The sequence below is a fragment of the Watersipora subatra genome, chromosome 3 (assembly GCF_963576615.1).
Source record: "Watersipora subatra chromosome 3, tzWatSuba1.1, whole genome shotgun sequence".
Taxonomy (NCBI): Eukaryota; Metazoa; Bryozoa; class Gymnolaemata; order Cheilostomatida; family Watersiporidae; genus Watersipora; species Watersipora subatra.
The window spans coordinates 11,517,053-11,776,506 of NC_088710.1; the positions used below are offsets into that span (position 1 = coordinate 11,517,053).

At 36.8% G+C, this 259,454-nt stretch overlaps 5 protein-coding genes across 7 annotated transcripts; 2 read left to right on the forward strand and 3 right to left on the reverse strand.

The window, feature by feature from the left end:
* Positions 1-4,969: 4,969 nt before the first annotated feature.
* On the reverse strand, positions 4,970-7,945 carry LOC137390341 (uncharacterized). Its single transcript, XM_068076673.1, has one exon. It carries the CDS (start codon positions 7,943-7,945, stop codon positions 4,970-4,972), a length of 2,976 nt encoding a protein of 991 aa, XP_067932774.1.
* A 55,885-nt stretch (positions 7,946-63,830) lies between these two features.
* LOC137391300 (intraflagellar transport protein 122 homolog) lies at positions 63,831-104,753 on the reverse strand. 2 transcript variants are annotated; one of them, XM_068077729.1, is made up of 29 exons: positions 104,669-104,753; positions 103,751-103,860; positions 103,501-103,621; positions 102,764-102,974; positions 102,371-102,450; positions 100,668-100,836; positions 100,205-100,303; positions 97,646-97,669; positions 95,904-96,041; positions 95,719-95,778; positions 94,564-94,707; positions 90,215-90,235; positions 86,758-86,895; positions 85,835-85,963; positions 84,637-84,792; positions 78,795-78,913; positions 77,994-78,147; positions 77,344-77,505; positions 76,564-76,730; positions 75,082-75,356; positions 74,078-74,218; positions 73,872-73,975; positions 72,917-73,102; positions 71,962-72,045; positions 70,966-71,077; positions 69,046-69,161; positions 67,904-68,011; positions 64,935-65,099; positions 63,831-64,147 (listed from the first exon to the last, which is right to left on the reverse strand). In XM_068077729.1, exons 1-29 carry the CDS (start codon positions 104,725-104,727, stop codon positions 64,067-64,069), a joined length of 3,633 nt encoding a protein of 1,210 aa, XP_067933830.1. In that variant the 5' UTR covers positions 104,728-104,753; the 3' UTR covers positions 63,831-64,066. The 2 variants fall into 2 exon arrangements, with proteins under 2 accessions (XP_067933830.1, XP_067933831.1); XM_068077730.1 differs by lacking the exon at positions 90,215-90,235.
* A 159-nt stretch (positions 104,754-104,912) lies between these two features.
* On the forward strand, positions 104,913-168,096 carry LOC137391911 (helicase ARIP4-like). Of its 2 annotated transcripts, none has more exons than XM_068078468.1 (23): positions 104,913-104,987; positions 108,336-108,509; positions 109,638-109,821; positions 113,933-114,063; positions 123,456-123,575; positions 131,425-131,597; positions 134,615-134,731; positions 136,249-136,383; positions 136,597-136,683; positions 137,241-137,403; positions 139,841-139,955; positions 141,140-141,367; positions 142,364-142,541; positions 143,117-143,347; positions 143,659-143,881; positions 144,117-144,216; positions 150,238-150,443; positions 152,633-152,706; positions 155,301-155,402; positions 156,471-156,637; positions 161,306-161,444; positions 163,568-163,730; positions 167,187-168,096. In XM_068078468.1, the coding sequence occupies exons 2-23, from the start codon at positions 108,341-108,343 to the stop codon at positions 167,906-167,908; spliced, it is 3,927 nt and encodes a 1,308-aa protein (XP_067934569.1). In that variant the 5' UTR covers positions 104,913-104,987; positions 108,336-108,340; the 3' UTR covers positions 167,909-168,096. The 2 variants fall into 2 exon arrangements, with proteins under 2 accessions (XP_067934569.1, XP_067934570.1); XM_068078469.1 differs by having other exon boundaries at positions 163,568-163,628.
* Positions 168,097-168,281: 185 nt separating this feature from the next.
* LOC137391912 (basigin-like) lies at positions 168,282-180,463 on the reverse strand. Its single transcript, XM_068078470.1, has 8 exons — positions 180,312-180,463; positions 179,268-179,498; positions 177,803-177,988; positions 176,210-176,293; positions 174,841-174,972; positions 173,277-173,450; positions 169,873-170,008; positions 168,282-169,003 (listed from the first exon to the last, which is right to left on the reverse strand). Exons 1-8 carry the CDS (start codon positions 180,391-180,393, stop codon positions 168,940-168,942), a joined length of 1,089 nt encoding a protein of 362 aa, XP_067934571.1. The 5' UTR covers positions 180,394-180,463; the 3' UTR covers positions 168,282-168,939.
* Positions 180,464-180,769: 306 nt separating this feature from the next.
* LOC137390153 (guanine nucleotide-binding protein subunit beta-5-like) lies at positions 180,770-195,881 on the forward strand. The gene is made up of 10 exons (XM_068076431.1): positions 180,770-181,110; positions 185,431-185,589; positions 185,698-185,834; positions 185,917-185,958; positions 190,286-190,362; positions 192,837-192,966; positions 193,074-193,214; positions 193,371-193,608; positions 193,879-194,045; positions 194,601-195,881. Exons 2-10 carry the CDS (start codon positions 185,490-185,492, stop codon positions 194,610-194,612), a joined length of 1,044 nt encoding a protein of 347 aa, XP_067932532.1. The 5' UTR covers positions 180,770-181,110; positions 185,431-185,489; the 3' UTR covers positions 194,613-195,881.
* The last annotated feature ends 63,573 nt before the right edge of the window (positions 195,882-259,454 follow it).

The following is a 259,454-nucleotide window of genomic DNA, read 5'->3' on the forward strand; positions in this document are numbered from 1 at the left end:
CTCCTGACTTCCCCAACACAGATAAATTCGAACAACAAATACTAAAAGTTCTTAATTCTGACTTTCAAACAAATCACGCTAATGAGATAAAGACAATGTCAATCGATGATCTCAAATTCCTAAAAATTATGAAAGAGCAAATTCATAAAGATAGGCAGGGTTACATAACAATGCCATTACCATTCAAGGCTAAACCACTAAACGTTGACACAAACCACTGCAATGCATAGATTTCATCTTCTTGAAAAAAGTTCAAAAATGACGCCATATATAAATTGCAATACCATGAATTTATGCCTGACATCATCACAAAAAGGGAAGCAGTTCTGGCAATCAATGACACTCCCAACTTTTGGTATATTCTTCATTTTGGTGTCTTTCATCTTCGCAAGCCTGACCGTATTAGTGTTGTGTTTGATTGTGCTGCTAAAGTGGGAGGAGCCAGTTTAAATGACTTTCTACTACAAGGGCCCGATCAGATGAATGATCTTAAATGCATCTTCTTAGATTTCGTTTGAACCCTGTAGTCTTCATGGGTGATATAGAGCGGATGTTTCACCAATTCAAGGTGAAACCAGAGCACCAAGACTATTTAAGGTTTATTTGGTATGATTTTGATGGAAATCTAGCTACCTTCAGAATGACAGTGCATCTTTTCGGGGCTAGATCTTCCCCCGCTTGCGCAACATACGGACTCCGATTTCGCGCCGATCCATATAATTCAATATTATATCGCCATTCTACATCTCATCAACTTGTTTTAAGTTAATGACAATCTCACAAGTGTCTTCAATGAGGCTGAAGCAGTTTCTCTCATTCATGAGGCACGTGACCTGTGTGCTGCCGGCCAGTTAAGACTTCACAAAATAGCGTCCAATAGCCGTGAAGTGATGTCACAACTTCCAAGAAGTGAGTGCGCCCATGCCCTTGCTAGTCTTGACCTATCTTCTGATCCGGTTCTCCAAAAGCGATCATTTGGTATTTTACGGGACACTGAAAAGGGTTATTTTACCTTTCACCATGACTCTGCTACAAAACCTGACACCCGACAGGCTGTACTATCTATGTTGGCTTCAATCTTTGCCCCTCTTGGATTTCTCTCGCCATATATTTTAATTGGCAAAAACATTCTACAGGATATGTGTAAAAGTTCAGCTTCTTGAGATGATCCTCTGGCAGGTGATTTATTGTCACTATGGAAGAAATGGAAAGCTTCTATTCCAGACTTAACAAACATAAGCATCCAAAGATTTTATCAACTGGCAGACTTTGGCGACATCTTTTAGGTTGAGCTACATCACTTCTGTGATGCAAATACTCGTGGTTATGATGAAGTTAGTTATTTCAGACTAGTAAACACACAAGGACAAGTAAATTGTTCACTTGTAATGAGCATGAGCAGAGTAGCACAAATCAAGCCAATAACCAATTCACGCATGGAACTGCAAGCAGCAGTTATCTCAGCTAAAGTGTCTAGATTTATTAGATCTGAGCTAGAGATTGATACCACAGAAACCTTTTGGACAGATTCTCAAATTGTTCTTGGATACATTAAAAACACAACTAAAAAGTTTCATCTTTATGCAACTAGAGTTCAGCAGGTGAGAGACAATTCAAGTCCTGAAAATTGGCGCTAAGTCCCTCCAGATCAAAACCCTGCCGATCATGCTTCAATAGGCCTGACTATCACTCAGCTGTTAAAATCTAACTGGCTTACAGGTTCAGACTTTATCTGGACAGAACCTATGCAAATTACTGATCAGTTGACACCCGAAGTAAAACCTGATGACCCTGAAGTCAAATCCTTTTGTGTTCAAACGATTTCTAGTCCCAGTCAAACTCTTTATCAGCAACAACAACAATTCTCTAGTTGAAATAAAGCAATCAAAATCACTAAATTTTTTCTCAATAGAGTAGCCAAGTTAAAGGGCACTCAACCGCCAATTAACGCACCACTACTGTACATAGTTAAATGCATACAAGCTGAGCATTTTCCAGAAGTGCAATCTCTGACAAAAGAGCAGCCACTAAATCAAAAGAGCACAGTTTTCAACCTGAACCCTTTCCTGAATAAAAATGGAGCAATGAGAATAGGAGGCCGCCTCAATTGCAGAACAGCTCTCAATTTTTCTGAGAAACATCCAATTCTACTGCACAAAAGTGGGCATTTTGCTCGCCTTTTTTTTCAGCATCTTCATGAGCAAATGGCCCATCAAAGAAGATCCTTCACATTAGCCAAGATGAGATCTTCTGAGTACTGGATAATAGGTGCCAGAAGTCTAATAGCCTCTTTGATACACCAGTGTATTACTTGTCGATCCCACCGAGCTAAACCTCCAACACCCCAACTTGCCTCACTTCCTTCAGCTATTGTGGGATCGATTGTGTTGGACCACTCATGGTCAAAAATAGAAGGACAGAGCTAAAACAATATGGACTCATGGTAACATGCCTCGCAAGCAAAGTAGTGCACCTCGAAGTTTTGGACGATATGAGCACAACAGCCTTTGTGAACGGAATTCAAAACATTACAGCCACTCGCGGCCTATTATAAAAATCTGGTGCGACCAGGGTACCAACTTTGTTGGTGCTGTTCAAGATTTGACAAAAAAAGGTGTGTTTGAGTTTAAACTCAATCCTCCCAGCGTCAATCACATTGGTGGCATGTGGGAACGTATGATCCGAACTGCTAGAAATGTCCTTCAGTCTCCTTTGAAGTCTCATAGTGATAGGGTTGACAGAAGTCACCTCCGCACCTTGATGTACAAAGTCATGGCCATCATAAACTCCAGACCACTATCTGTGGTTACTGAAGAAGACATGTCTCTAAGTCCTAACATGCTTTTGACTATGAAATCTGATGTTACTCTACCGCCCCCTGGAAGCTTTGATGAGTTCGGTATGTACAGTCGCCAGCACTGGCATGCGGCTCAACACATCGCTAATGTATTCTGGAAAAGATGGTGGACAGAAATTTATCTAAACGGCATTCTCGTCAAAAGTGGGTTCACAAGACAACAAATGATATAGCAGTAGGTGACATCATATTAATCAAAGATGATCAAACAACAAGAAATGTCTGGTTAAAAGGCCGAGTTTCTGATTGTTACATATCTGAAGATAGACAAATACGCTCAGCTAAAGTACTGTTAGGCATTCGCTTACAGGCAAAAAACTCTAGAAAACTTCTAATCAGACAAGCTGTGAAATTGGTTAAAATTTTACCAGTCAAGTCAAATCATATGTGCCAGCATTAATCATGTTGAAAATTATGAAAATTTAAGGCGGGAGTGTAAAGTTCTGCTGTCTCTGTTAAATTCCTAATTTGATAGTGCACTGCAATATCTAGTCACCCTGCATGATTCACTGCTTCTACCCAGAATGAATGCCAGTTGATCTGTTGATCTTGGGTGATCTAATGGTCTTGTGTGGTTTGTCTGATTTGCCATAGTGCCATACGTTTGATTAGGTGTGCTTAAAGTCATTGCTTTGTCAGCCTTTAAGCCAACAACATGTAGTTTTTGAGCTTTATTCATCGATGCTGATACTTTCTTTTATCTGTATTAAGTTTCTTTATTACGTCAATATCTATCGCATACATATATAATCAAGAATTAACCAGAAGGATAATTGCATACTATTTAGCAATCTCCTGGATGTGTTATTAAGGTAAATATTATATCTTTTATTTTATGTGATTTATTTTATAAGTTACCAAATGGCTTTGCAGACGACTACCTGTATAATTAGCATACTTTCTATAACCTTATTCGACAATCAAGTTATTGTTTTATTGTAGTTTCACGGTGTTGACAAGCATACATAATAAATCTTTAATAGAATATACACTATTCCTCATCACCCGTATGTGAAACTATAACTACGAACCAGGGGATTCACTACAGTGCTCAAGTAATATTCAACGGCACTGAAAGTGTTTTTCAAGTTCAAATTAATGAAATTTATGTAGGCTCTTTTGAGTGATAAAATAAATACAGTCAAACATGGATAACTCGCCCTCAGATAGCTTGAACAAAAGGTTAACTTGAACGGTTTTGTTTGGTCTGTCCCCACGCAATGATAAATTGCTAACTAGACCTCAACTTCGTTAACTCAAACAGCTTTTCGCCTAATGGCTACCGAGACGGTTGTTATCGCTTTAGAATATCACTTGATGCAAAGCCATAGAGATAAACCTCAACTTCCAGTAGTTTGTAGGCGTTATTACCATCATGGGTAAAATATTTTTGCCAACGACTTTTCTGAACGTTTGATGAAATTTGATTTTTACCAAACATCCGCTTATTAATGGTTCTTCGAAGGCAAGGAAAAGCCAAGTAACCTTCTCATCATTTTCAAAAAAAATCGGCAAAATTGACCATGGTTAAAACACTCAAAAGAAAAAGATGTCTTTTCTTCTGAGCATTTCAACAGCGATCAAGTTTTTCCAATTTTAATCTGAAAACGTCTTGGCAGTCACATCACATAAAACAACAAACAAATCCTAAATGATAGAAAAATCTCTATGCTTTCTAATAAAAATGTTTTAAACTTTACACTAAAAGCATTTAGTTTGAAACAAGCCATTCATGCTGTTGATTTATATTATAGTTTGTGTAGGTTACTAAGTAAAAATAACGCAGTACCAGACTGCCAGCCGTGACACTCCAAAACCTCCCCTTATGTCACCCTTACTCCACCTGCACGTTTTACCAGAAAACACCGTAGTGCCAGACTACACCAGTAGGGTTACTCACGAGTCACCAAGACTCAGAAAGACTCTTAATAATCCTTTCTAAAATACGACAAGCACAGAATCACAAGCTACGCAAACGGAGCTTGGATTCCCAATGATAACATGGCCGTTTTTGCTCGTCCGGTGGCGCATGCCCACGAACCCTTCCGAGCTATCAGCGGGCACCATGTGACTACTAACTCACATTTCCCCCAGCTTTTAAGAAGCTACCAGCTATCCCTCATAGTCATCCAAATACCGGGGACGCTGTCGCTCTCGCTGCGACCACCTGAGCATTGACGGTTGAAGCTCAGGCTCATCAGGATCTAAATCCCCGGACGGAACCCCAGCAGTCTGAGGCTCACTATCCATGTTTTGACCTTCGTCCTCGGCAGTCTGAGGACCGTCCTCCACATCCCCCTCCGAGACCTCAGCCACCTCACAGGGATGCAGCTGAGGCGGTGGGGGAGCAGCAGAACTGCGTAATTTATCTAGATTAGGCCGGCCGTCTTCGACCAGTTCACTGATGCCGTTTTCCCTACTACGGTCAGTGCCAAACCGCCGTTTGCGGACATCCCTCACATGCCTCAGCATGCCATCCACGCACACGTTGTGCTTTGAAACGACTCCGGTAATCACTCCCGGTGCCCACTGCCTAGTGCACGACGGAGTCGAGGGTTTTACCCACACCTCATCGCCGACAGCAAATTTGCCTTGACTGACCTCATCTAACCCGCGTAGATTGACGTCAAAAGGCACTCGCCATGAATATCGATACAGATTATTTGAGGGTACCGAACCCCCATCTGTACCCTTGCGAGGCGTGACATTATACCAAAACGTCGCCTCCTCGGGGCTAATTCTTCCCCTCTCGGCAATGCTTTTGATTGTCCGGTGATTCCTCTCAATGATTCTGTTGCCACTCGGGGCGTAAGCGGCACGAAATCTCAGAGAAATCCCCCACTTGTCAGCGAACTGGGCAACAGTTGCTGACCTAAATGCCATGGAATTGTCCATTAACAATTTGTCACACGGCCCTCGCTCAATTACAATCGTGCGTAACTGAGCCACGATGTGCGCTGTCATCTCACTTGGCAAGCGGCGCCAGATAGCGAAACGTGACGGCCCGCAATCAACCATGGACAGGAACACCTGGCCGCCATAATGAGTCACGTCTATGGCCACCTGGCACCAGTTCCCCTCGACAGCCAAGCTGCCTGTTTCCACGAGGTTCTCACCTCTCGGAGCCGGGTCAACGCGCTGACAGGCCTCACAGCCAGCCAGCTCGCGTTTGACCTGCTCCCGTGTCAAGTCACTGCGTACTTGCTGAGCAAGGTACAGTGTTCTCTCGACACCCAGATGGTGAGGCAAATGAGCCGCCCACACAGCATCCCCGAGGGTCTCGCCGGTGAAGATGGCAGTAGCCATGCTCTCGGCCTCACCTCCACTCATCCCACGATGCCCGAGCCACTTCTTGGGCACCCTCGTCATCCTATCCACCTTGTTCTCCACAGTAGGTACAAGACGCATAGTGACCAATAAGCCGTACTCGGTGATCGTATCACGGATCACCCCCAGCCGACGCTTCACCAGCATCTCTGCAGCACCTTTCGTGCGAACACGATTGCGCCCATCAATTGTATTTGACATCCAATTGACAACTGTGAGAGAGTCAACCGCCAAGGTGAAGGTCTTGAACCCCCACGCGATAGCCAGGTTAACACCTCGTCCCACAGCTTCCAACTCGGCAACATTGATGTGTGAATGGTCTGACTCCTTCTTCAGCCACGACGCATCCTCAACAATGCGGCCATCAACCTCAACTGCCACACCGAGGCCCAGAGAGCTAGCATCTGTCCACACAACGACCGAACCGTTTGGTCTTACTTGCCACGGACTCCTAACAGGGCCCTCCTGACATACCCTTGTGTAAAGCTCACTAGCTAGCGAGCTGACCTCCTTTTCAACAGGAGCATCCCAGGCTCTGTTGCATCCCAGCCGCTTCAAGAAGCTGCAATAGGGCCGCAACCACTCAGCCACTGGGTAATGACCGACAAGTCGGCCACAAAACGAGAAAAGCTCTCTCTTAGTCAGCCCAGCTGGCTCAAGATGAATTTCGGAGAGTGCAGTTCCCCTCGACATCTGCAAATGTCCACGAGTATTTCTCTTCAGAAAAATGCCCAACAACCTACCTCCATCAAGGCCCTCCGGCTCTTTCGTCGCCAGTCCATACTTAGCAAGGTGCTTCCTCAGCTCCTCCACGCCAAGCACAGACTCCTGCACCACTATATCATTGATATAGTGGTCAGTCCCTCGCCGAACCCGCTCGTCGAGCGAAAGAACCTTGCCTAGGATTTTGGTCATGATCCTAGGCGCACACAAAAGCCCGAAGCCTAAACGTGTCAGCGCATAAGGGACCCCCTTATACTTCACGACCTGGTATTTCCACAGGTCCTCCGAAACATGGATTTGTAGGTACGCGGACTTGAGGTCAACTACTCCAAGTTTGCCACGCAACTGTCTCCACTTCCGGATTTTCTCGCCGCACACAGCGACCGCGTCACTTCCCGTGTGACTCTCGACAAACGCGTTCAGTTCACGGTAGTCTATGTCTGGTCGCACTTTGTCCTTCGTTGGTTGGAACACAGCCAAAAGGGGGATAATACCCTCAATGGGCCGACTCCACCTTTTCAACCAACCTTTTGAGATCCAGCTATCAATTTCAGCACAGTACCACTCATGCAGGTTAGGTGCCCGAGTACACTTGTACTCCGCGACCCGGGTCTGCAATCCTTTCGGAGATTCCCCGGACCACCGCCAGCTAACGGTCCATCGGCCTTGGGCAAAAGTGGCAACAAAATCGGGGTCGTCGACTCGCAGTGACACCAGATCACCACCCAACCCCGACAACGGTGCCACCCTCGCCACCCCGCATGCGCAGCCAGCCCCAGTATCCTGCCCTGCAGGTACTCCACAGCATCCATTCTGATAGGGTTTCCCCCACCTGACCGAATACTTCGCATCACTTCCTCTCCGGACAGTGACGCCTCTCATGTGGTCAATGACGTTGCCACCCAGCAAGCAGTCAACCCCAAGATTGCACAGCTTGTCCATAACAAATGCCGTAACGCCGAAACAGTGTCCCTGTACACCGACGACCACCCGACACTGACCCTTCACATGAGATGCCTTACCATCCCCTGTCAACATCGGGTGGCTCGGCCTAAGTCAGGTTGAGCCTGTCAACACCTGCGGACTTGCCAGAGTCCTCTTGCTTCCAGTGTCAACCAGACACTGAAAACCGCAACCATTCAGAATTGCTCGAACGACCGGCATACGACTGCTCGTCGTAAGCTCGCCAGTTGCCCCGGACAGCCAAGGACTGTCTCGCAGTACACTCTTACTGCTTGCATGTGACCTCCAGCCTCTCCCTGTTACGCCAACGCCACCTCGGGTCCCCCTGATGTTATGGGACCCCTCGTAAGCCTGGCTTACACGGTGTCCATATGAGAGGATGCGGCGCTCCGAGTTGCATCCTCCTGATGAAAACCCGGCTCATCCTCCATGAGCCCTGCCGCCGCCCCAGGCGGTGGCCGTACAGGACAATCCCATACAAAGTGCTCTGTGCTGCCGCACCGGAAACACCTGACCCTTTTGCCAGAAGAAGTCTTTTTCGCCCCCGTACCAGACGAAGGCCGCTTAATACGTGGGCAGTCCTTCACCCGGTGTGGACCTCCACATCGAAAGCAACTGTCTTTGCTTTCCAGCTGCTTGCTAGAAGCAGCCCCCAACTGCTTGCCAGAAGCAGTCGCCGGCCGGTTACCAGAACTGGCCGCTGAGCTAATTGTTGAGGGGCGACCCTCAACAGCTCTCCGGGAAACCAACTTTCCCCTCACTCGGTTCAGCACCGAACCAAAGTCAGCAGTATACGCTTGATCATGCGTAACTGCCCACTCGTAGACTGACTCGGGCAGCTCTTCATAAAACTTGGTCCTAAAAACCATGTCCTCCAGCGTCACCCCCAGTCTACCGCCGAGCCGCTTCAAGCGGTCCAGGTACACGTCAACTGTCTCCCCGGATTCGAGTCGACAGCTGACAAAGCGACGCCATGCCTCCTGTCGAGGCATGGCGTACTCGGCAGTCAAAACTGCCTTCACGACATCCTACTGGGATGCCTCGCCCACCCTCATGCGTCCATGCACTCTGGCAGCAGTGCCATCGAGCATGTACGCAATCAGCTTGCACGGAGCAATGGGCTCCAATTTACACAGTCACTAGTACTGCGAGAGCCATGCGGTTACCTCAACCGCACCATCACCGGCAAATGGCTGCATCTGCCGGCTCAGCCTTTCTAAAATAGGCCCTCGTGCCTGGTTCATCAGATTCGCTAAAAAAGCGGCATCTAGAACCAGCGGCACTGTTGCAGCGCTCGCGGCGCCCTCGGGTGGCTGACCACTTCTGCCATCGGTAGATGGCTCAGCCTTTTGGCTGCTCCCGGGCTCGCTCATGGCTCGCTCGTGCTCACCTCAGCCCAGCTGAGTGGCACCAACTAACAACAAGGCAAAATAAATACAAATATATAAGCCGAAATAGCTTGTAGGTTACTAAGTAAAAATAACGCAGTACCAGACTGCCAGCCGTGACACTCCCAAACCTCCCCTTATGTCACCCTTACTCCACCTGCACGTTTTACCAGAAAACACCGTAGTGCCAGACAACACCAGTAGGGTTACTCACGAGTCACCAAGACTCAGAAAGACTCTTAATAATCCTTTCTAAAATCTGACAAGCACAGAGTCACAAGCTACGCGAACGGAGCTTGGATTCCCAATGACAACATGGCCGTTTTTGCTCGTCCGGAGGCGCATGCCCACGAACCCTTCCGAGCTATCAGCGGGCACTACGTGATTACTAACTCACAGTTTGTATATGTACATGTATCTAATAAAAAATACATGGACTTATGACAGTGCTCTGATAACTTGAACGCTCTGATAACTCAAACACTTTCACTCGGTCCAGTAAAGTTTGAGTTATCCATGTTTGACTGTATATTGTAATTCTTAAAATATACCAACAAATTAGAAAAGGACATTAAAATATGAATTATAATTAGCTTAAGAAACTTGCTATTACTATTAATATTATTACTGAATTTCTCTGTCAACTTTTGTACCAAAAATATTGGTACTCAAAATATTTCCAGACTTGTTGCCTGATACGAGCTTTAGCACTTGAATGTCCCAACATAATCAAACCATATAGTAATATGCAAATAAAAAATATTTTCTTATGTTAATCTGCAAACTAAAATGACATATGTTTCTGTGTTCATTTAAGTTTATATGCCAACATTTATTGCGGTTTGCACTAATTTGAATTTTATTAACATACCTCATAACATGATGGAGTTTGGTTTCGTCCTGGAATGATGCGCCTAACAGAATTCGAAACAGCATAGCATGAATTGTGGTAATAAAAGCCATGATAATATGTATTATTAGATGCTGTATCTCGTTCAGTAAATCCACAGTATAAGTTTAAGGTGTTGCACCTTTGGATGAAGGTAGAAATTGTTGCAAGAGCCGTTGCATTTTGGGTATATTTTTGAGGAAAGGGAACTACACGATTGTTCAACCTGGCAAACAGTATAAAAGTTTTGTTTTATAAATACAACATTGTTCTAACCGATGATGTAATTTTTTCAATTTTGTATTTTCAGGTCTCGAAACATCTTTTTTCACGAATTTCAAATCATGTCTAAAAACAGTTAAAAATTAGAAGCCAAGCATATTTTTTGACTGAAATCTTCGAATGTCGAATATAGAATTATTGAAAACAAAGGTAAAGCAACTCCTCATTACTCAAACATTTTTATTATAATACTTATGACAGTTATATACTTATATATGATACTTACTATGATAGTTATATACATAACTATACTACATATATGTAGTATAGTATATATATATAGTATAGTATATATATATGTATATATATATGTATATATATACATATATATATACATGTATATACATATATATATATATATATATATATATATATATATATATATATACATGTATATATATATATATGAGGATGAATAGTTGAGCATTCTCCTTCCTGCTTCAAGCTAGTGAAGACGTGGTGAGTGCTTATAAAACATGGCGTCGTAGGCAAAGTTCGTATGAGGGAACATTGGTTCAGTAACAGTGTTGAAAGGGTTTAGTGCTCAAACTGTGGCCTGGACATTTGAGAGTGGTGTATGGAAAAGTGATACAGTGATTGTGTTGCAGGAATTAGTTATCTACTCATTTCAGAAAGAGTGAGAGTAAGTGTTTGTTTACTTTTTTGTGGGGATCTTCGTGAAAGGGCTTTCGTTATTTTTAACAATGGCTGCATTCGGGTTCAATGTTAATAATTTCCCTAGGTTAGTTATTAACCCTAGTGATGTAGCCAAATCATGTAAGTCTTGGCTAACAGATTTTGGCCTATGTGTAGAACTTACCACTCTGCAAATGGGTAAGGCTGAAAAAGGTCAGGGATATTTTAGCAATCGCATTAAACTGCTTACGCTATTGAGTGCTGTAGGTGAGGATGGCCATTAGGCTTTACAGCCTGTGGGATTTAGTTTAGAGTCACATACTTCTACTTATGAGCAGGCCATGGAACCCCTAAATAGAACTTATGGTGGGAAAGAGACAGTATATGTTAGGACTATGAAATTCATCACTTCTTCTCAAGCGTGTGGTGAAAATGATTAAATGCTAAGATTTGAGAAACTCAGCAGGAATTTAAACTTTGGTGGAGATGATAACAAGAAAGTTTTTGCTCTTGCGACAGCGGTTAATGGACTCAGAGAGTCAGCGCTACATAAGCGATTGATACAGGAAAGGGACTTAGATTAGGCAACGTTATCCGACACTCTCAGAACTACGCAACTTGCTCGTTATTCATGAGCAGTATTAAAAGATGCTAAGGCTAAAGCTAGTGGTACAGAAGTCTCAAAAGTGGCGGCCATTGTTTTTAGGCAATCTAAAAATACAATTAAAGCACTAGTCGCTACTCTCGTAAAGGTGTAGAAGTAAGGACTACTATGAAAATAGGTCTAAGAACAGGTACCACAAGGTTAGACATAGATCTTCAGGTCCTGAGTCTACTAAACATGAATGTAGGAGCTGACATAAAAACTCTTGTCGGTCTTTTAGGTGTTGTAGTGCTGATAGAGATAATTTACGTGCTAGATCTAAGGGTGAACTTTCACCTAGAAGTGATAAATGTTACAACTGTGGTAGTCGGTAGCACTGACTTTGCAGTTATCCTGCAGCTAGGTGCTTTACTTGCAATTAAAAAGCTTATACTAGTATTGACTGTGCTAGGAATAGTTTTCAAAGTTCTCGGAGATGAGATCTTAACAGGTACTACTATGGCAAATGTAGCGTTAGAGAAAGGGACAGAAATATGGACAGAAGTTCAAATAGAAAAAACAGGGACTATACATGTTCCCGTCATCTTAGTAGGAGTGTGAGGTTTTATCATGTAGTTCTGAATGCCTACATGATAAAATAGTAAAAACTTTAAAGTTAAAGTGTACCAAGGTTGATTTTGTGCTTGATACAAAGGCTAAAGTTTCAACAATTACCAAAAAAACAACCAACAAGTTAGATTTACAGTTAAGAGTGCCATGAACTGCTTTGACTGCATTGGATTTTTCTGAGTTAAAGATAGTACGTAAAACAGAGGTTCAGTTGAGAAGTAGACACAGATCCATGGTCACTCAGGTTCATAGTAAGAAAAGGATTGAGCAAAAACGTTTTAAAGCACATAAATTACATAATTTTTTTTATTATATATTTCAATACATCAGAGTCTTGGCTTTCGAATGAGCCTATATTCAATACACAAAGAATAATAGAACTATGAAAAACGGGGTGTCAAAAGTACGTCCTGCAAAAAAAACAACACTTGGTTCAGGTACTCAAATTGTGATGACCTAAGTCTCATTTAGCCTTAGGTCGTCGATCCCTTTCGCTGCCATTGAGGCTGCGTTTTTCTGTGACAATCGGTGCTGTTAAACCCGGAGAGCGCTAATAATAAACTAAGATTCTAGATAATCAGCAATGCCCGCGATCGTGCTAACGCCCGACCAATACAAACACATGTTCTGGGTTAATTAATTATGCTTCAATAAATGTACTGTCGTTGATAAAGGTAATGAAATCACGTCAATTAAATTATGACCTGCGGTTGCGTGGCTCTAGGACTAAACGTCAATCGCACTTTTGCGAAATTACGCAATGCTTGAAATTAATTAGTCTCAGTCGTCACCCGCAACATCACATTAAAAATAAAGAGCTAGTGCATAATATCATCAGGAAAATATAGTATGGTTCTTGGAGTCTGAGGTACTTATCATAGAAATAATATGTACATGGAGAACTAATGAAACACTGATTCTTTTGTCATCTTCACTCGTTCTCTAGAGTTGTCCTACCTTTGCCTGCCACTAGCGTCATTATCGTAGTTGATAAATAAGCAGTAAGAGCACACAACAACGAATATGGTAATTGTGACGTCACAATTTTCGAGACTACGCCAGAAAACTTTTTCGCGGTAGAGCTCTGGGGAAATCCTATAAACACCAACCAATGTCTGTCTCACCATGGCAAACAATAGCTCATTCGAAAGCCAAGACTCTGATGTATTGAAATATACAATAAAAAATGATGTAAGTTATGTGCTTTAAGCATAAATGAGTTGAGGTAGCTGAAGCATTATGTATAAAAGGTATTAAGCCAATTACATTGTTCTCTTAGACTTATCACTGCTAATCTATGTTGGCGGCTTTCAGGTGATGGCAAGTTGCAAAACTTGATGATTAAATGTGATAGCAAAGGTAGAGGTTCCAAAAATGGTAAGGACAGCAATAAAGGTCGACCAGAAAAGTTGCCAATGAGGAATGTTACCAGCTCAACAGAAATTGTTTCACAAACAAAGGTGCATGTTTGTGGGACCAGCTACGCAGAGGCAGCTCAGAGTCGAGGATTAAAGAACAGTACAGAAATGTTGTTGCAGCTGTAGAGGTTGATGAGTGCCAGTTTCAGTTAGAAATAGAGAACAAGCAGGAATTCAAAGATGCCTTGGCTACCCTAAAGGACAAAGTTCTGAAGGATGCTAAGCTACCTGCTACCCAGGCTAAGGTAAAGTTACCTACAGACAACCAGCTAATTGTCGGCGGGGGAGGGGGCTTACTTAGCTTCCTACACCTCAAATCAGGAAGGTGCAGAGAATGCTGTTTCAACAGCAACCTGTACTGGATGTGAAGTTAATAAGGCTCATGCAAAATCATCTACAGATGACCAGCTGTCTGTCGATGGGATGGCTCACTTAGCTCCCAAACCTCAAACCAGGAAAGTGCAGGGAAGACTGTTTTGACAGAAACCTGTACTAGCTGTGAGGCTAGCCATGCTGAAACAGTTAGCATAGTAGCTCAAGAAAGGGCTTCTTGGGCTTAGGAGATGGAGGCACAGGATGCTCTGATAATAGAAAAAGATCCAGTAGGCTATGAGGAGGAGTTTAGCATCTACTCTCTGTATGACTCAGATGACCCGATGGAACAAGTAGGAAGAGAGAGTGACTTGATTGCTTAATCAAAGCACAGGAGCAGAAAAATAGGATCAGGAATGTACTCAGCTTTTGCAGGTTAAAGCTGAAGATGACAGGTTAGGCTGGCGAGTGCTACTACGGCCAGGAGTAAGTATGGGAGAAGATGACTCAACCCATACAGGTGAGGCCAATTTTGATTTTAGTATGCGTTAACACCTGGTTCACAGGCTACCTTCGCGCTTATGTACAGTTGCTAAGTTCTCGTTTAACACCCTTGCAAGCTCATAATGACTGCAGGCCTTACTAGTCTGCTAAAATATAGTATACATGCATGTCTGAAACTTGTTGCTTTCTGGTGGTGGTTAAGTCAATGTTTGAACCCCAATAGTTACAATGCCTACATATATGTTTAAGCCTAAAAAAAGGCGAGTGTTGTAAATGCAGGCGTATCTGGCACGCCTGACTATGTTACAAGAACTTGGGCTAAAGAAGCCAGTTAGGCTTTAGAAGGCAAAAGCTTTCCACCCAGGCTTGCAGGATTATGTCTAAACTTATTGAGGTCCTTAAGTATGTATGTATCTCTGATACATTTGTCAGACATAAAGAAACCATTGAAGCACTAGGCCTCAATGGTTTTTTTCATTTCTGACAAATGGGTTGGAGATTAAATTGGTGAGCATTCTTCTTCCTTCAAGCTAGTGAAGACGTGGTGGATGATTATAAAACTAAAACCTTTGTTAGTTTATAATAAAAGATATTTTGGAATAGATTTTCTTCTTCCTATAATTCAGGTAAAATCCTTACTGATACGGATTTTACAAAGACCAACAAACCTTGTAGAAAGTAGCTTGTAAAGGACACATTACTAAACTGAGTTAAAGGTAATAATACAGGCTTTGCTCTACAAATTCATCTGATTCAGGGAAGGCAAACGGCTTTGTTCTAGATTCTATCGAAGTACTAGCTGCCTTACAGTTCACCATTATTGTATATCGAATGTCTAATGCAAATATTTTAGGTAGCAAAGAAGATCATGTTCATCAGATCAATATGGCGGCACAATCTGTTTTTACAGTTCGTACTTTTATATTTTTTGGCTCTCACCAAATCTTCAACATCTACACATCTTATAACAGTTGTTTTTCATGGCAGGATCATCATCAGTTTGGTGAGATTTGAATAGTTTCACCTTCTCACACAAAGTCTCTATTCCCACATTTTAGTGACTCCTTTAGGTTATGAGGACTGTGACCTAGCTTACACGCTAACTTCTTTTAAATAATTGCAGCTAATTTGATGTTATGTTCAAGAAACATTTAGCCAAATTAAAAAATCTAGACAGAAATTTAGGCCTCATCTGTCTTCATTGAGTGCTTGAAATCATTATTTAATGGCCATTAAAATCATTACGCTGATGGCCAGACTAAATTGTTCATTATGGTTATAACTTCACCTTCTGTAAGAAAAAAAGTTCACTCTACTGAAAATACTGTAAAACCTCTATTTGAATGCCACCTCTATTGAATGCCACCTCTATTTGAACGCCACTTCCAATTGACCGCCACCATGACAGAAGGGTTGAAAAGTAGACCGCCGCTTCTATTTGACATTATTTGATCTTTCCGAACCCATATTATCAACTGATCAGTAGAAAAATGTACACAAAATCATATTAATAAGGAATCATTCATATCAATAACAGTTTATTCTCTCATTGTCCAATTCATAAGCTTTTCATTTTTTTTTCTCTGTTAAAACTTTGAAAGCAACACTGTAGCAATAATCAATAACGGTCTCGGGCTAGTAGTATCTCTTTGTTTAATGCGGTCTTTCTACTTCGAATTAGCCTACACATACTTATATAAAAAACCCGCATAAATTCACGGAAAAAGGTGGAATTTAGAAAGTAACACAATAGAAATAACTACTAACTATCTCAGGCTAATGGTAGTTGCTTATTTTTCACGGTCCTAGTACTTCAAAGGACATGTATATAAAATCCGGTTCGCAAATTTTGGGCCAAAGGTTATACGTTTAGTGAGCAAACTTTTAGCACTGCATCAGTGCTAAATGCAGCACGTGCAAGTTTTGCTCTGGCAAAAAAATTTTTGGATGCTAATATTGACTGGTTCAGCAGTGCAAAAAAAGAATTGAAGCCAGAAGATATTGTGAAATGTATTGGACAACTAGAAGATGTTTATTCCACCGAAAGCAACAATCAGCACGCAGCTATCCGAGCAAGCGATGGAAATATTTTTCTTTTTAAAGCGTTAATTCTTGTTTCTGCATGCAATATAAGTGCGGTTCATTTATGTCACTTGTTCATAAATATATATTTGTATCATTTGTTAGATTATTGTTGTATAACTTACAAATATGCAGATTTATAGCGCGCTATTTAATAGCATTTTGCGGCTATTTTAACACGGCTCACAATGGATTAATGCTCATAACTCCACTTCTAGTGCACATAAAAAGCTAGCTTTGGCTGCAAACTGTAGCAAAAATATCAGTGAGGGCAATTAGTTTCTATGCAAAATTGCTAAATAAAGACACAAAATGAAAATATGTCTTCAACTTTAGAATGAAATAAAAATTGAAAATGCTAACAAAATGCAAAAAGGACACAAGCTATAATATCATCGCAGGTCAATCACAAGCAATAGATATCAACTGGTAGAGATATTTATTGATTTCTCGATGCATATTCATTAAGAGATCTTTGACAAGTTAGAGGTAAGTTAAAATAATTATTTAAGCACTGAAAATTTTTAATATCGGTCCACTGGAAAAAGAGGGCAAAATATAGGCAATATTCGCTTCGCCCGTAATAGGGCTAAATATATATTGCGAAAAATCTGACGAGCTACTTGAAAAATAGATCGCCAGCCTCTATTTGAACGCCGCCTCTAATTGACAGCCACCATAGAAGATAGGTTGAACAAATAGAGCGTCATGGTGATCAATTAGAGGTGTGGTATGTTAAGTTTTAATAGTCCAGCTTGACTGAAAAAACAATTTCCCACATCAAGTTTTGCTGCTTTCATCCTCTTTGCAGAAATAGCTAATTCCGATTTTTATGAAACTTGATATCATGCCACAGCATACTTTTTTCATTCTAAATTATTTTGCTGATGTAATTTAAACCAACTGCAATTGCCAAGCTAAACCCATTTATGAATTTTAGTTCCAGCATTTACTTATCATCTTTTGACACATCAATATAGACCTGACTTTTGTAATTAAGCATGGAAGAAATACAGTCGAGTGAGAATTGCTATTTGGTAAAAACATACTATTTTGAGCTTCAGCTGGGAACATTAATATTAAATTAGGCTTGTAAAGTTTTACATTAGAATAGTTCAACTGTTCTGAGTGCTGTCGGGGCATCATGAGATAGGGTACATCGGGACATGTCCCAATACACCCATGTGTCCCAATACACCCATGTGTCCCAATACACCCATGTGTCCCAATACACCCATGTGTCCCGATACACCCATGTGTCCCAATACACCCTATGTGTCCCAATACACCCATGTGTCCCAATACACCCATGTGTCCCAATACACCCATGTGTCCCAATACACCCATGTGTCCCAATACACCCATGTGTCCCGATACACCCATGTGTCCCAATACACCCATGTGTTCCAATACACCCATGTGTCCCAATACACCCATGTGTTCCAATACACCCTATGTGTCCCAATACACCCTATGTGTCCCAATACACCCTATGTGTCCCAATACACCCATGTGTCCCAATACACCCATGTGTTCCAATACACCCATGTGTCCCAATACACCCATGTGTTCCAATACACCCTATGTGTCCCAATACACCCTATGTGTCCCAATACACCCTATGTGTCCCAATACACCCATGTGTCCCAATACACCCATGTGTTCCAATACACCCATGTGTCCCAATACACCCCATCTTGCTTTTTTGCGTAATTAGCATACAATATAAAACTTGAGTTCTACTATAGTGAGTCATGGCACGTAATCAAAAACCAACCACACGTATTAGTCATACAGATGAGCGTATTACAGCTGCTGTACAACTGTTATTAGATAGAAAATCTACATTGCGAGGGGCAGTTTACCTTCAAGAAGTTGACACCTTCATGTAATGATGCCAAAGCAAATAATGCAGTTAAACAGGGAAACTATCCAGAATAAATTTGGAAATATAACTGCAGGTTTTAAACCAATTGGAGTTTCCCTATATAGGCCTAACCCAGATGTTGTTACAGACGCGAACTTTTGGCAGCAAATGTAACTGACTGAAAATTTCCAGCGACTGAATCTAACAGCACAGTGAAGACAATTACGATCAGCTCATGAGCCAAACATGCCTTCCACTTCAGGGTCTAGCCTACTAGCTAATCGAGATTAACCAATTACACTAGAGCAGCTTCGACCATTTCCGAAAGCACCGGCTCGCAAAGGAAACCACAGGAATCGTGACAAGTCAGTCGTTTTGCTTACTAGTACAGCTAAAGGATCCAAAGAAGTAAACATCAACAAAAACAAAGACTGAGATCCCAACTTTTGAAGCCAGGGATGAATAATCAAATATTTCATTGGCTCAATTGGTTGATGATGATAGTGAGCCTAAGACAGAGAAATTCAATGAAGAAATAAACTTAGGAAATATTGTAGTAGGAAATTTTGTGTTGCTATGGTATGCTGTTGCTATGGTATGCTGTTGCTATGGTATGCTGTTGCTATGGTATGCTGTTGCTATGGTATGCTGTTGCTTTGGTATGCTGTTGCTATGGTATGCTGTTGCTATGGTATGCTGTTGCTATGGTATGCTGTTGCTATGGTATGCTGTTGCTATGGTATGCTGTTGCTATGGTATGCTGTTGCTATGGTATGCTGTTGCTATGGTATGCTGTTGCTATGGTATGCTGTTGCTATGGTATGCTGTTGCTATGGTATGCTGTTGCTATGGTATGCTGTTGCTATGGTATGCTGCTGCTATGGTATGCTGTTGCTATGGTATGCTGTTGCTATGGTATGATGTTGCTATGGTATGCTTCAAAGAAGAGATTGGTTTACTAGGTTAAAATCGTAGAAAAGGTAAATTTAAATAAGAATATCTCAAAGGTGAAGTTTGTAAAAGTACAAACTCGGAAGCAATACTTCATGGTTGGTGATGAAAGACACAGATTGATGATTTCCAAGTCATCATGATCCTTCGCCTGCCTACTAAGTCTGGTGGCACTCAGAGACTGGCCGAACAGTTTTCATTCGGTGTTGATTTAAGCCAATACATTTAGATGTGAACAATATGCCTAAACACATAGGCCTACTCGTACCCATGCAACTTGTAGTTTAAATAAAATATCTGAACTAGACTTAATTTTATTGTTTCATTTTACCATACTAGAGTTTTTAATATTTTAATAATGTACTGTTTAAATAAATTAAATATTCAAAATAGACTTGGGTTGGTTGTTTAGTGCTACTAAAGTTGTTTAATTATAGTCCCAATGCACCTCGCTGCTGTCCCAATGCACCTCGCTGCTGTCCCAATGCACCCAAGTATCGGGTGCATTGGGGCATTAAAAAGGCATTAGAAAATTGACAATAAATTCTGAAATATTCATTCCATAGTATTTTGATTATAACAGAGAATTACAGTATAATATAATTCATAGCTACAATGAGTTACATCAAAATTGCTATGAAATAGCCTATTTAAATCAATAATGTTTTAAATTTGTTCCAACTCGCCCCACACCCCATCCCCGCCTTTTCTGCCTGACTGACCCTTCTTTATGTGCACCTATTTTGGGATCTTATTGTAGATTTTAGTCAGAGCTCAGACTTTCACTCAAGGATTAGCAATTTATAGACTAATGTAATCTCTATCTTCATTTTGATGGCAACTCATTTACTCAAGTTTGTTTTTAAACGTGATTTTGTAGCTTATTTGGTAGCAGTCAGTTCTATCTGATTACTCAGTAGCTACAACACTATTAGTTAATTAGTAAGCATGATTGTGCGGGAACCTCTTTCTTGCAAATCCTAAACTTGGCAGCATCATCAGCACTAATCTACTTGGGTTTATTTCCTCGGTATTCCCTATACTAAAGTGAACTAGGGCGAGGTGCTTCAGTCTGTATGTCAGAATAACACCGTACTGAAATAAGAAGCAGTTTATGATGTTTTTATTAATCTTGGCAATCTTATCAATATGCCAAGATTAACAGATTTGAGAACCATAAGAACCATTGAAAAGTTTTAGATTTTATTAGTTTTCTGAGTTTAAACTGTACTACAGGCCAAATTACAATAGTGCACCGCAAGGAGCAATGTTATTACAATGTAAATGGTTTTGTTCGCAAGATGTGGAAGAATATTGCATTCTATTGTGCTAATGTCAAGGTGGGATGTCACTCTCCTGTTCACTTCCTAACTGATATTTTACTGTTAGCCGGTGCCGCAGCACAACAGTGTGAAAGTTTTTAGGCAGGAAACGTTCAAGCCGGTATGATTATCATTGATTTGAGTCATTTCCATAAAACTGCTTGCAAAACTTATTAAGGAACACTAGCTTTTGCATTACTAGAGACTTTCTCTTGGTGGCACAGAATTGAAATCCAGCAGGCAGTTACAGATCTAGACACGCTGATGTCTTTGGTCTGCTGCAGCGGCTATCCGGAGGATAAGTTTATCTATCCCCTCCTTTGTGCGTGACCACAGCCCGTCTTCTGAGAAGTCTAGTCAGACTTTTGCTGGGTAATTTACTTATTTCAACAGAAAGCCCAGGTTCATCTCCAGCTTAGAGCAAGTTGTGCCAGTTTAGTCGCCAGCAATCTGATTCATCGGTGCTAGCATTTCAATAGAATAAAAAACACTAATAGTCTTTTATTAGTTTTATTGTGAGAAATTAAGAAATTAATTTTGAAAAAAATGTGAAAATTTGGAGATATGAGAACTGAACGATTGTTCATACCAGGGGTTGCGCTTTGGTAATAAACTGTTCAATTAAAAGCATTAAAAATAAAGTGTTGCCTAAAAATAGACAATGGTAGCAGTTACAAATTATTTCTCATCAATCTTTCCAAAAAATTTCTTTCGGTAAGAAATGGTGTAAAATCAGTAATTCACAATAATTAACAAACGAATTATTGGCGAGGGTACTATTTTTGACATTTGATATATTTTTTCCAAGGTCCCCTTTGTCCTTTAATAAGTTTTTCTGCAGCTAAGAGTTACTTAGTTTCCGTACCAAACAACCATGGCTGATAGTGTAATAGTTTCGAAATGTTATTAATAATTAATTATCAACTACCTTATCGAATATTGCAGAGTTTGTAGCAACAACATCATAACCCGCTTGCGTATTAACATTAGTTTTATGAATTTCTTCTCATATGTATTTTGTGTGCTTTCAAAAAAGAGATATCCGTGTACAGAATGAATGCTACACTTGAATTGTATAACTTTCTAACGCTATGATGAGGAAGGTTATTTACTGCCGCTAATAACACTTTGGAATTATTATAAATATACTACCAACTAAGGAAATATGACATAAGTGTTCACTCACTTGCAAATGAAGGTAGCATCAATGACAGCATATGTAATGCACAAAATGAATGTGTAGCAATACAGATACATGAATACTAGCAGTGGTTTATACAATAACTTCAAATATGAACACATATGGGTAGCTATGTAAAACATTCCATATATTTATTGGTTTTTATTTATGGTTTTCCTGATGCAAAGCTTTCATCTTAAGTAAATTTGAAATGGTAAAACCCACAGGTAGGGTTACCGAACATTGTAAATTGTAAAATCGTAAATAGGTAAACCCAGCTTTTGAGGCAGACACTGCCAAATGTTGCAGAACATATCTGAGCAATTTAATTATTTTGTTTGCTAGAAAGTTGAGGTATTGCTGCTTTTCCAGAATATATCTTACGATACTATGAATTCACACAATAATTATAATTGTGACCAGGTTAACAAGATGAACAACCCTGATCTGTTGACAGAATATAAATAAGTGTATTCACATACAGTATCTCAGCAAAATATAAAATAATCTGATAGAATAACTTATGAAATAGGATTGATTCTTACTGCGCAGTAGTAACACTTTGACTTAAAATAACAGTTAAGTTACATTTAATAACTTACAATAAACTTAAGAAACAATTATTTCATTACTGCTCGCTTATAAATAAAAGCAAAATGTCTATAAATTTCTTGAATTGAAATAAGCATTCCATTTCAATTGCGCAATATTGATGAGTCATGCAATAGTAATGTACAGAGCATATTTGAATAAACTAAGCAGTAGTCACTGCAAATCATGCATTATAACCACAAGCATCTCAATGTGCTAGCCACACACAAGAATGTTATCAGAAACAAAGACCAGGGTGCATAATAATATAACTAAATGTATATCTACTAAACTTTAAAATTATTAATAATTAAATAATGTAATAAAAACTGATAATAATTTAATAACTTGTTAAACTTTTTCAGAAACAAAGATAAAGTTGAGCAATAGTAAAATTGCATGTACATCTAATGTACCAGATATGTAAAGGTAAGCCAAGAATTAATGGCAATAATTAGCTATAGAACACAAACAATAAATACAGTTGATTTTTAAATCGCTTTATTATACCTGATTTTACTAATTTTCTTCATTGCTTCTAGTGTCTCAAGTTAACTGAACTATGAAATGAAAGTGAGTTTCAGTTACACACATTCTTAGTAAAATACTTGAAATAAATTTGTATTAAAGTTTCACCTTAAAGAAATTTAAAAATAGCTAATCCCGTTGGAAAGCGCAGCTAGCCAGTTTTTAGTTACTAAAAGGAACAACTACCGCTAGAATTTTAATAGTATTTTTTTATTTTGTTTACAGTTTGCGGCTCACTTAAACTGTGCACAGTTTTATGTTGACTAGTTATTAACACTTACTACTTACACAGATAGAGTAATTGAAGTAAATTGATGGCTTATCAGTTGAAATGTCAGTTAGTCAGACACAATCCAACAGAAGAACAAGAAAAACGTGTATCTGAATATAGTTTTAAGAAGGTTTAAATAGAATTTTTGCCACTATTACATGTATTAGAGGCTAAGATGAGTGAATATACTACATGTATTAGAGGCTAAGATGAGTGAATATAATCTATGTATTAGAGGCTAAGATGAGTGAATGTATTACATGTATTAGAGGCTAAGATGAGTGAATATATTACATGTATTAGAGGCTAAGATGAGTGAATATATTACATGTATTAGAGGCTAAGATAAGTGAATATATTACATGTATTAGAGGCTAAGATGAGTGAATATATTACATGTATCAGAGGCTAAGATGAGTGAATATAATACATGTATTAGAGACTAAGATGAGTGAATATAATACATGTATTAGAGGCTAAGATGAGTGAATATATTACATGTATTAGAGGCTAAGATAAGTGAACATATTACATGTAATAGAGGCTAAGATGGGTGAATATATTACATGTATTAGAGGCTAAGATAAGTGAACATATTACGTGTATTAGAGGCTAAGATGAGTGAATATATTACATGTATTATAGGCTAAGATAAGTGAACATATTACATGTATTAGAGGCTAAGATGAGTGAACATATTACATGTATTAGAGGCTAAGATGAGTGAATATATTACATGTATTAAAGGCTAAGATGAGTAAATATATTACATGTATTAGAGGCTAAGATAAGTGAATATATTACATGTATTAGAGGCTAAGATGAGTGAATATATTACATGTATTAGAGGCTAAGATGAGTGAATATATTACATGTATTTGAGGCTAAGATAAGTGAACATATTACATGTATTAGAGGCTAAGATGAGTGAACATATTACATGTATTAGAGGCTAAGATGAGTGAACATATTACATGTATTAGAGGCTAAGATGAGTGAATATATTACATGTATTAGAGGCTGATGAGTGAATATATTACATGTATTAGAGGCTAAGATAAGTGAACATATTACATGTATTAGAGGCTAAGATGAGTGAACATATTACATGTATTAGAGGCTAAGATGAGTGAACATATTACATGTATTAGAGGCTAAGATAAGTGAACATATTACATGTATTAGAGGCTAAGATGAGTGAACATATTACATGTATTAGAGGCTAAGATGAGTGAACATATTACATGTATTAGAGGCTAAGATGAGTGAATATATTACATGTATTAGAGGCTAAGATAAGTGAATATATTACATGTATTAGAGGCTAAGATGAGTGAATATATTACATGTATTAGAGGCTAAGATGAGTGAATATATTACATGTATTAGAGGCTAAGATAAGTGAACATATTACATGTATTAGAGGCTAAGATGAGTGAACATATTACATGTATTAGAGGCTAAGATGAGTGAACATATTACATGTATTAGAGGCTAAGATGAGTGAATATATTACATGTATTAGAGGCTAAGATAAGTGAATATATTACATGTATTAGAGGCTAAGATGAGTGAATATATTACATGTATTAGAGGCTAAGATGAGTGAATATATTACATGTATTAGAGGCTAAGATAAGTGAACATATTACATGTATTAGAGGCTAAGATGAGTGAACATATTACATGTATTAGAGGCTAAGATGAGTGAACATATTACATGTATTAGAGGCTAAGATAAGTGAACATATTACATGTATTAGAGGCTAAAATGAGTGAATGTATTACATGTATTAGAGCCTAAGATGAGTGAATATATTACATGTGTTAGAGGCTAAGACGAGTAAATATATTACATGTATTAAAGGCTAAGATGAGTGAATATATTACATGTATTAGAGGCTAAGATAAGTGAAAATAATACGTGTATTAGAGGCTAAGATGAGTGAATATATTACATGTATTAGAGGTTAAGATAAGTGAACATATTACATGTATTAGAGGCTAAGATGAGTGAACATATTACATGTATTAGAGGCTAAGATAAGTGAACATATTACATGTATTAGAGGCTAAGATGAGTGAACATATTACATGTATTAGAGGCTAAGATGAGTGAACATATTACATGTATTAGAGGCTAAGATGAGTGAATATATTACATGTATTAGAGGCTAAGATAAGTGAATATATTACATGTATTAGAGGCTAAGATGAGTGAATATATTACATGTATTAGAGGCTTAGATGAGTGAATATATTACATGTATTAGAGGCTAAGATAAGTGAACATATTACATGTATTAGAGGCTAAGATGAGTGAACATATTACATGTATTAGAGGCTAAGATGAGTGAACATATTACATGTATTAGAGGCTAAGATGAGTGAATATATTACATGTATTAGAGGCTAAGATAAGTGAATATATTACATGTATTAGAGGCTAAGATGAGTGAATATATTACATGTATTAGAGGCTAAGATAAGTGAATATATTACATGTATTAGAGGCTAAGATGAGTGAATATATTACATGTATTAGAGGCTAAGATAAGTAAATATATTACGTGTATTAGAGGCTAAGATGAGAGAATATATTACATGTATTAGAGGCTAAGATAAGTGAATATATTAAATGAAATCTACTTTGAATAAACAATTATCTTGATGACAAAGAGCACCTCAAGAACTTAATCCTTCATCAATTATATCTGTATTACTTAGTTTATTGTTACCTCTAGGTCATATCATAAATGTATACATATCATAAATGTATACATGCCATAGATGTATACAGGCTATAGATGGATACATCTCATAGATTTATGTAGTGGTGAAAACAATTTTTCAACTTGACATTGTATGAATAATGTTCCTAATAAACTATACCTTTACAATATCTATGTTGTAGCAATTATTAAATCTTATTTGTTAGTATCCTATTTAGTATATCAAATACACCTGATTGAAATCCTAGATTTTACTGAGATGCTCCAGACGGTCAGGTATAATCGTAGTGGCTTAAAACATGGTCAGTTTCTGGGTCGTTTTCGGTAGGGGTGGGGCTTAATCCAAAAGTGCAAAGGTTAAGTCGGCACTAAGCGATGAGGTTTTAAGCCACTGCAAATGTTTAGTTGGTGAAAAATTGAGTCAGTAATCTTTTTATTTTGTTTAATAAAATGAAGAATACGCATCTTTTTTAGACAAATATTTAATTAAAAATATGAGATCTTTCATCAACATATCATAAGGTATTTACATAACTAATGTTAAGAAGAAATGGTAACATGCTCAGAAAACAGAAAAAGATCTCAAAAATACATCAATAATTCTCCTGCATTCATTTATATAAAATAAAGATCCTACATACCGTACATTACATTATGATAAGATTGCATTTTATAACAACAGTATTACATAAAATATTGAATAGTTACAATTATATTCTGAACAAATAAAAAGCACATCAAAACAGTTGTCCACTTTGTTACCATTCTTAAAGCTTGAAAAGACTATTTCATTTCACTGTAACTATTTATGTTAGCGTCTCGTGAGGTATTGATTGTGAAAAGGAAGGCAACAAAATTCATGAGTCTATCTTATCTTTACTGCAAGGGCTGCAAAGCACACACTTTGTCAACAACTAACTTTATATTACTACTAAGTCTCAACTGTAGCATCTTTTGAAACAACGACAGCGTGTTACTACCTAAGAAACATCGATTTGATTGTGTATCTCAAATTTTATTTGACTTGTTACCACTATTATATGCGTTGTCAGTAGCACAGCCAGGCCGTATTTCCTCGGTTTGGTTCACAAAAAGTGTAGGAGGCTAGGCAAGGTGAAGCAAATTTTTGTGCAGTCTTCTGCAACGCAGCGCAAATACATTTTAGAACGAGACAGCCTGTCTGTGGTCAGTAGTCTTCCGTAGTTAGAGTCATTTATGACTTGAACGATACCTGATGCCAGCTTTGGTATCTAATCTTTTTTAATGTCCAAGCGCAGTCTGAGATTTCTAGAGCTGGATAGAAAAAAGTGAGTTGCAATAGGTTCTACCACTTTGTGATTCTTTCCATTCAGATGGTTGGGTCATCTTAAAAAACTGAGTGGAAAGAACCTCATATTCATATTGCTTCAACCCTAAAAAAAGATCTCGGTGGGACATCGTGTATCCATAACTGACTTTTTATATTCACCATTTCATATTTGTATGGGCCTACCTACAGGCCTCTCATGCCTGTGGTCGGTGATCGTGCTGGTTGGCTATCGAAGTTATCGAGGCTTTGATATCCGATCGACTTGATCGATCGACAGTCAACTACTAGGAGGGGCCTGAGGCCCTGCCAAACATATTTTTCAATTACATTTAATGTAGGTGGTATGCCACTAGTGCTTGCAAGATCGTTCGATAAGGCTGAGCAAGGCATCAAGGCCCATGAACTCGAGCAAGGTGAAAAGTTTGATACATTCCATGAGGATGGGTTTTCAGCAAGCTAACAAAGCGTTCTGGAGGTAATCTCATATCATCAAAGCACTTATTCATCTTTGCCCAATTTGTAATCTTGTGTTAAAAATGCATATTTTGTACCTCGGATATTTTAGCGTAACTTTGATCGTGAAGTCCAACCTTGATTGCAAAATGTATACTTGATGCACAATAGAAGTAAATGTCAATAGTAGCTTATATGTTTTTATCATGAGTGTTATTAGGACCTTTTTTGTTTTGGGTCAGGTCTAATGGCAGTGGCTCAAAACGTCATCAGTTTCTGGGCCATTTTGTAGGGGTAAAGGAGCTTATCATTGTGAACAAAGCAGTCCAATTAGAGGAATACCGTACTGTTTGTGTTTGCATATTAACAAACTATTGTTAAATTGTTTCCCAGTTACATATAACCAAATTTTTATATTGCAGAGAGTTAGATGAGTTTTTAATTCAATGACTGCCAGGTGTACCTGGGTATACAATATGTCTCCAACCATAGCGGTAATAAGTATTTATCACCTCTGTTTCCCCCAATCAATGAATTTGAGCAAGATACATTTTTGAGCATGACCACACTCTGTAGGTATTCATTTGTCACTTTCCATATATATTTATTATTTAAGCACAACAATGTGTCACCAAGAAACTTTCTTGGTCTATTGGCAAAATAATATTTTCTTGCTGTCGGCATGTGGATATATGTTTTTGCTCCAATATAAATAATGCGTGTGACAACTGTTGTCCATCAATTTTAGCAGCTCTCCCCTACCTCCGCAAGCACAGTGTCGCCAATTCTGGAAAATCATAGGGCAGCACACATAAAATCTTTAGCAAGATGTATGTTTATTGGCATTTCTAACGTTATACAGCATACATTGTTTGAAAAGTTGATGCGTAATGACAAAATGTCTAGTGATGTACCACTGGAACAAGGACAAGAAAGAAGTAGGGTGTTTCAGTCATCAGACGAATCAATCATGATAAATTGTTAAGTTGAATAATTTTACTTTATTTGATATATAAGAATATGTTGCACATAGCTTAATTACTACTACGTCAGCGCCCAAGCCATAATAAGTCTAGATCATTTAAAAGACAAATCAGTGTTGTAAATCCTGAATGCTGTACATATGCAGGTATGTTTTTACTTGATCAATATATTCACTCAAAGTTGAGCACGATACCAAGCTGAAACAGCGCAACTTCAGTTAATATTTATGGCGAACACTTTTTGCATATACTGTAGAAGGGTTCTTACCTAAAGCAAGCTATAAACAGTCAGCCTAGGAAATCTATAAACAGTCAGTACGGGCCAACTATCACTGAACTCGTTACAACTTCAAATCAAACTATCCTAGAGTTATGATTCAGTTCCGATCTCGAGACATCGCTCAAGGTGTTACAGATTGCTGGAAATCTGATCTGTTTGATGGATCATCCTGCAGATTGTCCATTGAACCGGATTTTCTTTAAAAGAATTTAGTTGTTGTTAAAGGGGTCCCACTCGATGTAGATGACAATAAAGTAGATCAAGATATCAAAGATACTGACCCTGATGCATTCATAGAAAGATTGTTCAAAGATGGTAAAAGATTGAGGTCCTTGAAGATTAACTTCTCCTCATACTTATTCTACCAAAGTGTCATCTCACATGGAATAAGTATACCATCAACTCATTGTTTATGTCATGCTGAACCTCTTAAATGATGGATCCCTCTAAGGGATTTTCCATTGCTCATCTACTATATAAACGGCAATCGTTGTGTGTGTGTGTGTGAACTTGTAAATGCATGCAATTGGGGACTCACACCGGAATTTAACAGACAAATTGGGGACGTTCGGAAATTGGGGACGTCCCCAATCTTTTAACCCCTTTTTTCTTATAAAAAACTAAAAAATATATAGTTTAATCCAACTCCCGACAAAATCTGAGCACTGTCCCCAATTGCCTGCATTTGTACGAGAACATCTGTGAGTGTGGGTGTGTGAAAAAATATGTAAGTCCCCATAAAGTTTGTTAAATTCTCACACACATTTGACTTGTTTCCATTTGTTAGTAGGCAAATATTTTCGGAGTTTTCTTCTCATAGAAACTTTTTACCTAACAATTGGGGACATTATATCTTATTGGGGAGCTAATTTCTACCTTGTAAAAACTCACAATATTTGCGAGTTTCTACAAGAATGAAATTACAAGAGATGAAAACTCACAATATTTGTGAGTGAAAAGTCACAATATTTGTGAGTTTTTTATAATGTAGCTTCGGAAGCAAATTGAGCGTTTACACTATTTTTGAACTTATGTTTAGCTAAAGGCTATATTTGCTCTTCTGCATTACAAATGTATTTTGTAGTTTAGCATTTGCAAAGTTTTTTTTACATTATAATGTATTTGGTCAGCAGTTATACACGCTCAGCAGACATTTGAAAGTGGGTCTCGTTTGCTTCCTTCAATAGTTCAGGCCTTTAATAATCCTTGAGAGCTCTTGTACTTTTTCAAATATTCTCACATATGCATCCTTCTTCACTTATTAGCTTTCATTTTAGTATGGTTGTAGTTTATACGCAATTAAAAAAAATTGCGCTTTATTATTCAAAAGATTTGTTTTAATTCATTACGTACATTTCTTACATAAGTTATAGCTGCATAAAATCTCAGGTTAATTTCACATAGTCTTAAAAAACTTTCGTTGCTACTAAAAGATCAGAGTCAATTACAAAGATTGACAAGGTAGTATATATTTTGAGAATGAAATAGCTAGATGGAAAATTCTGCAATACATTTATCGCTCCTCATTGAAAATACTTATAGTTGTTTTAGAAAATATATATATTTCATCAAGTTTATATTGAGTATGTTGACAATACCAATCTTTTTATCTAAAGCTTGATTGTAATTTAACTCCTATGTCCCTATGCTTGCTTTTTATGTATGGCTTGAAAACAATGGAATTATACAAGTTTCAAGTTTAATCAATTGCGGTTATCAATGTGCAAAACTAAGCAGCAGTGCCAACATTTAATGAATATATTTAATTATTTTTGGCTTTTGGATTTTTGAAAAAGTGCTTGCCATCACCTCACTTGTTCTTTTTACTTTTGTTTATAATAGTTAACTCATGCTGACGCAATGTAAATATGTTGATGACTGGCATTGCTAGCAGTATAAAACGAGATACGGCAACAAAATTAATTCAGTAACGTAATTAAATTTGTTGTCTGTTTATGCCAATCGCTAATGGCCTAATGCTGAGTTATCCTTTGTACATCATACATGTGTAGAATTAATAGTTCCTAAAAGTAAATTAAAAAAGTGTCATAATATGTATATTTATTACTCAACAAAGATTTCATAGACAACTATGGAACTTTTGAACTGAGTTTGAAGTAGAAATGAAGTCATGCATAACTTTTAATAGCATAATTATGAAAGTGTGCACTTGAAATTGCACATGAAATTGTCCACCGAGCACATGAAATTGGCAAAAAGTTAAGTATACAAAGTTTTTTGTATACTCGCAAACAATAAAAAGATTTTTTGGGGTGTTAAATGGGTATGAAATACTGAACGCAAAAAATCATCGACATGAATGATTTTTTTAATGTTTATTACTACTTCGTTCATGGGAATGCAAAAGATAAAAAATTTTTTAATTTTATTGTAGTATTCATCATATATAATTTTAGCTGGATTTCAGTAATGTATATATGTAAGAGCCTAATACGGTTCAGTGAATGCATGAAACTTTGTTTGCTATACGATACAAAGCCAAGTGCGCTTAGCTAACGTCTCAACAAATAAGCAATGCATACTGAAAATCTATATATAAATATCAGCGTCTTTTTGTCTTTTATTGTATGTTTATTTATAACAAGTATGCATTGTTTTAACATAACAATGCATAACTTACATGACTCTCTCATAAGCTTGATTGATATGCTAAGCAAGAATATTGCAATCAGTAGAGAGCTGTAGTAGGACTGAAACAGGCACAGTATGAATTACACAAATATATAAACAGTACACAGAAATAAATGCAGTACGCAGAAATAAAACAAAGCTTTATTTAAAAACGTCATTTTTATTACCCATGCAAAATCGGGCAATCTGCTTGTTTTATATAAAGCAAGAGAGGCTGCTACCTATTTGTAAAAATTCACAACAATAAAAAATCTAAAGAAGTTAGACCAATATAAAAAAAAACATTTTTTATAATTAAAACACAAAATGAAACCAAAAATTCTGTTGATCACCAAAAAAAAACCAAGTAGTAGATCTATTTGTAGTATTTGTAAATCTATAGTAGATGCTATTATTAATTTTGTTCCTAAAACTTTGCAATTATTTTTTATAGATTGCATTGTAACAAACTAATTTTAAATATCAATAGCGATAGGGCAATAATTTAATTATGGTGCTATTGTTATTGTGATTCCTAATTTGAAGTAAACAGTATTATGAGAATTATTCTATAGCTGGCCATTGACTACTTCTGTTAGAAAGCTTACCTACATTTTAATGTTTGAAAAACTGACTTTTTAACTTTTTGTTGGTCACAGTTGATTGTTTTTTTAATAGTTACTTTAAAAAACTCTCACAGCATTGGTAAAATTTTCGTGCTATCTGAGATTTATTTGAGCCCACGTGTTATCGCTTCTCAACCTTTGCCTGTCATACATTTAGCCTGTAGTGTCTTGCTTATGATTATGTAACATCGCAGAACCACAAGTTAAATATAGAGAACAAAGAAACTTATTCAGTACTGCTGGTCATCTGTAATAACAAGATTATAACATTGGATGCTTTACACACCAAATCAAAGACAAATAAGATGTTTACTTCCATAAAATTTGTGCTCAATAGCATATACAATTTACAAATATTCAATGAGTTTATTATTTTCCATTTACTCCATTTTATAATATTCTATTGGCACAAGGCTTTATTGTTAATTAAAAACCAAGCAGATGCAGTGAGTGAGACATGTTTTTAATAAAATAGTAGCTTGTAAATTTCACAGACACTGCAAATAATTTGTCAATAATTTACCTAGGCGCGGGATTTTGAACTTCCTTTGCAATATCACCCAGTTAGCCTCAAACAGAACAAATTGTATTTGTTTTGTATTATTGATACTCATGTTCACGTTCACTTTAAATCACATGGTTTTTACTATGCCAATCTTTTTAAGAAAATGCGTACTTATTTGCCAATATAAATAGCTTTCAAAATGCATCAAATTACTGCTCAGGCGCCAAAGAGTAATGTTATATGTTTTAAATAGAGAAAATAAAGTGAACCACCTGTAATAATCAAGCCGGATCATATTTGCAAAATATTACATCTGAATTGATGTTGCACACAAAGATCACTGTTGTCATAAACTATACAGACATAGATCAATGTTGTCAAATATTTCACATGGAAACATCCTATTTGACATTCGCAAGAATTTTTTATAGATTGCAGTGTAGCAAACTAATTTTAGATATCAATAGTGCAATAATTTACTTATTGTTCTATTGTTATTGTGATTGCTAATTTGAACTAATCAGTTTTATGAGAATTATTTTATAACTGGTCATTGACAACTTGGGTTGTAAATTTTATCTACAGTTTCAATGTTTGGAAAACCCATTTAAATGTACTTTGTGTTACTGATAGTTGCTCTTTTTTCCATAATTACTCTGAAAATGTCTCACGGCATTAGTGAAATTTTGATGCTGTTTGCGATTTGTCTGACCCAACATGTTATCGCTTCTCAATCTTTGCCTGTCATACCTTGAGCCTGTAGTGTCTTGCTTATGATTATGTAATATCAAAGAAGCAGGAGTTAAATCTGGAGAACAAAGAAACTTATTCAGTACTGCTGGTCATATACAATAACAAGATTATAACATTCGATGCTTTATACACCAATCAAAGACAAATCAAATGTTTACTCTCATAAAGTTTGCTCTTGCTAGCATATACAATTTACAAATATTCGATGAATTTAGTATTTTCTGTCTACTTTGCTCTACAATATTTTATTCTGCGCAAAGCTTTATGGTTAGCTAAAATGCAATCAGACTCAGCAAGTGAGACATGTTGTAAATGCTATGGTGGTTTCAAAATCTCCAGACACTGCAAATAGTTTTTAAGAATCTACCCAGGTGCCAGGTTTTAAACTTTATTTGCAACATCACCTAGCTAGCCTCAAACAGGAAATATTACATTTGTTTTGGATTAATGATAGTCATGCTCACGTTCATTTCAGATCACATGATTTTCACTAAGCCCATTTTTTAAGGAAATGCGTACATATTTGCCTATCTAAACAGCTTTCGCAGTGCATCAAATCACTGCATAGTTTCCAAAGAGTTATCACATGCGTCTTAAATAGAAAAAATAAAATGAACAAAAGCTAACAATCAACACAAATCATATTTTTAAAATGTTTCATCTAAATTGATGTTGTTCCCATAGACTACTATTATCATACGCTATACTGACATAGGGCAATATTGTCAAATGATTTATTTGATAACATTATGAAAAACAACCTGTAATATGGAACACAAATTAATTCTTTAATCAGACTATCGAATTTAAAAAGAGTTGAACAGTTATATTTTAAAACAAATATGAAGGATCTTTCTTATGAAACCTTTTTCAATTTCTCAAGAGAAATTTATTATTTTGACAATTTATATGCAATTTAACCATAAGCAACTTATACCAGAAGAAAATTATGATAGACAATAGAATTATATCACCCCCAACTATGGAAGGCTTGAAGTCATGTATTTACTGATTTGCTTTAGTTTTTAATTTAAATCGCAATTGGAAAAATATTTTAAACTCAAAATGCATGATTCTCAAGGTTGATTGTTGGAATATCACACTCACAAAGTTTTTTTCTTTTGCATCACATTAGATAGTTCGGTTGATGTAACGGCTTGCACAGCAAGAACTCTAATAGTGAGCGATTATTGCTAAGTTGTTTTCTAGTGCCAATGTTTTTCTAATAATTTTTGTTTAATATCCGTCGTTTTGGTATACTTTCAGTGTTGTTAGAGAATCTCCTGAACCAAGTAAATATTATTATTTTCCACTTATTTTCTGCTAAACATTAAGCAGCAAGGGCCCGGGTAATCATGATGCAACATCAAACAGCAACAAGATCTATTAATAGAACAAAGCAAGTTATGCAATACGGTTACTCGCAGGCAATAATAAGATTATATGGTTTGCGGCTTTTACACAGTCTCTCATCCAGAGAAGAAATTTGTTCTCTTAAGATATGCTCTCCATAACATACTACACTGAAAAATATTTAACAGTTTTAATTACAATGCTAATTTTATATGAAGCAAGAGAGGCTGATAATTGCTTATAAAATTCACAATAATAAAAGGTCTGCAGGAATGATACCAATTTGCAAAAATATTTCGGAAAATTTAGATACAAAATTAAACAAAAACTTGTGTTGAGCACCAATAATTACCAACTGGTAGATCCCTTGTTGAAAATTCGCAAAAGCACACTTGCAAAATTGCCTGAAGATCTTTGTCAACTGTTTTTATTACTGCTGACAAAGTTATTACTTTTGGTCTTTTATTCAAGGAAGCTCACGAGCCAAAATTCCTGTTTTGTCAATTTGTAATTTTATTTAAAAAACTACGCAAGCCTTTTTAGAAATTGCATTGTAACAAAATAATTTTAGATAGCAATAGCAATAGTGCAATAACCTACTTATTGTTCTATTGGGATCGCTAATTTGAACTAACCTTTTTTTTAGAAATATTCTATAGCTGGCCGTTGACTACTTTTGTTGGAAAGCTTACATATAGTTTTAAAGATTGGAAAACTCATCTCACTTTACTCTGCGTAGCTCATACATGTATATAGCCACCCCTTTTTATTAATAATTGCTTTGAAAAAGTCTCGCAGCATTGATAAACTTTCTGCGCTGTTTGAGATTTTTCTGAGCCAACATGTTTATCACTGTTGAAACTTTGCCTGTCATACATTGAACATGTCGTGTTCTGCTTATGATTATGTAATATTGAAGTAGCACCAATTAAACTCCGAGAACAAAGAAACTTATTCAATACTGCAATCAGTAAAATTCAGTACCGCTCATGCACAATAACAAGATTATAACATTTTATGCTTGTACACTACATCAAAGACAAATAAGATCCTAAACTCTCATAAAGTTTGTGCTCAATAGCGTATACACTTTTCAAATATTCAATGAATTTAATATTTTCTGTCTATTCCATTCTATAATATCCTATTCTGTGCAAGGATTTATGGTTAGCTAGAAACAAAGCAGATTCAGTGAGTAAGACATGTTGTTAATAAAATGGTTGCTTGTAAATCTCACATACACTGCAAATAATTTGTCAAGATTCTACCTAGGCGCAAGATTTTAAACTTTATTTGCAACATCAGATAGTCATGCTCACTTCTATTATATATCACATGGTTTCCACTATGCCCATTTTTTAAAGACATGCGTACATATTTGCCAATCTAAACAGCTTTCACGATCCATCAACTTACTGCACAATTGCCAAAGAGTTATGCCACGCGTCTTGAATCGAAAAAGTAAAGTGAACAACAGTTAACGGTAACGACGAATCACCTTTTCAAAATATTTCATATTATTAGTTGTTGCTCACATAGATGATTATCATCATAAACAATACTGACTTAGGAAAACATGGCCGAAGGTTTCACACTGAAATGTTATACTTAAAATTTTATTAAATACTTAAAGAATTTGATAGTTACTGTCTATTTTTATTTTTAAAAACTTCAATATGAATTAAAAGCCAAACAGGCATAGCAAGTGAAATGTGTTTGAAAGGTTGTATTCTGTTTCACAGGTTCTGAAAATAATCTGGCAAATATCTACTTAGTAGACAGCAATTCACCTTTAGTTGCAATATTGTCTTTTAGCTGTACACAAATTATATTATATTTGTATTGCATTAGTGTTGTTGTCTTGTTTACGTGTGCCAATTATAGGCTCAATAGTTTCTATCATGCTAATATTTGAAACAAATAAATATATTTTATTACACCCAATAATTTTCGTACAAGATTTAGTAAAAATCCCAAACTAATAGGTTATATGGCATACACACCCATGATAATAATTCCGAAACCGAAATGAGGATATGTGTTCAATGAATTTTTTACGGATGAAAGTATAATTAATTAATTCATCAATATTCTAAAAGTAATGGTTGTATTTTAATGAATGGTTTTGATAATATTCGTAGTTATTGAAATAGCATTGAGAAATTTTATGACTGTATGTACAGTTATGATATTTGCTTTATGTTTTCAAACCAATGGCCATACAAGCAAATGTTCATGCACTGATATTTTTACCATCAATTTGGGAAAATTTTATTACAAATGTTTTGAGATTGGTGGCGACTAATTCTGCTCTTATAATCATTGTGTAATGTTCGAAACTAATGGTTGTAATATAATAAGTATTTGTTGGGGTATTCGTCTTTCCAAATTAGAAATATTTTATTCTTTGTCATCAAATGTAACAACAAACTGAAGGAAACTTTTTATAACATCCTTGATATGAATTAATACTATGCATGCACCAGTAAATTTTGACAATTATTTCAAACCACTGGTTAAAAGGTTATGCAAACTCGTGGTTATATTGGAACCCTCAAATTAGCAACAACATAGCACAATGGCGTTGATATGCTATATCACTCAAACTGCTTTTGTAATAATTGCTCAATATCCCCGAGCAAATGGTTAAAAAATCATACACGCTTTGTGGAGATAATGGAGCAGGCATTAGGGACATTTTATTACATATGACTTCTACATATTTGTTTATACATATTTGTATGACTGTGAGCGGAGTTGCATCAATTGGCCAACTTCCCAGAATAGTTACATAATTATAAACACTGGTGATGGTATCTTAGCATCTATTTAAGGACATCTTGTCACAATAGCTATGAGATGCTTGATAACTGCGTGTAGATTGGTAATAATTGGTCAATGTTTCAAACTAATGGAAGCAATATCATTCACAGTTGCAATAATAGTTTTGCCACAAAATTGTTGAAATCTTCTCACACATTCGCTTTAAGATGGTTAACGAATAAGTGTGCACTTACAATTATAGATCAATTTTTTCAAGCTAACGTTTCAAATATAACAAAAACTTGCTGTGATATTTGTGCCATTAAATTAGAGAGATTTTACCACAGCCCAAATGCTTTGAAATGATTAGTGACTGTAAGTGAACTTACACAAAATTGTAAAGTCATATGCACATGTGATAATAGTTCTGTCATCAAATTGAGACATCTTGCCATGATGAATTTACATGGCTTAAAACTGTACATTCTTTTATCAGAATTGGTTAATGCGACCATACAAATGTTTAAAATAGCGTAAACATGTCTGAGATATTTGGCTGTCAAATTACGGCCATCTTACAGCAACAGTTTTTAGATTGTTCATGACTGTGAGTTCACACATAATAATTGTTCCATGTCCCCAAATTAATGATTAAAATATCATACACACCTGTGAGAATAATTTTACCATCAAATTGGGGACATATTGTTGCAATGGTGTTGACATTGTCTATGACTGACTGTGTTCTTTTGTTCTAATTGGTCAATGTGCTCAGAAAACTGTTTAAAAAAGCATATTTATTGGGGTTGATATTTTGGCATTAAAATTGGAACATCTAGCAGCAATGGTATTAATAATGATGATGACTGTGATTTCAAATAAAATAATCTGTCAACGTCCCCAAATCAATGGTTGAAATATCATACACACCTGTGAGAATGATTTTACCATCAAATTGGGGACATTTCGTTGCAATGGTGTTGACATATTCTATGACTGACTGTGTTGTTTTATTATAATTGGTCAATGTACTCGGGAAACTGCTTTAGAAGCATATTTACTGGGGTTGATATTTTGGCATTAAAATTGGAACATCTTGCAGCAATGGTATTATGAATGATGATGACTGTGATTTCAAATAAAATAATCAGTCAATGTCCCCAAATCAATGGTTAAAATATCATGCACACGTGTGAGAATAATTTTACCATCAAATTGGGGACATTTCGTTGCAATGGTGTTGACATATTCTATGACTGACTGTGTTGTTTTGTTATAATTGGTCAATGTACTCGGGAAACTGCTTTAGAAGCATATTTACTGGGGTTGATATTTTGGCATTAAAATTGGAACATCTAGCAGCAATGGTATTATGAATGATGATGACTGTGATATCAAATAAGATAACCAGTCAATGTCCCCAAATCAATGGTTAAAATATCATACACACGTGTGAGAATAATTTTACCATCAAATTGGGGACATGTCGTTGCAATGGTGTTGACATATTCTATGACTGACTGTGTTGTTTTGTTATAATTGGTCCATGTGCTCAGAAAACTGTTTAAAAAGCATATTTATTGGGGTTGATATTTTGGCATTAAAATTGGAACATCTTGCAGCAATGGTATTATGAATGATGATGACTGTGATTTCAAATTAAATGATCAGTCAATGTCCCCAAATCAATGGTTAAAATATCATACACACGTGTGAGAATAATTTTACCATCAAATTGGGGACATTTCATTGCAATGGTGTTGACATATTCTATGACTGACTGTGTTGTTTTATTATAATTGGTCAATGTACTCGGGAAACTGCTTTAGAAGCATATTTACTGGGGTTGATATTTTGGCATTAAAATTGGAACATCTAGCAGCAATGGTATTATGAATGATGATGACTGTGATTTCAAATAAAATAATCAGTCAATGTCCCCAAATCAATGGTTAAAATATCATACACACCTGTGAGAATAATTTTACCATCAAATTGGGGACATTTCGTTGCAATGGTGTTGACATATTCTATGACTGACTGTGTTGTTTTATTATAATTGGTCAATGTACTCGGGAAACTGCTTTAGAAGCATATTTACTGGGGTTGATATTTTGGCATTAGATTTGGAACATCTAGCAGCATTTTGGTATTAGGAATATTCATGACTGTTATATCAAATAAGATAACCAGTCAATGTCCCCAAATCTATGGTTAAAATATCATACATATGTGTGAGAATAATTTTACCATTAAATTGGGGACATATCGTTGCAATGGTGTTGACATATTCTATGACTGACTGTGTTGTTTTGTTATAATTGGTCCATGTGCTCAGAAAACTGTTTAAAAAGCATATTTATTGGGGTTGATATTTTGGCATTAAAATTGGAACATCTTGCAGCAATGGTATTATGAATGATGATGACTGTGATTTCAAATAAAATAATCAGTCAAAGTCCCCAAATCAATGGTTAAAATATCATACACACGTGTGAGAATAATTTTACCATCAAATTGGGGACATTTCGTTGCAATGGTGTTGACATATTCTATGACTGACTGTGTTGTTTTATTATAATTGGTCAATGTACTCGGGAAACTGCTTTAGAAGCATATTTACTGGGGTTGATATTTTGGCATTAAAATTTGAACATCTAGCAGCAATGGTAGTATGAATGATGATGACTGTGATATCAAATAAGATAACCAGTCAATGTCCCCAAATCAATGGTTAAAATATCATACACACGTGTGAGAATAATTTTACCATCAAATTGGGGACATATTGTTGCAATGGTGTTGACATATTCTATGACTGACTGTGTTGTTTTGTTCTAATTGGTCAATGTGCTCAGAAAACTGTTTAAAAAGCATATTTATTGGGGTTGATATTTTGGCATTAAAATTGGAACATCTAGCAGCAATGGTATTATGAATGATGATGACTGTGATTTCAAATAAAATAATCAGTCAATGTCCCCAAATCAATGGTTAAAATATCATACACACGTGTGAGAATAATTTTACCATCAAATTGGGGACATTTCGTTGCAATGGTGTTGACATATTCTATGACTGACTGACTGTGTTGTTTTATTATAATTGGTCAATGTACTCGGGAATCTGCTTTAGAAGCATATTTACTGGGGTTGATATTTTGGCATTAAAATTGGAACATCTAGCAGCAATGGTATTATGAATGATGATGACTGTGATTTCAAATAAAATAATCAGTCAATGTCCCCAAATCAATGGTTAAAATATCATACACACGTGTGAGAATAATTTTACCATCAAATTGGGGACATATCGCTGCAATGGTGTTGACATATTCTACGACTGACTGTGTTGTTTTGTTATAATTGGTCAATGTGCTCGGGAAACTGCTTTAGAAGCATATTTATTGGGGTTGCTATTTTGGCATTAAAATTGGAACATCTAGCAGCAATGGTATTATGAATGATGATGACTGTGATTTCAAATAAAATAATCAGTCAATGTCCCCAAATCAATGGTTAAAATATCATACACACGTGTGAAAATAATTTTACCATCAAATTGGGGACATATCGTTGCAATGGTGTTGACATATTCTATGACTGACTGTGTTGTTTTGTTATAATTGGTCAATGTGCTCGGGAAACTGCTTTAGAAGCATATTTTTGAGGTTGGTATTTTGGCATTAAATTTGGAACATCTTGCAGCAATGGTATTAGAAATATTCATGACTGTGATATCAAATAAGATAATCAGTCAATGTCTCCAAATGAATCGTTAAAAGATCATACACACTTGTGAGAATAATTTTACCATCAAATTGGGACATATCGTTGCAATGAGGTTGACATATTCTATGACTGACTGAGTTATTTTGTTATAATTGTTCAATGTGTTCAGGAAACTGCTTAAGAAGCATATTCATCGAGGTTGATATTTTGGCATTAAATTTGGAACATCTTGCAGCAATGGTATTAGGAATGATCTTAACTGTGATATAGAATAAGATAGTCAGTCAATGTCCCCAAATCAATGGTTAAAATATCATACACACCTGTGAGAATAATTTTACCATCAAATTGGGGACATATTGTTGCAATGGTGTTGACATATTCTATGAATGACTGTGCTCTTTTGTTCTAATTGGTCAATGTGCTCAGGAAACTGCTTAATAAGAAGTATATTCATTGGGGTTTATACTCTGGCATTAAATTTGGAACATCTTGCAGCAATGGTATTAGGAATGATGATGACTGTGATATGAAATAAAATAATCAGTCAGTGTCCCCAAATCAATGGTAAAAATATCATACACACCTGCGATAATTTTTCTACAACCAATATAGGGATATCTTTTCTCAATAATATTTCTACTAATTTGTTAAACTAATGGTTACAAACTTGCTGATTAAAGTACCAAACATTCCCTTGTGCTCAAATTGCCCTCTAAATAGTTGAGGGTGAAAAGTACAGATTCCCTATTAGACTAGCATTGAGAGAATTTATGATATCGTGTGCACTTATAATAGTTGGTCAATTGTACCTAAATAATGAATATACTTGTATACTAATACAAAGACACTTTTGTTTTATGTTTACATCATACATCAGAAAAATTGTATGACAACATATTTGAGACTATTTTTGATGGTTTGCAGTTCCAATAACTGGCCAATTACTTCAAAAAACATTGACTGTAGTATCATACGTAATGTGGATGACGTACACGCCTTCAAATTGAACAAAGTTTATTTCAATAGTACCGAGATAGCTCAAATCAGTGTGTGCAGTGATAGTATTTATTTAACACTCCCAAGCTAATGGTTAAAATATTTAGCAAACTTTTGATCATATCTGCACTAAAAATTGAGTCAATCTTGTTATTAAACATTTGAATAGATTACAGTTAAATGTATGGCTTTTGCAAAGATGGGCAACTCAATATATTTTTAGGAAAATGTAATAGAAGGCAAATTTTTGGTACGGATAACACGATTTATTAAACATAAAGATATTTTTATAAGGTAAAGGTTTTTGGGCTTACATTAGGCATATTGGAGATACCAATGCTTCATTTCCAAAGCTTGATTCTAATATGTCTCCGTCTATGCTTGGCTTTTTATGCATGGCTTACAAACAAAGGAATTGCGCAAAAATTTAAATTAAAAGTGATAATCATCATGTGGAACCAAACAGAAAAGTACGACTAAAATTAACTATATCCAAATTTATTTGGCTTCCTGATTTTAAAAAAATTACTCACATTTGCTGGCCTGGTTATTTTTACTTTTGTTTAAAAAAGTTAACTCATGATCGCGCAATGTAAATTTTCTGATGGCTGCTCTTGGTAGCGATAAAAATGAGATGTAGCAAAATACTTTATCGATTATAGTAATTAAATTTGTTGCCCAGATCTCAGGGCTTAAGAGTTCTATGAAAACTATGTTAAAATGTTTACCTTGAACATACTCGCGTTAAATGTTGAAAAGTAGTAAATCTAGATAGACATCAGCCTGCAACCTTGGCCTGGCTGTTTGCAATTCAAAACCTTAACTTGAACGGATCACCATAAATTCTGAGAAGCAATTGATTACACTGAATTTATTAATAAACATAAAAGTCTCAGGTCGATTCAACCTTTGCGCACCATACATGTGTAGAATTAGTACTTTAAATAGGTTTAATAAAGAACTATTAAACTTCTAAGTTGATATTTGAGGACAAAATTAAGTGATGGATAACTTTTACAAGCACATTTACGAAAGTGTGGGAAGAATATCACATACCGACAACTCCAAAATGGTTGAAAAAAACAAAAATAAGATAGAGTTATCTTCTCTATGCAAAAGTCCCCGTTTATTAGATAAAAAATTCATACATGTGTGTGAGGTGAAGTCCCCAAAGTTAGTGTTAAATTCTCACGGGCTATAACTGAAAAACGGATAAGATGACAGCTCCAAAAATCAGTGCATTTGTAAACCCAACAAAAAATGTTTTAATATGTTGTTTTTTAAAGCTCTCAATGATAGATGAAAATTGTCCTCAAAGTGATGGTAAAAATATCGCGTCCCCAATTGCATGCGTTTACAAGACTGCGTGTGTGCGTGCGTGCGTGCGTGCGTGCGTGCGTGTGCGTGCGTGTGTGTGTGTGTGCGTGCGTGTGATTGAGTGTCCGCGTTATAGAGTACCGTACTTTTCGAACTATTACCCGCTACTAGGTATCTTGGGCGCATTAACGGGAATCTCCAGTTAGTACACGCCTCTATTATACATAACTTATTCATCGTTTTTACACAGTACACGTCATATCTGGTAAGCGCGCCTCTTTACGGCGCCCAACGACATTGGTGCGTTTGAAACAGCAAAATTGCTGCCGTGTTAAATAGCACCGTCCTGAGTATACAAATGTACTAATCATTAAATAAATTAATGAATAGTAATTTACATGCGATTAATATTTACTGCCAACGTGTACCGAAAAGTTCACGCTAATGTAGGTTTCTTGCGGTCACTGGAAAACACAGTTCTCACCTACTACATTTCTACATAAAAAAGGTAAGTATTTCTTAATCAATGTTGTATTGTCTATGAATTGCCACACTTCCACTACATAACCCTTTCAGTTGTGTCCGTGTACAAATGTATAGCTATCGGCCTACTGCCAGCCATTTTTGCCGATATTGCTTAATATGTATACAATAATTTTTCAATTTCAAACTCCATCTATAATGTTTGTTTTGGTTATATATTTCATTTTGCCAACATGTTAACAAGCACTGCTACACAAAAAATTTGTTGTATCTATACTTTGTGTATTTTAATGATCTGTGTAATCACAAAAATCTGAAATGGCTATAATTTCGTCGACATAAGTAGTTATTTGTTTTTCAACTCAGACGCATTTAATGAACTCGCACAAAAGTCTTCGTTTTTAGGTTGGAAATTCTCAAACAAAGATTTAAAATTAAATTTTAGGCTAATTTTATAGAGAAATCTTAAGACAACACTGTCACTACCATAAAAGTCCTAAAGATCATTGGTTATGTTATCAACAAATAATAAAATTCAGTTACTAGCAATTGCTGGGAAAGTCGCAAATATGCGTCTACGGCGGTCGACCATAGAAAACGCATGAGTCTACTTCAGTGAAAAGGTTAAAAACATTGGATTTGCTACTGTTTGTAATAGTAAACATGTTCATTTCCTTCCGCAGCTGAGTTACTTTTACTTATTTTTCAGCTACGAGTACTACAGAACTACAGCTACTACAGAACTTGCACGGGCACTCCGAGCGTTGTGATAGGCGACAGTGAGAAGAAAGCGAGCAATGTATATATTACAAAAAAATCACACCATCTTGCAACAGAAACTGCAGAGCAAACACAGCTACGCCCGCAACGAAACAGAACTGCTACTGCAGCTGTTAGAAGTGCAGAAACTGCAGAGCAAACACAGCTACGCCTACGACAAAACAGAATAGCTACTGGATCTGCTAAAAGTGCAGAAACTGCAGAAAAAATACAGCTACGCCTACAACGAAACAGAATAGCAGCTGCTAAAAGAGCAGAAACCGCTAAACAAACACAGGTACATTGAGAGCAGGCCAGAATAGATGCTGCAGCCGCTAGAAGTGCAGAGACTACTGAGCTGACCCAGCAGTGACTCAAAAGGCTCAGAGCAGCCGCTACATCGGCCAGACGTGCAGAAACCTCCGAGCAGATGCAGCGGCGACAAGAACATGATGCACTAGCTACAACAGCTGCTCGGCGAGCTGAATTTTTAGAGCAGATGAAACGGCGAAAACAGCGAGATGCACTAACTACAGCAGCTGCTATCAGGCGCCGTGTATGGACAGAAAACTTTGTACTTGACTACAGTCCTGCAACACAGTGTAGGGCCGAATTTTTCTATGGGACGAATGTCCCAAAATGCTTCAGATGTAATGCCTTATGTTGGAAAGGCGAGAGGCCATATGTGTAGTTTATATAGTAGATTTTATTGATAATAAATTTTATTAACAACCGCATTACTGCTGCACAGTTTGTATATACCATGTCAAAACACAGGCTATAGACGAAGAACTGGTGAGTCATGATTAGTGTTTCAAGCATGCAGAAGTCTCAATTCAATAAATGCTGGCAATAGCTAAGCAGTGCAATAGCAAAATATTTTTTAGAATTTCTTAAAATATGTAAAACTTTTCAATACTCCAGTTTGAAGATTGTCAGTTTGCTTAGCAATGTCAATTTCATTAGCAGTTCTGTGTACAAAATTAGGACAATTCCGATTTGAGTGGTTCGAGACTGATGCATTGCAGACTAGCTGTAAAACACATTGCATATTTCCATTGGTCTCTACAACATTATTGACATGTGCAACTGCATATGCGTATGCAGTCATATCAGCACAAAAATTTCAGTAGATTGCATATTTGGAGTTGTTTTACAGTATGAAAGACAATTCTCAATAAAACTATTGCTTTACGTAAATCTGTTCCCAAACACGGGTAATGCAGCTAGTTTAAATATAAAAGGCTTATCTTCCAAAATGGATGAAGTTAAGTATTTGATTTTCAAGTATAAATTTAAAGTTATTTGTTTTTCTGAGACACTTCTTGGAGCTAGACACGGAGATGATTACTTTAAAGTTTTTGGTTACAATATAATAAGAAATGATAAAAACTATAACCAGGGTGGTGGCTTGTTATGCTTTATTTATTATTCCGTTAATTTCAAGCACTTGGAATTTGCTATTAACGGAATTGGTGCTGATAGTATTTCCATTAAACTCATTCCAGTTATTCTGAGACCTTACATAGTGTCTTCTGTTTATAGACCTCCAAATTCAACAGTAGATTGGATAACAAAATTTTCAGATTTCGTGAAAAAGTGTTAAGCAACACTGAAGAAATTTTGGTACTGGGTGATTTTAATATCAATTTGTTGAACACAAAAGAGAGTTCGAATCGGAAAAGGAAAATATGTAATCCGCTGTCTTTAAAACAGCTGATTAATAGACCTTTTTCCTCACATAAATTTCCCCCATTGCTATATTGGAGTTGTCTTCTTTAAAAGGGTAAACTTTGTTAGCAATGAATTGAAGAATATGATATAACAGCTTGTAACCATCCGTCTAGTATTTAGATGCTTTTAATGCTGCAACAGACCGTATAGCTTTTGGTTGCGGAAATTATGCACAAATAATATTGAACGCTAGATTTTGCATTGTTAGAATATTCAGCAAAATATTTGCAAAAATGCCCTAGCCTAGCTGCACATATCAACTGAAAGAGAATCAACAACTTCGCCATCAAAGAAAACACATCAAGCTCACAAGTTCTTCTAGTATAGATCATTCGTCAATGGGTGCGCTGCACTGGGTAACCAACTAAGAAATAACCACTATGTGGTATCTGGTACTATCGTTCAGACATCCAACATTGTTAGCACTTGCTAATTCAGCCTGTTATGTGATTATTGTCTCTTGATGTACCACATACCAATTGAAAGAAAAGTCGAAAAATTAACTTCTGGCCGAAATGCACCAATTCACTATTTCTTTCAGTAATAGTTTACCTTGTTTATATGTGGTTAATGAGGTGAACTTAGCCATTAGCTGCAGAAAACTTGAAACTACTGCGACTGCAAGAAGGACACAAAAATGTAAAAATTAATTCTTGTGGTCTTTTTATTCATAAAAAACTGCAATTTATCGGAGCTAGTCCAGATGGCAGTTGTTCCTGCGATTGCTGTGAGACTAGACTTTTGGAAAAAAATGTTCAGCTAGAGACGTTGATTGCCTCCCATACCTGCACATAGTTAATGGAGCTGCAAGGCTAAACACAAAAGTGCGTATTATGGCCAGGTTCAGGGACAAATGATGGTGACAGACATAAAAAAATCATACTTTTTGTTTTTAAAGAAGATGGCTCAAGTATGTTTGAAACCATAGATTTTGATGAAAAGTTTTGTTTGGATATGCTTTCGAATATTCAGCTGTTTTTTGAACATTACATGGCACCTCAGATGATCATTAGCTCAGCAAAAAAACGAAAACATTCCGATTAGAAACTTTGTGCTATGTGAATAGCCATTGGACTATTGAAGACAGTTGGAACATTAAACACAGTAACTATTTATATTCTAGGTATAAATTGTATATATTAGTATATTTTCATCTAATGCATATACAATGGGTACTGCATGGTTTTGTATACCATACATGTCTGACACATGTTTCAAATACAAAATGCTTGAAAGAAAACTATTTCCCAAGATACTTCTAATATATATATATATATATATATATATATATATATATATATATATATATATATATATATATATATATATATATATAGCAGCAACTTCATTCCAAGACATAACAATGGGGCCGGTCATGTTAGTGATTTTACAACACACAGTTACAATGTCATTACACATTATAAGAAGATTTATGGGTATAGTTTGAGCAAGGATTCGAAGTTGTTTCACCTTTCTTATCACTCGCTCTACATGTATGCGTACATTTGCAATCTTTTTTGTCGTTGCAACATTATCAGATGTCATCTGTGATTTTCCTCGTGCACCAGGTGGCATCACCAACTCCGCTCCTCGCATCATCAGCAACTCCTTAATGGTAAACCCTCTATCAGCCATGACCTGATCTCCTGGCACAAGGTATTGTAAAAATGAGCTACTCGCTACCACATGCCGGTCACTTGCTCTCCCACCCCAAAGTTCTGAAATGTACATGATTGATCCTTGTGGAGCAATAGCAATCAGCAGTTTTATAGTATTGTGGTGCTTGTAACTACTCCATGTGGCCAGCTGGCACCGCAAATCTGATGGAGTTTGTATGAACATTTCTGTGCCGCGTACTACACAACGTAAATGTTTGAAATGACCGTATTCATTAGGTAGAGTCATGTCAATCTATTGCCTACTGTAGAAAACTATTAGAGGCCTGAGAATTGCTGCCAATAGACCTACCATGCTGCCAAATGTGCGAGTAACTTCCTTTGGTGAGATTTCAAATCTAAAAGTATAAAGAGGAGTAACTTCCTTTGGTGAGATTTCAAACCTAAAAGTATAAAGAGGCGAAGCTAGGTATATACTAAATATATATTGAAACAGTTAGGTTAGAATAGTTTTGGCAGCTCCACTGTGGCCATTTAGCTATAATGAAACAGGTTATTGTTGAAATTGGCAAATCACACCCACCCTCTCTTTTCCTGTACACCAAAGGAAACTGCCAGAGATATATCTACCTGTCAGCTAGGTCCTTAGGTAGGAGGCCCAGTCGTAGTTTCATTAATGTGAGCAGAATGTCATCAGCAATACACAACTTTGTTTGGTGACAGCGCATGGAAGTAAAAGTAGTAAAGCCTTTATACTTTGCCCTCAACAGTGCAGCTACAGCATTCCTAGATGAAGTGTTTGAACCTTTTTTTCTCGCTTTCGCAGCATATTCACATAAGCTATGAAAAAGTTCCAATTTTGGAATCCCAGTATCGAAAACATTGTCCTTACCAGATTTCAGAATTTGTTTATATTTGGGCTGGGTGTAAAGTTTTAGCTGATTCATCTTTCTTGTTAAAGCAAGTGTTTGATTAAAGTATCGCCCTTGCAGAGATTTCACCTTTTTACTCAAACGTCTTGAGATGGAAGGTGTCGTAAATTCAGGTTCAGCTGGTGCTATTTCAATCGGCGAGTCTTGTCTATCACAATGGGAAGCGCTTCCAGTTACTTCTAGCCAGTCTTCACCAGAGGCATCCGACTTATTGCCATCATCAATTATAGGAAAATGTTTATCTGTAGCCACTAATGCATTTGGGACTCTGCCTTGCGGTGGAATACTGCACAGAGAATAGCCCATGTGTAACGTAGGTAACGGATTCATTATTGTTGGGGCACCATCAATGAAATGTTTACTGCAGATAACAGAATATTTTGAAGGAGACCAGACTTTTTTAGAAGATGTCTTTCGATTGACTAAGGATTTCCATTGTGCTCGTCTTTTACAGTCGACAGGAAATTTAAAATGAGTAAATGGTAAAGGGCACCCACATGAACCTGTATAAAAGAAAAAGAAAAATATATGATAAACATAAAGTACAGAGTAAGCAAAATATGCACAATATGCAATAAGTACTGACTTATACAGCATATGTGAACCTAATATCAGAGAAGAATTGTTACTTACTGCACAACAAGCATCCCAAAATACTCAAAACTTATCAGTTTAATTTTAAATGTTTTTTCAAATAATTGTATGTCAACCTATTTTATTTCCATGTTTCGGTGACCAAAAACGTAAACTAACTTTAACTAAAAATATGGACCGTTTTCATAACATCGTTAGTTAATATCATCACTGCAAATGATAAAGAGATAAATTATTACGAAGACTTGACAGTGAGCGAGATTTAAACTTTTACTGAAGATGAAATTATACAAATTATCTGTTATGCATAACCTTTGGCTAGGTCCCGCAGCATTAGGTATAAGAATTAACAAGGTTAAGTACATTTACCTATTCTAGTTCATTTAAAAGAGCTTTTCGCCATAACAACTTGTCAAACAATGATGACATACGCTGCCAAAAGGTTTGAAGTAGTTATTTTTTATTATAGTTGTTTCGTTTAATACTCTAAATAAAAAATGTCAACCATATGCTATGTGTCGAAATTCCATGCTAGTCATGACAATGCTACATCGATGGAATGTAAAAAATACACATATATTAACTCTAAAGGCTAAACAGCTTAATGACAAAAAGGCTTAACATGCTAGAATGGCACCTTTACAGGGCACTGTCACACTCTCATATGCACTAACTAATCAACAAAAGATAAGGAATATTTCATAACTCTGGCACTATCTATTTATCGAAATTAAATTTAAAATCAAGCTAAAAAGTTGACAATTAATAATATAGAAATATAAAAATATATACCATATTATGTAAACGATTTCTAGACAATATTGAAATTTTGATTACAAGTAGAATATTAAAAAATAGCTGGAAATACTACATACACACCTTGCAATGTTTGATGAACTCTACAGATTTCTTTTTTGTGTTGCAATAGCTTCGTCGTGTTGTTTGTACATTTGTACACAGCACAAGATTCTTTTGGCATTTTTGTTGTTGTTGCACTAATGGTACATGGAGTGACAATGATCACAAACAAACTAACTAGCAAGTGCTAATAATTTTGGATGACTGGCAAATAACAAAATACTATAGCAGCTGCCAAACATAGATTGCACTGTACAAAATTGAATCGATATTATAGCCAAGTTTCAACGAAAAAATAGTTTAGGTTTATTAGTGCACTTATGTAATAAATGTTTACCTCATTAACCACATATAAACAAGGTAACTATTACTGAGAGAAATAATGAACTGGTGCATTTCGGCCAGAAGTTAATTTTTCGACTTTTCTTTCAATTGGTATGTGGTACATCAAGAGACAATAATCACATAACAGGCTGAATTAGCAAGTGCTAACAATGTTGGATGTTTGAACGATAATACCAGATACCACATAGTGGTTATTTCTTAGTTGGTTACCCAGTGCAGCGCACCCATTGACGCACGATCTATACTAGAAGAACTTGTGAGCCTGATGTGCTTTCTTTGATGGCAAAGTTGTTGATTTTTCTTTTAGTTGATGTATGCAAATATGTAGCAAATATTTTGCTGAATATTCTAACAATGCAAAATCTAGCGTTCAATATTATTTGTGCATATTTTCCGCAACCAAAAGCTATACGGTCTGTTGCAGCATTGAGAGCATCTGAATACTAGACTGATGGTTACAAGCTGTTATATCATATTCTACCATTCATTGCTAACAGAATTTACCCTTTTGAAGAAGACAACTCCAATATAGCAATGGGGGAAATTTATGTGAGGAAAAAGGTCTAATAGACCTTTTTTGGCGAAACCACAAGAGTAACTGAAAACTCATCGACATTAATTGACCATGTGTATACAAACTTTTCTCATCGCACCAAGTTTTCTGGAGTTATTAAATTGTCTATGAGTGATCATAATTTAGTATTTATTGTAAGAAAAGTAGGTGTTGCACATAAGTCATTTCCTCAAAAAATGACTTATAGAGATTACTCCAGATTCATTCCTGACAATATTTCAAATAAATTTTCTTCCATCAGTTGGAATGATATTTTGATTGAAAAGAACACTAATGACATGATTAACTTATTTAATCAAAAGTTTTCTATAGCTGTCAATGAGTTAGCCCCTCTTAAAACTAGAAAAGTCAAGTCAGAATCTTTACTTATCTGGCTTGACAAAGAGGTACAGCAAAATATAAAGTTGAGAGAAAAACTGAAAAACTCCAAAGATTGGACTGCTTACAAAAAGCAGCGCAATTTTGCCACGAATCTCATTAAAAGAAAAAAACAAAATGTATCGACGAACTTGTTAAACAGTCAAAGCTTGGTGATACGCGTAAGCTTTGGCAAGCTTTGAATGTGAAAAATAAGAAACCTCAAAGTTGTGACACTTGTTTGACAGCTTCAGAACTAGACTCACATTTTGCGTCTATTGCAAGTAAACTTTCAAATTCAATTTTACCGTCATCTAATCCTTATTTGGCTTTTCAAAACACTGAGTTGAAGACAAGGTTGAATGTTCCCAAAATTTACTCCTCATGATGTTGTAAAATATATTAGTAACATACCCAATTCAAAAGCATCAGACTTAGACAATTTTTCTGTAAAAATGATAAAAGCAACTATTCCATTTATTGTACCTATTATCACTGAATGTTTTGTGGGATATTATATAAATATTCTAGGCTTCTCAGTGATTAGCCGGTAATGCTAGGGCTGGCTATCTTGAGAAGTTAGGGTTATTTAAAAGCTGGCTTTTCACGAAAAAAGCCAGCTTAAAGCAAGGAAAGGCCAGGGGACTAACAGGTCTCGCTATATAAGCAGGCATTAAACAGATGCTTGGCAGAAGGCTCAGGAGGAGAGCAAGTGAGCTGATCATCTGTATTGCCATGCTTCTACTGACAAGCAATTTGCCTTGTGGAGATCGGACTTGAGAGGCCATTGGGCAGCAGTGAGGCTGCTGATTTGGTTTGCCTACTGGTTGGCAGTAGGGACTGCTGTGAGATCGACGACAGCATTCTGCAGTGGGCGTGTATCGCCATGGTGGTGAAGGATGGTGGCAAAAGGGAGGTTGGTGTGTCATCGTAGCAGCTTGGTGCTGCGCAGCAATATCCATGTTATATGCTAACATGTATAACAGAATATTGATTGCTGTTTTCCTTCAGCATGCAAGAATGCAAGGGTTACTCCATTGTTTAAAGGAGGAGATAATAGCAACCCATCAAATTTCTACCCTATTTCAGTACTTCCTGTTTTATCTAAACTTTTTGAAAAGCACTTAAATATCCACATCTACTCTCATTTGTCCAAAAATGATAAAATTTTACATTCTTATCAGAAAAAGTCATTTATGCACTAATGCTGTTCATAAACTAGTCTCAGACTGTTTGGATCTAAAAACCAGAGGTGAGAAGATTTGCTTACTGTTTTTAGATTTCAGCACAGCTTTTGACTGTCAATCACAAAATATATCATAAACCGGAATTTGCTGGTTTTACAAGTAAATCGTTGCAGATACTTCAATCCTATTTTCACAAAAGGTGCCAAAAGATTGTCATGAATGACAAGGAATCATTGACACAAGAAATATATGTTGGTGTTCCACAGGGGTCACTTATTGTTTCAGTATTATTTTTAACATATATAAATGATCTTTAAAACTTATTCCAATAGGCTTTGCCTACACCGATGATACTGTTTTTGTAAGTTATCACAAAGATGTGCAACTTCTTGAGGTGTATTTCAATCTCATCATGCAAATTATCAGCAACTGGTGTATTTCAAATCATATGACAATCAATTTACAAAAATTACATTTTCTTCTTTATAATAGTGATGAAAACCTTCGAAACAGCTTTACTCTTAAATTAAACAGTCAATCTATCACTTGTGACAAAATTGTCCATGAGACAAAGTTTTTAGGATTTGTTCTGACAGATCGATTCTCTTGGAGTAATCATGTCAACACTATTTGTAATAAAGTCACGAAGTCATTGATTCGGCTCCAGTTTTGCAGACCATACATGAACTCAAAATCTGCTATTGCATTTTTTTATCACTTCATATTTTGCTATATTATTTATCATATTCACATTTATTATAATCTAGCTCCAAGATATGTCACTAAAGGTTTATTTCTGTTGCAAAAAAGAGCATTTTGAGTCATTGCAAATCTACATCCTATTATTGCATATATTATTCCAATCAATGATTTTTGCAAATCTTTGCATCTTCTTACTCTGCCTATGCTAAATGTTTATTTTACTTCAACTCAAGGTTTCAAGATTTTTCATGGTTTGTTTCTTCATTTTTGACATGAGTTACAGGTTCTCAACTCATTTCAACTTAAGTGATAGGAACAAATTGCATACAATCACTAAAAATTATTTTGAAAATATCATTGCCAGCTGCTTTAACAATCTTCTACCTAATATACATTCTCTTAACAGAGAAAGGCATATTGAGCACTATTTGTCAAACTATTTATTCAATTTTAATGGCTAACTGTTGCTTTTTTTTCCTTTTCTGTTTTTGTTTTACTATTGTTGTATGGCCTAATTTAAAAAAAAAACATTTCTATTTGTGAAACGAAATTATTGACAAAAAAGTATAAAAAAAACAAGTTTGTTCCACATTACTGGAAATGACCTGGCAATGAGGTGGAGAGCACGCCAGAGGCGTCCTCTGGCGTGCTCTCTACTTTATCACCAGTTTACCCAAAGCTAGAGGAAACAAACTGGTTCTATGCCTATCTAGATTTTGCATGTTTTATAAAGCCTCAAGAAGAATTTTTGCTGCTTCGTCATCATTTTTCATACACCCAAAAGATAGCATTTTGAGGACTTGCTTTAATTTGCACAATATGACCTACTTATAATGTTTTCTGTAATATTGTACTGTTTGTTTTATTACAAGTTTAATCTTCCAATTGATCAAAATTCCAGGAATAACTTTTCGCACAATTTCATTTCGAAAGACAAACTAGATCTTTCTTAAATAATTGCTGGATAATATTATAGCAACATTACAACAATATGCTAGTCGAATTACATTCAATATCAAACATATATGGATATCAGGTTACCTAGTGGTAGCATCTTTAGTTATCAACCATGAGGTTGGTGGTTCGAGTCCTGCTTAATGCTGATCCGACAAAAAGCTCTCAGCAAGCTTTCAACCCTAAATTGCTGAGTCTGCGAATCTAGATCATAACTTGGAGGCCCGTGTACCACAATGACAATGTGGGAAAGTTAAGGATCCAGATCTGTCCTTCACACATTGAGTGAGTGAAACAGCCACTTAACTCTTTCAGACTAGACATGTTGCAAAATGCATCCCTTCAGGTTAATCCGGCAGTTCCAGAAGTGGTAGACACTGAAAACAAGGTCACCTTTACTCTACCATACTGCTTGACCAAAGCGTCATTTTTGTCGCAAATCATCGCCCATTTCAATAGACAGCTATCATCAATCTCAAACATAGCCTACATGTAAATTATTCAAAGGAATTTTTTCTAATTGCTTTTTTAATCATCTTGACTGATTATTTTCCTTTTTTAATGGCTGATTTTGTAAAATGTTCTCATCGAATGAAAGTTTGCTGATAAATTTAAAAATAGTTGTTCCAAAATGGTGACAAAATAGATCTTGAATAATTAGTTTCGGCATTATGTTGTTGCGATTTATTTGTTAGACAATCACAACAATATTGTGACCAGAATGGGTATTCAAAACCTTTTGTGTTACTATTTTTGGAACAATCTTGGAATTCTGATCAATTTCAAAATGGTTTGAAGATGAAACTTTGAATAGAACAAAGAGCACAACAGGACTAAAACAATAAGTTGGACATATTGTGCACAGTAGAGCCACTCCTCAAATGCTAACGTTATGAGTGTACCAAAATCATACTTTGACCTTGATGACCGTTGAGCAATGTTTGCTGAGGCTCTATAATATGTGGATAGCTAAAAACCATACTTTCCTACTCTTTTGCAAGTGTCACAATAATAATTGTCATCCACCTTCAAGGGATCTAGATCGATAGCTGCCAGCTTGATACATTGCCAATGATACCATTCTTTACAGTATGAGCACACGATCATCTTTAAGCCTGCCATGCTTAACTCGGAGTGGCTATATGGCATCCTGCATACACAGTAAAACTAAAATATTATGAAAAATCATAAAGCTTTCTAATAAGTTATCTTTTGCCAAGGAGTTCCCAGCAAGCTTGGAAGCTTACAACAGTTTTCAAATTCTTATCACATTTGAATATAAAACTTTATTGTAAGACCTATGGCTTCGGCATCAATCAACTCCAGTCAGATTTGATTCCGAACCATCCACATATTGAAGTATTTGATTCCTAAACCCTTCAAAATCATTTGATGCGTGTATCTTCTCTAGATGCAAACAGTTTGCCTTTTTCCCTCTCTCATCAATACTGGGAAAAGGAATCTGGACTTTGATACCTCCATGGTTTTAGTTGACTGCTTTCCTTTCTTAACAGAGTCCATAGGTGGTGAGAATATGGTTCACACTCCAGTGCTGATGCAAGGAACAAAATGTTCCCTTATCTTGGACTGGTCATAGGCTACTTTGCTGGGATTGCCATCATGTAGCATTTCAACAATAAATGTGAAAGCCAAGAAGCCACAGTCACTTAATCCCTGCTGCAAATGCACAGGTTCCATTGTATAACACAACGTTGAGCTTTGACTTTTCTCCAGACCTAGAGAAATCAATTACATGTAATTATACTAAAATCATAGATCGAGGACGACTAGATCTGTACCCTTATATTGATATGCCCGTATTATATAATCACGACTCCAATTAGGGTTCCTGTTAAAAAAAGGATTGTATTAGGGGGCTAATTGGCGGGGCTTTCGCAGGTAAAACAATTATTAAGGCCAAAATCCAAGATGTCGTCCCAATGATCTAGGGGTCAGCTTCTGATTGGCTGGTAGAAGTTGACTTATCTATTCAGTCTTATCTATTACTATAATTGTGAACAGTCCAAAAAAGTAGGCAATAGGCTGAGTAAAATATTCTTGGTGTAGAGGAGGGTGAGGTAAGCTGAACCTATGTCAAAGTTGAACCACCACAAGATTTGCCTTCTTTTTGATGGCTTTAATCTAATTTATCAGTCACATGACTAGCGCAGCATGATTACATCATTTTCTCTGAATAGTCAGCCAAGCCAAAAGGTTGGCGGTACATATGATACAGAATTCCCACCATTGTCCCCACGGGACAGAGCTTTTTAGATGGAATGATGGCCTCAGAGGAGAGCTGAGTTGGGAGAGGGGAACTAATGAAGTGACTATCAGTCAGTACTCATATTTATAGACTGCTAGCATGTGTAATAGAGTTCTCTGAATTTATCGCGGTTTATTCAAATCTGAGCAGTCAATTATAATTCGTTCACTTAATAAATGTTTGTTATAGTATAATATTATATGTATGTTTTATATTAGCAAATTTTTATGTTAACCATTTATTGCCATATTGTTTTAAGATTTGCATGTTACTATATAAATATTTAAAAAATTATTAATACTCATATTGCATGATTAGTTAGTGACAAATACTATTGTTTTTGTATTCAAAATATTTTATTGTGGTAACAGTTGACCTAATTATTGTGAAGCCAATCAACTGAACTGCATTTGGAGGCATCGGGCAGCATGTAGAGAGCACACTGGCAGGCTGCCAGGGCTCGTAGTGGCCTCATCCATACATCAACCTAAAGTCAAGATATCTGTATACGCATAATGAACCATTCAGATGCGGAAATAGAGCTGAAGTCGGGACAGGTCATTGCAAGCTGTTCGATGGTTGGGGCAGTGGAAGATAACCCAAACATGTGGACGACCAATGGAACTCTTCCGGAAGGCCTTGAGAATGCTTTTTGACAGTGGTGTCATAAGTTGTACAATGACCAAGTAAAGAGGGCAACGGAGTTACTTCAGAAAAATCAGTCAATTTTCAGCACAGGCAAGTATGATCTTGGAAAGACAGCTGCTGTCCAGCATACCATTTATTTGGTTAGAGATCCCGACCCATCAAACAAAGGCCTTACTGGCATGGCCCTGTTCAAGAGGCAGAAATAGAGAAGCAAGTGCACAGGCTCAAGGAACATGGCCTAGTCAATGAGGGCCATGGTGCGTGGACCTCTCCAGTTGTGACAGTGAAAAAGAAAGACGGCAGCTGGCGTTTCTGTGTAGAATACCGTAAGCTGAATGAACTCACCACCAAGGATGCATACCCCCTCTCTAGAATTGATGATAGCTTGGATGCCTTGGGTAGTAGCAAGTGGTTCAGTACTCTAGATCTTGCCAGTGGCTATTGGCAAGTGAAGCTAGAAAGTTCTGCCAAGGAAGCTGCCGCTTTTACTACCAGATCGGGTCTTTGGGAGTGGCAAGTCCTTCCTTTTGGCCTTACCTCAGCACAATCTACCTTCGAACGGCTAATGGAAACAGTTCTATAGAGCTTGGATTAGCACACACTGTTGATCTACCTAGATGACATAATTGTGTTTTCTGCTGATTTTGACACTCACCTAGAACGCTTAGAAGAAGTCTTTTGCAGATTCAAGGCAGCCGGATTAAAAATAAAGTCATCTAAATGCATGCTTTTCAGGGAGAGGGTTCATTACCTGAGGCATGTGTTTAGCGTCGATAGGGTGGAAACAGATGCGACCAAAGTTGAAACTGTCAGTGAATGGCCCTTGCCCAAGCATAATTCTGATGTCAGAGCCTTTCTGGGCACTTGCGGGTATTACCGCAGGTTCATTCCAAACTATGCTGAGCTATCTCGACTGCTCAGCCAGTTGTGTTCTACCCAATCAGGATTCTGCTAAGACAACGAGTCTCAGAATGCCTTTCAGACTCTCAAAAATCATCTGATAACTGTGCCGGTGCTGGTCTATCCGGACTACTCGAAACCATTCATTCTAAATAAGGACGCTAGCCAAGGGGCTTCCAAAGTGGTCTTGTCACAAAAACAAGATTGTCAAGAGAGAGTAATTGCGTACTATTCTAAGAAGTACTTGCCGAAAGAAGCGAACTATTATGTGACGCGACTGGAGTTACTAGCTATTGTGAAGGCCCTAAAACATTTCAATTCCCAACTGTATGTACGAAAATTTGAGATACGCACCGACCATGCCAGCTTGCCGTGGTTACTCCAAGCTTCAACGCCGACAGGTCAACTAGCCTGATGGTTAGAAATACTCTCGGAAATTGAATTTACCTTGAAGCACCGCAAGGTACTGAAACATAACAATGCAGAAAGGCTAAGTCGGCAGATGTGGCTAAGATTGCAAGCAATGCCAACGCTACCTTGCCCCCGAAGCATCCCAAGTGCAGCCAGTAAACATAGATGCGGAATCCACTCGTCCAGCGGGATGCCAAATCGAGTTGGCCAAGGATCAGAAATTGGATGAGCACATTGGGAATGTGTATCAATGGGTCCGGGAACAGAAACCCCCCTCAGACCGGTACTTAGGATGGCAGGCAGAAAGGCTGGTTAAATTATGGAAGCACCTAAAATTATATGAATCTGGTGTTTTGCACGTCAATTTGCTTTATCAAGGTAGACGAGTTTCAAGGGCGATATGCCCCCGTGTTAAACAAGAAAAAGTAACACAGACCGCGCACCAAGCCGCCCAACTCGGTTTTAATAAGACCCTGGCCATTATCCGCCAAAATTGGTTTTGACATGGCATGACGAGTTATGTCAAGAAGTGGGTGAATGGATGTGTTGCTTGTCAGAAAGCAAAACCAGCACGCCACCGACACTCCGATTCCCAAAACAAGCTGGAGACTGGAAGACCATGGCAGGTTATAGCGGTAGATTTATGTGAGCCTTTGCCAGAGACTACCGAAGGTAACACACAGATTTTAATCCTAGCAGACCACTTCACCAGATGGTATGAAGCCATTCCAATCTGTGATGAGCAGGCCTCAACAGAAAGAAACTTGCTAAACATGTTTTGGTTACCAATTTTGATTGTGAAAAGAAACCAAATTTTTCTGAAGTAAGTGTAATGGTGAATCAGCACCACTTACCGTTTCAAAATAGCCAAGGAGTTTCCTCAGAGCCGCTAAAACACAGTGATGTATCAAGGAATTTTGATGCAAGGTCGCTAACTGAAAATAAGGACTTTGCAAACTTCATTGAGGAAAAATCTTGTATTATGCGAACAATCAATTTTTTACCCAATCAAGAACAAGAGTAATGTTTTCTATAAGTTTGTTCTGTAAAAACAAATTGACTAAAATTCCTAAAGGCTTAAAATTAAATAAATGTCCTCTGACAATGGTGGTTGGTATAAGTCCAAAAAATCTGAAACACTATCTGAAGTAGAAAGCAGCTGGGTAGGATTTTACTGTTCCAACCCAACTTGAGCAAAATGGTGTGGCAGGAAAAAGTTAATAAATGACGATATGTCTACTGACCAATTCTAACTCCTGTAACTGCTCCCTATTTAAGAAACAGATTTCCCACATATTCTGCACTGAGATAGACACCACATGACACTTGATTGGAGTTAAGCAATCTGCTCGTCACATTTGGTTAATTGAGTACCAGGTAACATGTACCAAAGGATGAGAAGAGAGGGCTTGTCTCCAAGTTAAGATGTGCTAATGTGCTGTTTGGCTATAGGACCAGATTAAAAGGTAAAAGGTTGTATGACCTAGAAGAAAAAGTTGATGTACAGCAGAGATATTACATATGGACTCCAGACCGGGAATGTCAGGGACAAGTGTTGATCACATTATATAAAAATGTCAGGGGCAGGTTTGAACTGTACCAAACCAGAATGATCAAGGTTGTCAGAAGTTACAAAGATCCGCATGACAGCGAAAGTCACCAGAATTTTGAGATGTTCCAATACTGGCTAATGCTGTTTGTAAGTTTCAAAGAAAGCTATCTCTGTTTGTAGAGACAATGCAAATCGATCAGAAAGACCTCTGGCAATTAGCAATGCAAACTGAATTGAACTTGTTATTGCTTTTCTGCCCAAAGTCAGAAAAGCAATAAATAGGTGTTTAAAATGAAACTGATTTTGATGAAAATATGGAACACTATAACACAAGGCTTCTGTTCTAAAGATTCAGTTGAATGTTGAGTGAAGATAAAACGTTTTCTTCTGTGGTAAAAATGGAGTCAGAACACTTTTCGGCCTTTCCGTGAGACATGGTTTACAGCCTCAGCAGATTGATATGGCCACAGGATTTCATAATGGTAAGCTAGATAAAATAGTATGAGGCAATCTTTGAGAGCTGTGAAAAAAGAAAGGAAAATCTTTTTCGAAATCTACAAACAAACATTTATGGGTTGAAGCTGTCATCAAAGCGCTGGAATGTAAAATTAAAAAAGTGAATCTATGCAATGGAAATAAAACGCACTCATAGTGATTTCTGCATTTATCAAGTTCCAAAAGAAAAGATGGTGTGTGTTGCTATATATGTGAACAATACAGTGATTGCTGCTAACTCAGAAGCTAGAGTACAACAAGTAAAATACAAATTTACTAGATGCTTGACATTCAGGAATATAGAAAACTGCGTTGTTTCTTTAGTATGAAGGTCATTGAAAAGCCCAGCAGTTTCATTTGGGTTGAATAGGTCCTATACATAGACAAAGTACTGACAGACTATAACATGGAAAACTGCAACCCATCAGTCACTTCAATCTATATATATATGATATGTATATATGATATATATATCATATATATATGATATATATATCATATATATATATATATATCATATATATATAGATTGAAGTGACTGATGGGTTGCAGTTTTCCATGTTATAGTCTGTCAGTACTTAGATATATATATATCATATATATATGATATATATATATCTATATATATATATTTCTCAAAGTGTGTATGTGGGTATGTGTGCAGTTCCAGCTATAGCTACTACAATCTTGGAATAAAGAATCTGTATTGCAGAAGATTTGATCTTGGACCCTTCGGTGCACCAGTCCAACATCATACCAATTCAGCCACACGAGCTTGACAAATTCATTGAGCGATATACATTGGTATATGGGAGCAAATACGCCATCACTTTTGATCACTGTGCAGTCATGGTGTAACGCCACGGAGAGAGGTAGCTCTTATCCGTAAGCTTATTCAAATTATGCGTTGGCAATGTGCCACGCTGATAGCAAGTGGCAGACAACTGTCATTGTTTATAAGCTGACTTTTAATACCCGGGCAACGCTAGTCTAGACTAACAAAGCTAGTCAATACATATGATAAGTTCGAGAGATCAACTGACTTTGAACAAGCAGCAGACCAAAAGATCTATCAGTAAGCTTTGGGAAGTTTCTTATTTTTTTCAGGAGCTACCAAACCAGATATTTTTTAAACGGAGATAAAGAGCACTTGGTGTCCCTTAGTACATCCCTCGGCTACCTGACCGATATGGAGAGTGAACATGGATGTTGACCCTGATACTCAACTGCAGAGAAGGAGAGCGTCTTGACCAGGCTGACTCATTGAGCAACTCTGTTCCTAACGACAGGGAGGCTCATGTCGGGTTACACCTGGTTGGCGCTCTGCCCTCCATCGATCAACCAGGAACAAACCAGAAGATGCTGTTCCACCAACCATTGTTGACCGTGGTTCACCGCCTCCCTAGAAAGCTAGCGGTCCGTTCTGTTACTACTAGAAGACGAAGGAAGGCCGGTTGAAAGCCTCACAGCACAACGGATCCATCGAGCCTATTATGACGGGGAGCTCACAACTCCCAACTTTAGAAAAGGGTGGCCAGATTCACGATGCTACCAGAAGAACACATATATTACCCCCACAGATAATAAAATAACTACCCAATGAATTTGATCAACCTAAGCTCGTCTAAATCTTTACTATAGTAAGAGCAATGTTCATATGTTTTGTGCTTATACTCGGTATGTGTCACGGTCTCTTCTACAGTCATGATCTTCAAGCATGGTCGTAGTAACCGATAGTACTTTTGCATGCGCTACCTAAGTATGTGAAATAATAATTGATAATATGGCATGAACAGTGGTTAGCTCACCTGCCTGCAGAGCTGCAGGTTCCGAATTCAATTTCAGAGCAAAGCAGATTTTTCGTTCCTATATTTTAGTTGCTACAACTAGACCCACGAACGATACTAGCTTGTAATCAGTTATAACTAACAACGTATACACCATCTGACTCACCGGCGGATTGAGAAATAGGTGTGCTGGTAGCCATTCAAGTACTCCTATCTGAGCAGCGCTAATTCACGTCAAGGAGCAGGTAATGTATGGTTCACAATGGTTACTTCTTGGCTCTATGTGTACACTGTCATATTTCCCATTGATAGAGGGCAAAAGTTAACCTGACCAAACGTTTTCATTTGTATCATACATGTTTTACGCCAATGTTAACACGTGTATTTTGTCAGTTTCCTGTTAGTTTTGCGGGTAAACAATGTCCTACGTAACCTATACATAAGATAAGAAAATGTCGCGGACTCATATTTTGTAAGTGTTCCAATTAGGTCAGACAGTGTTTTCTTTTAATAGTCATCGTTGACTCATCCTTTGTTCTAATTTTTACATTGGCATGATTGCGCCATATTTTTACTGTTATGTTGGGTTCGTACCACTAACATGTCAGTTGGTAAAATACCTCCTATAAAAAGGACTAGAGCGCTTCTACACTAACAAACATAACAAAAAGACATCTGGTAGCAGACAGTGATGCCTACAGTTGACCTCCCTCACTCCAACTCCTTATTGGCGACCCAATAGTTCAAACCTTAATGACATAGAATTACTCCAATCCAAAAGTTTCAACCAACTAATGTGCCGTTTGATGGTAAGAAACGAATCGAAATGACTAACTGCCAATAAGTATGAATAGGCAGAAATTGATAACAAACTAAATAAATAGAATTTACACTAAAAGTCAATGAGCATCTGCGTATATTTCAGGATTGATGGTAACATAACTCTAGAAGATTCTCAGACGCTTCTAAAATGTTGCCTGAAAAATATAAATGACAAACTTGATGAGATTTTAATTTGGACGGTAACAAATAATAGGTTAAAAAATATTTTACAAAAGACCAGAATCGGACGGAAACGCTAAAAAATATGTCATCAGCAGACAAAAGCTGGCAGATCTTGTAGATGAGCCCCAATGATTCCGTCAGAGTTGTAATATGACAAGCTTTAATAGGCTATTCTTCTGTCTTGAAGCGACAGAAAGGGCAAGAGCCATGCTGGAGCACGTGCAGTTCGTGGTCATCGCGATTGAACATCTACAAATTCAGAAGTATTCTAACATGACATAGTTGGATATCCCTAAGAGATATCAACAACCTGCAATATATCCCTGAGTGACAAACCCACAGCCTGCAGTGTATCCCTTTAAAACACCTTCAACCTGCAGCATATCTCTTAGAAATATACCCACAACCTGTAGCATACCCCTTTGAGACATACCCAAAACTTGTGGTATATCCCTGAGAGACATACCCACAACCTACGGTATATCCCTGTGAAACATACCCATAACCTGCAGTATATCCCTGAGTGACATACCCACAACCTGCAGTATATCCTTTTAAAATACCCACAACATGCAGTATATTCCTGTAGAAAATACCCACAACCTGCAGTATATTTCTGAGAAATATACCCACAACCTGTAGCATACCCCTTTGAGACATACCCTCAACCTGTGGTATATCCCTGACAGACATACCCACAACCTGCGGTATATCGCTGTGAGACATACCCACAACCTGCAGTATACCCCTCAATTAAAGAATTCACATAGTATGCGAATTAACTAATCAAATCCTCTTCCAAGTTATTACATGAACCAAATCTTCTGCAGCTAAATGTAACCAAATTGACCTGTTTGATTGGTCAAATCGATTTTTGGGTTACAACATTATGTTCTGCAGCTGCCACTTTGTGAGATGGACAAGTGACTACTACAAATCTTCCAAAACCGAAATAAGTTGAAAAAAGAATTCGTTAAAAAACTAATACAAGATTAACACAGTGTACTAGTTCAGTGTATACATAAGGACTACATACCCGGTTGCAGGATTCACACAGAGTGATGCTGATATCTGGCATAATGTACTTATAGTACCGATATCTCAATGGTTCAGGCCACTTCTGTATTATAACTTCATTCCTATTTATCTTGGTAAGAACGTCTCTGTCTACGATGACTGGCTGGCTCTCGGTCAGACCAGGCTATATGAAAAGGTACAAACACTGCTCACTGCTTGTAAAATTAAAATTGTTTGCACAGAGTTATTGACTGAATGGACCTGGTTTGTTTGTCTGTCATGAGAAAAAACTGAAAATCCTTACATAGTGAAGGCTCGAAATGGAAAACTGCTTGCTGACAATCTGTCAGAAACATTATAAAAAATTAAGGTTTCTCGATACAGTGAATTCCGCTATAGGACATGAATTTGTTCTGGTGTTGACATCGTAAGGCAACAAATTCATATAGAGAGGTATGAAAACTCATAGTAATTATCTAATGCAAATGCTCCTTGGTAAAAAAACAACAGTTTTATATACCCTCTATATATATATATATATATATATATATATAAATTAGTAACAAAATAGTGTGTTAAACCTAGTAACTAAAGCTAATTTATAATTAACCCAGTGACTCTAGCTTGGTTGCCATGGTAATCATTTCCTTTCTTCTTCCTTTAGTGTTGTTATCAATCTTAGGACCCATGGCTAACGAATTAAAGCTATATATGTAGTTACATAGTTATATACGCATAACGAATTAAAGTTTATAGCAAATATTATATTAAACGCAATATAATAAAATAAAATAAATACACAATATATTTTTAATTGAGTTTATTTTTCGCCAATTTTTGTTTCACTCACGCAGTATCAAGCGTTCGCAAAACACGAAGAATGCCGAACTGCGAGAGATAGAGCGAGCATTATATCTCTTTCAAGCATTGTAGGAGGGGTTTAGGCAAATAGCATATCAGCATCGTCACGATTCCGACGTATTCAGTAAACTGACTTTCGGGAGACATTGAAATTCGAGTAACATTTTTGTTGATGTTTGGCAAAAAAATGCCGTAATGAGGGGACGAAAAAAACATGGTGTTCCACATCGTAAAGCAAACAAACCGTAAAACAAAGACGCCCCAACCCAGGGGTTCACTGTACTCAGTAACAAATTTAAATAAACTCTCGCACTAACCAGCTTATTGCGCTCTTTGACTAATGTCAGCAGTAAGGCGGCAGACTTGCTCAGCTCAAGTCATGTGAATAATGATAAACACGTCTAATGACACTCAATCTAACCACTCCACTATAACATGTTACCTCATTATAAAAATATAGAAGCGAGGTTGTAAAATAATGGTCTGGCAGGAGGAGAGTTGAAAGAGCAAACAAAGTACACCTTAAACAATGTAAAATATGATTATTGTAAATATTGATATACTGTCAAACCTTGACATACAAAATTAATCAATTGTGATAACTGAAGACGTTTAAACTTAAAGGTTGACTTGAAACAAAATTCATATTACAGTTATTTGGTATCAAAAGATTCACCATGTCTTACTCTGCTGTGTTGTAGGTGCCAAATATGTGGAAATATGATTACAAGCTCTTGGAATCTGTTTATTTCTCTGACGTAGTCATTACATTTGGTTATTGTCTTGTCACGTGTTGTTCTTACGAGAATTGAAAGGCCAATAAAAAGCTCAATATAAAACTTATCGTAGCACTAGTTTATGACAAACACTTCGGGTTTTACCGAAGACCCCGTATCAAATATAGATGCTCACTACTTTACAGTTTTATTTCGGCTTGATCTAATCGTCAAGTCGTAATCTGATCATGTGACCCAATACTTCACAAACAAATTCTGCAGCATTTTTCGATTATCAAAGGTGACCAACAGGCTCGTCAAGTTTATCAGAAAATGATATGAACTCCTTCGAGCTAAGGTTAAAAAGTTAAACGAATTTTTACGGTTAGTTATAAGATATCACTGCTAAAAGTGACAGCATTACGATGACGATAAAACAGACGCGTAAGAACAATAGACATAGTTTTATTGAATGCGTGAAGTATATTTGTGAAAATATTTCGACGAGTGAGGTTGCATAAAAATGTAAACAGAAACCATCTTGTAACAACTACGTCCCATTTGAGCTGTTTTGGAAAGAGAATCCAAACTACGGCGGTCTCGTGTGGCTGCGATTGATTAACTGTTCGTTTTTTTTAGCTTTTAAGAGCTTGCAATCACATTTACACATATTTTGCACTTACAACACAACACAGTAAGACATGGTGAATCTTTTGATGCCAAATAACTGTAATGTGAATTTTGTTGCAAGTCAACCTTTAAGGTAAAGATATCATTTGGTTAAGTCTTGCGGCGTTGAAAATCGCTCTCGGGACACTGTGTTTAGGTTTTAGCGATAGTCATTAAGTTAAACTATCTACACAAAATGATGCATGTGAAAGTTGATGAACACGCAGCGAGCAAACACATTGTTTTGCTGCCAGTCAGCAAATATTGATGAAATAGAAAACAAGGGAAATGAAATCCTTTAGAAAAGCATCAGAATTCCTCTGATAAAAACTGCCAAAACAATGCTGACGGGTCTTCAAAATTTAAAAACTTTTTCTCGAGTTTTCCGGTTCAAGCAGATGTTTACATCCAGGTACATAGTAACAAACAACAGTGTACATATGCTGATACAAATGCATGACGCTATTGTCTTAGTGTATGCATTTGTCTCAGTCTAGCATGTATACATGCAGCTACATAGTAAAGAACCCCAGTGTACATGTACAGAGACAAATGCATGTAGATGTATACATACAGTAATGTAGTGGCAAACCCGAATGTACATGCGCTGAAACACCATCATGTAGATGTAACATACAGATATATATATATATATATATATATAAATGAACTCCAGTGTTTACGCGCTACATGCATACGGATATATAGTAGCAAACCCCAGTGCACATACACACTGACTCACCATGTAATCCATTAGTTTGGCAGTGAAAGCATCATCGGCTAACTCTCCGCTGAGATCCATCATGTCTGCCTCCATAGCCAAAGACTGATAGTCATTTGTTTGTCTTTCCTGCAAAAAAAAATTACTATGGTTCACCGTGTCACCTACCAGCACTAAGAGAGAACAACTCTCATAATATTATCAACCATCAAAATTGATAAAACTTTCTTTACCAGTAGGCGTCATATATGACAATGTATGATACGAAACACATTGTTTAAGGCGAAAAATTAAAATTATCTGATTGGCTAAATATGACCCAAAAAAAACCTGATTAGAATGTTATGATTTTAAAATAACCTGATTGGACAATCAGATAATCATATAGATGTGACATGAGAACAGACCAAATAGATAGCTTCAAAATGAAATCAAGATTACTGGATAGAAGTGACATGAGAGCAAACCGATTGGATAGAAGTGACATGAGAGTAAACTGGTTGGATAGAAGTGAGATGAGAGTAAACTGGTTGGATAGAAGTGAGATGAGAGTAAACTGATTGGATAGAAGTGACACGAGAGCAAACTGATTGGATAGAAGTGACATGAGAGCAAACTGGTTGGATAGAAGTGAGATGAGAGTAAACTGATTGGATAGAAGTGAGATGAGAGTAAACTGATTGGATAGAAGTGACACGAGAGCAAACTGATTGGATAGAAGGGACATGAGAGCAAACTGATTGGATAGAAATAGCATGAGTGCAAACTGATTGGATAAAATTGACACGACAGCAAATAAATAATAAATTGAACAAAGGTGATATATCTAGCAGAGAATAAGCCAGTAGACAGGCTTGACTATAAACAATAATGGATAACAAAGCATAAACGTGCATGGTGAACTGGGTTTTACACTTGTTCAGAAATAAAAGTTGTTGTGGGATTATTCATAGACCATTATTAAATCTGATTCGTGATGAGATTAAAAAATAGCGCTGTGAGTGATAACTCGATGAGTACCAAATTATTACCTGGTCTTCACCCTTGAACACAATGTAACAGGCTATAGAGATTACACCTAAGTGATGGCGGAAGGATATATTCAAGATAAGTCTTTCATGATAGGCTACCAATGTAAAGACATGTTTATAACAGAGCTGTACCTTCCACTGTGACTCCTTTGATTTCTTCGGTTTGATGTATTCTTGATCAAGCAGCCGTAATGCTTCTTCATCACTTATGTCATCACCCAGGTAGAATTCAACCAATGGGAGCACATCTACAAGTAGATTACTAGGGTGAGTGAAATGAGCAGATGGATGCTAACAGCTCCACTGGCTGTACTATTTAGCTGGCAGACAGGCCTAGTGTTGCTTAAAAATAAAGGCGCAGCCAAAAATCTTTTCTATAATAAGAATCATGTAGGTTTGTTGATCCAAAGTCATACTTAAAAGTTAGAAAAAAACGCATTGCACGGAAATCAAACGAGCATGTTTAGTTTAGCAACCAGGCACTCTACCACCTTGCTGTATTGCGGAATAACTGCGCAGATACTTATTACAGCTGATAATCTTTCATGGCGTGCGGGACTACCAGCATAGTAGTAAAGGATAAAAGCAAACCGTTATAGACATCTGGGCTTGGGGATAAATGAGATGTTTGAATTTTAACCATGAAAGTTGTGTAGAAGAACTATGGTTGCCTTTCCTTAATTTCCATACATGTGGATTTGCTATAACCAAATCGGGTAAGATTCGCTAATAGTGGATAAGGACATTTGTGGTGATGCACCCTTAAAAGCCAGATCAAAAACAGTTAATAAATATTTTAATGTTTTCAGGCTACGATAACTGAATAATTGATAAATAAAAAATTTGCTTCGTCCATGCTAAAATGTTTTAGTGGGTTCATTCACGCGTCCCCAATAGAGTAATTAACATGTTGATCACAAATCTCTGAAAGTAGTTTAGAGAGGATAACTCCAAGTTAGTTGGCCTATGCACATAATTAGATGAATGCCTATGGTGTACCCCAGTCTAACCTAGATGTGTTTTTGACATTTTGGGAATCTAAACCACTGTAGATCAAAATTCAACGACGCGATGACAAATGTCTAGCAATGCACGTCAAACTCAATGTTTTTTAAAACAACCGATTACCGCCTTACACCACAAACTACTCCCCTGTTAAAATGCATCTCATACACCCAATCATAAAATGTTCCCATTCTCATCACTATCTGTTAAGATGTGTAGCACTCGCTTTGTGCTTAGACAAAGTCATGTCTAGCAGGATACCTAGTCTTAGTTTTAACCTATAACTGAAGGAGCAGTACCTTGGTCTAAATTTCAAGTGAACAAAAGGGACTTGAATTCTGGCAAGTCTCTGTGTATTCCATTTGAACTAAGGCTACAGACTAGCAAAAAAGCTAGGGCTTCATAACTTATATTTTATGATTTCTTAGACTTTTGCTGGCTAACCCAACTTACAATTAGGAAGTCAGTCTTCACCAAAAAACAAACCCAATAAATACTAAATCAATTAGGTCACATTTTAGAGCCACAAAAACCAAAGCTATAAGAAGGATATTCCCCTTACAAAAATCTATACGAAGACTTGTGTACTCCTGATCACGTATTCCAGCTCTTCACACTTCCACCAATCACATCACAATACCTTTGAACACATTGCCTTATACCGAACTTGCTCTTTTCTGCATTTGTGTTACAGCTTTCAAAATACTATGTGAACTACGTCCAGAATATTTGTATTTATTCTTTCACGCATGACAAACATCATTTTCTATTTTGTGACACCAACATACTGCATCCACCACCATATATTCCAGTTTATGAACTTTCTGTTACTACAATTCACCATCCTGAAAGATGTTAAATTAATAAAAAATCGTATATTCAGTACATGAGGCGCTACCTTGACCCCTAACCCATTGAATCAGAGCTGCCTAGCCTATGACTTACAATAGTACAAAGAAACCTTGCCACAGACTGCGTCGACAAGCGTCACCAACACTCACAACATACTCAACGCGAGCACCGGCAATAGCCTGTTGAGAAACTCACCAAATGAAAGGAAGGAATGTAGAAATGGTTGCGCACACGTTGAACAGAAGTTTCCCGCTGGATTCATGAGAGGATTGTTATTTGAGCATCTGTAGCACATTGGCAGCAAATCCTGCGACAGCATAACATACTCTAAACCTAGTGTTACACACAATCTATGGCTAGAGAGATACAAAACTATGACTAAAGGACACATACTCTAAGGCTAGGAGACACATTTTCTAAGGCAAGAGTGAGCAATTCTCTTAGATTATGGCGATTCATATTTTAAGTCATGAGGCCAAATTGACTGATTCTCTCAGGCTAGAGTGAATTGTATTTTAAGGCTAGATCGACATACGCTCAATGGTTAGATTTACTAAGTCTCCACACAGCGATAGTGTACGAAATGTTAACATGAAAACTGAATTGTTGCACTCATTCTGTTTTGATTGAGTGTTGCTGTTCGGAAGCGAAACGCCGTGTGATGTGCCATCTTTGTGCCACATCAACGGCCTCAGCAACCAATGACATCGCAATTGTGCAAGTCTTGCTTTCCTGTTGTTTTATAAGCAAAAACTTTTGCTGTTAAAACACTTTAATGTATTTATTTTTATATTGTTACATTATACCATAGCTTGATGCAGCAGCAACAAGAGCTGTTGATTTACTAGTGTCATGCACATAACAAATATCAACATAGCGAGTAGCAGTTGTTTCTTTTGATCATCCATGAATTGTTTTGTTCTTGAATTCTTAAAGATACAACCTTGACATAAGACGTCGCACAACTATCGCTATACTATAATAGGGCCCTTTGAAAAAATGATCTGCTTATCGGCCCAGCAAACCGCTTCAGCACCGGTGCATCCAGCTGTCACTACACTACTTCTGTATGGTACCTTAAACTTGTTACGTTCATGTAAACTGAGGCTAGACCAAGTGACTAAACTAGGACAAACATAATGCAAAATTGGAAACTGCTGTTTACCATTTCATGGTACAGAGTGTACATACCTCATTGTCATGGTAAGGTTTGCATCTGATAGTCACACTTCCCAAATCTACGTTGTCTTCAAACTGGGGAGGAATACGAAGAGCCTGACAAACACAGAAAACGTTGGCTGATTGATTTAGCGATGCAGGCTGGAACCAACAAAGGCTAGGTAACCTGTCTTTTGCTAACATCATCTGCTTCAATTATTATAGATAAGGCATAATACTTGAAGCAGATGCTTCAATTATTATAAGGTTGCTTTATAATAATTGAACCTGAGCAGTAATTCTGTTGATGGCACCCTTCAAGGGTGCTATCAACAGAATTATTGCTCACATTCACAAAATTTAAAATAAATAAGACGTCCACTTTAAATGACCGTGTGTGATTTGCTGTAAAAATGATTTCAATGACTACTCAAATTAAAAATCGGTCTAGAATCGGCAACCAACCAGGCACAGCGCGATAAAATTTCTTGTCCAAATCGGTCTCGGGATCGTTTGCCCTTTTTACACGAGGCGATTCTCAGTCAGCGGGCTAGATCATCCAAACAGTATGATAATATTATAAGAGATGATGCTGAAGCATACACAATATACAGCTATACAGCATATATATAGCAGTATAGCAGTATATATACAGCATACACATTTACAGCTATAGGACTGTTATATATTCATGGACTGAGAGTAGGCGTCGTGGCATCAGTAAATTACTTGAAATTCAAAATAAATAGATTTAATTAGAAAATAACACGAATAATATTAACCAAAAAGTTATAAGAAACTAATTATGAACACGTAAAATCTCATTATTTAATGACCTCATGCAGAGAAAACCAATACTAGTATTTAGATGTTATTGCTCTTATGAAAAATAAACAGCCCCGAATGGTAAAAACAGGTACCGTACAGGTAATTTCAGTAAGCTATTACAGTGTGCATCGATGAGAACTGACCACAGGAACTTTCCTACCTGCAGTTGATCATAGGCTGCGCGAACAAATTTGAAAGCTCCAAGATTCTTTCCTTGTTTAGCGAGCGCATAGAGAATGTGTACTCGAGAGATCCCAGCAGGTGCCTCGGATTTTCCAAGATTTAGGAGAAGATAGCGACCCATATTGAAAAGCGTCTCAGGCAACAACGATGTGAATGGCTCATCCTGTAAAGCATGCGGATCATACACCATCTATCAGCAAAGTTTGAATACTTCGAGAGTTTGTGAGCTGACTACTAAAACAACCATTTAGTGTTATGCTACTTGAGATGAACAGTAAGTACGATCAGTGCCTAAATGATGAGCTAACTGTGCTATTATATATTTGCTGTCTAAAATACTCAAATCGCATCTCCAATCTACCTGACCATCCATTACATTCCTACTTCTTCTGAGAATCTATTACACCTTATACCAGACACTAACACCTTGCTAATCCACATTATAACACAGTGTCATGCAAAATGAGCGTCTCTTCCAGTACACATAATTTACTATACAACACCTAATAATTTAATTTGTTGACTCATGGTCTAATTTGCATTGAATGGCCTTGACCTCTGATAATACAGTTTATATCTATATAAACTATGTTTATGGCCAGTAGAGCCAGCTGTGACTAACTAGATGAGTGAAGTTCTCATAAGTTTACTAGAAGCAGAAATTGAAATGAGGCAGTCACTCTGTGGAGATGTTCAGGTCACAATCCTGTACCTCCTTATTTATCTGTTAATATTGAATTTATTTAGTAATTTCCATTTTTTGGTGTAAATGGTACAGAAAGATGTCTATAAATTTTTAGATGTTTATAAAGCTAACAGGTTTATATTCCTCATGCTAACTGTTTGGCAGAGAGCCATGAACTTGAAGAAGCCCAAAAGGTGAGAGCAATTATAAATTAAGATTTAGTATAGATGTCTATGGATTTACCTACCGTGTACCTCTGTATTGAATGATAGGTGTAATAAAGCTCTGCTTTAGACTGAAACTCATGGAATTTCTTTAACAACTCATCGCTTTTCTCTTGCCCGTCTTTTTCTACAAACAGATGAGCTGATTGCTCAACACGCAGTCACAATAAATCACATCCTGTAAAAATGCTACATAAAACTAATAAAAATGAATTCAAACATTTCATACCTCCGGCGAGTTCGAGACATTGTATCGACAACTTCCAGTAATAGTAGCCAGCGTCTGAGAATCGATTCTCACTAACAGCGTTCTCAGTGAGCTGCTCGAGAACGTGCACCGCCTCGTCCTGCATGCCAGCCTCATGAAATGCTGTCAATAAACGAAACCCAATCAATATTAAAGATAAATGCTAAATACAACAGCGTAGTGCATCAAGAATCTAGAGGCAATATAATGCATTGATAATAACCTCTCTTTGTTTTTGAAATTTGTCTAGAATATTCCAAGATGGAGTTACCTTAAGTAACCATATAGAAATTCAACAGCACCAAAAAACAGTAACAGTAATCCTTCATGTTTTGCGATTAATGAGGACCAGCCTCTCCTGAGATGAGTGAAAATCCGCAAAACAAAAAATAATTTTTTAAAGTATATGTATGAGCCAATATTTTAACACCAGAACACATAAACTGTTTTTTAAACATATAGTGTATATTTTCTGTATAATAAATAAATTTAATTATTCTTGATTGACTTTTAGACAAAAAATATCATGCTCCACATCGTAAGGCAAAAAACGTAAAAACCCATAACTCGGGGGTGCACTGTACTTGCGATTAATTGGTTTCGCTGTGGGAAGGAAGTCATATCTTGAAATTTATGAGATTTATGTATTTTATGTATGTATATTTGTATATTTTAATTGTTCTAAAGGTCTTTATTTCAATTTATAATTTTTTAACGAAAATCTTTTAACCACGAAATACTGAAACTGCGAAAGTTGAGCCTTGAAATAGCGTGCTTCCAAGATTGCTGTAATAAATATGACAATCCAAGCTCTAACAATAACAAAAGCTAAAAATCTGTCTTAATTTAATTCAACTTTGTTAGTTCTATGGAAGTTAGTTATATTTATAATATATATATATAAAATCGTTATATAAAATTGTTACAACATATAACCCAACTTTGGTGTAGAGAGAAGACAATCTCCGCAGTGCTATTGCTCTCACCTTGTTGAGCCTCTTCAAATTTATCACTCTCTGCCAACCACCTGGCATATGGAATGTAGACTTGAGTTTTGAACTCTGAATGTTTCTTAGCAAGGGCGAATGCCTCTTCCCATTGACCGGTTGCCACGTGTAAATTGACTAGAGAATTGGTGTCACCCATCTTGGCGAGACACTCGGCTGCATAAACAGGCTGATTGAGCTGCTGCAGCCAGACAGCGCACCTCGACAGGGCCTCTCTGTCCGCCTTGTCTAGCTTCCTAGCCAAATCTACCATCCTAAAATGATAGAGTTGGATTTTATCAGCTGCAAATGTAAAAGGTAAACATAAAATGACTGAGTAAATGCTATACAAGTGCAATGTCACGCTTCTGTCATGTAGTGACAATGCTTGGTAGCACTCTCATGTTCTAGTAGAGAAACACACCCTCAGGACTAGTTTTTATATAAGCTACCTTGGGTGATCCTAAAACTTATCAAGGGCTTCTTCTGGAACTGTCAGATTAACTTAAAGGGATGCCTTTGCAAGACGTCCAGTCTGACAGAGCCAGGGCGATATTTCAATTGCCCACTCTGCGAAGGACAGAGGTGGACCTATGATGTGCCCATGTAGTCACTATGGTACAAAGGGTGCCCAGCCCAAGTTATGGCCTACATCCGAAAGACCCAGCAATTTAGGGTTGAAAACTTGCTGAGAGCTTTTTGACAGATCGGCATTAAGCAGAGCTCGAACCATCACCCCATGGTTGACAGTCAAAGAAGCTACCACTAGGCCACCCTGACACCCTATACATATGTAAGAGATACAAAATAGATAGTGGGCACATTCTTTAGGGTTCACTTCACTGCAAGCTGACTTTCAGATGTAGTAACAATTAAGCAGAGGTGAGGTTTCTGCCTTATTTACTGCCATAAACAAGAAGACAAATCCTTCTGCTTAAACTTCAATCATAAAACAACAAGCTACATATTATGATGCTAAAGCTGATCAATCTATATATATTTCTCAAAGTATGTCTGCATACATGTTGGTCTGTTAGTACGCATTCCGGCTATAGCTATTATTAGAACAGCGGAGCTGGACAACAATGCAAACACAAAGTCATGGCTTACCGTCATTAGAAGCCTAGCCTTATAAACTAGCTTAGTGGAATTTTTCATTGCCACAATGCCAGACTACTAGCTTGAAAGGTACAGTTGTTTGACAAAGTTTTAAAACCTTTACTGTTGTTTTTATTTTTCTCTTAATTTATTTCAACTACACAAAACACTTCTCTCATGATATGGAGTTTGAAAGTAAGAATGGGAAATGTTGTTATATATTAACCACAAATCAATTTTATGTCCAGACTTTTTTATTACCCGAGCAACGCCGGGTGGTACAGCTAGTTCCTCTATAAACTATAACAGAGATAGGAACAAGACAGCAAGGTGTATATCATGTTTTCATGATTAAACCAAAGTGTGACTATATAAAATACGTACATGTCTGCCCAACCACTCTCTCCCATCAGCTCTATAGCCTTCATGTACTCTCCGGCTGACATGAACATCTCGGCAGCGACCTTTGGCTCATTGCTGCTTTTTGCCCACTCCGCTTGCTTACTGATAAGCAGCTTCTTGTCACCAGGATCCGCAGATGTAATATAGTCCTGCAGAAACAACAAACATCAACTTCTGTTCATATGGACTACTGGTAACAACAGACATAACTGGTAACAACAGAAACAACTGGTAACAACAGAAACAACTGGTAACAACAGAAACAACTGGTGGTTGATAAGAAGCAGGCTAAATAAACACCGATGGTTGTAATAAGCTGAGTGGATAGAGCGCACCACCTGATGGCAAATAACCTGTAATATTGGCTGGCTTGAAAAAAAAAACAGACAACCAAAGTTTAGAGAATAAATTTCTACAAAAAAAATCTTGACATTTTTTTGAAATTTTTTTTTGCCATGCAATAAAAACATTATTTTGTTGATGACTACTAATGCCAATAAAAACTACATTTATACAAAAAAGTATTAAATTCATCCAGTGACATTAGCTTTATCCAGTTAGCTGCATTTTCTGTATCTATAGTTGGATATAGCTGCCTATCCTACCATAAACCATAGCAAGATAACGAAAATGAAGGCCATACCCAGGTGCAACCCAGCTTTAGATTTCTTGACAAGAGGTTGTTCTCATACTGAGAATAAAATGAATAACAAAATTCCAAGTTCTATTTGATTTGTTAAACCTATGAGACCATCTCCTCACCTTAGCGTACTCAAACATTCGTAGATCAGTGAACATGTTCATAGCCTTCTGGTCTTGGTGAGCTCTCTTGTACAGCTTAGCTGCATCTTGAAACTTGGACTGGTAAGCGTAAATGTCTGCTAGGAAAACCTGCATGTCTCCCTCCCCTCGCTTCTTCCGCTCCTACGCATGTATGAAGAAACATGTGAAATTTGCATCAACTCATATTCGTACAGAAAATTCGGGCAACCTTTAAAAATGCAATTCACTTATATTTTTCAGATAAAAATATTTGAGTGATAAATTACATTAATTTACTTAAAGGAGCCAGATTTAGTAACAGTGATCCCATGGAGAGCAGATACATGTAACTCCTGTATTTACTGTAGAGGCTACATAGAGCAATAAAAAGAGCAGATAATTTCCCATGGTTTTTGGTGTGATAGTTCGTGGTACAGCTAAGCCATTACAGTACTACTTAGATGTGGTAATATATATATTTATAATCTATTAAAACGCTACCTGTCTTATCTATACATTATTATAGGTAGGGCTAAAAGATACAAGCTAAGAAAGCATGTAAATTCTGTGTTTGGTCTGATTGCACAGACAGGCTACTAGATGAAAAACAAATAATGCTTAGACTTGCAATAGAATTTACATATGACTACCTCAATATTGTGTATGAGCTCGAGGTATTTCAGATTTTTAGTCCTGAAGAAGGATTTCTTGGCAAGTTCAAACTCAAGACCCTCCAGTGCTGCCTGAGCGAGTGCATCCCAGTCACCTTCTGTTACCCCGAGACACGCCACTGCATAGGCTTCCCTGCAAGAACACTTTAAGTTATCAAGTATATATTTCACTTTAGAATTATACATAAACAATTAAAAATTACACATTTGCGATTTGCCAGTGGAAAAGTTATTTTCTTTATTTTCCTTCTAAGTGCCTATTCATTCATTTGTTTCTAATTCTTTTTTAGACATTATCATCAATCTGAATCAATTTAAATTTATATCATTCTCTTGCTCACTATTACTCTGAAATATACTTACATCTGTCCATAAACGCCCTCAAATTCATCATCAAAATCTACATATTAACTCCTGTGTCTATGTCCTTTGTTTATGAACAGATGTAAGTATATTTCAGAGTAATAGTGAGCAAGGGAATGATATAAATTTAAGTTGATTCAGATTGATGAGAATGTCTAGAAAATAATTTAAAAAACTGAATGAATAGGCACTTCAGAAGGAAAATAAAGAATATAACTTTTCCACTGGCAAATGACACATCGGTCTTTGATATTTGCTTGTAAGACGTGCCCTGTAAAGATCAAGGATGCAAAAACACCAACTCACATATCTCAGCGTTATGACAAACCTGATCATAAAGAAAACAGTAGATCACTTCATACTGTACGCTAGAAAACGGTGACTAGTTAAGGGGTGATAAAATGGCAGCCGGCTTACTTGAACATTTTCTTCTCAAGATACTGGTACATCTGCGCTGACTGAGGCACATCCACCCCTGTCATCGTGTAGACATTTAAACAGAATATCTTGGAGCCCATGAAGCCAACTACGAAGCCCTACAAGATTGCACACAGATCAGCGGCAGGTTCGTTGAGTTGTGCGGTGAGCAAAGATACGGCAGTCTTATTAAAAGATGAAAAGTGCAAATCTATATATATATATAAATGTGAGTGTCTGTATGTCTAGCTATAAGATAATTTTAAGAACCAAGATTCAGCTTCGCAGAAAATTCAATCTTGAAACTGCCAGCTCTGGAGGCATCAAGCTTATCCATTAGACAAGGGTGTTCAACTGAGTAGAGTGATCAGTAATCGGGAAGATATTCATTACGTCGGTTACAATATGCATAACAATGTTGTGTCACACGTAATGATTAGCCGTTGGCCTCACCATGGGAATACCCGGTATTGCATGGGTTAAACAAACAGCTTATAAACAGTTGCAGGTAATTTAGTGTAAAAGTAATGCAGTAAGGTAATGCAATGTTTATAAGCTGTTTATTACTACCTGTGCACCACAGGGCAGTCATCTAGTTATTGTATAAAACATAAAAATGTGTAGAAATCATAAAACTGATAAGAGGTCATGGTAATGTGAAGCGCTCTTACCGGTATTATAACATAATACAGCATAATAGAATACAGCGGAGAGATCAAAGTATTATAGAGATATCCAGTGTGGTAAAATATAGTATAATAAAACAATCACTGCAATATGAAAAGATCACACTAATACGAGATAGTAGAACAAATGGCTTATTTAACAAAGCCCAAGTTTATTAATAAACCTTGATGTTGAAAAGATATCCCCAAGATGTGACAATCTTACAAAAGGTGAAGGTTAGACAGCGATATTTAATGTGTTTGCTGGAGGCTGATAACAAAGACGTCTTTTATTAGCAGGAGTTTTATTGTGATAGAAGTATGTATCTTCTTATGACAATACAAATATATATTTTATAGTATAAATTACAGAATTATAGTAAAAATATACTATAACTAGCAACGTTAGTTTTGTAAAAAATAATATATAAAAAGCCCTCAATACACGAAGTATAGAGTGAATTATAATATAATATAAAATGTACTTAGCCGTTAGCCAAGCGCTACAGATTTGTTTTAAGCAGTTAATATACTATTAATATATATTATAATATTTTATTATGTGTATTTATTATGATACTAAAATATTATATATCTACATATATAACTAAAGTGTTGGAGTCGGTTAACTGTAGTTATTTTTCCGGCTTATTGTTCTTCTCTGGAGTCACTACAATTCTGTTTCCTGCTTCTGCACTCTTCAGGTGACTATTAGTAAATTCACCAACAGTCAACTGAAGAGTGCAGAAGCACGAAACAGAATTGTAGTGAATCCAGAGAAGAAAATCAAGCCGAAAAAATAGCTACAGTTAATCTACTCCTACACATAAAATTACAACATTGTCATCAATAAATTTTCTAAAATAATCAGACTGGAGCAGACAGCTTCCTTAATTAAGCCCGACTCCTACAATATGTGTCAATTAGATGACATGCAGATTTAAACAGAACTGAGACGAGAGAGAAACAGGAAGGTGTTAGCATGATGCCCTACGATATGAGCCAGCATGATACCCTGCGATATGAGTCATCATGATGCCATGTGATATGAGTCATCCAAACCTCCAATCGTAGTCACAAATTTAATTTTTCTCAAGGAAACTAGACATCTTAGCAGCTAACGAAATCCTGCCCTGTTTAGCTGTTTGAGGAGAAGCTAATTTGGTCAAAGGTTTTTCATTTTGGAGTGAACAGTTTCTTGAAATTACGTCGCAACCAACAAACCACCATTACAGTTTGAAAAGCAGAAGGCTAGTGAGATGGAATATGAGACAGAAGAGAAGAAACAGCTTGGTATCAACTTTAACAAGACGGTGAGCAAGAATTTACTGCATGCGCATAAAATTTCATCTAAAGACAAACCGCAATATTTAAATATAGAAACATAATATTGGTTGTGGGAGATCGAACCTTAGTCACCGCTCAGTGCAAACGCTTACAGTATAAAAGCCTTGTAGTAGCTAACATTAGTTATTAAATACCTGCAGTCATAGAGGTAATACTTCAAGATTAATAGGTTGGTTAATAGACAGCAGAGAGGAAGGAAGGGAACTCAGACATGCAAGGTGAGCCTTCAATAAGACCAATAATTACAGAAGAATAATCAAACACATTTGTCTCACACCTCGTCCCACTTTCTGCCCTCATTTACAAGCAAGCATCAAGATAAGTTCTGCATTTAGATATACACCCTGTTTCCATATTGCGGATGATGCAGATTTGGAGTTGTGCACACGATGAGTTACATCTGAGAATGCATATTAATATGCGACAGATTAAAGCGGGCTCTTTGATAAAAGGACAAGGAATTCTATTCCAGAGGTCACAGCAAAGCGCTTCTGTCTTGCTTAGCAGCACGCTTTCGAAAAGCAATTGACTAAAGTGTAGGAAATGTTTAAAATGAAATACCTTGTGCGGCATGTTATTGCGCATCATCTGCAAGTGCAATTTAGAACTTTTGTTAACCCGAAACATTTGATGAAAGTTTGCGAGTACCAAAATTCGCTTGACTTGCGGATGTTGGCCGGTTCCATCTTCAGGATGACATAAACTTGCAGATTAACTGCGCCATGGAAACATGTTGATAGCAATGATATACAGCCCCCAAGGATAGCCGACGGCTTTCATATGGGCGGGGTTTAATGATGGAGCTCTGTTGGGATGAACCCGAACACGGCACCCGAACAAACAAATATGCTGAATAAAGCCCCTTGTAAATTTACAAATATTATGAACTATAGTGGTTATTTTACTTATCTGGTGAATTCACTTTGTTGTCAAATAAATATAGTATCCCAATATTGTCACCCTTATGATCAGTCAGTTGCCATTCGCAAGCATTCGTGATATTAATAGTCACAATTGTAAAATAGCTCAAATTCGGTTTTGTATTTAGATTTTGAGTATGAAAACTACACTGCACAGCTTTGCCTGCTGTCCCATCTTATTGGCCAGGTAAAACAATGTGAAAACGATGAAAGACTTTGTCATTTTATATTAGGGGTGGCAAAATATTAATCAAAAACTAGGAAAAAAAGCCGTTGTTCGGGTAAATTATATTCAACTTTAAGCATATACTACAACCTTTACAAATTTTAAAATTACTAAAAGTAGGTAATTTGAAATGTCTTATTTTGTATGGATGCATTATTTTGGTTAGGTATCACCCCTACATTGTAGAAATTCAAGGTTTGCTATTGTGAACCGCGGGTCTACTGACTGAATGAGCTAATGAAACGATAACAGCGAGTCGTGTTTTTCAAAACCTAACAAGGCAATGCGATCGCCCCACGAGAGTTGTGTTAGCTCCGAAACCCAGGCTAGCATAATCCTGACAGAGCTCCATCATTAAACCCCGCCCATATGACAGCCGTCGGCGATCCTTGGGGGGCTGTATATCATTGTTGATAGACAAAATATTTTGAAATTAAATATTCTTATGCAAAAACAGTTTAGACATATCCAATACTTGTCTATGCAATTATTAAACAGATAAGAGTCTATATAATTTAGAATAAAGTATAAATCTACAAAAGAGCCTTGACAGCTCTACCACATTCATGGTGACATCACTCGGACTGTTAGGTATAAGATGACAGAAGTAATGAACAACGAAACACACTTTTACCTCCCTAACATTGCGCTGAAACATATCAAATACTATTCAAATATTGATAAACCCTCTTAGACCATGCGTCTGACACAAGCGGTTGTAACCTACTCGGTTATCGGCCAAGATTTCCGGAAAGCTATAAGCAAGTTTAACAAAACACCAAATCTTGTTCATTTAATACTTTACATTTTCAAACTTTGAAACCTAGGTAAAATAAAAAGTTAAACAGAATGTTAGATATGATATTTGCTTCAATTAGCAAAGAAGTGTGTGAGACAAATTCAAAGCCTCCCTAAAAATCCTAACTTGTACTGAAACTTCCAACATTGGAAGTATCAGTTAGGAGAAATAGTGAATGTACTCAAAGCCCAAAAAGTTTGAAACACTTGGGAACAGCCTTAACAGTTTCTGTCATTCTTAAAGGTTAACTTGCAACAAAATTCACATAACAGTTATTTGGTATCAAAAGATTCACCATGTCTTACTCTGTAGTGTTGTAAGTGCAAAATATGTGGAAATGTGATTACAAGCTCTTAAAAGCTCAAAAATGAACAGTTAATCACAGCCACACGAGACCAACGTAGTTTGGAATCTCTTTCTAAAACGGCTCAATTGTGATGTAGTTGTGAGAGATGGTTTCTGTTTACACTTTCATGCAACCTTATTCGTCGAAATATTTTCACAAATATACTGTACTTCATGCATTCAATAAAACCATGTCTGTTGTTCTTTCGCGTCTGTTTTATTGTCATTGTAATGCTGTCACTTTCAGCACTGATATCCTTTAACCTACCATAAAAATATGTTTAAATTTTCAACCTTAGCTCGAAGGAATACATATCATTGTCTGATAAACATGACGAGCCTGTTGGTCACATGTGATAATCGCAAAATGCTGCAGAAATTATTCGTATAGTATGGGTCACACGATCAGATTACGACTAGACGATTAGACTGAGCCGAAACAAAACTGTAAAGTAGCGAGCATCTATATATGATACAATATTATATATCATAAACTAGTGCTATGAGAAGTTTTATATTGAGTCTTTTATTGGCCTTTCAATTCACTGATGAATTCACAATGCAATGACACGTCAGAGAAATAAATTGATTCCAATCTACAGGCGGCTTTTCGTTTTTGAGCTTTTAAGAGCTTGTAATCCCATTTCCACATATTTTGCACCTACAACACAGCAGAGTAAGACATGGTGAATATTTTGTTACCAAATAGCTGTAATGTGAATATTGTTGCAAGTCAACCTTTAAATAAGTTTGGCTAGGTGCCGCGAAAGCTCATACTTGATAGGACGATGGAGTAATAGCGAGTGCGATATTTTCTTCAGTGCTTTCGAAACGATCGATACAATTGTGAGATGGGACATGGCACAATCATCAACCAGAAAACTGCAAAAATTATTTTTTTCAAGTTCCTTATTAAAGATAATTGTGTTGGCTAAGTTGTACCCAGTTCAGAAACTGTACATCAGTTGCCATGACTTAAACTATCATCTATCGGTACTCAATATAAAGCCTATACAGTGATCCCTCCTCACTTCGTGGTTCACCTTGTTCGGCTTCTGTACTTTGCAGGGTAACCATATCGATAAACAAATTAAAAATAAATGAAAATAAATTAAAATAAATAAAATACATAAAAACATAAAACCCTCTGACACTCTGGCCCAGTGAGATCCATATGCGAGGATCATTACAGTCTTGGCGGTTCCCTGTTTTCCTGTTACATTTTGTGAAGTGTTCAAGTGCAAAGTGCTTGTGACACCCTTCAACAAGTCTCTTAAATGCCCCCAACTCTTAAAAACCATTTAATGAACCTAAGAAAAAAAGGAATATGTTGACAGGTGATGAAAAATGGCTATCCACATTAGTTTTTATTTCACAGACTTTTGACTTTTTGCGGGGTGTGTCAGTCTCGATTAACAGTGGAAAATAAGGAATCCGTATATATCAATAATATGGTGATACACTCGTGGTTGTCATAGCAAATCTAACAGCGGTGATACTACTTACATCCTAGTTGAGTGTGAGCGAGGAATAAACATACCTGCATTTTCTGTTGGTGAATGGGAAAGCTGCTGGCCTTTATGTTGAGTAAGCCAAAACCGCTGAAGCAGAGCATCTGCTCCGAGTACAGATTCCAGGCGACGCTGTTAGCGTTTGGCTCCTGGTAGATGAGCTCTTTGCTCGCGATATCATAAACCTGAGACATACAGTGCACCTTCAGGATACGATTTTAATCCATTCCGCGGATATAATCGTATGGTGAACAAATCGTATGGAGGTGTATAGAAACCATAGTACATGCTATTATATAATGCAAGCACCTCCTGGTAAAAATAATCAAAACTTTATGCAAGTGATGTACATATTAAAAATTAGAAACAAATTAGTATGTTAACCTTAGTAACTATAGTTACCTACAATAACTTTAGTATATTTAGAGTATTTATTGGTTATGATCCACATTAAAATGTGACGTTGCGCAGCATGTACCGTAGAGAGTTCTTACCTTCAAGACAGATGTATGTATAACATAAACTTTGAATTCACTTTGAATAAATTTAGCTTACTAAACAAACACCTAAAGCTAAGTTTTATCATGTATTTTTAACTATTTTATTGAATTTCAACCTTTTATTATTAAAATTTAGTCACCTACATATTACCTTCAGGTAATCTTGTCTTACCAAGACAGTTCACATGTGATAAAAGATTAGTCCACTACTATAAAACAGTAGTCTAAATTATTTTTCTGTCCATTAAATGCTGAAAGATCCACTAAATGCTGAAAGATCCATAAATTCTGAAATAGCCTACCAACATGATCTACAATTTTAGTGAGTCAAATCTAGCCTTTGGTTATTAATAAGTGATTTCCTTTAGGTGAGGTTACCAAAACTCCATAAATGGCATACTTTAGACCCTATAACGATACAAAAACACAGTCAGTTTGTGAACATGCGTTCAAATTGTTAATTCTATTTCAAGTGTTAATGGCCGATGCATGCCAGTTTCAATTAATGTCCACCTCTTACCACAACATAATACTGACTTAATGCGATAACAAATAACTCTCATGACACTTTAACCAAACACCTGCTGATGAACCAACAATTCTATTAAGCAATACAACCAATCATATTTATACATTAAACAACTGAACTCAAGCTATAGACTCAACAACTATGGAATAAATCTGTTTTTAGCTTGTTATACCTACACAGAGGTTCTACGAGTCATACCTGACACATGCTGTGTTCATCTACAACGGCGAGTTTCGTTCTTGAGGCACTAATATCCAGACATCTCACCGACGTGTTCTGCTTTAGCAACGGGACCGGGAAGGGGTTGTTCACGAATATTTTCAGCACCTGATAAGAGTAGATAGCTGACATGCAAACTGTAAACTTGCTATTGAAGATACTGAGCAGTCTATATATATGTATATGAATCTCAGTGTCCAGCTACAGCGATTGGTATCTAGCAATGACAAATCCGTATCACAGAGGATTTGATCTCAGAACCTCCCGCTCACCAGATGATTACCTAATCAATTGAGCTACATGAGATGGATGGATTTATCAGGCGATATAAATCATTATTAGGCTTAAAATACACATAGCTATCTGCGTTGAGTAAAGTCACTAAAGCTTGCTCTCACGGCTCTTATTAGAAGTTTAGCAATACAGATACTAGCTTACACAAATTAGCCATTGGCAATGTGTCAGGCTAATGGCAAGTGGCAGGCAACTACTTTACCTGACACATTGTTTATAAGCTGTTTTTAATACCCACGCAATGCCGGATATTCGCTAGTAGTTAAAAAAGTATTTACATGCACACTTCTTCAGTTTGAAAAAAAGATACTCAGGGAATGAGAGTGTTAGAAATCTCTGACATTTTTGAAAAAACGTTATTTGGAACACACCTACTGTTCTTTAATTGAAATGAATATGCCAAAAACCTAACGACGAGAGCCAATCAATCAATGTAATCGGTTGACATGTTTTGTGACTTTTAAACAAAACCAACTGCATTTGACAGAATGCACCTTCAAATCCACCAACCCTTTATACCGGTAACTCATCTAAAACTTACACTGAGATGTCTTTGCTACCCAACAGTCATGATACCGATTGCAACCACCTGCTTGCACCTGACCTACCTGCCCATTTTTGAGACCGACTAGTATGCCTTCCCGCCCAGCTGGACCTCCTATAACCTTGATATAGCGAATAAGTGACTCCATTATCCACTCCCTCTCCTTCACGCCTTGGAAGGAAAGGCACTGCAGTTTTCTCTCCTAAAAGCAGAAATGTGTAAAACCATAGCCATACGTATTCATAACCATCAGCAGTATACAACACGGAACACTTGCATCTGGTGACTAGCTATAGATTAGTTGCAGCTGGGAATTAAAGAGAAGCTGATGAATATCTACACATAGTTTTGAGCAAAGCTTGACTAGCAAACTGGTTAACATAAGAATTTAAAAAAAAACATTTTTGTGTTAATGGATGAACGTTTTTTTTTCAACCAGATAATAGATTACATGTGGCAATATGACACTATGGCCAATTTTTTATAAACAAAACATTCAAAAACCATAGAAAAGCTTTTTCCGTTCAACTAACAGCAACTCGAGTTTGATATCATTAGAAGTGAAACTTACATTTTCCGCAGACGAATAAAACTTCTCTGTTTTCGGGTAAAAAACAAACAAATAATACAAGTCACAATATGGTCAATCTTACCCGATGAAAAAACCGCAGAAAAGATTTTTATTCAACTATCAGCCAGTGGGCTTTGAACCACCAGCTTATTACATGAGAGTTGAATATTTAACCAATACTCCATGCAAGCTCACTTTTGATATGTCTTTATTATCCTACTTTTAGATGATTTCTTAAGCTAGCCATTAACTACTCTATTAAGGCTACAAGACAACAGAGCCATCTAAACTACATTCCATGAGAAGAAAACTCTAGCCAGAAAACACGGCTACTACCATGCAGTATTCGTTAGTGCCGTTCGTCTCTTTGCGCTCTCTAGTCGAAGGCAACTATAAGCAGAAGAGACGACTGTTAGTGTCTGACAGCATGCAACAGGTGGGTATAAAGCTACAGATAAAACAGGTGACAACAACAACTAAAGGTTGCGCAAGTACTTTGATATGTCATGCAGCACAGAGGGATGGGTGTAAAAAGAAGAACATGCTCTATAATATATAACCAGCCTTTAATGATTGTCACACGCAGCAGCCGACAAGTGACAAAAACATACGATGACAAAAATAGGACTAAAATTCAGAGTGCTTACGAATCTCCTACATGAACGTCAAGTCAAAGCAGCATACATAACCAATTTTTTAAACATATTTGTTGTGAAATGGGGGTATGTGAAAAGCGTTCAGTAAGGGCTTTATTTAACCGAAAAGTCGGAGCTGTTTGTATGATCGACACAGCAATTCCTTAATTGAGTAAAAAAGAGCATGCGAACCTATTCAATCAAACTTTTAGCATACACTAAACATGTGTGTTATACAGTACGAGTTCGGTTATCATAGCCTAAAAGCATTAAACTATTTAAAAGATCTCGGGCTACAGCATTTAATTTTGCATCGCCGTGTATGTGCCTATCGCTATCACCAAACTCTGCTGATTCAGGTAATACATGCCCTCGTGTGATACCTACATAAAAACTATTACAAGCTTTCTAAATTTGTAAGAGATACACAGCTTGAATCTTAAAACGTCAAATGTCTACCAGTCCTGGATTTTGTACAAGTAGATAATTCGAAAGCACCTCTGTTGCTCATAAAATTTTTAACTGTAGGCTTGCGCTAAGCATCAAGCAGCAAGCGAAAATGCGAAAGACAGCGCAGAAGGTTTTAAGCACTGACTAGACTATGAACACAGAGAAGCTTATGTAAACTCAAAGTTACCAACCACCAATACAGATGATTTGACGGATAAACAAATAGGAACTACTGATGAACATATATTCACCCCAGTCATATTAAATACCACCACATTCATTCTTAACAAAAAACAAAAACTCTTTTGATAGTTTAAGACTTCACAACTACAGTTGATTATGTGGTGTTATCTTTCTTTAATGTTTTGAATAAACAACTACATCGGGGAATGACGGGTATGAAAATCGGGGAATGATGACCAGAATATATCACAGTGGATCACATCCACAATAATTTCTGTTAATTTTAAAAGTTGTGACAGAAAAAACTGTCAAAAACAAAAAGTTTTTTTACTTTATGGAAAATCAATTGAAAATTTGCCGCACAAATTCATTTTCAGTGAAAATAATTTAAAGTATATCAGTGATAAAATGATGTTCACTGCAAGAATGCTGTATCCTGGTCCACCTGGTCTCTGACTAGATTTAATTAATCTCCGTGTTTATCATATTTATATTTATTACTATATATTAAACACTCTAAAACCTAACCATGTACAAACAAGCAGGGCCCCTGATACTAAACTGTATTAACATACTTCCATCAACTGTGAAAGTACTTAGAGTAGCACAATTCTTTTTTAATTGAGTATTTCCGAAGCGCCGAGCTAATAAAACTCAATAAAAAACACATATTAAATCAGGCAAATAGTCTTTTATCACATTCTTTTAAAGAAGTGATGTTTTAGAAGTGACTGAAAAACATAATTGGCTGCAGTACACCGGGTCTGATAGAGTGTGTATATTTTTTACGAATAGACAAACAAAGTTTTTGTAAGACGCTCTAGTTGCTGAGGAAAAGAATCTTTCTAGCTTTGCCTATTTTTAATCCTTCATTACCGATACATGTAGTTTCAAACAGTATGTGACTAGAAAATAATGTTCTGTAAAAAGACTTTTTTTCTTGATTAGTGGATCAATTAGCAGTGCCCTTGGTATTCTGACCATATATCAATAACTAACAGTCCCATCGACTTGAAACTCCAAAATTATGCTTGCGACACTTTCCACCAAAAAATGGCAAAAATTTCTTAACCACACAAAATGACCAAATTTTTCTTAACCCCCACATAAACCAAAAGTATGGAAAACCAAGTGAAACCACACTACCAAGTTTACATGAAATGGGAAAACGTTTCCCTAAAAATATTTTAGGACCGGGCATTCTGGTATCAAATTTATAACTGTTTTGCTGATCGATAGTCTTAGAGCTAACAAGTAATTATTCTTATACAAATCATATCAGTGAGCTGAATTCTGCAAACACAAGCTACAGATATTTGGCAGCAATACCAATTTATTACTAAACCCACATTAGCAACACAGCAGTTGACTAATCTTTCCTTTTAACATGGACTTTTGACAAATCATTTTTTGAGGAAAATTTACATAACCACATAAATTTTCTCAGTGTTTCAGGCTCTCCTTCAAATCCATTACCTTTCTCCATTATCAAATTATGAATACTGGACAGTAGCAGATCTAGCATACAACATGCAAGCGGAGCAAGGATATGTGCAAAAATTGGACTAAGAGCGGCTAAAAGAGCTATGGAAGAGGCGGCTAGGCAAGGAACAAGATAAAATACTACATCTAGAGTTAGTAGTAAGGGGTGAAATCAGGCGGAGGAATCAGCTAAGTGTTACCTGCTTGACGCTTGACGTCTCCTAAATTAAGTTAAAAGACAAAAGCTTACTGCATGAACTCTTCTGTAAAGTACACCACAAATGACATCACGCTGACGAAAGCTGCTTGAATTTGTTATACACTCCAATAAATACCATTACCACAAAATGGGTTGTAAATAAAGATAGGGATATTTTTAACAAAAATAATAAATTGGTTAAAATAACAATACACCTATGATCAGTTAACCATATCTATTGGTGAGAAACAAAGAGGTAGCAACAAGCTTTGTTTAGGAAAAGGGAGGCTACATGACAGCCCAGCTTCGTTTGGGCCAAAACGCTAAAGTAATCGACAGCCAAAAACTTGCGCCCGGATGGCTTAATAAACTCCTCGATGTAGTTTGGCTAGATGCAACCTAAGCTTGCGTTTGATTGAATAATCTATTAATGAATGCAATGTTCACTGTACTTTTTTTAAATGGCTTAGTCGACTGTGATTCGGAAAGCAACATACACAATAAAATATGCGCAAGAAGTTCCCAGAATGTTGCCAATTTTCTTAGTTTGAACCCGCATAGCCCAGTTTTTAGAAATTTTGGTTGCATCGATCGAGACGTGTTTATTTTGGACGTTTTGCTTAAATTGGCCTGTAACCACCTGTTTAGCAAATCATGTTAAAGATATTAGTATAAGATGGCTGCCTTCTTAGTCGTTGAAAAATTGGGCAAATCCTTTACTTAATTGGGCATGCTATGACTGCAAGCTTGATATTGGTAGGAAGTCTAATACAGCCTGATGATTGTGTTGGAATGTCATATAATACAATTATTATATTCCAGAGCAACACAATACTCAGCTCACTAGCTGTTTAACGAGCATGATTGTCAAATTGTCTTTCAAACACATCGAAAAGAGTTGACGACAAAACAGGCCATCATTACATAAAAGACCATCGAAAAGCTGCCGGCAGTGAGAACATTACAATCTTTACTATCATCTGTACTATAATAAAAGCCGTGTCTGTTCATCTGAAGCCACGCTTAAAAGTTAGGAGCCAATATCACTTTTAACAGGATTCAAACTGATGACTTTCAGCTTCGTAGACCGACACTCCACCACCTGCACCTGTCAACCACCTGCACCTGTCAACCACCTGTACCTGTCAACCACCTGTACCTGTCAGCCACCTGCACCTGTCAACCACCTGCACCTGTCAACCACCTGCACCTGTCAACAACCTGCACTTGTCAACCACCTGCACCAGCTAACCACCACAATTCGCATTTTGGAATAATAGTGCAGAGAGTTACGATCTCTCACGGCACACCAGACTTTCACTAGTAATATTAAAATTTGCAAATGTATAGAATGGAAAGTATATGAATGAGACTTAATATAAAGCCTAAAATAGTATCGACATGGGTTTCAAGGTTCAAGTGTTTTAACACATACATACTTTACAATTATTGTAATCATTTCTAAAAGGAAGGTCTATGTTGAGCTTATATATATTTGACTGGAGCTGATGATAATTGACATCTCAAAAGACAGTTAAAAATATGGACCTGTTATGATTTAGTTACTGGCAGCGCACTTCAAAATTCTCTGAATTGTTGGAGGTGTATCAAATTCACATAAAATTATATGAAAGCTATTATTGCCTTCCCTCTCTAATTTTAATAGGTTAAGATAGATAGAAAAAGATCATATATCTGTGCTGTAGAATACTTTGGTGATCTTTTAGTGGATTTTAGACATTAGTAGTGGATTTTAGACATTATGTATTATGGAAGTAGTATTCACTGTTATTTTATCTCTAAAAACAGCTAAAAATAATTAGAGAGTGATCCTCACTGCCCAGTTGAGATTTTTGTGGCTTGAATGAGATCAGTTTATCGCAACAAATGCATTTCAAATTGACATGTGACTCTCTTATGAACACCGAGAACTTGTGTGCTCAGTTTGATCACCTTTGGCATCAGCTAATAGAATTCTCCCCTGAATAGTCTATGATAACAACCCTTTAATCCTGGCCATATTCACTTTTTGCACAATATGAATTCTTAACAATCCAAAATGACCACATATCACAATGGGCCCAAGTCAAAATGACTACTTAACAAAATGAGCAAAATGCAAAAATACCACGTGACAAAATGAGCAAAAACCAAAATGGCCACATGACAAAATGAGCAAAAACAAAAATGGCCACGTGACAAAATGAGCAAAAGCCAAAATGGCCACACCTAAAATGATGAATGAAGAATAAGAATCACTATTATGATCTGCTATTGATCATTGGATTTCTATTAAATCATATCAACTATAGAATTTCACAAAGTCAGTGCAGACGCACTGACGATTATTATCATGGTTATTGTTTGCAGTTTACAATTTCACACAACCAACTTTTGTTATAAAAAATTTTAAACTGGGAACTTGTTCACAAAATTACCTAGGGGAGACATTTGTTGAAGTTAAAATCTGGTTTTAAGTCAAATCTTCTGAGGAAAGGTGCAATAAAATGTACCACACAATATATCTGTTTACATAAGCACTAGTTACTTTAAGTTGAGGGTTGGATGACAAAATCCAAATAGAACAGCAATAATACAAAACAAAACTCTTTAAATGAATTCTTTTAAGTATGTTATAGATGAAATAAATTAACAGGATCTTTATCATTGACAGGCAGAAATGGTCATCCAAAGAATAAATGTATGTGCAACTGACAAAAAAACCAACACGATTCGCTATTGGTCAATTAACAACAAATCACTTCACCAAGCACAGACGTTGTTAAACTATATATATTATATAATAACTTAATTTGTATATAAAAATCTCAGTGTTTGTCTTTTTGACTTTTCGTTAAACCCTGTGTCCAATTATAGCAATTAAAATCTAATGACAAAAAATCCGCATAGCAATGTATTTGATCTCGGAACCTCCAGCATGAGACGCGGCGAACTTAACCATTAAGCTAGACAGTATACAATGAATCCATTGGTCAAATAATCATTACGTCAGTTAAGATACTCACGCTTAAAGCGCTTGCTTGGGATTAATAACTAGCGCTGTTGACAACTATGTGTAACGATTTTTAAGCTTGCCAAAAACGCAGGTATTGTTTTAGCTTGATTGACCTATGTATTGATCTAGCTTTCCAGGCAAGTTACTCAAATTCATAAGGTAATTATTTTATCAGCTGTGCAACGTGGGGTTGCACATTGCATCGACCAAACGAGCGGGAGCGAAGGTTGAGAGCTTTCATGATAAATGCATGTGCACACAACTTACAAAAATTATTCATCAACAAAGTCGCAAACCCTTGTCTCGAAATCTCATCAACAAATTTAACCATCGTTTTGTAAAGTCGTAAAAGTATAATAACGATAAAACACACATACATGTATAAGCCTATTTAAATATGCTACCAAGTTTTTGTAAATTGTCGACGGTATCTTAAAACTTACCCATCTGAACGAACTATACACAAATAGACAGATTTATTTGGCCAAAAGTCATTATCAAAACTTGCTAAGCCTTACTTTTATCAAAGTTAGGACCGGAAATTGAACCGCCGAGCGACAGAGAATAGAACGATTAAGTCGTGCGCATTTCACGAAAAAATAACGTGCACATTTCACAAGTCTATAGCATTGTTGAATTGCCGAAGGTTTCTGTAATTAACGTAGGAGTACTGAAATCGTTTCATTTTTGCCGATTTCTAAATAGCTGACATTTTAGACACTTTTGAGTACTTTGGTATTCTAACTGATGTCCAATGCAGGGTAAGTAAAGGAAATGACGCTGATATTTTTTTCTAACGATTCTCATGAGATTATTACAATATTTAATTATAAGTTTGGATGACTACAGAACAATGACTACGTAGTACAGATTTTTTAAAAATCTATATAAATATCACAACTTCTTGATATTGCTAGCTATGACGTTTTGAAATGTTAACAAAATTGTGCATTGGTTTTATATTATTACTATATTAATAATATTGGTTATTCTAATAATGTCAGTGCATTTTACTTCTAATATTGGCCAATATTGCATTTCTCCTACTGCAGGGGGAGAGATATAAACACATAATCTTTTCTTTTCATTATTGCTATTTGTTGTATATAATAACACCCACACCTAGTACATTACAGCTACCATTGCAGTTATCCTATTGCACTGCAGTGCCATTTGACTACTTATATTGCATTTCTCAACCATCAGTACCCTTTCTTTTATTCCCAATATCACTTTGGTCGTGGGCTGTATGACAGTAGAATGACATGTGACACACAGCGCAGGTAACACAAAAACAACTTGAAGGACAGCTCAAAACTGCACATAACGCTCACCAGACAGAGGATTATATTGTTAGCTGTTACAACTAACAAATTGCAATCAAACTTTTTGTTGATCTTCTCTTTGATCTTGTAATGCATATCTGCAGCATCCTCAGAGTAGAGTTCGTAAACGACTATCCGGTCAGGCAGTTGCACCTGAAACAGACAAAACAAGAATAATAACCTCCGCAATCCGATTGCTCAAATAGTAATCACAACCATACTAAAAAGTGTGGCTAACACTATGACAGTTTTTAGAAAACTCTACAGACAAATTCAGTTAATCATCTCAAGAAACCATAAAATACTAGTAGAACACTTACAATTCAAATTCTCTCTCTCAAATTAGACAATGAGACAAAAGACGAAAATATATATCAAATAAAGAATAGTAAATCCGCGTCTCAGAAAAAAGCTCCTTTTGCACAATGCCGACCTATAATTTGTACTGGCAAAGTTTGGGTTTTTTACAGTGTAGCAGATTTTTTGAAAAAGTAGGAATGTAATGGGTGGTCAAGTAGATTGGAGATATGATTTGAGTATTTTAGACAGCAAATATCTAATAAAACAGTTAGCTCGTCAGCATTAAGGGAACTTCAGGTTTTTGGTTAGTAAATACACATGTACATGTGTATTACATGTACATGTAATACATATGTACATGTAATATTGGTGTGAAAGATAAAATCACCAGTTTTCCAGCAAATGTAAATCCTTTCAGCTAAAATAGCTTCATTCAAAGACTATCTAGCAACCATATAAAGCTGCTTTTGCAACAGACTAGTTGCTTGATATCTTCTACTAGCTGAATGTAGAGCTCTTTTTTTAGAGAAAAAAGAGAAATTTAAAAAAGCTGCACAGTTCAGCCTCAGCTAAAAATGCTTAACTACCATGATAGGGTGTTTACTACCTAATTGGACTTTTGGTGAGCCAAATGTTGATTTTATTAACTTGAAAAAGTTATGAAATAAATTATGTTCGCTACTTTAGTGAACATCAAAACAGCATAAGCTTATTATGCGAGCAACACGAAGATAATACACTCTGTAACAATTGTTTTCCACTAAAATGTGAATTTTTACAATCACATTCTGCCTGCCTTTAGTACCACTGCATTATCTTGAACGCTAGTTCATTAGCCTATGTGGAGACAACTTCAATACTCACAGCCAAACGATTCCTGTAGATAGCTATTTTTTTCACAAGATCCCGGCAGCGAATCCTCACCTAAGAAAACATAAAAGCATCACGTTTTGATACTATTTAAAGCAATAATTTTGCTTCTCCACCAACTAGACATGACATGATAACTCCTCTAATAATGTTTAGTCAAGAAAGTGCGTCCTGGTTACCTTTTGCTCAGTGACGAGGTGCTGAATGATGACATCAGTCATATAATCTCTGTATGCATATCTGTCACGATAGAGACCGTGCACAGTGCTGAATATGATTTGGTGATAAGCGATCGTTCCATCCTGACATCCAATTGCCTGTAACACCGCAGAATGGTCACATTCCGCTACGCAACATTTATTATATCGGCCCTATATATAATTAGTAGATTATATATTAATGTAATATATATTATATCTATATTAATAATTTATCTAATATATATCTATTATATATATTATTAATATAACATATATTATATTAATATTATATATAAGAATATACATTATTATATATACCTATATAAGTGATACTATATTTATTGCATATATTATATATATAATAAATATATTAATATAATATATATTACATTGATATATAATATTATTATATACCTATATATATAATAATTTACATATTATAGATAACTATATATCGATATAGTTATCAATAAAAAAAGTGAGATGAAACGTGGCAATGACCTCAAAACCCATCTACAAAGACCTCTTTGCTTTTCAATTCACAATACTAAGTGGATGTATATAACTAGGTATTCATTGAGGTATGTTAGATAATGACTATATTGTGACCATATGGCTTAATTTGAGCTAAAATGAACGATATTTTAAGGGCAAGGTCTCCACACTTCCGCCGATGTCAGGAGCGTTTCTCTAGTCTATAACAACATAATCGACAACATATAAATCTTTGGAAACTCACTATTTAACACGTTTAAAAAGCACACTCACACTTGAAATAACACAAAACTGTTAGCTTACATTAACATGTTTATGATAACATAAACATGTTATCATGCTCAAGTGTAACCAAAGATAAGTGTAACAATCAATTGACAAAAGAATACAACTCACTTTCAAATTCATAAATATATAGCAGCTTGATCGATATGAAATCTATATGTTGGTAAAAGTGTATTATTGCTACAGCGTACAGAATTTCATAGTTGAATATCGCTGATAGTTACAATGAAACCCTTATCATCAGTCTGAATAGCAACCTGCAGTAGACACTAGAGTACCATAAACGTAGGACAATTTTGCTTCAGAAATCACTTCCGACACCAAACAGCAAACAATGGAAAGATAATGTTGCAGACAAAGTGCGGAAAACTAAGAGTTCTGGCCAAGTAGACGGAGACAGAAGATAAATCAATGTGCGGTAATGATATAATTCTAGATATTTGTAACGAAAAAAAATTAAAACTATTCAGAATAAATTGAAACAAGTACGCATGAGAAACAGGATGGAGTAGAGTGTAGTTAGTAAATGTACATAATATATGTCACTGAATACTAGCTGCTACATAGTTTCAGAGTTATCTGCACTTGAAATATTTAACCCCTAAACCACATACAAAATAAAATGTTATAAAACACCTCATGTCTTCGCCGCACTATTCAACCAGAAAACTTCAAAATCAAACTAACTAGCAATCAGAGAATTCAAAATACTATTTCTATTCCTTCTTTGGACACCTCGGCTATGCAATATACCAAATCCATATTTTTTGAGAGGTCGGTGAGCTAACAAAGTGAGTAGCGATGTGTGAGTTCACTGCACTTCAAGAATAAACTAGTGATGTGCTAGCTGAGAATTGACCGGCAAGCGAAAAAACAGGCAGAGACTGGAAGCGTGCGTTAGAAAGGCAGACAACGCACAGGATAGTGCGAGTTATACTTACGACATAAGCCTTCTGCGAGTCAGTCTGTGGGTCAGGTAAGTAGGTTTATCAAATGAAACAAGCTTTGCAAAGATCGATATTAATATATCAAGGTTTCGGTTAATATTTGGCAATTATGACAACATTTTGATATTGACCTACATATCTCAACCAAAGAATCGTACCTTAGACCTAATGGCATTTATCCTACTTGTATAACTTACTACTTTTATTAGTGTCGATCTTCAGTGTTAATCTAAAAATTTGATCAGAATAAATAAACCATTATCAGATGTTGAGCAATAATTCATCCAACATTTATCTTCTACCAACTTTTTTTTCTCAAAATATTTTTTATTTTAGCAAGTAATAAAAGTAATGAAATATTAAGTAATGAAAAACATTATTTTGTTGATGACCACTAATACCAATAAAAAGTTAAACAATATTAGGTTAAAAGTTATATATAAAGTTAAACATTGGTCAAGAGAATGGCTTCTGATATGAATACAAACCGATAAATAGAAAGTGAAAATCGCGATGCGGTTAACTTAAGATTGCTTGCTTCAAACTTGAGATTTGCTATGACTAAAACCCTCAACTAGCCAACAGCATTGCTTTTTGCTGCTGTGTAAGATATTAACCTATGGACAATACTTTCTATAGCTTGCTAAATAAAAAAAGAGACCGAATAAAACTTGCTTTCGCCGTTCAATCTCAGTTGCTGCAATGAATCCTCGTCTCTCAACAATTCTCCCAACACTATAGAAGACTGCAGCAGACACTTTTGCATTATTATTTCTGCTACATAAATATGTGATTTATATAGACTTCTAATATTTACTATATATAAATATATATATATAAAATATATATATAAATATATATATATATCTCAGGGTCCATCTGTTCAGTTATTAAAATCTAGCAATGCAAAGCCCGCTTCGCAGATGATTTGATCTAGGAATCTGCAGTTCTGAAGGCATCTAGCTTATCTATTAGACTATGGCATTCAGTTGAGCATGGCGATCAATAATAATGAAGATTATCATTACACCACTTAAAATATGCATAACAATGTTGCGTCACACGTAACAATTAGCAGTTAGCCTCACTAGGTAATGCCCCGCGTTGCACGGGTAATAAAAAAGTTTATAACAATTGCAGGTAATGTAATGTAAAGGTCGTGTAGCAAGTAATAAAATGTAATGTTTATAAGCTGTTTTTATATTACCCGTGCAACACAGGACATTCAACTGGTCTATATATACATGTACATACTAGCTGTTTAGTATTTGTGTATTTTTATATTTCTTGTAGTATATATATATACAACAAGAAAAACTGTTTCCTCACCCTGGTTAACCCAAACGGGTGGTGGTGTATACTCAAGCTCGGGTCTCCTACTGTTTAAAAGTAATTAAACTAGAAAAAACACTCTAAATTATAAGTAGAGTATATTAAAACTAGAGGTTGTTTGGTATGGCTAAACTTTTTGTGGCAGCTACAACATTGTTTCACGCTTGACGCTCTTCAGGCTGCGAACGCCAAACATGAAACTACGGTGAAGCTGCCACAAGAAGTTTAGCCATATCAAACACTGTCAAGTTATATATACATTTATAACTATGGATTCTATATAGATTATATAACCTTACATCATATACAATCTAGATAGATTATTTAACTTTTAGATATATTAACATTCAGATATATACTACAATGTATCTAAATTATCTATTACATAAATATATATATATATAATTAACATCAACTAAAATGTATGCATTAACCAGGTATATACAATTTATATATAACAGTTCAACGATATTAAACATCTGATAGGCTGTACGTCTTTCGCTATGGTTCTCTCTACACATTGATGTACACATTTAAAGCAAGCTAATGGCCACTATGCAACCCGCACCTAGTGAAATAGAACGTTCTATTTCTAATACAACAGCAATATAATTGTATGGCATAAACTTTGAACATGTTTTCAAGCGGTGATTACAGCCTTGAAATGTTTGTAAAGCAACAAAAACTATACGGAAGGGATGAAAATTTTAACATTTGCTAATAAGGAAAACTAGGAATAAAAATGTTTACTACCTAAAATCTCTGACGTTTGTCATTTTTCTTGATCCAGACAGATATGTAACATTAATAACTAGCTGCTTTGCCTATTCAACACAATAAATAATGACCTAATATAATATACTTTCCAATATATTATATTGTATAGTGTACAGAATTATATTTCAAATATATTATGTGAGTGAGTCTTTTTCAAAAAGCAGCCAACTGCTAAATTTTGGCTAAAAGGTTTTTGCTTTAACTTTCAAACTGAGTTTGAAGAACTTGCTGCTTTATCGAGATTCATAATCTAGAATATTCTCTCCGCTTGGTCAAAACATTTTCAAAGCATTTAGCCAGTAATTCATCTAGGAAATCTTACTATCTCCCATCGTTTAGATGCACCGTTCGCTTGCTGTACCTGCACAGAAATAGACAAGGTTTATGCTAATGCCAGGCATAACAAGATGTTCTTTCGAAAAAGAAGAAAAATAGTATACATACCGCACCCGCACCATCCGGTCGTACTTTGGCACACCAGACCCAAGAATCCATTTCGGCAACTTGACCTAGTTTCACCCCGTCCTTGGTGTGTAAGGTTAGCTGGAAACATGAGGTGTGAAACTACAGGTGACTGCCAAAGACGAGGGTAAATACTATTGAGATCAGGCTATCAACATGTACACCAGCTGACAAAAACATCAATCGATAAATGAAATACAAAAAACTGAAATGGAGTTGCTTGCTCACGCTAGCTTCTGTAATCACTTTCCAATCTTTGACATTCAAACACACTATATTTTTTAAACGCTGAAAGTCTATGAGAGTATTCCTCAGATGGGTGGTAAGAGAAGGTGGAAACAGAGCAGCATAGAAGTCAGTTATAAAAAATAAACCGAAATGACCAAGTGCAAGAGTGAGAGAGACGAGCATTCGTCAAAAATGTGAAAGATTCATGATCGAATACCTGTTTATCACTGCCACCGACAACCACATACTCTCCTTTGGGGAACCAACTAACAGTGCAGGGGTCATAATTTAGCTGTCGGTCCTTGCCAACCTGTTTACCAGTGAGGTGAAAGAAAGAAAGCGTTCGACCCCAATCGGCGACAGCCAGCAACTCCTGAGGTTCGTCTCTGACAAAACAATGCAACTTATGTAAAACGATCATGAGAGTAGCTCAGGTTATACAAAACTCTCTGAGGTATTTCAATCTATGGGTGAACCGAAGGTAGTTCACTAATGAATAATACATTTCTTTTCAGTAGATGTACTGAGTTAAAACTTGTAGATAATTGTAATCTACAATAATTGTAGAAATCATCACATACTAATTCTACTCGCAGACGAAACATCTATAATGTTAAAGGAAATAAAAGAGTACAGCTCAGATTACTACTTGTGTGACAATGTTTGCTCGCTCATACAGCACGGCTCACAATTGACAATTACTAAATTGATTATGCTGCCTTTTTGTTCTTTAATGATCAATATCCAATATTCTGCTACTTATTGATACCAAAATGAAACTTTAAAACACGTTTTGAAAATTTTTTTAATGACTTAAAAGTCTAAGAGTCTATATTAGTAAGTACCACTTTGCCATTGTGTCTGTCTGTTAGACATTTGTTGGCTGATTTGTGAAAAAATGATATAATTTTTATAATGATATAAAAATGTACGATCTGTGTAATATTGTGTAAACACTATGCGTTTCCATATTTTTTGCCCGATTTTATCCATATTTTTTGCCCGATTTTATCCATATTTTTGCCCTTAATTTCACACACATATGCTTTACACTTTCTACCAGGTCACTCAAATATTTGGTTTCTGAATGCCATCTGATTACTATGAGGCAGCCTCCTGAACACCCCCTTGTGAACTATCAGATTAAACATGAAATCCTGGACATCTCTGGCTTACTAGTAGTTAAAACAGACAATCAGCAAGACTTATTACCTATCGAATGTTCCAGTTAGAAAAGTAAACATAAAAACACATTTCTAAATGATTTTTAACAATATTGAATAGAATTCTAGACTGCACTGACTTTGGAATCATAAATGTGCATAGAAACAACTTTTACTTTGAAAGCCGTTTGAAAAGCATTGCAATAAATGATGAACTAAAAGCTATGTTAGAAATTTAAAAAAATGTGACAAGTAGGCTCAAGTACCTCCCTGCAGTATGACAGCTGATGTGATATAAACAAAAAGAAACACTGATCCTTCAAGTTAGTACGACGTTAGTGAAAGTGCAAGGAATTTATGGAAAAGGCTTCGTGATCAAATATATTTGTACCGAATTAAAAACATTTGTGAATAAATACAAAATTGATTGCAGAATGAGTACAAGAAACAATGCCCAGAAACATGTTTTAAACCAGCATTTTAGGTTGAATCACCCCAATATGACATACTTGTAGGCCATTCTGCATTTGTGTAACCATGACTAAAACCAACGATTAAACTCTACATGCGGTATATTATTCTTAAGCTATAATCTTCGGACAGTTTCATTTCAATCGAGTTTATCAAAATATTGAATGTCAATGTAGCAAAACTACAGAAGTTGGAAAACTAGTTGCGGAAATACAGCCGAGTTTGACTCAAGTTTTTTTTGCCTAGGATACGACTATGTAATTGGTAACAACAAATGTTTACATACTTGGCAGGGCTCCATGCTACAGACCAGATAGGAGAGAGAGCACCGCCTGGTCTATCAATCTTGCTTTTCTCCTCCCCGTTCTATAAGCATAGGGTTTTTAGCACCTATTAGAGCACGCTGAGCAAAAGTCAAGGTCATTTTAACAACTGTATAAATTATTTTTTCACAAATACTACCAAGACTTTGTTTCGAAAGCCTCATGACAATGATCCTACAGGTTAAGGAGAGGCTAAACTATAAATATTTACTACCACTATCATTATATAGAAGTACTCATTGAGAAAGACACTGCGACATGTACTTTTTTCAACTAATAACAGAACTAGGAAAATATCAATGAACAAGTAGTAACCCTTTATTCTGTGTAAAGAAATTTAAAACATGCCTAGTTACCTTTGACCTTATGCTGACACTGCCGTTAAAGAGTCCGATGGCAAGGTATTGTCCATCATTTGTCCAGCTACAACAGGTGATTCTGCTAGCAATCTTTGTCTTGTTCACTGACTTCTGCTCTTGAGACCAGAGGCCGAAGTCTGTGATGGCGCAGCTAGCGAGTTGGTGGGATATCGGGTTGTAGTCAAGACACTGTATTGCGTCATTGTGACTGGAAAGACAGAGACAGGTCGACATCACACTTCAGGGGTGCACAGCAGATGACATTAATCAAAATAGTACTGGAAATTGAGCAAAATAATTACATTTCACATAAATAAACAATAAAGAAGATAAATCTTTCAAAAAATTTATTAATCCTGAACCGGAGACGATGTAAGTCAGTGCCATATGCTTATCGACCTTAAAATGTATTGACACTTTGTCAATCCAAATTGTGCCACAGACCTTGCGCATTAAAACAGCCCTATTACTAATAGCATAATCTCAGCATAGACGAGCTCTAGAATATTCATAGATCCACTTTCTATGAATATCCGCCCAGAATGTCTATAGCAAGTTTAATGGATTACTGAGAGTGTTTCATACAGATGCATAAAATAGTTTTTTTTCAGTTCCTTGCAGCGGCTAAGAACTTGCCACAAATATAATTGGATTAAAATCGAGCGAGTAAAACAAGAAAAGACAAATCCCTATTCTAAGTAGGCAAAACACCACTAAAACTACTTGACTCTTACGTGTATTTGAGAATTCCTTCCAGCTTGTTTGTCCATATGATTACGCATTTGTCTGCAGCTCCCGATGCAAACCGTTTACCATCTTTGGAGTACGCCACACAATAAACAGTGTCTTTGTGGCCTAAAAACATACTGCTACTTGACACCACATGTATTAACGATGCTTTGATTCTATTTACATGGCCTCACTGGCCAAACTGAGTAAAGCAAGAGAGGAAACGAGAAATTGGGACTACCAGTATTTGATTACCTTTCAAGGGCTGTATAAGTTGACCATCCGAAGCATCATATACCATGACCCTGACACCCGCTGCCACAATCAGCTGGGTGCCATCGGGGCTGAAGCACAGATCCCATATACTACAAAATAAGCATCCCATTCATTATGAAAACCTATCAGAAAGACACACTATTTCACGTAGCGCTGCTTGCCAGCTATTTTTGAAGAAATTAATAATAAATTAAAGACTAAGAAATTAACTAAAGAATAACTAACTAAAGAAATTAATAATAAAAAATGTTTTGCAAAAATAGTTGTTCTGATTGAAAAAAACTGCTTTGGTTTTCATAACTTTATAGCAAAAAAATAAATCAGCTTACTTAGAGCCAAATATCAAAGATATATATAAACTTGAAAACTATTTACCAAAACTCCTAACCGCCTCATCTAGATAGTTGAGCTTACATATTTGTTTACAATGTTCATACAATACAATTTTGGCCAGCCGTTCGACATCACATTTCTCAATGTCGCCTTTGAGACATCAACTACTAAAATGAGGTGATAGGATTAAAGCTGCAATACCAGGATGCTACGTTAATTTCATGCCAGAAGGCTAATTGTCAAGACACCATTATTCACATGGTCAAGTCAATGCCATTAATCATCAAGGAACGAGAGCACGCTTTGCACAAACTTGTAACGATTCGGCAAAAACTAATAAAAATTGATTAACGTTTGAGTTGAAAACAAAAATGCTAAACCGTACATTATGGTAAAACTTACTTCTCTTACACAGCAAGTAACTGCGGTTAAAATTGGACGCGTCCTTAGTAACGAGATAATTAGTTAGTTTTATGCAGCTCTACAATGCATAAAATATGATCACGCAAGTTTTTATAATGAAATAAAGATTACAATATATGATAAAAGTATATAGGCTATTACCATTGATCTACTTTATCTTTGTCATGAACTTTATCCAACCACTGAGCAATTGTCCGCATTTTGTACAATGAAGTAGATCAAAAATTCTTTAGCTTGACGCATGCGTAAAGCGGATTGTAAGGACTTCGAACAAATGCGATAATTTTATGGCAGTGTACACCGACCACCCGTTTGAATATCTAGTATAAAACTATTCATAGTAAGTTGATGGCCAATCGTGTAGTAACATTTTCAATGTCTGATAAAGGTCAACTCACCTCAAAAGTCCTGGACCACCTTTGTCTCCTCTAAATGTGTATATACAAACAAACAACCACATGTATGTTCGTATAAACTAATTAATTTACTGATGCACAAGTTTTTTTTGTGTACAAACATCCTTTTTAGGTGGTCTAAGCTTATGTAATGATGTTGTATTACCTTAATCCGAAAACTAATACGCTGAGATATACTATACGCAAGTCAGTTTTGTTTCTTCCACCTAGTTGGATGTAGCGGTCATACTTCAAGCTTTTGACTTGAACCAATAATAATAGTTTCAACGTTTTGATTGCTTAATATTAAATATTTTCATCTTTCGATGAAGTTACTGTTACGTTTCGTTCAGTTTTTATTATTTCTAATATTATGTAAGAATAGTGTTATTTTAGTATAATTATTAAACCGTTACGGCAGACAGGAAACTGCAGTACTGATTCAAAATCAACATTGATGTGAGTTGATTTTTTTGTTTCAGTAACTATATCTTGAAGTTGCTTTTAGTTTATATATTCACAGTTTTGTGTTCAAAATACTGTGTATCGCTGTTAAACGCAATAGCCCAATAATTATAAATTCGCGATACCAGCGTTCTGTTTGAAATAACACTCCTTCTTAACTATTTGTTAAACTAAACTGTAAGCTCATTTTGTATTGTTTTGGGGCTGTCATAATAAATACCAAATATCACATAGTCCTTGGCATTGAAGTTGTTGATACAGAAGTTGGGAAAAAGAGCCTCAAGGTGCTTCCAGTGTGGAAAGTTCACCCCGCTTTTCTATTTAAAAAAAACCTAAAACCTACATGTAGTTTTTACAAAAACATTCTTTTAATTCCCAAACATTTAGGCATTTGCATATCACTGTGTAGGGCCTATTTTGTCAATTGCTTTCGGCATAAATCAGAAGAGAGTTAGAATTGTGATCGTTTTTTATAACTTCACCCACCAGTCATAACATTAAGGCTACTAACTTAAAATTGACTTTCTGAATAGCATATTGATTTGGCTAAAGCATTAAACCCATGTGCTCGCTGTATTTGCATTACTTATATATTTTTAATGCTCTTAGCTAATTAATATCTGGTCGTCCTCTCTTCAGTAGCAGTAAACATGTGTGGCTAACCTCTGTTGAACAAAAAGCTGATATTTGTAGGAAACATCAAAAAGTTACAACTACAACTATTATTCTATTAAAAGCTTAAATAAGTTTATAAAAGTGAGAGAATGAAAAAGCCATTGGAAACTTGTTATGTATAAGTGCTAGTATATATGTATATGGCTGGATACACCTCATAAGATTTAGTAGCCATCGTCTTAACTGATAATTATAGCAAATAAAAAAGACTCTTGAGTTTTTTGCTAGACTTTGAAGGAGTCTGTAGTATAGTATATCTGGTTTGGCTTAAAACATGAAGCACGTGTAGGCCTGCTTTCTATTTGGAAAAACCTATTATAGTTCTTTTAACTACAGGTTTTGCTAAAATGTATTTCCTGCGTGACATTTCAATGGTTTCACATTCAGAATCGCGTTTGATAGATTCTGTACACTTTCTCGTTATTTTGTTTGTTTTCCAATCCCAATCCTATTTTTCTCCTTTTTGTTTTAGTCGGGAATCCAAGACCTAGTCATAGCTTTTAGCTGTGAGGTTTGATTTTTTCTTGAAATAAAAGAAAGTTTTATTTGTCTGCAACTAGTTTAGCAGGGGAAAAGGAATTCATTGGAAGTGAAAAGGAGTTCATTGGAATGCTAAACAGAAAAACAGTACAACTTAATAAATTCTTGTTCAACTGTTTTACTCCAGTCTTTCGAAATCATTGCTGATGTTTTCCTGATCACTTAAAAATTTTCGAGCATAGCAGCCAACTTGTTCCAAATTTTGTAGCACAAAAGTTTTACAAGGATTAGATTGCATTCAATTTTCCTGTTCAGAATTCCTGATGTTCCTGAATGTTTAAACTTTGTGACTGTCAATTGCTGTTTGCACCACTATCATTCAATTATTTTTTGCTACATAACATAGTGGTTAACGAAGCTAAAAGTTTATTTCCTTTTTTCCGAGCATGTTTCGTAAATTTTAACGGTTTGATGATATTTTGTTCACATAGTAAACTACTTAAACCACACACGCATTTTATAGCAAACCTTCTAAATAATGGGCTGTTAGAAAATACTTCACAGATGAGTATTAGAGAAGTCCTTGCTGTTTGGATGTCAATCTAAATAAGATTTTTAAGTCAACATGCTTGGCGCTAAAACAGTAAACCAAAGTTTAAACAAAAAAGGGATAAAAATATCTAATCTTTTGGGATATACAGATTTGGGTTCATATTAGCCACACAATTATATTCGCCCCATTCTTTCCTAGTACTATAGCTTATTGTGCTTGCTAATTATTACAATTTTGATTAGCGATATGGTAAACCCTCGATAACGGTAAAGAGGAAAAAGTTGTTTTTAGTATATTTTACCCTTGATTATTCAATTAAATCTTCACCATAATTGGCTATATACTAGTTGGATTGTTCGGAAAAGCCCTCTGAAATAAGATTTACTGATCAGCAGGCTACAGGTTACTAATGACGTGTTTATCATTTTATAGAATATCTTTCTTAAAATATCTGTTGGGCGCTTCATCAGCCTTTTTGTTTGTCTATATTTGCATTTCTTTTAGATATCTTAGAATAAAAGTTCAAGTTGAATATCAATCAGTCAAATAACACTTTTACTTAGCCGCGACGAATTTAATTTTTTCGACAATAGGTACTTATCAGAGTCTATTTATTGGTACTAATTGCTGCAAATCATTACGCTCCACTCTGGTACATGATGGTAGGTAATATCTCATTAGCTTCTGTAGTTCTTCATTACAAAGATAATGTTACGTTTACCGTTAAAGAAGAAATTGACAATTGATTCAATATTTTGTAGTCCAGAACAAAAATGTTCATCCTCAGTATGGTGGACGCGAGTATTTTTAGCTGTTTTAGGTCTTTAGTAGATAATGCCCTTTCTTATTGATCGCCGATTCATTTTAACGTCGATTACAATCAGCAGTGATTGTTAAAACAAAGTGATCTGCCCTCTCAAATCATATGTATTTACTGCTGTGTTCATACCAGACTTCAATGTTCAGACTCTGAATGATATCATATAGGCCTAAGGCTACAGTAGTTTGATTTTTTATGGTTTAAACCTGCTGGTCATGAAAAAAAATCCAGTGCTTTTACCGAGGCTTGTTTCTATGGCAACTTTCAGAGAATGGGTGATAAATAACAAGTGAAAATCAAACTGATTGGTCTGTATCTGCTGATGCCACTCACTCTTTTCAGGAGGTTGTTTATGAGAATGAGATGTAAACTACTGAAATGTCAGTCCATGCTTTAGTAAATTTACTTTGTTTTTTGAAGGAGCTATGACTTCAGTTCAGGAAGCCATCATTCTTAGCAGCGATGATGAAATATTTCCATCACTGGCCGATGATCGGCCACCTTCAGATGATGACTACGCGTCGTCCATAACTCTGAGCTCAGGAGAAGACAGCGATTCCCAACTAGAGGATATAGAGAATGTTACAAATGGAGGTAAGGTAGCCTGAGGTTCTTGAGCATGACTATTACTAGGACAAGGAGGGATGCAGGGCAGTTATCTGACATATGCTCCTGGAGGCAGTCCACAAAAACTACAGTACAGTCGAAGCTTGATATATGAACTGAATCTGTTCCACGATTTCTTTTGTATGTCATACGTTGGAGCAAATACTCTTATAAATATTAGTTCCCCTTTTGTAATGTCTCGCTGAGCCAGAAAGATGTCTATCAATATTCTAAGTAGTTACATGTAGTGCTAATACGAGTGAGTTGTAATGCACTGTGTAAACATATACATATTTTTACATAGTGCATTTATATATATGTTACATGTACATATATAATGATATATAATATAATAAGGTTTTACATATATGTAAAGCCTCAATTATATACATAATATAGTTTAATATAGGAGCAGTTTTTTAGGCTTTTGCGACTGATTACTGTTTTATCAGTTGCAAACAGTCTCTACAGTGTAACTTTACTGTAGAGGCATATGAGCAGAAGTGTGTATGTTCTGTGGTAAAGTATGTGTTAAACATAGACTGAGTACCGGTAACTTATAGTCTGAGTAACTTATTCTGAGTCTCACTTACAATGGATATAGTTTAAATTAATTTAATTTGTTTTGTTATTCGTTTGCTGCGCTTTTCACTTTTACCAGCTTTTTACTTGTTTTGAAAAACTGTTACTGGTCAGAAAACTTTGGTCATCTGTTGGAGTTTACTTCCAATGTTGAAGCAAATACCGGTTCAAACTTTATGCATGTTGAAAAATTTTCTTGGCAGAATGATCATGAGTAGACGTTTGACTCGAGCGTAGTTAGTAGTTAGTAGCTATAAGTAGTTAGTAACTATAAGCATGAGTTTGTATCTTTAAGATTTCATAGAGGAAACGCAACAGCATGTTGCTGTTTCAATGAATTGAAACATCAAAAGCTATTTTTTGTTGAGTGAACCATTGTCATAGATGTCTATGAGATGTCATGAAATAATGACGTCTCATGGAGTATCAGAATATTAGTAAAATGAAACATGTTCCATAGATTTAACGTGGCGATTCTTCCATAAATGTTTTATGTTGTGCATCAATACATGAAAATTCTCAATTGTTTTACAGAGGCTGAAAATCATTCTACAGAGCCTAATCAGCCAATAGCAAAAGATAATGAGAAAGAAAAGGGTGTTACAACAGAAGGTAAGAAAGGGACCAGGCCACGAAATGGTAAAAGTTCGCAAAAGAAGAAAAAAGGTGACAAGACAAAGAGGAAACGCAAAAAAGCTTCTGAGCGCCGAAATATACGGTGAGAACAAACCTTAGGTGCAATGTGTCACCTTCAGGTACTAATTATTATTTACATTCATATCTATATTTTATGTATTCCTATATACATATGTACATACATATATGTAATCACGGCATAGCGTGACACGGAAACCGATTTCATAGATAAGCTCTCACACTTAGCCATGAATACTTTCATTGGAGCGTAAACGAAGCTTTGGAAACTGGTTTTTATAAAGTTCAAAACCACCTGAGATGAAACAATTTCTTAGCACCTATCACTGGTTATTTTGATGTACCATCGGGTACCATCTGAGGTATATTCTGACAGCTGCGGTCTGGTAGTGTACATTTGTGACCACTGCTGCCATTTTCTTTCATGGCTTTGGAGGTGTATTAGCTCTTGGTAAAGATTTCACGGGTTTCAGGCAGAACTTATCGAAATTCTTAAATAAATTCTCGTTTCCTCTTTCTATATTACACATAATATGTATTATACATGTAAGTATTTAGCCAAAAAGTACCTCTAAGCAGTCTACAGGGTTTTATGTAGAAAATCTGAAGAAAACTCCTCAATGTGATCATCATAGCCTAGGAACCTTTATGTCTTTCTATCTAACATTTTATGATAGGCTAGGGGCTAGTGACACCGCTAACAGAGGCTCTGACTAGTAAAACTGATAGTCTTCACCGTGTATCTTATCTTAACCCTTGTTTCAACAAACAAAATCCGTTTCATTCTATAAGTAGTAATTTGGACAAGCTTTTAGTCTGTTTTCGACGCCCCTAACGCATGAGAACATATAATATGCAAAATATGAGATTCCATAGATACAAGTGACATAACATGCTATGCTTAAAGTTGCATGATTCATAGACATTCATTTTACTCTCTTCAACATAACTGTCTTAGTGTCTTTAAGCCATAACAATATTTCATTAGCATTCAAGCTTTACATTAGCTTTACTGATGGATTGGTTGTCTGCTATTATCTTATTATCCTGATTTTGCTTGGTTAAATTATATTTCTGTGTTGGAAATGAGACTTAAGCGATTGCGTAACACATTCTAACATGCTAAAACTGCGTTATCAAAAACTATGTCCTAGCTAAAGTTTTTATTGGTGCATATTTAGCCACTTCCTTTTTAATTTATCATCAATTTATTAAATGCTGAAGACTGAACTTGTTCGATGCGGCAACAATACAATACTACTGCTACAGTAGTGTTATTAATTGCGGATGTCGGGTCTCATTTAGGCCTACATGTATGCTCAATGGAATTTCATTATTTTATAGAGAAAGAATTTCAATTAGATTTCTATTTATAGCACATGTTATGAAATGAACCCATAAATTCATATCTATGGTAGGCGTTTATCCCGAATTGGTTGTGCGTGTAAATAGGATGGATTCATTGCGATGCATAGCCTGAGAGTAGTGCTTTGGCATTGAATAGTGTTGCTAGCCGCAGCAAAATGTTGATACCATTGAGACTAGCATGTAGTATAAAGACCGACACAAATGAAGTCATTTTTAATATTTACAACAATAAGAGCCATGTTCTTACTTTTATCAGAAGCCACAGTAAGAGGCTAGAAAAAAGATTGCTTCTACCAGGATCAAAACTTGTGACATTCGACATGCTTGACTGATACTCTACCATTGGCATTAAACAACTGCCTTACCATATTTCGGAATAATTGTGCAGTGTGTTGCTACACCTGACGGTCTCTTACAGCTCACTGGACTGCCAGGGTACTAGTCTTTACTATAGTAAGGGCTGGGTCTGTCCGTCTGTCCAAATCACCATACACGAATCGAAGGCTGATCTTGGGATTACCGTCCAAGTGCACTATCATCTCACCGTACAATCACTTTTTGAGTCCAAGAATGATTGGGCCTATAGTTACTACACATGACGATCTCTCCATGCGTCCTGAACTGATGGGGTACCAATAGTCATTAATACTAAAAACGGTTATTGAAACATGAGTCGGTTCTGCCGATGTTAATATAATACATTCACTGTTATTAGGTACTGACTCGGTTGTCATGTACCCTCATGCATCCTGATTAGGAAAAACTACTATAAATCTTCTAAAAATAGGAGGGCTTCACGATTGGCGTTTGAATGCCTCACATGCACCCTAATTATACCGCTCCCTATGTGTAGGGAATAGGAGGGCGCTAGAGAGCAACCGTGGGCTATAATGCCTGACTTGCAAGCGACGAGTTGGGGTTCAGTTTCCAAAAAAAGGCCATTGGAGGGGACCGGAATGACATGTGTCCAATCATAAACTTTTCACTGGGCATATCTGAAGTCGTTACAGTTCTGTTACCACTGGACTCGGACATATTCAGCCAAGATCATAGAGCCATTGTTTGTGCAACATCATTCTTTAAAAAACGCACCGTTTCGGCAGCCTCTGCAGACATCATACTCGTTTTGCGAGGGTCTGCGCCATAGTCATGCAAGAACATTCTAAGCCAAAGTATATACCCGACAGGATGAAATTATTCGCGCAGTCCAGTTTCGTGCAAATTGCCTTTTTCATGCATATTTGTAATTGTGATACACTTGGTTACCGTTTTTGTTGGAAACAAACTTCTGCTTGTGACCGTCTCAAAATATGAATTTTCCGACAAAGTTTGACCAAATGTTTGATTTTACATTTGAAGTCATTTTCAATATACAACTTTCAAAGTTCGTCGAAACTTTGCGGTTTATTAGTGAAAGTGAAAAAGCCGGCGGAAATTAAACAAGCAACATTGAAAAAATATAAAATAGTGTAAAATATACAATTTAAGTTAGTTTAAGCTCGCTCCAAGCATGTTAGAGTCGGCTTCTATTATCACTGCCTCTAACTCTGAACATATATAACATAACCTCTTATGATCTCCTCGATGTCCAACTTGACTAATAATGCTACTCTACACCAAACTATCAGCATATCTTTCAGTCTCTTGAGGTTCTCTTTGTTGCATGAGGAGAGAATTTATAAGGATACGAAAGTAAAATGGTAAAATTTATAAGGATTTGAAAGTTTTAAATAAATACAGTAACATAACCTAGCTTAGTTTAAAATTGACCTAGCCCTAGTTGGAATAAGTTGCACCATGTATTATATGGCAGACTTGGTCTTTGAACATGGTATTGCTGAGCCTGTCCTTCGCGGTCTCTAAGATAAAGTAACAATAACACACCTCTTTCTATTGAGTCTTTGTAAATTCTGTTTTCCACATATACTTGAGTGGCAGTCCAGTTTGCCGTCAGAGATCATCAGGTGTGCTCATGAAGCCAATAGAATATGTATACGTACAATAGTCCTAAAACACGAAAAGCAAGTTGTTAGAATGTTGGTTTACCAAGCCAATGGTTGCTAGTTCAAATCTTGTGTGATGCAATTTTTTTTCCAAACATCCAACTATGGCTTTTAACAGAGACGGCACTTATTATAGTAAAGATTTTAGTCAACGTTATAATGTTTTAGGCTACGATAACTGAGCTCTTGTTTCATGAAAACTGTGTTTGGTGGCATCTAAAAATATTTCTGTTGATTCGTTCACAGATCATTGAGAGAATAATTACCATGTCTGTCATCTAGTGCTGAAGTTAAAAGCGACATGAAGTAGATAACTTTATAGTTTTAAATATTATGGATATGCATAAAGCTAAACGAATGTTTAGTTTGTGCCCGATATAACGATAGGTATGCGTCAATATTTTATTATGCGTTTTGCTCTTTAGTATGCACAAGTAATTCAAAAGCACCCTTTGTGTTACTATCATGTTCTAATCGTCCATTACCATAGCTAGCGATGCCTATTGTAAAATTTCCTTGTAAGTCGGCTTATATGAGTCGGGTTTCCCCCAGTTCATTACGCATAAAGCAGGAAGTATTCTAAAATTGAAGCTTTGAGTATGATAGCTATGACATTGCTCAAACGGCTATATCAACTAGCAGCCCGAAAGAAGTCTAAAAGTGATAGCTATCTTTTCAGCCTTCCATCTAACAGGATGTTGATCAAATTTTCCTTGGAATCAAATGGCTAGTTTTTCTATCAAGTTATCCAATAGGAAATAGATTATTCAACCAACCTAGTAGCTATTCACTCGTCATTTGCAGGAAGATAATCACAGAAGGAAAGCTGGATGAAAACACAGTTAATGCTCAAAAGGAGGAGGAGGATCGTAAGAAGCGGTTGGCGGAGAGAGCAGGCTTACCTGACGCTCCGCATTTAAAATCTCTTCTACAGGGTAAGATGTTCTGCAAAAAGTTTGTTTGTCATATAACACTACTGTCAGGAGAGTGTACCGTCATAGGTGACAGATCATCTGAATTATAAGATATTTTACTCGCATTGTTCTCAGCATTTGGAAATCATGTTTTTACTAATTGTCTATAGGCTGTTCATCTGTCCATCCTTTGGAACCATAAAATATAAAGCAGATTAAAACAAATCATTGAACGCATAGAATCATACAACATATAGACCACCATACAACATATAGACCATCATACAACATATAGACCATCATACAACATATAGACCACCATACAGCATATAGACCATCATACAACATATAGACCATCATACAACATATAGACCATCATACAACATATAGACCATCATACAACATATAGACCATCATACAACATATAGACCATCATACAGCATATAGACCGCCATACAGCATATAGACCATCATACAACATATAGACCACCATACAGCATATAGACCATCATACAACATATAGACCACCATACAGCATATAGACCACCATACAGCATATAGACCATCATATAGTATATAGACCATCATATAGTATATTTTTTAATAAACATGAAGATGCTATAGTTTGGGATTTTTGCAGCATTTTCTGTGCTGAAATAATTCAGCTGGCCGCATTGAATGTATCGAAAGGAAAAATAATAATGAATAAGAATCTATTTATATCCATGTGTTAGAAATATAAAAAACTATATATAGGCAATATTAAGCTATAGACAAGGTACGTTCTAAAATCTTTATGGTTTAGTGTCAATCTTTTAGCATGTTTATTGTCATTTCATCATGGAATTTCCAATTCATACTAAATTCAGAGGTTGACTTGCAACAAAATTCGCATTACAGTTATTCGTCATCAAAAGATTCACCGTGTCTTACTCTGCTGTGCTGTAAGTGCAAAATATGTGAAAATGTGATTACAAGCTCCTAAAAGTTCAAAAACGAACAGTTAATCGCATCCATCACGAAAACGTCGTTGATTGGAATCCCTTGCCAACACTTGAATGGGACGTAGCTGAACACGATGGCTTCTGTTTACACTTTCATGCAACCTCATTCGTCGGAATATTTTGACAAATCAACTTCACGCATTCAATAAAACCACGTCTATTGTCCTTATGCATCTATTTCATCATAATTATAAAGCTGTCATTTGCACACTGATAATTCAAAACCTACCGTAAAAATTTGTTTAATCTTCCAACCTTAGCTCGAAGGAGTGCATATCATCTTTTGCTAAACATGAGGTGCCTGTTGGTCACCCGTGATAGTCGAAAGTTGCTCCAGAAATTGTTCGCGCCATTTGGCAGGAAGTATGGGTCACACGATCAGATTACGACTAGATGGTTAGACCTGGCTGAAACGACACTGTGAAGTAGCGAGCATTTATATTTGATATGGGCTTTCCGGTAGAACCGATAGTATTTGTCATAAACTAGTGCTACGAGACGTTTTACATTGAGCCTTTTATTGGCCTTTCATTTAACGTGATAACATCACGTGTCAGAACAATAACCAAATGGATTGATTACGTCAGAGAAATAAACTGATTCCGATCTACGGCGGTTTCATGATGGCCGCAGTTAACTGTTCATTTTTTAACTTTTAAGAGCTTGTAATCACATTTCCACATATTTTGCACCTACAACACAGCAGAGTAAGACATGGTGAATCTTTTGATAGCAAATAACTGTAATGTGAATTTTGTTTCAAGTCAACCTTTAATCGTGAATACATCAGAATGTGAATGGTGTGGGTTTTGTAATAAGGATACGTAGTGTAAAGGTTTTGTGCCACCGTCACTTACTCCACCAGTTTAAGACTTGATGCACCTACAACACAGCAGAGTAAGCCATGGTGAACCTTTTGATACCAGATGCCTATAATGTGACTTTTGTTGTTAACCTGTAGCATCGACAAAACAATGCAGGCAGGAAAATTAGCAGCTATCAAACTTTCTCAATATTTCACTGAACACCGACGTCAGCCTGTAGGCCTACAATGTGCACCATTTTGACGATAGTAATTCATGGTCACGGATATTGTGATTTATTTATTTCCAGCAATGATACACTAGTGTTACATGCTACGAATCTTTGTCATATTTTTTATTTTTGTAATATGTAAAGGGTTTCAAACATTGCATATTTAATTCTTCGAAGTGATTAAAACCTCCGATTCAAGGGGGGCATTTTTGAAAACATTGTATCGACAATGAAGTACTGGGTATGATGTAAACATCAATGTTCGCATTATTGCATAAATCTATGCGATCGGATGTTGGATTTTCATCGTCTTCACTGGTGATGTCCTTACAGCATCCCTATGAAAAAATATCAACTCAGAATTTGAAAGAAAAATTTTCTACTCGTTTTACGTTGACCTTTGACTTTAGGCGCATTTTAATATTGTCAGTCGCAATATGAAATATGCTCCCTGCGTTTGCTGAAAGCGCAACATGCCAGTATAAAAAATGCAGAGTTTTGCGATGTAAACTCGTCAGCTACGAACAACTGGGAGTTGTGCGACTACTCTTGCGTATCACGTAAATACGTCCTCCTCAATCCTACGATCAAAACCACAACTTCGAAGCTCAAAAATTTGTAGCATGTAACACTAGTAATAGCCTAGTTGCTACAGCACCGGTATTTGATTCGAGCGCGCGAAAACAGGTTCCTTCAAGAAAAATTAAAAGTAAAAATGAAAGCACTACATCACTGAGTATTCACTGATGCAAACACGAATGGGTATGTGATAATGTGAACATTGTTGTCTCCGACAATTACCGAAGTGTTGTGGCATCAAGGCCACCATGTCACAGGCATCAAGTGTGAACCACAGTCTCTTGTTTGTGAAGGCTACACTTCAATTCGTCTGTCTGTAATGTAAATACAATGTGACGATAAAAACATTGTTTTACAGATTATTACTTTAGTAATGTAGTTTTTTACAAATAATTAATTTTTTTTATTTGTATGCAGGGATTCATATAATTCATTCATTGTACTTCTACGCGACGTTGCATAAGCCATTCTTTGTTAAGCTTTGAGAATGAGAAATGTATTTAACAAAATACAAATTCAAAGGACAAATTACAAGCTATATACCACAACACGCGAAAAAATTATCACAACCGTATGCCGAGGTTTTACTGTAACGGGATCTATAATCTACTTTAAAAAACCCAAACAAATCGTGTTTAGGCTGCGCCCTGCCTTAAACATATATCTTTTCTTTGCTTGGCTTCTAAGCCCGCTTGATTGTTTGGATAATTTTAGCGCTGCCCTTGAGCATCATAACACTAGCATCTGTAATCATGTTTATATTGACGTTTACATTCTGTTTGTATTGAGTCTCACATAGTATAGCATTGGTGTCTTTGCGGCTTGAATAAATATTACACAATGAAACCAGGAAAAAATAGTGTAGGTCGTAGCTCTTGAAATTCCACTGACCTCATTCCATAGTCTCTTCCTAGTAGTCATTACAATATTTCAATTGTTCCAATACAAGTTTTGCTAGTCGGTCCTTAAGAAATACTAAATTCTTAATAGTTTACCTTTTGGATTTGGAAGCTATTGGATTGGTCTAGTTGTAAATATGCATGTCTTGAAAATGTAAAGGTGGGGACTTCGCCGGGAATGGGGACTGTGTGCGGACTTTGCCGCCAAATGGATTATATACATGTGTGACCTGGCAATTACAGATGGTAGGTCTAGTAATTTTACAGTTTTTGTTACAGTTAGTACAGTTTACTAGTTGTAATTCAGACAACATGGGTTGGCAAACTACCCATTGACAAACTGTCTTTACAACGAGATGACTTAGGGTTTTCTGGAAAGTTCTGATTTGAGTCACATATAGCTTATGTAGGAGGTTTGTCAATAATGCAGTCTTCTATGATTCACTAGTTTACTAGCCTCGCTGTCCTTCGATGCTGTTTGAAAATCCCCACTTGGCTGCCATTGCCAGAGTTTGATCATTCAGTATCTGGGTGTGTAGCCTAGCCTAAAATGAAGGTGAATCACGCGTACATGTTTATTCTGTGGATATTATGCCAGGAATGCTGTCTTTAAGAATAAGCAACCGAGTTTAGACTCGCTTCCTTCCATTTGCCCTCTATTCAATTGGCATTTAAATGCTGCCGATTATGTGTCTTTATTTCTGTCTACCCAATTATTCATATCGGTATATATATACCGATATGAATAATTGGGTAAAATAATAATAGCGAGCGCCTACTATACTAAAGTATGTATAGTAGGCGCTCGCTCCTACAACGTAAATACTACATTCCAAGAACGTTTACGTTATAGAGATTTTAAGTTATAAGACCAGTAGGCCCTAAGTGCTAGTAAATTGCCTAATTTGTTCCAAGATCTTTTCAAACTCGCCTCTACAAACAGGAAAAACTTGACTCAACCTTTTTAATTTGTGGGCTGTACCATATAACTGCATTATTATTGGTTTGCATCGACAATTGTTCTCCTTTTTATGATCAATATCACTGGTCTTATAAACCATGATTGCGATAATTTTACAATAGGTTGATGGGGAGCGCACATTTTCGATGTTTATTTACAAAGGTTTTCTTATTTTTTCTAAACAGTAAATTCTATTCTGCAAAGTAAAACTAGTAACACACATTGTACATGTGCAGTAAAGAAAAACAAAAATTTTTTTTACAGTAAAAAGCGGTTCTACCTGGTCGTCGTCTACCTGTATTTAGGGGTCAAGGTTAGCGTAAAAAAGAACTTTTGACGATACTTCAACTCGTGACATACGGATTGGTGCACCGCCATTGTAACACCTACATAAATCGATTGCCTTTGTATTTATAAACAATTGCGCAACTAACTACCCTATTCTCTTTTTTGTCAACACATTTGACAATCTATCACGACGGACTAGTACTGGACGAACTAGATTGTTGCGAAAGTCGTTTATATAATAAGTATAACGCTACACACATCATTTTTTCTTTTGCAAGAGCAGAGAGATAAATTAACATTTAAATCGAATTTGAAAACTCACCCGACTTGGCATTTTACATTAAATGGAATGTTTTATGTAGTAGGAAGCAAAAACTTCACATAAATGTTTCATGTTATTTGGAGTTTACGTTATAGGAAGTATATGTTATAGGAGGTATATGTTATAGGAGGTATACATATTTTATAGGAGGTATATGTTATAGGAAGTATATGTTATAGGAGGTATACATCTTTTATAGGAGGTATATGTTGTAGGAGCATGTACTGTATAGGGAAGCCTAAAACACCAGAATTTTGTATATTTCAGTATAGCTAAAAATGGAGGACTGAGTTTCTGTGTGGTGTTTTTGTTATATTTAAACGATGTGCTAAAGAAAGAATAATTCACATAATGCGGAACTTTGCTGACTTTCTCACTAGTGCTTGTAATACTAAATAACAACTCACAATACACTTGACTTCCTACCGATGCATACCTGATAATTAGGTATGATAAAAAGGCCCCTATAATTATACTATTAGGAGCATTTACTTCTGTAACAAATGTTATAATATTTTAATCAAAGTTTTCCCAGTCTCAGACACCAAAAATTGTGCAGAAATAAGGCTTTGCACTCAGCGTATTTCCTAGTTAGCCTTGTAGATGGTCGTCTATATCACTGTAACAACAATAATTGGCATTTGTCATCGGGTTGTTCTTTTGTTGATAAGGGTGCTGAACGATACTATGTTATCTCACAAGGAAATCGTTTTGGATAAACAGAAAGTTATCTGTCCTGTAACCATTCTCATAAATTGTTCACTGCCACATGTCTTTCAGATAATATATTTTGTTTAGAATTATGAAATTTCAATTATTGTGGTTTGCTGCTCATTGGCATAACAATATTTTGAATTTCTGTCTCGGAGCAGTTCAGATGCTTTAGCTGCTCGCTTGTCATGGTGACCTACTCACAAGTGAGAGGTGTATGGGGAGTTGTCAACTCATTACCATGGCAAGCCTGACTTGTTTTACTCTTCGCTTATTCCTTTGCCAGTCTCGGACAAACATTTTAGCCCTGGTTCTTGTATAGGCTGCAAGCGATGGCAGCAGGCTTGCTCTACTGTCACGGTGAAATGAGAACCTATGCTCTGATTGCTCTGGTGCTCAATTCTCGGGAAACTTTTACAGAGAACCACGGACAGAACATTCCCAAAATGCATTGCACATATGAAGACCAACAGGTTTTGCTGTGTAAAATTGCCATCGGAGACTTGAAACCACACTTATCACCTTTCCTCTTCTCTTGAGAGTACTTAGCTATTGTTAAAATAACTATGACATTGCGTAGCAGCATGGCATTGCGATCATTGACTTAATGTGAACATTAGCCGTAGTCTCTCACAGCAATGCGTTGCAGTGTGAGATTTCGAGAGGGATGTCGCAACTAATATGTGAGCCGCACCATAAAGAACAACAAAGCGCTTCAGTTCCCATGCTGAATGACAAGCTTAATGCGATAGATGGAAAGATGCTGCAAGATTTGATTTTCCGTTTGCTATTTGAGGCTCTGATTAAATTCATGATTGAAAGGGATTATAGAATGGTATTTGTATCTGTGGTTTGTGTGTACGTTTACTGTTAACTGTTTAGACTTTAGTGCCTATGTATTATAGGGAGTATGTGTATAGCATTTTGATTACAATCGCTCTTCGTCGCTCCAATTATGCTCTTCGTCGCTCCAATTATGCTCTTCGTCACTCCAATTATCGTACTTTCTGTCATGATTGGGTTACAAAATAGAACACAAGGTTGCCAGTCATATGTATATCCACTGTTAGCCAGTCATTTTAAGATCGGAGATACACATATGACTCTGTGACGCATCATTCACTAGTGTTACATGCTATGAATCTTTGAGCTTCAAAGTTGTGGTTTTGATCGTAGGCATGAGGAAGATGTATTTACATGAAACGCAGGATTGGTCGCACAACTCCCAATTGTTCGTAGCTGATGAGTTTACATGCTACGAAGAAATTGTCGCACAACTCCGCTTTTTCTCTGTTAGCCTGTGGCGCTTTTAGCTACAGTGGGGCGCATATTTTATAGCACGGCTGACAATATTAAAATGCATCTAATGTCAATGTCAAAGCGTGTAGGATATTTTTCTTTCAAATTCGAAATTAATATTTTTAATTTCGGAGATAATGTTTTTAAAACACATGCGTTGAAAACAAAGTTGCGTATGGATGCTGTAAAGACATCACCAATGAAGGCGATGAAAATCCAACCTCCGATCAGAAAGTCTTATGCATTATTATGAATATTGATGTTTACATCATACACAGTACTTCATTGTTGATACAATGTTTTCAAAAATACCCTTTTGAATCGGAGGTTGGAATCGCTCTAAAAAATTAAATACTGGTATGCGACATTTGAAACCATTTACATGCTACGAAGATGAAAAATATGACAAAAATTTGTAGCGTGTAACACTAGTGATTGAAAATATAGACTTATAGCCTACAAAAGCCAACCACTTGTATAATACAGTCGACACCTCTACAACATGTTAAACAATCCGTTCTGAGAACGTTTGCGCTATCGGGATTTTACTTTATACGAAGTGTAAAATACATGTAAATAGTCTAATCCGTTTCAAGATGTTTCCAAAATCTCTCCTTTGCTCCTTAAGCTTTAAAAAAAACTTAACACTATGGTTTAACTAGCTGTGCTACCCAGCGTTGCCCTGGTAACGCCGGGCTACCACTCTACCGCCTCTACCACAGAGCCACACTATGTCGTTGTAGCTCAGTAGTAGAGCATCCAGATAAGAAACTTGTCGATGCATTGGTCGTGAGTTCAAATCCATCAGAATGCAGAATTTCAATATCAAAATTTTAATAGCAATAGCCGGAATACAGACAGACATACTTTGAGAAATATATATATAGAGTACTGTACAGTAAAGGTATAAACACACTAGGCGATTTTATCGCGAGCGTCATGAGGAGGGCGGAGATATCGCTAGCGTGTGCATAAACACACTTGAGCGATTCACTAGCAAGCGATATAATGGGCACGCCCACAAACTGCCAATAAAATTCCGTGTCATTAGTTTCTTCGGAGTTGTTAATAAATTTAGGTCAGTCAATACGGCGCCGTCTAGGCGACAACGTAAACAACTTACGCATTTGTTATTAAACCTATCTCACTTTCACGGATTGTACACTGCCTACACTACAAGGAGACATAAGAAAAACGATTATTGCATTTTTAACTGTAATGTTTTTCACAATTTTTATACATATTTTATTTTGTAGTGGTTTTTTATATTTAGGCCTAATGTATTAAATATTTACCGTTCTCAAGATGGTCAACCTGCGCAACGATTGACTCCAAATGTTGGTTTTCAACTTAGATTTTTTGTAATTTTTGTTTGTTATGATGCACATGACTGGGAGTGCTATTATTAAATTTATGAACAACTCAGTGCTCGTTCTGAAGATGTTTCAATATTAACAAAATAGCAAATTGTCGCTGCTGTACGTTGGTGAACATCAATAAGAAATAATTACCCGCCATAAAATTGCATTCTGGTAAAATCCAACCAATCGAAATGCATCTCGCTAGCGATAAAGTTGTGCAGAGAAAGTCTAACGTTATCGCTCTGGATGAGCACGCTGGGTGAATTCTAGCGCAGATTAGCGCCACGCAGCGCGATATCGCTCTAAATATCGCCTAGTGTGTTTATACCTTAACTGTGGCATTATCAGTTTATGTCAGCAACTTTTCCTCTTTTCATAACCCTTACACTTTGTGTAGGGTTTGTGATTACTGTAATATTATGTTAAGTTAAGGGGACCACACATCTTCAATGCCGATTTAAAATGATTTTTTCACTTTTCTTCACAGTCTATGCTACAAAGAAAAAAATACAATACATAGGCCTACTACCCCTATATGTCATTTTCTCTCTCAAGTGTGACAAGAGAGAAAACGATACTTTCAAGGCTAACAATAGGGCTCTTGTTATCCAACTTGAATTCGAGTACCTGCGCCAGCTTGATGCTCTGTGTTATATGGAATTTATTAAGTAAAACGAGGTGTAGGTTATAGGAGCCTCTACTGTCCACGCGTGCGGTAAATGTTCAAACTGCCATTGAATATATCCACATGCATTTTCCTATTTATATTGTAAATACTTCGTTGATCTCTTTTTATTGAAAGTAGCTTGGAACTTGTAAAGGCCGACTTTAAGTCTATGTTATGTACTCCGGTCAACACCAACCATGTTCCTACTTTCACCGCAGAGGAGTATGCACAGAGCACCATTGATGTTCAGTAACATCGCTATTACCTATTATATGTTTATTACGCAGATACGACTGGAGTGCCCCGTTCTGAGACACCGCAGGACACATATAGCCACGATGTGGTAGAGCTCTCGAGTTCCGATGATGACTGTATGATAGTGGACCACGATACACAGGAACACTCAGGTTTGTTGTTTATTCTCTTATTTCTCCATCATCAACTGCTTCCTTTGATGCATCACCTGAAGCATTCTCTTTATCAACTCTTTCAAAGCATTCCACCAGTGTACTTGCTCGCTGGTTTGGTGAATTGGTCTGCCTAGCACATGGCTTTGGGAGGCGCTTTAGTAAATGAGCTACATTTCAGTGTCTGAGAATCTTATAAGTTGTGTGCAGCAGTTTCCCTTTTTTCAATGAGTTTCTATTTAATGTATTATTATAGAAAAAGGTAAAATGGTAGTAACTTAGAATGCAAACATCTGACAATTATAGTGGCATGTCTGCAAATTTGCATAGAATGCAAATTTGCAGACATTTGCAGGCATGTCTGCACATTTTGGAGACATATTGTCCAATTCACTCATGTTTTGCTGATCTATTTTACTGAAAGAAAGTAATAAATTAAAAACAATGCTAGCATTAAGTTGAGCGTTGCCCTCGGTTGGATCCACACCGTCACACGGTGTGGATTTTCAATGTAAATTATTACACTGTTTTCATGACTACAGTCCATGAACCCACTCATTGAGGACAATTGCCCATATTGCATGTGAACGTGCTTTATAAAGTTTCTGATTTGTTGGGTGTTGGAGTGTTATTGAAACATGATGGCCTTACAAGTGGAAGTGGAGAGGCTGGAAAAAAGTAAAAAAACAGAATTTCTCAACATTAGCATAAGGGTTAGGTTGGTTTAAACTTGACCTAGTCTGGGATGGAGTAAAGTAGCCTGTGTATCCATATCTCTATTTCTGAACCTCCACATTCCCAAAGCCACATTTCCATCAGCCTGTCTCCAAGGTCAAGTAACAATTAGAGATACCTAATTTCTATCCTGGTTGTTGTCTTTGCTAGTTATTAACGCCATAGCAAATTACTGCTAGGCTTTTGGCTTGGTCAAAACCACTGCAATAGTGGCACAGTTGTCTAAAGTGATTTTGCAACATCTATAAGGAAATTTTTAAAATATTTTGTGGTTTGCGCTGGTAACTATGCATGAAAAAATTCACTTTTTGTTGTAATCGAAAATTTTTTGCAATAATTGAATATCCAACATCTTGAGTATGCCTACTAGGGTTTGTGTCCTAATATGCTAAGATGCTGTGGCATGATTTATACATGAATATGTAGACTTATATTTATGCTAGTACACTCATACAAAGTGAGGTCTATTCTTAGGATCTTTGCCTTGAAACTGTTGGCATCATGTTGTTACAGCAGTTCATGACGTATGTGGGATCTACTTTTTCAAATTACCTTTTTCTACAGTTGGAATACTCAGTTTTTAGAGTAGAGAGCTTAGTTTTTCTAGAGAAACCTGACCATTAATTAGGACCACCAACTAGACATGTCATGGGTTATATAAGCATTCTTTGACATTGTTTCTGTAGCCGGATTTTAGCGATAAATTATTCAGAGATGAAGATGTGATGTAGCGACTGATGTCTTCTACTGATTTTTGTTTAAAAATACACAGTACATTATTATGGAATGGGATATACGAAGCCATTCATACTGCCTTATGGGGCTCTAATGAGAAAAGAAATTGTAGCATGCAAAGTGAGTTTTAGAGTAGAGAGCTTAGTTTTTGTAGAGAAACCTGACCATTAATTAGGGCCACCAACTAGAGATCATGTCATGGTTTATATAAGCATTATTTTACATTGCCTCCATAGTGGCATTTTTAGCAATAAATCATTTAGAGATGATTAGTAGCCACCGTTTACTTATCGCATTGTTTACTGGCTTTTGTTTAAAAATATGGAGTAAATTGTTTTTGTGTGGAATACACGAAGGCATTCATACTGCCGTATGGGCCTCTAATGAGAAAAGAAATTATAGCATGCAATATGCCTTCTTATCTTGAAATGTATGAGTTGTTTTATTCCGTTAATAGATGAGTTCAATCCCTGTTCGGCGCAAGGCTTTTAGAAGATTTTTTAGCTGTTTGGAAATATCTGACCAACAAATTCCGTTATAAAACACATTACACATATTATGAATTTTATGTGTGTGTATAGATATTATATATATATATATACATGTATATATATATATAGATATATATATATATATATATATATATATAAACTGGCAAGCATGTCCCAGCAAACCAACCAGATATAGTGGTGGTAGACAAGGAGAACAAGAGGGCTACTATAAAAGATATAGCAGTACCTAATGACTACAATATAGCCAGCAAAGAAAAAGAAAAGGTAGAGAAATATCTCCCTCTTGGAGAAGAAATTGAAAAATGCTGGAATGTAAGAACAACTGTAATCCCAGTAGTCATTGGGGCACTGGGCACAATAACACCGGCACATAAATGTGGCTTGCCCAAATACCAACAACAATCAACTCAGGTGAGTTGCAGAAAAGTGCGCTATTGGGAACAGCTAAGATCTTGAGGCGAGTGCTCAAACTCCCAGGTCTCTGGTAGGAGACCCGAGTTAGAGCAGAATTTACCACCCATACGGGGTATCCGGGGTGAGGAAACAATTTTTTTTTTATATACAGTGAAACTCGGATAACGCAAACTTCAAGGGACCGAGCAAAAGTGTTCGAATTATCAGAGCGTTCAAGTTATCAGAGCACTGTCACAAGTCCATGGATTTACTTATTTATTAGTAGATACATGTACATATACAATCATAATATAAATCAAAAGCACAAATGGCTTGTTTCAAATTAAATGCTTCTAATGTAAAGTTTAAAACGTTTTTATCAAAAAGTATAGAGATTTTTCTATCACTTGAGATTGGTTTGTTGTTTGAGGTGATGTTATTGCCAGGACGTTTTTTAGATTGACGTTGGCAAAACTTGATCGTTGTTGAAATGCTCAAAAGAAAAGACATCAGTACATGTACAAACTATAATATAAAGCAAAAGCACAAATGGCTTGTTTCAAATTAAATGCTTCTAATGTAAAGTTTAAAACGTTTTTATCAAAAAGTATAGAGATTTTTTTATCACTTGAGATTGGTTCGTTGTTTGAGGTGATGTTATTGCCAGGACGTTTTTTAGATTGACATTGGCAAAACTTGATCGTTGTTGAAATGCTCAAAAGAAAAGACATCTTTTTCTTTTGAGCGTTTTACCCACGATCAATTTTGCCGATTTTTCTTGAAGTTTATGCAAAGATTACCTCACTTTACCTTGCTTCCGAAGGGCGATCGCTACGCGGATGTATGGTATAAATCAAATTTCACCAAACCTCTAGAAAAGTCGTTGACAAAAATATTTTGCCGATGGTGGTAATAACGACGCTTATGAATTACGAAAAGTTGAGGTTTACCTCTATGGCTTGGAATAAAGTGATTTTCTAAAGCTATAGCAACCGTTTCGGTAGCCGTTGGGCAAAAAACAGTTCGAATTAACAGTGTTGAGTTCGAGTTATCTATAGCAATTTATCATTACGTGGGAACGGACCAAAGAAACCGTTCGAATTAACCATGTGTTCGAGCTATACGTGGACGAGTTATCCATGTTTCACTGTATATATACATGTATATATATACAGTAGACGTTCCTTTAACATATACCTCCTATAACGTAAAATTCAGATAACGTAAAAAATTTATGTCAAGTTTTTGCTTCCTACTACATAAAAAGTTCCATATAACGTAAAATATCAAATCGGGCGAGTTTTCGAAATCGATTTGAATATTAGCTTATCTTGCCGCACTTGCGGAAGAGGAAACACCGTGCGTTTAGCATATATCTAAAATATATAGCTTTTGCGAAATCCTAGTTCGTCGTAATAGATTGTTAAATGTGTCGACAAAAGGCAAATAGAATAGCTGCGGAATTGTTTATGAATACAAAGGCGATCGATTGGTGCAGGTATTACAGCGTCAGTCTACCAGCCTTAATGTCACAAGTTGGAGTATCATGAAAAATTATTTTAATCCTAACCTTGACTCCTGGACAGTGATAGACGACGAGCACGTAGAACTGTTTTTTATAGTAAAAATATTTTGTTGTTTTGCTTTATTGTAGACGTACAAAATATTTGTTATTAGCTTTACTTTGCAAAATAGACTTTGCTGTTTATAAAAATAAACAAATCGTTGTAAGTGAACGTCGAAAATGTGCAATCCTTATCAAATTGTTGTAAATTTACCACAATCATGGTCTATAAAACCAGTGAGATTGATCATAAAAAGGAGAAAAGTTGTTGATGCAAACCAATAATTCTGCAGTTATGGTACAGTCTACTAATTAAACTTTCTCCTTTTTGCATGGCCAATGGGGTGAGTTTGGAAAGGTCTTGGAACGAATTAGGCAATTTACATATATTTTACTGTTATCACGTAAACGTTCCTGGAATGGAGTATTTACATTATAGGAGGTTCTACTGTACATATACTATATACATATAGTGTATATGTATACATAGGCTAGTACACTGGCAATCATGTGCACCGTGAGAGATCATCAGGTGTAATAACTATGTGTATAATTATTCTTTGTTGTGGAAACCTGGTTGAGTGGTACAGCCGTAGCAAGCTTGGCTATGAATCTGAATAGATAAATTTGATTTCTTTGTGAGGCAATTTTTTCCTAATGCTTTTTGCTGTGACTTCAGACATCTCTTATTATAGTTAATATCAAATTTAGGAAAAGAGTGGGCAGCTGTTTTCTCTGTGGTCAATCACTGTCTGTCTAATGCTGATGCAAACCAAGACCCTGAAAATCATTTGGTTAGAGCGTTCAGGTCATGAGCCTCCTTTTTGTCTCCTTTAACTTGTTCTTATTGTCAACAGAAGTGTATTGGCTGCACTTGTTTAGTTAATGGCGTTGGGTCATTAAACAGTGCTACAAATCTGCGAATTTATAAAATAACTAGTCGTAATCTATCAAACGTTTACGATAAGTATACAAAAACTATCTGTACTGTAACAAGAGCTCTGTCTGTCCGTCCGAAGCCATGGTTAGCTACTGGGTTAAAATATCGTTTCGTATAGGATTTGAACTCACGACATTATGCTTGAAAGATCAACACTCTAATAACTGCACCAAATGACTGCCCATTCACGTTTTAGAATAAATGTATGTATAGTTATTACACCTAAAAATCTTTCATGTCAAACTATGCTGTCAGGGTAGCAGCTTTTATAGTAAATGTAAAAACTTAAATAAAAACATTTGAATAAATTTATTTAGCATTATTAGCTTCTTTGCTGCTGTTACCAGTTTAAGTCTCACTGTCGCTCTCACTTACTTCACCTTCCTTTGGATTTCCAATTTAAAGTCATTTAAATCTAAAGTCTTCTGTTGTCTGGCAAAGAAAATCTCGGTCTTAAAGCCTAGTTCCCATATTGAGGGCGAGACCCCGGCGGTAATCTCGCGCAGCAAAATGCTTGCAATGCTATTCTAATGTTCACATAAAAGTGCGTTGCTAGTGATTTCATAATAGTACTACTAGCCATGCGGTCTCTGTTCTGACCTTCATCTGTACATTGCATTTTGGGGTGGTTTTGCCTGCGACTCTTCATGAAAGTTAAACAGCTCTGAACTCTGGCTTTGAACGCCTGCAGCTACGGGCGGGCGGTACTTATAGCCCTGCGGTGCTGTCGCCGGTGCTTGCGGCGTATAAGGGAACCAGGCTTATGCAGAGCTGCTACTGAGCTGGCTCAGCGTGGTTAAGAGAGCAACACTTGGCTACCAATCAGTGGCACAGTGAATCATAAACCGATTAAGATTTAGGTGCACTTGAAGGTGATTCACCTCAGAGCTATTTGTAGGTGTAGAGACTATCACTGTGTGTTTACTTAAGATTAGGTAAAGTGTATCTGGCTGGCATGTTATACTGAATAGAAAGGATTCGTTGACACATCCTATAGCTGGCGCTTAGCGAATTATCACTAGAGAGTATGAACACCTGAAGCAGGGGTCATCAATTTCAAAGATGAATTTTACATGTATATACTCATATGTTTAAACATTGAGTTAAAAGTTAAATATTTATCCAATAATGTTAGTTCATTTGTATTGTTTTACTATTAAAATGGTTAAATGAAGGCAGTATTTAGCATGCCCATGGCTGTTCAATAATCAATATAGAATCGGCAGGCGGTTTGTTACAATGAAAGAGATTTACCCTTCAGCTACTTCCTTCTCTCCCGATTACTATCAGCTTGATTATTGTTTTGTTAAGAGTATAAATTTGACTGGGGAGTAGGCATGTTTTGTAATAGTCATATGGCTATGAATGGTGTCTCATTTCCTACTAACTGTTTATGGTTGATGTTGTACTTCAGACGATAAAGTGCTAACCAGCTAGATAAGCGTAAATATGTAGTAATGATCTGTGACTCTAACTCACACATCCGTAGCCAGTAGCAACGATATTATATAGGCTAAAATTCTATAGGATTTGCCTCCCTCGTGTAGCGTTGCATTCAGGTGCTGCCAATTACCCATTTTTGCTGCTGACTGTTCGAGACAATATACAGTATTAGTTTACATAGCGAGTGATGAATTACGAACTGAGTTTTTTCTGTTGGTATGTTCGCATGAAATGGATACCTCTCTCTTTGATTCTTTGTGCATAAATGATGCACTTTTGGATATTCGTAAAACGTTCAGATTCGAATCGCTCACAATTTTAGTGAAAATATGGTAGATTTTGCCTTGATTGGGGTACACCATGGTACGTGGTAACCGAGTCAGGGATGGTTGTTGACTACGAATAAGCTCATATGTGACGACGCAGCAGCAAAAGTTGTAGATGTAGCAAAATTTCTTAAGCGACGAATTTTGCTGTTTATCGACAATATAATTACTGTTTCGATCTCTGATCGCTAAAAGCGACTCGCAGAAATAACTCCGAGTCATAGATATGCATAAGCCTATCCAGACAAGAATTTGTTTTACATTTTATCGTGTGTACCTCTCTCTATACAGTAGGTGGAAGGAATTTGAAAGCTTTTTAACACATAACAAGCTATATTAATAAATCCCGTGTCTGTCTGTTAGTCCACATCAACGCTATGTGTGTCTACATTTTCTGCTGATTTCATCCAGACTTCACACACACATATGCTTAATGCTTTCTGAGAGGCCGATAAAGATATTTTGGTTCAAAACTCTGTCTGGTTTCTGTGAACACACCTCTCAAACATTTTCTGATTGAAAATGAAACACACGTCGGGCACCCCTGGGCTTACCGCTAGGCATTGATAGACATGAGCTACGCTGAAGATTAGCGTGTTGCGATGACAACACAGAAGCGCTTTTAACAAAATCAGCTGGTCAAACCTGATTGCCATAACAAAATCGGATTCAAGAAGTTAAACTTACTAGTAGAGCGCCAGCAGTTTTATTAGTAACTTACAGTAAGTTTGTTGCTGAAGTAATATCCAGCTACTGTGCATGAAGATCTATGAAGACATTCAATATATTTCCATGCTTTAATGGGCATGTTCTACCATTTATTCAGACATAACTAAACCAATATTTCTGAGAATCTCATATTTCATGAGATGCGACTGAAGTTTGCAATGATTTATTTGTCTCTTCAAGTCGAATCCAAAGCTATTCTCATCTAGTTAACAAAACAAGGATAATCAATAATCAAAGTGAAAGCTTTATTCACTAATGAAATCGTAACTAATCAAATTTGAGGTGCGGTTGTACCACTCTGAGCCTATATTTGATGGCGAACAGTTTCATGTGTTGTCTTCTGTTGCTGGAGCTCTATTTGAACCGATGTTTTATTTGACAACTCAGCTGCTTTGGTGACTTTGTGACCACCCCTAGAGATTAGTAGCTAATGATCGTTAAAGTCACTTGTTTCTACTGATTTTTATTGAAGATGTAGAGGAAGAAGAAGATAACACGGATCCAGAAAACAGTGGTATTCATGTGGATGACAGCAAGAACAAGAGAGACAGCAAGGGTAGAGTCCTTGTCAACGTTGCCCACCCTAATGATGACCCTGACCTTTTTCTATCTCCACAACTGGCTCGAGTCGTGAAGGCTCACCAGGTTTGTAACGTTTACTCACCTTCCATTGGTTGTCACTTCTGTTACCATGTTATTTTCTATATATTAGTTCCCTCAGTGTATTTTTGTTTCATTCATGATCACTTAACAGCCTTATTAGGTAACTATTAGGAACTTTTGAACCTGAACATTCAATTTGACATTTAAAACACTACTAGAAAGTTTTAATAAATGAAGGAGACTCCTTACAGAATGAAGGGCATATTTTTATTTTAAATAAGCCTTTAAAACAGCTAAGTTCGCACACTTTCGCCAACTATGGGCCAGAGAACATAATTTTAATTAGGAGTTACTTTCTCATGAACACATTTATAATTTGGCATGATCAGTTATGCTGGCCAATGATAATCCTGAATCATTGGCATTATAGCCATATAACCAGTTATTTGCTCCATTAACTAAAAACAAACTCAATGCTAGGTGAAAATAAAACATTTTTGCTGGGTCACTCTCACGTATCAGAGGAGCTTTATGACTCAGTTAATATTTGTCATGAAAACATGTTATAAGAATATCATTATGAGTGCTTTATTATTACACGTTGTTTTTATTGTACACTCTTTCAGTGCATTCTAAGAATTTTGCACCTCTTGCATGCAACAGTCTATCACTAAAATATATATTATATTATTATTACAGCTATCACAATAATTCAGAAAAGCTTAAGATTACTTTTAAGTTTTGTTACGAAGACAGTGCATGCAGATTCTCCCATTTTGGCAGCGCTACAAATATAAAAACAGAAAATGTGCTTTCTTTTAGTCCTATATGCGGTGTTGTATTGGTAGTTGTAAAAATATGGCGTTATCAGTACCTGAACATATCATCAAATAGAGGGCAAACAGAGGGAGGCAAATTTAAAATTGATTTTAACATGGATCAGAATATGAAGCAGTGTGAAGGTTATACTTATTCACATTACGGCGTCACATTACTGTGTGAAGGTTATAAGATTTTCATTGCACACTTGAATAAAGGGTTTTCAAAATTAAATAACAGCAGGTGTGATAGAAGTAGTGTTGTTGGCTAGATTCATCTGTAGCGTTGGCTACATGTTTGATGTGGCAGGTTTTTTGCTATAGTTGTCTCGGCAGTTTTACTATCGAAATCTGGTTTTTTAAAGTTCACAGCTATTTGATTTTAATGTTCAGTTATTGTTAAGGATTATAGGTATGTTTTTTTGGGAAGTCTATATTCACATCCTGGGCGATCATTAGGTCTAATGCAAACTACTTGTGCTATTGCTAACTTATTCAGGGAGTTCATAAGTTTACTGCTCATATCTGAGTACTTGTTTATTTGATGATTTCCGTGTGTAGGTGACTCCTATCTGAATGTCGTACAGTGTAATCCTAACATATAATAATTTCTTCATATGAATTTTCCAACGTGTTACGTAAAGTTTGTGTAAATATTAGTCACAGATTTTGAATAATTTCCAACATACAAAGTAATTTTCAACATACAATGTTCACAATTCTCCAAAACATTGAAGTTTTGTAATTAGTTGATTTAAACTGATGAAAATTAAGTTGATTTAAACTATCCAGTGTAAGATAGAGTGAGTTACACTGTGTATCTCTATCAATGACTTTACCATAAAACCTACACATTACATAGCCTTCATTTCGATTCGTATGTTTCTAAAGCAACAATGAAAACTTTTTCATCGATCATTTAGTTTTTACATATAATTTAGTTATTCGCCTTCAGTTTACTCTGATACTGTTAATTTATTTATACATATTTCTCAAAGTATGTCTGTCATTCCGGCTATAGATATAGCTATAGGGCACGCTGATTATTTTATTTATTTTTTGTAAGGTTCTATTACTATATCCGGGGTCAAGGCTAATTCTTCTCACGATTACAATTATATTCGCTCTGTGGGAAAAGCCTTGACATTATCTCAGACAAAAACAGTACGATATCTCATTTTTGCATTTGTACCAGTATCGCGAGGTAGCAGTATCGTCGTATTCAGAGTTTTGATCGATGGCTGCTGGTGGAACAGTAACCTTTTTTATACACACACACACACTTCTATGCAATAATTGTTATTATTAATTCTACATATTCAGGATTTTTATTTTGTTTTCACAGTTTGTATTAATTGTATCATTACCGAATCATCTTTTTATTGTTATTGTAGCAAAACCGTTTTAATTTAGCTATTACTTGCTAATTATTTCACATTTACATCTAAACCCTTTCATAGTCGCTTTTTTAAGTATTTGACCTGCGCGAAACCTTTTCCTCGTGATATGAGGCTCAAAAGTTGTTTGACAAAGTTGGAAAATCTTAACAGTTGTTTTATTTTCTCTCTTAATTTACTTCAATTACCAATAACACTTTTCTCATGATCTGTCGTTTGAAAGTTAGAATGGTAAATGTTGTTATATATGTTAAATACAAATTAATTTTCTGACCAAAGACCTTTTTATTACCCGGTTAACGACGGGTAGCACAGCTAGTTGCAGTATATAATTACGGCAAGTAGCCTATCTTTGATGCTGTCTTTGCTACCGGAATAATAAACAAATTACAGTATAGTTTTTTAAAAATGTTTGGTTTAGGCTATGATGGTTTTTTGACATCAAAACAGATTACATATTAACTTCATGTCGAGGCTTTATTGTCGAGTGGTAGGTATGCCATTACCAACAGCATTGAAAGCCAGTCTATTCGATGATCAATGGACACTTGCAGCAGCAGAAGGTCAGTGTACTGACCTGTACTAATTAGTTTTAATCTATCAACGTTGACATTGCTCTACCATCAGTGGTTTGTGGTGCCACCAGTAAGGGTTATTCACTGCTGCTACAAAACTGTTGTTGAGTTCGGTGCAATAGATTGTTGTTTATGGCTGCGAGTGCTTATACAGTCTTGCAATAAGATTAGGCCATGTGTATGCTTGAGAGCTGACGCTAATACTAGACTAGTTAGATGTCACTGGCCATACCTTAGAGCACTTGTTGACACTTGCTATGCTGTTTTAGATCGGAGGCATCAGGTTTCTTTATGACAATCTAGTTGAATCTCTGCAGAGGTTCAGACACAGCTCGGGGTTTGGTTGTATTTTGGCCCATAGCATGGGCCTTGGCAAAACGTGTCAGGTGAGCAGATGGAGAGTAGGGCGACACTTTTTGGTGTCGCCTTATTGTGGCGGCACCAAAAGTGATTTCTGATTCCCAATATAGAGGAAATACACAATTGGGTTTAAGTTAGACATCGAAATTCCCATTGCAGATACCTTATAATTTTAGGAGAAATATGACAGTTTTGGCCATGTTGGCGGTAGATGGTACATGATAGGAGAGTCCAGTAGGATCAATTAACTATTTCGCTATGGAAAGTCTTTGTAGGAGTTTGTTCTAATAACTATTCAAAACATTGATCACCGAGGTAACATATTTACCCAAATGTTTGCCACAATAAGTTAAAGATATCGGGTCACTATTTTGCCAAAAAGCGAACTATTTAGTTTTCATTTCACTCAGAATTCGCAGCATAGTATTCTTTCACAGTATTTTTTCGTAGTATTCACAGCACAGCAAATTCTTTTTACTTTTGGTTTAGAATGGGTGAAAAGAAAAATTGCAAACAATTACCTCAACGTGTTTCTACCAGTGAACTTCTTCAACATTGGTCCTCAAATATTTATAATTATATTTTATATTAGAGAACGTGGTCTGAATTTTCTTTTGCAGACGGTTTCATTAAACTAAAAAAATATTAAACTTGGTATTTGTATGTCAAATATATTGATTCGTGAGCAGAATTTTGTGCTGATGACAAAGAACTTTAGATTAAATATATATGACAGAAATTCTAGCATTTACAGCATAAATACCGAGTGTAGATCGACAAAATATTTCCGGCACAATTTTATTTTGTCAGATTGAGCGACAGATTCCGTAGTGAAAGAGTTAACAGTAGACAAATTCATCAGTAAATCAGCGAACTTTATAAATATTTTAATGTTTTTAGTCCTCGATAACCAAATGTTAGTCTCAGAATATGTTTAGTTAATTCTAACAAGGTTTTTGGATTAGTTTGCGGGTCAACAATTTCTGTCACAACCAAATATCACATATCGACATGTAGAAGATAACTCCAAGTTTAGGGATGTGTGTCAGACTAGGTAAATACGTATTGCATATCTCATTTCACGATAGATCTAGTTAGGAATCTCAAAGCGCCCTAAATAGCATTTTTGGAAGTGTTTGTGACTCCGGCTTCCAGCTACTAGAAAGCACTGATCACACTATGGAAGCAGTGAAACTTTATGTTTCATAGATTTATTGTTGCATGAACTTTAACAAAATGTTAACAAAAACAATTTTTGAGTAGTATTTGGCAACTTGAACACGCACTGATATGGATAAGATTCAGTAAACTTCATGATGTCAGCGAATAAATACATGTAAAAATTGGTAATGTGTTGCCTAAGAATAATTCATATTTTGATTTTTGTCACCAAATGGTCTTTCAAGCTTTCAGACGCGTAAGCAATATTTTTATTTTCATCTCTAATATTCTTTGGTAGCTGCAGCATCAGTTGCAAACAAATATATATTGTGGTCTTTTGGTCCCTCCGGTGCAGTTGAAAAAGTGAAAAGTATTTGTTTAGGTTGTCTCATTCACGGATGTGTTCATGCGATGCACTGATGCTAGGAGAGTCCTCATCATTGTTCCCATCAATACTCTTCAGAACTGGATAAACGAGTTTGACATGTGGCTGCCTGATGTTGACAATCTTCCACAGGTAGAGTTTTTTTCTTCCCACTTCTTATATGCACGAATCATGTTCGGTTGAGAATCAATTGCTGTAATATAATTTTTAGTCAGACCCTTTTCTGTCGAAGTACTCGAATACTTCTAGAGAACGTTAATTAATAGTGGGCTCATTAATTTTTTGTTTGAATTCCACATGTTGGGAATTTTTAGGACAAATTCTGTGCATTTACATATTTTTAAGGGCATATCCAAAGAGGAAATAACTCCAAGGACCTTCAAACTTCTCATTATTAATGACACACACAAGACTGTTGGTTCTAGAGCTAAGGTGGGTCAAAGTTGTATTGTGAGTTGGAACTAATCTCTGTTTTTGTTAGTCTTTTTTGCCTACATCAGTTTTACAGACACTCGGTTTTGTCTCTTTTGGGCTTTTACAGCCACTCCATTTTGGGCCGTTTTCTATGCTTTTTTGGGCTCATAGCGAAGAACAGTGCGATGGCAGTATCTACAGTCACTCTGCAGATTATCTCTGGGACAAAATGTTTATTGGCCTCCAAGGCGTGGAATACACAAAACATTTGATTATATCCATGACAGATTCGGTCTTCCTGTATCCTGTTATCAGAGAATTTCGATAAATGCATTTAACATAATCTCATCAGTTTTTCAAGTTGGTGGGGAGAGTTTTCTTCTGTCTTGTACTCATTTTTAGTTACTAAAGGCCAACGTGCCATGTGGGTGGTCCTGTTTTTATTAAGGTGCCATCCAGTATCACATATGTTAGATTGTGTCCCACGCATGTGGCAGAATCGCAATGCTATTCCTGTCAGTACTTCATATATTTTTGTTCGTTGTTCTAGAACATGCATGTTTTTGTTTATGCAGGTAATAGGGAGTTGGACTCGAGAGGGTGGTGTGCTGCTCATGGGCTATGAAATGTTCAGACTTCTCGCCTCTCGTAAAACAAGGCCTAAGAAGAGAAAGGCGAATGCAGCTCCTGAACTCATCGATATCGATTTGGAGGAAAAAAACTCAGGGTTACAATTAGGTAGGTGCTAGTTGCGTCTACTTAAAATCTTGAGCCAATAATTTGCTACCATAGACTGTCCCTTAAACTGAAATAAACGAAGCATCTATTTTATGGGGATATGTGATGTTTCTGTTCTCTTTTGCAATTTACTAAACCAGTATTGGATGTTTACTAGACTGTGTATTGAAAGCGGCTAATTTTAAGGCAGAAGCAAGCAATGAAAAATACATTAAAAAAACAAGTATGTTGCAAAACTATTTGTGGTTGTTGTCAGCTGTGTATGATCAATTACCATAAGATACCAGCTATAGTGCAGTGTGTAAAATTGGTAAGATATATAGGCTATAGGAATAAATAGTCCAATTACTAATACAATATGAATAAGACAATATGTAACTAATAACAGTTTATGTTTTGGCTAGCGAAGATGTTCACTATTTCGTTTAGAGATGTGACTGTCTTAGTGAAGTGAGAGGTTTTGAAGATGACTATAATTTATATAAGCTGCCGTGACTTCAATAGCCAAATGCTGTTCTTTTGCTTCTGCGTGAACGGGTGAACCTCAGTGACAAGTGTTCACTGAACTTGTTATGCACTGTCAACCAAGGCTGACAGGTAGCTGCCTGTTAACTTTGCAACATCTTTCAGTGAACTGACCGGGTGCATGAAAATATTTCCCCTTCATTCAATCATTGGAGTGCCAAAATAGCCATTTTAATGTTTTATACCGTCAAACCTCTATGTACAGAGTCAATTCGTTTCAGGACCTCCTTCATATGTTAAGACCATCGTATGTTGGAGCATATGTTTTTATGAGAATACGTGGTACTTTGTTTAATTCGCTTCATTCCACTGTTCAATAACCTATAATAACTTCTTAATAAATGCTACATATAGCTGCAATCAGCATTACAACAAATTTATCACATTACGCTATGTAGTAAACTGAATTTTATGCGAACAGTACAATGTTTCCAATCTCTACCTCAGAGACACGTCCACTCAAGTGTAGGCTCAATGATTCGTTGATTAAAAGCTTATGATAGAGAAGTACAGCTCAACTTACTCTTCCTTCAGTTTGAACTAACTTAGCATCTGTATTATTTAATATTTTTATGTTTGTTTTGTTCTAATGACCACCAACCTTTTCACTTTCATTCTCACTTAAGAAACTGCGTGCATTGAGAAACTGAATGCCGTAGGTTGGGCATAAGTTTTGGTGGAAAATCAAATACTTGGTGGATTTTTATGTCGTACGCGTATGTTAGTTCAATCATATTACGACAATTTTCATCTTTTGCTTCCGTAAAGTAATTTATGTATGTCAGAAGTACCAGCTGATTAATCTTATACTATTAAAAAAATTCTTGAGTTAAGTGAAAGTTGTCTTTTTTTCAATCATTTAAATATCCATTTTCGTTTGCCACATTGCTTTGTACACTACGTTAAGCTTCCGATGCATTTGCACATACCTTGTTAAACTGTAGGACTTTAGACTTTTTAAAAAACATTTCTGTATGTAATAAGAACCAGTCAAACACGAGGAGACAATCTGGAAACTCACTATCTGTTTACTAAATGTTCTAACCAGATGCTTGTCAGGGTATTGGTTTGGATCAGCATTAGACAGGCGGTGTTAAAATAGGCCTCAAAACAAACAGCAGTCAGTTCCTTACCCGAGTCAAATTTACAAGTTTGTAAAGTTCATCAGAACGTATTTTATAACGGAATTTGTCAGATATTTCCGAACAGCTACAAGCACAGGCATTAAATTCATCTGTTAACGGAACAGCTCATATATTTCAAGATAAGAAAGCATATCACATGCTATAATTTCTTTTCTCATTAAAGCCCCGTAAGGCAGTATGAATGCCCTCATGTATCCCACACAAAAACAATTTACTCCATATTTATAAACAAAAGCAAGTAGACAATGAGATCAGTAAACGGTGGCTACTAATCTTCATCTCTGAATGATTTATTACTAAAAATGCCTCTACGGAAGCAAGGTTAAAGGATGCTTATATAACCGATGACATGATCTCTAGTTGGTGGCCCTAATTAATGGTCACGTTTCTCTACAAAAACCAAGCACTCTACTCTAAAAACTGACTTTGCATGCTATAATTTCTTTTTTCATTAGAGCGTCATAAGACAGTATGAATGCCTTTGTATATCCCACTCCATGACAATGTACTGTGTATTTTTAAACAAAAGCCGGTAGAAAATGAAGACGATAAACAGTTTCTACATCGTACCTTCATCTCTGAATGATTCAATGCTAAAATGTTGCTATATTCAGTTAGAGATTTAGTGGTCCTAATCTAGAACTACATAAATGTGCTGCTTTTTCGAAAACATTAGCATTGGAATTATCATTATGTTGTGATCAATATCAATGTTGTTGTTATTCTTGATGCCCGTGTGCCCATTTTTTATTATATTATCTCTACAGATATGCAGCAAGCACTCCTGGATCCTGGTCCAGACCTTGTTATATGTGATGAGGGGCATCGGATTAAGAACAGTCATGCAGGGATATCAAAGACGCTCAAACAGATCAACACCAAGTATGTGCTGTTCTGTTTACCTCCTGTAACATTGAAGTTACAATCAAGCAGTGGCAAAGCTAACTGTTTTAACGTTAATGTTTTAATAATTATAATTACACATGGATCTAATTAACAGCATTGTGATCAGCAACCTACATCATGGAGTAGGATTGTGGGTAGATTTACAAACGTTACTCAATTTAACCTGTATTGATTTTACTTATTGAACCTCGCGATTTGGATATTCTATTAAGAAATGTCCTATATTTAGAGTAGTAATCGAATAGCTGGTTTTCTATCAGCCACTGGAAATTAAAATAGTTAATCTTACCTTTTGATCTGCATTAACGTCCCTTTCTTGTCTTCTAAGCCTTAAAAGATAAGGCCTTGTAAGCTGCAAGCTGTGTCACACAAGAACACACAATGATTATGGGATTGGGTAAAATCATGCAGCAAGTTTAATTACTTTTAATTCTTCTGCAAAGGGTGCAAATGTTATACATTAACCAATCGTTATGGTTTATAATAATCAATACACAAGATAATTTTTGTATTGAAATCTTTCCACTAAGTGTCTGTTAAGGTTACACATTCGTTTAGGTTTCCTTGACAACGCTAACAATGATCATATAAAGATGAGGACTTTGTAAGGCGGTTATATTTGTAACCTTTCGAGAAAACTTTCACATGTATCTGGCCTATAAGATTGTTTATGTATTAAAGTTCTCCAGTATTGCCGTAATGGACCTGTAAACCATGCAAGATCCTAGAAAGTGCATAGAAATCAGTATATAGACCTTGACTGTGTTCTATCGCAACTTGACTGCAAGTGGATAGTTATAATTAATTAAAATTAATATTATTAATTATAATTTTTTGTTGTTCAACTATTGTTGATTGGCATAATTTGAAAAGCATTTTTATTTGAAATTAAGTTATTGCCAATAAAGTAATATATATATATATATATATATATATATATATATATATATATATATATATATATATATATATACATGTATATATATATATAATGATCATATTCTTTAATGCTGGACATAGGCTGCCATCTGTATTCAAACACTGGAAAATAGCATCCTGAAATTATTTAAACCGAACCTTAAAATCTTGTCTGCTGTGCTTGGACTCATCTCAAAAACACCGCTTTAAAAATCACCTGTGTTTGTTTCGGTGACTTGTAGGCGTCGGGTGGTGCTCACAGGCTACCCTCTGCAGAACAATCTCACAGAATACTGGTGTATGGTTGACTTTGTGCGACCTAACTTTTTGGGAACCAAAGTCGAATTCAGCAACATGTTTGAGAGACCGATCAGCAATGGCCAGTGCGCCGACAGCACACCTCAGGATGTGAAGTTGATGAGATACAGAGCACACGTGCTGCACAACCTGCTCGAAGGTTTCGTGCAGAGGTAAGGGTTCTGCACAGCTCTTTGAATGTAAGCAGGTGTGATTGTACATTGTTCAGTTGTCTCTTTCCAAGGAACGTCACGGAGAGAAGTTGTAACTTAAAGGTGAACTTACACCTTCGAAGTGACACAAATGAAAATAGAAATACAAAGCTGAGTGATCAGGCTTCAATTTCATGTAATTTTTGTTTTATAGGTCTATGCAGTCATGAAATATAATATTTTAAATGAGACCCTTTTATGTAATGCTCAGGTTCAAGAGGAAGTATGATTGTGATGTTTATAGTCGTACTTTGGCAAAGAGACCGACAGAATAGAGACACGTAACGCTGCTACTTCATACAAAAGCCGATATCAATACCGAGAGAGAGAGAGAGACAGGCAGCAGCGCAACTAGTGACATCATTTTGTCACACGTGTTTCCTACTGGGCGTTTTGACCACGATCAAGTTTTGTTGATTTTAATTTTGAGACATCCTGGCAGCCACATCACTTCAAACAAAAGATAATTGCAAATGATAGAAAAATACTGATACTTTCTGATAGGATTTATAAAAAAATTTTCTATCTTCATGCGATCACCAATTCATGTGATCACCAATCAAAGTTTAAAGTAGTAAGTTGTTGTTTTCAAAGCGTAATGGTATGTTTTTTGTATAGAAAAGATGGTCGTAGGTCGCTTATTTGTGTGTAATTATATTATTTTATTAGTCTTTCTTTACATTTCTATAACGTAACTAATCAGCTTGAAATTATAAACTATTTAATCCACATGTATTTTTACTGTAGGTTTGAGTAAGCCTAGTTGTATTTTCATACCAATCGGTGTAAGAGTGTCATTCAACTTTTCAGCCGATTATACTGTTTAGTTATCGTTACTGCTTGGGCAGCACTGGCTGCATTAAAGTCCGTGGTTATTAGTGCTACTATTGCGATTCTATCCACAAATTGTGTTTGTATTGAGTGGCTGATGCTTATATTAACTTTGGTTGGTTGCAGGAGAAACCACAATGTGCTCATGGCAAATCTACCTCCTAAAGCTGAGTGGGTGATCATGGTGAGAATGTCTCAAGCGCAGCGGACCCTCTATAATATGTTCATGGAGAACCTCAGTTTAGAAGGCGAGTCATGTATAGGGGGTACCAATCCTCTCAAGGCATTCGCTGTAGCTTGCAAGGTGGGCCTATTTTAAAGACATCGGTGAAATATTTTAGGTGAACAGCTATTGCCATTGCATGACTTCACTCGAATCGACTCTAGCTAGTTTAACTAGTCTATACGACTCGTGGGTTTCAATAGTTAAAAGTGCTAATACACTGACAGCACTGTACGCTGTGATCATCAGGCGTACTATGTAAGTATCTCCCCAATTATTTCTTGATGCAGCTAGGAGATTGAGTGGCACAGATGTTAGAGTCTCTGGTTGCAAAGACAAATATCCAAGTTCAACTCCTGTGTGGGCAATCTTTTTTCCACATGCTCTTAATGTGGCTTCGGACAGACATGGCTCTTATTATAGTAAAGAATTTTTTAATTAATTCATGTGGGTAGCACGGCAAAAAATGTCATTTCAAGTGGTTCATTGCAAAAACATCAAACATTTTTCATTAGCGATAGGAATAGGGATAGAAATGCTAGTTTCTAGTGCCTGCAGTCGCTGTTATATGAATTGTTATACATTCAGAACCATTGTTGTTTGAAATAGCATGATCTCTCCTCTGAGTAGTTTCTGCACCCAGGTTTCTCTCGCAGATCTGGAACCACCCAGATGTGATGAGTAACTATGTGGACAAACACACAGACCAAGATCTTGACTTTGAAGTTGGACTGACCAATGGCAGCCTTGCTCTGACCAATAACAAGGGCACCAAGCGAATGAAAAAATCCTCTAGTGAAAGTGCCCTCTCGCTCAAGGTTGGCACGGCGGACAGTCCCCTCTCTACACTCTTTGCGGAGAAAACTGCTGAGATCACATATGACTGGGTAGGTGGTCAGTGTTGTTTACCCTTAGCTAATGTAGAGAAGAGTGTAACCAGAACTTCGCGTGCTCATATTTGGTTAGTCAGGCTCAGCACTAAGGCTAAACTCATTGAAAGACCTAAAGATCAAAGACTGATTCACCAATTAAATCGTTCCTTGATCATACCTGGCATTACTGCGGAGAAAATTCAGTTGTTTTGGCTGTTTCTTCGCCAATTTATTATGTTTGAAGGAAATGTCACTGCTATGTATAGTCTCACCCATCTCGTTTCAATTTATTTTCTTCATTTGTATCTGCATGTTGTTTTGCAAAGGTGAAGCCAGCATTTGAGAGTTATCTTCCCGGTGTGATAGAAAACAGTGGCAAATTTGTGCTCCTCTTCCAAATTATTGAGGAAACTCTACAACTGAATGAAAAATTGCTGGTCTTTAGCCAAAGCTTAATGACTCTGAACCTGTTGGAGGAGTATCTCTCTAAAATGTCGGTGCCCATTCCTGGACTTAACGAAACTTGGACTAAGAATTATTCATATTTCAGTAAGTAAATGTCACGGGACTGTTTGGTTACTAGATGAGTTGTAATCACACTCTTGTAAATTATATGTAAACCGCAAAAGATTCAGTTTTATCTTCAGCGAAACACAGGCTATAGTCCCTTTTAGCATTCCTGATCTGCTAAATATTGCATCGATATTCGCTATCTTTCACATTTCATTATCTCTTATCAGGATATTTTTTCAATGTAAAAGATTTTCACTGTTCTATATTACAGGGTTGGATGGAGCTACAAATGCATCAGACAGGGAGAAGCTGATAAAACAGTTCAACAGCGCAGACAACTTGCATACTCATCTCTTCCTCCTCTCTACCAAGTGAGTAGCCGTTTGTATCTAAGTTGTCTTCACTCTGTCTAACCTTCCATTTCCCTTATGCTCGTATCTTGTATGTGTTCCTGAGTACAACGAATTGTGTTTGCTTTGGTAAAATTGTTGCGATGAAGAATTAAAATAGATGGCATTTAATTTAACATATCCTTAAAACAAAGTATATATTTACACTCAATTCGGTTTGTTTATTCAATAGCGAAATTTGTAGCTACAAAGCACCTTATGCAAACATTGTAGTGGAATTTTCAAGCCAGTGTTTAACTCTTCCGCTACCGTAAGCCGATTTATCGGCTTTCGCGGTAATATACATGTAAGTACAGACCGTAAGCCGATGTATCGGCTTATCGCTAGGGTTTCACTTTTTTTTCATTACGAAGCTCACACATTGGGTAGACTAATCAAGTTGTGTCTCTAATGAAACAACTTTGCTGCCAAACATATGCAACCAATAGAATATCTTTTGGCTTAGTAATTCCATTTCTAATTATTTTTCAAAACGGGAAAACCAGATCGTTATCGTCATGGCAATAAAACACACACCGCAATCAATCAACGCGAAGAAAGCGTCAGAAATATTGCGAGAGTGTGACTCACTAAACTGTTTTATACATGTAGAGAAATTTGTTTTCTGAGTAAGATGCAATTTACAGTAAAACGATATCTGTATTGATTATTGAGATATTGCATAAATACTAGCGGTATATTGATTTTTCGAAAATCCGTTTGGATTTGGTCAGAATAATCATTCGGTCAGAATTTAATGTGGTAGCGAAAGAGTTAACTGTTAGAATCCAAATAAATAGGGTCCTGCAATTTTATCAAGTTACCATGGTAAAAGTTAAATAACCAGTTAAACGACATCTGCCTAACCATCATTGAGAAAAGGTCTTTGCGAAATATCAAGTCGTTACTTAATGGCTAATTACAAATGACGAATAGAATACACTTGTAAAGAATGTTTTACGGGCTGGTTGTCTGCACCACGCTCGAGTACAAAGTTAGTGTGACACATTTACTAGGGTATCAGGTCAGAGAGTAACACATATTTAAACCATAACTGCCACGAACAACTTTTATCATATTTACTAGGTAAATCAAACATGCTGATTCCGATTTTGTAATCAAAATAAAGATTAGGCCACTAACTTTCAGAGTAATGAAGAACTTTTTATAGCGTTTTAATATCGGTCTCGAAAACAACACGATCGGCATAATAAGCTCCGCCCATAAATACTTGACGTAACCTAGCTTTTTAGGAACAGAAGTTACGTAGGGATGTTTAGACCGATTTAGAATAATAGAGATGGGTGTTTTAAAATCCATTAATATCTAAATTCAGCCTTAAAAATAATATCAGTCTTTTCTGAAAGGTAGATAAGCTATTTAGCATTGCATATTTAAAAAGCGCAATAACAACGCTAGCTCGTGATAAAACCGCGCTTTTGGAGCTCATTTTTCTCGGCGTCCAGCCCATTTAAACGTCATGTAACAAGCTGCGAGCAATTTTAAATAGTTTATATCCCTTTCATAAAAAACTGAAACTATTTTACAGGCTGGATTTAGATAATAATGGGTTTTAAGACACCCATCTCTATTATTCTAAATCGGACTAAACATGCCTAACTTCCGTTTCTGAAAAAGCTAGGTTTCGTCACATATTTATGGGCGGAGCTTGTAATGCCGATTGTGTTGTTTTTGAAACGGATATTGAAACGCTTTAAAAAAGCCTAAATGACTTTGAAGGTTAGTGGACTAATCTTTATTTTGAGTACAAAATCGGAATCAGCGTGTCTGATTTACCTAGTAAATACGATAAAAGTTGTTCGTGACAGTTATGGTTTAAGTATCTAGTCAATGTGTCACTTGTACTAAGTTGTCAGGTCAGTGGGGCACATGTATTAAATTATCAGGTCAGTGTGACACATATATTAAATTATCAGGTCAGTGTGACGCAAGTACTAAGTTATTAAATTAGTGTGACATGTATAGTAGAGCATCAGATTGTTGCTACAGATATATTAGATAATCAGGTCAGTGTGACACATTAACTGAGGAGGCTGTGTAATCCCTAATGTGAACTCAACACAATAAGGACATGGCCATTTTCTGAAACTAGTTGAATGTTTACTATGGCTAAGATGCACTAAGAATGAACACAGTTGTTAGGGGCTGTTTTTTACTACTTTTTATAGCCCTTTTTTAGCAATTAAGGCTATTAGCTTGTCTATGTCATAGTGTAATATGTAAATGTTTTCCTAAACAGCTAAAGCTGCCTTTTGTCACTCTTAACTTTAGTAAGCAGTTTACATTCACTATGTTTCCATGATGCGCAGTGCTTCGGAGTTGCGCTCTCCGAAGTCGTGGGGATCGGGCGTTTCCATGCTGCGCAGTGATGATTATGATTTCCAGCAAAACAGTCGGAGAAGAGAAAGTGTATAAATAGGAACGCCACGCGCCGCGCTTGCGCACAGCAATCATGCAGACCGAACGCCAGAAACGTCTTTTTTATGCTTTTCTCGTAATTACACTTTTATTTACAATACACCTTCACAATGTATTACTAATTTTAACACAATTTTTACAAAGTAATACGCGACAAGACGCCATACTGTTAGAAGCCACTTCTAGAAGGACAAGAAGACAAAATAGAAAAAGAAAGTTACCTGTTGAATGGGAATCTGTTCAGTGTGTAAGTCTGTTTAGTTGTCATTCATTAGTAGTATGTTAGTTGCTTTTATTTTAATTTCGCTATGACATTTATTTTTTCAAACAATATTCACAATACATATAAAAATAACATTTATAAAAAAAATAATTGAAAATACAGTGCTAAAACATAAATATCCTAAAATATTAGTGTTAACACATCATACTATTCTGTCATTTCTACTCATCGTCTCCTCTCTCCCACAGGTGACACCCTCTTGGTATGATAATGTTTTGCCTAAGTCAAGGCCAGGTGTGTGGCTGCAGCATTTCAGAATGCCAGAAACCATTGTGGATGAGATTTGTGAGCTAGTACGTGACGATATGTCTCCTCAAGAAAGATGTGTACGGAACCTGTTCCACTGAAGAAGAGGTAATGCCATTCATTTATTATGTCATGTAGGAATTGTGGCATACGGAAAACATGCCATATAGGAATAATGGTACATTTTTCAATATGTCTTGTAAAACTGTTTGGTTAATTGTGGCAATATTCTCTTATTCACAGGGTGTGCATAGCAATCTTCAAACTGGCTTCATGCTGCGAATATAGCAAAGTTGCAACAGTGTGCGGGGTCAGTAAGACTACAGTTCATCGATGCTTGTATGCTTTCTGCCATGCAATGTCAATAAAAAAACATCAGTTCATCACCTGGTACTCAGATGTAGAAGCAGGGGAGATTGCTGATATCATCGAAGCTAATTACAAATACCCACAAGCCATAGGGGCTGTCGATGGAACACACTTTGAGATCATACCACCTGCTGATGGCATGGCTGATTTTCTATGTAGGAAAATGTACCCAAGTGTTGTCATGCAAGCGGTGGTTGATGTTCAGTATCTGTTTAGAGACGTTTATGCCAACACCCCAGGCAGTGCTCACGATGCCGCCGTTTTTAGAAGATCAAGGCTGAGTACATTAGTGATGCAAAATATGCCAAAACGGGATAAAATTGTTCATGGAGAGAGTCTTCCACTCCACATCCTTGGCGACCCTGCATACCCTATATCTAGACAAATCATTAAAGGTTTCACAGGGGCCAACTTGTCACCCGAAAAGGAGTCGTTTAATGTTTACCACAGCAAAACACGCATGTGTGTCGAGATTGCGTTTGGAAGACTCAAAGCACGCTGGAGAATGCTGCGGAAGTGTATTGATGTCAAGTATAAGTTGGTGCCCAAGCTTATTACTACATGCTGTATATTGCATAACATGCTGGAAACTAGAAAAGTTGTGATTCCCCGCCACCTTCTTAACAGACTAGCAGATGAACCAGCTGAACGTGAACAGCCGCCACCTGTGTTCAATCATGAGCAAACTAGAGATGCAGTTGAGATCCGTGATACTATCAAAGAGTTCCTTGCTCACACCCAGCCATTACTCCGTCCCTTTCACATGTAAAACCACATTTGAATTTGTTACATTAATTTTGTGAGTTGAACTAATTGTGTTACTGTATTCAATATTTATGTAAAATCTTTACAGAGTAGAAAATAATAATGTAAATAATAATTTCAACTGAACGTACATGAACTGTCTCCAATATTTATGTGAAGTCTTTACGTAGTTCAAAGTACTAGTCTAACGTGGGCACATTGTACCCTAACAATTCATTACTGGCCAATGAGGTAGGTAGCCTTTCAGGATTGGTTGCAGTGTGGGGTGCATGGGGGGGGAATATTGTGGCGGTGGGGTGGTATGGTTGAAGCGAATGCATTATTTGACGAATGGGTGGTGTGAGGAAATGTATTACTGATGGTGTGGGGTGGGCTGGCGAAAGTATCATTAGGAGGTTGCGGAAAAGGGACAGAGCCCTGGAGGTGGTTTGGCATGGCATAAGGTGTGTAGGGTTGTTGCATTATCTGTTGCATAATAGTAGAAATTCCATTCAACATTGTCATTGAACTTTTTTCGATAATGGCAGCAACAGCCTTTAGGTCGTCTTGTCTTTGCTCTGTTAAGATCCTCTTCAAATCATGCATGTCCTCATCATCTCTCGACCTCTTTCTCCTGTTGGTCGAAGAAGATGAACATGCTGACACAGCAGATCTGGACCTCTCCTGATCAGAGTCAACATCTGTTAAAATTAGATATTTTTAAATAAATTTATAAAAATTTTATTAATATGTCTTGTATTGTCGACCCAGATACCCTAGGTTAGGACCACCCCACTCAAATGCAACACCTTCCTTACACAATTCAACAGCAGCTAGCAGGTCTGGTTTTACATGAAATCAAGTTCTGTTCAATTATTTTTAAGATCAATCACATAGTATGTAAATAGCATGCTTCACAAACCTTGGGTATTTTCTGCCTGCTCCTCCGTGTCGATCTCATTAGCTATGGGTCTATGACCCATAACCTCCTGAAGCTTTAGGTAAAAGCGCCACGAGGGTGCTGGTGCTCCTGGATAACGGAAATGACAAATGTATCAGCGTGAGTATGAGCAGTTGTGTATGGTATATCACAAAGATAAAATAACATATTGATAAAATGTTACTATTGTACATTACATGTTTTATTGCTATTAGAAAACAATTATTTTTAACAAAAATAATGATAATACATCGTGTAATACATAATAGGTAAGTCAATCACCGACTATCTGCAAAATAGAATTAATTTTACGTGATAGGAAAGAGTATCTGGTGCTTTGTTTGACCAACTTTTACTCACCTGACTTTGATGCTTCAGCCTTGTAGCGTAGATATTTCGACTTCAATGATTTCCATTTAATACGCCACTGAGTCCCTGTCTTTGGACTCCACGACTTCCCTTCACCGTCCGCAGCTCGCTCAGCCACCTTTGCAGCCAGCATATCAAATATTTTAATATTACTTTGGGACTTGCCATCTATCTTTTGAAAAGTGTTGTTATCAATAATAAAATCCAAAAAAGTAATCACTTCATCATCCTCATAAGTGCAAACCATATTTAATTGAAAGAAGAGCAGAAGAATAGAAAAGAACATTATACGCGAGAAAACCTTCGTACGCGGTTATGGCACTCGATGAATCTGCCTCTACAACAAGAGAGCGATGCGCAGCCACTGCGCAATAGCTGTTTCCTTGCTGCGAATTTGCACTGGCTTCGCACTGATCAGTGCGCAGTGATTTCAGTGCGAAGACGCCGTTTCCATGATTCGGAGAGGGCCCAACTCCGAAGCACTGCGCATCATGGAAACATAGTGATTAAGAGCAGATAATATAGCTGGCTGGGTGTACTGACCGTATACAATTAAATCACTTAATAGCACCCACTTTAGCACTACGCATTGTCATACCCCTTTCATTCTTAGAGCTGGGTGTCTTGGCATCAACCTGGTAGGAGCGAATAGGGTGGTGATGTTAGATGCCTCTTGGAATCCGTGTCACGACTGCCAAGCTGTCTGCCGAGTCTACAGATATGGCCAAACAAAGCCGTGTTTCATCTACAGGTTTGTCACTGATAATACAATGGAAAGAAAGATCTATGATAGGCAAATCAACAAGCAAGGCATGTCAGGTGAGTCCAACAACGCAGGATGTTGCATTTCCCTTTTATCATATACCATATTTTTGATCAAATATTTGTTTAATAGGCTGAGACAGCAGCTGACTGCATTATAAGCCCTTTAGCCATTTTGCTGTTAGCTAATGCTAGGAAAATGAATGAAACATCAATGACATGTCAGGTTTCCTTAAGCTAAGTATTATTTAAATATAATTATCAATCATGGCTGCCAAATTTAGATGAATACGACATTCACATTCTAGGGTGCAACTAGAGTTATCCTGAATATTTTGTTTTAAACTAATATTAACCTGTTGAGTGCCATTTTTGCATTTCTGCGAATCTGCAATGGCTCAGAATCGATTAAATTTAATGACCGGTCGTGAATGAGCATAATATATTTACAAATATTTACAAACTTCATATATTCACACTATAAGTATATTTAGATTGCTTATTAAACAGTTTTAGACATTTAGGATGAGTATTTAATTAATAGTAGTAAAAGAGATAGACAACAGCAAAATAGCACCCATTTAATCGCGATGTCGCAAACGCTTTTTAAAAATGTATCTGCACTTTCAAAACTTCGTTACAGCCTTCTTAACTCGAGCTACAACACAGTATAAACCTCTATAAAACATCAATGAAATATTAAAAGTAAACTCTGTTTTGCTTATTAATTGATTTTCCCACCAATAAAAAACCCGATGTTTTGTAAAAATCAATGATTCAAAACTGTTCGCTTCTATACAAAGATGTACGTTTTTGTATGGTAATTTACGTCTAACGTTATTACAATGTCTTTGAGTTTAAATTCAAAACCTTTCTCTGTGGAAGCCATCATTTTCTCTAATTTTAGAAAGTTTCTATTGTTTCTACTGTCGATAATCATATTTGGAATGATGCAAATTTATTTGTTAGACGATCTACTTTTTTAGGTCTTCTTTTTGCGGTTTATGTGTAGTTTGAACCTGTCTTTAGAATCTTGAAAAATCAGCGATTAGGTCTTATAGAATCAGGTTCTATTTAATAGCCTGTTGTTCAGGCCATCGCATTGTGTGTTCTTAAAGGTTGACTTGCAACAAAATTCACATTACAGTTATTTGATATCAAAAGATTCACCATGTTTTACTCTGTTGTGTTGTAGGTGCCAAATACGTGGAAATGTGATTACAAGCTTTTAAAAGCTCAAAAGCGGAAAGCCGCCGTAGATTGGAATCTCTTTATTTATCTGACGTTGTCATTACAGTTTGGTTATCGTCTTGTCACGTGATGTTCTCACGTGAATTGAAAGGGCAATAAAAGCTCAATATAAAACTTATCGTAGCACTAGTTTATGACAAACACTTTGGGTTTTACCGGAGACCCTGTATCAAATATAGATGAAATATGTATGAAAGTGTAAACAGAAACCATCCTGTAACAACTACATCCCATTTGAGCCATTTTGGAACGCGAATCCAAACTACGGCGGTCTCGTGTGGCTGCGATTAACTGTTCGTTTTTAGCTTTTAAGAGCTTGTAATCACATTCCCATATATTTTGCACCTACAACACAACAGAGTAAGACATGGTGAATCTTATGATACCAAATAACTGTAATGTGAATTTTGTTGCAAATCAACCTTTAAGGTCTTGAGGTCACATGTTATACTTCCGGGTTATATCAAGGAACAGCTTTAAAAGCTCGTCCTCATGTCACTATTCAGATGGTGCATAGCGGAATAGTGACATGAGCATCAGGTTTTGACACTTCTCACGGGTGTCTGTACGTTCTACTGATGTAAATGTTCAGTGACTTTTTATGTGGATTTTTTTTAGCATTGTGAAAACTGAAACCTATAAAACAAATTTTTTGAGTGTTTATAAAACTGAGTGTTACTGTACTCCATGACAACTCGTGTGTGGTTAGTAATAACAGCTGTTCATGGGAAAATGTTGATCATGGCGCTGTCAATACAATATGTCTACATGTATATCAGGTACTATTAGATTCTAATGCGCTATCATCTTTCAATATAAATAACAATAATAATAATAAAATACAACACACATTAATAAAATAACTTGTATAACTGCAATAGACCATCATGACCAGCCTACACTAGTCATATCATGCATGATTACACAGCTCTCTCATGCCTATTAGACTTCTGTCTCCCTCTGCTGTCTACGAAGGCATCGTTGTCTTTTCACAGACCGGGTGGTTGATGAAATTCAGGTACAGAACCAGTTCTCATCAAAGGAGAATGACCAACTGCTGGAGTACCAGGTCGGTGTGACATATAAATAATGTTATTGTAACACATACACTAGATAATCGGTCGGTGTGACACATATCTGGTCCTTATCACAGATATATTAGACTGCAGGGGTTCCCAACCAGGGAGGAGTTCTCCCCTAGAGGGGAATTTTGAATATAGAAGGGGGAATAGAGGGTGTCTGGTTTGATAATTTTTTAATTTATGTCCTGCAGTGCCGGGTGAGTTTGGGTTTCATCATTTAACATTTTGGTTTTATCTATAACACTAGTTGCTAATAATGAGCTACTAGTCAGAACCCAGATATATGTGAACACACCATCCAGATTCTGATTGGATAGTAAGTTAACCCACTCATAAACCAATTCACCGCCATGCCAAAGGTCATGTATTGTTGTGCCTTATATGTGTGCTGTATAAAAATTAATAATATGTTGTTATATGTTTAGATATGTACATTAAAACGGGTTATAATTTGTATCGGTTGTTTTTAGTCATACGAGTTAAAAGTACATGGGGAATCAAATTTATGAAAAGGCATAAGGGGGAATGGAATAAAAAAGGTTGGGAACCCCTGTACTAGAGTATTGGATCAGTTGAGCATATATTGGGTCATTGTAACACTTATACTAGATTATTGGTTCATTAAGACACATATTCTAGAGTGTCAGGTCAGTCTGACCCATACAGTAAATTAGCCGACCTCTAAGCTAACCAACCACTAGCAGGTCCTTAGATCCAGATGCTCTACAACTTGGAAATGATAAAATCTCGAAGTGATTAAAATGTTTCTTTCATAATGAGTAACCTCACGCCGTTGTGATTCAACAATTAGCTTGTTTTCTAATAATTTATCTGTAAGCTTTGCATTGACACCTGTTCATATAACTATGTCGAGTGTTGCTACAGAATTGCGAATTTTTACAAAGTCATTTGTTCTCTTTAATATTTCACGTGATGTTAAAAGAAAGCCTGTGAAGGGAATAAGACTGTGTGTAGGCTAAATATATACCAGCATAGACATATAGTTAGCACTTTAGTTACAAACACTGTTGTTTGTTGATTGGATAGAAATAGATGCTAGTTTTTGCTGTGGATGTTGCTAAATAGTCTCTCACTTGCCTTGCCAAGTTATAGCAAATACTAGTCATATGATAAACTACAAGGATTGCGTATTATATGTCTTGGCTGGGGAGAATAGCTAATAGGGAGTCAATACCTTCTACCAAAAATAGCTGGTAGCTGTGTGTCTTATGATCTGCAGATTGGTCAGCTAAATTGACAGCCTTCGGCGTTAGGGAATATCACCAGAGTGGCGCTATTTGGGTTATCGAAGCGAATCCTAGAATTGTTTTCACATTTCGCAATACATCATACATCTCCCATACATCTGCCTTCGTTGACATCAATGTCTATGTTTTGCTTCAAATCATGATAATCATGATCTTGTTGTATGAAGTGAAATCGCTGAATATCAGAGCCTGCAGAAATGGGCTGGGCTTCTCATGCATAATTTTCAGTAATAATACTTGACACAAATTGTGTCATTGTTTAAAGGGACATAAATAATATCATTTATAATTTTTTTCATTGTTTCCTTGGCTGGTATATATTCGTTAACATCTTAGAATTTAATAAGGTTAACAGGTGATCTCACGTGTAGTGCCAATTGGTTAAACCTCTGCTTACCAATTTTTTATGTGAAGTTTTGACTGATATGTCAACCTAGCTCTGAAGTTTTACCCTAGTTTCACCCTATTTTCAACATACAATGCTGTAAGATTTTTAAATTTCAAATGTAAAGAAGTTGATCAGAATTACAAATAAAATTTGAAATATGATAAAATAATTAAAGTATATTAGCGGAGTTAATTAAAGTTGCAATCAGTTACAGTCAGTTGCTATCACTACCTTTGGTTTCGTACTTATGATTTGCCAAACCTAGACTCAAAGGTAAAGTAAGGATATTAATATGTTTATTGATTATTGTTTCATAAGTTTATTTTTTGATGTGTAAATTGTTTTTTTTAATTTTGACGTCGTTTTGTATAATGTATGTTTTTGCAACCTGTCATTACCCGCAGCATTTGCCATGGAAAAGGTTTTGGCTTTGTAATGAACTGAAAGAATTACAAAGTGTTATTTGCTTTAACTTCTGATAATTGCGTTAATTTGACGCAGATCAAAAGGAATTATCATTGTGTGTAGAGGTCTGACTGTATGCATAAGATAATATGATCATGTCTAGTTGCATATCAATATAATCCTCTTTAGGTCAAGGACGTTCTGACGAGTAAGTAATCTCTCAAGAGTTTTTCATTTGAGCAATCACAGATATTGTATTGTTTACATTCCTGAGAGTTGCAGGGATTTCTGCGAGTAAATTATTTGACCACCTAAGGCAGCACCTCTTAAGGTGCATTACATTCAGACAATTCTTGAGCTATGTATATAGTTTGCATCATTAAGGAGAGGTCAGGAGATTATGCAGTGCTCGTGGTACTGCCCAAGATTTCATTGTATTCTACATCGTTAGCTTGAGATTAATTTCTTACCTTCCACCATTTTACATTGAAGCAACAAGCTTTTTTACTATTGTTGATAGGACCGACAACTCCCAACCATAGACCCGACAGGAATAGAAGAGAAATGTTTTGACCCGGTTCTTGTGAAGATGATTCAGAATAACCATAGCTGGATAACGCAGGTGAGTGGATCTGCTAGAATAACCATAGCTGGATAACGCAGGTGAGTGGATCTGCTAAAATAACCATAGCTGGATAACGCAGGTGAGTGGATCTGCTAGAATAACCATAGCTGGATAACGCAGGTGAGTAGATCTGCTAATAGAACCATAGCTGGATAACGCAGGTGAGTGGATCTGCTAGAATAAACATAACTGGATAACGCAGGTGAGTGGATCTGCTAAAATAACCATAGCTGGATAACGCAGGTGAGTGGATCTGCTAATAGTTAGTAAGCGGGGAGAAGAGACCTAAGTTGATGCGTGTGCTTTAGCGCCTGGGTGCACACTGGATAGCTCTGAAAACAAGTTGGGGAAAGAGAAGAACCTTCCGTAGCTAGATTAACAGCTTCAGCTATTATTGAAATTGTGCAATAAAGAGATGGATTGAACTAAGGTGGAATCTTGGCAAGTAATCAACTTATCTCTCCAGGGTCTATTCGTTTCAATAAAATGTCTCAAAAATGCATATTCATGCCTCATCAAGCGATGCTTTCATTTGCCAGTCTAAATGTATACGTACTGTCAAAACACTTTACAGCCTCAAGTTAAAGTAAAACTTAAGGAGATAATGGCAAGATTATATAGGCAGTTTTTTCTCTACTAACAAAATGAAAGCGCCCAGTGTCTGTTTTTTTGCTTTAACTTGGTGTGGCTATCAGTTGCTTGCTGTGTTAATATTCTGTTCGTATATTTGTTATCAAATGTCCAGCGTATAGTGTATATCTATACTATGTCTATGATTAGATTGTATATCTGTATCGTGTATATTATTAGATGGCCAGTGTATAGTGTATATCTATCCTATGTTTATGATCAGATTGTATATCTGTATCGGGTCTATTATTAGATGTCCAGTGTATAGTGTATATCTATACTATGTCTATGATCAGATTGTATATCTGTATTGTGTCTATTAATAGATGGCGGTTGTATGTTTGTAGTATATCTATGACCAGCTGCCTGGTGTATATCTATTTTATTTATATTATCGAAGTGACCGTTTTCTGTATATTCTTTGCTTGTTTTTAGAATCCTTTCACCCACGAGTCATTGCTGATTGAGGCGCAAGACCAGAAGTTGACGAAAGTTGATAAACAATTGGCCAAGGAAGCATATGAGAGAGAAAAGAAGCTATCCGTGTCTTTCTCTCGACCGTCATATGCAAACTACTATCAAAACAAGCAGCCAGTCTTCAGGTAACATCGCAGCTACATCGCATTGCGGTTTTCGATGATCAGGCTTGTTGTGATGGGCATGTTTATGGCATTATTGTATGAACATCCCATAAACTCTCATCATTAGTTGTAGTACGAGTAATAGTAGTAGTAGTAGTAAGTCTCTGTAAGAGTATTTTGTCTCTGTAAGGAAAATAAAATGTTTGTATATATGCTCATAAAAAACAGATGCTGACTTAGAAATACATAAAATAAAAATATAAACCCATAAAAATTATATTACTTGGTAAAAATGTGATTAAAATACAATATACACTTAGATCTAAGACTGTTTGCGTAGGTTAACTTTAAATTTTATCACTGGCAGACGTTCTGAGGGTACCTTTGTCAAAACTAAGATTGGTTTGGCTTCTGATATTATTAACCTTAAACCATAACTGTCACGTACAAATTTTATCATATTTCCTAGGTAAATCAGACCCGCTGATTCCAATTTTGTACTCAAAATAAAGATTGGTCCACTAACCTTCAAAGTCATCAAGGCTTTTTTAAAGCGTTTCAATATCCGTCTCGAAAACAACACAATCGGCATAATAAGCTCCGCCCATAAATATGTGACGAAACCTAGCTTTTTCAGGAATGGAAGTTAGAGATGTTTAGTCCGATTTAAAATAATAGAGGTGGGTGTTTTAAAACCCATTATTATATAAATTCAGCCTGTAAAATAATCTCAGTCTTTAATGAAAGGTATATAAACTATTTAAAATTGCTCGTAGCTTGTTACATGATGTTTAAATAGGCTGAATGCCGAGAAAAATGAGCTCAAAAAGCGCGATTTTATCACAAGCTAGCGTTGTTATCATGTTTTTTTGAGCTCATTTATAAATATGCGATGTTAAATAGCTTATCTACCTTTCAGAAAAGACTGAGATTATTTTTAAGGCTGAATTTAGATAATAATGGATTTTAAAACACCCACCTCTATTATTCTAAATCGGTCTAAGCATCCCTAACTTCCGTTTCTAAAAAGCTAGGTTACATCACGTATTTATGGGCGGAGCTTGTTGTGCCGGTCGCGTTGTTTTCGAGACTGATATTAAAACGCTGTAAAAAAGCCTTTATCACTTAAAAGTTAGTGGACCAATCTTTATTTTGAGTACAAAATCGGAATCAGCGTGTCTGATTTACTTAGAAAGAACGATAAAAGTTGTACCTGACAGTTATGGTTTAAGCTTTTTGTGGCTCGGCGGCAGCGATATAGTTGTTGAACACGCTGCAACTCTGAAACGCCACTAAGTTTCATAGCTGATTTTACTACCATTTGTAATAACTTCATTATCCAACTATTATATTTATCATATGCACCCTTAAGGCTAGTTCACACTATATCCGACTATGTCGCTGTATCTCGCTGTCAATCGCTCAATACTTTGGTGATTGTCTGTAATCACAATGTTCACACTATCACAAGCCCATACGGGTTTACTTCAAAAAAAATGTCCGCGGCATAGGCGGTCGAGGAAATGGCAAAATAGTCAAGAAGTAACTATCATAAAAAACGTAGATTGAGCAATCCGCCACAACCAATCACCATCGCAGAAGTGATACACATTGCACCTGCTGTCATAGTTGCTTGGCAAACTATCAGGAAAGTTTGACAGCTTGACACAAAGTATCCGTGTATCCGTGACAATGCCTTTGGTTTATGGTGCACATAATTGACAAATAATGCCTAGAGAGCAGCGTCGACGTATGGCAAGATAGTGTAAAACCGGCCTCACTACACACAAAGGATAAATGCAATTCCAACGCCTAGCATATTTACTTGCTCTTTGGACGACTAACTCTAAATTTTACCCAACTAGATTGAGCAATTAGGACTGGCCTGAGGTTAGTGATGTCCACAATATTTATTATCACAACAACAATATGTGATAGTAATAACATTTTTCCAGCTATTTGCTTTGCGATGTTTTGCTCCAGGAAAAAATGGTTTAGATGTGAGAATGCTTTTGTGTATATAAATAGTTGTTTGCATGAAGCCATGTTGTCATCGTTGTTCGTAAGCAACTTATAGGAGAAACTACCTCTCATCGTAAATTGATAAAATGGAACGTAGATTGTTTGAATCAGCTATTTCGACCAGTTACATTGTATTTGTCTTCTCCAATGTAGGCCTACATGTTTCAAAACAACTCATCAAAAATAATTTTATCGATGTGTGTTGCCAGGCCTTTATACTTACTCTCTGGAACAATTGTCCACTCTCTACACTGTTCTTTTTTTGCCCTTCGCTCCATTCTTCGCTTGCTCTCAGTCTATGATTATGAGGGCTTTGGAGATCTTCAAAATGTAGCGACTAGCTAGACTCCTTGTTAGAGAAGGCCATTCAGAATCAACAGAGGAAAATAATTGTGGAGTTGATTTAGGAGCACATGGAGATGACAAGAGTAGTTCAAAAGTAACAGGATATTACTGTTAATGTTATTATGTGTGATCAACTCTGTTGGCTACTAACATTGAAAAAACTGCATTGTCTGGTTTAGATTACTGATCTATCATTCAATTGGCACTTGATAAATGTTTTGACATCTTTTCTTGAGATATAATCAGAAAAAAACGAGGCACATGTATCAGAGGTGGTAATAAAAACAATCAAAAAAGACTAAGCACATCTTTGGAGCTTACATGTCACTCAATGGTCTTGCCTTCATTAGTTTGAGGCCATTTTGCATGGAACTTGCAGTCAAGTGCTTGTAGTGGAGTGGAAATGGCACTCCCTACTGGCCTTGCACTGTAACTGTTGTAGTTGCTAGGTGATCTTCATCAATCAATTGTATGAGTATATCTTGGGTTTTTGACTGGTATTGACTGTAGCTTGCAATGCTATATACTTTTGAATATATATTATTGAATGTATGTATTAATAAAATATTTTACTAATAATATACTACTAATAATATACTATTAATAGTAAATATATAATAATACACATTGTATATATAGTATGTATATATATATATATATTTATATATATATATATATTTATATATATTTTATAATATACATATTTATATATATTATAATTTATATATATTATAATATATATATATTATATATATGATGTGTTGTTAAATTTGTATTGCATCTGTTGGTGAGATGGAAAGAAAAACTAGAAAAAGTTTATGAGACAAGAATAACAGATTTAGTTTATAGGCATATAAACTAAATCTGTTGCTCTTGTCTCATACCCAAACCTTTCCTAGTTCTTCTCTCCATCTCACCAACAGTTGCAATACAAATTTTAGGGTTCTTTGCGGAAAATGTAATTGCGTAAGTTTTGTATCGATGTAATTAACCATGGTTGTAGTGTTCTGATACAGTGTGTCTACAATGAAGTGTGTCTATGATGCAGGGTGTCTATGACTCAGTGTGTCAATGATGCAGTGTGTCTCTGATGTGGTGTGTCTATGATGCAGTGTGACTATGAGGGTGTGTGTCTATGATGCAGAGTGTCTATGATGCAGTGTGTCTATGATGCGGTGTGTCTATGATGTGATGTGTCTATGATACGGTGTGTCTATGATGTGGTGTGTCTATGATGGTGTGTGTCTATGATGGTGTGTGTCTATGATGCAGTGTGTCTATGATGTGAAGTGTCTATGATGTGAAGTGTCTATGATGCAGTGTGTCTATGATGCAGTGTGTCTATGATGCAGTGTGTCTATGATGTGGTGTGTCTATGATGTGGTGTGTCTATGATGGGGTGTGTCTATGATGTGAAGTGTCTATGATGTGAAGTGTCTATGATGTGAAGTGTGTCTATGATGCGGTGTGTCTATGATGTGATGTGTCTATGATGCGGTGTGTCTATGATACGGTGTGTCTATGATGCAGTGTGTCTATGATGGTGTGTGTCTATGATGCAGTGTGTCTATGATGCGGTGTGTCTATGATGCAGTGTGTCTATGATGCGGTGTGTCTATGATGTGATGTGTCTATGATGCGGTGTGTCTATGATACGGTGTGTCTATGATGCAGTGTGTCTATGATGGTGTGTGTCTATGATGCAGTGTGTCTATGATGCGGTGTGTCTATGATGCAGTGTGTCTATGATGCGGTGTGTCTATGATGTGATGTGTCTATGATGCGGTGTGTCTATGATACGGTGTGTCTATGATGCGGTGTGTCTATGATGTGATGTGTCTATGATGTGGTGTGTCTATGATGCAGTGTGACTATGAGGGTGTGTGCCTATGATGCAGAGTGTCTATGATGCAGAGTGTCTATGATGCAGTGTGTCTATGATGCGGTGTGTCTATGATGTGATGTGTCTATGATACGGTGTGTCTATGATACGGTGTGTCTATGATGCAGTGTGTCTATGATGGTGTGTGTCTATGATGCAGTGTGTCTATGATGCGGTGTGTCTATGATGCAGTGTGTCTATGATGTGGTCTGTCTATGATGAACCATGATTTTATTAAAAACATTCCAGGCAGTTTCAGTTAGTTTATAGTAAAAGTCTGTATATATTACTGTGTATTTAAACATGCACGCATTCGGCACACTCACCTTATTCCCAACTTCTTACTAGTTTGACACAAATCCTCCAGATTGATAATTTGTGCTGTTCATGGCATAGTTTTGGGGGGTTGGCTTTTTTAATCATCAATAGTTTCTTTGTAGGGGACCCACGCTGCCTCCTCTCAACCCTGCTATGCCCCGACCCGCCGTCAGTACCCCACAGATGAGGACTCCTTCGATGCCTTTCAATTATCCTTTTGATTCTAAGCCACGAATGGTAAAGCCAGGTGTCTCTGTGCAGGTATACTATGTCCTTTCCTCACTAAAGTCTCTTGTTGTGGCATCCAAGTGAAGAGAAGTACTTCTAGAGCTATGTTAATTCAGAGAATACCATGCCAAAGGTTATATTTCTCTCAGATGCGCAACTCGGCACCTTAATGATGAACATACACAGAATTTTTATGTATAATTTTTACATAGATTTTATCAGAAAGTATCAGTATCTTTCTATTATTTGCGATTGTTTTTGATGTTTGGGATATTCTGGCAGCTAAGATGTTTTAAGATTAAAATCGACAAAACTTGGTTGCAGTCAAAATGCTCAGATCAAGCGAAAGTGGGAATATGATGTCTATAGTTGCAAAGGAACTGACAGAATAGAGACGTGTAACCCTGCAACTTGAGCACAATCGCCGATATGAGCTATAGCTGTGATACGACGGGTGATTTCATTTCATGCGTATTTTTCTTCTGAGCGTTTAAACTGCGATAAAGTTTTGTCGATTTTAATCTCGAAACATCCTGGCAGTCAGATCACCTCAAACATCGAAAGCAATTGCAAATAATAGAAAAATGTCAATACTCTCTGATAAAATCTACTATTTAAAATCTGCTAGTTAAAATCTACGAAATAAAATATTTTATGCAAGTTCATCTTGAAGGTGTTCATTGCGTAGGAAATGTGAGTCACTGGAAGATATTGGCCTCTATCAGTATTTCTCTTATAGCTTTGGTGAACTTCGATAACAGAAGGTCTTGTAGCGTAAAGGTGTAACGTGTAGAGATGCACTCCTTTGTGAAAATATGTAGGAATGTAACTCTGGAAACACTGTAATTATTGATGAGCTATGTGTCATGCTGGTAGTTTGTAAATAAATAGGACGGGATTTGGACATGTTTGTGTTGTTTGTCATGTTCTTCATTCATTGTCTTACTTTGAGTCTGTTTGAGCATCTACTTGGATCTACGTCGCTAATTCTGCTACTACCTAGCAATGGTAAAAAGTCATTTTGTATTTTAGTTTGAGAATTCATTCTTTGGGGCCTTGTTATATTTTCATCTGTCATCCATGTACCATGCGAATTATTTCGTTTATTTTCACATACAATCCAATGACTGCTCGGTTTTTATGTCTCACCAATAGAGCAGGTAACTGTCAATATTGCAGGTACTGTAAAACCTCTATTTGTGCGCCATGATGCTCTATTTTTCAACCCTCTTCATATAGTGTCTTTTAATTAGAGGTGGTGTTCAAATAGAGGGTGGTGCTGTATTTTTCGACTAGCTTGTCAGGATTTTAGAAAGCTCAATTTAATTTTTTCGCGGGGAGACAATGCTAATGTCGTCTATATTTTGTACTCTCTTTCAGGCAGAGCGACATCGGCCAACATGCTGTCAGTTGCAGCATTTTTGTTAATCCGTTTTGCATTTACGTCAAATTATCAGACAAGTTTAACAAGAACTGTAAAATCTTTGTGTTTCTTACTGTTTATTAAGTTATTTTGGTGTTATCGTTTTCAAAGTTTTAAAAGAAAAATCGTTGAGCTTGTGAGTTGAAAAACAGACTGCGATGCACCATAACAATGGCTGCTATTACATCGTACGGCATTCCTGGAGAGTATTCTCATCGCTCATCAAGCCTCTTTAAAGTCTTCAGGTCAAATTGTAAACTGCATATGGACGAATTTGAATACAGCTTTACCGGATTTAAACTTTTGTGAATTCGAATCAGAGTGTAGTTCTGATGATTGTGACAATCGATCCTCTTAGGTTCACCGTTACTAAAATCATGACAAGCGCTACATCAACAACGAAAAAGCAAATAGTTATTGATAAACATTATTAGTATTATTATAATTATTGCAGGTTTGTTAGCATTATTATATCATTATTAGTCATTATTGTATCATTATTTGTACCATTTTATGGACACTTTTTCTCTAATCACTTTCTATTATGGGTTTGCAGAGATCAAAAAATGTCAAAGTCGCGGTCAAATAGAGGTGGTGTTCAAATATAGGTTTTACAGGTGTGAGGTGTTTGGAAAACCGCATCAGATGGCTCATATTTTATGCTTTTTATAAAGCTGTATTTGAACATGATACAAGTAGGTAAAGGAGAGTTAGCATGAGGAAATTGTTTCAGACTATTCCCGCCCACAAGGACATCAGTTTACCAGGAGAGAACAACCAAGTGATCAAGCAGGGTGAGCTTCTCACAGTTATTCGTACCCATGACAAAATGTTCATCAAGCTGACAAATGGAAAATTGTTTTCTGTCAAGAACCGCAGGGAAGCTGAAAACTTTGGTTTGTTTGTTTACCTTCGCTATATCCCTCTGAGGCTTTTTGATTGTCATGTTAAGATGCTATTCAGTAGATTGTCATTGCTTAATGCTTGCATGAATGAGTTATTTGTCCTTTTGCTGCCAGATAGTCAGACGCACATTTGCCGACAGTCCAACTAGAATTTGGTGCATACTGCTTAATGAAGTGTCGATTTGTTAAGATGAATAACAAAAAGGTACTGGTTCAAAGTGCTAACAGTTTATGTCATACATCGCATCTTAACACATTTCACAAATTCCATGGCAGTTCATCATGTTTACAAAAATATAAGGGAAATAGTACAGAAGATGTGTTTTCCTATCACAAGAATTTCTAAAAAAATCCTTATGTCGCATTATTGCTTCATGCCTTTGAAAGGAATATTCTGGATCATGTTGAAAATTCATTGTAAATCATTTATAATAGTTTAAAAGCAACATATTTGTTTTGAATTTGTCATGACCAAGACTAGTAGCTGTATAGTTTTGACAAATGCATAAAGATTAGCTTGTAGACTCTCTACAATGATAAAACATTCAAACTGTTTCTTGTCTTCATAAAAATAATTTTAACTTAAGCTGAACGATCGACGTTTTAAATCAAAGTTTTATTTATCTTATTCATTAATGAGCAGTGAAAATACTATTTAGCGCAAAAATCAAATTTTATACATCCATCTCAAATTCAATTGGTTAGGGTTTTGTATTGTCTCAAGAACAACATTAACATCGTAAATTTAAGGGCAACTGTATTTAATAACAACGCTTGAAAGATGAATGTTTGTTATATTTGGTCTAATTCGGTTGAAATGCTGTTGTAATCGTGTTTATCTAACCTAAAATTATCTATTACAGGCTTGTAACTAATTTCGTTGCACCATTTATAAATCAAAAACTGGTTAGCTCATGTGATTTCATATTACAATTTAACACTGATTTGATCAATTGCAAAATGAGTGGTTAGGCATAGGGACCCTAGCCTTGCTTCTGACTGCAGTTGGGCATAGGGTGTCTAGTAATACTGCTGACAGCAGTTGGCCATAGCATGTCTAGTAATGCTTCTGGCTGCAGTTTGGCATAAGGTGTTTAGTAATGCTTCTGGCAGCAAGAGCGTTGATAATATACAATGTACGAGGGTCAGCCAATAAGTATCCGGAGTTTTGTCATAATTTTTATTTAAATTTAGATAGAGAGATTATTATTTTTACATATCAGTCTTTTATTTTTCTAGAAAGCCATCATCCTTTTCGACGCATTTTTCCAATCTAGCTACCAAGTCATTAATTCCCTTAACATAGAGCTTCATGCACTGTCCTCGAAGCCATTTACTCACAGTATTGAGAGCATCCATTCAGTGGCCATGCGCTTCCTTCTCGTGTTATTTAAGTAGCCCAAAAAGGTGAAAGGCAGATGGAGCTAGGTATGGACTATATGGAGGGTGTTCTAGCAGTTTTCAGCCCAATTCATCAACTTTAGCCAAAGTTCTGTTAGAACTATGGGTGCCATGCAATGCCCTGGTTAGAAATCATATTTTGTTTGGAGTCCTTCTCATTTGTTTCTGATGTCTTTGTTCACTTTGTTCCTTAGCTCACAGTAACTGCTAGGGTTGACTGTTTGTTGTACCTTGACTTTTGATATCCATAGTTATTGGTCTGTACATATACCAAAACACTGTAAGCATAACTTTCTGTATCATTCTTTGAGTGTTCAACTGTTTCTTCACGGATGATGTCACATGCATCCATTGAAGTGGCTGCCTCTTTGAGTCGGGTTCAAATGGAACACACAAGTTTTATCAGTTATGACAGTTATGTTCAGGAGGTATCTCCCATTCCTTTGTAAACTTGGCAAGATCATATCATGCTGCTCGTTGCTCTTTGTCAACGTCTGTAAGCATTTTTGGAACCCAACGAGCATTTACGTTATGGGCATCCAATTTTTCATGTAATATCCTGTGTGCAGTACTATGACAGACTCGTAATCTCTCTGCTAGGTCATCAATTATTACCATTCTAGCTAAAATAAGTTGTTCACTGATGTTTATGATGTCAAGAGTTGAAATGTATCCTTTTCTGCCACTTCTACGTCCTCAATCTCTTTGCCAAACAGTTACAGCCATATTGTGCCTTAGTTCTAGAGTATATTTCGGTTGTTTTTGCACCTTAAGATTATACGGTAAAAGATTTTATCAATACCCTCTGTTCCAGGCTTGAACACTGTGTCAGTTCCGTGGTCGTGTTGAGCTTTCAAAAATGAAAAAAGTTGAACTACTGTGATGATGCAATACAACACAGAGTACATGTACATGAAGATGTACATGAGATTGTGCCGCTACATTAATTGTTTCAAATTAGAACATCATGCAGTGAATATCCCAAGAATTTTGACAAAATTCCGGATCTTTATTGATTGACCCTTATACAGTTCACTCATATATCTGACTTTATTATCAAAGGGTAAATCTCTGACATTAGATGTACTTACACAGTATAAACACCTTACATTTGCTATCATTTGTTGTAACAAGGTATGGGTAGTATATCACATAACGATCATACTATTGTTATTACCTAGTTACATGGTTTGATGTTTTCAAACTAAAATTAAAAGCAAGCACCAGGATGGTTGTGCTAAATAATTGTTTGCATAACTTTTCGTGTAAAATTTTGATTTTTAATAGTACTTACACTGTGGGTTTATCAGCCAATCAGGTTACAAGATTAAGTTCATTTTTATTGTTTTCTTTTAGTTCCCAAATTATAACTTTACTGTCAAAAACATCTCTTACTAGTTCTTTGAACGTAAGAAGCAGGCTCAGTTTGAAAAAAATGAAATGCAACACAAATATTGTGTGTTCAATGACGGTTAACATCTCTATTAATAAATATCACTTCGTCATTGTGTCTGTCTGTTAGTCCGCATAAGCGCTATGCGTTTCCACATCTTTTTGGCTGATTTCATCCAAAATTTGCAAGCATATGCTCTGTGTCTTCCGTCAGGTTGGCAAAAATATTTTGTCTCAAAACTCCACCTGGTTCCTGAGAAACAACTTCTTAAACACACATCTGATTAAAAATTCAGGAATACGTCTTCGCAGGTATTAAGGACAATTCCCCTCAATGAACACATTCATGGATTGTTGCCGCAAAAGCTGTGTAGAAATTTGGGTGAAAAATCTACATGCGTGCTGCGGATCTGATGAAAAATGAAGGAGCTCCCAGGCAATGTCGGGCTCAATGCTAGTGTTAGGTACAATGCCGATACTGTTGATTTAACGGAACACATTGTCACCTGCATCAGTGAGACTTCTTTTTGTGTTTAGCCTAATGTAACAGCAACATTTTGTAAGTTTTGGTGTCAAACATCAGCCTTAGTCTGGCTTTATGCGCTTTATGGTTTCGATCTAGAATAGAAATGTGTATGACATTTTTTCGTACAGGAATCCCAGAACACCGGTCTGCTAGTCCATCTGTGGAATCACACGGTGCTGACCAAATGCTTTCTAGCCTTCTGCAAAGCAATCGATCCCGTCAAGTAGCCCCTAACATAGTTGGCAGAAGACCCCCTGAGACCACACCGTCTGCGCCTACGGAACCATCGCAGCCTGGTATCCAGCTTTCAAGTGACATTCAGCCCCAGTCAATTGCACAGTCGCAACCATTGTACTCTCCTTATCAAGATGGTCATATGACCACTGCATCCGCGACATACCACCAGGATACTCCTCATAACCACATAGCTCAGAATAACTTAGCATTAAGTGCACACAACCTCTACTCACAAATGGGCAGAGATATTCACGGAAATGCTGCGAATTCGGCAAACATGCCACCATATGACCTCTCTGGCATGATGTCACAGCAATTTCATGGTTCAAACTTTAAATATCCATTCAATCAGTTCAATTGGGGCTACTCACCGCATAACTCTCAGCCAGCCAATCATGATCCAATGAACATGAATGGTTCCTACCCACCAACCTTTCAGCAGCCCCAACACCAGCAGTTGACTGACAGCCACAGCCTTCCTAACCTTAATCATCTGACCAACATGGCAGCTCCTCTCACGCTGCCTCTTCTCGACCAACCAGATTCAACTCAACAACGTGTATATGATTCTGATACTAGTTTGCCATCTTTTGACGGCGATAATTTTCCTTAGTTTTTGCATTACAGATACTTTGTCCAATATACATAATTTATTTTTACCTTCTGTCAATGAGGTTCCTAAGTTGTGCATCTTTTGTATTTTCCTACTTTGTAGTGTTATTATTGTTATGTAATTTCTCCTTTTTTCACAGGTTTATTATCACTGTAAAATAATTATGTAAAATAATTATGTGCATACTGTTGTCATGAGGGTTGTGTCGAATCTTTCCATAGTTTATTTTCAGTGCCTATAAGGTATTTCCGGCATGCTACTATCTATCGCAACTCGTCATTTGGTCTATAAACATTTCAGAGCTCTCAGGGTTTTATTTTGGTTTTGAGTCATGGCAGGTCGCTCAAGCTGATAGAATGTTGACATATTGGGATGAAGTATGGTAAATTTTATTAAGGAGACGAGTCTGCAAAGCTTTTCATAGATTACTTCTAACAATCATATATGGTCACCATTACAACACAATTAGCTAATAAATGTGGATGAAAATTTCATGCACAAAAATGGGCAAATATAATGAAACTATCACAAAAAGCACTATAAAATATTATGTAATTTGAAATTGTAGCTTTTTCATAAAAATAGTACACTATATAAATATCGCTATCTGAAAATAATACGACACCAATTCTACATGATATAGCAAACTTTCATCAAACATTTACAATTGAAACTAAAACGGACAAGATCTTGAAGTAGAAAATCTGTTGCATACCAATACATTCATAAAGTTGTAACAGTGTTCACAGATCACGCCTGGGTTTCGATTTAAAACGTACTACATTAGTTTGAAAACTGTGTGGGGAGGCGATATTAGTCTTAAGATGTGCAACTATCTCTGTATCTCGTGACTGATTGTGCGCAATGACATGGTTAGAGGTCAGACCAGCTCTGGAAGCAATACACAAATTAACTAAACACGGGAGGACGGCTATCTAGGATACAGCCAGCTATTTTGGATATGTTAAGCCATGGCAGTTCAAAATGAACTGTATGGGAAGATGAGTTTGCAACTGAGTATGTTGGAAAAGTTAAGCTTTTGTGACAGTATTCCTCTGTCGTACATCTTGGCTTGTGCCATTGGACTTCTTCATCCTGCATAGAAAAAAGCAATGTTATTCCAGCTAGTGAGTTCTGGTACGATGAATCACATAAATAATCAATTGCGATTGTGTCCCAGTTACTGCCCAGTCAATATACCAAGCAGCCAAAATCAGTAAGCAGCTGGAATGCTAGTTTTTTCTTGTTCATTATTATATTATGTAGCGCTAGATCAAATTGATAGACTAGCCAAAGTTCAAACAATCTATAACCTTGCCAGATATTGGATACGCTTAACTTGTGCAATTAATTGAGGCACGGTAGTGGGTAACAAAGCTATGCCTACAAAAATACCATCACGTTAAATGGCCACGTTTGTTGAATGCTGGTAGTAGATTGTTATAAGCAATAAAACATTGCGACATAAATCTTGATGACTTGAGCATATGTAAAGCTATGTTCTCGATTATGATATGGCCAGACTTTTACGGAATATCATGGTTGTTTTGTGGATAGTTTTTTTTCAACAGCAGGCAAAAGTTGATGAAGTGTGGTTCCAATATCAGCCAAGAGACTCTGCTAGCAATGTCATGCAGCAAAACTGCCGAACATCACATATACAATGCATTTTGGGAATGACAGTGTTTAACTCCCGCGATTGGCAACGATCGGATGCATCCTGAGTGTAGGCTACCATTTCATCTGTTAGTTTGATGGAGCTTGTCTCCCGTGTTCGCATCCTATGTAGGAACCAGGCCTTGAGCAAATGCAATACCTTACAACCATGTACAAGACTTACCGATTACTATTCACAATTATTGTCATGTAAAAAGACGACGAATAAAAAACAGCATCAATGTTGTGATATATTTTGATTCAGCAGTAAGAGATGAAAGGCAATGTAACTAGATATAATCACTCACAGATCCTGTTTCACAGCATCTCCCTCCTCTTCCTCCATTCTTCGATTACGTCTCTTCTCAAAGATAAAGATAATGCTGCAGAGGATGATCACTTCAGCGCAAATTCCAAGGAATGGCCATACGGCAGCCAGTTTGTCTGAAATAGATGAAGCACCCGATCATACCCTACACCAGGCAACATTAAACAAAAATTTGACTGATGTATGCAAAGTATTAGTTATTACGAATATGGTCATAAAGTTACAATATTGTACATGACATGTACAATATCGTAGCTTCTAGAATTTTATCCTAATTCTGGAATTTTGTCCTAATGAATGGCAGGCAGCTAACGCTGTCTAGTTTCAGTCATAATCCTGGTGTGCATGTGAAGACAGCTACTTGCACATTTAGTAATTCTGTTCGCTGAAATCAGTACATGAAGCTACAAAAAACTAGCAAGTAATGATATGATTTAGATTCAAAACAATTTGTAGGCAACGGGGTAAAAAGTTTTTGAACCCAAGTGGTGATTTGACGCAGGTATTGCCTAGAAATATCAGCAAAGTTGTGGAGAAGCGAACATTTGAGCAATCATCAAGAACAATGAAAATTAGCATGTATTACCATATCAGATCATGTAACAATTACGATGGCTATATTCGAAAGTCAAGTCTGCTTCCATCAAGCAGTAAGCCAGATCTCTGGACATTATACTGGCCACACACCACGCTTACACATGCTGATTGCTTGGCATCAATCCACATGTTCTATCATTGCCGATAGTAAGTTTTTAGTTGTTCTAACTTCTGAGCAAGACAAGCCCGACCTTCCAGCGACAATTTTAGACAACTTTAGCGAATAGGTTAAATATTGAAGTAATGTGTAAAGTAGCATTGAGTGCAAAACATAGTAGCACGAATATTATTGAGAGAAATGAAGGTCATGCATCAGCACTCTCTAACTTACTTTGTTGCTGACAGCAATTATGTAACAAAATTGTTACAGTTGATAGAGAAATTCAACTGCTGCCAAATTATGTGGTATAATCAAATCAAGCTGTTGCATAGGCACTAGAGAGATTTAACTCTATACATTCACTAAGGGGACACTTTAGAATGATCCTTAAAACAGAAACTTCATTTAATAATATTGCTGGTTTTCATAGACGCATGATTTCCGTAGCAGAATGAACTCAGAAGGCTAACAGTGTATCTATGATTATATTCATAGCAAGATTTCAATTTTTGTGAAAGGAATCAGAATACAACAAAGATGTTGCGGTAATGATATATGCTTATAACGCTGTTTTTAGTTAACCAAGTAGAGAGGCAGCTAACGATTACGACATTAATTTGTGTTGTCCATGACCTGTGATCTACTAGCTTGCAAGTCTATTTATTGATTACAAAGACAACTAACAATTGCAGACAGTTTCAACATCGCATGCGTACTCAATGCTCAAAGATGATTACTATCACTTGGGATGGAAACATCTATATAGTGGTAGAACCATATAGTCTGCTGCGGCCATGTTGACAGTCTAAAATGGCCTGAGATACAAACTAGTGGTGGGCTTATAATGGGACAATTCCATAGTTCATTATTTCATCATTGCATTATAATCACCTGTATCTGAAAGATGATTATCTGCTATAATCATCTGTATTACATGTAGCTGACACCATAACATAATGTAATTGTCATTGTCTGACAGAATGTATTTGTCAATACATTCTGCAAATACATTCTGTATTGACAGAGTATAGCCTATATCTGAAATGTATACAATTTGTATATATTTCTGTATGATAAAGAAATACTGTATGATACAGTATTTCTTTATCTGTACTGCTTAATCCAATACTGAATATCTTACTGTATTCTGTGTGGTGTATCTGAAGTGGCACTTCACTGAAAGAGATATTCATACCTCCCCAGGAAAGAAAATAGAAGCAACTAAAATGCTACGAAAATATGTACGCTTAAATTCCAATTCAATTGAAATGCAAACAGCTCTTGACTGGAACACTTCTTTAAATGGATCAAGGGTTGACAGGTTGAGTTACTGTAGGATATTAGACGCCAATTCATTTGCAATAGATAGCTAGCACTGTGTTACTATAGTTGCTTTAAATTACATACAGATACGAGCAAATTAAGATAAGATCAAGGTCAGGGAATGAATTAAACTCATCTCAAGGCATTGCTTGTATATGTATACACAGTTTGAGATATGACAAACATAAAATCTGGTTTACAGCTTGAAGTATGTTGGAGGAGACATTGGAAGCAATGAAATCTTACAGTAAAGACCATTTTTTCAACTATCAACTTAGAAAACGTATTGAAGTAAGATAGTGTGTGATCTCTTTTGCCTTTATATTCCTCTTCCTCATTTCAGTTGGCAATATTCCAATACTTTTAGGCTTTTTGAATTAATTTTTTATTACGATATTTTATTTTGAACTGACATGAAAAATCAACTTAATTTTACAATTATCATAAGCTTGCATTGGAATTTCATGGTGCAGCAACAATCAGATTATCAGCATGTCAAAGCAGCAATTACAGACATCAAGTAGATAGATTTATGGAATAGATGATAAATTGGCATAAGCATTCTTTGGTGTTTCTTGACGTAATGCCTTTCCTGCAGAAAATGCAATAATTGCATTTAACATTTTATAAAAAAGGATAAAAACATTTTTACATCATTTCTATCGTTGTTATGGCAGCATCACGTTCAGTGAGAATATTGCTCCAATGTTGGCTGTACTGGTGAACATAATAACCCGACTTTTTCATTTCGAGAAATTGTTTGAAACTTTGAAAGCCGGCTGAATTATGCCTTTCACAAGTAAAAAGTATCAACGTAGCCTATAAAATTTTAACTGAATCCAGGCATCAAGCACCGGTGAATGGGCAAAGATTTAATGCCCGAACTTTCTGTGCAGAACTTTCTGTGCAAATACCTGGTGGAAAAGTAAAACTTAAAATATTATCTGTATGGACACCACACGTCAAACCATCAGTCAAATGCGCAGGCCGTGCATGTCATGACGACTACGTAAAAACAGGAAATATGGGAGGGGAAGTACAACTATGTTAGACAGCAGGTAAGATCTATGATAAAAACAATAGAGAGATTGTCCGCTAGGATAGAATCATTAAGAACATAGGAGATTATAACTCTATAGACAAGGCTAATCATAGCGGTAAAATAAACCATTTCCCGATTGAATTGGTGATTCCAAGGAAACAGATTTGAATACAATGGAAACATTTGTTGAAACCGAACACAAAAAGGCCACCGAGAGAGCTGATCAAATCATTCGGTGCAAACACTGACAGTTTATACCTAATGATAAAATAACAATAAACCATCAAAGGCAAGTCTAAAAGGGCCGAAACTCCATGAATACCTTTGACTTTGAGTGTGACCGTTGCATTGAAGGAGTCAAGGTAATTTGTCGCAACGCAGGTGTAGTCGCCTCTATCCGTTTTAATCTTAAGGTCTCTGATTATAAGCTTGGCGTCAGCAACTCCCTCAACTGCCTCTGTGCTCACTCTCTCATCATACGTTATAACCTGCATCTCTAGCAAATAAAAGGGGGCCTGTCTTTCAAACTTGGCAAGCAGAAACAATTGCGATAGCTTATAAAGGTCAGACTTGTGAGCAACCATCTACAGGAATGTTATACAAGAATAAACAAGTAGAGACTACTTGCTAAATAGGCTATGAAGCCGTTGTTATACTGCTAGTTCTCTATAATTTCCAACTAGGCTATTACGTATAGCATTAACAACAACTGGTGATATTAATACCTTGCTCCTGACCACATTTTCCAACCTCAGCACTAGTAGTCTAAAAATAACAACTGAAAACAGCATGATGAAATCCTAAAACAAATGCTTGAGGGAAGACTGTATGGTTATTAGGAAAAGGAGACTGTATGGCTATAATAACGTAAAGAAACAAAAAGTATAACAGAGAATGGAACAAATAAAACTAAGAATATGCTCATGTCACAGGATGTCCGAGCGACCTAGAGAACCCTATAAAGATAACAAACTCATCTCAGGCTCTCGGCAAGCATTTCTCTGCTTAGAGAACAAACAGAGAGGTGATTGCCTTAGAGGATGTTCAGTCACAGGTGTCCGGAGAATTGATTTATAACAAAACATTTGGAAAGATTAGGATAGCTGATAGAAAGTGATGAGAGGCACTGAGTACACAAGCAGCAGCAGATCCCTTTATAGTCATTCAGTGATCTTAAGTTGATTACACTCTCCTAAAGTGGAGTATGCATTGAAAACATCTCATCACCTGTCTACCTAATAACCAGAAGAACCGCAGTAATGCAAGCTTTATAAGGTACAGATACATGAGCGAAATGTTTTGGTCAAAATCACAAAATATGCTCAAATATTTGGAAACATGAAAAGACTTGGCCAAAAGTTACAGAATTGTCAAAGCTGCTCATGCACACCGAAATCATTGATCAAACGCTTTTAGTTGGCTGAACAAATTATGAGAAAGCTCAATTTTAGCAGCTTTAGCGATTTTAGAATTGTCAGAGAAATAAATAACCATTACGCAAGAAAATTGCCAAGTCTGTTCGTATATAAACATGATGCAGCTTATTAGAAAAGGGTGCCATCTGTAGCACGATCTAATCAGTTGCATTGTCTTTACTATGGTGAATTTACTAGTGAAGTGGTATTTTTCTTGCGTGTCGTCATGTGTTTCGGACTATACCAATCGTGAACACCGCTAAAATCGCGCTTGCTAATAATTTGCTCAGCTGCGCATGCACAGCTTTGACACCTCTCAGTTTTAACAAATAGTTTCGTGTCTCCGAGTATTTTCGAATATTCCGCGATTTCGGCAGAAACCTTTGGCATGTGTGGCCGCACCTTGATCCTGTAGTATTATTCATATGGTTAAAAATGAAGTAGAATGCTGAGACAAATGCATTCACTTACGCGTTTCATCCTCCAAAAGCTTGAACCAAGTCACTCGAGGAACAGGATATCCTGTTACATTGCAAACAATGAAAGCAGTTTCTCCCTCAACCTTATTCCTCAGATCGACAATCTTCTTAACATGCGGACCATCTGCAAGGGTTAGCTTGTTACGAGACTACATTTCATACACCAGAATGAGATATAGCCTATAGATTCACAGACTAAAGGTTGGCTCACTGTTGATGTAGGGCATATACCATAGCAACGCAAAAATAATCAAGGAAAACAAATAACTCTTTATTATAAACGTGTCACACCACAAATTTGTTTCATTTAAATGCAATAATTTTTCCGCCAGAATGAATGACCAGAATATCACATGTCATAGTACTTTCGAAACACGCATAATATTTATTGTAATTAGAGCTGCATCTGTCCAGTTCGACTCTCATATGATGCAATCTTTTTTTTTAACGCGTGACTTCAGATAGAGGGACAGACCCAGCTCTTACTATAGTAAGGATTCAAACTAGCTTAAGTTCTTCAAATCTATTGGGTAATTATTTTATTATATGTGCACCGCGGGCGTTCAACTGGTCAACCCTGTACAGAATACTGTCCCTATTCAGAGCTACAGCTAACAGAGGTATAAACACCTAAATATTTCTCCAATTATGTAGTATCTATTCAAATAATTGATGGATGGTGCATAAGGTCTGCAGCTACAGCTTTGACAATGCCCCCATAGCAGTGATGCTCTTTAGAGCATTCAATGTAACAATGGTGTCTTTTAACAATATCAGCAGTCACTGGACAAGCAAATGCGGTTGTTCTTCTGACATAAACATCTTATTTATACAAACAATAATTATAACAACAATGCTAATTTTGGTAGCGAAGGGTCACCTTCCTTCAAATATCAATCAGTGGTATAAAAGTTAAGTTCTATTTTAAGTTGATCAGATTGAAGGGATACACTGTTGCAAAGTAAATGCTTTAATGAACTGCAGGACATTATGGTTTAAAAATAGCAAGGAAACAACCCATGTATTCATAGAACACAGCCTCCAGTTGACATTTGATTCAGTGTTTAGTATCATTGTGATACAACATTAAAAGTGACCTTCACAGACCATGAAAGCAAGAGCTGGAAAATATGCATTCCTCAGTCAAGCAGATAGTTCCATTTTATGAACTCGGATAATAAATTATCCATAGATACACTATTCAACATCAAATCTTCACCCATAGCATACTCATTACGATTGAATAGTGAGAGGTGAGATAAGCTTCCCTACCCCCTCCTCCTTTGGACACTAACTCCTCAACTAAAAGGCGGTACTGAATGCTCCAAACATGCAACTATGTTATAGCGGTGGATACTCACTATTCAGGCCAACAATCTTTTCAAACTTATTTTCGGCGTGCTCAATACTCACTTCACAGACATATGGCCCGACATCATTCTCATCTACAACGAGGAATTGACCCATGTGTTGACCTTAATTTAGGAATGTGCTGACAGTTAATATATAATGAATACAACATGGTTAACACATCACAGGGCATCTGCTATTATGCTAACAAAGTGGAACTATTCGGTGATGGCCAGGCACACAATGCTAGTAATAGACTAGCTCTCGGCTGTTGCAGGGTTTCGATCAACCATGCGTAAGATGAGCCCATCATAGCATGACTAAAAAGTGATTCCAGCATAGCATCTATAGGTGCGATACATGTATGCAGTAAGTGGAGCGATAATACTATAGCTAGGGAGCAGCCAACTACAAGATTTAAAAAATACTTCCTTCTTAATTGATATACGGTAATAAATAAATAAATACGGTAATAAATAAATAAATACGGTAATAAATAAATAAATTTATAGTTCAAAAGATGAGCTAAACAAAAAATACTGAGATGAAAACCAATTTATGTTTACAAATGTTTTTAGCAAGAGGAAAAGGTAATTGCAATCAGTTAGCAAGCAAAATGAAAATTATTACATTTAGAAAGAGTAGCTAGTACTACATGAGTAAATACAATCATTAAATACAATCAGTTTTGTACTAATAGAAATGACTGACTTTTTACATGTTTACGAGTGTTAGAAACATCTTTGCTCTGGCTTAGTACAATTTAATCTTTTCAATTATTCAATTTTCATGAATGTAATAAGCAGTCATATATGAAATTATTATCCATCTGTTGTTATTACGTCAGATGTACCAGCAACATACATTACATCTGTTGGCATTACATTGCTGTAACAACAACATACATTACATCTGCTGTCATTACATTGCTGTAACATTTATCATTATCCATAACTATTTCTCCGTTTTTAAATTAATATTCTATAATTAGTATTCTATGATAATAACAGTATAACATTATAATAAATTTTTACTGCTTGACGTGAATGCAGTTAAACGTAAATCTCAGCTTATCGTAACATGATGTTATTATATTTATGCATTGTACTTTCAAACACTGAAATAGAATTAAAAATGGTTTCCATTAAAATACCGGTGGATATATTATATTGGCATTGCGTACACAAGAGCAAGCTAGTCAAATTTAGGAAGCTGAGAATCAAATCTTTTTGAATAAAGTTTAGCAGTCGCTTAACAGCTATGGCCTATATTGCACACTAGGAAATTATTAAAAGCGACAAGGGGGATGACAGATAGGTTGCGATCAGACTGTTAACCGCGGGGTCTGTTCACGATAAACACACTGTCTCTCAATTTGTGTAAGACCAGTACATGTTTTCAGGACAAAAGAAAATAAGGTTTTCAGGGCACAACTATTTGTAGGTACTATTTTCGAAGTTTATTTAGTTAATAAATAATTTCATATGTAGGCTTGACAGTGTCTGCCTACGTAGGTTCACCAACTGGTTCATTTCTTAGCCACAGGCATGCTAGAATGAAGTTTATAGAGGTACATGTAGAATAATTGAAGGAATAACCCATACCAGGATTACTAATAATCAAGGACGAGGAGGAACCATTGGTGATAGTCAAATATTTGTCCGTTTCATTGATCAAGTCATTGCCTCTCCTCCATCGCATCTCAATGACCTCTAGCTCCTCATTCTCTACTGAGCACTCCAAAACCGCCTCACTAGCATTAGCAACCAGCTCCTGACTTTTGCCTGACACTACAACCAGGCCAAAAGTCAGCATCAAAATAAACCGGCAGCAGCGCGTGTAGTAGATTAAATGTCAACTATAATAAGTACACATGGCTGAAACAACAGAGCCACGACAAGCGTTTGTAGTTCACTCCAATGATACAGAAGTATGCTGGGAATACTTAGACACACAAGCTCCAGTCAGTTTGAAGTTGGTTTAAGTAAAATAATATAAACACATTACTAGTGAAGGCTAAAAGATTTAGCGCCATGCAAGCAAATTTTGTATTTTGTGCAGTCAGTAAACATGGGATAGTACTTAAAGTTTCAACGGCAGACTGAGTCAATTCAATGAACATGATGAATTCTTACTACAACAATTCATAAAAACGGAAAATCATTGGCTAACTTTATAGCCTTTCCAATAATCTATCATCAATAATCAATCTATACTCACTGTACTAAGGCGATTCAACACTGTCAATAACACACAGTCAATAACTGATCATGGTTATATTTAAAAGGAACAAGTTACACACAGTCAATAACTGATCATGGTTATATTTAAAAGGAACAAGTTTTACATTAACCGATGGTACAAAAGTATTATTTGGACATGCACATATTTTCACCTACAAGGATAATACTGGTAAACATATTGGATATTCGAAAGAGAAAATTGTATCTCTATATTGCATGTTGCAAACAAATGTTCAGTTCAACAGGAAACTCAATTAGTACTACTGGTAAAAATATAGGATACATTCAAAGGAGAAAATTGCATCTATATATTCTGTTGCAAAATAATTTTCAGCTCAACAAGAAATTCAATTGAAAATTGGCTAGCAAAAGACAATCCCTGTACCGCCCCGTTGAACTACGATGCTCTGAAACATGTATATAAATTGGTCAGCTAAATATCTCCTTGAATGCTACAAAAATGTCCTTAATATATGATAGTTCTAGCATCGATCCATGGGTCTCTAAGATTTACCGATCTCTGAGGTATGTTTGAATGGTGCATATTTATGAAGAAAACTTTAATTTATACGAATTTTGAACGTTTTATGTCACACATGTTTTACTGTAAGAGCAGTTTGTCTAATCCAACGGTCTAAAAAGCCCACAACATCAGCCCCAAAACCACATCATGCTGCCTTTAGAATCCTAGATAGAGGCATGAAACTAGCTCAACAGACATTAAGGCAAACTCACTAATGTTCAAACAAACCAATTAGTGACTTTTGCAAGTCTTACAGTATTTACTGCATGTATATTAAAGTAGGTAAAATTGTGCACAACTCACCTGTCAGAATAGACACAGAAAAGTTATGCGTAGTTAAAGCTTTATCAGTGCATTGGTACATGCCCGCGTCTTTCATAGTAAGATTGTTTCGAGTTATAGTTGAGATAGAGTCGCCTGAGCCATCTGATGATGATGATGGGTTCAAACCTTCTCCATCTTTAAACCAGTAAATCACGCCCTTCGCCACCTTACAAGTCAACTTCAAATCATCGCCACCCTGCCTTATTATCACTAAAATTACATCATTAGCACACAAATCATTCCACATGCAAAATTTAATTGATGGAAATCAAATTAAAATGGATAGGCCTATATGTAGTCAAAAATATGTAATATAAATTGCTGTTTTAGAGCAGATAGTAAGGGGATACTACTGATAAAAACAAACTTGAATAAAATGAATATAAAATAGCACATTGTCATCGAGTAGAAACTCCCACTTGCTATAAAACCCAACCTTACTACCAAAGCTTTACAGCACGGAGTGATCATTAACTAATAGCCTACACCTTGACATTTTTATTCACACAGTGTATTGTATTACACATATCATAATACAAAAAATAAAAGCATTTTAAACCTATATAATCTCAGCAAACAGTGTCTCTACTATGATAAACTTATTAAAACACGGCTACGCGAGCAAAAATGGTGTGATGTCAGGTCTGATGTGAAGCAAGGCCTGCGCAGTCATCGTCACACAACTATTCGACGGATTTCCATGCTATCACATACAAAAATGTAACTTTTACAGGTCAATCGATGCACAAACCAAAGAGGGCGCTTGAGCATGTTACAGCAAACGCAAATTTGGTCATTTGATCAAACAGGTATTATTTATTATTATAAGTACACTGCTGAAAAAAGCGTTTGCAAGTTTAACTACTTAACATTGTCTAAGTAGACGTTGAAAGGAACAGACGTGCCACGAATTTACGAATAAATGTTTGTTTAGGCCTACGGCAAGAATCCTAAAACCTCTTACACGCAGGATCTTCAGTTTAAATTATAAAAGTTTCATCGATTTTAGCAGCATTTTATTACCTTTATTGGAAGTTTCACAGTGACACAGAAAATTACATAATCCAAGAAGAATAATGTATATGAAGAATGAACAACGAGACATTGCTAATGTACGTCTATCTCAAAACAGCAGAAGATCTAAGGTGATTGATTATTTATAAATACGACTATGAAGTTGAACGTAACCAAAATTCACAAATGTCACAGGGTATACGACTTATGGTTGCTCGAAACGCCACAAACACTCACATGATAGCTGAAACTTAGGTTATGCTGCTATTGACCTTTTCAACTTTCAGCCAAAGTCAAAACTTGTCATATTTTATTAAATACATATTGTTAAATTGTAAGCAATTATTTTAATAATAAAAATGAATGCATAAATTATTGTTTTTATATCACATGATATAACATCCTTTCGCTTTTCGTCTGTCTTCGCAACCGCGTTTGGTGCGCCTTCGTGTGCGAGCCTCGCCAGACGGAAAGAGAAGGTCGTATTTTTGATGTTTTAGGTCGCCAAACATAGTTGCCTTCTGAAAGTTATAACATAAATAGAGAAAGCGGTTAATACGTCGAATTAAGTATCATCGTACTTTTGTGTTAATATCATTATTATTGAATTTTCCGCACTTGGGTAGTGCACAAAAGATTTTATGAGTACAATTTTTTAGTAATTGAGAACAGCGGTTCTAAATAAGAACTTTGTTTAAATGTGTTTGGTTGTTTCTTTAATTTTATCTACATGCGTTAAATATTTTTCATAATCGCAACTCCCTTATTGTTCGAGAAGACTGACAAAACATATTGGTTCTTATGTGTGGTATGTATACAGACCTGCCAACCCAAGAGTGGGGCAATGCGTGAGATTTAGTTTTGGGGCAGTTGATGTATCAATGATAGTATATATAAAGTTGTGGAAATTGGGGCAAAAATCTCACGCATTTTCATTTTTTCTTTGGGGTGATTGCGTGAGTCTCACGCCCAATGCGTGAGAGTTGGCAGGTATGTATGTATAGGTGTTTGCTCAGTGATGTAGTGCTACCCTAACTCTCCCTAACTAAGTTATGGTTAGAAAATTTGTGTGTTTTAAGTATAACTATAGCTGGAGTTGAAAAATTTTAGACTTTGCCAAATCTCATGGTACATTATAGCTCTATTTCATTGATTCAAGTACACTAATGTCATTATGGTCGACATTCAATGGCCATTGAATATAAAAGCAGCATACAGTACAATACAGTGATGTAAGGTTCATGTAACATGACTAAATTGTGATCCTAATTGGTCGTCTACGACAAAGGCTAAGATCACATTACAGCAAACCAATGGCAGTCATCATTTGTACTAAAAGACAAAGGTCAAAGACATTGATTTTTTTATTTTTTCAGCTTATTTATTACTACAGAAGTACTCATTTCTCATATCATATTCTTGATTTTAAAGCCCTGTAGGCTTTGGGCTTTAAAATCATGAATATGATATGAGAAATGAGCACATCTGTAGTAATAAATGAGTTGAGAAAATAAAAAACCATCGATCGACCAGGCCCCGAACCCCGCTGGGGGCTTAAAGTGCCCCCAGCTGTTCCAACCGCCACGTAGTGGCGGTGTAGTCTTGCTGCGACTTTTGGTCGCCTACATCCAATTATTTCAACTTTACAGGTATGGTTAAAAAAAGGTTAGCAAGACATCACTGTGTTTGCTCTTTGACGAGTATTATAACCTATGCTATCACAGTTGATCAGTGGCTCAATACCTTTAGCTGCACGCCTAACAAAAATTCTGTGTCTTTTCAGCTTTCTCATTTTCTTTAAGGTGCAACATGTTTTTTCTAATACTCATAACTGGCTTCGGAGAGACACAGCTCTTATTATATAGGAAAGATTAAAACATTAGCTTTAGTTACTTAAATTCATTGAGTAAAGAAATTTAGCCAATGGTAGCTACATTACCTTCCACTATTTAAAAGCTATTTCGAAACTTGAGTGAATGTATAGCATAAAAAGTAAAAAAAAATTTCTACAGTCTGTTTTAGCTATCCTCAAGCTTTCGAATATTTGAATTATGCTTTCGCCGGACACCCAGAAATAAACGAAAATCTTCATTTAAAAGTTAAAATGGTTAATGTTCTATGTGTTAATTAAGAATAAATTTTATGTGTGAAAACAGTGCATTCAGTAGTATTGTATAAGATAGCATCATCTGCAAACAAGCGACATGGTGATTGAAGAAAAGTTAGTTCATTTATGTATCTAAGAAAATGAAGAGGCCCGTAAATTAAGCCCTGCGGAACACTTGAACTTACAGTGGTGTGCATAAACTTGGAATCACCAGTTAAATCTTCAAATATGTATGTTTATATGCTGTTGTCTAAGAAATTCTTTGGAGTTAAGTGCCTCAACCCCATCAATATATATATCATTTGAAAGGGAAAATTCTGAAGAACAAGATGATGCCAAATATTCAAAAATATTCTCAGATTTTTATCGCTGGGGGTGGATCTACCGAAAAGCAGACTTATTGCAGGCTATGAATGTTGTTAGTGAAAATTGATAAAATAGGATACAAACAAACTCTTTCATACAAATTTGTGGCCCTGAAAAGGGCCGTTGGGTTATTGTTGGTCTTCAGAAGGACTGGTAAGGTGTCTTGAGCTGAGCATTAGTATTTTATTGGCCAGCCCTTGTTCTTGATCACCATCTGACACCGTCGAGGCATGCTGTTTACCAACTCTCTGAGCTCTTCAGGAGTGATGATGTGATGCCAAGCATGAATAATCTTCTCTATGAGCTCCCGTTTTGTCTTTGGTTTATCTTTGCTGACTATCACACCAATACGCTGCCAAAGATTTTCAATGGGATTCAGGTCAGGGCTTTGTGCTGGCCAGTCTTTTACCCTCACATTACTTCTGGTCATCCACTCCTTGACTCTCTTAGCACGGTGGCAGGGTGCATTGTCATCCTGGTAGTACCAAGGTTGGTCGTTGCTGGTGAACAGGCTCGGAGCACTTGGAAGCATGACATCTTCCATGGTCTTGATGTATTTGTCTCCATTCATCATGCCTTCACAAATGGAGAGTCTTCCCACACCAAAAGCTGTCATGCAACCCCATACCATGACTCCAGTAGGGTGCTTGATGGTTGGTAGCGTACAAGCCGGGCTGTACTCCTCTCCAGGTCGTCTCCTCACATAACAATTTCCAGAGTGGTTTTGGATGGTAAATGTTGACTCATCACTGAACAAGACCCTTTGCCATTGGGCTGTTGTCCAGAACCGTTTATCTTTAGCCCACTCTAGACGACGCTTTCGCTGTTTCTCAGAAACTAAGGGCTTGCGCCTTACCTTGCAGCCTTTCAAACCATTTGCAAGCAGTCTTCTTCGCACTGTACTGGGGTGAATCTCAATATCTCTGTTGTCCTTGATCTCCTTACAAAGTTGAGTACTGTTCAGATGTCTGTCAGCGAGGGATCTTCGTACCAGGTACCGATCTTCACGGATAGTCGTCTTCTTGGGTCGTCCAGCAGAGTAGGTGGGTTTAAGACTGCCATTGGTCAATGCATTGTTTGAAAGCACATCTTCTGCTGATCAGATTGATATATAATATCTGGCATGGCATCATAATTGGCGGGAAAATAGAAAGCAAATGGAAGATCCATTCGATATAGAGTGAACAAAACAATGTGATTCCAAGTTTATGCACACCACTGTACTCTCTTCATGCTAGGTTCATGACCTTCAATTTCTACATATTTGTACCTATCGCCAAAAGAAAGTCTAATATCCAAAAAAGCGAGACACTGTCAATTCCAATATTTGAAAGTTTAAACTTGAGTTCACAATAGTTAATAGTGTCACATCCTTTAGAAAATCTAATATTATTACATCCGGCGTGTGCTTTGAGTCATACAACTAAAAAGTTACTAATAGTATTATAGGATAATTTTTTTTTGCAAGACATGAGGAAACAATATTAGTAAGGAAAATTGGTCTGTAATTACTCGGTTGCTGTTTATTCTTCTTCTTGTATATTGGCTTAACTCTGCGAAGCTTTCAGACTGAGGGAAGTTTTGCTATTTCTAAGGAATATAATCCGTTGCATAGTTGCACGTGTTGTTGCATCATTGCTAATACTGCATAGTTCGCTGATGTTCAATTACTGGTTTTACAAATTAATTTTGCTAAAAGTTCATAATAATTTGAATATCTGTATTATAACACTAGGATGTTGTGCATATAAGACTTATCGCTTCAGAACTTCCAAATTCGTGTGCATTAAAGTCCACTCATGTTTTGTTTTAATAATGACTGCAAATTCAAATTTGTTTAAACAATTAAAATACTTGCATACATTTATTTTTTTTAAATAATGTAACGCTTAAAATTAGATTTAGCTCTCTGTTACACAACATGACCAATTGACGACAGATGTTACCCCATCTTGTACTTCTAACCAGCGTGCTGTTAAGCAGGGCTTCAATCTAATTTTCTTATGTGGTAACCTGAATTTGTTTCTGGCAATGCATCAAAAGTCAGAGATTTTTAGATATAGATCGGAAAGATGTTTATCAAAAATATTTTTTATTTCAGTATGTCGAGGTAAATTTATTCACTTATTTTGTTGCAGATAAATGTTCCTTGTATGGACCATAAAGCATTACATAATTTTGTTTATGCTTGTTTCATACAAATTACCACTCATTTCTCTTAACGGATACATATATGATGCACTGCCACACGTGTTTGCTGCTTATGAGCCTCTGTTCAGTTCAAATAACATCCATATAATTGTACAAATATAGTTTCTTAGCTGATGCTTATGAAAAAAATCAAAATGCTAGTCTATTTAGTAGAGTTTGTTTTTAAGTTCCCAGTCACAAACTCAACCTATGAGCGGATCACAGGTCGATTTTGTGGCTCTACCAATCTTAGTTCTGCAAGAAATAATTGACGATCCAACTGTTTAACTATTCAGTTATGAGTTGAACTCACAGAATATGCTTTGTCGGTAATGTTTAAGCGATGTAATTATTCATTCACTAAAACTAGTCTATTTCTATTAATAATGCTCAATAGGCATGTTATGGAACCAATTGTTTTGGTTAATAGTGTGTCAAAGTTTTTGGGTGTAATCTGGTTGTTAGAACCCTGTGAGATGATGAGGCAGAAGACAAGTGCCATTTAAGTAACGTCCACTCTAGGCATGGGCGATGCAGATCAGGAGTTGGCAAGTTTGCAAAAGGAAGCTGAAGAGCTCAAAGCTAGACTTCTTGCAGAGAGGTCCAAAGTTGCAGATAAAAGTTGTAAGGATATGTTTTTGTTACCTCTGCTCATTAATAATCTTGTATTCTTTCCATCGCTGCATCTTTGTTTTTTATTTCACTGAAACTAGTCTATTTCGTGATTTACAGTTAAGGAAGTGACAAGCTGTGTCGAAGGAATTAAAAATTACGCAACAAAAGTACGACGGCAGCTAAAAGGCCACACGGGAAAAGTTCTTAGTCTTGACTGGTGCAGTGATAGAAGGCATTTAGTTAGCACTGCTGAGGTACTGCCTTCTGAACTTTTCTCATTTACAGGTAACTTAGCATTTATCATCGATGGTAACATTTTGCTTTTTCTTATTGTAGGACGGAGGAATCATTGTATGGGATGCCTATACTAATTGCAAGGTAATAATCTAAAAAGCACTTATAAATATTTTGTTGTTCAAGGTTGTATGACCACATATGTGGTATGAACTTCAATGCCAAAATTGCAAACATCATGTTTCTAGCATGTGTTTCACATGCTTTTAGATTTATTGGCTTTTAGTGGCATTCGCCTCGTAAATATTGTGACTTGAAAATTCTGTAAATGACCTTTTATACTAGACTTGTACCCTCGCCATCCGGTGCACCATGATAGATCATCAGATGTAATAACTGTCTGCAGCATTATTCCGAAAGGCGGTAGGGTGGTCTAACGGCGCAGGTGTCCGTCTATCAACCTGATTGTTACGAGTTCAAATCTTGTGCAATGCAATCTTTTTTCCAACATCCAAGAAGCCTGGCTTCAGGCAGGCGGACATCGCTTTATTATACACTATGTTTCCATAGTGTATAAAAAAGCTATTATATTATAATATAATCCATAGCTCTATTATACACTATGTTTCCATAGTGTATAATAGAGCTATTAATAGTGCGGTTAATCTGCAAGTTTACATCATCCGTAAAATGGAATCGTCAAAAATCTGCAATTCAAGCGAGTTTTGTTACTCACAAATCTTTGTCGAATGTTTTATGCTTGCGAATGATGGCCATGGCGTTTGCAAATTATGCACAAGAACATGTGGTGCAAGCTATTCCATTTTAAACATTTTCCACACTTCAGAACCTGAAATTTTCTATTATACTTTGACGTAAGAGGGAGCAGCTATGACCTCTGGTGAAGAAATCATTCTCTTTTTTCACAAAGCTCTCATGGTGATCAGCATGATGCGAGTGTCTGGCAAAGGATTAATAAAGCCATTCTTGCACCTTGTTGGCGGATTGTGAACTCACTTGTTCTCACTTAATAGTGTAGAGCATAATATCTTTTGAGCTCTTAACATTTGGTCCGTTGACATCAAGTCGAGCTATGCAAAAGTACCTGTCAATACAACTGTGATTACACTTCGTACATCCATTTAACAAACAAGATTTCAGCACAGGTGGCAACAGGGCTATGATGTATTCAATATATTTTGCAAATCGTGTTTTGCATTAATTTCAACATTATTATTTCATTATATAACTTTTGCAAGATGAAAATTTTCATCTCAGCAAAATGTTTTAATCAAAAACATCATCCAAGTCGTGGCCACTCACAGTTTCAGCTCATATAATAGGACAAATTACTCTACTGCAGTAAACTCAAACAATGGTTTATCGATGTTTGTGCAGCACACATTCATGTTTCTCTTTTCCGTGTATGGCAGTTTCCGCAACTGCGCCACTGATGTCGCCGCATAAACATCCTGTAATCGATAAAACAAATGTAATAAGTATATGTCCTTCATTGATTTGGGATTTTAGATGCTTTCAATTTGAGAGTTAAATAGATTGAGAGTGTAAAATTATATAATGAACAAAGGTTTAACAAAAGCATAAGTACGCCAAGCCAGCAATTCGAAGCTTTGTTTCTAGGAGTTAAAGATGAGCATTGATCAATCCATTTTCCTCACTTTCTACTAGTAAGAAAGAAGTGAGTTAAATTCTAATCATAAATCTAATTTACTAGCTAAAACTGCCAAAGAAAATTTGAAGCAAATATTATAGCCAGGTGAAACGATTAAAAAGTTATGAAATGATGATTGGTGGTAGCAAAAAGTTATAATTTTTTCCATTAGTAAATGTATTCGTGAGCAGTAAAATTATTTCCTTTAGTTTAGTGTATATATATACAGTGATGATACAAATTATGGAACCGCCTCTAATTTTCGTTACATAGCAATGAATTCTGAGTTGTTTTTGTTTTTATACAATCAAAATTTTACATAACTGTACAAAATTATATATCATTTGAATCATCACAATGTTGGCTTTTTAATAAATTTAAATTAAAACCACATCGTATTTTCTATAAAAATATTATTAGAGGATTACTGAAAGCTGTCAGAGAGTCACTATACAGTTGTCATTTCTATTAAATAGTGTCTGACCAAAAGTCATAAAATAACATATTTCTTTTCTTTGAAATGGCTTTTATTGGGAATTAACTTAAAAACAAGGTATAGTAGCTTTGAAAAGAGCTGTTTTGTTCCTGAAGTTGATCAATACTTGGTTGGCCAGCCTTTGTTATCAATCACTGCTCGGCAGCGCCTGGGCATACTATCTGTCAGCGTCTGAAGCTCTTCAGGTGTAACTATTCGATGCCAGGCCAGGATTGCACAATAAGCTCCATCAATCTTCTTTTATTAGTTGGTTTGTATTTAGTTACAAGATTGCTTATAATTCTGCTCCACAAATTTTCCATTGGGTTAAGGTCTGGTGACTGAGAAGACCAAGTCAGAGTGTTAACGTTATTGTCAGCAAACCACTTTTTTACTCTTCTGGCTGTGTGGTATGGAGCATTATCTTGCTGAAGCAGCCACTCTCTATCAAACAGACTTCTAGCAGATGGTATCATCACACTTTGTAGTACTCCACAATATTTTTCTGCATTCATCATACCATCAACAAAATCTAATCTACCAGGACCAGCAGCGGAGAAATAACCCCACACCATTACTGAGGTGGGATGCTTTATCATAGGTAAAATACATTCTGGTTTAAACTCTTCATCAGGTTTCCTTCTTACATATGGTAATTGTTGCCAGAGTGATTTTGCACAGTAAATGTGCCCTCATCGCTGAATAATACTGCTCCCCAGTCTTCTGGTGACCAATTCACATGATCTTTTGCCCATTGTAGATGAGCCTTTTTTGCCGAGATGATAACAAAGGTTTTCTACGAGCTTTACAGCCTCGTAAGCCATTATCTCTCAATGATTTGCGAACAGTTGATGGTGCTAGTTCTGTACCTGTTGATTATTTTAACTCACTGGCTAGCAGAGGACTGGTTAGATGTCTATCAACCAAAGAAAGTCTCACTAGGCGTCTGGTCACTCGATCTATTGCTAGCTTTTTCCTTCCCCTACCAGTCCTTTCTTCAACTTGACCAGTTTCCTTCCAGCTGCAGATTATTGTAAATACACCTTTTTAGAGCAATCTACCTCCCTTGCAATTCCCCTCTGTGATTTCCTTTGCTGATGAAGGTGAATTATTGCAGCACGCCTTTCTTTCGTGAGATGTTGAGGCATGATGATGAAGTTATTAGTATGAATTTGCTGAGAGCAGAAGGACTTTTCAATACTACTTGGGTTACGTTGCATAATGCACGTCTCACTCAATGCAATTGTTGTCTTAGATGATTGTTAAACTGAGCAGACCAAAGAATTTGGAAATTCTAGACATCATTAACTAGACTACTGTTTTTGCAAAAAGTGACTTGTTATGAGACACCCTGACTAGTTGCACTTTTAACTGCACTAGCGATGGTATTATGTTTGGATGCAGAAAAAAATAAAACAATGCGACAGCCGATAAAATTCCCTTTCTAATGATATATAACTTTTCATATTTGGACTGAATATAACTAATATGAGAGCCATTACAGCGCATTATTTACTAAAACTCAAAGGCGGTTCCATAATTTGTATCACCACTGGATATATATATGTGTGAGACTCAAAGTTAAAGGTTAATTTACTTCCATTCTTCGCTCTTCCTCTGCAGCATAACGCTGCTGACGCCTGTCAGCTCTAACCATAAGCTGTCTTCCCCAATCTTTAACCACCTGGTGCTCAAAAAACTCTTGAGTCACCTTCGCTGGCACTGGAAGCATTGTTACAATTATGTTGTTCGTCAATAAAACGTGTCGATGCAGTAATTCAGTAAATTAACGATATCAATTAATTCAGTCGTTGATGATGTCAATGCAAGATCTAGTAATTGAGTTTAATCTCTAACGACAAACACAGACAACACATTTTACTAGCAATAACATTTATCATGACCTATATAATAATTTTGTGCTGATGATTGTCTAAGAAGAGATCTTATATTTGTTGCTTGTGGGCTCTTCTCATATGTATGACTATACACGTCACGAATAAAGCACCTGCTCGAATCTGAGCATTTCAAAAAATGATCTCATTCAAACGCTTATATTTCTAGACAGGGTCAGTCCACAAAGACAAAATTGACATCAAATCGTAGCTGATGTTTTAGCCTTTTATTGGTCTGAATTTCATTTGATTGAAATTGTTGACGTAATCACATCTTTAATAAGCAATTAAGCTGATTATTCATTTACAAATGAACTTTCAAAAGTGTTACAGTAGTGGTATTGTCTGCTAACATTTGCAACTAGTGCATGATTGGCAAGTATAACGGTGTTGTTGTTTGTACTGGTAGTCCAACCACTGTATTTGTAGGAGCATGTGATATCATCCGGTATAAAATGGCTCATGGCCTCTTCCTACGGTCCCTCTGGTAGTGTTGTGGCTTGTGGGTAAGTTCACACTACTCATAACAGATCTGTCTAATCAGACAGCTCTGTTATGCATTACTCTTGCGTTGTGCTCCATCGTCATTAGACTGTAGAGTTGCCCCGATTTTGGTATCGGTGCCGATATGGGTGTTGAGTATCTGAATCGGTATTGGCCGATCTTTTCTTAAAAAATCTGAAACTTCAGATACTTTTTACAGATCACCTATTTAGCAGAAAACAGTATTTTACCCTGCTACACTAATAAAAATCATCAGCTTCAAGTTCCTTACTTTTACCTAATGAATTCCTGGCCTGTCACACAATCTATTTCATGTCTATAGCCTGATCAACAACAACACAGCTGAGGAACATTTTTGCTTTAGTTAAGATGTAATCACAAAGTGTGGTATTTCCAATTACAGCGGTAGGATTTAATGCAGCCAATCACGAACAAGATTAGAAAGATAAGAAACAAGAAGGCTGTGTAATATTTCTATTTACTAGCATTACAAAAGTAATTTGAGCAGTCAATGCATAAAATTATCTATCACTCTCTTGATCCTGATGATGCAATGTATCGTTTGTATCGTACAAAATATAGTAACTCCAGTGGCTTATCGGTATTTAGCCTGTCCTCCATCATCTGTGGCAAGTTAGTCCTTCTTCTGTACGACTGGCTTTCATTGATAGTGATAGGAGAAAGAGACTTCTTACTAAGGGAATTGAATCACTAACGGTAATTAAAGAATAGAGAAAGTGTGATATTATTATGCTTTATTGTTTATCTTGAGGTGTTGACTGATGTTCTAAAAAAAGAATCAAGGAGATTGACCAACCAGAAACTGAGATATAGCCAGCCAAACACAGGTCTACCAAAATACATAAGTGTTTTGGTAATACTCATATCAGCATCAATATGTGACTTATAAAATCGACCTGTGTGCCATTGGTCAATTAAGCCAACTAATGCGCTCTCCTATAACAATCACAGCGTTTTAATTGGTTTAATCCCTGGACGTATAGAACAATCAATTTGGGCCTAACAATCATTGCTCTGAGAATTTCGAACCAGTCCCTCTGACGTGTAGATTAGTTTTAGCATTAAATAATTACACGGATCTATTATTTCGCAACATTTCGCTATCTTGCTAGCTCGGCTCAGTTTTGTTGTTCTCCCACTTAGCTTCCCTATTCAGACGCATCTTTAGCGCTGTTCAGATTTTTTTTATCTATAGCTAATAAATGGCATCAATTAAATCAATCATCAATCTCGGTTATCATTTATAATTTTCTACAAATTATATTAGTTACATCATTTATTCTATATGCAGTTATATTATTATTCTGTATAATATGCCTTATGATTATTATATTAATCATAAAAATAATCATAGATAAGATAATAGATAAATAGAAGAATCAAATGTTATTGTTTTTTTTTCTTACAACAAGAGCAGCAAGGCTAAGTTTTTTTTTTTAAATTATGGCTGTAGTGAACTTACAGTCTGTTAATAGTGACGATAATCATGAAAATCAACTGAATGCTGCAGTAGGTACACAGTAGAAAGATGGTGAATGAACAAAAATTCACATTCCCATTTCTTATTCTAAACAAACTGCAAATCACGGATATCGTATAATATAGACTATACATGCGCCGTTCATTGAACAGAGGATCTTCGGAGTATATCCGTGGAGATCGAGTTAAAATTTGAAGCACAATAGTCAAATTCTGCTCTTCTGTTTTGAAAAATCATGGCAAGAGGTTGTGGGCAACTGCCTTTACCACACAATGTTTGCTTGGTTTTCCTGAGAAACCAGAGCTAGTCTGTAAATTCTTTACTATCGCGAAAAGCGTTTCACATCTCGTAGCCTAAAACAATCAGTAAACGTAATGGTGGTAAGGGTACGCAACTCCGGCACATGTCCAATATGTCGATTCATACGTCACAATTCTCGGGATTTTCGAAGGGTTTTTCCTTTGATTCGTTATTAGGTAGACCTGTGTTTGGCTGGCTATATCTCAGCTTCTGGTGGGTCAATCTCCTTGATTCTTTTTTAGAACATCAGTCAACACCTCAGCATAAATAATAAAGCATAATAATATCACACTTTCTCTATTCTTTAAAAGAAACATTGATTTGCTCTAAACTTGTACAGGCGCAGCAGTTCGTTCAGCAATAGAAGAGAGACTTATGCCAGTATGTTAATATACATATACATGTATATAAAAATATATAAAAAACTTTGTTTCTGTAAATACATTAATATTCTTTTTTTTGCATTATATTTACATTTCCATAATAAAATGAACAATTATCTATGCAACACAAAGGATCTGAATCGGATTATTTTTCAATAAGAATCGGTATATCGGATCAGTATCTGAATCGGCTAGTGAATTTAGAATCGGGGCATCTCTAACCATTAGTTGATTTTCATTGGATAAAATTAATCTAAAATTCATGTACATGTACTTTGGCCACTATTTTTAGAGGAATGGATAACCAGTGTACCCTGTACCATGTTGGTTTGGATGACCAAAACCCTATCGAAAATAAGAAATCTATCTCTAAGCACTCCAGCTACCTCTCAACATGCAAGTTTTTCAACTCTGACAACCTGGTCAGTGTTTCGTTACGTCGTGTATGCAGTCTTGAGTAAAGACAAATACGTTGATAGGTGGTGCTTTTTAATTGCAAATCATGAGTTTTGATTTTTGATCCGCGTAGATTCTCACAGCCAGTGGGGATGGCACATGTACACTCTCAGATGTTGAAAGTGCTACTGTAATTCAGAGCTTCGTTGGACATCTGGCTGATGTCACAAGCCTCGATATCTCCCCCACTGAGTGCTACACCTTTGTTTCTGGGGTAATTTCTTAGAGATCTCTAGTTATATTTGTTTCACCGAATCGATGACAATATAGGGCTTCTGGTATGTAAATGCAGTCAGCAAATGTATAATCATGCAGCTTTTTAGTCATATTTTGTAGGCTTTCACTGAACTTCTTTATTTAATGCATTCAGAGTGTTGATGGAATGGCAATGGTGTGGGATGTGAGAAGCGGGGAGTGTATACAAGCGTTCGATGGTCATGAGTCAGACGTGAACACTGTCCGGTTTCACCCGTGTGGAGAGGCATTCGCGACAGGCTCCGATGATGCAACCCTCAGAATGTTCGACTTGCGTGCAGATCGAGAAATCTGTTGCTTCCAACGCCAGAGTATCTTGTTTGGATGCAATTCTGTAGACTTCTCAACAAGTGGTACGCATGTTTATATTTAAATACTGCTACGCGATTGATGTAGGTGAATGGGCCACATGCGTGTTTAATATGAGGTAAATGAATTATTCTTTACTGTTTAATAACCAGACATAAGGCTTTGACAACCATTACACGTAACTTCAGTGTCCCAAATTGGAGTGTGTTTCAGTTCTTGTTTCACTTTGGGAATTTACTGCCAAGCAATCAACATTTCAGTCGACTTGGTGGTTGAGAGTCGCAGAGGTAATCATATCTTCCTGGCTCTTGTAGGTCGTCTCTTATTCGGTGGTTACAATGACTACGCGGTGCATGTATGGGATGCGCTTAAGGTGGAGAGGGCTGCGATTGTGTATGCACATGAGAATAGAATCAGCTGCCTGAAAACCTGTCCGGATGGAACAGGATTTTGCACTGCTAGTTGGGACCACACACTAAAAGTAAGGTGCAGTAAAATCTGATCTTTAAACTTGGGTTTTATTAAAGACAATAAACATATGTGCAAGATTATATATTAGCTTGAAATCTAATGATCTGAGAGTTCATATGACGAGTATTGCGATATGGCTGCTACTTCTTGTACATTCAGCACAATTCAGGTATGGAATGCATTGCTCACATTTTTTTTCACTAAACAGTTTGGCATAGAGCAGTTGAAAGTTGAATGTCTTTCTTGTTACCACCAGAGGCCTGTTCTGAGACTAGAACTTCAACCTGGTGTTAACAAGTCAGGTGGTTTAGACCAATGGAGACAATTAGGTTAAATAGTATTTGTAAGCTATTGATGAGTTCTTAAGTTTTTTACTCAAAATACACTACCTTGTATTGATAGTTAGTGCAAAATCTCTGCATTGCAGTTGTAATTACATGTACTTGCGTGACCTGATGTACTTAGAAACTTCTGATAATTAAAATAATATAATTTTCAGAGTCTAATCATAGAAATCTTGAGAGTATGTTTTGTTGTGTTGTTCTTACTATATGTTTTGTTGCAGGTCTGGGCATAATCACTGGTGGCTATGTTGCTCTTCCCTTCTTGCCTTTCTCTCCGAGAGATTGAGTTCGATAGTTTTTAGTAAATTTTGTTCATAGGCAGTGTCTACTCCAATAGCAATGCACGCTATTATGCATTACTACAATATAAAGCTGATGGATTATATTTTTATTGTTCTAGTCAGTATTTGCATGATAAGTTTTGTATTTCTTGTCTTTATTGTGCTAGCAGATATGTTTGTGACACAATTTCATTTTTTACCAACTGGTATGGCAGTTGCTCTCTAGTCATTATTTTTTTCATGAAAGTTATTTTTTAATTTGAACTGATTTTTGCTTGTTTTAGTCTATAATATCCAAAGTTGGATGTCGCTGCAATATAGTAATTGTTGTTGAACAACGGTGTACAACTTGTGAGAAAGCATCCTTAGAATTTGCTTCTAGCAACAATCCTGTCCAAATAAAGAACAAGCTTGAGCGTATAGTTTCAAATCCTTACTGGAGCACGCCGGAAGCCTTCATTGACGGAGCCTTTGAGTCAACAAAGAATGTTTTATTTTGCTTCAGCGATACTAACACCATTCCCCAAATAGCGTAATACCCGATGTCGCGATTGGCAGAAAGTTGAAAGCCAACTAATCATCCGTTTTACTCGACCCAAATGCTGAATGGTTTCATAAGAGATGTTGGGAATTGCACTTCACCTTACTGCTAACGCATGCCAAAAATGTGACTTTGATAAGCCAGTCTTATAGCATGTATATGAACTATCGCCCAGAAAATACCGTAATACCCCTAATTGAATGCCAGCCATGGCACTCTATTTTTCAATTCTTCGTCTAGAGTGGCGGTCAATTGGAGGTGGCATTCAAATAGAGGCCGGCGTTGTATTTTTCAAATGGCTTGTCAGATATTTGGGAAGATAAATTTAGCCCTTATACAGGTGTAGCAAATGTCGCCTATATTTTGTCCTTTTCCGGTGGAGCGAGATTAAACCTTTTTGATGCAATAAATCTGCTAACTTAGCTCCAATTTGATAAAGATCTTTTAATAAATGTGCATTGCGAAACCGAGAAAAAATTTCTATCAATTGATAGGCCTATATATTGCTTGCAGTTAGTCGACGATGATATTATAGCCTGGATCCTGCTTTGCAACTTGTTTGAGATTTCAATTATTAGTTCATTCTAATTTTGAAGACGTTTTTATTTTATATCTATATGTAATATTTACCATCATATATGTATTATATATGTTAATTAAAAGACCATTGCACTAATTGATATGTTTACTCCAGTTTGCATCAAAACTAGCTTTTTATGTGCAATAGAAGAAGAGTTACAAGCGTCGATCAATCGTACGATCAGATTACTGCAATGATTGTAATAAAAAAGGTTGCAATAATTATGACACGAAGTTCCTACCATTGTCATCATGGAACAGAGCTTTCGAGATAGCAATGATGGCCCTGAAGAAGGCCGAGGTAGGGAAGGGAAACTAATGAAGGGACTATAGTCGTACTCATATTTATAGGCTGCCAGCGTGCATAATAGAGTTCTCTGGATTTAACAACAATTGCCATTCTAACTTTCAAACTCGGATGAGAAAGTGTTATTTGTAATTGAAATAAATTAAGAGAAAGAAAATAAAACAACTGTAAACGGTTTTCATACTTTTTCAAACAACTTTCAGATTTCATATCATGAGAAAAATGTTTCGTGCAGATCAAATAAATGAAATAAAACAACTATAAAAGGGTTTAAATATGAATGTGAAATAATTAGCTAAATTAAGCCTGTTTTGCTTTGATTACAATAAGAGATCATTCGGTATTGATACAATTAACACAAACTGAACAACAAAATAAAAATTCTGCATATATTGAATTAATGTTAGCAATTTTTGCATAGAAGTGTGTGTGTGCATGCGTGTGTTTACACACACCGTTTGTACACAGAACCATTTGTAACCACACAACCTTGTGTGTGTACAAAAGGTTACTGTTCCACCAGAAGCTATCCATCAAAACTCTGAATACGGCGATACTGGTACCTCTCAATACTGGTACAAATGTAAAAATGAGATATCGTTCTGTCTTTGTATGACCAAACAGTGAGAGAATGTACAGGCCATTCCAACTTTCGATAATACAATTGTCCACATAAAAATATCGACGTACACAGCGATTTAGCAATTAGGTCTTACAAAAAACATGATGTAGAAGTTCACGAAAACGCTAAAAAGCATCATGTTCGTGTTTTATAGAGTTAATAGAATTCATAGAGTTTCAATTAAAACGTCATTTAGCGTGTGCATGCGCTTATACGATAGTGTCTCTGATAATGTTCCGTGTAGTTTAGTGGTAGATCTCATGGTTAAAAAACTTGCGAACGCATTCTCCGTGAGTTCAAATTCATCAGAACACAGAATTTTAATGAGAAGATTTTAATAGCTGGACATACCGGAGCACAGATGACAGAAAACAGACGACAAACTTTAAGAAATGCATATATCGATGGTTGTTTAATAATAGCAAATTTTTATGTTAATCAATTATTACCATACTGTTTTAATATCTGCATGTTACTACATGAATACTTAAAAAATTGTTAATACTCGTATTACGCAATTAGTTACTGTCAAATGTTTTTGTTTTCAAAATAGTTTATTGTGGCAACAGTGACCTAATTATTGTGCAGCTACTCGGCTGTGGATTTTTCCCTTAGTTTGCTATATAAACTTTCAGCTTTGCCATTGCTGGGTTTGTTACTGTTTTGCGCTGTGTGTTATAGTAACAATCAAAATATTTCATTTTTAAACTAGCGTTTCTTGATTTCCCAAAGGAAAGTAGCGTATAAAGTTTTTGGCGCTGTCTTTGACATTGTGTAATCAGCAAGTGTATCATATTCACTATAAGCGCTGTTGGCCGAACATACAAGAGTTATTGCGATTGGCTTACTAGGGTGTAAAAGTTGGGATAAGGCACCTACGAGTCTGTTGATCGGCTTGCCTTCAAATCTATTTATCGGCTCAACTTCGAAACTGTTTATCGGCCGTTCTCGAGTCCGTTTATCGGCTCGCCCTCGATTCTTTGTGTGCTAGCCCGTAAGTATGTTTATTGGCTCGCTTTTGAGTCTGTTTATTGGTTTGCCCTCGAGTCTACGGAGTTCACCCTGAGTTGGGAGTAGCCTACCCTTGCCTAGTAAGGTTTACTTCATGATGCTATCAAACAATATGCTGTAAATCTGCAAATTTATAAGTCATATAATGATAATCTATTAAATGCTACAAAGATTTATTCAGGAACAAGTGACTTAAATGAACCATACTTATATTACATGCGGAAACAAAAATTATTGTTAAAACAAAAATATTTGCATTGGTTGATCATTTTGCTGCGTTGTGATTGTTGCTTTTCATAAAACAAACATCTTCTGGTTGTCCAATACCTTTCACAATGTCTTCCAACCTCAACTCTTTTTCTGTGCGGCATAACTAGTCGATATTACCATTTAAGCAATTTTTTGGCAAAGCAAAACTTTTGCGCATTGCATTTAGCACAAATGTATTACGGAAAAGTTGCGCTCGATAAACGTAACCTTTGTACTGTCATAAATGTAAACCGTTTTATATACATGTACTTCGAAGTATCAAGACTGTGTTAAACAAAGAACTGATATTAGCCTGAAACAGTTATTAATTATTTCTATAGTGTTGCTTTCAGATTTTTAACAAAAAAGCCAAAAGCTTTGGAATTGGACATCAAGAGAATTGATTGTTATTGATGTAAACGATTCATTATTAATACAAATTTGTGGACACTTCCATTGATCTTTTGATATTATGGTTTCATAAAGATCAAAGATTGTCAAAGTGGTGTTCAGATGGAGGTGGTGTACAAATAAAGGGTGGCGCTCTATTTTCCAACTTTTGTGCCATAGTGGCGGTCAAATAGAGGTGGCGTTCAATTAAAGGTTTTACAGTAGATGCTAACAATCTCCAGGGGCGGATCTAAAAAAAAAAGTGTTCGGTGCAAAATTTGTGTAATACATCTAGGGTAGGAGAGGGTGCGCAAGGCCACCTTCTTGCCTGGCCCCGCGCTAGCGGAACCTTTTGAAATTTAGGCATCTTAGAATGAAGGAGAGGTGTGTTTGAGCCCAAAAAAGTGTAATCATTTGTTTGCAGCAAACAACAAGTTTATAGGTAAAGATTGACATTAGATATGATTAATTAAATTCGTGTTTTATAATGATTACTATTCTATGTATGTCAAGATTACATGTAAACAGAAAGTTAACAAACAATTGTGCTATAAAATAAAATCAAGACAAAATCAATCACAAAACCTCAACAACCATTTGGTTTGCCTTTGCAGAAATAAGCCATAATTTTCGCAAACTACCATGAAAATTGTTTTTAGTATTAGCTACACAACGATGCTCTTATAAAACAGACATAGTAGGGCATACCTTTTGGAAATGTTGTTTTGTTGTTGAAAGAAATGATCCAAAGTTCGTTTTTGGCCTTCTCAGATATTTTGCTTTTAAAATTGCTTGTAGTATTTTTTTCAAAAAATTTGTGGCTCAATTGGAGATGTCTATTGAGACCACCCTCGTTTGTTTTTAAGCAAAACAAATTCAGGTCAATGTTATTAAAACTTGATCGTTATAATGGGCCGTACTAGGCCGTTTTTGTTCATTTCCTCCCAAAGCAAGTTTTCAGTGAAATGAAATGTAATTCACTCAATTCTTGATAGATTTAACAAGAAATTTTAATTTTTCCGCCATATTTAGGGTGGTATATTTGCACCATATGCACCACAGTAGATCCGCCCCTGATCTCTGACGGCAAACTTAAAAAAAGCATGCCATCTAATTAATGAGAAAAGCTGACAACTTTCAAATCTTCAAATCCTTACATCTCACAAACAATTGCTTATCAATCCAACTTACAATTTCTCAGAAGTATGTCAAGAATAACCCTTCTTATGAAACTGTTTGCGGATTGTGGATTTGTCAATTACAATAATTTGGTAAGTCATGGCATGGTCAGAGATGAGCCATATTGACTCAAGTTACTACACATGCTGTTTGAGAACTAAACATTTCTGAGGTACTTATTGAGCATACTGGTATCTGGAAGCCGTTAGTTAGTCGCACAAAAAGATTACGGAAGGTGGTCTGCTACTGCTCTGTAGCATGTTACTTTCCAAATCCCGATCAGAAGACCAATTTCATGGAAACCAGAAAAGGTAGTAAGAGGATCGAAGCTAAAAGATGGTGATACTAATTGGTCATTCCATTAGGTTAATAGCTATAGCTGGACAAATCGAACTCCAGACACCAACTTTGAGATTTATATATATAGATTGACAGTCTTTGAAATGGCTGCTTCTAGACATTCAGGGTATATACAAACTTAAAAAGTGCATGTAATACATTTATATAATATTTTAACAAGACTAATAATGTTCTGACAAGTCTAACAAGACGAATAACAAGACTAAGGCGGCCAAAAAGCAGATATCTTGACAAGTGAGCAATCAGGAGAACCTTACGACGCTGAAATCACATATCAGTTTTAAGCAAGTCATAGGAATGGCATAGAGTTATTTTTATTGTGGATATTAGGTAGAGCAGGTCGTAATACCTGTTTTGGTTCTGATCTCAAAACTTCTTATTTGCCAGGCAAATGCCTTGCCAATTTAACTATTCGAGAATGATAGATGAAAGTGAGCGATATATGTTGCTATCTGGGTGAAAACACGCTACCGCTCTTCGTGATGGCGCAACGTCACGAAGAGCGTTAGCATATTTTTATGCTGTGCTCAACCATGATAGCAAGTACTTAGCTCCTATTGGTAAGCTTACTCAAATTAGCCATTGCTATGTGCCATGCTAATGGCAAGCGGCAGACAACTACATTACCTTTCAATGTTGGTAAGCTAGTTTTTAATACCCTTACAATGCCAGGCATTCCGTTAGGGTTCTATATATTAAAGAGCATGAGAGCTTAGTCTTTTAAAATGGGAGATGGCCGCACTGATTAGAGGGATTACAGGGCCTTTGAGATAGCTAGGATCACAGATTTTAAGAGGCAACATAATAAATAGTAAAGGAATCCCATACCATGGATACCAAACGGTATGTAGCCATGAATTTATACAGTATACTTGCAGTAAACCTGGTGATGCCAGGGATTTCTTTCATTCTCAATCAGATGGTCTGTAATTGGGTATTTAAAAGTCTCATGAACGAAATGAAGTTTTGAAAGTAAATATCTTAGCATCTTGGCAGATGGCAGACGACACAGAGCATGTGCATGTGAAGTTTAGATGAATTGGCCAAAATTATGGAAACGCATGGCGTTTCCACAGACTAACAGACAGACTAATACTTGCACAGAAAATGACAAAGAATAATTTATTAATATAGATAAGAATACACTTCATAAAAATCAGAGCAATGCTTACATTATTTTGACCAAGTAGGTATCTTTTAAAATAGTAATTTACAACACAAAAATGTCTATTATTGCTTAAGTTCTTAAAATTGCTCAAAATAAGCATGCATGCATTTAATGAGTTACTGTTATATTTTTCTGTAATTTCACAATCAACCATTAGAGTGCAGAACAATTACACATGACTGGCATAGCCAAAGTTTTTTGGAAAGGGAACAAAAAACTTTAGTCCAATTAGCAAGATAAAATATTGAAAAGACGAACACTGTAAGATACTCTAGCAGAAATACAAATGCTGTTTTCATGTATTGATATAACTCAATAAATTATTGGAGTCTGAGGTACATCAATTTTGTATGATACAATTACGAATTACAGGAGAGGTTGTAGTATGCGCAATAAACTGCTGGTCTGGAGGCATCAATACACTGCTTGCTGTTGAAGTCTTTACTGAAAGTTTTCCAAGTTTTCTTTGGCCTCTTGTGAAGCAGCTCACAAAAGTATTCTATAAAATCTAAAAGCCAAGAATAGATTGTTTTTCACACAAAAAATTTCATAAAAGTTAAAACTTTTAGCAGAAATTTTGTAGCAACAGTTTAGCAGCAGCTAAAATTTCTAGTGTTAGAAACATTCTCAACTTTAGCTGTTAAAAAATAGTCTTACTGAAGTTGCTTGTCTTTATGAATACCAAATTATATCATTTCAAAATTTTTTTCACAAGTGCAAGTCAAAACATAATTCTATATAAGGATATGTTGTATGTAAATGAAGTTGTTCCACAGCTTAAAACACCTAACAATGGATACTTGAAATAATTACATAATTGCTATATCTTTCCTCCTAAATTTGTTTAGATTTTTGTTTAGCTTTTTATGATACAGCTGGTAGTTTCGATTTTACTTTTGATGTCAGTTATATTAATAATAAAATACTTAATAAGATTTTATATTGTTATAAAATGGCAAGTGGAAATACTTTACATAAAACCATCTAAAATTAATAAAAAATTAAATTTTAATAAAAAATTAATAAATTTGGAAAAAGGTTCATAATTTTCATTTACCATCGAAAAAGAAAAATATTTCACAGTGGTTTTGATTATTCAGAGGCAGATATAAAGGTGAGAAGTAATGTGTGTGTTTGATGCAATGTAATGATGCAAATTGTTTCAGTTTATTAAACTATTAAACTCTTTTAAACTAGCAAAAGTCTAAACTAACTTTATGTATTTAATATCTGTATGAGTTTTAAAGTTTTTTAATGTTTTTATTGAACTTTTTAAATTGATTTGTGGAGATGCAATGCTTGAATAATTTTTGAAAATTGTGCAACAGAAATCATTTTATTGGTGGGGTTCAATATTTGCTCAGAATTTGTCGAAAACATATTTGGAGGTGATTGTAAGTTGAAGTTTGATTGTAAAGGAGGTACACAAGTTTAACTTCAAAACTGTTCACTTAAAGCGACCAGAACTAATTCTTGTAAGTTTAGTTTACGACCAGAAAATTTTTTCAGGTTTAGTTGATTCATGTACTGGTACAACTCTATTATCACCAACTTTTGTAGAACCAAGGCTAAATATGTAGCTTTACAAGCCACTGCTTTAGGAGTCAAATACTTGGCAATAAGTATAGTTTGTAGCTAGGCAGACCTCGGGTGCTTGGGAATTCATTATTTATGATGTGATATATGAACTTTCTATAATTTAAAACAATGTCAAGGATAACTATTTTAGCTAAAGAAGCCACCCATCCAAGGCCAACATACATGTCACTCACAAAGGACAAAAGTGCGCTCGTTAACGATAGAATTAGCCAATGAGACGTGAACAATGCGGAAGACCTTCAAACAAAGACCAATACAATGGACCTAATTCTGACACCATTTCACACTCATCCGCTTAGTCAAACATCAGCATAGGAAGTTAACCAGGTTCAATAATTGCTTTGTGTGAAAAAATATTTTTTGTAGGAACATGTTGCATTTTGTTTAGTTTGCCGTAAACTCAAAAGAACTACACATAAAAGCCTAAATTAAGTACATGTACATACAATGTGTATATAATTTTAACCAATAAAGCAATAAACAGTAACATTCGCTTTTTCTATTATTACTTTACCTAAGATAAAGGATGGATGGAAGTGTTGATTCAGTTATGATATGGTTGAGTTAGAGATGTGATGAGTTAGAGTGAGTGATAAAAGTATAAGGTATAACTTACTTTAACTTACATCACATATAGCTAAAATAAACTTCACTTATTGAAATTTTTGATTTTGTGCTTTGATATTATTTGACAGTTATTTTTACATTACAACTTTTCAAATCTTTTTATTTTATGCGTCAATAAAACCGGCTTTAAATTATCAGCAGTTGAAAAAATGCTGAATATTTATCAAACAAATATGTCTTACCGCCATGATGTAAGTAGGTTGTACGAATACTTTGAATGCGCCTCGTTATCAACTGAAATTCGTTCCTTCACTGATTATAATAGTGAAAAGCAGTGTCACTTGTCGACACCAGTTGCAGGTGCCTAGCGAGTGCAGCAGGGGAGGTAAAGTTTTTAACATGAAGAAAACTGTTAGAAGGGGTGACTGCTTCATATTCTTCAATCGAAGTACCTCCTAGTGCTATTGGAATTATGGTGTTTTTTGATTCTAGAACTTTCCATAGCTTTTCGGATACATAGTCTTTGCATAGCGAATTTTCAAATGAGAGATAGAACATATAGTCATCCATTTTTGGTTCTCCTTTTTCGAAACTTTGTACTAAATTATCAAATCGGCGACCACATTCTTTAGGGTTTGTTGTAAAGATATCTATTGTTACATATCGAGACAACTCCAAAATATATATATGCTTCATCAGAAAATGCTGAACTTCAATGACAGCTGAAATGAATATGCATTAATATTGTTCTAAATTGACATGTTTATGATATTGGTTAAAAACAGCTACAGAAAGTTTGAATGTTTTTGCAAGTATAAATAGCTGTAAGTTTATTTTAGCTAGAAATGGTTCTATTACAAATAAAGATGTTCGTTAAAGAACTTTCTCAGATTATACAGAATAAAGCGATATTTAATAAGTAAAACGTCTTGGGAATAAAGGTACATCTGAAGCCTCCCCAAATTTCATCTGATAGACAAACATTTACAGCAAGTCATTTTTGATATCCAAGTAAACGATCCTTCAGTACATTTTCTGACAGGCCACTTTTAATGTTGTAAAACATAAAAGCTTTGAGTCTTTAGTCTTTAAATAATGAGAAACATTGAGATCAAATTCAAATGCTTTAATCAAATTATATGAACACTCCAACATTTTTTTAGCAATTTTGGATGATAGTTCACAATACAATTGTACTGACTTGTACACTAAAATTGGAAAAACACATTAATGTAGTTTCAAAGTAACAACAGACTCTGCGCTTCTGTGTAGTTGATTATTATTGACACTTTTTAGGAATTATATAATGCTTTCAACTTGTTCAGATTGCTATATCGTTCTTGTACACTTCTATATTGTTCTTGTAACACTGCTATATTGTTCTTGTACACTGCTATATTGTTCTTGTACACTACTATATTGTTCTTGTACACTGTTATATTGTTCATGTACACTGTTATATTGTCCTTGTACACCGCTATATTGTTCTTGTACACTACTATATTGTTCTTGTACACTGTTATATTGTTCTTGTACACTACTATATTGTTCTTGTACACTGTTATATTGTTCTTGTACACTACTATATTGTTCTTGTACACTGCTATATTGTTCTTGTACACTGCTATATTGTTCTTGTACACTGCTATATTGTTCTTGTACACTGCTATATTGTTCTTGTACACTGTTATGTTGTTCTTGTGCACTGCTATATTGTTCTTGTACACTGTTATATTGTTCTTGTACACTGCTATATTGTTCTTGTACACTACTATATTGTTCTTTTACACTGCTATATGGTTCTTGTACACTGTTATATTGTTCTTGTACACTGCTATATTGTTCTTGAACACTGCTATATTGTTCTTGTGTACTGTTATATTGTTCTTGTACACTACTACATTGTTCTTGTACACTACTATATTGTTCTTGTACACTGCTATATTGTTCTTGTACACTGTTATATTGTTCTTGTACACTGCTATATTGTTCTTGCACACTGCTATATTGTTCTTGTACACTGTTATATTGTTCTTGTTCACTGCTATATTGTTCTTGTACACTGCTATATTGTTCTTGTACACTGCTATATATTTCGTGTACACAGCTTGCCTATCATGCTTCTTTGTGCAACAACTCCCCTAGCACATATTACCACAGCAGTACATTGCGGTCTTACTAATCAAAAACCATAAAAGGAAAAGTAAAGCCACATTATAGTACACTTTTATAATAAAAACTACTGAGTTAAGGGTCTGGGTGTGACAGCTCCTCCAACATATTTAAAGAAACTTTATTTTTCATGATTATTTGTTGCAGAATGGAGTCATTTGTGGATAGACATAACTTGCAATACTCAACAACTTAAACCAAAAAGTAAAGATAATATTTTACATGGAAAAAAGGCTAACTCTGTTATATAAGTCTACTTGCAAGGGTAGAAGGAAACCGGCCTTTCAAAATATGCAATAGCAATAAATCTGATGCTAAGAGTGAGTGTCCAGGTCTTCTACAACATATCAAAGCAACTTGCGTCAGAGTGACTAATAGAACTTTAATCATTCTAACTGATTTATTTTTTATAAGTAAAGCCACATTATAGTACACTTTTATAATAAAAACTACTGAGTTAAGGGTCTGGGTGTGACAGCTCCTCCAACATATTTAAAGAAACTTTATTTTTCATGATTATTTGTTGCAGAATGGAGTCATTTGTGGATAGACATAACTTGCAATACTCAACAACTTAAACCAAAAAGTAAAGATAATATTTTACATGGAAAAAAGGCTAACTCTGTTATGTAAGTCTACTTGCAAGGGTAGAAGGAAACCGGCCTTTCAAAATATGCAATAGCAATAAATCTGATGCTAAGAGTGAGTGTCCAGGTCTTCTACAACATATCAAAGCAACTTGCGTCAGAGTGACTAATAGAACTTTAATCATTCTAACTGATTTATTTTTTATTTTTTACGAGTGAAGCAAATGAACTCATTAATCAAAATTTTCTAGTTTAAAACGCCTACTAAAACTTAATTAATGCGATTTAAAAGATTGTCTACCAAAAATGGCATAGTCTGTCGTATCCTCAATTACTCGTGCTCAATCTTTCCCAATAAAGTATTTCCAGGCTAATATTCTTAAAGGTTGGCTTGCAATAAAATTCACATTACAGTTATTTGGTATCAAAAGAATCACCATGTCTTACTCTGTTGCGTTGTAAGTGCCAAATATGTGGAAATGCGATTAAAAGCTCAAAAACGAAAAGGCACCGTAGATTGGAATCTCTTTATTTCGATGACGTAGCTATGAAATTTGGTTATTGTCTTGTCACGTGATGTTCTCACGTGATTTGAAAGGCCAATAAAAAGCTCAATATAAAACTTATCGTAGCATTAGTTTATGACAAACACTTCGGGTTTTACCAAACACCCCGTATCAAATATAAATGCTCGCTACTTCACAGTTTTGTTTCGGCATTATTCAATCGACAAGTCGTTCTCTGATCATGTGACCCAATACTTCGCAAATAATTTTTGCAGCACTTGTCGATTATCACAGGTGACCAACAGGCTCGTCATGATTATCAGACAATGCTATGTACTCCTTCGAGCTAAGGTTAAAAAGTTAAACGATTTTTTACGGTAAGTTATAAGATTTCAGTGCTAAAAGTGACAGCAATAAAATGACGATAAAACAGATGCATAAGAACAATAGACATAGTTTTATTGAATGCATGAAGTATATTCGTGAAAGTATTTCGACGAATAAGGTTGCATGAAAGTGTAAACAGAAACCATCTCTCACAACTACATCACATTTGAGCCGTTTTGGAAAGGGAATCCAAATTACGGCGGTTTCGTGTAGCTGCGATTTTCTGTTCCTTTTTGAGCTTTAAAGAGCTTGTAATCACCTTTCCACATATTTTGCAAATATGACGCAAAATTCATAGTAAGACATGGTGAATCTTTTCATATCAAATAAGTAGCGGTAATGTGACTTTTGTTGCAAGTCAACCTTTAAAGTTTGTTTGCCTCTCTGTTTGAATATCTGCTTGTCTGTCCAACTACAGCTATTATAATCTTGGATATACTAATTTTGCAATCTGCTAGACTTGAACTCATGAAGACTGCAACTGCAGGTTTTCAATCAACTTCTGAGTCAAATAGACTACAAAAGCTCTTCCGATTCATAGCTATTACTATATATTTTAAACACAGTTTTCTTGATTGCATGCGCTAAATGACGTATTAATTAAAACTCTATTAACTCTTTTACCTCTATGAAACAATTATACACAAATAGACCAATTAATTTGGCCTAAAATTGCAATAAAAAACTTGACAAGCTTTTTTAAATCAAAATTAAGACCGGCCAATGATATGCCACTAAAGCCGTGCGACAGATAGTATAACTATTAAGCTGTGCGCAATTCACGAGAAAAACGTGCTCATTTTACCGAGTATGGCATTGTATAATTGCCGAAGGTTTTTAACATTTTTCCGTTTATAATATCTTGCAAAAATATTTAATTGATGTCTTGTAAAAATATTTAATTATAAGAGTAATTATTTGATTTTATAAAATTGTTCTAATATTTAATTATAAGAATAATAATTCGAATTTATTTATCCGAAGGTTTCTGTAATAAACGTCGACTATTTAAGGCGTAGACCAATTTACAGGTACGAAATTGTGGTACACAGTTTATTAGTCTGTTTTTTTGTCCAATTACCGAAGGTTTCATTAAATTATTTAAAACGTTAGCCAAAATTCTTTAGATCTTATGTACAAGCTAAGGCCAAACTACAATGCCCCTTTATGACCAGAACATTTTTTTATTTTGCTCCAATTTGCAGAAAACCTCCAAACGCGTGAAGGCTCGTACTTGCTATCAAAACCATTCTACATTCAACACAACCAACTTTCAAACTGCATATATTACACAGCAGCTTGCTATTTTACTTGTAATATTGCATATCAGAGATCTAATAAACATACTTCCTTTTTGCTGTTGTTAAATTACATACATTACAGCTGTAGCTTAGGCCTACAGCTTTAATTAATATTTATTTTATTGTTGTAAAACATATAGGTTTGAGATAGTAGTCTCTGTCAATTCCTGCTGACAACTACTTTTTCAACAACCAGCACTACCCTTTCTTTTGTACATTATCACTTATTTCATTATTAGGTTGTGGGCTGTATGACAGAGGAATTTTTAATTATTATTATTGTTATTACTGTTATTGACTTGTTATCGGTAGAATGAAAAAACTAGTCTAAGCTCTGTGTTCAGACTTTTACTACTGCTACCATTTGCTACAGCTTATATTGGCTTTGGAACTAGTACTATCTTAAATGGAAGGGCCCCTTTAGGTAACAACTTGCTTATAAAAAGTTGAATATGTTCCAGTATGGTCTCAAGGTGAGATAGGAAATTATCATCTATACGAGCAAATAACTTTACATCCCCAGTAAGAGATGATAAAACAAAGAAAGATTGTGAGACAACTCTTCAGTTTAAAGCATTAATAAGAGAAACTGATCAACTGCATGTTGAAATGATATTTCCTGATTTTCTACTTATTTTAGAAGCAAGACCATTTCTGCTACTTTCTTCAAGCCTCTATTTCCTGACACTTTTGTTTCAATGGAGCCCTTGATTCTTCTCACTATATCAACATCAAGCTACAAATAATATGTTTATCTTGTTGCGAGGCAGAATCTAGTAGAGCGCAGGGTCGTGGAAAGGTGTCACAACTGGGCAGCCGTACCAAGGCCAAAAGGACTGCTCGGCCTCTTTAAGCTACTAGGAACTCAAACACGCCCCTCCGGACTGAGGCAAAAAAAAGACTAAGCCGGCCTTGACTTTGCTGGAAGTACGGCCCACCATTGATCAGTAAGAACAACTGGCCTGATCACTGAGCTGGCAGATAAAAACCCGACTTTTGACCAGGTAGATGAAAGACCAACCTGTCACCGAGTCAGCACTAAATAGACTGACCTGACATCGAGTCGGCCTTTCCAGAGAAAAAGGGGAATGTGCCAACACAGCCTAGAAATCAGAGTTTGCAGAGCACAGAAAAGCCCGTCTTATATGCAGTTACTTGCTGTACACACATTATTTATGTTATTATATATCTACACCAATGTATATTTTCTTTTATACTCAAAAATGCTTTCGGTTCATTTTGGAACAGTAAAGTGCTGGCAGCAGACCCTTTACACTCTTTTATACATGAGAAGCCAGAGAAATGACTGGCATAATCTATGACTTATATACATTTATGGCGTGGTCTAGAGCAGGCCACATCAGCGTAATGGCTGTCCTCAAAGGGCCAGATGCAACTTATAATTGTAACGAAATGTAATCGAATAATGTAAAATAGCTTTAACTAGTATTTGATATTAAATAACTCTGACATTATTACTTAGAGTTGCAAACAGAACAATTGCACAGCAAAACATGCAGAACACTTGTTTTTGAAAAAAAATCAGAAAAATTACACAATACCGATTGACATTGGCATACTTTCAGTAAAATCAAAAGTTCTGAGCTGTTAAGAACATGAATTTGTTTGCATACACACATTAAACCTGCAAACACTAAATAACTGCAACAGCAGCAACTCAAAATCAATATGTAAGCAGCAAAAAACAAAGAATTATTTGCTATTTGCTGAAACAAAGTTAGACTTGCACCAAAAAAATTGCAAAATATACAGTGTTTGACTAAAATTACTTATTTATTACATACAATACAAAGTCATGAATATTATTTATACATATACAGTTAGTCATGAACATGAAAATCACGAAACTAGTTTCGATTTTTTCCTCACGAATATTATTCTTCAAAGCATAGCAAATCTCCATCCCAATATAACTCAATTAAACTGTCATAAACAAATTTCAAATAATAAAAATATGTCCAGTAAATCTGTTCTTGACTTTTCAGACTTCAGGAGCAGCTCTAAAAATCAATATGATCCTAGTGAGATTGAATGATAACTTTAGTCTGACTACGGCTGACAGCCTAAAAAAGTGCATTTCTATTCGAGTGTAACGATTCAAATTGACAAAATTAAAAGTTAGTAAAAACTGAAACATTAAATATAATGTTTCGATTTGATTTATGCAGACTTTCACTGTCTTACCCATTCTGAATCTGAAATTTACTTCTGGAGTTGAAAAAAGTTGATCACGAACAATACATTTTTAAGTGAAAATGTATTTCTTTATTCTTTTCTTTATTTTCCCACGACCAAACGAGCGGAGCGAAGTTTGAGAGTTTTTATGATAAATGCATGTGCACACCACTCACAAAAATTATTCATCAACAACGTCGGAAACCCTTGTATCGAAATCTCATCAACAAATTTAACCATTTTTTTGTAGAGTCGTTAAAGTATAATAACAATACAAAACACATATAAACCTATTTAAATATGTTGCCAAGTCTTTGAAAGGTTACCGATATATCTTAAAACTAACCCATCTGATCGGATTATACATAAATAGCCAGATTAATTCGGCCAAAAATCTTTATTAAAACTGGCCAAGCCTTACTTTTATCAAAATTAAGACCGGCAAACAAAACGCCGAGCGACAATAAATAGAACCATTAAGTCGTGCGCATTTCACGAAAAAATAACGTGCGCATTTCACCAGTCTATAGCATTGTCGAATTGCCGAAGGTTTCTGTAATTAATGCAGAAGTACAGAAATCGTTTCTTTTTTGCTGATTTCAAAGTAACTGACATTTTGGAAACTTTTGAGTACTTTGGTATTTAACTGATGTCCAAAGCAATGAAAGTAAAGGAAATGACGATTATATTTCTTTCTAACGATTCTTATGAGATTATTACAATATTTAATTAGAAGTTTGGATGACTATTGAAGTCTTATAGTCACACTAACAACATCGATGATGAGCAGTATGGTACTGTTATTACTTTTTCTAAATAGTTTTGTTAAATAGATTTTCTAAAAATCTGTATAAACATCACAGCTTCTTGATATTGTTAGCTATGATGTTTTGAAATGTAAACAAAATTTTGCATTGGTTTTCTATTATTACTGTATTACTATATTAATAATATCGGTTATTCTAATAATATCAGTGCATTTTACTTCTAATATTGCATTTCTCCTATTGCAGAGAAAAGATACACATGTAAACATATAATCTTTTCCTTTCATTATTGCTGTTTGTCATGACCAAACACTTAATTAAATAGATTTCCTAAAAATCTATATAAATATCACAACTTCTTGATATTGTTAGCTATGATGTTTGGAATTGTAAGCAAAAATGTGCATTGGTTTTCTATTATTACTATATTAATAATATTGGTTATTCTAATAATATGAGTGCATTTTACTTCTAATATTGGCCAATATTGCATTTCTCCTAATGCAGGGAGAGAGATATAAACATATAATCTTTTCCTTTCATTATTTCTGTTTGTTGTATATAATAACACCCACACCCAGTACATTGCAGCTACTATTGCAGTTATCGTATTGCACCGCAGAGCCATTTGACTACTAATATTGCATTTCTCAACCATCAGTACCTTTTCTTTTTTTCAATATCATTTTGGTCGTGGTCTGTATGACAAGGGAATTTCTAATTTAAAAATTTATGTCGAAATGGGTGTAGTATTTTAGTTATAACTTTTGCCAGAGAGATCATTGAGGCATATTTGTACGTTTGTTTGATTAGCAAGAAAATTTTCTTTATGACTAATCAACATTATTCCTATGTAAATGAAAAATAACAACAGAAAAAATAAATAAATTTCAGAGGCAAGATAACTAGCGCTGGAGTGCCTAGCAACGTTATAAATACGGAAGGTTACTCCGTCTCGTGGGAATGAGTAATTAAGCTCTCGCGCGCCACATAAAATGACTTTGCGAGCCACATGTGACCCGCGGGCCATGTGTTTGACACCTGTGGTCTAAAGCTAACAATAAACTTAGTGAAACAGAAATTATTGATGAAGGATGTAACGCATGAAATGTTCTTGACCAAGAAAATAATCATTTATTTAATATATGTTTTGTTAATTATACTCATTCATCTCTATAAAAGTGACAATTATTCTATTGTAACCTTTTTAAAACTATAGGCACATGTATTTTTTTTGGCCCATATTTTGGTATTAAATGGCTCAATTGGATTTCCACTGATAAGCCACTAAATTGCTTACATTTCTCTATATGTGTAAGCAGTTGATGTAAACAAACAACTGCCATAAAACTTAGTACAGTTTAAGTGAGATACGAAGCAGCTGCGGTGATCAAAATGTTTGAAAAATACCAACAAAACTAGCGGTAGTTTGTCAATTTAGTTTCTCAAAAACTAGTCAGCAGAGCTTTCTCACAGTATTAAGTCTTTTTAATTTTTTAAAGGTGGAACTTTAACACAATTTAATTTTAAGTATTTACTAAGAATGTGTGTAACTGGAATTCACTTTAATTTTATAGTTCAGTTACCTTGAGATAATAGAGACAATAAAGAAATTTGGTGAAACCAGTTATAAAGCGATGTGAAAATTAAAATAATTTGTAGTTTGTGTTCTATAGTTAATTATTGACAAAAGTTTTAGGTTTAGCTGTAGCTGTACAATTTTAGTAAATATACATTAGGTTTTATTATTATGCACCTTTGTCTTTGTTTCTGATAAAATTATTGTGTGTTGTTAACTTTAAGTTGTTTGTGGTTATTATGCATAATTTGCGGTGACTACTGCTTAGTTTATTCAAATATTCTCTGTAAATGAATTCTGCGTGACTCATTGAGAGTTTTCATGATTGTACAAATGATGTGGAATGCACAATTCTCTTTAAGAATTATCAAGAAGTTTTTAGCAGTACAAATCTAGCAGTTCGAATCAATCATATTTCAATAATTATTCAATCAGGTTCTTTGACATTTTGATAAGAAAAAATACAAAAATAAACATCAATACCTATAGACATATCAACGATCTTTATCTTATTGACTTAGTAAGAATTATAATTATTGGCTATATTCATAATAACTCGATGTGCCTTATTGAAAAGCAGTGATATCTCAACTTTCTAAATGAAAAAAACCAAGCAAATCGCTCGCATATGCTCTAAAACACATGGCATCTGCTGCCTCACAAACTAGATTTACCCAACTGTTGTTTTAAATTGGATCAAGAGCAAAATTTAGTCCACCCAGCAATGAATTTTATCATTACGGATTTATTTGAGATGAAATATTTGCTTCATGAAAAATATAAATGAAAACCAATAAATATGTGAAATGTTTTACATAGCTATCATTATGTGTTCATATTTTTCATATTTCATATCTTTGCATAAAGCACTGGGAGTATTCATGTATCTTTATTTGCACATTTTTGTTTTGCTTGCTGTTTTTCTGTTCTGTGACATCTCAGCCACAAATAATAGCTTCAGTTGCACGTGAGTATATTATATTTTCCTAGTGTGTAATATTTTTTTAATAGTTATAAGTTTTTTTAGCTGCAATAAATGATCTTTCTGCAGCACTCAGCATTAAAAGTTTACTACAAATTCAAGTGTATCACAGTTACATGTACATAGTCATCTATTCGTTTAAAATACATCAAATACAAAAGACAGATAATAAAAAATAATATTAATATGCAGCGGGATTAAGATGTAGCTGTTGTAATGGCAAGTGATGGCAGGGCCAAGGGCCAAAGGGAGCCATCACGACTGTCTAGTGATGCCGAGTCAAGGAGGCCGGTTTAGCTCTACTGAGGTAAACCGGCTCTTTAGCCTGCCAGAGTACAGCTGGCTGGTCATTAGCTAGTAGGAAAGCCAGAGGCACCATCAAGCTGGCAGAGATAACTAGCGACCATCGACTAATTCGGCAAAAGAAAGACCAATTTGCGACCAAGCGGCAGATTGATCGACCAGTTACCGGATCAAACTTTTTAGCAAAGGAACGGAACCCATCGAAACAATCGTATAAATGAGCCTGAATGACCCAAGCCACCCACAGCACAATTAATTGTTTCCTTCCATGCAGTTGATCGTATGTGCACTCTTCGCTGTATTTGTTATATATATTATTTGAGAAACACATTTTTGTCTTTTATAGTCAAAATAGTGTGGTTACTTGTAAAGTAGTAAAAAATTACAGTGGATTTTTTTGCAATGGTAGCAGAAGTGAGATCTTAGATATATGGATCCACTGAAGCCAGTGAACTCCTGGATGAACTCGTCAAAGCTACCCTAGTGGTAGTAAAAGGAATGACTCAGGGAGAAAGAATATCTCAAGAGAGAAAACACGCTCAGGATTAAGTAGCGGGCTGCCATAAAACCGGCAGCGTGCTTCGGTAAATCTAAAAGGTCCCTTGTATCTAGATCGGGGCCCCATTCCACTAACTATATTCTCTAGCTAATTTAGCTAGATAGATTCATTCAATTTCTGATTGAAACCAGATGCACCATAAATTTGCTGAGCAAGTAAGTGCTTGACAGACTTTCTTGTGGTGGAAGAAACATGTTCGAGAAGAGTGACATTCGCGCTATGATGGTCGATTGGGTATGGCTGCCATTTTACAGAATCGTACGATTGCCAATGCAATTTGAAATGCAAAGACCGAGGAAGACTTTGTAGTGGATTACATTTGTGAGGATGTCATTTTAGTTATGCCATTCTCAGTGGCCCAACACTGTGCTATGGAGTTTGCGCAGCGCTTGCTTTTTGTCGACAAGAGGCAATTGACATGTATGAATAGACACTGACTGCAGTTACTGAGCAAGAGGCAGGTGGGTGAGAGACATAGTGATATTAGCTCGAATTCAAATGGCCCTTACATGCCAAATCATCCCTCAGAACTACTGCTTGTTAGAACTGATGCGAAGTTGTTCAAAAGGTCCTTCGCTGACTACAAGATTGAACAGTTCAAATGGAAATGAGGTCTCGTTGTGCCTGAACCTCATCGCCCAACCTTTGAAAGTCAGAACCAGTTCTAAAGTTGCCATCTCTACCAGAGTAAAGAACCACCAGGTAGATGAGAAACCGCTCCTCTCCTGCTTAGGCCTTAGGACTCAAAATGCAAAAGCACAGGAGGTAAGGGTGGCAACCCATTTCGGAAACCTGTTATAAGCAGCAAGTAAAATTGCAAAGTGCCAAGCAAGCTGACCAACTGGTTGAGTCTAAAGAGTCCCTTTTTTACTGTCAATTACTGAAGATAACTCACTTTGCACATGAAACGACTTTCAAATATATGTTATGGCTTATTGCAGATCAGAATACTACAATAAGCATAATAAGCAATAAGCATAATATTGCAGACCAAAATACTAAAACTTGCTGCATGATCTCAGCATGTCTGTATGCCTGGATGCGCAGTATGAATCAGTAAGAGCTTATTTTCCCCTGCCACAAAATATATTACTAGCATCTCACCCAGATATACAAAGCCTTCAACTTCATATAGCTCATTCTTTACAGATCGCTATGGTTTAAAGTATTGTAGCACGTGGTGTAGCACATGGTGTGCTACATGTGTAGCACATTGTAACACAGCTTTACACCTCCAGTTTCAAGTGCAATATATAACATTCAACTATTTAATTATTAGAGCAAGCTATCCTTAGCTAATGTGCTAGCTTTTCAGCAATCTGTACAGATGTACAATCACAACTTCTCTGTTCATGTCTTTTGCCCAGTAGATTCTTTGCTAGTAAAAGTCTTAGAAAGAGAATCAGCCAAGTATAGTAGTTTACAAAGGCATACTGAACCTGGGATTACGGACAGAGAATGTTTAATGTATTTTTGCAGTTGCATTAGGCTTATTTCAAGTCTGGGTGATGCCTTATGTAAAGGCTTACTTATAATAGTCACAAGTGACATGTGATCAGACTCTGCAAGAATGGGATGTCCATAGCTGTAGATCTCTCTCACCCCGAAGCAATGGCCAATCCAATAGCTTTTGTATGAAAGCTATCCAACAATACCTATTAAAATATTGTAACGAAAAATTGGTATTGCAGAAGACTTGTTGCTGGAGCCTCCCTTTTACCAAGCAATAGGCTAACCAATTGAGCCACTCAACATACATTAGATTCATTGTGGGAAATGAGTGGTTAGCTAGGTTAAAATATGCATAGCGACTCTGCATTATGTTACGGCGCAACGTCACTAAAGCTTGCTTTCATGGACTTTATTAGTAGGTTTAGCAATACGATATTAGCTTGCTCAAATTAGCTATTGACAATGTGCCAAGCTAATGGCAAGTGGCAGGCAAATACATTACCTGCTACTGTTTATAAGCTGTTTTTAATACCTGTGCACTGCTGGTCATTTTGCTAATGTATATTTACATATACTATACATATACTATATATATTATTAGTGGTTTATATGTATATATATTTAAACAACCCTATAAAAAGGGTTTCTACGACATTACAGCAACATTAGATCAACATCAGATAATTGCCTGGAGTAACATCAGATTTATCTAAACACATATTAACAATGACATGAGTGTAGAAGAAATGTTCGTTAAGATTTTATAAACATTAAATAGAAATAACATTTTCGTATTTCATTTAATTTCAAAACCAAATTTTAGGGATGTTTCAGTCGGTCTACCTTTAATGCAAATGTGTGTTAGAATAGATGGAACTGAGATCAATTAAATCATCATTCCCTCATAGTTGGGGAGGGTTAGCTCTACTTCCTTGCATAATCAAAAACAGCCACTGCACAAACAATGCGCTATTCCAGTGTTGCACTGTGGCAGCATGTACAGAGCATGGACAAATCAACTTATCTATTGGCTAACCACTGAAACAGAATAAATAGTCTAGCATGCCTTGAGTTGCTATGCTTGCTTAGTACCACTTCCTTTCTGTCTAGAGAGTGACTCCGGTCGATCAAAAACCAGAGATAACTTCAACATTCGAATGCAGCTCTATGGAATGAATGGCAAATATAACAATCTTCAATACTGGTTCAAGCATCACTTGGGTTAACAAAGTTTACACGAGGTAGCTCTCTTCCTGGCACCATCAAAAAGTATGTTAGGAAAAAATGTGAACGATGCGACATTTTAGAATCTACAGTAGCTAAGTGGAATGTGAGAACTTTAATGGAAAAAGAGAGTTTAAAGATTTTATTTGCCAGATAGCACTCATTACAGAGGAGCTCCGCAAATAGATACATCTTAGACATAATTGTGTCCGGTGAAACTTGCTGGTTTGGACATGGCAGTATGACATGCAAAGGATGTGTCTCTTTTGAAGTTGAAGGTGGAAAAATAAAAAAACATGTAAAATAAGAGAATCTGTGGTCGAGTTTGCTAACAAAAGGTTAATTGCTCAAAATATTCATTGCCTAAAACAAGATCCGGTAATCTGGTACCCATGTCTGATTGGATCATGTCAATGGAACTATCAATCCTAGGAAAAAGGTATATTACCATTGAATGATGAAACTGAAGAAACAGAAAAAAAGAGGCATTCTACCGTGATATAAGAGATGCCATTGGAAGTGTTCCCGTTACCTAAAAAGTTAATTATTGCTGGTTACATGACTGCTAGGATAGAGATAGAGTTGAAGATTGGTCTCGTATCTTAAAAACATAAGGTAAAAGAAAACGCAACTGATACTGTCAACTTCCTTTAAGTTTCCGTTCAGATTAGGGGTTGCTAACTACAAATATTGCTTTCAAGCATAAAGAACACTACCAAACTATTTGGATCGACCAACGATTTGGATTTGGATGTTGTCTAGCACTGGCATTTGCTAAAGAACGTCATTACTAGACAAAAATGTCTGATTGATGTGTTTGACACATGGATATAACAAACCTATTATTATATCTATGGATTATCATATCTATGGTTTGACACCAGATTCTTGAGAGTTTTGATTGATCAGCAAGTCATACTTAATGCATGCAAAAAATTTGTTCAGCGTTTGACCAAAAAAGAATAAAAGCAAATGAAAGCCAATGCCCAAATTAAATGTGAAGCAGTTGAACAACTCTGAGTACTGGCAGGATTTTCAGAAAAAGAGTATGATAATATGAATTACACTCGCTGTGGAAAACCCAATATTGAAAAGAGATCAGAGATGTTGAGGAGAGTAACCTCTAGGACAGCATAGGAGCTTTTGTGAGAACTGATTCAGAGAGATTAAAGATACTGAAAAGAGTAACTTGTGAAACAGCATATGAGCTTTTGAGAAAGCGAATTAAGAAATATCAGAGATGTTGAAAGTAGCATAACCTATGAAACAGCATATGAACTTTGGAGAAAATGACTTCACGGAGATCAGAGATGTTGAAAAGAGTAGCCTATGAAATAGTGTTGTGGAATGTGATCTACTGAGAGCTGAGCTTAGGGTTGAGCTAAGCCGAGCCGGGCTGTGCTCAGCCAGGCAGAATAACGAGGTGAAAGTTAAACCAGTCAGAGCCGAGTCAAGCCAAGTAGAGCCAAGCTGAGCTGAGTAGAGCCAAGCTACAACCGAGCCGGGTCAACCCCAGCCAAGAAGATCAAGAGGCGGGGCCTACCCGCTATATAAGTCTGAACATTTGTGCTAGAAAGCAGAGCTTTTTCGGGCCTGTTCATTGCCTGTTACTTGAGCATTCTAGTACAACTTATGAACTAAGCAGAAATTGTATGTATAAACGCATGCGCAGAGTCTTGTACTAGTGGAGAAAAATGAAGGTCACACAAAACCTTTATATTGGTGGCAGTAGTGAGATCTATGACGATTCCAAGAACTCCATCACAGGGTTCACATCAGGATCATTGAATTCTGGATGAACTGGGCTGCCTGAAAAGCGGCGACACTGCTTCTACTAGAAGAACTTCTTGGCAACAGAAAGAAACCTAGAGATACCTGTAAAAATCCTTGCACTATCGGACCCACTAGATACACTGCGCCAGGAGCAGAAACCTACTGAAGACTCCAACAGGACTTGCCCAAGGAAGCAGCGTTGCTCTTTTTGGAAGAACCTCCTGGCAACAGGAAGAAACCCAGAAAGGAGCCGATGGCCACAGACTCAGTAGAGGCTCTGCTCACTGGAAAAGGTGCAGAAACCTACTGAAAGCCAAACATGGTCAATAGAAAAGCACGATCGCTGATCCGAGTCCGAACCGACTAGTCGAAGCACTAGAACGGGTATTGCTACTGCCAAGAGCACAGGAGCCGGCACCATGCTTCAAAACTCCCCAGTACACTGGAAAGGGAGATGTAGAATATTTCATTGCTCGCTTCATGGAGGCAGCCGACGCCAACCGGTGAACGGAAGGAGCAACCCTGTTGCACCTCCGAGAAGCACAGTGCAAATAAGCTGAAGACTGTGGGCGGACTGAGGACCAAGAGGCAATTTTCAATGCCCTCCGAGCAAGAGTCGGGCTATCCGCTAGGCAGGCGCTAAGCTAGCTTATTGCTTGTAAGCGAGAGAAAGGAACGACGCTTCAGGAGCACGCTATGGAAGTCAAGAGACTGGTACGCATTGCGTTTGGGGACCTGCCAAATCGACACTGGATTAGCAAGGCCATGGAGACTTTCGGCAGCTCACTAAAGGATGCTGCCCTGCAGCAACATCTGTTGGCCGTACATACGCCCACACTAACTGACGCTGTATGGGCTAGAAACGATTACCTCCAGATCCAAGGAGGCGAGCGCAAACCCACCGGATTTTTGGTACGGACCCTGGAGGGTAGAACCCCCGACTAGGTAAACTTGGCTGAAATCATTGGATGACTAGCCTCGCTAGTCCAATCTCTCACGAAAAAAGTGGAATGGCTCCAGGAGTAGGTTCACACTACAACCAAATGGAGTAATCTTTGGGAAACAAAAAAAAAACCACAGCAGTAGCTCTGACTACTGGCTGTGCCAAAGCCAAACAACCCAGGAAACACAGTAAGAATAGACGAGATTTGGTGACAGCCGACGGTTAGTCTCAACCAGCAAGGAGGAAAATTCATGCACAAGAAAGGCCTGTGGAAGCACGAATCTACTACCAGTCTTTGAGTGAGGCCAGTCTGGACATTCTCCCTGTCCCAGATACCACCTACGCCTCTTCGTGCAAACGGCAGGGACGTATCCCAAAACACAAGAGAGTGACCCTTAAATTCCCTCAACCCCAGAAATTGAGAACCACCCCCATTGGACCGGATGGTTGGAAGCCTGCCTTAAAAGCAGCAGATCCGACACCTTCTCCGCCTTGGGAATGACAGGAGCCTAGGGTCTACCCCAGACGTGGGATGGCCCGAGGGACCGACCCTGCCCCACCGCGGAAAGGAAGTCTCCCAAGCCTCACGGAAGATGTCTTGGAAGACATCACTGTTGCGCAAGCTTCAGCCGACCTCACTCCACCAGCTATTTTGTTCTAAGAATAGTGGTGGGATGGCCCATCTAGTTTCTTTTTGACACATGCTGCACCACAAATCTGACCAATAAGCAGGTCTTAGACCAATTACCAGGAGCCGTACGGGACCATATCGAGGAGAGTGACAGCCACAAGTTATTGGCTGACGGAACACGGCTCTTCTTTTACGGGATTATCCACTTGACCATCCTCCTGAGGGATGTGAAGATGGAGGAAGTCTTTGTGGTCAGTCGTCTAAGCGAGGATACCATTCTCGGAATGCCATTGTTTGTGGCCCATCAGTGCTCTCTCGGGTTTGAGCAACCGGTGGTCCAAGTGGATGGCAGGCAGCTAGTCTGCATAGATCGGCATTGATGGCTGCTACAGAGCAAGGTACAGGTGATCAAGGGGGTAGTGGTTCCCACCCGAATGAAGATGGCAATACATTGTCGCATCAAACGCAATTACTGCCCTTTGGAACTGATCGAAGGATTTCCCGACGAACCACCGGTAGCAAGTAGCCTGAATCAGTCGGAATCCAAGGGACAGGTCATCACCCGCTGCATGAATGCTTCGGCACGACCATTGAACTTTTGGTCCAGAGCCACTATCAGCACTTACACGGAGATAGAGACCCTGCAGGTTGAAGAGGACGACCCCTTATTGTATGAAGCCGGTCTAACTTCAATCAATGGAGTGTCGACTCACCTTGAGGATTTGTTCCAAGCGGCCCGGCCAATCTGTGAGGCAACAAGCCAGACGGCGAGGTTGGCCTCCTTGCTGAGTCGATATGCCATTGTGTTTAGCACGGGTGACGATGGCGTAGGGAAAATCTCCGAGGTAGAACATTCCATTCTGCCTAAGGTAGGAACTTGGCCAATCCGGCAATCCCCCAACAGACTCGGACCGGGGAAGGAGGCAGAGGCTGAGAGGCGGGTCCAGGATTTACCTAAAAAGGGGCTTGTTGAACCAGCTAGAGGAGGTTAGAGCTCCCTGTGGTGTTGGTCAGAAAAAAAGAAGGGAAGTGATGCTTCTGCATAGACTACCGACGTTTAAACGCCGTCACCGAGCAGAACGCCCACCTCTACCCAGGATCAACAACAGCCTGGACGGCCTGTCTGGAAACCGCTACTTCAGCACACTTGACCTGGTGAGCGACTATTGGCAGGTACCCCTGGATGCAGAAGCGCAGGAGAAGTCGGCCTACTCAACACGGTCCGGATTGTGGAAGTGGAAGGTGTTGCCTTTTGGACTGACGTTCGCTCTAGCCACCTTCCAAAGGCTCATGGAACGCAATCTACATTGCCTCCACTGAATAACTCTGCTACTATATCTGGATGATATTATAGTCATTGCCCCAGACTTCAATACGCACTTGCATCGGCTGGAGGAAGTTTTTCAGAGACGCCACAATGCCGGACTAAAACTAAAACCCTCCAAACGCAAAATTTTGCAACCCCAGGTCCGCTACCTGGGTCACATAGTAAGCCAACAGAGTCTCTACATATCCCGGCAAGATAAAGGCAGTCACGGAGTGGCCAAACCTGCATAAAGTGAAGGGACTCCAAGGATTCCTTGGGACCGTCGGTTACTACCGACAGTATATTCCGGAGTTTGCCACTATAGCACATCATTTGCACCGGCTGACTGCAAAAGGAGAGCACTAGAGATGAACGGCAGAGAAACAGGTCGCCTTGAACAAGCTGAAGGACAGTATCAGCACCGCCTTGATCGTGGGCTACCCAGACCTCGAAGGCAGTACATCCTGGACACAGACGCCAGCGAATGTGGAGTAGAAGACCGTGCTGTCCCAAGTACAAGAGGGCTGCGAAAGGGTCACTGCCTACTACAGCAATACCCTCACCTCCTCGAAACGCCCTCACTGCGTCACTCAACGAGAATTGATTGCGGTAGTCAAAGCAGTTAAGCACTTTCAGCCTTATCTGTATGGTCAGGAGTTCCTCCTACGGACAAGCCATGCTTCACTCCGCTGGCTATGTAGGAGGAGGAAACCCTCGAACCAGGTAGCCCGGTGGCTAGAGATCCTTGCGGAATTCCGCTACGTTCTGGAACATCGGTCAGAGATTCGCCGCGGGAACGCAGGTTGGATGAGCAGGCCAGCCTGCAAAAACTGCCGGCAATGCACGATCATTGAGCAAAGGGACGGGGGCCCTCACAGAAGGAGTTGGCAAGGGAACAAGGGCCGTTAGCTGCGTGGGTACCAACCAATGCCTGAATGAAACTCCCACTCTCGACAGGTCGGTTTATGGTCCAGTACCATAGACCAACCCTGGGCAACGTTGCATATCTCGGGGGCCCGGCCGGCAACTCGTACGGGACTTTCGCCCCAACAGTGGCGGTGTTAAACTTAGGTGCCTTAGGTTCCCCGAGGGGCTACCAGCCACACAAGAAATGACAAGACCAGAGGCCGAGCTGGCAAGGACACAAGCCATCAGACAAGGACCAGTGGCCATCATGTACCGTGCCATAGCCACAGGAGAAGAGGTGCCAGCGGAACACCTGGAACTCGGAAGCAGAGAGTTAGAGATCCTGCATCACATGTGAGGCTCTCTGCGCATACAACAGGACGACGTGCTGGAAGCACGCATGGCCCCGCAGAGCTACAACAGATAGTGCGCCATCTGCTCTCTGGCCATTCGAGAGACCACTGTGTGGCAAACGCACGGTGGGACAAAGATGGCCGGAGGGAAAAGAAGGCTCTACGGCGGACGACCCTAACAAAAGGTGGCCGTGGACCTGGTGGGGCCATTTCCGGTCACACCTAGAGAGAACAAGTGGGTGCTAGCCCTCATCGACCACTTGACCCGATGGCAGGACGTACTGGCACAACCTGACACCACGGCCCTGGCGGTCGCAAATGCATTGGATGAGCGGGTCTTCTGCTACCTAGGGTTACCTGAGCAGACTCGCACAAAGCAGGTGCACAGTTCGAGAGCTGACTGATTGCCGAACAGTGCCAACTCTTGAATGTGGGGAAAACCCATACGACTCCTTATCACCCACAGGCCAACGGAATCGTTGCACGGAACAATCGCGGAGTCGGAGACTCCTTGAGAGCACTAGTCTTGGCCCAGAGAACAGGACAAGTGGGACATGCTGCATCCCCAGCTGATGAGGGCATACCGAGGCACCCCCAACTTCGCAAACAGAGAGACAGCTAACATGTTGATGTTGGGGCAGGAGCTTAGGTTGTCGGACCAGCTGGAAAGCCACCTTCACCGACTGAGTTTTTTCCTCCCCACGAGCACGCCATTGAAGTGCAGCGGAAGTTGCAGGCAATCCACGAGGTGCTATATATATATATATATATATTTATATATATATATATATATATATACATCGATTATCAATATTGCTTTGATAGAAATGTAAAGTAAGCTTGACAACTTGATTGAGAAATAAAACAAAGCTAAAGCCTGTAAACTACAATGCAAGACCCATGCCAGAAAACCATTCTTCACACAACAGTGTGAAACAGATTGCGACAATACGCCCGTAAAATGAAATTTCAATGATTGAAACAAAAAACAAAGGCACTCCATGAGGCCACAGATAAACATGATGTAAAAGCTTTTGACACTGGATTAAAAAAAATTATTGGCATCAAAAAAGAAGAATGCTTCAACTTTCTGCTCAGAATTAGACTACAAGGTTTAAAAACAAAGATGAGACGCTGGCGCTCTTTGTCTGACACTTTGACCAGTTATTCAATGAGCCTAAAATTGTAGATAGAGATGCACTTGAACAACTCCTAGTGATTACTGTAAACAGAGAGCTGAACATTATCTCAAGTTTAGCGAAGCTCTAAATTTTGATGCATTCCGAATTCTATACATAAATATAAATCTATATCTTCCAGTCTGTCATTCAAAAAAGGGCCTCATCACTGATTTTCATGCATATCTGCTTTTGCCTTTTTGTGCCATATTTTTTGGTTCACATTCTTCAACTTCATACTACGCTTAGCTACACCTTTGTATCTCAATCTGGCTCGGCCTTGATTCATCTTCTTTTTGTAGAGTTGTGAATTTAATAATTGTCTTGGCTACCGGCCATGATCCATTTTGTGCACATGGCCCGGCCATCTTAGGCTTTTTCTACCAAAATTTTATAAATAGAAAACCAGCATGTTTTAGGATTTTGATGTTTTTAATCATATCTTTCTACTTAAAATTTATTCTGCTGCATAATTGTACTATCACGGTTGCATGTACTCTGTTAACTGGTATTTGGTGCACTGCCAAAGTCTCAGTTCCTCATAATAAGGCTGTTAGGATTACAGCTCTGTGTACCTTACAGTTAGCTTGAATATTTTCATGCTTGTTCCTCTAATAAGGACTTTGAAGTTTTTGAACAAAGGCACTGGTAGTTCCAATTCTCTGACTAAGTTCTTCATAAATTTTGGCATTTATAGCTATAGCACTAATCAGGTATCTAAAGTCTATACAGAGTGCAAGCCGCTTGTTGCAAACCAGGATATCTGTAAGATCAAGTGGTAGGTGCAGAAGCTTTACCGGTTGTTGTAGACAATTTGTTTTATGTTTTTTTCTCCAAGCTGAATTTTGATGTGGCTCTTACAACTTGATCTACATGTATAGGCAGCTGCTAGGCCTCTGCCAGGTGAGCAACCAGAGCACTGGTATTCACCAACAGCATATCTTTGACAGCGAACTTGATTGTGCGGTATTTTGATTAAAGCTGAGAGACTAGGAAAATATTGGCATTGTGTATTGTTTGAATACATACGTCTTCGCTGTTGTCTTTAAAAGCAATTTCAAGCATAGCTATAATATTTAGTGATAAAAAAGTTCGTGCTAAGTCACAGCCTTGCTTGATACCAATTTTATCAGGCAACCTCTCTGAATCATGATGTACCAGGACTTCTTGCGCTTGCACTTCGCTATGCAAAGGTTTCCGGTTTATCATGTTGTCACGATTTTTCTGTAATTTGTTACTTCGTAGGTTAGAACGTTTCGGAGTTCTCTATCCTGCAACGTGGAATCAAAGTTTCGCGGTGCATCAAAGGATTTCTGCCTTTAGGCAAAGCTGCAACTCTTTTAACCTGAGCTGTCAATTTATTTACACAGAAGGGGATCATAATGAGAAATTTTATCATGGTATTTATTATCACAATTCATGCTATGATGCTTCTAATTCTGCTAGAAATATTGTTTCTGGACGGACTCAGCCTCCCCCATGCTATGAGGTATGCGATTAAACCTTTATTAGTTTACACCTAAACAATGAGACCACAAGACAGACACTGTTGAAATGGCTGTTTTGAGAGAGAAAGAAAGAGGAAGAGAGAAAGGGAGAGAGAGAGAGAGATAGAGAGATAGAGAGGGAGAGAGAGAGAGAAAAAGAGAGAGAGCGACAGAAAGAAGGGACGAGAGAGAGAGTGAGAAAAAGAGAGAGAGAGAGTGTGTGTATATGCGTGTGTATGTGAGAGAGAGAGGGGGAGAGGGAAGGAGAGAAGGAAAGGGAAGTGGATGGAGAGGAAGGGAGAAAAAGATTGAGATAATTCAAACTGTGCAAAAAAGCTGTACATGTAAGCTTGAATGAAAGTGGAAACCAAATTTGTTTGACCTTGTGGACCAACTAGATTACAAATATTGTATAATTTTATACACTATATTGTAAGTTTACAGTCCAACTTTGTGTCATTGCGTGGCTAATTGTTTCGCCTTGAAAGTGGAAGTTTTTAACAATTTGATGAGACGAGAGTTTGATTGTGGTAGGATATACATGTATACTACGATACTCTTCTACAACACAAAAAATAGTTTTCAACAAATCACTTTGTTAAGCTGGTTAAAACATGAAGATGCATCTACTACCCGCATGTAACTTCCTTCTGCCATAAAACATAGGTGATGTTTTAAGTTTATAAGATAAACTGCAAAAACGTTTTATAAGAAGATACAAGTTTGTTTGGAGAAGAGTAATATACTTTGTTTCCATGACTTAGCACGATGCCCATTTTGAGCTGTGCGCAAGTTAAGTTACTTTGCAACTGAGTGTTTCAATAAACATCTGCATGATTCGCATTTAACACCGGCGCTTGACCCCAAAGGTCAAATACTAACCTAATTGATGACCTGATAAATTGCTACACAGCCTTGTCATGCTGAGCTAAACAGCATTTGTTTGAAACATTGACGCATTGACACTGCTATAATTGAAATAAAACTGACTGAAGGGTGAAAGTGTTTACAATGAAATAGCCTTCGCAGATCTTTTAATGCGCACATTTGCAAGTGCTGTTTCCATCACTTGCAAGCATGATGAATTTGATAAAACATAAACCTGCTTGGCTTGTGAATATATGTAATAAGTGCTGCGGATACCTTGCAGATTGAATCAAGTTGTGCACCGGAGCGGGGGGGGGGGGGGGGGGGGGGGAACATTGTAAATGCCTAGTTCAGGTATAGATTCATTAATAGGGTGCTATCAGTCAAATCTGCACTCGAACTTGTCAAGACCAAAGCAATGTTTAAATAAAGGAGGTAAAATGCAGATATGTTTGCCTACAGCATGATCATTGTAACTTTTATCACATGACTTAACTAAATTCAATAATGACATAACGCTAAAGCACTAAAACACGTACCATGTCACATGTCTGGAAATAGTCTGAGCACCAATATTTGCCAAGAAAATTTAGTACTAATAGTAAAAGCAATAGGTTATCCCTTGTAAGTTTATTGGTCTAATTACTATATACTGTACTACCTGCATTACCCGTGTTCGGGAACAGATTTACGTAAAGCAACAGTTTTATTGAGAGTTGTCTTTCATCCTGCCAAGCAACTCCAAATATGCAATGTACTGAAATTTTTGTGCTGATCAGACTACATACACATATGCAGTCGTACATGTCAATAATGTTGGAGAGACTAACAGAAGTACGCAATGCATTTTACTTGCAATTCATCAGTCTCGAATCACTCAAATCGGAGTTGTCTTAATTTTGTACACTGAACTGATAATGAAATTGACATTGCTAGGCAAACTGAAGTTTTTCAAACTGGCAGTATTGAAAAGTTTTACATGTTTTAAGAAATTCTAGAAAATATTTTGCGATTGCACTGCTTAGCTATTACCAGCATTTATTGAATTGAAACTTCTACATGTTTAAAACACTAATCATGACTCACCAGTTCTTCGTCTATAGCCTGCGTTTTGACATGGTATATACAAAGTGTGCAGCAGCAATGTGGTTGTGTTGATAAAATTTATTATCAATGAAATCTACTATATAAACTATATATATATGGCCTCTCACTTTTCCAATGTAAGGCATTACGTCTGGAGCATTTCTGGACATTTGTCCCATAGAAATATTTGGCCCTGTACTGTGTTGCAGGATTGTAGCCAAATGCGAAGTTTTCTGCCCATACACGGCACCTGGTAGCAGCTGCTGTAGTTAGTGCATCTTGCTGTTGTCACCGTTTCATCAGCTCTGAAAATTCAGCTCGCCAAGCAGATGTTGTAGCTAGTGCATCATGTTCTTGTCGCTGCTGCATCTGCTTGGTTTCTGCACGCCTGACGGCTGTAGCAGCTTCTCTGAGCCGTTTGAGTTGCAGCTGGGTCGGCTCAGCAGTATCTGCACTTCTACCAGTTGCAGCAACTATTCTGGCTTGCTCTTGATGTACCTATGTTTGTTCAGCAGTTTCTGCTCTTCTAGCAGCTGCTATTCCATTTTGTTGTAGGCGTAGATGTGTTTGCTCTGCAGTTTATGCACATCTAGCAGAGGCAGTAGCTATTCTGTTTTGTTGTAGGCGTAGCTGTGTTGCTCTGCAGTTTCTGCACTTTTAGCAGAGGCAGTAGTTATTCTGTTTCGTTGTAGGCGTAGCTGTGTTTGTTATGCAGTTTCTGCTAGTCTAGCTGCTGCTTTGAAAATTCGGTCTTTTTCTCTACAGGAATCAATCTGTTCTTGCCTTTGTGCAGTAGGCTTTTTGAGAAGCATTGTACTGCTTCAAGCATTTTAAAAAGTGAATGAGATGATGTGCTTTTTTGTAATATACGCTGCTTGCTTTCTTCTTACCGTCGCCTATCGCAACGTTTAGAGTGTCCGCGCAAGCTCTGTAGTAGCTGTAGTTCTGTGGTACTCGTAGCTGGTAAAAAAGTAAAAGTAAGTCAGCTGCGGAAGGAGATGAACATACTTACTATCACAAATGGTTGTGAGTCCAATGTTTTAAGTAGTCAAAGTGTGGTAATTCATAGGCAATAGAACATTGAATAAGAAGTACTAACCTTTTCGATGTAGAAATTTAGTAGGTAAAACACAGTTGCAGTACCCATGCAAATTCTGTAGTAGCTGTAGTTCTGTAGTATTCATGGCTGGAAAAAAGTAAAAGTAACTCAGCTGCGGAAGGAAATAAACAGGCTTACTATCCCGAGCAGTTGCAAGTCCAACGTCTTTAAGTAGTAGAGGTGTGGCAAGTCATAGACAATAGAACATTGAATAAGAGGTACTAAGCGAGTGACAGTGTTGTCTAAGGATTTCTCTATAAAATTAACCTAACATTTAATTTTAAATCTTTGTTTGAGAGTTTCTAACTTAAAAACAACCATTTTTGAGTAAGTTTTGAAAACATCACCGAGTTAGAAAACATTTACTTATGTTGGTGACTTTATAGCTGATTCAGATTTAGATTTTTGTGATTACACAGATGATTAAAATAGCAATAGCAGCACTGACTCTGATGGTGGTGAAAGCATTGGTTTTGTAAGAATAAGGAACATTGTAGAGGATCATTTTAACTTTGTAGCTTCACATGGCTTTAGTATGTGGGGCTATGCGCAAAGTATAGATACAGTGAATTTTTTTTTACAGCAGTATTTGTTAACATGTTGGCAAAATTTACGATATGACCTAAACAAACATTTGAGTGAGTTTTAAGTCAAAGACTGACTATTTAGACCCTTCCAGTAAGAGTGATGCTAATATGATTATATATAAAAACTAGCTGTGCTACCTGGCGTTTCTCGAGTAATTAAAAAGTCTTTAGGCAGAAAATTTATTTGTATCAAACATAAAACGACCTTTGCCATTCTAAATTTTAAACTACACATAATGAAAGAAGTGTTTCGTGTAGTTGAAATAAATTAGGAGAGAAAATAAAAACAACAGTGAAGATTTTCAAATTTTGTCAAACAACTGTAACTTTCAGACTTCATATCATAAGAAAATAGTTTGGTGCAAGACAACTAAATTACAAAAAAGTTCAACTATAATAGGGTTCAGATATTAATGTGAAATAATTACCAAGTAATAGCTAAATTAAATCGGTTTTACTACGATTACAATTAATTATGATTTGGTAATAATGCAAATTGAGAAAACAAATTAAAAATCCTGAATTTGTTTAATTGATAATAACAATTCTTGTATAGAGCTGAGTGTGTTTAACCCTTTCATAGCCATCGATGTACAAACTTACCTATCGGCCTACTGCCAGCCATTTTACCAAAAATTGCTGATTTTGTTCAATGATACGTATATGATTTTTTTCAACTTCAAACTCTTTCTAGAACACTTGTGTTATATATTTTATTTTGCTTACCTATTAACAAATATTCCTATGTTGAAAATTCAATATATCTATACTTTGTTTTTGCTAAAAATATGTGAAACTACAATTTATACGAAGTTAGAACGATCCTCTACAATGTTCCTTACTCTTACAAAACTATTTTTTTCGTCACCATCAGAGTCAGTGCTGCTACTTTAATTACCTGTGTTTTCACAAAATTCTAAATCTGAATTGGCTATAATGTCATCAACATAAGCAATTATCTGTTTTCTAACTCGGGAGGTACTTACAAAATTTACACAAAAATGTTCATTTATACATTGGTAATTTTTGATTTTTTAACCTATTAGTTGTTTTTAATTTTATTTTAGGCTGAATTAAAAAAATATCTTTGTCAATACTATAAAAGTCCTAAATACCGTTGGTTATATTGTCAACAAATAATAAAATTAAGTTACAACACAACTGCTGGTTCAGTCAACAGCAGTTGATCGTAGAAAACGCGAAAATGTATCTGCACCAGTGAAGGGCTTAAAAAGGTTACTGCTCCACCAAAATATATCCATAAAAACCTCTGACGGGACTATTACCTTTAAATACTGGTAAAAATGTAAAAATGAGATATCATACTTTGTCTGACCGAATGAGAGAGAATGTCAAGGCTTGCCACGAAGACGATATAATTGCCCGCGCAAGAAGAATTGACCCCAGATATAGTAATTGACCCTTCAGAAAAAAACTTATCATGGGGCATCGTAATGCGTATCTGCCTTGGTAAAATAATCGGCATGCGCTATAATGTAGCTATATATATAGCCAAAATGCGTACAAAGTCACATACGACGACGACAGACATACTTTGAAAAATATGTGTATATAGATTGGTTTCAGTCTAATGGAACGTTTATATAGCTTTTTAGAAGCCCATTCTGTTAGCTACTACACATATGCATTGTAATAAATACAATATTATGATGCATTACAATTCTCATATTGAAACACTCATACGATTGAGAAAGACCTCAATAACTTTGTATTGCACCGGTGATATTCCAAGATAGACTGGAGGCCATATCGCTCGCTAGGGCAGACAAACCCAAGAGGTTTGTGGTAAGTGTGCTGACAATGTCCTTATTTTATCAGGCCATTGCAAATATTCCCAATTTTAAGCATAGCATTCACCAGCATTATATCAAACTATTATCAGATGCTTATGCAACATCTTATTAAATAGGATAACTTTGTTTGTACAAGTAAGAATTTTTAGTTTTTGCATTTTTTGCAGATTTTCTACAGAAAAGAAAAACTTTATGATAATATGAATGCAAATGAGCCATGCGATTTGTATAATCACGCCTATTACACCGGCACTCCAATATTTGAATGCATCCAACCACCATGTGAGAATCTAATTTTTGTCAGCTATATGACATACACAATTTGTTTTGATCCGCTTTCAAGTTTCCCTGGCTTAGATTGTTTGCTAATATTAATCTGTAACAATAGGATTTTGTTTTCAAGTTTAAATTCAAGCTATCGTGTAACGAAGATAATGGTGAGTTATCAATATAGTTTACTAATGAGATATAATTTTCATATTATTATTGGTTATTAATAACAGTATTAGAATTGCATATAATAATGCAGGTTCTACAAAATTATACCGAATATGAAAAAGTATAAAACCAAAAACTGTCTACTGACGCTGTAAATATTAGCCAAAAATTGTACAAGTGCTTAACCCTTTCCCTGCCATCCATGTACAAATTTAGCTATCGGCCTAGTGCCAGCCATTTTACCGAAAATTTTCAATATTGCTTTATTTGTATACAATATTTTTTTAATTTCAAACTTTATCTAGAACATTTTTGTAACATATTTTATTTTGCCAAAATTTTAACTAACACTGCTATGCAAAAAATTCAATGTACCTTATACGATGATAAAGCTATGTGAAACGATCGCTACAAAGCTACGGCGATCCTCCACAATGTTCCTTACTCTGACAAAACTATTACTTTTACCACTATCAGAGTCACTGCTGCTAATTTACTGTAAGTATCTGTATAATCACGAAAATCTAAATCTGAATTGGCTATAACGTCATCAACATAGTAATTACCTGTTTTCTGACTCGCCCGGTACTGAACAAAAATTACGCAAAAATTGTTCGTTTTTAGGTTAGTAGTTCTCTAACAAAATTTTAAAATTGTTTCATTAATTTAGGCTAATTTTATAGACATATATTTGGACAACATGGTCAATATCATAAAAATCCTAAAGACTGCGGGTTATGTTGTCAACGAAAAATAAAATGAAGTTACCACGCAATTGCTGAGAAAGTCGCAAATATGCGTCTATGGCACTCGACCATAGAAAACGCATAAATGCGTCTACGGCTTTGAAAGGGTTAAAATACAAAACAAATAATTAACAAACAACGTTTAAAGTACTTTTTAAATGAATGTTGAAGTAAACTAAGTGTCTACCATTTGAATGTGTGTGACTCAAAGTTGTACAGAGAAAAAGAAACTTAGGGTCATTTCACCTGAATCCTACATTTAGTTGATTGATTCGCCACGAAGAAAGCTGAAACTAAGATATTTCGGATAAATCTCAAAGTTCCTTTCATACTCTGTATGAAAAACAAAGGCTTTTAAAAACTTTGATTTGTTTTCCTTAGTGAAACTTATTATATAATTCATATAAAATTATAATCTCCCCAGTTTATCTACACAGGTTTCTAGTTGAGTTAAAACACTCTGAACATTGTAGGTATTTACCGCTATAGTTTTAACAGTAAAATGTAGCCTGATCTATTGAATAAAAATAATTTTAAAACTTGTAGTTGTTTTTATCTACATCTTACATTTATTTACCTGATCTACTGAAAAAGTATCTGCAAAAACTATAAGACGCTTGAGAGACCAAAATTAGCTCTTTGTTTTCTACATTAAAAAATCAAGTAACCTTTTTAATAGGCTTTATATATTTCTTAGACTGATAGACTTACCCAATGTATTTTATAAATATCTAGCTATTTGTGAGTAGAAAAGACTTATATAAAACAAAATGAATATAGCTTTTGCAAATATTTATGGCTAGGCATATTTTAGTGCTAACCCCACCAGCTCGCCTCTCTCTGGCAAATATTAATGACTCACTCGTTTTGGAAGTCGAAGATGCAGGTTTTGGCATTAACTATGACATGTTTGAGATACGTCTGTCTGCAGTGGAAGTGCCTAATATCACCATTAAAACATTATGTGGTACGTGTGATAATCTGTGACACATACAGTATGTTAAAAGATGTTGGATTACACATAGAGCTAATGATGAAAAGTTTTAAGCATTGTACTACAGTATGTTTACTGTCATATAATACATATGCTACTGTTAGCACACATATGTGTGTCTAGGAGAGTCATAAATCATGGCAGTGTGGCTACTCTCAGTTATAAAGTTAATAAAGGGTACATATGGTTTGTTTACTAATTGGGATGGTATATAATAGCGTAACATAGATAGCTACAAGTTCCAGGCTTCTATTTGATTTTTGTTTGGCTGAATTTGCCAAGTAATTGTGTACTTTTATGAAATTTTGCTGAGAAAATTTTTTAGATAATAAACTCTACTTTTGTAACAGTTTATTAGCAACAAAGTCATATTCTTTTCATCAAAATTAAAATAAATTAATGTAAAACTAAAAATAGGACCTGAAGATAGCTTCAAATGGTAACCTTTTAAAAGTGATGAAAATTGAGGCGGGTTAACTAGTTGAGTTTTTCTCACTTTCATTATTCTGTGTCCTAGTGCAGTGTTGTTGTTTTTATTTGGGCTGATAGACCAGCCATACAATAATTGTTCTAAATAATAAACAGAGCGTGAGAGATGAGTAGTCTAACATGAGAGTGACCACACGATATTTAGATTAACAGGTCTAATTCAGTAATAAGCCAACTCTTAGACTTGGAAAAATTAATTACATGTACAATCTGCATAAATTGTTGATTTTAATTTATTAAGACATTTTTAGTTTTTAATTACAATATTTATATTATGAAAATTTTATTTCATAAATAATAAATTTATGACGTTATTAATAATTACATCATTTACTTACAATCATCCATTACATGTTATTTTATTACAATGTTGTTATGTTACGGTGTGGTTGACTAATCTACTTGACAGTAAAAGAAAAAAAATTACATTAGTTGTACTCTTTCTGTTAGAGATGTTGGTAAATCCAACCGCAGTACTCAGAAATTTGTCTATTTTAGTAGTTGTTACCCCTTAGTATTATTATTATCATCGTTCTTATTAATATGCAAATTAGTATGAAAAACGAAACTGCAAGACAGCTTTAACTAATAGTAGAAACTGGATTATTTAAATTTTTTGTATATCTATTCACAAAACTCTCACTTTCCCATTGCTCTTGCTCAATACAGTTGATATTAGCACTCGCTTAATTTATGACATAACAGAATTTGGAAACGTTGCCCATGGGAAGCCACTAAGAAGACACTTAAAATTTAGATATACAGCGAAGGCTGCGGTTAATGGTGCAGTGAGGAGTTATTGTGACTTTGCAAGGTCTCCAGCTAATCAGTCTTGGTGGGCGGTCAACTTACGAAAACTTTACGAAGTTCGAAGAATTAAGTTTTACGTTGTGAATGATACAAGTAAGTTGAAATAATAGTTCTGTTTATATGCTATGACTTGTAGTAACACTCACTTGTAGTTAGAACTCACACTGCGTGTTGAAACATTTGTAGAACTTTTCATTACATATGATTGTGTTTAGGTGCTGCTATTTTTCTTGCTAACTAAAGGCTCCAAGTATAAAAGACACATAAAATGATGAGTAGTTTTAAAAACAGATTTTTCTATTATGAGAAACAAAAACGAGTGCAAATTAAAAACTAATTTTTGCTGCAATGCTTTTTTTAGAATTAAATTGCGTTTTAGAATTGTACTAAGTTTGAAAACTTGAGTTATAGGCTGCGGACTGAGCAGGCAAAAAAGCACTAGAAATAAAGTTTCCTTGGAATCCTCTTTCAGTGGCAATTCTTGCGGCGAGTTTGACTAATTTGGGTATGGAGAGTAGAAAACTGAAAAGTTGCTACAGCTGCCTTTCTCGTTTTAGTAAAACACCTGATGAAAATTATTTTTAGGATTTATCTCTTCTGTCAATAAGATGCCTTTCATAGAAGCATCAAGTTTGCAACTTTTCTTTATAATTTTTTTGCAGCGATTTAATAGGTAAGTGGTAAAGTTAACATTTATCTTCTACCTACTTTTTAACATTACATATCTTTGGATTGTTACACGTACATGTACACTACATGTGTATACATGTACTAAGTAAATGCCAGGCGTTGCCCGAGTAATGAAAATGTTTTGGGAAATAAAATTTATTAGTATTTAACATATAACAGCGTTTTTATTCTATCTTTCAAACTTCAAGTCATGAGCAAGTTTTTGGTGAAGTTGAAATAAATTAAGAGAGAAAATAAAAACAGCAGTAGAAGTTTTAAAACTTTGTCAAACAACTGCAAATTTATAATTTAATATTATGAGGAAAATGTTTTTTGTGCAAGTCAATTAAACTAACAAAATAAACAACTATAAAAGGGTTTAAATGCGAATGTAAAAGAATTAGCAAGTAATTGATAAACTAATTCTGTTTTGCTACAATTACAATAAAATATGATTTGGTAATGATACAATTAATACAAGCTGCAAAACCAATATAAAAACCCTGAATATGTTGAATTAACAATACAAATTCTTGCATAGAAAAAACTTTCTGTTCTACCAGAAGCTATCCATCAAATTTTCAAATATGACAATAGTTGTACCTCTTGATACCGGTAAAAATGTGAAAATGAGATATCATACTGTCTTACCTTTGTCTTACCAAACAGAAAGATAATATGAAGGATCTTCCTACGGAGATAATACACACGTTTGTGTAAAAGTAACCGTCCTTGACTGCGATATAGCAAAAACCCTCCGAAAAAACAAAAATAGAAGAGAATACGAAAAAGTTTATAGAGTTTCAAATAATACATCATTTAGCGTGTGCATATGCTATAAGGTATACAAAAAATGTTATTGATCAATATGCCTTGTATAGTTCAGTGGTGAAGCGTGTGAATTGAACATGTCGATATAAATGTAAACCAGTTGTGGTACAATTGTTGGTGCCATACTAGTACAAGCTAGACTGCAAAACAATCCAAAATACACTTATAAATTACTTATCATAATCAAGGCAACTAAAACAATCATACCTCGAATTAATTTACATAATTTAAGGACATACCAGCACACACAGCTTTGGCTGCATGAAGGACAACTTTGCGAGTAGTTGATTTGTGTAAACATTACCACATTTTTTTGACAAATCACACATCCATGCTCAAGTGTCGGTCTTGATGCGCAGAAATAAACAGTCGAATTAGATCCCCTGATTCTTATTGGTGGCTCGTCTTCATCTTGACAAGGTGTATCATGAATAGCAAGTTTCTGACTTTTTCATGTGACCAAACTAATGCCAGAACAACATTAATTGGGGACATTGCTACCACTTAGTCAGCTCAGACCAATAAGCCAGAGTGAACACATGCCTACTTTGACTATTTCATTAACAAGAGCAAGACTGATGGTTAATGCCTGAATGTAATAAAGTTTAGTTATTTTTCAAAATGAATACAAGCATCTTGATCAGTAGCCACTGGTTTGTACAGATCACCATGTCACCATTCCTCTCATCTTAATGATAATCATCATTTAAAAAATTATTCTTATGCAATTAAATTACAGTACAATTATTATATACCGTAAAACAATTATAAGCTCCATTAGCTCACCTTAAATCTTTCAGTGGTAAAGTATAACAAATATATAAAAGTAATCACTCACCTCCCTAGATTTTTTCTTAGTGTTGTGGAATGTGGTCCACTGGGAGCTGAGCGTTGGGCTGAGTTAAGCCAAGCCAAGCTGTGTCCAGTCAGGCATGTTAATGAGGTTGGAATTTAGCCAAGCCCACCCAGAGCCATGCTGGGTCTAGGGGTAACGGAGGCGGAGCTTACAAGCTATATAAGTTCGAACATTTGTGTAGAAGAGCAGAGCTGTTCTGGACCTGTTCATTGCCTGTTACTTGATCCTTTTTTGCACACATTGATGAAATAAGCAGAAATATATGTATTGTACTCATGCACGAGTCTTGTACTATTGGAGGAAAGTGAAGGTCGCACAAAACCTTTACACTGGTGGCAGCAGTGGGACTGGTAACGATCCCAAGAACTCCACCACAAAACTCGCATCTGAATCACTGGACTCTGGATGAACTGGGCTGCCTAAAAAATGGCGACACTACTCCTACTGGAAGAACTTCTTGGCAACAGGAAGAAACCCAAAGAGAGCTGCAGAAAACCCTACCGGATCGGATTCAGTAGATGCATTGCTCCGGGAGCAAAAACCTAACTGAAGGCTCCGGACAGGACTTATCTGAGGAGGCAACAAGCTCCTATTGGAAGAACTTCCTACCAGAAAAAATCCAGGAAGAGCTGTGGAAAGCCTGCCAATCGGACCCAGTAGATGCACTGCTCCAGAAGCAGAAACCGACTGAGGGCTCCGACAGAACTTCCCTGAGGAAGTGGTGTGCTCCTACTGCAGGAACATCCTATGGGAAGAAACCCAGAAAGAAGCTAGCGGTCGTGGACACAGTAGAAGCACTGCTCTGGAAAAAGAGCAAAAACCTACTGAAAGCCAGACATGGCCAACAGCAGAGCCTGGAGCGCTGACCCGGGACTCGACCGACTAGTCGAGGCACTGGAGTGGGTTTTACCGATGCCAAAAGCTCAGGGACCGGCACCACGCTTCAGGACTCCCCAGTATACTGAGAAAGGAGATGAAGAGTATTTTATTGCTCACTTCACAGAGGTAGCCGACGCTAACCAGTAAACAGACGGAGCAGCACTATTGCACCTCCATGAAGCACTTGGCAAACAGGCTAAGGACTATGGGCGGGCCAATGACCAAGAGGCCATTTTCAATGCTCTCCGGGCAAGATTTGGGCTATCCCTCAGGCAGGCGCTGGGTCAGCTCAACACCCTTAGGCAAGAGGAAGGGACGACGCTGCAGGAGCATGCTATGGAGGTTGAGAGGTTGGTGCGCATTGCGTACGGGGACCTACCGAATCGCCACCAAAATAACATGGCTATGGAGACAATCTGCAGCTCGCTGAGGGACCCTGCCCTGCAGAGACATCTGTTGACCGCACCTTTGCCCACACTGGCAGACGCTGTACGAGCCGGGAATGATTACCTCCAAAATCAAAGAGGCGAGCGTAGACCCACTGAATCTTCAGTACGAGCCATGGAAGGAGGAGCCTCTAACCAGGTGAACTCGGCCAAGACCGATGTTATACGACAACTAGCCCGACTGGTCCAAACTCTCGCGGACAAAGTGGAATAGCTCCAGGAGCAGATTCGCACTCAAACCAAGAAGAGGAGCCAGCTAGCTACTCTTTGCTGGGTATGTGGTCAACCAGGGCATGTGCGGGAAAATTGCCCTTGCCACACCAAACCGGCTTCGAGAAAAGAGGGACAGCCACAGCAGTAGCTCTGACTACTGGCTGTGTCAAGGCCAAGCAAACACAAAAATACAATAGGATTTCACGGGACTCAGTGGCTGCTGACAGCTGGTCTCAACCAGCAAGGACTAAGTCAAGGAAAGTTTGTACACAGGAAAGGCATGTGGTGACACGGAACTATTACCAGTCCTTAGGTGAGACTAGTCTTGACAGCCCCCTGTCCCGGACTTGGCCTACGCCCCTTTGTGTGAACGGCAAGGGCTTAACCAAAAACAAAGGAGGGTGACCTCCAAATGCTCTTTACCCCCGACACTGAGAACCATCTCCACTGGACCGGACAGTCGGAAGCTTGCCTTAAAAGCGGCAAGGCTGACCCTTTCTCCACCTTGGTAGTGGCAATCATAGAACAGCAGATTTTCTCCAGGCATGGGACGGCCCTAGGGACTGATCTCGCCCCACCACAAAATGAAGCCTTTCAGGCCTCACGGAGGATGTCCTGGATGATCTCACCAGGGCGCAAGCCCTTAGCTGACCCCACTCCACCAGCTAATTCCTCTTGGGAAAAGTGGAGGGGCGGCCCATCTAGTTCCTGTTGGACACCGGATGCACCACCAGACTGATCAATAAACAAATATTTGATCTATTGCCAGGAGCCGTGCAGGACCGACTCAAAGAGAATGACAGTTACAGACTATTGACTGACGGAACACGGCTCCCCTTTTATGGGATAATTCGTCTGACTATCCGCTTGAGGGATGTGAAGACAGAGGAAGTTTTTGTAGTTAGCCGATTGAGCGAAGATGCCATAATCGGAATGCTGTTTGTCGTGGCCCATCAATGCGCTCTCGAGTTTGAGCAACTGGTGGTCCAAGTAGATGGCAGACAGCTAATCTGCACAGACCGGCATGGGCAGCTGCTACAAAGCAAAGTACAGGTGATAAGGGGGTTAGTGGTTCTCGCCCGGACAGAGATCGGACTAATCGAGGGGCTTCCCGACGAACCTCCAGTAGCCGGTAGCCTGAACCAGCCAATACCCAAGGAACAGGTCATCACCTGCTGCATGTACACTATGGAGCGACCTTTGACTTTCCGGTCCAGAACCACTATTGGCACTTACACAAGAGTGAAGACTCCACATGTCGAGGAGGACGATCCCTTGACACCGGCTCGACTTCAATCAATGGAGTGCCGGCTCACCTTGGATAATTGTTTCAGGCGGCCCAGCCAAACTGTTAGGACATTGGACAAATGTCAAGGTTGGCATCCCTGCTGCGCCGGTTTGCTACAGTGTTCACTATGGGTGAAGACGACGTAGGAAGAACCTCAAAAGAGGAACATTGTGTTTCACTTAAAGAGGGCACTCGGCCAATCCGACAACTCCCTCACAGACTCGGACTGGAGAAGGAGGCAGAGGCCGACAGGCAGGTCCAAGATCTGCTCAAAGGAGGGCTCATCGAGCCAGCCGAAGGAGCTTGCAGCTCTCCCGTGGTGTTGATCCAGGAGAACAATGGGATGTGGCGCTTCTGTATTGACTACCGGCATCTTAACGCTGTCACGGAGCAGGACGCCTACCCTCTACTTAGGATCGACGACAGCCTAGACGCCCTGTCTGGCAGTCGCTATTTTAGCACGCTCGACCTAGTGAGCGGGTATTGGCAGGCACCCGGGGATGCATAGACGCAGGAGAAGTTGGCTTTCTCGACATGGTTCTGAATGTGAAAATGGAAGGTGTTGCCTTTCAAACTGACGTTCGTCTCCTCCACCTTCCAAAGACTCATGGAACACGTTCTGCATGGCCTCCAATGGAGAACGCTGCTGCTATATACCACCAAATCTAGCTTCAAAGTAGTTGGATTACAAGAATGCACCACCACTCCCTCTACACATTTCTACCAAAGACATTCATAACTCTACCACAGACATCCATAACTCTACCACAGACATCCACAACTCTACCTAAGACATTCATAACTCTACCACAGACATCTATAACTCTACCACAGACATTCATAACTCTACCAAAGACATTCATAACTTTACCATAGACATCCATAACTCTACCAAAGACATTCATAACTCTACCATAGACATCCATAACTCTACCACATCCAATCATAACTCTAACTAAAACATTCATAACTCTACCATAGACAGGCAGCTACAAGTGTTTAGTTTCAGATAAGACATCACATCCATCACCCTTGCTCTTTAGCAATTCATTGAAGCATCACTATACGTGCAGAGCTAAGTGGCCTGGCACATCTAGTGTCAAAAACTCTTCTATAGCCATGATGACTAAAATAGTCACCATTTGTGGACGTAATATTTAATATTCTCTTTATTTGATCGTTAGTATGTGCCTCCATATTAATATTTCCTGTTACACAGTTTCCTTCACGATTCTGGTTATTGTCACATTTAAACTTCTTAGGGATTGCTTAAATCCTGAGCATTTTTCTATTAAAGCGCAAGCGAGTGATTTCTCAGTATGATCCATAGAGGTGAATCTTATAAGCAGATGTGTTGCAATAAATACTAAGATTCTTATCCCCATCAAGCCCCTCCCTCCTCATCAATAATAATTACCATTAATTATTATTGATGAGGAGATATGGATGATATTATCGTCATCGCCCTGGATTTCGATACACATCTTCATCGGCTGGAGGAGGTCTTCCAGAGACTTCACAAGGCCGGACTGAAGCTGAAGCTTTCCAAGTGTGAGCTATTGCAATCCCAGGCTCGCTACCTGGGTCACATAGTAAGCCAAGACAGAGTCTCTACAGACCCGACAAGGTGGAGGCAGTCGCAAAGTGGCTGAGTCTGCGCGGAGTGAGGGAACTCCAAAGATTCCTCGGGACGGTCGGCTACTACCGGCAATATATCCCGGAGTTCGCTACTATATCACACTCTTTGCACCGACTGACTGCAAAGGGAGAACCCTAGAGATGGATGGAGGGAGAACAGGCCGCTTTTGACACGCTGAAGGAGAACATCAGCACCGCCCCGATCTTGGGCTATTCAGATCCTCAGAGGCAGTACATTCTGAACACAGACGCCAGCAAGTGTGGAGTGGGGGCCGTGCTGTCCCAAGTAAAGGAGGGCTGCGAGAAAGTGATTGCCTACTACAGCAAGACCCTTACCCCCTCGGAACGCAAGTACTGCACCACACCACGGGAGCTACTTGCGGTAGTGAAGGCAGTCAAGCATTTTCGGCCGTATCTTTATGGCCAGGAGTTCCTCCTACAGACGGATTACGCGTCACTCTGATGGCTATGCCGGAGGAGGGAACCCTCAAACCAAGTAGCCCGGTGACTTGAAACCTTGGTGGAGTTTCACTACATCCTGGATCACCGGTCAGAGACTCGCCATGGGAGTAGAGATTGGTTGAGCAGGCAAACCTGCAAGGGCTGCCAGCAATGCACAAGAATTGAACAGAGAGATGAAGGCCCCTCACAGAAGGAGCTGGCAAGGCAACAAGGGCCGTTAGCTGCTTGGGTATCGACCAGTTGCCTGGATGGGACTCCCGCCCTTGATAGAGCGGGATCGACCCTGAGCAACATTGCATACCCCGAGGGGCCGGCCGACAACCCGCACGGGACTCCCGCCCCAACAGTGTCGGAATTGAATCTGGGTGCCGGAAGTTCCCCGAGGGGCTATCGGCACCGCTAGGGGTGACAGGACCAAAAAGTGAACTGGCAGATACACAGGCTACCGGACAGGGACCAGTGTCCATCATGTACCGTGCCATCACCACAGGAGAGGAGGTGCCAGCAGAACACCTGGAGGTCGGGAGCAGAGAGCTGGACATCCTGTATCACATGCGGGGCTCTCTGCGCATACGACAGGACGGCATGCTGGAAGAACGCGTGGCCACGCAGGGCCATGCAAGAAACCACGGTGTGGCAAAAGCAGGCCCTGGCTCACTCTGGGGTGGGAAGGACGATAGGTCGCCTCCAACTGACGTGGTAATGGCCCGGGCTGACGCCCACAGTCAGACGGCTCATCAAGAGTTGCGAGGTGCGCCAGGCCGCAAAGCATGGAGGGACATAGGCGGCCGGAGGAAAAAGGAAGCTCTACGCAAGATGACCCTGGCAGATGGTGGCTATGAATCTGGTGGGGCCATTTCCTGTCATGCCAAGGGGGAACAAGAGGGTGCTGGTTCTCACCGACCACTTCACCCGCTAGCAGGACGGCTTGGCACTACCTGACGCCACGGCCCCGGTGGCTGCCAACGCACTGGATAAGCGAGTCTTCTGCTACCTGAGATTGCTTGAGCAGATCTACACGGACCAGGGGGCGCCATGCAAGAGCCAACTGATGGCTGAACTGTCCCAACTCTGAAACCTGGGAAAGACCCACACGACTCTGTATCATCCACAGGCAAATTGAGTCGTAGAGCGGAATAACCGGGGACTCAGAGACTCCTTGAGGGCTCTGCTCCTGGCTCAGGGACAGGACAAATACAGGAGAAGATGAGGGCATACAGAGGCACCCCCACTCCGCGACTGGAAAAACGGCCAACATGCTAATGTTGGAACGGGAGCAGAGGTTGCCAGACCAACTGGAAAGCCACCTTCCACCAACCGAGTTCTTTCCTGCCCACGAACACGCTTTGGAGGTGCAGAAGAGACTGCAGACAGTGCACGAGGCACTACGGCAAAGCCAGATGGAGGTGCGGCAAGAAGACAGCAAAAGCCACCGCTGTACGCCCCAGGCGACTGGGTATGGCTAACGAACAAACGCCGGAGACGGGGAGAACATACAAAGCTGCGGGCGAAGTTCGTGGGACCATACCAGGTTCTGAAGGCCTGGGGGAACCACACATATCTTGTGGGACAGCAGGGCCAGTCTTCCATCCAGAGCAAAGGAAGGCTAAAACCTTATCATGCTTGCCCAGAGAGGTTGGGACAGGCCCCAGCCACTCTGGAGCCAAGGAGGGGTCCCAACATGAAAGGAGCTCGACACTGCAGGCCGGTGAAAAGGCAGAAAGAGGCCAGAGTGGACCCAGTGCCAATAATGCTGCTATCCAAACTGGGAAAGGTTGCGGCTGGAGGCTGCTGAAAAGCAAGGACAGGAGCTAACTCCGGGAGAAAACTTGGCTGGACCGGAAGAAGGAGAATGCCAGGGATGCCAAGGACGCTCTCTAAATTTGGTAGAAGCCAATCCCTTCTCACTAGAAGAAGTTTTGGGAGAACCGGGAACGGAGTGTGCTATTCAATGGAGTAACTTGCAAACAACCCGGAGGTGGCACAAGAGAACAACCAGGTAGTTTTCACGGCTGCTACCAGTGCTTTTTGTTGTAGCACTCGCTCACCTTTGACGCCCTCAGTTTGTTTGAGAACTTGGATGACGCATGTGATGCATCTTTGCCAGAACTATTGACTTCAGTCAGCAGGAGCTTGAAAGAAGCCGAGGAAGCCCTAAGTGCACCGAAGTGCACCAAAACCAGTCAGTGTGGCAGCAGGCCAGGGAGATTGTGAGTGGGAGAAAGCGGTCGCTAAAGCCGACACGAGCTGCCCCGGGGCAGCTGCCTCAGACACGAATGTGGAAGACCTGGGCGGAACCCTGACAGGAGAGGAAGATGTCTGCCACGTGGCTACCGTAAGCTCTCTCCCAAGGTCTAGATTGGAGACCATGGTCACCTATGGGGGGAAAGTGTTGTAGATTGAGGTCCACTGGGAGCTGAGCATAGGGCTGAGTTAAGCCAAGCTAAGCGGTGTTCGGTCAGGCATGTTAATGATGTCAGAGTTCAGCCAAGCCCACGCAGAGCCATGCTGGGTCCAGACGAGTAGAACGGAGGCAGAGCTTACTAGCTATATAAGCTCGAACATTTGTGTAGAAGAGCAGAGGCTGTTCTGGGCCGGTTCATTGACTGTTACTTGATTCTTTCTTGTACACCTTGATGAACTAAGCAGAAATATATGTACTGTACTCATGCACGAGTCTTGTACTAGTGGAGGAAAGTGAAAGGTTGCACAAAACCTTTACATTAGCCAGCTTACATGTAATTTTGCTGTTGTTAGTCAGTCTCTGATAGCATGCTCTGTCAATCTGAAAACCCTCATAGACAAATTAAAAGTGTGCACCATTAGAAACAGAGTTTTCAGGCCCTTTAAAAAGTGTTTTTCCACTTTTAGGTAGTGATTAAGTGTTTGAATTAAGTGCTTAGTCAATGATTACCAAGCTATTTTTTTGATAATAATTTATGTGAGCTACACAAGCAATGTCAAAGATAAACAATGCATGCATAACAAAAAAATTAATTACAGCTGACGAAGCTTTGGCCTTGATCTTTGTAATAAATTAAAAAGACTGCGAGTCACTCCGTAAAAAGCCAATTACAATCCCGTATGAAAAGAGACAACTCGTTAAAATATACAAAAAGTAAAAGGTGAAAATATTTCTACTAGTGGGAATGGTACACATGATAACTCATTGGATATGAATTCTACACAATCCGATCTATTTAGTAAGTGCAGAAAACTACCACTGAAAATGGTGCTAACGGAAATGCAAGATAAACTGCCTTGGCCCATAAACGATCAGTTTAAATTTGCTTTTTTATCATTTTGCTTGCTCGAAAAACTAGCAAGTAGGCTAACCGATCATTGGGCAGATTGTACAGAGTTCAAGTAGGCTAGCCAATCATTGGGCAGATTGTACGGAGATCATAAGTGATCATCAAAAGTAAAAAGATTATGTATTCTTTTTATTTGTTGAAGTGTGCTGAAATGACCAGAACCAGCGAAAGTGAAGTGAGCCCAGTTAAGATTTACACACAAAAAACTGGTATGGACTAAAAACAAAGAGAAATGACGAGTGTGTTTTTAACTGCAGTATAAATCTAAGAGTACTTCCGTACTTATGCAAATTTGTGAAGAAAATTTTTTACTGTAATAGTTCATATCTGTTTACTGTAATTTGTTACTACTGCAGGAGCTCAAGTATCAATTTCTTAACATTATTTGCGCTTGCCATATTACTGTTTCTGTTCAGCTTTTTTTCTTGTTTGTATTTCCAACTAAGTCTTTTCGATTTTTCTTGCAGGAGTGGACCACCAGTGGACTTCTGGAGTGTTGCTAAAGAGCATAGTTTCAAAACCTGATATTGTTCCATTAGAAACAAATTTTGGGTGGGTTAAGGTTTTCAGACTTAGCCTACCATTTGCATCGGTAAGAATAGAAGATTTCCATCCGACTATTAAAGCACAACACTTTGGCATTCGCGGAGATACATTGGTCTTTGAAGAATTAATGGTCTTCAGTAAGTTAATATGTTCATATGGTCTTTGAAGAATTAATGGCCTTCAGTAAGTTAATATGTTCATATTCTGTTAATCCTTGAGATTTTCCTTTACAAGCTTACATCTGATGATCTTTGTAGTAGCAATACCCTACAGGATGAAAATATTCGTGGAGTTAAGTTTCGTGCAAATTGTCTTTTTTATGCATATTCGCGAATTAATTTATTCACGGGTGAACGCAATCACTTTCTATTAAGAGTTAACTTTATTGCGGCTAGCAATAGAGTTAACCTTTCGCATGCATACACCGCATGTTTAGATTTCTAGTTAGCTGACAACTGCTAGTCGATCATGCTAAACTATAAATTTCTTGCTGCATCCAAATATTCATGAATTCATCAATTGTTCAAAAATATTTATTGCTTTGGAGGCCTTTGATGAACCAACAACTTGCGGTAAGTAATGCATTTTTTCAAAAGTATTTACTAAATTAATAATTCAATTTTACTTTGGCTCTTTTGTAAAATGCAATATTTATTTTTTCCGCCCTTGCTGTTTCGTTATTCGTTTTAGTGCAAGGGAGAAGCCAAATAATTTGCATGACCCATTAGCAGTAAAGCCAATAAACGCAGACTGCGCAATAGTTGGTCATCTACCCCGTGAAATAAGTAGAGTAAGCAGCTTTTTCATTATACACAAAAGCACAATGACTGCAAGGGTGGTGGATGTCGTTCCTGGAAGATCACCAATAATTCAGGGAGGTCTTGAAATTGAGGGAAAAGTGACCGCAGCTGCTAACAAGGAGAATATATCTTTTTTTTAAAAAGGAACAAGAAAGCATTTACAATCAAAAATTTTAAGCCAACTGGCAAAACTTGCAATAGTAAACCTCAAGAAGAATTCTGATGGTAACTGCCTTACCAGCCATGTAGTAGTGAGAGAATCGTCTTTAATATCTACTTAAGACAGTGACAGCGATATAGCTCTGATATTACCAAAATAACTAGTCAGAAAGCACCATTATACGGTAGTATTTATTTATCAAGCGTATCAGTTTAATTTTATTGCCAGACATCCGCCATATGGGACAAACTGTTTTTATTTACTCCATTCATTGTTTGAAAATTTTTATTTGTATTTGAAATATTTCTTTGTACACTCAAGTTTGTATTTAATTATAATATATTTATTCATAAAATTATCTCTATACAAATAACTCTAAAATTCCTTGGGAAATATCTATATAAATTTATATCTAGATATAAATAATGTATATATGCAAAAGAAATTGATTCGTCAGCCTGGTTAACCCGCATGGGTGGTAAATTTTGCTCTAACTCGGGTCTCCTACCAGAGACCTGGGAGTTTGAGCACTTGCCTCAAGATCTTAGCTATTCCCAGTAGCGCACTTTTCTGCATCTCACCTGAGTTGATTGCTGTCAGTATTTGGGCAAGCCACATTTTATGCGCCGGTGTTATTGCGCCCAGTGCCCCAATGACTACTGGGATTACAGTTGTTCTTACATCCCAACATTTTTCAATCTCTTCGCCAAGAGGGAGATATTTCTCTACCTTTTCTTTTTTTTTGCTGTCTATATTGTAGTCATTGAGTACTGCTATATTTATTATAGTAGCTCTCTTGTTCTCCTTGTCCACCACCACTATATCCGATTGTCCAGATGTAGAAGTCCCAGAGGATCTTAGTGCGATCATTTTCATTGACCTTACCAGGAGTTTCCCACTAGTGTTGTGGTTTGTTAAGGCCATACTCATCACATAGACTTCTATACACAACACCTGCAACATGATATATATATATATATATATATATATATATATATATATATATATATAACACCGGTGCATAAAATGTGGCTTGCCCAAATACCAACAGCAATCAACTCAAGTGAGTTGCAGAAAAGTGTGCTATTGGGAACAGCTAAGATTTTGAGGCGAGTGCTCAAATCCCAGGTCTCTGGTAGGAGACCCGAGTTAGAGCAGAAACTATTACCCATACGGGTTAACCGGGATGAGGAAACTATATATATATGTATATATGTTCTGAGTGTATATATCTTTACATATGAATATATATACTATAATCGCGTTTTCAATATTTATGCCTTGGTAGCGAGGCAGGAATAATGGAAACATTCTGGAACAATATTAAAACCCATTCTGTATCGTAGCCTTCTGAGACGGTTACAGAAAGTGCAACGTCTGGAACATGGGGAAAACATTTACCACTCCGTACCAACCCAAGCAAACGAAATAGTAGAAAGAAATAATCATGGACTGAGAGACTTGCTACAGGCACTACTGCTAGCCCATGGAACGGATGACTGAGATGTGCTACTTGTAAACCTGATGAGAACATACCGAGCTGTCCCCCCACTCCGCAACCAGAGAAACAGCCAATATGCTGATGCTTAGGCATGAGCTAAGATTGCAAAACCAGCTAGAATACCAACATCCGCCAGCCAAGTTCTTTCCATATCACAAACATGTACTAATAGCACGAAGGAGACTGAAAACGGTATATGGCGCCCTGCAGCAAAGCCAGATAAAATTGCGGCAAGAAGACAAAAATGAGTTTTTGCTACACACACCTACAACTGAATATGACCTGTGACCAAGACACAGGCAACGAACAGTAAACCCTAAGTTGGAAGCAAAGTTCGTAGGGCCGTACCAGGTCCTTAAAGCTTGGAGCAATCACACGGACTTGGTAGAGAAGCAAAGCCAGTAATCGATACAAAGCGAGGCAAGATTAAATCCTTACCACGTCTGCTAGAAAAGTTAAGACAGGCCTCAGCCAGCTTGGAGCTGAAAAGGGACTTTAACATGAAAAGGGCCAGTCAAGACAGGCTGGGAAAAATCTGGTGAAGGCTGAAAGAGAATCCTTGCTAATCCTGTGATCCACCAACTTGGAGAAACTGCTGATGAAGGCCGCAAAAAACCATGAGCAAAGGACAACTCTTGCAGAAAAAGTAGCCGGACCAGAGAAAAAATAGTCAAGAACTGAGCCCAGCAGGATATCCGGCTGGACCCAAGACGGCTCCAGCAAAACCGGTGACATCTCCAGCTGAATTGGTAAAAGTAGCGACTAAAATAGCTCTATCGGAACAAGTCCAGCACCACTCTAGGCCGGCCCAAGCCACTAGGAGGCTGGATCAGTACAGAGATGGGATATGCTATTCAGTAGGTAGAGTTACCAAAAAACGATCCGGATATCGAAAGGGAAAGCGGTAAAATGGTTCACACAGCCACTACTAAGGCCTTCTTACTAAAGAATTCACTCACTCCGAAGGCTATCAGTTTACTGGAAAACATAGACAACACCTGCGAGACCTCTATCTGAGAACTATTGACTTTGGTCACAAAAATCTTGGAAGATGTGAAGGAAATGATAATTGGACCAAAACCTGCTAATATAATAGGCCTATAAAGGAAATAGAGAAGAGAAAACCGTGATCAAAGCTAACATAAGCCGCTCTGTGTCAGTCGTTTTGGAAATAAACGATGAGGGCTCGGAGGCACTATTGGAGGAAAAATAAACTGAAGGAGTGAGCGACGTCTGCTGAGTGGCGCCATGAGCACTGCAAAAAGCGAATAGAGCCACCATTACCGGGTCTGCTCTCATCTTTCCCTGCCAAGGCATTCTGAGCAAGCACTCCCATCAGAGAAGGACGGCAGACAGAGAGCCACCCATCAAGGAAGCCAATTGTCAGAATAGTTGAATATTTGTCTGCATGCGTTTCGGCACGAGTAGAGGAACAAGCCACGGGAAGGAGCTGTAAGGTCTTCCAATTTCTGACCAGCCAATGACGTATTAAGTTTCATGTGCTACAACACCCCGCCATATTCGTTTGCTCCTGTGATTGGCAGCACGTTTCTCAATACCAGGTGCTGCAAAATCAAGCCACTCACCAGGTGGAAAAAGTCGACCCCAATAGTGTACCTAGTGAAAAGAGAAATGGGGGGGGGGGCAATTCTGCCTGGAGCAAGAACGAAGTTCTCTGCAAATGATTGCCTGCACCCCTACCACTAGGAGAAAGACACGGCACAGCCCACGAAGAAAGGTACCCCACTCTACCCCAAGATACTGTCCGTCCGCCAGGACACGCCTTGCCCTTTCCAAAGTAAGCCAAGTCCAGGAACTGGTCAAATGCTCACACTTTGGCGAAAGTGGTGGGGCATGAGCCAGCTAGCCAGGCACTACGGCAGATCAAATGCAGTCAAGCACGGTTGCTGGTGCAAGATGCCAAGGATTGGGAGATGGCGGCCGAGGCCACGCAGACCCGGCTGCAGAAGGTAATATTGAGGGACAACAATGAACAACTCTTCTGAGAACAAAAATAGACCACCTCTACTGTGGTGTTTGCCAACATGAGGCTCTGGCCTAGTAGAATCTTCTACGGGACATGAATTGGAGACCATAGTCGCTAATAGAGGGGAGTGTGTTGTAGACTGTACAAATCATACTGAGCCAGACTTAGTCAGAGCTAAGCTAAACCGAGCTGCGTCAAGCCAAACCAGCCGAGTCTAGCCAGGTGGAGCGGGAGGCGGGGTCCTCCCACTACATAAGAGCACACGCCCTGATCATAAGGAAGAGCTGTTCGGCGCTTGTTAATTACCTGTTGTATGCTTTCTTTTGTAACCCTTTATAAACGAATCAGACAAATATATGAATAAACTCTTTGCACTGAGTCTTGCACTTGTGGAGCAGTAAAGGTAGCGCAAAAAACCTTTACAGTATGTTATGTTGCGAATCGCTTATCAAAAACCAAATAATTCAAGGCTCTCATCAGAACACTTTAATACAGCTCGTGGTACTCTGATGTTACTGTAGCAATTGCTGTGAAACGTTCCCTTTTTTCAAGTACAGTTATTTAACTAGGAAATGAGTTTGCAGAAGTCACCACAATAAGAGTACAACAACTTATAACTAAAATTGCAAATTACCATGAAAAAATGTCTTTTGCCTAAAGGCTAAGTTTAACCTTAAAGGCGTGGAAGGTTTGTTTCATCAAATTATCAGCACCCACCATAACAAAAGCCACAATAAAAGGCTCTTTGATTGATTATATTATTAGGGAATTTGTAAGATAGTGTATGCCTAGAAACCGACTTACCCAAGCATTGCTTTTCTTATATTCTACAGCGACACAGTTCTACTGTCTTTATAACACTGTAAATCATTTAAACTTCATTGAATTATCCATAAATTAAAATCAAAATTGAGTAAAAATTAAGTGTTTGCACGATCCAAAATGTTTTTCACATATTCCTTACAGTAATAGATTATAATTAGACTGTTTTGATTCAAACAATGTTGAACTTCCGAGAAGATTGTTTAAATATTTACAACACATGGAAGCATGAAGTTTACATGTCAACACTTCATTACAGCAGACCACACACTGATTGAGCGTAATGGGAAACTTATTGCTCAGTGCCCAGTGCCCAGTGGAATATTAATACCTGGACTAACCTATGAAGCAAAAGCTAGGACAAAAGCAAAGGCTGTTCGGGGCAAAAAGAGTTTATTTAGTAATACAACATATACCGGGACTGGTAAGTTTATTAGATATTATATAATAGTTGCGTGGCTTGTTGAGTGATTACATCATCATAAAAACTCTGTAATGAATAGTTGGGTTTTCATAATTACCATAATTATTCGCTTGTAGCTTCAAAAAAACCAAGAATAGAAATGATAACTTTAAGTCCTTATTCAAGTGGAGACTCAACATTTCAAGTTAATTTACTGATAAGGTACCCGGCTAACTCATTTCACAATACAGTACATCTGAGCTGCTACACCGTGCCTCTGAATCTTTCCTGCGCTAGAACTGATTATCAAATTTTAACACACCGTTTAAAACTTCGATCTACTGGTAAGTTTGCTTGCATATTTACTGCAAATCTATTAGGCCGCTTATTATTTACGCTATCAATAAAGTGATATTAAAAACAGTCATAAATTAATTGTAAAAATGGCAGCCAATCTCCCGACGGACGACGACATAGCCTATAGCAAAGAGCACACAGCCAAAAAATCAGCCAGCTGGCAGTAAGGATTGGAGAGAAAAGGCCAAATTCTTCTAGGCTGAACAAAGGGAAAATCTGCTCGGCTGAGAGCATAAACTACCAGCCACTGGTCTGCGATGAGATGACTGATCAGCTACAAGGTCGCACTGAGAAAACAGTCTGACCCAAAAAAAGAAAGTGGCGCTTTGCCTATATATAAGGAGGTGCAATGAGAAAGTGCGGGCATATGAAGGAAAAGCCTCATCCTATGCACTTAACTGTCTGCAAAAACTATTGACTGTTTTTTTATATATTTATGACCTGTACGATCCGGCATTACCCGGGTAAAAAAACTTTTTGAACATAAAACTTTTTTGCATTCAACATATAACAAAGTTTGCCATTCTAACTTTTAAACTACATATCATGAGAGAAGTGTTCTGTATAGTTGAAGTAATTTAAGAGAGAAATTAAAAACAACAATTTTCAAACTTTGCCAAAAAACTTTTAAACTTCATATCATGAAGAAAATGTTTCGTGCAGGGTAAATAATTAAAAAAAAACAGATTGACTATAAAAAGGTTTAGATGTGAATTTGAAATAGTTAACAAGCAATGGCTTAATTGAATCGGTTTCGCAATGATTTCATTAAAAGTTGATTCCTTAATGATGCAGTTAATATGAACTGAGAAAACAAAATAATATGTAAATGAATATATGTAGAATTATTATTAACAAATTTTGCATAGGAATGTGTGTGAGTATAAGAAAAGTTTACTGTTTCACCAAAAGCTATCCATTAAAACTTTCTGTACGACGATAGTGGTACCTCTAAATATTGGTACAAGTGAAAAAATAAAATATCGTAATGCCTTTGTCTGACCGAATGGAGAGATAATTTCAAAGTTTTTCCCATGAAGACAATATAATTGTCTGCATGAGAAGATTTGGCCTGAACCTCAGATAAATTATTTGAACATTACGACAAATATTTCCTAACAGGGCATCATAACGCTTGGGCGCATTAGTAAAATAATCAACGCCTGGGAAAGCTCTAGCTATAGCCGGAGCAACACACACGCATACTTTGAGAAATATATTTATAAATTAAGTAGTATTTACTTTATACTCAAACAAAAATGCTTGTTCTAAGCAGAGCAGCAAAAGTTCACAACAAATTCTTCACACTGGTGGCATCAGTGGAATCTCTTGAATTCGAGTAGGGGCACTATTGCCCAAATATAGGATGGGGCAAAAAGAGTGATTGCTTACTTCAGCAAAACTCTGTGCCTGCAGAAAGAAGCTACTGCGTTACCCAAAGAGAGTTGCTGGCCGCAGTTAAAGCTGTTAACCCATTCACTGCCAACCATGTATAAAATCGGCTATCGGTCTAGTGCCATCCATTTTACCGAAAATTGCTGATATTGCTTCATGATATGTATACAGTGTAATATCCTAGACATTGGAATTGTTTTCCCTATTGCTGGGTTTTGTAAACAAATTAATTGCCATAGATATGACAGGATACAAGCCTTGTTTTGAATAAAAGTCAGCACATTAGGCTGTCTTATTATGTAAGCTTTCTTTTGAATTGCCGCTGCTGAGCTGTACAGTTGTGTATTTATAATCTGATTATTGTGTGAATACATCTGACACTTATATAATTGCGACGATGTTATATACAGTATTTTTTCAAATTCAATCTTTATCTAAAACATTTTTTTTACATAATTTAATTTGCCAACACTTTAACCAACATTGCTATGCAAAAATTTAATGGATCTATACTTTGTGTGACGATAAAGATATGTGAAGCTACGATCGATGCGAAGATAAAACGATCCTCCGCAATGTTTCTTACTATTGCAAAACCATTATTTTCACCACTATCAGAGATGGTGCTGCTACTTTAATTGTCTGTATAATCACGAAAATCTGAATCTGAATTGGCTATAATGTCATCAACATAACTAATTACCTGTTTTTTGACTCGCGCCCGGTATTTAATTAACTAACACAAAAATGTTTGTTTTTAGATTATAAATTCTCAAACAAAAGTTTAAAATTGCTTCGTTGTTTTAGACTAATTTTATAGAAAATCTTTGGACAATACTGCCAATTTCATAAAAGTCTTAAAGACCCTGGGTTATGTTGTAAACAAATAATGAAATTAAGTTACTACGCAATTGCTGGGAAAGTCGCAAAAATGCTTCAATGACAGTGGACCTTAGAAAACGCATAAATGCGTTTATGGCAGCAAAAGGGTTAAGTGCTTCTAACCTCACTTGTATGGCTGGCAATTTCTGCTCCAAACCGACCATTCCTCACTCTGTAGGCTGTGCCGAAAAAAGGACCCATTCAACCAGGTAGTTTCGCTGTTGAAGATAGTGATAGAGGTTGGAGGGAACTCAGAAGTTGAGTTTTGGGTTGTCAGGAACACGCATGAGATGACCGGTCAATTTGATCAAGACACTACTTTCAAATTTGCAGCCCGCAGCATACTCGAACAAGGTGGCTGGCTCTAAGTGGAGCAAATAAAGGATCACAGCGAATTCTTTACAGCATTTTATTTTTGGCAAAAATTGCATCACTTTGCTTATAGATTTATATGTTTTTGCAAAGTGGCTAGGTTTTTGTACATAAATAGCGCAGTATTTAATTATAAAATTGAATTTTTTAATAAAAATCTCTCAAGTTTTTGTTCAGAGTAATACTTTCGGTGTTTTCAATTTAAGTCACTGTTCTACTTCATGTTTTGATCTTTGATGTTCTGTCTAAGTACCTTCATGTGAATATGATAACACTTCATTAATATTTAGAAAAACCTCTGCTTGTAGCAACACACCTGTGCTGGTTCTCTTTGTGCTCCTAACTTTTCCACTTTACGTTAATTAAAAAAGTTTGTTACCCTCATTTGATCCTATGTCTAGTTGTTTAACTAAAGTTCCGTGTTGAAATTGTCGATACAGTAATGGTTTTTTAAGCTAATGCTTTAAATGAAAACTTGATAAACCTTTAAACTGTTAGGCCAGATCTTCACACAAAGAAAATTGTTTTTGTGTCACTTATTCAGTCAGCCTGGCACTTTAGCCGAATTAAAAACATCAAAGTTGATTTCTTTAAATATTATGCGAGATATCTTACTAAATTATGGTTTTTTTACAATTTAAATAAGTTTGCATTTGCAACAAGAAAGACTGCAAATTTCTGTGATGCGAAATTTCTCTTATCAACTGTTTTAGAAATAACTGACAAATGGAGCATGCCTTTAATTATTTCTGCTAAACAAATTTTAGACCTGATGCCGATAGTTTATACATTGTTGTGTATTTTTAATTAGTTCTAACTCAAATGTTACAATAGACACCGATTGTGCAGTTATTAACAGGGCTAGCCGCTTAGCTTCTCACTTTGTGTAGATTATTATCTTGGCCAAGATGATTTTTTAACAATGACTAGACTTTTCTCTAGCAGGTATATTTCTGCCCAAGTAATATATGTGAGCAAATTTTATGCAACCTCTAACAGCATCACCACTATCTTTTGTACAATGTTTTTTAGTCATTAGGCTAAAAGTACTAAATCTATGCAGTTGAATTGTGTGACACAGTTTCGTTAAGTATAATCAACTTTCTTCTTCAGCTTTAAGACTGTTATATTGCTCGGGTAACAGTATCACCACTATCTTTTGTACAATGCTTTTCTTGATACTCCCTATCTTAACTGAAAAGTGCATTGTACAAGTTAAATTTATGCTCTTTGCCAAACCCTATATTTGACTTGATCGCCTAATTGTTGGCCTTCTTTATCATTCTTTATAAAGCAAATCATAGAAAAAATTTCTGTCTGAATTGAAAATTTTACAAGTAAATTAATAAAAAGTCCTTTCGGAGAACTTATCATTAAGCTAAAAATACTAAAACTACACAGTTGAATTGTGTGGCACAGATTTGTTAAGTATAATCAACTTTCTTTAGCTTTAACACAATATGTGGACTGACAAAGGGCTTCATGTGGTGCATTTTCAAATGTAGAGTAAAAATTGGGCTTTGTAGTTGAGTCTCTCATATTTGTGAGTCATATTCATTAAAATAGAATAATGATAAAATAACAGAGTTGTTTTGTCTATTTACTCTAGAGCAGTTCAGAACAGTCTACGATATTCAAGGATCAGAAGGTAATAATTACACAATAGCAGTAAGACTCAGCACTAGTGATGTTGTTTCACCTGGTGATGACACTAAAAGACGCTACTCCGAATTTGTATCACAGAGTTTCCACATACCCCGTAAGTTTTGATAAATTACCTGATTGAATGTTTAGACTCTTTGTTTAAACCACTTGCGTCACAGCTAAATTTTTAGTCCTTTATGTTCTAGAATCTTTGTGACTAAAAATTTAATATTAAAAGCCTACTTATATAAAATGTCCGATCTTTGCGCATAATGAAGGCATTATAGCTGAATTGTTCTGGAATCTACTTTGAGCCTAATTTAATCTTTTGTTCATTCATTACTTTTCAATTGAATATGTGTATTTTAAAGTCATCACTATTTAATACGTGTGAAAATGAATCAAACTAAATATGTGAGAATGGCAAAAAGTATGTTCCATCTCGTGTTTACGCCAGTAAAACTGAAAATGAACTAAACAAACTGTTGCTATGCTCAAACGCATGCTATTTTTAGCACCACTATTTTCAGTAAACAGTGCATGTTAACTGCTTCTCTCCCTTCGAGAACTCCTTTTATTTCTTTGTGTTGTCATACTATATTAACTCTATCTATTATATTTATATCTCATATCACTAAGATTATCCTTGTTACTATAGTCCCCAATGCTAATACCTCACACTTTAATAAACCTTCCTTTGTTGACAACTTGACCGACAAACTTTTCCTATTTTTTATGGCTTCACTTAAAGTTTTCCCTAGCTTGTGGCTATCTCTGATTATTGCTACATTATTACCACAGTGTAGTACTATGTCTGTAATACTTACTTTAATGTCTTCTACTATGAATAAAAGCTGCATACTTATAAATGCATTTTTTTGTACATGTCATGTCTGTTCACAAAAAAGCATCTAATGACAAAAAATCGTTGCATTTCATGACCATTATCCTTTTAGTTGAAGTCAATTTCTTTCTTAATAGGTTCCTTAATTTCCGCTAAAACTTTGAGTGCTCTGCTTCATTATCTGTTTAGCTCCTTTCACTGTATCTTTCCTTACCTAGAAACATTTCTCTCATCACTATTATCTCTACTGTTCTTTCTACCTTTTCGTGAACAATCTCTTGAACAATACTGACAAGCAAAAGAAAACTTAGAGAATAAAACTCTATCTTTACTAAATGTACCCCTCACTTCTAGTCAAAACCTAACAATATCTCTTCACAGATAGTTAATAGATGATAATAGCTTGCCTCAGCTCTACTTTTTTACACCAAAGTTTATTTTACACGTCCCGTTACCTTGAACTCACCTTTGCTGCTCACCTTTTGAACAACACCTAAAATGCTATTCCTTAACAAGTATCAATACCTATACTCGTTACTTACCGATTGAAAAAATAGTTAGACATTTTCAACTGCTCTATTTTTGTATAAAGTAATATGCACTTGTTACATATATGGTACATGTGTAAAGAAAAACAGCCATATCTTTTTTCTATTTTCTCATATACCACATAATACTAATACACCAGTAACTTCTCGCTACTGTTGTAAATACTTACATTGTGGTTCCCTCAGACACCAATCTAGCTTGAGCTTCACAACAAAAATTGTATAACAAACTTAGCATCTTATATAAGATTTATAGTTTTAATTATATTATTCAAAACTGACAAAAAGATTATTTAGCTTGAAATCGCAAACAAGATAAAAATAACAGCACATCACTTGCATGCTTCTGAGTAGACTCTAAGCACGATATTAGATAAAAACTGGCTTTTTAAAATCTAATGACTGTCAATCGTATATACTAAAAACTGCAAAATGAATTTGTCAAGAGTTAAATTTAAGGTGTGAACTTCTGAAACCTTTATCTGTATGGTGGTGCCAAAGTCTATAATGATGAAACTCATTGTAAAATTAATATGCAAGCTTTAAATTAAATTATGTTCTATTGTTTTTTCGCAACTAAAAAAATCTGCAGTGATGGACAATTAGATATAATATTGAATATGATTGAAACTTTAGTTGATGTTAACTATTGGATTTATGAAAAACCTATCGTTTTCTAGCTGTTGGGTCTTGAGTTTTACTGAAAACCTTGACTGGCCATGACAATTAACTTTCTAATTTGATGTTAATAATTTTTAAGACAAGTCCACCACAGCACATTTTACTAGCCCCACTACAAAACCCTCCAATGCATTCGTCATTACAAATGGTAAGAAATGACTTATTGCAGAATTTTTTTTATAAATAAATGATCTCTCTTTACTGGCTAATACTTTAATAGTTCCTTTAGTAATGTACAACCAAGTACATGTACATGTACGCTCACCAATTTTATTCAAGAGTCATAAAACTTCATTGCATGAATCCATTCTGTTCAGAGGAGTGAGATGTTTAGTGTTATATTACTAGCTCTGTAGTGTATCATGTAATTTGTTTTAACTTTAGGGCTAATGCAGCATTTTAGAATAAGTCTTTAAACCATTACACTGCAAACTAGTTTTAAAATACTCAACTTAAATCACAAAATAACAAAACTAACCAAAAACTACAAGGTTCTGAGTTGTTAATCTGTTAACCCGAAAAAACACAAAACTAGATTAACAACTATTGTAAAATATTTTCCGTGTTAAACTTATCATAGCAACAGCGTTGAAAGCTATGAAGATTACCCCAGAAACTATATTGATGCCAAAACCTCCTCTACTTACTGTAGAAAAAAGTGATCAAGTTGTGAATATACTCGTTTATAAAATTATTACCTGGTAGTTATCTTTATCTTCAATATAACGTAAGGTGACTATACAACTGAGAATAGTGACACTTTTCTTTAATTATATCTTTGGATATCAGAAGTTGTAGTTGCAAAGTTTAATTTTCAATTACAGTTTTAAGCTCACCCTCCTAGTATAATCCTTTAGTAAAACCTCAATAGCAACTTTAAAAATATAATACTTCTTATCTAAACATAAATCAAACCTTTTCTACCACTTCAACGTCTATCATCAATATCAAACTCCGCAAATCTTGACACTTTTGTACTACTACACCCAACAGCTCTCAGTAGAGGCAGCAACTGACCCTTAACCTTCATAATAAGTTGTCTATTAACGCATACACTTTCATCACATTCTCCCTCAAGTTCCTTCCTGATGCACAACTTGATCTTCTCTCCTAACCTTTCTTACAAACCGATGCCTTGCTGCCTAACAACAACGTTCATTAG

Coding starts and splice junctions, on each gene's coding strand:
- LOC137390341 (XM_068076673.1), bottom strand. CDS start 7,945: ATGTTGACAGGGGATGGTAAGGCATCTCATGTGAAGGGTCAGTGTCGG.
- LOC137391300 (XM_068077729.1), bottom strand. CDS start 104,727: ATGCGGACAATTGCTCAGTGGTTGGATAAAGTTCATGACAAAGATAAA. Junction 78,148..78,794: donor CTTGAGAAGAAAATGTTCAA/GTAAGCCGGCTG, acceptor GTGTTCTTGCAG/GGAAGCCTATGCAGTGGCGT. Junction 64,148..64,934: donor TGTGTGAATCCTGCAACCGG/GTATGTAGTCCT, acceptor CTGAATTTGTAG/ATGTTCAATCGCGATGACCA.
- LOC137391911 (XM_068078468.1), top strand. CDS start 108,341: ATGACTTCAGTTCAGGAAGCCATCATTCTTAGCAGCGATGATGAAATA. Junction 136,384..136,596: donor ATGTTGACAATCTTCCACAG/GTAGAGTTTTTT, acceptor CATATTTTTAAG/GGCATATCCAAAGAGGAAAT. Junction 163,731..167,186: donor CAGGGAAGCTGAAAACTTTG/GTTTGTTTGTTT, acceptor TTTTTCGTACAG/GAATCCCAGAACACCGGTCT.
- LOC137391912 (XM_068078470.1), bottom strand. CDS start 180,393: ATGTCTCGTTGTTCATTCTTCATATACATTATTCTTCTTGGATTATGT. Junction 179,499..180,311: donor CTGTGAAACTTCCAATAAAG/GTAATAAAATGC, acceptor ATGTAATTTTAG/TGATAATAAGGCAGGGTGGC. Junction 177,989..179,267: donor TTCTGTGTCTATTCTGACAG/GTGAGTTGTGCA, acceptor GCCTGGTTGTAG/TGTCAGGCAAAAGTCAGGAG.
- LOC137390153 (XM_068076431.1), top strand. CDS start 185,490: ATGGGCGATGCAGATCAGGAGTTGGCAAGTTTGCAAAAGGAAGCTGAA. Junction 185,590..185,697: donor CAAAGTTGCAGATAAAAGTT/GTAAGGATATGT, acceptor CGTGATTTACAG/TTAAGGAAGTGACAAGCTGT. Junction 185,959..190,285: donor ATGCCTATACTAATTGCAAG/GTAATAATCTAA, acceptor CTGTATTTGTAG/GAGCATGTGATATCATCCGG.